The sequence below is a fragment of the Bos indicus genome, chromosome 13 (genome assembly GCF_029378745.1).
Source record: "Bos indicus isolate NIAB-ARS_2022 breed Sahiwal x Tharparkar chromosome 13, NIAB-ARS_B.indTharparkar_mat_pri_1.0, whole genome shotgun sequence".
Lineage (NCBI taxonomy): Eukaryota > Metazoa > Chordata > Mammalia > Artiodactyla > Bovidae > Bos > Bos indicus.
In genome coordinates, this window is record NC_091772.1 from 54014001 (window position 1) to 54272954 (window position 258954).

General features: G+C 58.2%; 15 protein-coding genes across 47 annotated transcripts; 8 read left to right on the plus strand and 7 right to left on the minus strand.

Moving 5' to 3' along the window:
- Positions 1-5723: 5723 nt before the first annotated feature.
- On the plus strand, positions 5724-57324 carry ZBTB46 (zinc finger and BTB domain containing 46). Of its 4 annotated transcripts, none has more exons than XM_019972027.2 (5): positions 5724-5990; positions 26297-27265; positions 39428-39712; positions 52035-52210; positions 54147-57324. In XM_019972027.2, exons 2-5 carry the CDS (start codon positions 26329-26331, stop codon positions 54516-54518), a joined length of 1770 nt encoding a protein of 589 aa, XP_019827586.2. In that variant the 5' UTR covers positions 5724-5990; positions 26297-26328; the 3' UTR covers positions 54519-57324. The 4 variants fall into 4 exon arrangements, with proteins under 4 accessions (XP_019827586.2, XP_070657383.1, XP_070657384.1 ...); XM_070801282.1 differs by lacking the exon at positions 5724-5990 and adding an exon at positions 6636-6814; XM_070801283.1 differs by lacking the exon at positions 5724-5990 and adding an exon at positions 15081-19633.
- Positions 57325-57515: 191 nt separating this feature from the next.
- SLC2A4RG (SLC2A4 regulator) lies at positions 57516-61648 on the minus strand. Its single transcript, XM_070800661.1, has 8 exons — positions 61538-61648; positions 60818-61195; positions 60380-60504; positions 59346-59455; positions 58757-58920; positions 58585-58685; positions 58073-58489; positions 57516-57985 (listed from the first exon to the last, which is right to left on the minus strand). The coding sequence occupies exons 1-8, from the start codon at positions 61646-61648 to the stop codon at positions 57874-57876; spliced, it is 1518 nt and encodes a 505-aa protein (XP_070656762.1). The 3' UTR covers positions 57516-57873.
- LIME1 (Lck interacting transmembrane adaptor 1) lies at positions 61603-64174 on the minus strand. The gene is made up of 7 exons (XM_070801288.1): positions 64033-64174; positions 63549-63637; positions 63047-63098; positions 62811-62868; positions 62639-62723; positions 62205-62554; positions 61603-62106 (listed from the first exon to the last, which is right to left on the minus strand). The coding sequence occupies exons 4-7, from the start codon at positions 62823-62825 to the stop codon at positions 61828-61830; spliced, it is 729 nt and encodes a 242-aa protein (XP_070657389.1). The 5' UTR covers positions 62826-62868; positions 63047-63098; positions 63549-63637; positions 64033-64174; the 3' UTR covers positions 61603-61827.
- A 447-nt stretch (positions 64175-64621) lies between these two features.
- ZGPAT (zinc finger CCCH-type and G-patch domain containing) lies at positions 64622-74717 on the minus strand. Of its 4 annotated transcripts, none has more exons than XM_019972037.2 (7): positions 74588-74717; positions 73395-74059; positions 66700-66833; positions 66326-66481; positions 65659-65778; positions 65164-65569; positions 64622-65035 (listed from the first exon to the last, which is right to left on the minus strand). In XM_019972037.2, the coding sequence occupies exons 2-7, from the start codon at positions 73979-73981 to the stop codon at positions 64897-64899; spliced, it is 1542 nt and encodes a 513-aa protein (XP_019827596.1). In that variant the 5' UTR covers positions 73982-74059; positions 74588-74717; the 3' UTR covers positions 64622-64896. The 4 variants fall into 4 exon arrangements, with proteins under 4 accessions (XP_019827596.1, XP_019827594.1, XP_019827595.1 ...); XM_019972035.2 differs by lacking the exon at positions 74588-74717 and adding an exon at positions 74462-74534; XM_019972036.2 differs by lacking the exon at positions 74588-74717 and adding an exon at positions 74325-74447.
- ARFRP1 (ARF related protein 1) lies at positions 74568-80797 on the plus strand. Of its 2 annotated transcripts, none has more exons than XR_002181986.2 (8): positions 74568-74694; positions 75174-75267; positions 75510-75597; positions 75765-75847; positions 78649-78730; positions 78944-79009; positions 79602-79702; positions 79771-80797. XR_002181986.2 is itself a non-coding variant. In XM_019972042.2 (8 exons), the coding sequence occupies exons 2-8, from the start codon at positions 75175-75177 to the stop codon at positions 79856-79858; spliced, it is 606 nt and encodes a 201-aa protein (XP_019827601.1). In that variant the 5' UTR covers positions 74568-74694; position 75174; the 3' UTR covers positions 79859-80797. The 2 variants fall into 2 exon arrangements, 1 of the variants encoding a protein (XP_019827601.1); XM_019972042.2 differs by having other exon boundaries at positions 78939-79009.
- Positions 80798-81480: 683 nt separating this feature from the next.
- Positions 81481-83176, minus strand: TNFRSF6B (TNF receptor superfamily member 6b). Its single transcript, XM_019972040.2, has 3 exons — positions 82585-83176; positions 82294-82497; positions 81481-81889 (listed from the first exon to the last, which is right to left on the minus strand). The coding sequence occupies exons 1-3, from the start codon at positions 82979-82981 to the stop codon at positions 81600-81602; spliced, it is 891 nt and encodes a 296-aa protein (XP_019827599.1). The 5' UTR covers positions 82982-83176; the 3' UTR covers positions 81481-81599.
- Positions 83177-83313: 137 nt separating this feature from the next.
- Positions 83314-104114, minus strand: RTEL1 (regulator of telomere elongation helicase 1). 7 transcript variants are annotated; one of them, XM_070801277.1, is made up of 36 exons: positions 103965-104114; positions 102936-103196; positions 101856-102051; positions 101515-101608; positions 100996-101077; positions 100740-100800; positions 99906-99981; positions 99378-99462; positions 99040-99105; positions 98244-98397; positions 96079-96117; positions 95927-96005; positions 95178-95275; positions 94722-94777; positions 91581-91652; positions 91313-91394; positions 90362-90494; positions 90126-90239; positions 90003-90043; positions 89802-89887; positions 89611-89688; positions 89183-89260; positions 88619-88765; positions 88397-88512; positions 88140-88263; positions 87904-88051; positions 87601-87758; positions 87360-87455; positions 85911-86109; positions 85586-85726; positions 84942-85058; positions 84550-84783; positions 84324-84470; positions 84083-84199; positions 83890-83993; positions 83314-83756 (listed from the first exon to the last, which is right to left on the minus strand). In XM_070801277.1, the coding sequence occupies exons 2-36, from the start codon at positions 103035-103037 to the stop codon at positions 83676-83678; spliced, it is 3801 nt and encodes a 1266-aa protein (XP_070657378.1). In that variant the 5' UTR covers positions 103038-103196; positions 103965-104114; the 3' UTR covers positions 83314-83675. The 7 variants fall into 7 exon arrangements, 6 of the variants coding, with proteins under 6 accessions (XP_070657378.1, XP_070657379.1, XP_070657380.1 ...); XM_070801278.1 differs by having other exon boundaries at positions 102936-103092; positions 103965-104105; XM_070801279.1 differs by lacking the exon at positions 103965-104114 and adding an exon at positions 103629-103948 and having other exon boundaries at positions 102936-103092.
- Positions 104115-106544: 2430 nt separating this feature from the next.
- Positions 106545-116406, plus strand: STMN3 (stathmin 3). The gene is made up of 5 exons (XM_019972043.2): positions 106545-106748; positions 112067-112162; positions 112422-112597; positions 113726-113917; positions 114491-116406. Exons 1-5 carry the CDS (start codon positions 106730-106732, stop codon positions 114548-114550), a joined length of 543 nt encoding a protein of 180 aa, XP_019827602.1. The 5' UTR covers positions 106545-106729; the 3' UTR covers positions 114551-116406.
- A 5822-nt stretch (positions 116407-122228) lies between these two features.
- GMEB2 (glucocorticoid modulatory element binding protein 2) lies at positions 122229-140043 on the plus strand. 4 transcript variants are annotated; one of them, XM_070801284.1, is made up of 11 exons: positions 122230-122367; positions 128120-128222; positions 128765-128929; positions 129231-129328; positions 129884-130011; positions 133716-133819; positions 134124-134281; positions 136127-136198; positions 136465-136602; positions 136908-137057; positions 137447-140043. In XM_070801284.1, the coding sequence occupies exons 3-11, from the start codon at positions 128799-128801 to the stop codon at positions 138103-138105; spliced, it is 1638 nt and encodes a 545-aa protein (XP_070657385.1). In that variant the 5' UTR covers positions 122230-122367; positions 128120-128222; positions 128765-128798; the 3' UTR covers positions 138106-140043. The 4 variants fall into 4 exon arrangements, with proteins under 4 accessions (XP_070657386.1, XP_070657385.1, XP_070657387.1 ...); XM_070801286.1 differs by having other exon boundaries at positions 136908-137030; XM_070801285.1 differs by lacking the exon at positions 128120-128222 and having other exon boundaries at positions 122229-122367.
- A 2557-nt stretch (positions 140044-142600) lies between these two features.
- Positions 142601-146970, minus strand: FNDC11 (fibronectin type III domain containing 11). 5 transcript variants are annotated; one of them, XM_070801291.1, is made up of 3 exons: positions 146584-146623; positions 146176-146275; positions 142601-144028 (listed from the first exon to the last, which is right to left on the minus strand). In XM_070801291.1, the coding sequence occupies exons 2-3, from the start codon at positions 146194-146196 to the stop codon at positions 143024-143026; spliced, it is 1026 nt and encodes a 341-aa protein (XP_070657392.1). In that variant the 5' UTR covers positions 146197-146275; positions 146584-146623; the 3' UTR covers positions 142601-143023. The 5 variants fall into 5 exon arrangements, with proteins under 5 accessions (XP_070657392.1, XP_070657394.1, XP_070657391.1 ...); XM_070801293.1 differs by lacking the exons at positions 146176-146275; positions 146584-146623 and adding an exon at positions 146949-146970; XM_070801290.1 differs by lacking the exon at positions 146584-146623 and having other exon boundaries at positions 146176-146302.
- On the plus strand, positions 146537-153892 carry SRMS (src-related kinase lacking C-terminal regulatory tyrosine and N-terminal myristylation sites). Of its 2 annotated transcripts, XM_019972050.2 has the most exons (8): positions 146537-147211; positions 149685-149806; positions 149961-150127; positions 150940-151081; positions 151165-151323; positions 151745-151926; positions 152024-152180; positions 152416-153889. In XM_019972050.2, exons 1-8 carry the CDS (start codon positions 146850-146852, stop codon positions 152607-152609), a joined length of 1485 nt encoding a protein of 494 aa, XP_019827609.2. In that variant the 5' UTR covers positions 146537-146849; the 3' UTR covers positions 152610-153889. The 2 variants fall into 2 exon arrangements, with proteins under 2 accessions (XP_019827609.2, XP_019827608.1); XM_019972049.2 differs by having other exon boundaries at positions 152024-153892.
- Positions 153893-153910: 18 nt separating this feature from the next.
- On the plus strand, positions 153911-163243 carry PTK6 (protein tyrosine kinase 6). Of its 2 annotated transcripts, XM_019972051.2 has the most exons (8): positions 153917-155586; positions 157256-157377; positions 157659-157819; positions 158305-158458; positions 159068-159229; positions 160262-160443; positions 161172-161325; positions 161511-163243. In XM_019972051.2, the coding sequence occupies exons 1-8, from the start codon at positions 155357-155359 to the stop codon at positions 161696-161698; spliced, it is 1353 nt and encodes a 450-aa protein (XP_019827610.2). In that variant the 5' UTR covers positions 153917-155356; the 3' UTR covers positions 161699-163243. The 2 variants fall into 2 exon arrangements, with proteins under 2 accessions (XP_070657390.1, XP_019827610.2); XM_070801289.1 differs by lacking the exon at positions 161511-163243 and having other exon boundaries at positions 153911-155586; positions 160262-161271.
- Positions 163244-163386: 143 nt separating this feature from the next.
- PPDPF (pancreatic progenitor cell differentiation and proliferation factor) lies at positions 163387-165075 on the minus strand. 3 transcript variants are annotated; one of them, XM_070801295.1, is made up of 5 exons: positions 164910-165075; positions 164362-164442; positions 164054-164131; positions 163876-163972; positions 163387-163792 (listed from the first exon to the last, which is right to left on the minus strand). In XM_070801295.1, exons 2-5 carry the CDS (start codon positions 164414-164416, stop codon positions 163675-163677), a joined length of 348 nt encoding a protein of 115 aa, XP_070657396.1. In that variant the 5' UTR covers positions 164417-164442; positions 164910-165075; the 3' UTR covers positions 163387-163674. The 3 variants fall into 3 exon arrangements, with proteins under 3 accessions (XP_070657396.1, XP_070657395.1, XP_070657397.1); XM_070801294.1 differs by lacking the exon at positions 164910-165075 and adding an exon at positions 164848-164883; XM_070801296.1 differs by lacking the exon at positions 164910-165075 and adding an exon at positions 164591-164794.
- A 14034-nt stretch (positions 165076-179109) lies between these two features.
- EEF1A2 (eukaryotic translation elongation factor 1 alpha 2) lies at positions 179110-186912 on the plus strand. The gene is made up of 8 exons (XM_019972052.2): positions 179110-179262; positions 180568-180788; positions 182333-182512; positions 182959-183255; positions 183626-183776; positions 184752-185008; positions 185613-185847; positions 186504-186912. The coding sequence occupies exons 2-8, from the start codon at positions 180645-180647 to the stop codon at positions 186629-186631; spliced, it is 1392 nt and encodes a 463-aa protein (XP_019827611.1). The 5' UTR covers positions 179110-179262; positions 180568-180644; the 3' UTR covers positions 186632-186912.
- Positions 186913-198627: 11715 nt separating this feature from the next.
- On the plus strand, positions 198628-247101 carry KCNQ2 (potassium voltage-gated channel subfamily Q member 2). 9 transcript variants are annotated; one of them, XM_070801299.1, is made up of 18 exons: positions 198628-198990; positions 214555-214645; positions 215642-215768; positions 216058-216233; positions 217018-217143; positions 218815-218925; positions 219465-219560; positions 222168-222262; positions 223311-223340; positions 226200-226268; positions 227179-227208; positions 231233-231286; positions 234607-234830; positions 235194-235299; positions 235682-235813; positions 237707-237814; positions 240332-240455; positions 241187-247101. In XM_070801299.1, the coding sequence occupies exons 1-18, from the start codon at positions 198695-198697 to the stop codon at positions 241916-241918; spliced, it is 2727 nt and encodes a 908-aa protein (XP_070657400.1). In that variant the 5' UTR covers positions 198628-198694; the 3' UTR covers positions 241919-247101. The 9 variants fall into 9 exon arrangements, with proteins under 9 accessions (XP_070657400.1, XP_070657399.1, XP_070657402.1 ...); XM_070801298.1 differs by having other exon boundaries at positions 198629-198990; positions 235191-235299; XM_070801301.1 differs by lacking the exon at positions 231233-231286 and having other exon boundaries at positions 198629-198990; positions 235191-235299.
- Positions 247102-258954: the final 11853 nt, after the last annotated feature.

The following is a 258954-nucleotide window of genomic DNA, read 5'->3' on the forward strand; positions in this document are numbered from 1 at the left end:
CTCAAGGCAGCGAGATGGATTTCACGTAATTACTGCGGAGGCGGGGCTCCCCTCCAGCTGAAACAAGATGCAGAAGGCTGGGTCTTGGGAGAACAGGGGAAGGAGGGAAGTCACAGAGGGCTGAGTGGAACAGCAAAACACTCGCTGGGACATAGCACGCTCAGTGGTTTGGCAGCACTGGGATTTTCTGGGGGGGTTACACTGCATTGTATCCAGGCATCTTCATTCCATGATGAGGGATCAGACCTGGGCCCCCTGCAGTGGAAGCAGTGTCTTGACCACTGGACAGCCAGGGAATTCCCTACATTGGGACTTTTTCAGCAAAGACAGTGTATGGGTTGGGGTCACCTTTGGGGACATGGGGGATGCAGGCAGAGGCTGGGATGAGGTGGGTTGAGGCTCTCAGTGGGGTGGTAGGGCCAGTCCTTCATGAATCCAGGGTTTAAACCCTTCGGTCCCTGTGCCCTGAAGGTGGGCCAAGCTGGGAATCTGTGGAGCTTTCAGATCCAAAAATGAAAACGAGCCCCAGACCCGAAGGAGGAAGTTTTGTCCGATGATTGGTGAGGTCTTTATATTTTGGAACGATTTCAGGTCTATGGAAGAGCAGGGGCATTTGGAAGTCCCAGAGCTCCTGTGTACACCGCCCCCCTGACTCAGCTTTCCACAAAGTTACCACCAAATATCACTGAGGCTGCTTCTCTCAGCACAGCTCAGACCCTACCTGGATTTCATCCACACGTTTTTCCATCGCGCTCCTCTTCTGATCCAGGATCCCATCCAGGGCACACATGCAGGGTCCACACGACTCCTGGGCTCCTCTGGGCTGGGACCACTTCTCCGTAGCCCTTGATGACCAGCACCATCCTGAGGTGGCCACCCAGTGTTTTGTAGCACAACCCTCAGTTAGGGTTGATCTGATGTGTCTTCTCATGAAGACACCAAGGTTATTGAGTAGGACACGAAGGAGTACCAGAGAGGCTGATGAGCTGGGGGAGATGGTAACAGAGGTGAGGTACCCTTCCTGTCACCTCAGGTCAGAAGCCTGATGTCCCTTGATGTCCCTGATCACCTGGTTGGGGGGCTGCCTGCTGGGTCTCCCCGGTAAAGCCCCTCACGTTTCCTTTTGCACCTTCTTCTTCAGAAGGCGACTGCACTCAAGGTATGTGGGAGTTAAGTCCCATCTCAGGGAGGGCGCCAGGCCCTTCCCACTGCACGCTTGTCAGCCAGCTCACGTCATGCTTTGTGTTGTATCCAGCAGGATGTTATTTGATGCTCAGGTGGCCCTGGCTCTGGCCACCTTTCCCATCGGCTCCATGTCCCCCTGTCCTTTGCTTTCTGAGCCCTTCTGTCCTGCCAGCACTGCCACACGCTTCCGTGTTTTCCCCATCATCCTTGCACCAGCCATTTCTCCAAGGAACCCCCTTTACAGGTCTGCTGTAGCCAGCCTCTTGGCTAACCTGCTTGCCTGGCTCTTTCCCAGAAGACAAGGCATCCTGTCTTGCTCTCCAATCTTGGGATGTCCCCGGCACGCGGCAGGATCGATGTACTCCATGAATGCTGCTGAATAAGCTATGAATGAGTGGACGGAGGAGGCTGGCACTGCACAGGGTTGGGGCATTTCTGAATCCACCAAGGGGACCCAGAACCCCCTCCTCTGATGGGAAGGTCGGGGCAGGGCCTCTCATCGTCTCCTTTTCCTCCTCGCCCTCAGCCCCTAGCACGGGAGCTGGGCCAGGTGACCTATGTGGGGAGACTCCTGGCTCAGAAAAAGCACCCCATCTCAGCCTCTGCCCCCTCATCCCGCCCTGTCGCTATCTGCAGCCATCACCAACTTTTGCAACGCGAGCCTCAGTGGCTGTGGCCCCCAGGGAGCAGCTGCGTTTCTCCAGCGGGGACTGAGGCCCCCAGCCCCCTCGCCCTGCTCCAGTGCTGACTGGCTGCTCCCCCGGGCCTCCCAGTTTCCCGAGCCCGCCTGAGATGGAATTACAGCCCCAGGTCTGCACCTGCGGCGCAGCGCTGCCTCCCAGCTCCCAGGGCCCTGTCTTCCCCTCTCCTCCCTCCACAGGCCGAGTGAGGTCCCAGTCGGGTAGGGTGCCTGCTGTGTGCCCAGAGGAAGCAGGGGCTGTGGAGATCCCTGCTGGGTGGGGCCGCGGAAGCACCCTCATGGAACAATGCCACCACAGGGACCACAGGATGAACGGGGAGAGTGGGGCTCAGGGTGGGGGTGGGCAGCAAGGAGAAGGACGATGGGCTCAGATTGTAAAGGGATCGGGGCCGTTCCAGGGAGCAGGGGAAGTGACACAGGAGGGAGCCCAGTGCCACCCTCCACACTTAAGCTGGCCTCAGGGCCCACCTGGGACTGGGGAGGGCTGGTGAGGCAGGAGGCGAAGTGGCCTCCTAACCAGGAGAGGCCAAGGTCGATGGTCAGACCCACAGGGACAGACCCCTGCTCATCCATAGCCCACAGCTTGCACAGGAGTGGCCCTGGCTGCCTTCCACCCTGTGCCAGCCTGGCTGTGCAGCTGACACTGGGACAGTGCTCTGCCCTTGCCTCCCTCCCAACTGTGCTGCCCCATTCTCACTCCAGCCCTGTTAGCCCCCACCTCCACCCCAGCTCTCTGCCCCTGCCCTCTGACACCAGCCCCTCCCGGGCACATAGCAGGTGTGGCCCAGCTTCTGGCTGGAGGGAAGGTCTGGAATGCAGGGCCCTGGTGCCCGGCCTGGGGGTGAGGGGGTGGGGGCTCAGGAAGGAAGGGGCTGGCATTTGGCAGTGGCGTTTTGGAAGGACGGTTGGGGGTGAGTGCTTGGAATGGAACGGGGCGACAGTTGGCGGTGGCAGCTGGAGCGGCAGTGGGGCTTGGCAGGGGCGCGGGCCTGGAGGACAGTTGGGGTGGGGCAGCCATGGGGTTGGCAGGTAGCCTCTGGCTCTGGAGGGAGGTCTCGGGGAGGCCCAGCAGGAGGGCAGGGCCAGCTGGCAGCAGACTTGGCTGAGCCAGGCCTGGGAGCAAGCTGCAGCCTCAGCCAGGCGGCCCCCAGCCCAGGGTGGGGCTGCTGCAGTCCAGGGCCGGCCTCCAGTCCACCCGCAGGGCCCAGGATGACGCGCACAGGGCGGTTCCTGCTGCGAAGCCCAGCACCCTCAGGCCCACTAGCTGCGCATCTCCCACCCTGTTCTCGGCCTCCCCCCTTCCCCATCCGGCCATCCGAATCCAGCAGGGGCTTGGAGAGGGCAGGGACAGGTTCTGGGCAGTTTCCCGAGAGGGGCAGGACTCCCGGGGCTGTTGCCATAGGGACGGCCGAGCAACACCACTGGCTGGAGGATAAACAGGCAGGTTTCCTGACCAGTGACTGCCGTGAAGACAGCCTAGAAGACCCGGCTGGGGTGGATGGGGAGGCGCTACCTGGGGGTTGCAAGCCCTGGCGAGGGGACTGGTCCAGGGGGGTGCTGGGAAGGCAGACGAGAACGGATATTCATTGTCCCTCTGTCTTCTTCCTAAAGCACCTCTGGGGCTCTGCTTCACAGGAGTAGACCTGGAGTGGGGCTGGATCCCCTCCCAACCACCTTGCCCCCTGAAGCCACATGGTGGGGGTGGGGGCAGGTGGAGGGAGGGCTAAGCACGTGGTGCAGGGGCCCTGCCAGCCAGGCAGCTTTCGAAACTGAACTGCCCTTCAGGGTCCCAAGGTCTATCAGTGGGAGTGGGGGCAGTGTGCTCTGAGAGGTGGCCATCGGCAAGTATACCTGTGGGCCTGGCCAGCTTCTGTACTTTGGACCCTGGTTCCCCAGCCCTGGCCTCAGGGCTGTTCGTTCTCTCCCAGTCCTCAGATCCTCACTGCCTCAAGGTGTCTCTTGGGCGAGCTTCAAATGCACTCACATGTGTGGCTGGCGGTGAACTTCCAGAAGGACCATCGTGTGGCCAGGACCAGTGCAGAGTGCTCTCCACCCATTTGTTTATCTGTCTTGTCCTCCAGCCAAGTGAGGGCAGGAACCATGTCTGGGTCATGGTGGCATCTCAGGCCCCTTATTCCCAGGGCCCTCTCACCTGCTGGCCTCCCTGCCTCTGGACACCAGGTTCCAAGGCTGAAGAGTGCCACTGAGGCCAACCCCACACCCTCGGCCGTCACCTGTTCCCAGCGCCATCCCTGGGTAGAGCTGCCTCACAGAGGCCGCCCTTCTACCAACATTGAAGGACACACTGGTGGTCAAAGCAGATCCCTCTAGGGTCAGTGCCAGCGTCAGGGGTGAGATGCAGTGCATGGCATCTGCACCAGGGCTCAGGGAACCCCAGCAAGAGTAGAGGCTTTCTGATCGAGCCTGGCATCTGCCTGCGGTGAGTTGGAGCCTGGGCATTGATTAACATGGGGCCCCTAGGGGTGCTGCCACCTCTCCCCGTCAGAGCAGATGCACCAAGGTGGCCCCGGGGAGTCCAGCCACACAACCCTTGTCCTCCCGGCTCGGCTGAGAGGCCACCACTGCTGCTATTGGCTCTTCCTCTTTCTTTTGTTTTCCCTTTGTTTCTTCTTTATTTCTTTCCTTTTTTCCTTCCTATGATAGGGGTTTATTAACTCCCAGAAGACTCGTTGTCTCCGATCTTAGGCATGGCTTGATCAGAGCTCTCTGGGACACTCCTTGGTGCTGCCTTTTTGGTCTACCAACTTCATTCAGGCTGCTCAACCTTCTGTTGGTTCTTGGAACAGAAAGGATGGGCGTCTTAGTCCCCAGTCACTGGCAGGGATGCTGGGGAGGGGGCATTGATTCATCATCATGTAGGGGAGGGGAGTGTGGAGAGAGTTCCAGAGCCCCAGGGACGCATTCCAGGACTCAGTGAGACTTTCTACCAAGACCAGAAGACCTGGGCTAGTAGGTGGGGTGCACCCTGGTGCTGATGAGAGAGGCTCGGTTCTCCTGGGCAGGCCTCCTGAGCAGCGGCTGAGCACCACTGTGTGCCCCAGCCGGGCAGCCTCCGCAGCATTCCAGCAATGCTGCTCTCCTCGGAGAGTGTCCAGGGAGGGGCAGCCATCAGGCAAGTGGTCCTCCCCAGTCTGGCAGACCCACTTCTCCATCTCCCCCGCATCATTTGCTCCATGGGCTACAACTGCACTCCAGGCAGACAGGCAGGTGAGAGGGGAGGACCCCGAGACAGTGCCCTCCGTCCCCTCAAAGGGAGGACAGAATGACCAGCCAAAACCTCCTGGAGGCCTAGAAGAGACACTTCTAAGGTTGACTGTGCCCAGTTCCCACCTGAAAGGGCCCAGGAAACTTGGGCCTGCCGTTCCAGGCCTGGGTCCTCCAGGAGTAAGTCTTGCGGGGAAGGGGGTTGCTCCTGCGTAGGCAGCGGGAAAGGAGTGGGGTGCGGGTGTCTGCGGCCATTTTCAGGCGCCGGTTGCAGCGAGGGAGTGTCCCAGCCTTTTCATCGCTGGCTGCCAGACCGCGGCCGCCCTTGTTCACTCAAGGAGAATTCCCGCCTCCCCCCCACCCAACCCCAGGCTGCCCTCCCCCAGCAGCCCAGTGAATGCCTCCTTACACATCCTGAGAAAGCATCCATAATGGCCCGCCGCCTCCCACCTCCCGAGGAATTCCGCGGCGCTGGGCCCGCAGGGAGGTAGGGCGCAGACGGTCCGCGGCGCCTTCCCATTGGATGGCCAGGTCGTGCTCAACTCCCCTGCGCGGCTGGCCAGCCACAGGCTCACCTCCCTTCCCACCGTCGCGGCCGGGAGAGGAAGCGAGGTGGCCTTTGCCCCCGCACAGGCCAGCCAGGAATGCGGGGCCACGCTTCCCATTCTGTCTGCCCGAGGACTCAAGGACAGCGGGGGCGAGAAGGGACGCACGGGGCTGCTCTCGGGCAGCAGGACTGGAGATCGCTTGCGGGGGAAGCGCGGCAAAGCCGTGGGCATACCACGCGGCTGGAAGGACCGACGCGCGCGCGGCCGCTGATGCCTCCATTGGTCAAATCCAAGCCCTGTGGCACGCACTGTCCCGTGGCCCCTGCCCTGAGGTGCGCCTCTCCCCGGGGACGCCGAGGTCTCCGACGGCGCGGCCCCGAGCCCCTGGGCGCTGTGGGACCGCTGTTTCGCTTTACCGCGCGCGGCCGCACAAACCGCCAGGAAGGCGCGAAGTTTGCGAGACCCGTGCGGCGCGACTGCGCGTCGGGGGACGCGGACAGCCTGTGGCCCGGGGGATAGGCGCGTGGGCAGCGCCAGGTGCGCGGTCGGGCAAGAGTTGGGGTGCTCTCGTCCCGACCCACGTGTCCGACCGGATGGTCTGCCGGGTGCTGGTCCCCATGGGAAGGGGCGCGGGCACCCGGAGACCCCACGCCGCGCCACCCCCGCCCCCCGCCAGCCCCGCGGAGGGGGCTTCCCACAATGCCCAGCGAGCTCCAGCCCGCACTTCCGCTGTCCAGCCGCCCACGGGGGGGCGGAGGCGCACCGACCCTCGCCGCGGCCCCCTCCGCCCGGCTAGCGGAGCCGGCCGACCGAGGGGCGGGGCGGCGGCCGGGCCGGCGGGGCGGGGCCCGGGGCGGTGGCCTGGGCCGGGGCTGGGGCGCGGGCCAATCAGCAGCGGCCGGGCGCGCGCCGGGGGGCGGGGTCAGGGTCCGCAGGCGGGGCGCGCGCGCGGGCGGCGGGGGCCGCGGGGTTGGAGCGGCGCGGGGGCGCGCGCCGGCCTGACGGACAGACGGACGGACAGACGGACACAGCGGCCAAGGCGAGCGCGCAGCTCGGACCCGCCCGGACGCAGCGCTCGCCCGGCGGCCGCGGCGATCACCGGCGCTGGTCCGGCGGCCGCGGCGCCCGCCCTCGCCCGCGCCCCATGGGGTCACAGGTAAGCGGCGCCGGCTCATTGTCCGCGGCCGGGCCGGCGCATCGCGGCGGGGCCGGGGCTCAGGCCGGCCGGACCGCTCCGGGCCGGAGCCGCTCAGAGTCGGGGCGCGCCCCCGCCGCCTGCCCCTCGCGCCCCGCCGCGCCCCGCCCCGCGGGGGCGCCCTCCCGGCGGCGATCGGTGCGCCCGGCTGCAGCTCTGGGGGCGGCGGTAGAGACCCCCGCCCTGTCCCCGCTGGTCCCTGAGCTCCGGTGGCGCGGGCGGGGCGGGGCGGCGAGGGCTACGCGGGGTCCCTGCGGGGCTGCGCGCTGAGGCGGAGGCGGCGACGGGGTTGCCCCGCGCCCCTAGTCCTCGGCGCCTCCTGCCGCCGCCGCCGCGGTCCCTCCCCCGTTACCTCCGAAAGGGGAATTTTCCAGCTGGTAATTTCTGCTGCGTCAACGCCCGGCCCCAGGAGGCAGCCTGGGGGCGTCCTGGCGCCCCCCGCCCGCGCCGCCCCGCGCGCCCCCCGCCCGCGCCTCCGAGCCGCACCCGGACCCGCCCGCGCCGAGTTTGCCAAGAGTCGGAACTGCGGGAGGTGGGCGCGGCGGGTCCCCGCTCTCCGCCGGGCCTTGGGGGTCATTGTCTCCCCCTGAAGCCCAGCACTGGCCTCGTCTCCATTTTAATTACTGGCTGAACCAGGGCGCAGGGGCCTCGAGGCCGGGCAACTAGAGGAGCGCGGAGGGGACGAGGCGCGCAGAGCGACGAGGGGCGCGCGGAGCGGACGGGGCGCGCGGAGGCAGCGGGGTCCGCCGCGAGCCGCGTCTTTGTTTCTCTGTAAATAGACATGTCAGTTTCGCAGGGTAGCACGAGTCAATGTCTGACAACTCAATCTGGATGGCAAATGGGCGATTTTCTGCACCAGGAGGAGGGCTCAGGCTAGTTGGGGTTCCTCTCGCCCTGCTGACAAATTCATTATTTGTAGGTTTAACGGACCACGCACAGTAGGGCTAGACCGAGGAACCTGGGTATATCCCAAAGGGGCGAAGAACTGGTATTTTCTGTCACCGAGGAAATACAAACAAAAGAAAGTTTGACTGAGATTCTCAGCGATTTTCCTTACGCTTTCCTTGCTCCAGTCTCAGCGAAGCGTTTGTCGTGGATTGCGGAGGCAAGATTGTTATCAGCATTGTTTAAAGAAATGCTAATCAGGCAACACATTGGCGAGCCGCTGGGCTCAGACACCTGTGCGGAGTCCTTGAGTGCGTTTTAATTGTGTCAGTTGTAGAATCTTTCATACTGGATTTATCATCAAAGCTAACTTCCCTTTGGGTAGCAGACTGTAGATTCGGTCTATCGCTGGCCTGCGTGTAGCCTGTGAAGGCAGTGTTTTCACTCATCGGGAGGGGGAAATAGTTTGTTTCCCAAAGGGAAACTTATGGAAGGGTTTTTCACATGAATGATGAAGTAAACAACAGAATTTTATTATAGTGCACTGCTTCTAGTTGGTGTGTTTCATGATAAATACTCTGAACTGAAAACTTTGAGACTCCCTGCTGTTTCGGAAAGGACTAAGTGAGAGGTTGTTGAGGCAGAAGTTACTAGGTGTAAGTCTGACTTAGACACTATGTTTCCCTAGAAAACTAGTAATTATTTTTATATCCTTTACTGAAGTGAAGGAGGTGTATGTGGGTGTTTATGGGGAGAGTTCTGTTTAGGGGGTATGGAATCGATACCTCTAGGCTAAACCCCAAGATCAACCTTTCTGGGAGGCCAGCCTCACCTCTAGGCTAAACCCCAAGGTCAGCCTTTCTTGGAGGCCAGCCTCAGGACAGGATCTCATTAGGTCTCACTGACATTACCCTGGATGAAAGAATTTTGTTTGGATGAGATGAGTTTTGTTCAGCTCTAGCTGTTTAAGATTTGAAAATGAGCTCTTTTTCCACGTCTAGTTTCTGGTATTCAGAACTGGTGGAGTGTCGGCTGCAGGGGCTCCAACCCTCTTGGGTGCTCTGTGTCCCCACTCGACCATCCAGGGGGAGGGGGCTGCCCCCGCCTTGGTCACACATAAGCACTTGGAAGGTGAGGTCGACACTGAGGATGGGTGAGACTCCACTGGGGGCCTGGAAGGACTTTACAGTCAGACAATGTGTTATTTGCAAACATGTTAAACCAAATATTACAAACTTTTCAACATTGTCCTTTTGTGGGGTTTTTCAAATTAAGCAAAATTGGGCCACTGCGTCCCTGTGGTCTGTGTTTCTGGGGCAGCTGTGCGCCTGCTGTGCTCTACCAGAGGTCTTGGACCAGCGGCGAAGGCCCCGCAAAACATCTTCCGAGAGCCTGGAGCTGTGAACTTGAACTTGAACTCGTGCCTCACTTTGCTGGTGCTTCCTGTGCCCAGGTGCCCTGTTGACTGCTGTGTTAATATGGGCGGAGGGTTCTTGTGCCCTGTTCTGGGGGTTTCGTGTACTCATAAAAACAGAGGCTTTTCCTTCTCTCTGATAGAACATATTCTACTTAAAATCTGTTGAGTGTTGGTAGGCTATCAAGAATTCCCTTGTGAACCTGCCCACTCCCCTGAACAAAAAAGATTCTTCTTTTTGCTACAAGTGTGCTTGAATGGCCCAACTCCTGAGAATAAACAATGCTTGAAAATCTCTGTTGAGACCACAAGACTCATTTCAGTCTTTGCAACGCAGTTGTCATGTCCTACCCTGGCCCCTGTGTCCTCTGCCATTGGCTCTGACTTTGGAATGGCCAGTACAGCTGGGGTCTTCAGCCCCGGGTTCACCGGCATTTTCCCTCTTTTCTGCCTTTCGAGCTTCAGTATGGTATGTGCCTGACACATGTGTACTTGGGCTCTGGGTTCTGGTTTTCTGGTGATGACAGATGCTTGTAGATGGAGAAGTCATGGAAAAGAAAAACAACTTTTTCTAACAAGCTGAAAAGTTGTTCTAGTGAAGGATAAGGACAAACTCAACCAGTCAGGTCTGACCTTAGGGTGATTGATGGAAAGTTTTCCGTTCAGTGTTTCTCAACACTGCCGTTTAACTCTTATTGAGATTTTGAAATGACTAAACCTTTTTAAATGTCATTATTTGGATATAAAAAATTAGCAACTTAGGCACTTTAGAAAGTTGAGGAACAGTGTTAGCGTGCTTTTCAACAGCATTTATAGATGTTCTGTGTTTTGACAGGTGTGTTTTTTGAGTCACATTAGAGAGACATTCCCAGAGTTTCTTATTCATGATGATTTTTGGCTGATTGAGAGCTTGCTGTGGGCCAGATTGGAGACAGAATTCCTGCAGTGGGGCTGTTGACCTGTTGGGATGGGTCAGAGTGGGGGCCCTACAGGAACCACCGATGTGGGTGACAGATGCTAATGGGAGCTCAGAGAAGGATGGGTGTGGCCCACCTGGTGGCCTTTCTGAAGACTATTGGAGGAAAGGGTGTCCATGCAGACCCCTCCCCTGGCCCAGGTTGGGCCTGTGGTGCCAGCCCCTGGTTCCAGTACCTATGTGGCAAATTATTTTCTAACTTCTGCTTCATGGAGAGTGGGTAGCCAAGGAGAGAGCAGAAACCTTGGGGCCAGGCAGCTTTAGGGGCTGATTGGCTGTGGGGTTGGGGGTGAGAGGCAATGTAGTTTCAAATGATGCCTTCCAAAGCCCGCGTTTCAGCACATGAATCCCTTCCTAAATGTCACGCTCACGGGGAAAGTCTCAGGGAAGCTGTCCTTTTCCTGGCTCCCAAGTGGCAGCCCAGCCCTGCTTGTCTGAGTGGACCTGGGGTGGAACCCCTTCTTTGTGGAGCAGAAAGAAGATGCCTCTGTCTTCGAGAGAGGATTTGAAAACCTGAAGCAACCAGAGCTGCCGTGAAGATGGACGCATGTCAGGTGGGGCCTGGGCGGCTTTGGGTAGATTGCCCTCTCGGTGTGTCACTGGCACGCAGAGGGTCTGACCTAGGTTTTTTTGGCCACTCTGAACACTGTCCCTCGGCTGGACCTGGGGCTGGAGAGCCCAGCAGGGACTCGGCTTGGGGAGCAAGGACCCTCAGGCTGGCCACTCACCCCTCACCCATCTAAAGGCTGGGTTTGCTGTTCTCCAGGCTGACATCCGGGTGCTGATTTGCCCTCAGTTCGAGGTGGCTGTGCCAAGGTGCAAGGGCACTGTGTCAGGATGCACAGAGATGGGCTTCGTGAAACCCACTCAGGGACGCCCGGCTGGGCCCGCTGGTCAGAGGGGCAGCACCAGTGCACTGGGTTGTTGATTTCAGTGATGGATGATGGAAAACACCATCAGGAGGCTGGCCCAGAAGCCCAGGGTGGGGCGGGCAGGATGACGTCGGGTGTCCGTTCAGGTGTGTTGTAGACCGAGGGGAGGGGCCAGGTCACTGGAGGAGCTCAGGGCTGTGGGCAAATGGGCTGCCCCTGTGAGCAAGTCAGGCGGGCACCTCAAATGGGCCTTCATGTCTGGAACAGGTGTGTTTTTTCATCCCATCCCATTCTAAGCAGTGCAGCTTCAGGACCGGAGTTTCCTCTTCTTTAGGAAGTTTGAAAATGGCTCAGACACTACTGTTTCCTTCGGGGCAGGAGAGGGCTGACTCTGGGGGGGAACAGTCTCAGAATTGCAGAGCCAGCTGACTGCTCAGGCCGGGTCCTCTACATTCAGTTCCTGGACCAGCAACATCCCCTGTGCTTCAGGCGAGGTTGAGTCAGAGACGCCCGATACTCAGAGTCTCGCACACAGGTGGCCATCGCCTTTCCCAGGGAATCGGGCCCCTTGGCCTAGGCCCCACCCTGACCTCTGGTCTCTGAAGAAGCTGTCCATCTGCACTTGAAGGCCAGTCCTTCCTGCCAGTCCTGTGGCAGCCAGCTCTGTGGCCCACATCCTCTCTCACACGAAAAGTGGAGCAGGCTGGCGGGCCACACGTCCCAGGTCCCCAGAGGAAAGGTCACGTGGGGAAGCGGGGCGCAGAGTCAAATGCTTGTTCTGGGGTGAGCGTGGAGTGGCTTCAGGTGGCAGAGCTTTGGGGCCGTGACCTGGAGTCTGTAGCCCACCCCCAGCTGTCCCCTCCACAGTCTCACACTTCTCAGCAGGGGGCCACACCCGGCTTGTGTGCACCCTGAGGTCCCTGACACTCTGGCTGTTCCTAAACAGCAGCCTTTGACTTTCCAGTGGGTCTTCGCATCCAGACCAGGGTTGGGGGGCCGCCCGTCCGGTGGGACGGGGCCCCATGTCTGTGGCTGGCCTAGGAACTCCTGTGATCAAAGCGTGGGAAGCCTTCTGCATTCTCCTCTCCAAGGCCAAGAACCCTGGGACCCCAGGACACTGGGGAAAGCTTGTCAGCCCTGGAGGGGAGGGTCCCAGAGCTTCCAACATGGTCTCATTTGGGGCCTGTCAATCAGACAAGGTGAGGCCCCACTGGCAGGGCCCAGGGGTTGTTTAAGAAGAGTGGACAGAGCTATTCTTTTTGTTCCTGTCCTGTCCCATGAAAACTGCCTTAGCATGACTTCTGTGGCTAGTGGTCTGAGTGCAGCCTCCACTGCCCGTCTCAGACCCCTCTCCACTGACCAGCGTTCTCCATCTACCTCTAAAGTGTTAATAGTAAGAACTGGCAATGAGGGGAAAGTTAAAAGTGGCAATTTCCCTTACAAAGCTCCTCAGGTAAGAGAAAGCTGAGGACGTGAGTCCCTGCTGTTGAAGAAGAGACCCGAGCTTCCGGCTACGGTCGCCTACCTTCTGAATATTCTCAGCAATGTCTCACAGGAGCTCAATCTTCTGATGAGAGGTGATTGCTGCTGATGCTGTGTCCATGCGTAATGTTTAATTTCCAAATAGAGACTAAAGGAGGCAGGACATTTAACACCACTTGGACGCTAACTGGCCAAGAGCTGAGCATCTCGTCTGCGGTGAGTGGAACCTCTCCGGTCAGCTCCCTCCTGGCACTTTTAGAGTTCTCTTCAGGATTATATTATTAAAGTGTGTGTGTTACCGTGTACTGTCACTTTTGCTTTCATTTTTGGTTATACATGGAAAACTCCATAAGCAGGAAGTTTCCAGGTTTTTCCATGAGGACATGGTGTTTTTTCATTGCCTCTGGTGATATAGAGACATTGTTATTTCATTGCTATTATTTTATATGAAGACTTACTCCCTCAACTTCAGCGTTGTTTTGAAGAACTTTTCATGAGTTAGCAGCAGACACACCCTTCACGGGGGCAGTGACCATGTATCATGACAGGCCTGCTGCACACCTGAGAAAATTGATCTTTAATATTGGGTACGTTGACTTTTCCTATTTTTCTTTTTTTTTCTGGCTGCACCATGTGGCTTGCAGGATCTTAGTTCCCCAACCAGGATTGAATGTGCGTCCTCAACAGTGAAAGCAGAGTCCTAACTACTGGACGACTGGGGGGGTCCTCCTATTCTTTCTAACATTGTTGGCAGAATGAGGTCAGAACAGGGAGTGATAAGGTGACACTGTCCTTGGACCACCTTACCATTAAAGTCACTGAGCTCCACTGGACGATGTGAAAAACACTGGGGTGTGTGTGTGGGGGTCTTTTAAACCTCTTCCCTTCTGGCTTCTCTGTCATCTGCTGCTTTTGATTCTGCTGTGGGGTGGAAGCCCAGCGCCTGGACTTAGGAGCAGAGAGAAGGCAGAAGTTTCAGTCAGCAGGTGTACTGCGTGGCTGCAGTGACCATGGTTCCTCTGTGATGAGCAGGGCATTCAGGAGGCCAGGGAGCCAGAAGCACTTCCAGGTGTACATATGCCCTTGAGAGCCTGAAAAGAGGATCGGAAGGGTCAGTGCCAGGGGACCTACCTGCACTGTGTCTAGCAGATCCGCTTCACTGAGTCTCAGGTGGTCCCTCAAAGAGTGTCTTCCTCTGAGCTCAGGAGATGCTCCGAGCCTTGGAGGAGCACGCAGGGCAAGCACAGCTCGATGCTGCCCATGCTACTGCCTGAGGGTCACACCAACCTCACATCTACTTACCTTTGTTTTGCCTCATCTTAAGGAGCAAGAATATCCATGAAGTCATGAGTCAGGCATCTCAGTTATGTATTTTTTGATACACACTGAAGCGGACATGTGACTATTAGGGCAGACAACGATTCTCCCTTTGTCTCGAGGGAACTACCCACATACCCCTCTGCCACCTGCTGGGAGGGGGCCAGCACCAGGCCCAGGGTGCAGGGGTGAGGCTGAGCTGCTGTGAAACCTGTCCGTGTTCCAGACTCTGGACATGGGCGGCCTTGCCATATGGCTTCCTTGAAGGAAGTGGTGGGCTGTGTTTCTGGCTTGATGGGGTGAGCTTCATCTGGATACAACCTCCAGCCCTGCCACAAGCTGCTGAGTCAGGTGCGGGGGAGGCTGGTGGATTGGACTGTGTGGATCCTGGTTGGGAACCCTTCAAGGCCCATCTCAGAGAGCCTTCCTACCATCTGACCAGGGAGCAATCTGTGTAAGTTAGTCTGCTGTTTGTATGAGTTCTCTGGAGCTGTCAGAGCAAAGGACCACTGATCTGGGAGCTTAAAACAACAGAGGTTTATTCTCTCCCAACCTGGAGGCCAGAAGTCCTAAGTCAAGGTGTGGTCAGGGCCACCCTCTCTCCAGAGGCTCCAGGGAAGGACACACTTCCTGCCTCTTTGAGTCTCTGGTGGCCGCTGGCAGTCCTGGGTGCTCACAGCCAAGATGTGTCCCTCATGCCTCCCATCCTGCCCTTATGGCTGTCACCCTGGTGTCAGATCTGCCTCTACTTATTAGGATGCCAGTCACCTTGAATTAGTGTCCACCATGATGATCTAATCTTAACTTGATTACACCTGCAGAGGCCCTGTTTCTAAGTGAGGTTATATTCTCCTGTGGTTAAGACGTGAGGAGATCATTTTGGGGGAAAGGATTCAGCCCTCTCCACCGTTACAGCTTGTGTTCTCCTGACACGTTGCCACATTTATTTCTCAATGCCAGGGTTTCATGAGGGCTCCCCATTCATCTCCAGCAATCACTACTCATACCTACCCTTCCCTTGATGGTTGAGCGAATGAGGCCAGTGACCACGGTGTTAGTGAGTTTGCCCCACAAATCTGCACTCAGCCCCACGCTCTCAGCAAGGAGGGGCTCTCGGTCCAAGGACGCAGGCACCAACAAGGTCCTGGCTGTGTTGGGTCGCATGTCCCCAGAGGGGAGGTGACAGAGCAGACAGACATCGATGCCTGTAGAGGAGAGGAGATGCAGCTGGGCCTGGAGGGAGGGTGTGGTGGGGGCAGAGGCAGAGCCCAGGGTGTCCGGTGGGGCCATTGGGGTGGGTGTTTAGTGCCGTTGCGCTATAGCAGGACACGGCCCCTCCTTTGACCCCCCTGCAGGACTGGGTACCCATGTGCCCATCTGCCCCCCAGGTGGACCCAGGCCTTTCTTGCTCCTGGGAAGCGGGAGGGGCCCCTTTTCTAGACAGCATTTTTATTGCTTCTTGTAGGAGATGCAGGAAAACAAAATGTAGTCTTCAAAATTTAGAAAACCTTTCATGCAAGAGTAACATGAGGAGGCTCACATAACATCAAATAGATTCATTGAGTAACTGGTCTGAAAGTCATAATTCTTACAGTGACCAGCATGGGAGTGTCCCATGGTGGTCATAAAGGCTGTGGGTATAGACAGGGCTGTTGTATGCCTGGCATGTCGTCCACGTTCACAGGTGAAGTTTCCCTTCTTGTTGATCCGTGGGACCCGAACCCTCTGGAGGCCCTCTGAAGGCCAAGGTCACGGCTGTCTCTTTGATCCCCTCCCAGGGTCACCTCCTGGATAAGGACCCTCCCCTGCTGGGGTGGGAGGGGCCAGATCCCTATGCACACCCTTGTGACTCTTGTAGCAGACAGGCTGTGCGACAGCCCCCCCCCCCCCCCCACTGTGTTGGCATGCATAGTCCTGGACTCAGGTCTGCAGGCCAGGCACCAGCCTTGTCTCTCAGCACATACGTGTGTGTGTGTGCTAAGTTGCTTCAGTCATGTCTGACTCTTTGTGACCCCATGGACTGTAGCCTGCCAGGCTTCTCTGTCCTTGGCATTCTCCAGGCAAGAGTCCTGGAGTGGGTTGCCATGCCCTCCTTCAGGAGATCTCCCCAACCCAGAAATCGAACTCCCATCTCCTGCACTGGCAGGTGGGTTCTTTACCACCAGCGCCACCTGGGAAGCATCGTCTCTTAGCACCAGCCTTCCTTAGTCACAAACTCCCTTGATTCTGTAAAAGTGATCTTGTTCTTTTGTAACCTCATCGTATTTTCAGATCCCTACTTTGGAAGTTTTCAAACACACACAGAATTAGCAAGTGTGTTTCCTTCAGTAATTCCCTTTTGTTCTCACATTTGAGTTCCTCTGTTTTTGCTCTGAACTACTTTAAAGCAAATCACAGACATTGTGTCTCACTGTCCCATGCTTTCCTTCATGTGGGTGGTTCCGTGAGTACCTCCTGGGGCCCCCCAATTGGGGCTCAGGCTTAGGGATGGCATCCTCCAAGTTTTTACTACTGGTTGATTTGAGCTGCAATCGGGACAGACCCAGGAGTTGCATTTGGAGAAGTTGCACTTGGGGCGGTGGCTCTGGAATCTGCTTTATTCTGTTTTGGGCTGTTTGTTGAAAAGTCAGACCTGTTGGTCCCACACGGTGGTCTGGCTGGTGGCATTCTCTGACCGTTAGGAGCCCCACCCTGTTTCAAGGACCAGGCAACCGGGACCGCGTGTCTGGTACTCAGTGTCTGAAGTGTGACAGTGACGTCTGCATCGGAATTTCTGACTTAAAAAATGAATAGTTTTTATATTTTGTGCCTGCTTTTAAAGATACTTGTACCTTCTGTTAAGGATCTGTACATAATCTGTTCAAAATTATTATCACCTATGTAAGTTTTATTTGAAAAATTCTAGATTTAATAAAGTGTAGTATCATTTTGGAATTTTGTAAGCATAATTTTTTGGCAAGATCATTTCTTTCGAATATTTTAGTGATTGTTTGGAGCCATGAGCTATTTTTGCCATAGTTCTTTACTAGGTAAATTGTTTTCATCCACAGCCAACCCTGGGTCTGGAGCGTGTGCCCCTCTGTTTGAATGGCAGCTGATGAAGTAGCTGCATGGCCAAGGGGCAGGGGGCTTGATTCTCGTGAGGAGAACGCTGGCTGAGCTGGTGAGGGAAGTGGGGTTCACGCCTCACTGTCACCTGGTTTCTGCGTCCTGAGAAGGTGAGAGTCTCTCTCAGGTGTGTGCCTGTCTGCTACTGCAGACACACACTCCTCATTCACTCGGCACCCGTCCACCCAGCCTTCATTTATTCAGCATCTAATGAGTGTTTACCGTCTGCAAGGCCTATGCAGAATGACAGTGGGGACTTGGAAACGTCCGATTAGCAGCTAAAATTGTGTCAGATGCCAGAACAAACGTTTGTTCTGGTCCAAGCCTGCATGGGGGCTCTCCCGCCACCAGCCGGGGAGTCGGGCATTACATTTCTCTGCCCCAGTCCAAACCCAGTGACCTATATGATGGGGTTTCCTAGGTAGCACCTTAGAGGGTTGGCTGGATCCTCTTGTTTTCAAGAAATGCAACTTTGAATAGAAAAGACAGCTTGAAGATTCTAGCATTTGCTTGGTGTAAACAAATGTTGCAAAATATTAAAGAACTGGTGTATTTGGTTAAGGGTTAGGAGGGAGTTCTCTCAAGAATCATTCTTGCAGCTTTTCCTTCTGTTGGAAAGTGTTTCAAAGACAAAAGTTAAAAGACTACAGAGGATTCCATCCTGTTGCTTGAGAACTAGGTGCTGGTTTTTTTCCCTTTCCTGTTTAGATTTGATGTTTTTCTTTGGCAGAGGGAGTACAAGTGTTAGAGTTAACATTTCAAGTCAGTATAGCTCAGATTTAAAACCTTTGGATATAATTTTTCTGCCTTCTTAGGCCAATCAGTTTTCTTTTTAAGAAAAACTTAAAAATTTTAAGTGGATGTGTGGCTTTTTCCTGTGGCTTTTGTAACAAAGTGCCACAGACTGGTGGCAAACACAGCAGAAACATGTTCCCGCAACAGGGGTCGTGGGGCTGTGCTCCCTCCGGGGGCTCTGGGAGAGGGTCCTGCCCACCTCTTTAGCTCTTGTGGCCCAGGCACCTCTGGGCTGTGGCCACGTCCCCCTTGCCCCACCTCTACCTCCATCCCCCTCTGCATGTCTGTGTTCAGAGTTCCCCTTTTTGTGACACACCCGTCCCACTGGGTTATGACCTCATCGTAAGTTGGTTAAATCTACCAGGATCCTGTTTCCAAATAAGGTTGCATTCACAGGTACTGTCTTCTGGGGACACGATTCACCCCACAAAAGCAAGTAACTCTGTATCCATCCTCCACCTTTACTGTGAGCTGTGACTGATGGAGAACATCAGAGCCCACCTCTCAGCCACACCTGTGGTGTCAGCTCTGAATTGTGGTCCTGTGATGTCATGGGGCTGGTCAGAGGCCCTTTGTCCATGGCCTCACTGTCTGTCATGGCCTTCAGTGAGGTGAAAGTGGGAACTTCAGGCCCACCCAGGATCAGGAAAGTGCTGTCCGCTGCTACTTCTACCAAGAGCTAAGCTGGGACGTTTAAACAGTATCTCTTGATTGACAGAGGCACCACATGTGCTGTTGTAGGAGGAGCCCCTGGAGACTTCCAGGAGGAGACGGCTTGTCAGCAGCTGGGGGGATTGCATCCATGGCAGGATATGCCTTTCGATCCACCTGTTAAAAAGAGCACATTTGTATTGTCCAATGATTCATCACAGCCTAAGGGAGCTGGTCATGGAACAACAGACTGGTTCCAAATAGGAAAAGGAGTACGTCAGGCTGTATATTGTCACCCTGCTTATTTAACTTATACACAGAGTACATCATGAGAAACGCTGGGGTGGAAGAAGCACAAGCTGGAATCAAGATTGCTGGGAGAAAGATCAATAACCTCAGATATGCAGATGACACCACCCTTATGGCAGAAAGTGAAGAGGAACTAAAAAGCCTCTTGATGAAAGTGAAAGAGGAGAGTGAAACAGTTGGCTTAAAACTCAACATTCAGAAAACTAAGATCATGGCATCTGGTTCCATCACTTCATAGGAAATAGACGAGGAAACAGTGGAAACAGTGTCAGACTTTATTTTTGGGGGCTCCAAAATCACTGCAGATGGTGATTGCAGCCATGAAATTAAAAGACGCTTACTCCTTGGAAGAAAAGTTATGACCAACCTAGATAGCATATTCAAAAGCAGAGACATTACTTTGCCAACAAAGGTCTGTCTAGTCAAGGCTATGGTTTTTCCTGTGGTCATGTATGGATGTGAGAGTTGGACTGTGAAGAAGGATGAGTGCCGGAGAATTGATGCTTTTGAACTGTGGTGTTGGAGAAGACTCTTGAGAGTCCCTTGGACTGCAAGGAGATCCAACCAGTCCATTCTAAAGGAGATCAGTCCTGGGTGTTCTTTGGAAGGAATGATGCTAAAGCTGAAACTCCAGTACTTTGGCCACTTCATACGAAGAGTTGACTCATTGGAAAAGACTGATGCTGGGAGGGATTGGGGGCAGGAGGAGAAGGGGATGACAGAGGATGAGATGGCTGGATGGCATCACCAGCTCGATGGACATGAGTTTGAGTGAACTCCGGGAGTTGGTGATGGACAGGGAGGCCTGGTGTGCTGCAATTCATGGGGCCGCAAAGAGTCAAACACGACTGAGCGACTGAACTGAACTAAACTGAAGGGAGCTGGTAGCTGCCCATTACAGTTGTGCGTCGTTTAGAGAGGAAAGGGCCACAGTGAGGGTCGAGTGTAGCAGGAGGTGCCTGGGGGCACAGGTAAAGCCGTAACCTCTTCCCCTTGCTCTCCCCAACCCCGCAAAGCAAACTTGTGGACCGGCTTCCCACCAGCAGAAGCGACAGAGCTCTTGGGTCGATGCCTGGCTGGGGCCGTGATTCTGCTTCGGCATCGTGGGGGGTCTCCCTGCCTGGTCTCTTCTGTTCTCTCCCTGCCCCTGCAATTGTTTCTGGGGCCCCAGGCACCCTGCCAATCAGGACATCTGGGACCCCTGGGGGGCTGCTCTCTCTTGGGAGCCCGTGTCTCCCCTTGACGTACTAGCCCCTGGCTTCCCCATCTTGGTGGCTGGTGCCCCAACCACCCTGAGGTCCAGGCCGGCACCACCCCGGCTCCTTGTGGTTCTCTCACTGGCCCCGTCCCGTCTGTGTCCCACAAGCTCTCCCGTCAGACGCCGAGGTGCTGTGTCTTCCCTGGGCTGCCTGTGTGTTGGCCATAGCTCGATGCCCTCGACCGTCCTGAAACACAGGCCTCTTGTGTCCCAAGGTGCTGGGCTGACTTCTGTGGTTCTTCTGTCCACGTGATGCTGGTTGGGCCGCAGTCCTCCAGGCTGGGCTGGGCCGCCAGCATGGGTGGCTCTGTGCCTTGGAACCTTTAGGGTGAGCCTCGGCCAGGTCTCTGGGGTGGCCATACTCAGGCCCCACTCACTTAGTCTCGCTGCTTGTGCCCCTTCCTCAAGCCCTCCCTGAGAGCCCTCATAGCACCTCTGTGCTGCTCTGGTTCTGGCCTGGCGGGGGGCCAGTCCTCAGCCTGAGCTCAGTGCCCAGCACAGCTCCAGGCTCCTGGACACCCTCAGGGGCTGATATGGAATCACAGTGGGACTAAGTCTGGGCCACAGCTATGACCTTGGAATTCTGTGGGTCATTCCACACTGAGAGCCAGAGCCAAGCAGGCGGGGACAGGGTGCATCTGGCCCTCTGTGGTCAGGGTGTGTGCATCCTGAGAGGAAGTGACATCTAGACAGGTAGGAGAGTCCAGGGAGGGGGGCGGAGGAGACTCTTGGTCCCATGGAGGTAAGGGAACCGAAAGAGGCTGTGACAGGGAAGAGGGTGGTGGTGGCGTGGGGCTGGACAGGGGCTGGGGGCGGGGAACCACCCTGGCCCACAAGGGTTTGCATTATGAGATCACCCTGGTGTGCAGCACCCAAGGGTCAGGCTGTGAGTCACTGGAGAAACTTCAGGCAGAGCTGCCCTCCCCGGGCACCTAAAGATGATTTCTGTTACTGAATGTGGAATATTTCTTCCTAGTCAGGAGCTTAGTTTTAAATTTTAAAAGGCAACAAGGAACCCTGAGAAAACAATGTGTATAAAGTGTGGGTTATAAAATGGTCCCCTGTTCTCAGTGTCTTGGATCTTGGGTTTTTCAGAACCTTGGGATGTGGGACATGGTGTCCATACAGGGAGGGCCTGGGGCGGGCTGGGTTCTGCCCATGGGCAGAGGCCTTGGTGGGAAAAGCCGAGCACTTGCCATATGGACTGTATCACTCACTGGTGTTGGTGGGTTCTTTGGTAGATAAGAGACATGTGTGTCCCAGGCTTCTAGCAGAACCCTGGGCTGAGTGTCTTAAATGACAGAGGTGTATCCCATTGAAGCCCTGGAGGGCAGAGGTCAGAGAACAAGGACCACACCTTCTCTGAAGGTGCTGGGCAGGATGGAGGACCTGTCCCAGGCATCCCTCCAGCTTCTGGTGCTTCCTTGGCCATGGCCTCATCTCTTCTGTCACATAGCTGTCTCTCCATGAAGGTCTGTGTCCCAGGGTCCCCTTCCCTAAGGACACCAGTCACATTGGAGCAGGGCTCACCCTAGTGACCTTGTCTTAACCAGTTTCATCTACAAGGACCCCATTTCCAAATAAGGTCATGTGCAACAAGTGAGTCTGGGACATGGTTCAACCCACGGCAAATGGTGATGGGTACGCACTGGTTTGTAGTCGAGCAAGGATATTTCCATAAAAGTAGTTTTGTAGTTGACATGGTCATAATTTGCGTACAATAAGCTACTCATTGGAAGAGGGTAAATGGGTGGGTTTGCACACAGCGGTATCTCTGTCTTTCTCTGTCTTTCGCTGTCCCCAGGCCAGGCAGCCCCTGTTCCTGCCCATGTAGGTCTCTTTGCAGGTTCCAGTTTCATGGAAGGCATTACTGCACTGTCTCCTTTGTCCGGTTGCTTTCACACAGTGTAATTATCTAGAGACTCACCCGTGTCCACCTGGAAGGGCCTTTTAGACGTGCTCGGCCGGCCAGGCAAGGGCGGAGATGGGGCTTCATGGGGCCTGCAGAGAGCAGCTTGGCTTCTGCAGACCAGGAGTGGGTGGTCTGGTTCTAGCACTAAAAGTACGTTGCTTCCACCTTAAAACAATATTCACCTGTTAGGTCATGTTTCCAGGAAAATTTCAAGAAAGTGTAAATGGAGCACAGTGGAAACACAGAGTGAGAAGAGGTGAAGTCGGGTTGGCGAGGAGGTTCCATGGGTGTTAGAGGCACTCACCTCTTAGCATTGGGCTTTTCTGTACTGGGACTCGGTGACCGACCCTGGGGAGGGACCAGTCGGCCAGGGCTCCCGATCCGTGCCCACACCTGGAATTTCTTTGAGTGCAGCTGGATACAAAGTCCAAATGCATTCACTATTTTGCATCCTTATTATTAGAACCAATTGTCTTCAAGGTGGAGCTCTTTAGGGACCAGAGAAAAAACATGAATACCCGCTTCTCCCAGAATTGCTAATCTGAACCTACAGTGCAGCAAATGAGATAAACTCAGAGCAGTCTGCACGTTTTGTGTTTCTTGTGATTTTCGAGACTTGGCAGTTTATTTGGCTTTTACCAGTGGAGCATCCATGGTCTCATGGGCAAGCTGGATGAATAAGAGATGGGCCTCCTGCTGGTAGTTTTTGAAGATGGTTCTTTGTTGCAGCCTCCTTACCTTCAGATGCTGTGGGGAGAAGGTTCATGAGGTACCCTGGGGTTGGAGTGCTGCGGGCTCTGTACCCTGGAAGTGACAGACGGGAGTGCCCCTGACATCACATCTGCCCCTGATGCTCACAGAGGAGGTTGACACGGCAGGTCCGTGCTCATGTCTGAGTGCAACTTGTTTAGGGGAGACCTCAACACCCACCTTGACCCCAGGTCACCATAATGAAGAGTTGAGACTCGGGTCTCTTGAGTCGTGGGAGCTGGCTTGGGACTGTGAGACTTGGGGCAGGGCAGGTCCGTGGCACCCAACACGAGCTCGGTGGCTCCGGATGGCTAGACTCAGGTTCCCTGCCAGGCAGCTTGGAGACCACCTCCACCTTTCCCAGAGGCGTCGGTATTAGAAATGGCTCTGGCAGCATCAGGCAAGATTCCCACCAGGCAGGATGGGGCCTCGGCTGCCCCCTCCATCACTCGCCGTGCCATCACCTGCATGGTCCCCGTGTCCTGGGTTATGTCTTTGGGGGTGGCTCCGAAATCTGCATGGTGCAGATCGGCACACTTTTGGAGTCTAGTCTGGAACTTGGATTCAACTTGTATTTGCACCAAGGTGGTCATAAGTGATTCTGTCTGAGGCTGAAGTGTCTTGAGATCAGCGAGCTATAAATAAAACAGAGAGTAGGGACCCCAGGAGACATGAAACCTGCGTAGAGATGGAGTGGCTTCCAGGTGGCACATGGGTCACTAACAAAGTTGCAGGTGCTGGTATGGCAGCAGGGAACCCGTCTGCCCCCTTGTTCTCACTAGCCTGAGCTTCTCTTGACAGAGTGGCGTCTGGGACCCTTCAGGGCCACAGGCTCCTCTTTGAGGGTCCCTTCCTCACAGGACTGCCCATGTGGACCTTGAAATGCACGACAGTGCCCTGTGGTCCATGCAGCAGCACAGGTGATTCAGAATGACAATCAGGTTATCTGTCCACAGGCGTGTGTGCGATGGGGCTTCCTAGGTGACACTAGTGGTAAACAACATGCCTGCCAATGCAGGGGACGTAAGAGACAGTTTCAGTCCCGGGTCAGGAAGGTCCCCTGGAGGAGGGCATGGCAACTCTGTCCCGTATTCTTGCCTGGAGAATCTGGACAGAGGAGCCTGGTGGGCTACAGTCCATAGGGGCACAAAGAGTTGGACAGGGCTGAGCAACTTAGCATGTGTGTCCTGTGAACAAGTGTGGGTCCACTGGCGTGCGCTCCCTGAGCAGGTGTTTGTCCCACGGCCAGGTGCGTCTCCACTAGGCAGGACCCTCCTTTGGGGCAGGGCAGATGCTCTGCTGTCCTAGCCCTCAAATAAAAACCTCTGTGAGCATGCGTCTTTCTGGTCAGACTGCTGTGTGATGTGACTACTAGGAAGCTTCTGTTTTTAGGGTCACGGCCACTGGGCAGCAGCTCTTCTGCTGCGGTCAGGTGGGCAGGACCCCATGAATGTCTCACTGATGTTCTCACTTTGTAATGCAAATTCAGTCATTCCCCTAAAGTTTCAGTAGGCTTGGATAAATTATGTGTATGCTTAGTGTTTCCATAGCAGACTAATCTGTTGTTTGTTTGTTTTCGTCTGTACCACATGGCCCACGGGATTTTAATTCCCTGACCAGGGATTGAACCCGTGCTCCCTGCAGTGGGAGGGTGGAGTCCTAACCACTGGCCCCCCCCAGAGAAGACCCTGAATAATCTATTTTTGATTATCATTCCTTTAGATTCCTCTTCTTTTTAGCATGCAGGTAGCTTTTTTCCCTAATGAAAATTGTATTTTCTTACAACAGATTCTCTGTAAAATACATAACTGATTTTTAAGCTGCTCTGATTGAATAATAATTTATTTTAGAACTTCCCATATGAGTTGAAATTATTTTAGAAATGCAAACCCTGTGAGGTAGTTGCTGCTTCTGTAAACGGCTCTGGCATTTCCCCCTTTTCGGTTTTCTTCCTGATTCTTAGAGGATATGCTTCACTGGTGAATAAAGAGATTTATTATTCATACAGGAAGTCAGGTAATGAAACCTGCATCTTCCTAATTTGAATACAGGGTCCTTAGGTGCCTGAGTACCTCCCTCCACCCCACCACCATCCCCTGCACATGCCCAGGAGCTCCTTGTGGACTCAGGCATGAAGCCAATGTTTTGCACTCAGAGGGTTGATTTCTTGACTTGACACGTGTTCCAGTCCTCCCTCAGTGTCTGGTTAACCTGAGTGTGATGCCAGCTGTGGGGTGAAGCCAACCTGGATGATCTGTCTGTTCTCCTCCCCTCCTTGCATGCCGTGGAGGAAGAGCAGACTGGGTGATGACTGCCCTTGGGGGGCCCCCATGCACCCAGGGTCAAACACCCCAGTATCAGCTGTGAGTGTGGGGACCCCCCCCAACATGGCCAGTTCTGACCACTCCCCCTCCTCCTCAGGGTCCATCCTTGGGGTCTGGTCCCACTGGTCTCACGATTGAAGCAGCCTGTTTACTTTTGGTCTTGAGGTGGGGTGGGGGCTGGCGGGAACAGTGCCCAGTGGACTGTCGAGAGATATGAAGGAGCAAAAGACTTGGAGTCTCCCTGGCCTTGTTCTCCTGGCGTGAGGACTGCAGCCATCTGCAGGTGAGCCCAGGTGACGTTGGGAAATGTGTTGGAAGTCCAGGGAAAGCTGTTCCACCACGAAGTGTCCCACACCCTCCCCTCCCTTGCCTGCCTTTTGTCTGCTCCCCGTGGGAAAGGTGGACGATGTCCCCACCTCTGACCAGCTGTGAAAGGGTGAGTTTAAAAGGAAGATCTGTCTTCCTTGGGGGGTTTCACGCAGTGACGACGGCCCCAGAATTCGTGTATTGAGGTCCTCGCCCCCAGCACCTCAGAACCTGACCTGGTTGGGCTGGGACTTGTACTGAAGTGGGAGGGGCCTTGTCCAATATGACCATGTCCTCGTGGGGGATGTTGGGACCGACACGCGCAGTGACACTATACAGGTTGGGGGATGACGCCGCACGGGCCAAGGACACTGAGGGTTGCTGGTCAGCAGCAAAGGCCGGGACATCCCCTGCGTGGTTTTCAGAGGGACCCCTGCCCACGCCACGGCCTCGGGCTGTGACCTCCTGACAGGGCAGCACTGAAGTGCTTTTATCTCGGCCACACATTCCGGTGGCCCCAGAAACTTTGGGGGCAGCAGAGAGCTGGGAAACAGAACCAGGGGGAGCAGCACGGTGGAGCCCAACTTGAGAAATGATTCGGGGGCTCGGGATAACAGAGGGGATTCTTGTCACCTTGGGTCCCTCCTCCACTGGATACCTTCCTGGGGAGCTGAGGTAGTCAGGGGCCTCCTCCCTCTGCAGCTGGGTTGGACTGGCCTGTGGGCATTCAGCCTTGGCCCTTCCTGCCCCGCGGGCCGGACCCTGTAGGATGTTGCTGTCGTTTTGCCGTTAAAGACACTTCTTCTTAAAGGGTGGGGGTAAAGGCGCACCTGGTTCTCTTCACCTAGACTTTCTGTTTGGGTAAAAAAGTCTCTTTGACTGCGGATGGGCCTTCTCTTCCTTTCTGGAATATTTGCTTGGTTGGAGGGTCAGCTGCAGCATGTACAGCGCTGTGTGCAGGAGGACGGAGCTGGCTCAGGTGCCGCCCTCAGGTGCCCTGTGTCCAGCAGCCTCCCTCTGCACACTCTTTAGCCCTTGGTGCGTGTATGACTATGCGGGTAACCCTTCCGTTCTCACCCCACAGAGTCCATAGAGGAGGCCACCCCAGGATCCCAGATGAACAACCGGAAGGAAGATATGGAAATCGCGTCCCACTACCGACACCTGCTGCGCGAGCTGAATGAGCAGAGGCAGCACGGAGTGCTGTGTGACGTGTGTGTGGTGGTGGAGGGCAAGGTTTTCAAGGCCCACAAGAACGTCCTGCTCGGCAGCAGCCGCTACTTCAAGACTCTCTACTGCCAGGTGCAGAAGACCTCTGAGCAGGCCACAGTCACGCACCTGGACATCGTCACAGCCCAGGGCTTCAAGGCCATCATCGACTTCATGTACTCTGCCCACCTGGCTCTCACCAGCAGGAACGTCATCGAGGTGATGTCCGCGGCCAGCTTCCTGCAGATGACGGACATCGTGCAGGCCTGCCATGACTTCATCAAGGCCGCGCTGGACATCAGCATCAAGCCAGACGCCTCGGATGAGCTCGAGGCGTTTGAGGTGGGCGCCCCGCCCGGTGGTGGTGCGGACGCCCTCATCTCTGCTGTAATGGCTGGGAGGAGCATCTCCCCTTGGCTGGCCCGGCGCACGAGCCCCGCCAACTCCTCCGGGGACTCAGCCATTGCCAGCTGCCATGAGGGCGGGAGCAGCTACGGGAAGGAGGATCAGGAGCCCAAGACCGAAGGCCCTGACGACCTTGCCTCACAGCCACTGTGGCCTGGCGACGTGGGCTGCGGGCCCCTGCACGTCAAGGAGGAGCCACTCTCACCGGCCCACTATGGGGGCAGCGAGCCACCTTCTGCCATGGATGGCACCATCCAGAACTCCTTCTCGGAGCAGACTGCCGGGGATGGCTGGCAGCCCACGGGCCGGAGGAAGAATCGGAAAAACAAAGACACAGTCCGACACATCACACAGCAGGTAGAGGAGGACAGCCGGGCCGGCTCCCCACTGCCATCTTTCCTCCCGACGTCCGGGTGGCCATTCAGCAGCCGTGACTCAAGTAAGCCTTTCCTTTGTTACAGGCGGGGCTCAGGCACCCTGGGGCCACGGCAGCACAAAGACATGGCATGTCGGTGACCCTGGGGCCACTCGTTTTGTCCACAAAGTGTCACCTTTCCAGGCTCACATAAGCGGCTTCTCTGATTATTGCAGTAAATAGGTGTGAGAGCTAGAATGCAGCCGTGGTGACCTCCTGGTGTCACCATCAGTGCTGCGCCTGGGCCGCCTATACACAGAGGGAACTGGGGTGGGGCTTCTCTGAAGCAGGGGGTCTGGAGCTGGAGAAGTGGGGTGACGCCTAGGAGCCCAATGTGGGGTATGGGGCCACTTCCCTCACACTGGGAGCCTCATAAGCAATGGCTGGGATACCTTAATTTTTAAAGATGGAAACACCACAGCATTAAAGAGATGAAAAAGTCCTTGAAGTGAAGTGGCATAGGTGGAAGGAAAGGCCAGGCCAGGCTTGTGGGCTGTAACCCACGTGCCTGAGTTTTGTGCTGGAGGATGTGACAGTTTGAGGCCACCAGCTCCCATCCCAATAAGGGGTATTTCCTCTTTGCTAACAAGTGTGGGCTTGGTTGTCCACACTCAGAGCAGTAGGGGCGGGGGTCGTTACCACATTCGGGGTGGGGCTCTCCTGGACCCCAGTCCATCAGTGGTGAGGGCTCATAGCTTAGCTCCCTTCACACTGTCCTCGCCCTCTGGAGGGCGGTTTTATCTGTCTTCCAGGCTAGGTGTCTCCCACCTGCTTCCCAGGTGGTGCTAGTAGTAAAGACCCCTCCTGCCAATGCAGGAGGTTTAAGAGACATGGGTTCAGTTCCTGGGTCATGAAGATCTGCTGGAGGAGAGCATGGCAACCCACTCCAGTATTCTTGCCTGGAGAATCCCATGGATAAAGGAGCCTGGCAGGATGGAGTCCATGGAGTCACAAAGAATCAGACGCGATTGAAGTGACTTAGCATGGACAGGCTAGTAAACAAATTAAATGTTCACTAGATGCCGGGTGCTCTTCCTGGTGTGGAGCTCGTGATAACTGCGGCTGCACCGAGCTTTCCCGAATGGCACATTGGGCCACGAGGGCTGTGTTCAGGGTGCGGAGAGGCCCTGGTGGGGCAGGGCAGGATGGAGGCTTCTCAACTGGGAGGCCTCTCCAGGAAGGGGCCTCATGACTGGACAGAGGTGGACTGAAGGCAGCAAAATGTGGACATAAGCCCTGAAAGATGTCACTGATGCTAGGCCTGTGCTGGGTGGGTGGGCGTCCTGGGGGAACCAGCTGCTGCCACCCCAGCAGAAGGGCAACCCTTGGAGCTCCTGATACACTGGCTTTGTTATTGTGGTAAAACATATGTATCATAGATGTTACCCCTTTAACACTTTTAAGTGTATTGGCATTAAATACATCACTAGTATTGTGTCCAGAACTTTCTCATCGCCCCTGGGCACAGTGGCCTGTCTCCCTGGTTCTCATTCTCTTACAGCCCTGAGTGCTGGGCCGGGCATCTGCAGGTTCAGTCTGTTGCCACCTCGGAGGGATGGCTCCGTGCAAGGTGGGGTCCTGGGGTCTGTAGGATACCAACAGTGCCCACCCCCTGGTTGTGTCCAAGATGGGCAGCCCTCCAGAACCAGTGGAGTTTAACTGAACTAAATCAGAAGAAGGTTAAGTTTCTGAGCTGCTGGAAAGGCCACTTATCGCCCTGCTGGTGGTTGTGTCGGCTCCCTTGGTAACGAGTAAATGTCCCTTAGCTCTGACTGAAGCCTTGAGAGGAGCGTCCACGGGGACTGACTTTAGGAATCTTGTTGGGGTCAGAGCTGAAGAGCCTTCCCCTCCTGTCATACACTGGTGGGCAGCAGGGATGGAGGCCTCTAGATCGAAGAGTTCCTCAACAAGTTAAGAATGAGGGTGCTCTATGAGCCCGTGGGTTTGATGTTTTAAAAGCAGTTGTCGAGCAGAAGGTGTTTTTGGAATCCAACAAGTGATTTCGGCTCATGTACTCTTGCTGCTGTCTGAAATCCCTCGGGTTACCAAGGCAACTGCCAGATTTCCCCCGAGTTGCTAAGATGAGGACCTGAGGTGTGGGCTGCGTGGGACGGCTCTGCCCATCACAGTGGCCATTTATTCCTCCGCCCGCCCTGGGCTGGGGCTTGGAAGTATAAATCACGATCTCCAATGGAGGAGGGTTTGCTGTCATTAAAGATATTACATCTTAGAAGAGAGTATTTTTGCTTATTCTCACCCCGTTTATAGGAGAACAGGCCTTTTCCAAGGAACGTGTCAGGAGGTTCCTGCTGATCATTCAGGGCCCTTGGTGAAGATGCTTGGATGCCCAGCCCTGCAGCAGGGCCACCGCCTTGTCCTCTGTGTGTCCCCCTCGGCTTTGGGGACCCTGGGGCCTGTTAGTGTTTAAGAGTGATTTTTCTAAGCAGGCTTTGTAACCCAGCAGCTTCCAAGAAAACATCCATTGAAATGTGCCTCTGGGTCACAGCCTGTCTGTGTGATGGCTTGTGGGGAACAGCGTTTAAACAAGCCAGTACAATGTGTACAGGCCAGGCTCCTGCCTCACCCCTTTTTCCGCGATCCCCAGGCTGTAAGCCTTCAGTGTGGTGGGTTTATAGCTGCTAGTTCAAAGGTTGTGCCAGGAGAGCCCGGCCAGCCCATCCCAACATCCCACACTGGTTCCCAAGAGGATCTGCAGATGCAAAGTTCTAAGCTGAAGTAAAGTGTGTAGGTCTTGTGAGGGACTCCTTCGTGTCTGGACCTCGGTAAGTGTGGACCTGGCATCCCGGGATTGTGAAGGGCGCGTCAGAACTGCAGAGCAGGTTCAGGGGTGCAGGTGGCCTCCCAAGGTTGTCGCGGCTGCTCTGAGCCCAGGGCTGCTATCCAGCTCAGGGTGGGAGCAGATGCTTGGGACCAGGGCCCGGCCTGCCCTGACCAGGTCAGAGGGGTCGCTTCTTAGCCCCTCGGAACTCCAAGCCAGTGGCCTCTCCCTTGGCTGGGCCCCCAGACGTTTTCCCTGCAGGAATGAGCAGAATTGCTTGGAATCCATCTGCTCGACCTCAGAGCCGTGGTCGGGGGCTGCTGGTGCCTGGATACCTCAGCAGTGGGCTTCGTCAGGTCATTCAGTTGGGAACGTAGGGGAAGACGTGCTGCTGAGAAGGGAGTTGGGGGACCCAGTGCTGACCCAGCAGAGCGGGGGCACTGTGGAGGGGGCCCGAGTGGGGCAGGGCTCGGCCATGAGACCCCTGGCCTGTGCCTCACTGGCTGGCTCACCCTGGCCCAAGGCCACACTTCTGAGTTACCACCTGGACTTAAGCCTTCATCACCGTGGGCATGGCTTTACTGAGAGGCCAACAGAGCTTTGTTTCTGCCAAAACAGCAGTTCTTGGACTTTCTAGAAGATTAAGTTCATGAAGACGGAGGCCCTGAGGCTTCTCATCTTTCCAAATGTGGAAGTGGAGGCTGGTCACCCTGCGGCCGCTGCCCCCGTGAAGAGCTGAGCTGCAGGGTCTGGATCTGGGTGATCAGGACATGGCAGGGCCCCTGGGGGTGACAGGTGAGCAAGGCCAGTGGTCCCTCTCGGGACCCACAAGGTTCCACTCGGGACAGACGTGCGGGGGTTGGGCTGGGGACGCTCCACAGCCGGCGCTGGCTGGGAGCTTCCAAGGGTGCGTTTCTGCTCTCCCTGCTCTCAGGTCACCTCACCCTCAGGCAGCACCACTGCTGACCTGACAGGAAGGCCACCTGCCTTTTCTGCCACCTTGATGAGTCCTGTTTTGATTTGAACTTGAGGCGTTTTGTCCTCTTAACCATGTGTGTGTTTTCTTCTGGTATTTGGACACTGTGATGGGGATGCCCCTAGGTGCCAACAGGGTGGGGTCTGAGCCCACTGCCCTCGCCCCCCCGACCCTGGAGACAAAGGGGCTCTGGTTGTGTTGAAATGCCCAGTGGTGTATATGTGCGTTTATATATATGCACTTAAAGGCACAGCTTGGAAGCTTACATTTAAATGAAGATTTTAAAAGGAGTTGTGAATGTTATTTTTTTTAACTGTTCATTTGAAAACTTTTATGCTACTGCTTTTTTCAAATTTTTTAAAAACAGAAGCAGAACATACACATCAGAAAGGCCGTATCACAGCTGTTCAGCTGGCAGAGGCCTGACTGCCCCCCAGACACCCCCATACCCACCCCCAGAGACCCCCACACCTCTGCAGACACCCCATACCACCCCCAGACACCCCTACACCACCCTGCAGACACCCCCCACAGCCCTAGACACACCCACACCCAGCCCGCAGACACCTCCACACTCACAACCAGACACTTCCACACCCCCTTAGACACCCTTATACCACCCCCCAGACACTCCCCACAGTCCCAGACATCCCCACACCCAGCCCTCAAGACCCCCCACACTCACACCCAGATACCCCCACACCCCCTTAGACACCCTTACACCACCCCCAGCCACCTCTACACCACCCCGCCATACACCCCCCACAGCCTCAGACATCCCCACACCCACGCCCAGACACCCCCATGCCCACCCCCACACCTGTCCTGGGGACCCCTCCCCAGATCTCTGGGTGCTGGTTTCTCCTGATCAGTCTGCTGTTGGTGGAGCCCGTGGTGGGGGCCCTTCCTGAGCCGTGGGCCCTGTCCTGACCAGAGGGACATGAGGGACCCTCTGCTGCCACCCTCGGTGCTGGTGCCTGTGTGTTTGAAGTCGACCTCGAGGTGTTTCTGAGGGGCTGCTCCCTGCTGCTGCTGTGACAACTGACCATGGACTTAGTGGTGGAAACAGCCCCACCATAGCCTCTCTCGCCCTCACATGGCAACCGTGGGTCCCCAGGGCTGGCTTCTGGGCTCAGGGGTGAATCCCAGCCTTTGCCAGCTTCCAAAGGCTCCTCGACCCTTGGCTCGGGGCCCCACATCCCTCAGATCTCAGCTCTGGTGCCGTGTCCCCTTCACTAGCTCTGGCCCTTCCGCCTCCCTCTTCCTCTGAGATGGACGCTTGTGTGGACAGGGAGGGTCAGGGTGATCTCCCATCTCAAGGACCTGAAAAGTCCCTTTTGCCATATGAGGCGACACATTCACTGTCTTGGAGGTGAGTCCCCAGTCACCTGGGGACAGTTGGGGGACAAACAATACCAAGGTGTTTGAAGAAAACCACCACCCCTTTCCTATTGTCTCAGTGATGGTATACATTCAGCGAGCTGCACAGATTCTAACTGTAAGGTTTGAATAGTTTATTGTCTCTCTCCTGGCCATTTCATTGGGGAGACATTCACACTCAGAGAAAAGTTGAAAAAACGGACCGTGAGCCCACCTGCCACCTGAGATTCTCTATCTGCTAATGTTTTGCTGTGTTTACATGTTTATCTGTCTGATCATCCAATCTCACCTCGTTTGCACATTTCAGAGGGAGCAGCAGACAGCAGGGCCTCAGCTCAGCGTTCTCAGCCAGCTTCTCACCAGAGCCCGCATTTCTGAGGCTGGGACCCACACCTTTCATGTGCCTTTTGATGACAAAACATCCCCTCAGCCTCTGGACCCTTCCACCCATCTCATGCCAGCCTGGGGGCTACAAGCGAGCATGTCACACGGTGACCCGTTCACTGACCTGGTCCTGCTCAGTCACTGCCGGAGGATCCTGGGTTGCTTCCCTCCGTAGCCTAGGGAACCTCTGGTCTGTCCAGGTGGTTGCCAACCTGTTCTCAGAGTTTGCTCCAGCCTCCATGAGAGTCCTCAGATGATTCTCTCACTGCCAAGCGGTGTTCTGTTCTCAGCTGTAACACAACTGCCGATGGACATGTAGTTGTTTGTGTGGTTTCCGGCTATGATGCTCAAGCTGCCTTGAACGTCCCAGGACGAGTCTTGGTGTGATTTGCCTTGATGCCTCCCGGACTGGGCTGTCAGGTGGTGTGTGTGCGAGGAACCAGGTAGTGGTGTGAGGCACACTTGTGCCAGTGTCACGCAGGCAGTGGTTTGGGTTCGTGTTTAAACCTTAGCCATTCTGGAGGGTGTGGGGGTGACTCCTCATGGTTTCATCTTCTCAGGGTGAGAAGTCTTCTCAGGGTTTACTAGCCTCCCCGTCTGCCTTTGAGTGGTATCTGCTCAGAGCTGTGCCTGGTGGCAGGTCTGAGCACTGGGCCATCCAGCACGCTGCACTCCGGGGATCCCACTGGCCGCAGTCCCACCCCAAAGATGAGCATCCGAGTTGACATCAACCCTCCTCCTGGGGAAGCATTTTGGCTGAGCGGACGGTCCTCCAGGTGTCTGTTTGCTTGTTAGGCATGCGTTCTGAAAACATTCTCTCAGTCTCTGACTCGTGTTTTCCAGTAACAGTGTCTTTTGAAAAGCGTACGTATTTGAAAAGGGGCTTCCCAGGTGGCACTAGTGGTAAAGAACCTGCCTGCAATGCAGGAGAACATAAGACTTGGGTTCGACCCCTGGGTCAGGAAGATCCCCTGGAGAAAGGAATGGCTACCCATTCTAGTATTCTTGCCTGGAAAATCCCATGGACAGAGGAGCCTGGAAGGCCGCAGGGTTTCAAGGTACAACGTGACTTAGCGACTGAGCACACACGCACACATTTTAAATTTTGATGAAGTCTGGTGTGTGAATTTTTTTTGTTGTTTTTCTGTGGTTCATGCTATTTGGGTCTAATCCAAGGAACCTCTGCCTCAGGTCACAAAGATTTCTCCTGTGGTTTTCCCGGAGGATTGAGTGTGACCACTGGCCTGGGGTGTGATGGATTAGCCTTCACGGTCGCCTTCTCCATGTGGTGTCCAGCTGTTCTGATATCATCTGCCCATGGAACTACCTTGCTGACTATATAGGGTTTTGTTTTTTTTTAATTAAAGCGAGTTTCTTTTATGAAGTGAAACTTTTGGATAGTGATAGAAAATGAAGTAACTTGATTTTAACATGGATAAAAAGCATGACACTTAAGAAATAATACACCTTAGACACATAAAGTAAGAATGTAAATTTTGGACAAGGTGCATAATTAGTTTTTTTAACTTTATTTTTATATTGTTCATGAGATCTAGAGAGTGTTAGGACTGAGGTCTGGTTTGAGCCGTAAGGCCTGGTCTCCGCTCTGCGGTTTTCACTTGTCCTGAAGGTTCTGCCACGTTGCTGTGTGCACAGCCGCGGATGCAGGCGCCTGTTCCCTGGACAAGAGGTGGCGGGTTGGGCTGGGTGGGGCTGGGCATCTACAGAAGGGCTGTGACAGGCAGCTGGAGAGCAGCTCTGAGAATCGTGGAGCATGAGATTTGGGGAAATCTTAGCAACCGAACGCCGGCTGTGCGCCCAGGCCCCAGTGGCGGGGTGGCCCTGCCCCCACCCCAGGCCCTGGACATGTGCCCTCTGCTTCATCATTTTTTTTTTTTAGCGGTATCTTTATTGGTATTATGTCCATATATTTTCAGCACTGTCTTTCAAAAGATATTTCTTATTTTCTAATTTAATGGAGTGATTCAAAAACCAAAAAGTATAAAAATTATATCATGAGTATCTTCCAGCTGTCCTTGACATTCATCTGCCTGGATGCCAACCTATCAGATCAGAAATCACTGTTAGTTATTCTTGGGTTTTTCAAGAATTTGTGAATGAAAAAGAAACGAATATATTATTTTTTCCTATTTACATTGGAAGTAGCATATTGTACACACATTGTACTTATTTTATTATTGCTAGATTTGCAGCATCAGTGCACAAAGACCTTCCTTATCTTTTTTTAAACAGGATACAGTATTCCATTATGTGGGAAGTTAAACCACACACCAATGAGAGGTAGTTGGTAGTGACAACACTTTACACATATGTACGTATATGTTTATATGTGTCTATGTGTATAGATATATACATAGAGGTCCTTTGCAGTTCATACTGCATCATCTAATTTAATTGTCTAGAAATTCTGCTTGTTTTAATTATGATCTCTTTTCTGTTTCAGCTAAAGGTTGAGTGAAAATTTCCAACTCTTACAGTATATCACTTATAGGAAGAAGGAACAACCCTGCCCCTGTCTTCTGCTCTTGAATCCATCTTTACTTTTAACACTTGGCCTTTTACAGTTAAATGTTGATATTTTCTGTCCTGGTTGCCTTGTTTATCAGAGAGAGCTTGGCTGGGGAAGAAGCCCTGAGTGGCTTTCTGCTGGCCCGGGGGCTGGCATGGGGACATTTCCTGCCGTCACAGGTGTGTGAAAAGACTGGACACTCTCTGTCCCTCGTCTTGGCGGCTGGTCTCCCTGTCCAGCTCCGGGCAGTGCCGCTGTGGGCTGCTGTGTCCAAGAACGGTGCTGGGGTGTCACCAGGAGGCCCGGACGGGGTCCACCGCCCACGACTAACAGCCAAGCCCAGGCGGCCATCACGTGCCTGGCTCCTGGCTTGTCAGTTTTTTAACGTCACCATTTAAGGCTTTTTTCTGAGTCACCTAGTCTAAGTTTGCCACAAAAGGCTCTTCAGAGGAGAAATGTGAGGTGAGGAGTTTCCAGGGTCGTCACTTGGTGGAGGAGCTCCAGCAGCTGAAGGAAGGACTCCCAGGGTCCTCAGATCCTCGCTCAGGAGATGTCCCTGCCCAGAGGGCACTTGGGGATAGTCCTGTCATGCATGGTTGCTGGTGGCTTGGGCTGGAGGCCTTCCCTGAAGCTCGGGTCCAAGCCTGGCGCCCCAGCTCTACCGGCTCCAGCTGGGATCCTCCTCAGAGCAGCATGAAACGTGTTCTGAGTCTAACCGGTGAATATCAAGTTACCACAGAAGCCATGCTCCTCACAGGTCCCCACCCTCCACCCCCAGGGCACTGGGGATGATTTTAGCTTTTTGATAACAGTAAGAGCCTGCTTCAAGGGTTTAAGTGACATCAGACTCTTTATCTACGAAAGGATTTGTTGCAATGTAAACAATGCTTTCAACTTCCTGTTCTGTTTGTAGAATTTCATTTTGACCTCATCTTAAATCCTTTTTTTTTTAAATCCAGCTACGGTCTAGAAGGGCCTGGAAGGGGCTCTGCTCTCCCTCCTGGTGTCTGGCTCAGCCCTGCAGGCATAAGCGCGTTTCTTGGGCCTGAGCCTCCACCTCCGGCCCCCTGTCCCCTTGCCAGGCTCCTGGCCCATCTGCCCAGCAGGAGGCTCAGGACCTGGACCCAGGGTAGGCTTCACGTGCTGCCTTCTGGGCACTTTGCTCTGCTTTCTCAATTTAACAATACATCCTAGGCCGCGCTGTCCATGAGCTGACCGTTGAGGTGATGTTGGACAGTCAGGGACCCTTCGTCCTCCCCGGTCTCCTTCATGACTCCTGTCTTCAGAATAGACCCATTCCTTCCATGTTTCACTGAATGGTGCTTGCATGCATGCTAAGTTGCTCAGTCTTGTCCAATTCTTTATGACCCCATGGACTGTAGCCCACCAGGCTCCTCTGTCCATGGGATTCTCCAGGCAAGAATACTGGAGTGGGTTGCCATGCCCTCCTCCAGGGGATCTTCCCAAACCAGGGATCAAACCCATGTCTCTTATGTCTAACCTGCATTGACAGGAGGCTTCTTTACCACTAGCGCCACCTGGTCCTTATATTAGGAGATGTCCCGGGTAGGTGCCCGGCAGAAAGACTGGAGGACTTGGGAGGTAGGTGTTTCTGCTCAACCTGTCACACTGCTAGGGGCTGTGGGCTCTTCAGTGTTCCTGCGAGGACTCTAGGTGAGGTCATCGAGCCGCCACAGGTGGGCTGACTGCGTTCCTGGGCCGGTGGTGGTGCCTTTTCTGAGTCTCTAGCATTCGTGAGAGAAATCCTCCATTGATGACTTTAATCTCCTTCACTGTCGCCCTGCACCCTGTGGACCCTCGCCGCTCACCACAAGCATCCTAGGGTGGTCACCCCGGGGATGTGTCTGGCTAGAGCTCGCCAGCCCCTCCCGCCCTGCGCCCGCCCCCCCACCAACCACTGCACTGCAGCTGGAAGCCGGTTCACTGTTTCATTGCAGGTCTCACTTGCCAGACATCCTTCCCCAAAACCCAGCCTTTAGCTTTTCACATGTGGCAGGAATCTCTCAGCTTATTTTGATTTCTTTTATAATAAGCTTTTGAACTTAAATTGTTAATATAATTTCAATAAATTTTGTTTTTGAAATCTGGTGTTTTTTTAGTTTTCAGCTTGTTGTGGGCTGAATGTTTCTGTCCCCAGAATCCATATCTTGAATCCTTATGTTTGGAGGTGGGGCCAGCAAGCAAGTCCTTGGGGTAATCAGAGGCCCTCCACATACTGGCCAGGGCAAGGAGAGCGGGGAGGTGGCTGTCTGCAAGCTGGAAGCAGGCTCCCACCACCCTGTCAGTCCTGGATCCTGGCCCTTCCAGCCCCAGGAACAAGAACCACCTAAGTCTTTTCCAGGAGCCAGGCTAAGGGAGACAGAGCTTTCATTTCAATTTATTTAATCCCTACAGTTAGTGGCTAGCAATGCAAAGTCAGTGCTGATATAAAATTGAAGAACTGGCAAAAAAAATATAAAAAAGATTTATAGTTTGAAAAAACCAAAATATCCTTCAGAAACCTCTGTTGGCAGTAGCTGGAAGGGTCCCTGGACAGTGGCTCTGAGTGTCTGGATCCCTGGGCTAGACCCATCCAGGTGGAGGTCCCCTGTGGTGCGGCCTGGTGCCTGCTGCCCCCACTTCCCAGGTGCGTGAGGCCATGTCCCTATCAGGGGCGTGATGCTCAAGTTGGTCCAAGTCTCTGATTTCCACTTGGCCCCTGCTTCCTGGGTCTGAGGAGGGACCTGTCATTTCAAGGACCAGCTTGTGTGTCTGCCCCACGGCTTCACGTTTGAGGTGACCCAGTCTTCCTCCAGCGCCATCCCCCAGGACAGTGCAGGGGTGGGAGAAGCTGGCCCATCCCTCCTCCCCTACTTGCCTCTGTCTCGGGAAGGAACTAGCTTTCCTGTTTCTATTTTGATTTCTCGAGTAGCCACTTGTTCCTGGGGAGCCCTGGCCAGGCAGCAGCTCTCCCTGGGGTCCATCTGGCACCGGCCTGTCTTGAGGCACCTGCAGTCACCCCCAGATCCCCCCATCTCTCCCAGCCCCTGGCAACTCCCAGTCTCCTTCATTCTCCATGGGTTTGCCTCTTTTCACGTGAGCAGAATCAGAGGACAGTGTTTGTTTCGCTTTCACCCTATGTAACGTGTTGAGATTCATCTGCCTTGTAGCCTGTGCCAGAGTGTCACTCCTGTTTATGCTCCATCACGTTCCACTGCGTGGATGGACCACGCCCTGTTTGTCCCTCACCTGTAGGCAGGCACTCGGGCTGCCCTACCTTTGACCCTGATGGGTGCTGTCATTCTGAGCATGGACGTCCTCCTGCCAATGGGAATGTTGGCCATGAGGCCGCTCTTTTTTAAGGACCTGAGCTCCTGCACTGAGGCTACATCACTTTATATTCTTACAGCAGCCCGGGGGGCTCCAGGACCCCACGCCCCGTGGGCACCGGTAGGAGTGAGGGGCCTCCATGTGCCGAGCTGTATTTCCCTGATGACAAATGACATTGAGCACCCCCATTGGCCGTTTATGCATTTTCTCTGGACAAGTATCTGTTCAAATATCTTTGAAACTGGGGTGTCTGTCTTCTTACTGAGCTCTGAGGTTCCTGTGCAGAGTCTGGGTGGAATCTCATGTCGGGGCACAGTTTGCAGGGATTTGCTCCTGATCTGTCCTCACACTTTGCTCACGGTGTCCTTGGAGGCCTCTGAAGGTTTGATTTTGACAAAGTTCAGTTTAATCTGTTTCAGTGCTCACCTTGGTGTCACCACTGAGACTGTGGCCCAGTTCTGAGGCTGGAGCTTTCCTAAGGGTTGTATCTTTTCGGCTCTTTGATCCATTTTGACGGTTGCCCCTTATCTGAGAGATGAACGTACACAGATACTCAGAGCACACCCCTTATTCTGGGTGGGCTCCCCCCTCCCCCACCCGCCGTGTTCTGGGTTGAACCCCATCCGAAGTCTTGGCTGTGACATCACCGCTGTCCTGAGACCTCATGGCAGGACGGGATCAGACTTGATGACAAGCAGGTGGGGGCCGGGAAGCTCCTGGCTCCAGCTTTTCCTACGTTTGCGTGCTGGCTGTTCCGAAGGTCCTCGAGTCGCCTGCAAGGTCTCTAACGTGTGTCTTCCTCCCCAGACGCGGAGTTGACCATCGCTGAAGCCAGCAGCTCGGACAGCCGAGGGGAGAGGCCAGAGTTCCTCGCGCACGTGGACGAGGGGCTCCTGGGAGGAGAAGGCAGCTACCTAGGCGCGCCCCTCACCCCAGAGAAGGACGACGCGTTACATCAGGCTACCGCCGTGGCCAACCTGCGGGCGGCGCTCATGAGTAAGAACAGCCTGCTGGCCCTGAAGGCGGACGTGCTCGGGGAAGACAGCTCCCTGCTGCTGGAGTACCTGCCCAAGGGCGCCCATTCCCTGTCCCGTAAGTGCCGCGGCGCCCAGAGTCGGCGGGAATAACAAGCCTCAGCCCATGATACGGTGCTGAGGGTGCCGTGCGAACGTGCGGGTCGCGATGGGTCACGGGGCCTGCGATGGGGGGCTGTCGGGGGCACTGGGAAGCAGCCGTGTGCGTCTCCGAATGTTTCATGCTTGAAGTCGAGGCGTGCGTGCGTGGTTGCTAAGTTGCTTCAGTCGTGTCCGACTCTTTGCGACCGGGTGGACCGTAGCCCGCCAGACTCCTCTGTCCATGGGATTCTCCAGGCAAGGATACCGGAGTGAGTTGCCATGCCAGGGATTGAACCCGTATCTCTTATGTCTCCTGAATTGGCAAGCGGGTTCTTTACCACTTGCGCCGCCTGGGAAGCCCTGAAATCAGGCATCTAACCCTAAACCCTGATCAGCTGACAAGTGCACCGCTGTGCCTGGCCTAGGACGGGTGCCAGGGCGGTCTCCGGACGGCCGAACTCTGGCTCCCTCTGCTGGCCACGCCCCGCCGGCACCGCCTCGTCCTGCCTGGGGCGTGGCCAACGTGCGGATCCCCTTTCTCCGGGCAGTGCTGCTGCCCCCGCCTCAGATGTGGAAAGGATTTGGGTGTTGTGCTTACACCTTAAATGTCTCCTGCTGAATTCCAGTTGCTCGGAAGCAAATGACGGAGTGACCCAAGAAGCCCATAAGGTACAGCGGTGCTGGCTGAGCCCCCGAGGGGGGTGCCAGCCTGGGCGGGAGCTGCTTCCCCTAGGCTCAGGTGCTCTGAACATCCCCTGTCCTGGGTGCGCAGGGGACCGTGACTATGTCTCCAGCCACCCTGGTAGGTTGGTGTCTGTGAGGAAGAGCCAGGTGTGGCCCTGTTTCCCTTTTCGGGGCAGGATGACACACCCCAGAAAGGGCAGTGCTGAATGCAGAGGGTGTGGGCAAGGGGCCGGTCCAGGGTCCTACAGTCCAAGTGTGTGTGGCTGGCGGGGCCATGCGTGGTCCCTGAGCACCACTGAAAGAAGCAAAGGAAAAGCTGCAGCTGGTTTTGGGCATCAGTGGAGTGTCTTTAATTTTCACTCTAATTTTAAAAACAATATCTTCACAACTTTGCTTTCACGGGCACCAAAATATCCTGAGTATCTGTGATGGAAATTGCTTGTGGCTAATAAAGACCGATGTGGAGAGCAGCGTGCCCATTCTCATTGCTTCTCCTGCCAGAGTCCGAGGAAGGTAGTTGTTGGGGCTGTCGAAGAACCTGGCTGTGAAGTCAGACCCAGGGCTGAATCCCCCAAGGCTGATGAACACACTTTTGAAAATATGTTTAGGTCTCATTTCTTTGCATCTGAGAAATGGGAATAGTGTCACTTATACAGCTGTTGTGAATATAAAACATGGACGCATAAACCAAGTCAGTCTGACAAACACTCCCCAACGTCAGTCCATTTCCCCGCTCAGGTCAAACCTTGAATGTGTTGGCAAAAACCGGTAGTTGAGGAAGTGGTCCCAGGGCGTTTGCAGCATCTGGGGTTTAGAGTTGGCAAGTCCACAGGAGCTGAAAGGATAGCTGGCAGCTTTGTGGGTGCCGTGGCAGGAGCAGCTTGGGGTAGGGTGTGGGGAGGTGGGGGCATCCCCTGCAGGGCAGTACATTTGTTCTGGCTTTTTTGGGGTTCTCCTAGTTGGTGTGTGAACCTCGTGTGTCAGAGGCCCCAGGAGGTGGGGGCAGCCCCTCTGTGCTGAACCATGTGGTCACAGGAGGGATGGGCCTGTCCCCTGTTCAGATGGAGAGTCCCTCCAGGGTGCCACCCAGCACGGGCCTGAGCCCCCGGAGACCACCACCATGGGCAGCATGGGATGGCGTGTGCACTGTGGACCTAAAAACACATTGGAAGGGAAGCATGGCTTCACACTGGGCACCACTGATAGCAATGCAGAGACACACAGAGGCCACCATGCTTCATCCAGGGAGGCCCAGAAGGAAGATGGGGCCCTGTGCCGTGGTGCTGGGAGTCCCTCATTCCTGGTCTGGTATGAGGGGGCTGTAGGGTCTCTTTCCCGACTCTAACCCCCAGGCTCCTCGAGGTGCTTGTTAATGAGATTTTTCTGGGCCTAAGCCTTCTGTGATGTTGGGGGATTTGTTGGGCTGACATCCCAGCAGCCGTAGCTCATGGCTGGAGCAGCTGGGGGAGGGCACGTCTTCATCATGGTGTCTGACGAGGGTGGCTCCATGGTATGCGGTGTGCTGAGTGGGACTCCTGGGCCCTGTCAGGTCGTCCCAGTCTCCAGAGGGGAGCCCTGTGGTCAGTGTGGCCTGCTGGACACGCAGTGTTGCAGAAGGAAGGGGTGGTATCAGCACATGTTTAATTAAGAGAACCATCAGATCTGCAGGCGATGCCTAGCAGTGACTGAAGGCCCTTTCTGGACAGTTCTGGAGCCTCCAAGAAAACTGAGTTCAGTTGTTCTCCCAGACCTGATCACATCTGGCTTGGCAGTTAAGCTCCACAGATGGTTTCGTTGGTGGATCTCCACTGTTTAACTGATTTCTCTGCGAGAGGACTTGTGTACTTTTCATTTTGCTTCAGTTTAAGTTGATTTTTTTTTTTTTTTTGCTTTTATTATGTTTGCAGTAGGAGGCTGACATCCCATTGGTTAAAAGTCTCTGTTCACTGAATAGAAACCATGGCAAGCACCTCTGTGGTGCCAAACGTGCTGTTTCCTGAGCTGTGTTTGTGGGTGTGTGTTGATCCGGGAGGGACTTTGAAAAATGCCATGAGAACACAAGTAACCTTTATTTCTCGGGAACGAACTGGAGATGAAGCAGCTGCTCTGGTCACTGGAGGCCGAGGCCCGAGGGCGATGCGTCCCCAACCTCCTAGAAACCCCAACGTCCTGTGCATGTCGCCGTCGTGGCTACTGGGAACACACGAGTGTCTATCTCCTCACAGCGGTGGCGGTGCTGTCCTGTCTCTATGGAAGGATGTGCTCCTACAGGAGAGAATGCAGACCTGGGTTGGCAGCAGGCGAGGTCTACCCTGGACGGCCAGCCACAGGCGCCCCGCCCACATTTCTCCGTGCACTGCCCCTGGTGTCGGTCAGGGAAGCAGCTGGGTTTTGTTCTGACTGTGGTTTAAAGAATATTTCCTTCTGGTATTTACATGAATTAAGGACCTTCACTTGAGTCTGGCTTAATATGGGACCTTAAACACTCGCCTATGTATGAAAGGGCATTTGACTTAGGTATTACCACCCTTATAGGTAAATAGCTAGGTTCACACACCTAGAAGGACTTTCTAGAAGAGCCTCGCTCCAGGCAATGTTGGGCATGTGGTGTATCCTTGCCGCGGGTTCTGACTTTCTGGATAGAATACCCCGTCGTAGCCAGACCACCCCCCAGACAAGGCACATGCGGAGACCCAGATGCTTGGGAGTGGTGAGCAGATAGAAACCTCGTCCAGTGAGACCCAGGCCTCATGACATGGCAGCGTGTGGCTCACTGCAGGATGGCCAAGGACAACACTCCCCGAACTCTCCACGGCCTGCCAGCTGGTGTCCGTTCACGCGGGTGAGACTCCTTTCCTGTGTCCCCAGGACCTGGCACCAGCCCAAGTCACCTCCCTCCGGCCCCTTCGCCCTCCTGCACTCAGAGCCCCGGATGCCCGCTCTGGTGACCGGCCAGACGGAGCCCAGGGAGCCGGCCGCCTCCCCAGCCCAGGTAAGACGCGAGGGCTGCCGGCCAGATGCCTGTCCACTGGGCACATCCCCATGGGCCCAGTGCCCAGAACCCACATGCAGCATGTCCTGGGTGAGCCTATGTGGTCGTGGCTGCTTTCCATCCACCCTCTGCCCCACAATCCCCTCGGCCCCGTGTCACTCAGGGTGATGCAGATGTCGGCTTTGCAGTAATAGTTACAACATTTGTGACATTAAATCAGCTTTGATATTCAAATTACAATGCTTCTAAGGGGCAATTTTCTCCAGTGTACAGACTCCTACAGCAGTGGGTTAAAAGCCCTGAGCAGTGCTGGTTGGTCTCAAGCGGATTTTGCTGCGGTGCTGGCTGCTGTGTGTCTGTTACCAGGCATCTGAGACCCACTTCCTATGTCTCAGGTAGTTATTTAAAGACAGGTCTGTTAGGTTCCGGTATTTCCCTGAAGAAAAAATCTTCAAGGAGGGAGAGTTTAAGCACATGTTTTGTAATTTGAAATAAATCAAATGCTATTTCTGTGCATTTGAAACCAGGATGTTTCAGTGGGAGGAGCTGGTGTTGTGCTGATGTGGATTTTTCGCATGTCCGCTCAGGCTTCCTTTCTGGAAGTGTGATGGTCATCCTGTGGTGGCTGGTCGGGGACCCGGTGAGCAGGTACACGCCTCTGTGCTACTGTCTCCCCAAGTCGGCCACGTCCTCATGGCCCATAACTCATCTGTCTCTCCTAGGTCAACACCCCCGGACCTAGAGGCCTGGGCTGAGGGACTGGCCCCTCCGGAGGTGATTCCAGCTGGGGCTTGAGGTTTCCACAGGCTCTACCGGCCTAGCCAGGATGACCGGGGTGTCCTTTTGGCTCATTGTATGGCCAGGAGCACTTTCACAGCCTGGGTGGACTTGCCTAGGGCTCCACCCTGAAGTCAGATAAGGAGCCCCAAGAGATGGACACCTGTGGACGATGGGTTTTGAGGCTGCCAGACTGGAACAGGCATTTGGTACATGGGGGTGGACCTGGGTATGGGCCTCTCTGATGCAGGCAGCCTGGCATTGGGTCCAGGTGGCCAGTGGTGATGGCAGAGCCACACATAGACACACACACACACACACACACACACACACACACACATCCTGGGGAGTCATCAGGGCAGGTGGGACTTGAAGGCTGCGGTCCTTGAGGGACAGAAAAATCTGTAGAAAAGAATCCAGTGAATCTGCTGGAACTGAAAATACAAAGTGTAAGGTTGAGGATGCGTGAGTAGTGTAGAGCAGTCAGTACCACCCGAGACAGGGCACGGGACTGGAAGATAGTGATGGACAGGATCCAGCTTAAACTTGGGGAAAAAGCATGGGGACAAGCAAAGACACACTGAGGAACAGTGAGAATGTCCAGTGCATGTGCACTGGGGCCCAGAGGAGAGAAAACAGAGTGGAGCAGTGTCAGGAGAGACAACAGAGAATGTTCCCAAACTGATGATGGAAGACATCCTTCCACAGATTCAGGAAGCTCAGGGAACCAAAGCAGAACGACACCAAAATAAAACAACCACCAAACACCCAAACTGGGCACGCTGCTGTCATACTATTGAAAACCAAAGACAAAAATAGAAACCTTGGAAGCAGCCTGAGAAACGAGAACATTAAAAGGAACAACATCAAGACTGATGTCTGACTTTGCAACAGAAACAATGCCACTAGTCTCTAGGGCGCTGCAGAAACTCCGAGACCAGAATCCTATAGCCAGCAGATGTACCCCTCACAGACCAGGGCCACATGAAGACAACGTCTGCCAGAGAAACAGAAAGCAGGGGCTGCACTGTCACCCAACAGGAAAGACTGGAGAACAGCCTCTGTAGAAAGACTGTGAGCATTTAAAGCAAAGTTTATGGCTCTTTGTGGGATTTTTGACTCAAGTAGCAGAGTAACACGTGGCATGAACAGCTCAAATGGTGGGAGGGTGGGCAACTGTGGGGTCTGAATGAGTCTCGCCTTCTCTACGAAGTCTCAACAAACACTGACAAAAATCATCGTGTAAAGCTCAAAGACTTATGAAGAGAAAAGTGGAATAGTACTTGATTGATTTCAAAAAATGGTAAGCAGGGAAGGTTAAAGCAACAAAAAGCATAAAAGGACAAATCGAACATACGTAGCAAGATGCAAACAGCACCCAGATACACCAATAGTCCTGTTATTACCAACATATTGAACACTACGGGAAAAAGAAAGGATTACCAGCCTGCTTTTCAAAGAAAATCTGTTGTTTGTAGATAACATGTGTTACAGATAAGAACACAGAAAGGTTTAAAGCAAAGAATTTAAAGAAGGCTGAGCACCGAAGAATTGATGCTTTTGAATTGTGGTGCTGGATGAGACTCCTGAGAGTCCCTTGGACTGCAAGGAGATCAGACCAGTCAATCCTAAAGGAAGTTAGCCCTGAATATTCATTGGAAGGACTGATACTGAAGCTGAAGCGCCAATCCTTTGGCCATCTGATGTGAAGAGCCGATTCATTGGAAAAGACCCTGATGCTGGAAAAGATTGAGGGCAGGAGGAGAAGGGGGAGACAGGATGAGATGGTTGAATGGCATCACCAACTCAATGGACATGAGTTTGAGCAAACTCCAGGAGATAGAGAGGACAGAGGAGCCTGGCTTGCTGCAGTCCCTGGCATTGCAAAGAGTTGAACACAACTGAGTGACTGAACAACAACAAAAAGATAAAAAAGAGAAACCAAGGAAACACCAGCCTAAAAAGGTTTATCTGTATCAAGCAAAGTGAAATGCGGAAGGGTGCTGCTCCAGAGGCTGCTACACAGGACAAGAGAGTCAGTTCAGAGGGAAATGCGAATATTGGATGTACAGGTTGGGGTTTTAGATATATGGAGTGAAAGCTGACAGCTTTGAAAGGAGGAAGAAAGAAGTCCACAGTTAGAGCGGGGATTTTTAACAGATTTCCTCGGTAATTGATAGATCAGCAGACAGAATATCAGCAAGGATGGAGAAGATTTGAACACAATTTTCAAATATTAACCTGGAATAAACCCACTGAGTCACAAGATGCTGCTCTTTTCCTATATGTTGGACTCAGCTTGCTATTTTGTTCAGGAGTTTTGCATCTTTGTTCAGAGAAGTATTGGCTTGTAACAACATGGTCAACCAAGTCATACATCACACCAAACAAGTGCATAAACTTTCCAAGTGCACAGGAAACATTTACAAATAGACCAAGCAGGAATGTAATGGAAATCTAAGCAAATGTTAAACAGTGAACTCATACAGAGTGTGTGCTCTAATCTCAGTGAAGTTAAATTTTAAAAATCAGCAGCAGAAAGATACTAGAGTAAGTCACAATGGAAATTACAAAATATTTTGAACTGAATGATAATGAAAATATGATACATCAAAACGTGTAGGTTACATCTAAAGTCCTATTTAAGGGAAATTTATAGCTCTTGCACTTATTAGAAAATAAAGTAAGTTTAATTTGAGAAGTCAGGAGGGAGAAAAGAATAGAAAATTAAACCCACAGAAAGCAGAGGGAGTGAAACAGAGAGCAGATGTCAATGAAATAAAAAGCAGATGGACAACAGAAAAATGAACCAATCCAAACACCAATACATTGAAAGATTAGTAAAACAAACTCCTATCACGGTGATCAGTAAGAAGAGAGGAAAGCTGATTGTCAATAATAGGTATAAAAAAAGCATTACTAAGGTACTAAAGATGTTAGAATGATAATAAGGGAACATCGTGAACAATTTTGTGCTAATACATTTGACAAGTTGGAGGAAATGGGCAAATTTCCTGAAAAAACAGTATATCAAACAGAGCATTTTAGGATGCCCCAGGGCCGTCGGTGGGTGGAGGGAGCAGGCTTAGACTGGCTGCTCTGAACCAAATCGGCAATGCTGGGACATAGAGCCATCCCTGGTCTGGCCATGGGGTGATCATGGAGGGGACCATGACCCAAATTTGAGAGCTGGTAGAGGAGAACGGGGGTGGCTCTGGGGTGGTCGGTATGAAAGCTGTGCTCATGGGCAGTTTATTTACCTTCTCTTGAAATTCCTCCCTCACGAGGAGGGCAGCCCCGGCCAAGTCACAGGCCCCAGATGCTGCAGAATACAGAAATTGGGGGAGGGATTAACACAGTCATTGGAGATCAGAAGAGGAGAGAGCAGATGCCCAGCCTGGCAGCAGGCAAGAGGGATAGGCAAAGAGGCCGTGGACGAGGGTCTGAGCAGACTGTGATGGGGAAGCTGAGGTGGGTGGAGTTCTCAATATGTGGATCTGGGCACTTCCCTGGTGGTGCAGTGGTTAAGACTCTGCACTTCCAATGCAGGGGGCGCGAGTTCGATATCTGAAATGGTTCTGGAATGTTTCCTGGTCAGTGAGTTTACCGCAAGTCTGATTCTCTGCAGGGCTGAGCGGAGACGTGGCTTCCTCTAACACTGCTTCACTGAGTGGTACTTTTGTAGATACATTTCTGCAAAACTGTAGCCCCGTGTTATTGAACTTCATACTTTAGATAATCTGGTGCCAAGTTCTGACCTCGCTTCCTCATTTTCAAGCTTGCCATTCGCCTTGTCCACTTAATTCCAGGCAAAAGGGCTCTGTTTTCAGGGTGGATTGGTAGCGAGTGTCTGTTTCAATTTGATGCTATCTGTGTTTTTTCATTTATTTCAATTACGTTTTCACTGTTTGCATTTTTAAGACTTTATTGGTATTTATGAGAATCAAACTCCATGATGTATAAAGGTGTTCTAAGATATATAGGCTGTAAACTACAAGTTACAAAAGTGTTAGCTTCTTTCCTGTACAGTTATTTTAATTACAGCAGTCAATGAACATTTTTCTCAGCAGTGTTCATGAAAGTAGTGGGTTTCATGGTGCCCCCCACAAAGACACGTGCGTGTCCTAATTCCTGGGATCTGTGAATGTGACCCTATTTGGGAAAAGGTCTTCCAGACTTAATTAAGGATTTTAAGATAAGCTCTCCGTGGAATATCCAGTTGGTCCTAAATCCAGTGACCAGTGTCCTTATAAGAGACAGATGAGGAGACAGACACAGAGGAGCTGCTACAAGAAGATGGAAGCAGAGACGGGGAGGGAGGTGCTGCAAGCCCAGAGAACTCCTGGAGCCCCAGAAGCTGGAAGAGGCAGGAAGGACCCTCCCCTGGAGCCTTGGGAGGGAGTGCAGCCCAGCAACACCTTGACCTCAGGCATCTGTCCTCCAAGATAGAAACAACAGGTGTCTGATGCTTTAAGATGCCCAGATTGTTGACATTTATATTAGCAGGCAACTAATAGGTTAAGAAACCACAAAATGCATCATCGTGGGTAGGTTCAGTGTGCCTGGGGATGGGGGTCACATGTTTGTGCAACTAAATTGTTTTTCTAGGGGAAAAATACAGCACTTGTGTACAGAGATAAGTATTTTTTCTAACATGTAGGTCTGGATTGTTAAATGCAAGCTAGAATGAATAACTCAAATTTTCATTTTTATGTTTATAGAAGCAGAATAGAAAGTCTAAAATAACTCAGAAAGGTTATTTGAAATAAAACAACCTAAAAACTGTCTCCTCGCGCTCCTTTTCCATCTCAGAGCAGGTAGCCCACTTGCTGTGTTCCATGCAATGTGCAAACTGGTTTGGTGCTGGGCACCAAATAGCCCAGAGGCCCATGTGGGTGGCTTTGTTGCTACTGCCTCATCGAGGGGTGGGTTAGGCTGGGCCTGGTGCTCAGATGGGAAGAGAGACATGGAGTGGGAGGTTTTCCTCCTTGGGAGCTGCCAGGTGTGGCCTGTCCAGATGTGCCAGGCTGGGTGCCCTCCCCTCTGTCCTATCTTGGACCCTCACCTGGACCCACCTGTCCAATGGCCCTCCGTGTGGGGCTGGAGCCCTGCTCAGGAAGGGCTGCTTCCTCTAGGGTCCAAGAGCTGCCGAATGCTCTGGTTGTGCCTGCGTCTGAGACCCGGGCCTACAGCTTTGCCGGGAGCAGTACTGCTAACAGTGGTAACCACGGTCTGTGTCGCGTGTACAGAGAGTAGCCTTGGCCCTCTGAGCCAGTATGGACCATGGCCTTGGCCCCTGGTGCACACAGGGCCTGACAGCAGGCGCAGCCGCTTCTCAGGATTTCTCTCCAGGGGCAAAGGTTCTCTAGTAGGCATCTTATTGAGGCACTGTTTGCAAGGGTAAAAAAAATAGAAACAACTTCCATGTTTGTTGAATAAATAGTGATGTAGCCGCACACTTAAGAACCTACAGTTAAGAATCATACCGTGAAAATGTAGTTCACAGATGTTATTGTGGCCCCCTGTGTGAAGGGACAGTGAATGGTGACTGTTCACGCCTCTCACCGCCTGGTCTCACCCACTTCCCTCCCGGCACCTTCCCGTCCACCCTAGCTACCAGCCACACACATGTCGGAAGTTTCTAGACGTGAGAAAATGCCTTACTTTTTAGCACGGGCTTGGATGCTGAGAGAGGCCTGGTGGCCATGCCCAGGTTTGGTGGACAGTGGAGCCCCTCTATGTGTACAGACATGGGCAGGCGGCGAGCCCGGGGGTGGCATGGATTCTGAGCTGTGATGACGTCCACACAGCCCATCTTGGGGCTGTGATGGCCTCCCCTGGTGAAGCTGTCGGCCTGTGCATGGACAGGGGTCATCCTGGGCAGTGTGTCCCTGGTGTCTGACTCCATGGGGTGCGGGAGATGACAGAGGGAGAGTGCGGGTCCATGAGGTCAGCCAGGCTCCCAGCAGGCCCTGCGGACAGTCTCACTGACCGTGTTCTGGGAAATAAAGGCATCTGGCTGCTTGATTATTTAGATGCCCTTTAAGATGTCTCAGGAGAAAATCTATGGCTTGATTTTTGTTGTTGTTCAGTCGCTCAGTCGTGTCCGATTCTGCAACCCCATGGACTGCAGCACGCCAGGCTTCCCTGTCCTCCACCATCTCCCGGAGCTTGTTCAAACTCATGTCCATTGAATCGGCAGTGCCATCCAACCATCTCATTCTCTGTCGTCCCCTTTTCCTCCTGCCTTCAATCTTTCCCAGCATCAGGGTCTTTTCCAATGAGTTGGCTCTTCGCATCAGGTGGCCAAAGTATTGGAGCTTCAGCTTCAGCATCAGTCCTTCTAATGAGTATTCAGGATTGATTTCCTTTAGGATTGACTGGTTTGGTCTCCTTGCAGTCCAAGGAACTCTCAAGTCTTCTCCAACACTACAGTTTGAAAGCATCAGTTCTTCTATGCTCGGCCTTTATGGTCCATCTCTCACATCCATACGTGACTACTGGAAAAACCATAGCTTAGACTATATGGACCTTTGTCAGAAAAGTAACAGCTTGTTTAAGAAACAAAATAAAATGTCCTGCTCCCTGTTGCCTGGTGTGTTTCAGGGCCTGGTGTGTTTCAGGGTGTTTCAGGGCCAACATCCACTTCCCTATGCTCGTGGAGACATAGGCGTGTCCAGGGCCTCTGGACTCGGTGTTGCCGTCCTGCACCATCCCCTGGGCGTCATTTCTGTGGCGACCCACCTGGGGCCAGGGCCTGAGAAGCAGAATGGATGGGTGGCTTGGGGCACCCCTCATGGAGATGGCGGCAAGGGCTCTGATCCGTGTGATATGCTAGGTGGCCTGGGATTGGGGAAACTGGGCTGGATGGAGCCGTCCTGTCACGTGTCCAGCAGCCTGGCCGACTCTCTTGGGCGAGAGAGGCCAGCTTCAGTCACCGTAGTTTCCCCAGCTTCTCCTCGCCCTGCTAGCTGTGTCATGCTGTGGCCACTGGCTTCTCGTCTGCTTCCCTCTGGTGCCTCCAGGAGCAGCCGTGATCATGGCTGGGCCCTGCTGGGTGCGGGTATTTGGCAGGGTCTGACAAGGGGTCCTGCTGCTGCTGGTATTCATTCCACCTGCCTGCCTTTGGCCTGATGGTCAGGACCCTTGGTCTGTCCCTTGCGTGCTGGTGCTGGGGTGCAGTGGATGAGTGTTGTGGGTGGCTTGAGGGCCAGGGGGCTTATTCCAGACACCTGAGACTGATGTCCATCCTGGGCTCCCCTCCTGAGAGGAAGTGCCACCAAGGACTTGGGAGGGCCTCCCAGCAACCCTGGTGAGCTCGGGTGACCGACCCAGGAGCCATGGGTCTGGGTACGGGGTGCCCCTTGGCTCAGGGAGGTGACTGTGGTGTCTGCGACTGCCCAGCACAGGGGGTGTCACTCAGGATGAGCTTCCCTAGTGCCTGGTGGGCCTCACACAGTGGGACTATCCCCCATGAGCCGCCCAGAATGTGGCCCCAGCCTAGGGCCCACAGTGTCACTCCCTGAAGCATGAGGAGGGGAAGTGGGGCCGGCTGCTGGCTGTGTGTCGGGGGCTGGCAGCCTCTCGCTAGGCTGCGTCCACCAGGCAGCACCCGTATACCCTGTTGTGGCCATGTGGAGGTGTGGACCATGTGGAGATGGGTCTGTTGATGCCGCGCGTGTGGACTCGTGTGTTTCAGGGCTGATGTGGGAGGTACCGGCTGATCTAAGAAGCACACTTTCTCAGAGCATGGGCACAGCCCCCTCTGGCCCGGGCCCAGGCCTGGCGGGCGGACTGGGAGGGGCTTGGGGCTGACCGGCAGCCGTCTGTCTTGTCTGTCTTGCAGTGAACGAGTTCACGGTCATCAGGAAGAAGTTCCGCTGCCCCTACTGCAGCTTCTCGGCCATGCACCAGTGCATCCTCAAGCGGCACATGCGCTCGCACACAGGCGAGCGGCCCTACCCCTGCGAGATCTGCGGGAAGAAGTTCACTAGGCGCGAGCACATGAAGCGGCACACGCTGGTGAGCGGCGCTGGGGGCGGGGCCACGCCAGGGAGGTGTGGGGTCATCACGGGGTCAGTGTGGGGTCAGCAGGGGTCGGTCCAGGGCTATGCTTTGTCCAGGCAGGATGGGGATGTGGGGTGTCAGGGTGCCAAGGGAAGCCCTGAAGTGGGGTCCACTCTGCGGTGGGAAAGACCAGGACAGCAGGGACCCCCACATCCCTCCTGACCGGCTCTGCCCCCAGCCCCAGATGCAGAAGGCAGATGGACACATCGCCCCGGCCCCACCCGTCAAGTTTCCCTTGAGACTGCCTCTGCCCTAGCTCCACTTCTGCGGGCGCCTCCTTCCCTGCCAGGACCCTGCCCCCGGCCTGGGGCTCCTGCCACACAGCCACTTCCTCCGTGCCCCTCTCACTCCTGCTCTGCAGTCGCCATGGGACCCTACGGCCCCTGGAAGGTCTGACAGCCTGGCTCGTAGCTCTGGAGCAGGTGCTGTGTGGATGTATTTGCTTGGCCAGGAAGTGATAGAGAAGGTCATGCTTGAAACTGCGAGGCAGAGTCAACAAAAAGCGGGCAAGGAACCCTTGGGTGGGTGAGAAAACAGGGAGGTCAGGCAGCTGGGGGCTGGGGGCAGGAGAGAACGTTGGGTGGTGTGAATGAAGGCACCTCAGGGCTGCATGGGCTGGCCAGCAGAGCAAGCCACCAGGAGGCATAAAGGGGCCACATCTCTGCGGTGAGGGGCCCAGGTGCATCCTGGCACAGGGCTGACCATCCAGGGAGGCCAAGGTGAGATCTCAGGCATGACCCTGACAGAGTAAGCCGAGGGAGGGAGTGAGTCCAAGCCCACCGTCATAGCACCCGCATCCTTCCTTGCCCATCCATGCATCCATTCAGACAAGTGTCTGGCCATCTGGTGCTGGTGGACCAGCTCCCACAACTCCCCAGGAGCTGCCCGCACCGCCCAACCCTGTTGTGACCAGACTGAAGTCTTAGCTCTCTGGTTGGGAGAGGGTTGCATAAGTCCTAGATTTAAAATGTAGCAAATGATAAGAAGCAGGAAGAGCCCCTGACCTAATGATCTGAGGCTCTGTGCTGAAATCAGATTCTGTGAGGAGGCCCAGTTCCTCCTGACATCCATTTCAGGCCGCGTCCGGCCTCCTGCCTGCCCAGGCTGGCTGGCAGCAGTCCTCGGTCCTTGTGGTTGAGGTTTAGTGTAAGAGCACAGTAGGGCAGATCTTCAAGGTGGTCTGCGGGACCCCTGAGCTGAGAAGTCCAGGGCACTCGGCCAGGCACTCAAGGGAAACCTCCGTAGGCCTGTCGGTCGGAGAATTCAGAAAGGCTTCCCTGTTCCCCTCGGAGCCCCTAGCCCTGCCTGCCCTGTGGGTCGGCACTCAGCCCAGCTCTGGGCTGTCCTGACGACGTCCCAGAAGTCAGGTGGTCGAGTCACCCCTGGTCACTGCTGTCCCAAGACTGCCATCAACCATACCCCCATGCCGCAGCCACTGGGGGCCACCAGAGTCCCATCCATCCCCTTGTGGGGCAAAAGCTGGGGTGTGGCGGAGGTGACTCCTCTGCCATTTTTGCTGGAACGTGTGGGGAGCAGCACGACCTCCAGTGAGATCTGGGCCTGGGGCCAGTCCTGCTGGGGGACACGACCAGCCTGGTGCCCAGCACACCTCTGAATGGAAACAAGTTTTGGTGGCACCTGCAACTCTGTATGTCCTGGCTTTGTGCCTCAACCCCTGTCCAGGGTTAGGGGTGTGAGCAGCCTAGTGGATCGAGTCTCCACCCCTCACTCAGACCTCACCCTCTGGGCCCCCCAGTCATCCGTCTCCCCCTGCACTGACTGCCAGCCCCCGCCACTGACCACCATCCCCCCTCACTGACCTCTGTCCTCCCACACTGACTGTCATCCCCCGGCACTGACCGCCCCCACACTGACAGCCGTGCCCCCGCAGGTGCACAGCAAGGACAAGAAGTACGTGTGCAAGCTGTGCAGCCGTGTGTTCATGTCGGCCGCCAGCGTGGGCATCAAGCACGGCTCGCGGCGCCATGGCGTGTGTGCCGACTGCGCAGGTGGCGGCGGGGCCGGGTCCCTGGATGGTGGCGGCGCAGAGGGCTCCCCTGAGCTGTTCGCAGGCGACGGGCCATACCTGGAGGACCCTGAGGACCCACGCGGTGAGGGCGAGGAGGAGCTGGGCGAGGACGAGGATGACGTGGGCCTAGCCCCCGAGGACACGCTGCTGGGGGACAAGGAGGACGACGACTCGCCACGGGGGCCCCACAGCCCCACGGGGGGCGCGGACAAGGACTTCGCCTGGATCTCCTAGGCCAGGCGAGCAATGGGCTGCGGCCACCCTCACCTGTGTGTGCCCCGGGCCCCTTCTCCTGCTGCCCCCAACCCCTCGTGGAGAGCAACCTGGGGCTCTGAGGCGGCCGCTGCCCCAGCTAGCGGGGCTGGGGTCACACACAGGGTGGAGGCGCAGAGTGGGTTTGAGCCTTGAGAGAGCCCTCAGCATCTCCCCAACCTGGGGCACATGGCGGGCCTCAGGGGAGCCCAGGAGGCTGGCGGCCAGGAAGGGGCCAGTGCTGGCCAGGGCCTCCTTTGTGTCCCTGAGGCCTGGGTCCCGGGGCTGTTAGGAGAGTTCCACTGACCCCGGCCATCCAGGGCTGAGTCCCCCCAACCCCTTGTCAGCTGCAGAGGGACTGCTGGCGGCTCGAGGGCTGTGCCTGCGGTGGCAGCCTGTGGGATCCAGGTCGGGCGTCCACAAAGGCCTGCGGCCCTCCCCCTTCTGGGCTTTGGTGCTCAACATACAGCAGCTGCCGACCTCGGCCAGGGCGCCCAGGTGCTATCTCCCCACGGAGGCAGCTGGGCGGACAGGCCCAGGTGCTCCCACTGCAGGCGCCTCCTCTTTCTCCGTGTGCACTTCTCTGAGGGCCGGGCCGGCCTGCCCCTCAGCCCCGCCGTCCTGCTGCGCCTAGGCCACTCCTGCTGACCCTCCCGGGCGGCTTGCCTTCCTTGCTGCTAACGCCGGAGGGTGTCCCTGACGCCCGTGCTGCTCATGCCGCCCGCGGGGGCCACCCCACTCCCCAGGTGCTCTGGGCCCCAGTTCCGTGAGTCGCTAAGGGAACTGAGGCCGGCACGTGAAATGGTTTTGTTTGGCATTATCTTCAGAGTTGTCTTTCCTTTGGCTTCTTCCCGAGCCTCGCCGTCTTGTAAACGAACTCATCCACCCTCCTCTCTCTTTTCTAAGGGGCTGGGGTCCCACCTCGTGCCGTGAGGACGCTGCCTGCTGCCCGTCCCCATCAGGCTGCCAGTCCAGCACCAGCCTGTCTTCCTTAAGGCTCGTGACACATGCATTCCGTCCTCTGCACCCACCTCTCTCAGGAGCCCCCGAGGGACCCCAAGTCAGGGCCCTGAGGTGCTGAGCTGGGGCTGGAGGAGAGCTGGACTGGGTTTTCTCTCTTCCCTTAGCCTGCACTGCATGGCTTCCCTGTGTTCCTGCCGGGTTCCCGCTCCTCTTTCTCGATGGAGAAAGGCAAATTCCACCAACCCCTCCCAGGTGGCTGCTGTAGGGGTGGCGGGGGGCAGTCAGGGCTGGCTGCAGGCACCTGGATGGTGCTGTCCTTGAATCCCTGCCCAGGGGAGAAGTCACAGCTTCATGTTTTGTTTTGTTTTAAACACCATCAGCCATGTTTTTCTCAGAAGAGGACTGCTCCCATCCTCAGCTGTCGGCATCCTTGAGGGAAGGGCCGGCCGGCGGGGGCAGGAGCCCAGGGTGAGGGGGCTCTGGAGCCCGCGCCCCCTTCTGCCTTTCATAGTGGGGCCTGTCTGAGCCACTCAGCGGGGCTCCCCATTGTGGACCTTTCCCCCACTTTCTAAACCCTTTTATAAACAAGACTTACTTTCTATCAGATGCATTTGGAAACCAGACCTTTGCTACCAAGCATCTCTGGGTTTTGTACAGGGCCACCTCTGCGCCACTCTCAGGGCCTGCCCACTCCCACTCTGGACCACCCTGGCTGACCCCTCCGGGGCCCTCGGTGCCACAGGGGTGTTTTCTCCCTCAAAACGATACTTCACTGGGAAATTCACCTCCCGCCCCTGAGCCCGTGTTAATTCTCGTGTAAGCTGGATTTCAGAGATGGAGGCAAACATGAAGGGAAAGACATGTAATGAAGATTTTTTTTTTTTTTAATCGTGGTCTTTTTTTTTTTTCCAAAGCAATGTTTAAACTAATAAATATTTTTTTATGAAGCGGAAAGCGTGTAGATCACATCTCACATTTTTGTACCTTCCCGTGTATGCGTCTGTGTTCGGCGTCTGCATCACCAACGCGGAAGGTGGGCCATCAGGCGGCTCGTTCTTTGGGGTAGGGGAGGGGCGGAGAACCAAGATTTTGCATCAAGCTCTGGATCCTGACGGGGTTGTATGTTTGGACTCTGGGTTTGGGAACAGTCACAACACTGCCAGGACTGGATAGGGACCTCGATTGAAAGGACACAGCTACTGCTTCCAACTTTGCACATCTTCCTTTTTAGAAAAAAGAACTCTTGAGAAAATGCAAAAACTGGAACTTTTTGCAATATTATATGAAAGATAATCTTATTTTCGCTCATTCTGTGACATGTGCAACTCTTAAGAAAGCCATACTTAATGGTGTTTTTATTTTTAGATCCTATATTGTGTTTTGTACCCGGCCCTTTTTAGAACTCCTTGTAGTGAGGGCGCTGTGTGTGTGCTTTTCTTAAATATTTATTTTTTCAACATGCTTTCAACCTGTCAACAAAAACAAAACAGACAAAAAAAGGGCAGTGTTTGAAGATTGTTGATTTTTTTTCTGGGGATAATCTATATTATATCGACTTTATATTAATGACTATAAACCTGTGTTTGTATTGGAAACGTGTTTCACATTTGTGGGGGGTCTTTTGTAATCGGTCGGTGGAACATCAGGGCTGTTGCCTGTTTCCCTGGAGCCATCGATGCCAACAGCACCTCCTCCCTAGTGGTCTTGAGATTTCTTATCTGCTGGGTGCGCTCTGGGACCCCTGTGGGTCTCGTCTCTGTGACGGGATTAGTTAGATATTCTTGCAAAGCGATCACTTTCAATAAATCGGGAAATTGCTGCTTGAGCCATCGCCTCGTGTGTGTTACAGACAGCGTCCCCTCCTCCGGCCTTGCCCTGGGTAGAGGTGGCCAGAGGGCGCCCCACCCCACAGCCCTTTGTGGCCTGGCTACTGGCCTCCTCTCTGCCCATCTGCTACCCCTGCCTGTGGCAGGGTCCCAGTTCCATGTCCCTTCCCACCCAGGAGACAGACACAGCTTTTGGAAAAGTCCCGAATCTTTAATTTTACTCTTCGCCTGGTTCAGCCCAGACGTGAGACACCTGAGCAAACACGGCACAGACATGCGCCTGGGCCCTCAGTCAGGTGAAGTGCGGGCAGGGGCGCCCCTCCCTGACACCCCTCAAAGTGCATCGAGGACGCCCTGCATGGCCCCGTCACACTCCTGACAAGTCCAGGGCCGACTCGGGGGCGGCCACCCCGGGCCGAGGGGACAGCGGTGAGGTTTGGCTTTAGTGCAAAAGGCCAAAGGCTGGTTTCTTCAGAGGCACTTCTGAGTGGTGGGGACCTCCCCTCTTAAAAAGAAGACCCTGCAGCTCGGAGAGGCCCTGGGCAGGCTCAGTCCAGGAAACGCTGGCAGGCCTTCTTCCAGCGGCAGGCCGTGCACCACAGGTCCCGGTGGTCCATGCCGTACACTTTCCGGCACTTCTTGGCATCACCCCGGGGCTTCCTGAGGGAACACACAGATACATGGGTGCTATCAGGGCTGGGCCCCTCCCTGCCTGGCGCCCTCCCTGGCCCCTCTACACACACCCACCTTGGGTTGGCACTGGGTTTGGCTGGCAGGGCTGGCGCACAGGCCCTGACAGGGGTAGGCTGTGGCTCCAGGCGGACGGGTGCCAGGCAGCCCTGAGAGGAGGCACTGCTATGGCCTTGTGCTCCTTGGGAGCTGCCCGCAGCCTTACCCACCTGGTGGGCATGGTCACTGGGGCACACCTGGGAGGGGGATGTGGTGCTCAGCACCGGGGGTGGGGGCATGGCAGGCAGGCGCAGAAGGCTGGGCAGGGCCAGAGGCTCCAGCGGCTCCAGGTGGGGAAAGGCAGGTGGCACCGAGGCCGTGGGGGACCCTGGGGTCAGGCCGGACAGCCCATCGGTCAGCGAGTCCATGCCGCTATCCAGCTCTGTGTAGTAGAAGTCCTCCTCGCCATCGCTCTGCTCCAGTTCAGCCTGCCTCCTGCAGGGTCAGGGGAGCAACGGGGGATGAAGGTGGGGTTGAAGCAGAAGCCTGCCTGGCACTCCTGCCCCTCCCCCCTTCCGGCCCCGCCGCACCCCAGGTGCACCAGGCGGATGTGTCTCTGCATCCCCGACGCGGAGCTCAGCACCTTCCCGCAGCGCTTCCACAGGCACTGGAACAGCCCCTGCAGCGAGCTCTGGGCAACAGGGGGCAGTCAGGCTGGGCATCCCCCACGTCTACCCCGCCCCAAGGGCCACCCCGGCTCACCTTCCTCTTCCTCAGCGCGGACTCCCCGAACAGGAAGTGGGCTGCCTCAGGGGGCAGCGGTGGTGAAGGTGTAGACGGAGAGGACTGGTCACTGGCAGGGTCCCAGCCCCCGCCGCTGCCCGGTGGCTGCACTGGGGCCTCCCTCCAGGGCTCCAGGCACGGTTCTGTGGACACACACGGGCTCCCGTGTCAGGACTTTGGGGCCCAGGCTATGCTGCCTACAAGTCCCTGAATGCAGAGCCTCTGCCTGTTCACCTGGCCCTAGGTGAGCTTGAGGACAAAGAACCTCTTGAGGCGGCAGTGGCAGGGAGGTGGCGGCCACTACCACCTGGCAACAAGGCTTTCCAGCACAGAGAAGGAAACGTGGAAGAGTCTGGGGTGCGGAGATGCCTGGCCTGCCGGGTGGAGGCAGACAGGTCCTGGGCCACAGAGAGGGGCAATGGGTGTCTTGATGTCCATTTCAGGACTCAGGAGATGTACTTGGAAGATGGTATTCCAGCTGGAGTCTGCCTGCCCCACCAGGCTTGACAGCTCGTAGGATCCTGAGCCCCGCCACCCCCCCCAGCCCAAGACAGGTCTCTCAGCTCACCTGTGCTGAAGGTCACACCTGGGGCCCCCAGCAGGAGGGGGCTGGTGGACAGGCTTGTGAGGGCTGTGGCAGCCATGACCTCGTCCAGTCGGGCTTTTCCTGGGGGGGTTCTGGAGGAGATGGGGGTAGGGGGCAGGTGGGGCCCAAGAAGTACTCCAGGCCTGCCCCCTGGCCTGACACACGTGCAGGCCTGGGCACGTGTGTGCACCCGGCTCCCTCACTCCAGGAGCCGGCTGGGCAAGATGCCCAGCCCCACCCCCAGCTCGAGTTGCTAAGTCCCAAATCCCCAGGAACCACCAGGAACAGGCTTGGGCTGGGGTCTTCCTTCCAAAGCCTGACTTCTCTGCAGCCTGGCCTTTGTTCCACCGTGGCTTCTTCAAACCCTGGTGCTGGACAGGGGTCTGAGGCCCCAGACTGGTGCCGCCAGGCCTGGCGAGGCCTGGCCAGGCCCAGCCCTCCCCCCAATCACACATTAACCAGGGTTGTGCAACAGCAGCTGTGGGCCTAGAGCCAGGCCTGGGAGGGCGGGAGCAGCCAGCAGCAGCCAAGGGAGACTGGGCTGTAAGAACAAGCGGGTCCTGGGGCCCCAGGGGGCCAGGCCAGAGCAGGCCCTTGCCTCCACCGCCAGCCCAGGGGATCAGGCACCGGGGAGGGCTTCTCTGCAGACAGGGATGGGGAGATGGTCATTTGGGCCCAGGATTCCCGGACAGTCAATTCCACGCTGGCCTCACTGTCTCTTCTGCACAGACAGGGACATGCACACCTCCAAAATCTGCGTTTTGAATCCCAGGGGTTTGGGGAGGGGGTGAACAAAGCATGCTAATACATTGGTCATTTCTACTCAACTCTTCCAGGGCAGGGGAGCCAGGAGGCGGTGACAGAAACCCAGTTCAGGACGCTGACCTGCCCTCCATTGAGGCCCCCCTGCGGGGGTGAGGTCGAGAAGGCTCCTACCTGCGCCCATCCACTACTCCTGCACACAGGCGCACGTGTGCACACGACCCCACTGGCCTGGCACTCGGGCCCTGTCTCACCTATGCGCTGGCACTGGGATGTGCGCTGACGGTGTCGGGGGCCCGGCCGCCCCCGCCCCTGGGGCTCCGAGGTCCGCGGCTCGCGGCTCCGGCTCCTGGGGCAGCGCGAACTCAACAGCAGGGCCCTGTGGACGCGGCCGGCTCAGCGCGGGGAGCGGCCAGGTCCCCACCCCCACCGCCACCGCCACCGCCACCACCACCGCCACCCAGACCCACTGGTGCCCGCCCCCAAACCGGCTGCGGCCGGTGTGGCCCCGCCCCGGCCCCGCCCCCGGCCGTCGCGGCGGGAAGCACTCAGGGCGCCAGCCCAGCCCCGCCGGACCCACGGACACGCGCGGCGACGCGCCGCCCCCGCCCGCCCCGCCCCGGGGCCCAAAGTTCGTGCAGCCCGACGCCATCTTCGCAGCGGGAACTTTGTCGGCGCCCCACGCCCGGTACCTGCGGCGGCGCGGGTACCGACACGGGCGCGGTCGCGGGGTCCCGGCCGGCGGTGCGGAGTGGGGGACGCCCGCAGCCCGGGCCGGACGCCGGAGGGCGCTCGGCCTCCATGGCCGGCCGGCCGGACACCGAGGCTGCAGCAGCTAGGGCGGACGCTCGGGACGCGGCCCCGGGCCGGGCCGGGCCGGGCTGGCCGGGGCGCCGACCCCCGCCCTGGATCGGCCGCCGCCCGCGCCGCGCCGCCTGGAGGCTGCCGACCGGCCCCGCCCCCTCCCCGCGGCCCGAGGTCCCGCCCCCGCCCCGCGCCCATTGGCCCGCCCTGCAGTCACGCCCCGTCCCAGGCCGGCTGCTCCCGCGCTGGCCGCCTCCCGCGCCGGTCTAGGAGGGGTCCGGGCTAGCACCGCCCGCCGGCCGGGCTCCCGCCCCCGCGTCCGTGCGCCCGGGTCCCAGGGCTGGCCGGATTCCTCGAGGGGAGCCTCTGCTCGTATCTTTGGCGGACCTCCCTGGAGCAGGTTATTCTTTAACGTACGACTGCCCACCTCTCCCGTCCCTTATGTAACTCCAAGGACTGTGGTGGAGCCTTCCCTGGCGATCAGCGGCCACCCTGCGGCCCAGCTCACCTCTCTGAGGAACCCTTCGGCCTGAGGACCGCCCCCCAGGGCTTGCTCCCCTTCCCACTAGCCCGACCAGAGGCAGTCTCAGCTGACCTGGCCCAAGTACCTGGCACGCCCAGCGGAACCAAACCCCACCCCCAAGGCTCTCAGGGTGAGAAGAGCAGGCTGAGGTATAGGGATCTGGGGCTTTATTGAGAGCCTGCCCTGCAGAGGACATGGCAGCCAGGATCCGGGGGACCCCACATGCTGGCAGCGCTGCCGTCTGGAATTTGTGTTGTCAGTTGCATGTGGGGGAGAGGCTGTGGGGGAAAGAAGGGTTCGCAGCCCACTCTGGAGGAAGGATCATCTGTAATTGGGTGTTCAGGGCAGGGAAGCGATGAAGACCCCTCCCCAGGCTTAGACAGGAAGCAAAGTGTCTCTGTGCCCCGCACACGTCCTTTCCTGATAGGAGCTGGAGCTCGGGGGCTCCAGAGGTGCCCCCATCTCCTGGATGCTCTCATACACGTTTTCCAGGAGGCTCTTGTCCATACCCAGGCCCCCAAGAGGGAGGACCTCGTAGGCTGGGTCACTCCCCAGAGCCAAAATTGCTCCCCCACCTTTGGGGTCTGGCTGGTCTGTGGCAGGTCCTGGGTCCCTCCTTTTAGGTTTGTTGACCCTGGAATACAGGATGTCCACCTGGAGAAAGGAAGCCAGCCCAGGGAGGAGTCAGTGCCATCCACTCAGTGAAGGATCTGCCCAGTCCCACCCACCCTATCTCATATCCTTTGGGTTACCTGAGTGGGTGGGATTGCCTCGACCTTCCCCTGCCCCAGGCCTTGGGGGCCCCGATCTGTTCCCCTGAACTTCTGGACACAAGCATACTCAGCTACCACAGGTCTGGCCTCAGGCCCAGGCCTGGCATAGCTGCTGGTCAGCCGTGCCCCTGCCCACACCCCAGAGCTAACTGCCAGCCTGGCCCTGGGGATTGTTGCCAGCCCCACGTTGGAATAGGTGGCCTCTGGGCCAGTGGAGGGCGCAGCCAGGGGCAGCTCCTGGTGTGAGAAGGGTGTTGGGGGCCTGGTTATGCCTCTGGATGCCTCCAGCCACTGTGGACGTAGGAGATCCATGCTGGCAGGCCGTGGGGCTGTGGGTGGAGAGAGGGCAGAGGTTACTGGGAGGTCTGGGGATGCCTGCCCACCTCCAGGCCCTGGCCCTCCCACCAGCTCACCTCTGCTACAGGGCCGGCTGCGATGCAGTTCATGCAGCCTGGTGTCCGACTTGCTGAGGGAGCAGTGGGGTCGTCTTAGCAGTGACTGGGGGCAAGGAAGGCTGGTCGGCCTCCAGATGGCCCCACCCTGGCCCCAGCAACAGTCTGGCCCCAGGGATACTCTGGCACTCACCACTTCTGCTGGCATCGCACTGCCCTGCAGCCTGGACGGCTGCCTCCGTGCCTGCTTCCTGGGTGGCAGAGGGTCATCAGCCCAGGGAGGCAGAGACACGGGTCAGAGATGTCAGCCTCCGGTCCAAGGCCCGTCAGGAAGTATATGTACAGAGCCGTGCTGGGCCTGCCTGAGTCCCCCCCTCTGGCTGTAGAGCTGAGCCAGGCCCCACCCAGGGCAGGCAGGGATGGACATACCTGTTGCAGGTTGTGCACAGCACCCACAGCCAGAGGAGCAGTGTGAGGCACCCTAGGACCCAGAGAGCAGGAGGGACTGAGGACCCCTGTAGCCTCATCCTGTGAAGATGTGGACGAGCCTGCAAGCTGAAGACTGGTGCTGGAGGCTGAGGGACTGGGGGACTGGGAACCCACCTGACAGCCCCACTTCTGTGTCTCATGCTGCCAGGAGGTCCCCTCCCCGCTGTGCGCTGTGACTCAGCACACAGGAAACCCCACGTCTCGGTAGCCCCTCCCTCCTACGGAGGCCGAGGGGGCATACCTTGGCGCCCACCTTCCCATCTCTGCCTCGGGGTGCTGGTGTGAGGTGTGCTCTGCCTGGCCCCCACAAGGACCTGAGTTGGCAAGGATGACCCAACTGATGGCTGAGCATGGGGCCTGATTAAGGCCCTGCTGTGGTCACAGGCTGAACTTGAGACGCAGGTCACACCCCAGGAAGGCAAGCCACAGGCCACAGACTCACCTATAGCCACGTCCTGCCCAGGAATGGCTCCTGTCCAGGTGGTGCCTCCTGGCCGTCCACTAAAGACTGGCCCTCCAGGGGTTGGGAAGCTGGGGAGTCAAGCAGGCTGGAGGGGCTACTCTAAACATGGACTCCCCTTCTCCCCCTGGCTCGCCACCCCTCCCCCTCCCACTGCCCCTGCCGTTGGATGTCCACTTCCTGGAGTCTTGGCAGAGCTGCTCGGGGGCAGGGGGGAGCAGGTGTCCAGTCGCACAGAGCTATGGGGTGGGGAGTCTCTGGAGGTGGGGGCCAGTCTGCCCAGGCCCAGCAAGTGGGCTTTCCTCACCAGACGGCCTAGGTTCCAATGCCCTGACTTGGTAGGGCCCAGGTCCCAATGCCCTGACTTGGTAGGGCCCAGTCCTCCCAGACTCTAGCCCTCAGCTATCCTAGGAAGGCACTAAGGAGCTTGGGGCCCTGACCAGGCCGGAAGCGAGTGGGCACTCACCAAGGCCAGGACGTGGTGTGGCTCCTCCACCGTCTGGAGGCCAGAGTAGCACTCACCGAGACCGGGGTGTAGTGCGGCTCCACCGTCTGGGGTGGCGGGCAGCTTGGGCACCTTGAGGCACAGTGCCTTTGTCTCTCGCAGCCCAGCTCCCCACTTCACTTCCTGTGCGCCTCATCTCATCTCCCCGCCACGGCAGCCGCCCCCACCTGCTGTGGCCCCGCCTGGGGTCTAGACAGTACTTGGTGGGGCGAGTCGGCACTGCCTCCACCCATGATGTGCCAGGTGCACGGGTGAGGAGACATGCACAACACCCCCAGCTCGCTGGGTCCTCCTGCCCCATTAACAGCACTACCCCGGGCCCAGCATGGTCAAGGTCTCCTCCCACCACAGCTCCACCCATTTTTGGCTGTCAGGCACTGTTGGGGGGCATCCTAGGCTGTGACCCACATCTGGGAGAGCAGCAGGGAGGCTCCTGGCTCTGGGTTTTGGCAGGGGCAGCAGGCTCACTCAGGACCCCTCCAGCCCAGCCCTGTGACCTGGCGCAAAGACCCCTACTCCCCAAAGACCCCACAGCCAGTTGAGCCTCCGATGAAATTAGACACTGCGACAAAGTCACTTTAATGTCTTTGCTCACGAGACACCCCAGGACACTGGCAGGTGGACTCAGTGTGCAGGGAAGCATCAGGAAGGGGCCCCTGCAGCCTGTTTCTGCTCAGCAGTGTCCACATGCCAGAGGCCAGCAAGAAGGCCCTTTGTGAGGTGTAGCCACAGAGCAGGCTGGCCCTTCTGGTGGCATTCCCGCTGTCTGCCCAAGGGCAGCAGGAGCCGAGGCCCCTCAGTTCTGTCCACAACACGTGCAGGGCTCTAGAACTCAGTCATCTTCTTGTGGGTGTCGGCCTTCCTCTGTTCCCGCTGCAGGCCTGCCTCCTGGGCCCGGAGCTGCCCCAGCTGCTGCTGGGCTCCTGCCAGCTTCTCCTGCAGCTGGGCCGTTGTCACACTGTGCCTGGGGAGGGCCCCACATTCAGCACTGCCGTCCCACTCCAGCCCCTCCTCAGACCCGGCCCGCCACCCCCGAACTCTCGCAGGGGAAGGTGGGCAGGGGTGAGGCACCTGGGGCAGGGCCACACGTACCGGCCAGCGTTGCGGGCAAGGGCCTCCTGGATGCCCCGGATGGCTCGCTGGGTCTGCTCAATCTTCTCCTCGGTCTGGAGGAGCCGCAGGCTCAGGGCCCGTTTGGTACTCCTGCTGGCATGGTATACCTCCTTGCCGCTCCTCCCAGGGGGCGCCGCCCCCACCTCTGGGGCCCCCGGAGCCCCGCCTTTCAGCTTCTCATTCAGGAAGTCGAACACACTGCGAGGAGGTGGGCGGCCCCCAGGTCCACTCCCTCTGCTCCGGCACTTTGGGGGCTTGCTGACACCAGCCTGACCAGCCCGGGTTCTCTTCTGCAGGATCTCTGCACACTGGTCCAGTGACTTCCCACGTGGCAGCACCACAGCATGGACGGGCTCCACCCGGCCCTCTGCATGCCGGCCCAGACCTAGGGGAATGCCAGGCTGGCACTGCCACTGGACCTCTGGGCCATGATGGGGAGTCCCTCCTGTCCCCATGCAGTACACGTGCACTCACCCTTGCCAAACTCGTAGCCCATCTTGGCGAGGAGTCTGGAGCCAATGCCCCGCGTGTGCACCTCCCAGCCGGCAAAAGCAGAGCTGCAGGTCCCAGGGTTGGCAGCACCAGGTTCCACCACTGCAGGCATCAGACGGCAGTGGCTTAACCCAGCTGGATGCAGGGCATCCTGGGTTCCAGCCAAGGCTAAGCCAAGAGCTCAGCTCTACACAGCTCTGCACAGCCGGCCCCCAGCATCCCCAGCACCCTGCCCAGGGCGTGTGGCACAAGCAGAAGGCAGAGCCCGGCCGTCTCCACGACCTGGTCACAGGATGGCCCTCTTCCACACTCCCTGTTCCCTTGTGGAGAGCAGTGCTCCCCTCCATCAGTATGGACAATGAGGCTAACGGACCCCACATGGGCACCCCCACCCCTGGGGGGAGGCCAGACACTGACAGCCGATCCTTCATCCAGCCAACAGGTCCCTGTGCCCTGCAGGAAGCTGTCCCTTCCTGTGCATCCCATCCCCTCCCGTGGCTTGCGTGGGACTATGGTTTCTGCGTCTGTGGGTCTCTGGACATGCCCCAGGTCCAACACACACCCTTGTCTCCCCGGGAGTGCGTCCTTGTACTGACCACAGTGTGGGCCCTGCCAGCTGGGAGCCTCTTGGGGGTGGCAGCAGCCATACCTCGAGCATAGCTGGGGTCATCCGCATCGCTGCCGTCCGAGTCAGAGGACCCTGCAGGCTCTGTGCGCAGCGGGGGCAGGATGCTGTCCCCTTCTACCACAGTCTCTTTCAACAGCAGAGAGTCAAACTTGACTGTGTAGTAGCCGCTGTCTACATCTGGAGGGGCACAGAGGCAGCAGGGCAGCACACGGAAGTAACCTCTCTGGAAGGTGGGAGCAGGGTGGGGCCAAAACCAAGGGGGCCTTGTTCTTCTCATGTGTGGGGTGGGACCCCAACACCCACCCAGAGAAGTAGTCACGCAGGACTAACACATGTGACACATGGAGAGGGCTTCCTGGGAAGGGCCCGTCAGGGAGGCCCCGGGGCAGCCTCACCAGTGATCCGTGCTGGGTACCACAGACCATCCTGCCGCTTGGCCAGACACGCAGAGCCGGCCTGCAGGGAGCTCAGGTCCGGGTCCTGGAAGGGGCGCAGCTCGTCCACTGAGACTACCTGCCCATGCGAGAACCTGCAGAGAGGGCCGCATAACTCAGGTATGGCCACCAGGGTCCCACAAGCCCAGAGAATCCAGTCTACCTGCCTGGACACAGCCCCATGGAGACATGAATGGAGAGAGGGACACACATGTCCAGACATCTACAGACAGGCATATAATACACAATTATGCGCATCTACACTGAACACAACATGTATATACACGCAACACCCACACGTACACACGCCCACACATATACACTCAACATGTATACACACATCACACCCCCCCACACATGGACACGCACCTACACATAGACACTGAACACATGTATTCACATGCAATACACCCACGCACATATGTACACACACCCAGATACATAAACTGAACACGTGTATAAATATGAATGCACACCCATACCTATACACGCATACATATATACACAGGCACACATATAAGTGCACTCATGCACACATGTATGTACACACGTGCATGGACACAAAGAGGCACATACATTCACACATGCACCATACACAGGCACACACTTACATACACAAGCACACAAATGCATGTATGGACACACACATGTGCTTGTGCTCTAACTCTCAGAGGGACCTGGGTGCCCTGAGGACTAGAGGCTTCAGGTTACTCTCCAGCCTCCTGGGCTAGAGTCACGCACACACAGGCACACACGTGGCTGGGAGACACACTTGTGACAACAGTGCCCCGGGACCTCGCCACTGGACACAACAGGTCATCAAGACAGGGGGTCTGCTTGCGTCACTCACAGGGCTGAGTCCTCCCCAGCCAACTAGGAGGACCTGGCTGTGATGGTGCTGCCTTGTCTTTGTCACTGAAACAGTGACACCAAAACGAAAACCAGGAGAGGAGGTGGGACAGGAAGTGTGGGAACAGAGGGCTGCAACTTTGAACCTGGCCAAATAAAGACATGAAGCCACCAGGCACACATCTCCTGCAGTGCCCCCGTTTCAGGGAGGAAGCGTTCTAACCCACAAGAGCAAGCAAAGACAGGCCCTGGCTCCGACACACAGCCAGCCTTGAGTGGGGAGATCGTGGGGAGAAAGGAGAGGAGAGAAGGCATTTCAGTCACCTTCCTGGGTGGGGTTCTGGGAGGTTCCTTCTCACCCCTGCCCGTCCTTGGGCACCCAGGGTACTGCCAGTGACCAGTGGCACCAGCAGATGCAAGACCAGTCCACGTGTCTTTTGGCAGGCACAGTGGTTGAAAAGTCCTGCTCAACCGAGGAAAGAGACCCAGACCCAGGGGGAATTTGGCCAAACTCCTCCTCAGCACACCCAGACACCACCAATAAACCTCCTTGCAAGAATCTTCAGTACTCTTAGAAGTCCTAAATTTTGTTGTCCTTCTTAAGCCAGCAAGTGCGTCTATAAAATGACCCTAAAAGAGTACGGTGGACTTTGCATATGGTGGACATATGCAAAGATTGAGCCAGAAGGGTATGAACCAAACATGGAAGACAGAAATAACCGAAGTTCCCAACCGTGGGAGCAGTTAACAGCATGTGCATGAAATCAACGTCAACTAAGAGCACAGGCAGCCTGACCAATGGAATGAAGGGCACCCAGGAAAAGATCCTAACATGACAAAATCTACGCAGGACAGAAGAGGTGTTACTACAGAGGCAGGAAAAGACAGACTACAGATTTCATAAGGAAAAAATTTTAAATGTTTCCCAAACTCAAACCTCCAGCAACACCCCTACTTAATCATCTACCTCACAACATTTATGAATAGTGCTTATGATTTATGAGTAATTATAATTATTTGTGAATAATTGTAATTATTTATCAATAACACCGTCTAGAATAATAAGTAAACACATGAATGAGAAAACAAGCATTTAGAATAAATGCACATCATAACTGTGGTTTATCCCAGGAATGCAAGGGTGGTTCAAAAGGGGAAAGCCATTCAATGAAACACAGCACATCAACAGAACACCAGCATATCAACTGATACAGAAAAGACACTTGGAAAAACCCAACGACCTCGCTTGTTAAAAACACTCAACCTGATAAACAGCATCTACGGAAAACCCACAGTTCACATCACACTCAAGGAGGGGAGGAGGGGTACTTTCCCCTAAGATCAGGACCAGACAGGAAGTGCTCCTGCCACTAGCATTCAGTATAGTACTGGAAGTTCTAGGTGGGGCAGTTAAACAAGAAAAAGAAATAAAAGCCAGCCGAATTGGAAGAGAATAGGCAAAAGTATCTCTGTTTGTCAATGACATAATTGTATACGTCTGATTCTTTGCGCCCCCAGGGACTGTAGCCTGCCGTGCTCCTCTGTCTATGGCATTTCCCAGGCAGGAATACTGGAGTGGGTTACCATTTCCTCCTCAAGGGGATCTTCCCAATGCAGAGATCGAACTCGCATCTCCTGTGGCTCCTGCATTGGCAGGTAGATTCTATATCACTGAGCCACCTGGGAAGCCTCAGGAAATTGGATACCCACATGCAAATGAATGAAGTTGGATACTTACATCGTACCATTAGAGCATATAATTTACAAGGGAAAAAAAACCTTTTAAAGGATATTTTATGTCAAAATTGAGTAAGTTGTATCAAATATTCAAGGAAAGCAACATGAACCAAGAATCGTATACATGTTCATCAAAACTGCTGAATTGTGTCTTCATGAAAGACACAACCAGAGCCTAACAGACAAGCTGCTGCTAAGCGCTTCAGTCATGTCCAACTGTGCGACCCCATAGACGGCAGCCCACCAGGCTCCCCCGTCCCTGGGATTCTCCAGGCAAGAACACTGGATCGGGTTGCCATTTCCTTCTCCAATGCATGAAAGGGAAAAGTGAAAGTGAAGTCGCTCAGTCGTGTCCGACTCTTATCGACCCCATGGACTGCAGCGCACCAGGCTCCTCCATCCATGGGATTTTCCAGGGAAGAGTACTGGAGTGGGGTGCCATTGCCTTCTCCAAACAGACATGCTAGGTCTCTACAAATGTTATTCCTGTGAGCCCTTCCTAAAGAACCTACCAGAAAATAAGTCTCAGACAACCAACATGACTAAGAAGACCCTGACAGACGGGTAGATGGGAGCAGGAGACGCTAAGTTCCTTCCAGAACTAATGCTGAGAGTGAAGGGAGACAATGGGCCGAGATAGCCATGAGAGCCACCTGTGCAGGTCTAGTGCAGTCAGATGGCAGGGAGAATGGGAGGTGCGCGTCAAAATGCTTTAAACAGTTTTCAGTCGTCATAACTAAAGAATGAATGCTGTTCTGAGAGCGTCCTGTGTATGCAGAATGGGATAAAACAAGTTAATTATGGGACGTTGGTCCTTGAAGACCAGAGTCCTGAGGGAGAGAAGGATATACAGATACAATCCAGAAAAGATTAAGAAATTAGTATGAACTCACTAGGCACTTGTCCTTGAACATACAGATGCACTAATACAGACATTAGCGTGTGTCCACCTGCACTTCTAGCTCTGTCTGCTGAAGAGACCTAGCATTGAGCCCCCTGCAGTGAAGTGCATCCCAGGGCCTCCACTGTGAGTCTTGAAATAGCATTTGCCATTAAAAGAAACCAGGACTTCTCAGAGATTTGCCTGCTTTCAGGGCTGTGGCAAGAAGAGCACAGGTGAGGGTGGGGAATCCTGATTTCCAGGACCGTGTCAAGAGGGCGAGGTGCCAACATGAAAAGGCTCCACCTGGCAAGGGTGGGACAGCTTGAGTTTCAATAAAAATCAGCATTTCAGTGGACTGAAATTCATCAAATGCATTTAAGTCCATCAGTCCACAAGAATATTAAATATTTTTTAAAGTGAATTTATCACCTCAGGATGAAAGAGAACCAATTTGTTATCTTGGAAACTAAGCAGATGAAAGAGAAACATCAGGCATTATCCTGCCTTTTCTATATAATCTGTCCCACTACCTAGCCAGCTTCTACAGGAGGAGAGGTGTCTCTGAAACACCCTAGCTGGTAAATGAGCTGATGGAGCTGAAAGCTCCTTGTTGCAATCCACACCATACCAGCAGATCCAGGCACTGAGCATCACATGCTGCAAGAAGCAGCAGAGCACTGAGTTGTGCCCAGGTGGTGCCCCGAGAGTGAGCAGGTCCCAGGATCCAGCTGCCAGCCTTCCGGTCACTGCAAGAATGTGCTGGGCTGCACCAGGGCGGTGGGTGATGGTCAGAATTAAAGGGTCTGGCCCTTCAACAGTGAAACTGGGAAGCCAAGAAAGGCAGGGGTGGGGGTACACAGTCAGATTCAGACAGCAGCCTTTAGACGTGAGCAAGATTAAACTGCAACATTTATACCTTAGCCGTATCTGAGTGATACACCACAAGGAACACAAGGAGGCGATTATCATAAAGGTTGGGGTGGTGGTTCTTTTTGGAAGAAGGAGAAGGCTGTGTTTGGGCTGAGGCACAGAGGACCCCAGGGTAACTGGCAGCTTTGTAGTTTTCAGCTGAGTACTCAAGTGTTACAGTGATCCCTTGTGCTGTCTTTACTTCCTGGATTTGACCTTTAAAACAACAAGATAAAAATTTTAAGTCCACTGCGTCCTTATTCGATGTTAGGTACTGTTTTTCTTTGCATATTAATGCATTCCACCCTCTTAACAACTGCAAAAGACATGCTCCTCTCTGTTTTATGGATAAGGATACTGAAACACAGAGCGATAAAGTTAGAACAACGTATGAAAAAATGTTCAATCTTCCTAATAATCGAGGAAATACAAGTTCAGTCAAGACCACCTCTTCACTTCAGTGGGTTCGAATCCACAAGTCAGAGAACGTGACCGAGAGTGCCTAAGGTGACTATGACAGAGCAGACCAGGGACTTGGAAGCAGACAGAGCACAAGGAAAGACAATGCTCGTGCCACCCACGCTGGGGACATTCTCAACAGAGACAAAAGATGTGCACTAGGACTTCCAGTGTGTTCTTTTTAGTAAATAGAAACTGGGAAACACCAGGAGACAGAATAAAATATGGCATATTAATGAGGAAAAATAATAGCAGTTAAAATGCACAAAACAGTCCTATAAGTATCAATGCAAACTTCTCTCCCAGACACACTCAGTGAGAAGAGCAAGTTGCAAAACAAAGCAGGCTGTACAACACAGTTTAATTAGAAAATAAAGCACGAGAATATTCTGTTCACAGACACACGTGCCTGTAAAGGATTCACACGCTAGAGAGATGCTCATCATAGTTGTGACAAGCCTCCCGGGAGGGGAGGATAGAAAGGCAGGTCCCAGGGCACTTCAACACTACTTTATCTTTACAATAAATTTTAAATAAGTAAATTTTAAAATAAAAATCCAAAGTAAAAGCAACAAAAGAACTGTCACACCTGGGTGGTGGTGGGGTTGGTAGGCTGCATGGGTCAGGCCTGAAGCTGACAGCAGGCAGCAGCATTTCAGAGCCCGACTGCCCCTCGGGGGTCCAGCAACCACAGCAGCTGTAGGGCCTACCTGGCGGGCTTGCTGCCAGATGAGTGAATACACGTGAAACCCCTGGAACAGTGCTGCCCAGAGGAAGCAGCACATGGATATGTCAGTTCTCATCCCCACATGGGACATGGCACAGGGACGGGGAGGAACCCTCCAGAGGAACCATGGCAGGAAGGATGGAGGGCTCCCTGCTCTGCTCCTTAACTCTCTGCTGGGGGACAAGGCAGTACCACCCTGTGGAAGCTCAAGGAGGCTTATGACTGATTCATGCACTTTCCTGTATGTACACTACACTTTTCACAAAACTCATGGGGAAAAAGGAAAAAAAGGGGAACTGCACCAAATAAGACTCTGGGCCCAGCAAAAATCTATAAAGAAATAAGATAATCAAACAGCTGAAGATATTGAATAGTTACCCTGGACTACTGACTAAAGAAGAAAATCATCTACTAGAAATCTCAGGAAATATTCCTTGGAAAGGAAAAAGAAGCAAAATTAAACGTAATATACATAAGGAAAACACAACATCATTACAACATTCGTGATTAAATACGAAAAAGGTCTTGCTGTTAAGTTGGTGAGGTGTGAGAGTGACAAGGAGGTTAATTTTTAACATAACATCCTTGTCACTGAGGTTAAGCGGGCATCCTGAAGTACTTACAGGCAAAATGCCCAGTAAGTCCTACAACCTGCTTTAAAATACTCCAGGAGGAGTAACAGAGAATACAAGAGTAGCAAAACATTGACCTATCAGACAGTGTGAGCAGTCTCTATGCTACTCTCCCTAGTTACCGGGTGTTTGACCACTTCCCTAATAAAATATCTAAAATATAAGTAAATTTTAGAAGTTTCACTTTGAAGCATAAGACAGGTCACGGTGGGGGGGCGGCGCTCCATTCTTTTCAACATAAACCCTTCTGTACTTCTGACATACCTGGGGGAAAGCCAAGAAGACCTCTAAACAAGGATACTGCTAGAAGAACCCCATGCCCCTATAAAGTTTTCTTCTCAGCATTTTGCTCGGCCAAGAAAAACAAAACTGCAAAGAACTGCAAAGGTTCTGTCCGCAAGTCCCCGCGCCCCGTGCCCCCCGCCCCCACTGCTAGGGGCCTAGAGAACTCAGGCCTTACCTGCAGTTTTCCTGGAAGCGGCACTTCCCCTCCAGGAAGAACGAGCAGGGCTTCAGGGACTTGTGAGTGGGGTAGAGATAGAGCACGCGCACGCCCGGGGAGCCGTCGTCCGCCTCCTCGGTGCCCACGATCATGGCGTTGTGATACTCCAGGGTGCCCCAGGCACTGTAGTAGGGGGCGTTCACCTTTCTCCCACTCAGTGCTGCCCCGCCCTCCTCGTCCTCCCCGTCGTCCTCCTCTTGCCCACGCTCCGTGGGTCCTGGCCCAGTCTCCCTCGAAGGAACAGTCTCCAGTTCTGCCCCGGGGGCTACCGGCACCTCCGCCGTCTCCGCGATGGCATTTTGGAGAGCCAAAGGCTCAGCATCCTCCTGGGCTGGGCGCTCTCCATCCAGCGCCGCCAGCAGCTTGCTCTTCCTGACCGACACCAGGCTGGCCTCAGTGAGCTCGATCAGCTCCTTCAGGTCCCCCTGCAGCTGGCGTAGGTCGGCCAGCTCCGAGGGATCCAGGCCAGCGCCCAGGGCCAGCTCCACCTGCTGCAGCTGCGCATCGTAGGTCCGGAGGGCGGTCTGCAGGCTCTCCTCGTCCATCCTGCCGGGAGGGGCCGATTTCCCGGGCCTGCGGGGCTGGGTCCCTGGGTCCTCAGAGGGGAGGCGTGGGAGCCAGAGCTGCGGAGAAGAGAAGATAGATGAGTCTGGGACCGACAGCCCCCGCAACGCCGGCACTGAACGCTGGCCGACCGCAACCCTCGGTGGACAACCAGCGGAACCAGTCTCTTCCTTTGGACCTGGAGAGATTTCAAGCTCCGAGAGGAGGAGCCAAAACTGGCCCTTGGCCGCCGGCCCCACGGCCTCGATTCCCTTCCCGGGAGCTGCCTTCAAGCTCTTCCGGGGTCTATGCGTCCAAGTCTAGTATCTCCGGCCGGGCCCACACCTGCGGCCTCGCGCCGCCCGTCTCCGCTAGGCCAGCAACCTCGGGCCAAGGCCCCGTTGCCCAGACCCCCTCCCCGCGGCCAGGCCCTTCTCCGCGCGGTCTCCCGGCCCCCGCCACAGACGGCCAGCCAGCCTCACCGGCCAAAGCCGCCCGGCGCCCCACTTCCGCCCTTGCAGCCCACTGGCACTTCCGCCCGAGCGCCGCCGCCGGCGGAAGTGTCTGGCGCGGGGGCTGCCGGGAAGGCCCCCACCTCCCCGGCCTACCAGCGCGCGTCCCGTCAGGCGCCGCGCGGGGTTAGCGCGGGGTCGGTGGGTCAGGCGCGAGGCGGTTTCCCGGCTCCGCGGCTCGGCGGTCCGGCCGGCGGTCGCAGGTACATCGAGGCGGGTGGGCGGAGCTGGGCCCAGGCTCGGCGACCGGTCCGCAGTCTGTCCGCGCCGCCCGCCCGCCTCACGACTGCTCTGGGCAGTCACCAGTCCTCAGACGCCCCGTCTTTGAGAGGCGCTCGCGGCGGGCGGGGACCGAAGCGGGCGTTGGTTAGGGAGACCCGAGGGGAGCAAAGCCTGAAGGGAGCCCGGGCAGGGGAGCAGCTAGAAGCGGGGCGGGACGGGCTGCCCTCTGCCTGCGAGCAGAGCGCCCTGGCCGGGCCGGAGTGGGCGTGTGAGCACCTGGAGCGCGGAGCCGATTCTGTAGCATTTGCGGAGGCGTAGGCGGGCGGAGAGGAGGGGAGGGGAGGCGGGGCGGAGCCAGGAGGGCCTGGGCTTCAGCTGTGAGCGGCCGTGCGGGCAGCTGGACCCTCTGTCCACGGTGCGGGCCGTCTCGTCCGTGACCGATCTCGGGTGCCCAGGGCAGGATGTACACGCTGCTGTCGGGCCTGTACAAGTACATGTTCCAGAAGGACGAGTACTGCGTCCTGATCCTGGGTCTGGACAACGCCGGGAAGACGGTGAGTGCCGCTCCGTGTCAGCACCATCCCCCACCCCCACAGTCCTTTTGGTGTTTTTTTAGCTGCGTGTTCTCCACCCAGGCAGGCTCTGAACCCTGCTTAAGGTCATAGGATAGTTACAACCAGCCGATTTAAAAGGCAAATGTTGTTCTCTTTTGCCTTGTTGTAAAGGAATAAGCCCCAGGAGGGGTGTTTGAAAACTATTGCAATTCTATCTCACGCCTCTTTCTCTCTGCCCTTAGACCTTCTTGGAGCAGTCAAAGACCCGATTCAACAAGAACTACAAGGGGATGAGTCTGTCCAAAATCACTACCACCGTGGGCCTAAACAGTAAGGGTCCTTTGCGGGTGTGGGTTGGGGGCAGAACGCTGAGGATGCTGCAGTGTGCACAGGCCACGGGTGAGGCCTCTGCTCCATTCAGCCTGCTTCTCCCAGGAGAGCTGGCAGCTGGTGGGTCAGGGATCAGAACTGCAGCCTCACCTGTCTCTTCTCTGCAGTCGGCACTGTGGACGTGGGAAAGGCCCGCCTGATGTTCTGGGACTTGGGGGGGCAGGAGGAGCTGCAGTCTCTGTGGGACAAGGTAAGATGGATGGGTGCCACGTCGGCTCCCTGGCACCATCTCTATCTGGGTGGTACCTTAGTCTCGTCCTTCCTTTTCTCAGAAGGCCTAGGATTCTTCTTCTTTCCTTACTCTTGGCAGCTTCTGTGACCCACTTGGTTCCTGAGGCTCACCCCCATCCCAGTTCCTCAGTCACACCCCCAAGAGCAGGGATGCACTGGTTCCTTTAGGTTTAGAGATTTTGTTGCTAATCAGCACAAGACGAGACAAAGGATGCCTGAGGAGCAGGGAAGACACATGCCTCTTTGGCTCTCAGCTTCAGCCCCGGGGCCCGAGTCTCCCCCATGGGGTCCCTCCTACTGAGGGGAGGATGTCCTCTAAGGCTCACAGCACCTGTCTCTTTTTTCAACCTTTTGAAGCATTTCTGAGACCTCAGAATCGGAATTAGTCTTTCACTCAGCCTCTGCCAGGCGCAGGGTCCAGCAGAGAGCAGGGTGGAACGAGCCTCTTCCCCTCCCCAACCCAGTGGACAGCCAGGGGCACTGACAGGCTCGCTCAGCTCTAGGGGTACTGACCACCCCGGCACTTGCCGATGTCTAATGCCCTAGTCTTGGTTTCTGGCTTGACCCCAGCAGGGAGTCCTTGGTCATTTCCCCCTCTTTCTCCCCAAAGTGTCCTCCCTGTCCTGACCTCCAGCCAAGAAGACCCTGTCCATTTCATGGCCAGAAGGTCATTGACAGGCTCTCTGTGACCATTTAAGTTGGACCAAGCCAGGGGCTGTTTGTTCAAACCTCAGATCCACACGGGGACCTGACATTCTTTACAGGCCAGGGTCTCAGAGTAGCAGGGGCAGGGCGTGTCAGAGTTTAGCAGCTGGCAAGTGTTGTGGGGGATGAAGATCTGGTCAGGGGCAGGGTCATCTTGGGCGCTGCCCCATGTCAGGCCAAGCTGGCTGGGATCCCATCCCCTTGGCAGGTCACCATGGCGGGCAGCTATGACATACTCAGGTAGCTCTGGTGGGTCCTGCAGGAGCTGGCGCACTGCCCACCATGGCAGCCAGGACACAGCCAGTGAAGGTGCTCTGCTGCCCTTGCGCCTCTGGCTGGGGTCTGGCTCCTCCCAAGGGGAAGCCAGCTTGGTGGTTGGTGGTAGCCCCAGCTTCCACTTCTGCTCATGCCATAGCCTTGCCATTGCCTCCTCACGAGGACTGAGCCTGCCATCTCGGCAGGATGGGCCCTGGATTTCTCACATGCTCCCCGACTCTTGAAATGGAGTGGGTGCCCTGCCTCCTGCTGATGGCATCAGGTGCCTCTGCCAGGCCAGGGCTTTGCTGGCCTCTGGTGACTGGGTTGCACAGGGGTGCCATGTCCCCAGCCGTGTGAGTCACCAGGAGGAGTGTAAAGTGGGTCTCCTGCTCTCCCCTTGTTCTGGGACTATGTCCCGGGGCCTGTCCCTGCCCCCTTGCAGTCCGACAGCATCTGGTGGACCTTCACTCCCACCTCTACAGCCTTACCTCCACCCAGCACCTCTGCTCATGCTACAAGCTGGTACTTATAGGTTTGTGTACGTGCCGGCTGCAGACCATGTCTGTGGACCCTCTGGCACCCTGCCACAGGGAGGACTTGTGGCCTCCGTCTCTCCAGGCCACACATGAGAGCCTCCAGAGTGTGGGCATTGGTGACAACTGTCCTCAGGATCTGGATCTGGTGGGCACCATAGGTTCACAGCTGCCACTGCTTCCTGGTCATACCCTGCTGGTGGACCCAGCCCCCATCTGCCAGGGCCCAGTCACACACCAGTTGAAGTTCTCTGCCACCACAGGGGTCCGGGACGCAAGTAGTGATTCCCTCACTGACTTGCTGCAAACCCCACAGTGCCCCTGTCTGCCTAGGAGGCCTGCACTGTTGGGCTGCAGCTCCCGGGTCCCGTATCACCCAAGCAGGCCAGCTAGAGAGGCCTCAGGTTTGGGGTTCATGGTTGGTCTGTGGACCAGGAGGCCACCCATGTTGAGGGATGTGCAGGTGTTCCCAGTTCCTGAGTTCTTGCCGGGCAGGAGCTGGGGTGGAGACAAGAAGGATGCAGTCACCTGCTCCTGCGACATGGGCGTTTCTGTCCTCTTAACATCAGGACAGAAGGTGGACTCACCAGGCCTTGTTTCATGTGTCTGTTTTCCCAGGGATGCTGCTGTTCACTCCCCACAGCTCTCCCTGTACCCTGGGCTCTGGTGCGTGCGTGCGTGTGTGTGTGTGTGTGTGCGCGCGCGTGCTCTAGTGCTTGTGTGTGTGTGTGTGTGTGCTCTGGTGCTTGTGTGTGTGTGTGTGTGTGTGGAGGCGGGGTGTTTCTTGTGTGGCTGCTGCTGCAGGAACCCAGGGCCGGCTGGCCTGCTGGTGCCAGCCTACAGAGCTCCAAACTCCCTGGCATGGCTCTGTCATTGGCCCTATTGTCCCATGCAGGGGTCAGAGCTGCCTTGAACATGTAGGAGGCCTTCCCTGGCTCCCTATTGGTATTCCTACTGCCTTGCTGTCTGCACTGGGTCCCCCTACCCAGGTGTATAGAGACCTGGAGCCCCATCCTTTCTCCTCTGGCCACTCTCCACAGGCCAGGGAGTGTGGGTAGGTCTCAGCAGTGGATCCTGAAGTGGGGTTCAGAGCACAGCACCTGGGAAGTGGGTGAGGAAGGTGGCCACCCTGTCCCAGCAGGTCTGGGGTGTATCTGCACTCTGCCCTACCTCCAGGAAGCACCCTAGCAGGGTCTCCCAGCTAGGGGCTGCCCTGAGGTGGCTGAGTGCCCGAGGCTCAGCACCTGGTTTTCCTCCTGCCCAGTACTATGCAGAGTGTCATGGTGTCATCTATGTCATCGACTCCACAGATGAAGAGCGGCTCTCTGAATCCAAACAGGCGTTTGGTGGGTACAGCCAGCCAGGCTGGGGATGCGGGGAGTGGGAGGGTTCTGTCTGCACAGTTCCCATTCCAGAGCTGGGCTGGGGGGAGGTTGGGCCACGCCAGGACAGGAGGGCACCAGCCAAGTGCGTCCATGTGGGGTTGGCAGGGATGTGGGGACCTGTGTGGAGGTGGATGAAGGGTGCTCACTGCCACCTCTCTGCCCGCCCCAGAGAAGATGGTCACAAGCGAGGCGCTGGACGGTGTCCCCATCCTGGTGCTGGCCAATAAGCAGGATGTTGAGGTGAGCCCCTAGGCCAAGTGGGCTTCTGCTCCCGCCAGATGGGGACCTCTTCCAGGGGAGGGCCACTGCCTTCCTCAGTTACCCTGAGTGTGGCTGCCCCAGGCGAACAGAGCACCCCCACCCCCTGGGTTCTTCCTGCTGTGCTGGCACCTCTGCACCAGAGGCAGCAGTGCCCCATTCCTCTGCAGCCAGGGGCCTCCTGCTGGGCAGACCCAGGTAAAGGTCTGGAAAGAGTGCAGAAGCACCTCAGGGTGGGAGTCAGTGCTGACACCAACCTGTCTGCTGCCCTTGAGCACAGTAGCTGTGCCGGCCCCACTCCATGAACCACTGGTGAGAGGTGGCATCACGGCAGCCGTTCGCATGGAGGGGGCCCTGAACAGGCGGGTGGCGTGTTCTGTAGCATCTGGGTCGTGCTGCCAGGGTGTGTCTCCCTGAGGCTGCTAACCAGGCAGGTACCCTCCTGGACAGTAGCCAGGAGGCACCTCCTGGAAGCTTCCCACCTGCCCTCTACCCCCACAGCTCTGGGAACTGCTCCGGGGGTAGAGGGTGGGCAGGGTGGCAGGCCTACCCCTCACGGCCTCACCTCCCCCAGACTTGCCTCTCCATCCCTGACATCAAGACTGCGTTCAGCGACTGTGCCTCCAAGATTGGCAGGCGGGACTGCCTGACCCAGGCCTGCTCGGCCCTCACAGGGTGAGTGGGGTTCACCCTGGGCACCGGGGGCCACAGCCAGCCCCGCCTCATGCCCATTGTCTCCACAGCAAGGGGGTGCGTGAGGGCATCGAGTGGATGGTGAAGTGCGTCGTGCGGAATGTGCACCGGCCGCCGAGGCAACGGGACATCACATAGGCACACTTGCCTGTGCGCCCACTGCTTGTCCTGAAGAGCTCCTGCCCGCTCCACACCACCAATCCTGGGGGCTGGGTTGGCTTTGCCTTTTGGTTCTCCCATTTGCTTTGTTTCTTCTCTAAGACAAATTTTTCTGTGTGCAGAAAAGCGGAGGCTTCTGCTAGGGGTGCTGGGGCCTTAGGGATGCCAGCCGACCACCAGCAGAACTTATGGCCATAGCAGGCCTAGACCTGCCTGAGACCCAGTTTGGGGCCCCCGCGGGCCACCTCTCCTTTTGGAGCTGCTGCCCCAGCAGGCCTGCTGGTTTGGCCCTGCATGGGGCCTTGGTGGGGAGCTGCTTAGAAATAGGTGTTTCAGAGCTGTGGGGCCCTCCATAGTGCTCAAGGCTGCTCTGTGTCTCATGCCCATGGAGGCAGCTATGACTGTCCTTGGCCTCTGTCTCCTCTGATCTTGGACTCAGGTGGGGGGGGTTGGTGTCACCTGAGGGAGACCTGGGCTTGTTTCTATCCCTGTCCTGATGCAGCTTCAGGAGGAGGCAGGGAGACCTGCCTGGGAGGCTATGAGCCCCAGCCACCTTGTTTTGATCTCCAGTGAAAATGGGAAAGCTAGGTGGTTGTGCTGGAAGTGGGCATCTGCTCACCCCCACCCCCAGCCTGCCTGCCACCCACCCAGAATAACCTGGAGACGAGCTCCGGGTGTGAGGAAGGCCGGCAGGGTCCCAAGGAGCCCAGGCTAGTAGTGTGCTGGGCCTGTGCTCCCCACTGGGGGTGAAGGCCGGGGTTGCTCTCAGGTCTGGGCCCTTTCCAGTCCTGTGTCCAGGGGCACAGGCCCTCCAGGCAAGGCTGGTCCTCAGGACCCTCCCACGTGGCCCTTGTGGAAGCTGGTGACACCCCGTGAGCCTAGCCATGGGCAAAATAAAGAGTTGGAGTGGCTCCCATCCATCATTCTCCAGAGGCCCGGTGGCTTTGTCTGAGGGTCAGGTTCCCCAGGCAGCTGGGGAGGAGATGCTGGGAAAAGGATGAGTCAGGGCTGGGGGTGGGTGCCAGCTGCAGGTGAGGTGACTCATTGAGGGGGTGCTTTGATCCTGCCTCTCCCTGGGGCCCTTCCTGGAGGTCAGGCAGGAGCCTCCAGGGCTGGTGGGGGCTGCCGGAACTGGGAGTCCTAGGTTGATGAGTCAAGGCCTCATCTGAACCTGCCCCAGAAGGGAAAAGCATCGTTTCCCAGAAAGTGAGTGGGACACACTGTCCTACCCAGAGGTCTTGGCTAGTCCCTTGCTGGGAAATCCCCTGCTGCTTTGAGGAGGGTGGAGCCTCAAAGAGGGGCAGCTTGAAGGTGACACTTCCTGGCACCTCAGGGCACAGACTGGCGCTGACCACGCTGACTTGGCCTATTCCACAACGGAGCCCTTGAACTCAGTGACTTGCCCGCCCTCCCTCCACACCTCCCTAACCGCTCAGTGAAACTTTGAGAGAGGGGTGTCACTTGCTGTTCTCTCCCGTGACCTACCACCTGAGAGGGTCAGTCCCAGTAGGAGGAAAGGCAGTGGACAGGGTACTGCTGCTAGGCAGCGCGCCCAGGTGTGTCCCTCCCCGGGTGCAGAGCACGGACTGGCAGACTGGACACTCGTTTACCAATCGGCTTTATGAAAAATAACCTTAGCGCCGCAGGGGCCGGTTCCGAAGCCTCCTTTGGTGCAGCACGAGGAGCTCGGACTGGAGTGAATAAATACCAGGAAGGGTGCTCACCGTGCCCGAAGGAAGTGTTCGCGGATGCTGCGCTCCAGCCCAGGGAGTCTGGCCGCGCGCAGCGCCCGCAGCAGCCGTACCCCCAGCGCCCCGGGCCGCGCTTCGCGGAGCTCCATGAGCTGCTGCCATAGCCTCCGCTGCAGCGCCGCGCGGCCCTCCCTCAGCGGCGGCGGCGGTCTCTGCGTCCCGGGATCCGCGAGCGCTTGCTGCAGTCGCTGCAGTCTCTTGAGGGAGATGTCCTGGAAAGCCACGAAGTCGACCACGGCGTGCTCACACTCCTCGGTCCCTGTGGGAAGGTAGTGTAAGGGGGTACCCAGTCAGGTGCCAGCGCCCCGGGAGGACAGGACCGTGGAGGGGTCTCCGCACACTCATGAAGGCCGAGGCGAGAGCCGTGCCGGAGGGTCTGGGGCGACCGCGGGAAACGTGGCGGGCAAGGAGTGCGGCTCGTGGGCTGACGCTGAGAATGGGATGCGATGCGAAGGGGGCCCGCCACACTCGCTGCCGTGCCCTCCCGCGAACCGTTTAAGCCCTCGAAGCCTGTTTCCCAATGCCGGCGGGAAATGGCATCACCCACCAGTGCTGAAACCCTCAGCCAAATAGTCTCCTGGCCCGCCCCCACCGCGCTTCCGGAAGCCTTTCCCAGGAACCAGCTAATTAGCCCTGAGCACCCCCACCCCGCCCCCTGCTCACCCGGGGCCCCTGGCTCCAACAGGCCGAGCTGGAAGCTCGTGCAGTTGGTGCACAGGGCGTCGTGTAACGGGGAGCCAGGCACATTGACGGCCAGGCCCAGGGCCGTGCAGTTGCGGTGGGGCTGGCACCGCTCCGAGCTCGAGCTGCTGGCGGAGAAGGTGCCCGGGGGGCACGGCTGGCACTGTGTGTTCTGGCTGGGGGTGCCTAGGGACAAGACGGGGAGGCCGCGGTCAGGAGAGTCGAGTGGTCCCAGTTCGGCGGAGGGTCCGCCCCGCCCCTCCCCTCACCCACCGGGAGCAGCCACGCCGGCGCCGGGCGGGCAGGACGCGTGCTCCAGGCAGAAGCCGGCGTGCTCGAAGAAACCGGACCGACAGCGGCAGGCGCGGTTGTGGGTGGCCCCGCACGGCCGCGCCTCCTCCTCGCGCTCCCCGCAGATGACGTTGCAGTAGCGGCAGCGCTCCAGGTAGTTCCAAAATTGTGTGTAGTGGCGCGGCGGGCACGCACCGCACGTCGTGGGGCTGTTCCGGCCGCAAGGCCGCTGCACAAAGGTGCCCGGAGGGCACTGGTCACACACCAGCCACTCCCCCGTCTCTGCGTCCCTCCACGGGTAGGTGGGCGCGCTTGCCGCCGCCCCGCGCGACGCGAGCGCCAGCAGCAAGGCAGTCACGGGCCACGGCGGAGCTCTCATGGTCTCTGTGGAGCTGTAGCGGCCTCTGGCCGCGTCCTATAAGGGTCGGTCTGGCCCCGCCCCGCGAAGCCCCGCCCACCGAGGAGGAGGGGTCGGCGACCTAGGGACCTAGGCTTTGACTCCTCCCTCCAGAGCCAGTACCAGGGTGGTCCTGTGACGGCCCCCAGCACAAATGGCAAAGGGCAGGGAAAGGGCAGGGCCTGACAACTGCGGGGTGGAAGAGGCAGCGGCTTCCCCTTTGGACAAAACATGTGGAAGGGAGACTGCCCAGATGCCTCCATCCTCCCTGGCACCCTCACCCCTCCAACCAGCCCAGGACATGCAGACACATCCAGCAGTACCAGCAGCTTTATTACATCTTTGTCCCTTAGTGAACAGCGGGTCCGCCGAGGGCAACCCCCAGGAGGGGCAGGGCTCCCTTCCTTCCTATGGGAGCTCTGCCTAGAGGCTGGCAGCCATTCAAGTTCTGGGCAAGCACCTTCCAGTGGACCCACCCCAGACCCCAAGGTGACCTCAAGGCCTCTCACAGGGACCCAGATCCCACTGCCATCTCAGGGGCATCACCACAGACACTGGACTGGCCTCCCTGTCAGGCAGGCTCTTTGGCCCACCCCCAGCCAACAGGCAAGTGTCCAGGCAGTGCCCCAGGAAGGGCAGCCTCAGTGTCTGCAGAGTGCCCAGAGGGGCTCCATGTTCACTGGGGCTCTGGCCAGAAGACCTGTGCAAGTGTCTGCTTTCTGGTGGCAGCACAGCAGCCAGGGCACTTCCTAGAGACCTGTGGAGACGAAGGGCTGGACACACTGCCAGGAACCTCCTACCCCCCCACCCTTCAGCCCCACTATGGTGGGCAACCCCTGCTGGCCGTGTCCACAGGGCCACCACCATGTCCACAGGGCCTGGCTACCAACCTGGAGGTGCTGTCGCCAGCAGGCCTGGCAGCGGAGGAAGTCACAGGAGGGGCACTTGAAGAAGACCACGTCCTCCGCCCTGCAGCCTGCACACGCCACACCCGCTGCAAGGAGTCTGATGTGAGCGCCATGGGCCTGCTGCATCCCAGCCCCCACTCCCAACAGTCCCTGTAGCTCCTCCCAGGAGACCTACCCCACTCCAACTGCGCCTGCCCGCGGGGGAAGCTGAGGGGCGAGCCAGGAGCCCCTGTGTCCTCAGCTGTCCTCTGCATAAGGAAGGACGAGATCTTGCTCTGGGTCTTCCTGGGGCCTAGAGACAGGATGGAGCAGGTCTGAGGGTGCCTGGCGCTTCCCTGCTGCCCACCTGCCCACCCTGCGAGGGTTGAGGGGGACTGGATGACAGGGCAGCAGAAGCACCAAACAGGCAGCCCTACCTGGACTGGGAGCCTCACAGACAGGGTCAGAAGGCATGGCAGGGCCCCCCTCCTGGGGTCCTGGAGCCTGGGTGCCTGGGCCACTTAGGTCCACACACATCTGTCGGAAGCGCTGCTTGTGGTGTGGCCGCACGAACATGCCGAACCCTGCAGAGAACATGGCTCAGGCTGGTTCCGCTGCCAGCCCTGCTGCCTGCCCCTTCCCACCCCTACTCCAGGCACTTGCTCTGTAGCAGGGGCAGGTCCTCGGGCTTCTCGGTGGTGAGTGCAGCCACCACAGCCACCACCTTCTCAAAGTCATCATCCTGCTTATACGTGGTCAGTGCTGTCAGAAGCTGGCTGTAACCAGCAGCCCCCAGGGTGCGGCGGACATCGGCAAGGTAGGCACTCACAGTAGATGGGTGCTGCTTCTCGGCTCCAGGGGCTCTAGATCCCTTGTGCAGTGAGCAGTTGAGGTCTCCTGATGGGACAGTGACGTGTCTCAGTCCAGCAGTTTCCTAGGAACTCACACCAACCTGCCCTGTTCTGGAGATCAGAGCCACAGTGGCCCCCAGAGACTCCTCCCCAGGGTCTTCCTGCTGCTCCTGACTCTAACCTGAGACCTTTTCAGATCAGTACCTGCGGGGAATGGCCCAGAGGCCAGGTGGGGCCGGCCCTGGTTCAGCTGCTCGCAAGGGTCCAGTTGCCTGGTTGCACCCTGGGACACAGTCAGCTTGGGGTCAGACTCCTTCCTTCCTGAAGAAACAAAAGAGACAAGCAGCCATCCCATTAGTCCCTGAGGGTCCAGGGGTGCCCCAGGATGGACAAGGTCTTTCCAAGGGGAGACCTGGCCTCAAACTCTACTCAGGTCACCACAACAGCTGGGAAAGGTGGAGCTTCTTTCCTGGGGGGCAGGCACAGGGTGGGGTGTGCAGAGGGTGACTCAGGCTGGAATTTTCAATCCCAGGGCCCCGTGATGACTATCCTGGGGGAAATCTCGTCCAGAGGTGGGCACTTGGAGAGCAGCTCCCAGGCTCTGGATATGCAGGACCCCTCCAGGTAGAGATGGGGCAGGCAGGTCTCCAGGGCTCCCCAGACCCAGGCTCCATGAGGCCCGCGCCATGTGTGCTCAAAGGGCCCATGGCCCCTGAAGTGGGGTCACCTGTCTGGACCTCAGGAACCGGGAGGTTGGGCCACGTGAGAACCCAGGTCAAGAGCTAGGCACCAACCCTCCCCTCTAGGACCTGAGTCTGAGGGTCCCACCCAGGCAGACGACAGCTCACCACTGGAGTCCAGGGCCAGTTGTGCCCCCTGCCTCTGGGGATGGCCGTGCTTGTGCGGGGAGCTGCAGCCTTGGCCCGTCAATTGGAGGCAGACCTCCTCAAACTGCTGCTTGTGGTGGGGCCGCACAAACTGATAGAAGCCTGTGGGAGGGGAGAGTGGGGCTCTGGGCCTGTGGGTCCCCAGGGCTGCAGCCACCACTGGGGGGCCACCTACATCTCTTCCAGGGAGCAGGTCAACCGTGGACCCTGGTGGCCCCCACCCCACAGCTGCAGCACAACCTCCAGGGCAGGACCCTCAGTGGGCAGCCTGTGCAGGCCAAGGCACCTTGGAGCAGGCTGTGCTTCTTGGGGTCCTCGGCAAAGAGGGGGCTGAGGCGAGCAACCAGGGCCTCAAGGTCATCGGAGCTCTTGTAGTCCCGCAGAGCCTGGGTGAAGGTGTCAAAGCTGGCCTGGCTCAGTGCCTGCTTCACGGCCACCATGAACAGCTTGGCCCTGCCTGTGTCCGTGCTGGCTGCCGGGACCTCCTGCACACACATGCCCAGCACCTGTCAGGTGGTGCGGACCCTGCCCATCCACAGGGACAGCAAGCTGCTGTTGGGGCTGCCGGGGAGGATGCCTGGCTGGCCTGGTCCGGCTGGGGTCACCAAAGGCAGCCAGGAGGGGCCAGCAAGTAAGGTTGGCTTCAGCCGAGGTGGTCAGGCCTGCCAAGCACAGCGGAGGGACAGCACAGGTTCGCCCTCTTGGCTGGCAGTTCCTGCTCCTCTGCAGAGCTCCCAGTACCCACGGCAGGGGCCGCTGCAGTGGGCACTCTTGGCTTGGACTATCTGCTCACAGCAAGGGACACTTCTCGATGTGCCAGACGTCAAACATTCCTGTGCCCTACTTCTGCCACACACCCCAGTACTGACCACAGACCCTCGACCAGGACCATCTAGGCTCCCAGGTTGCCCCCTAGCTCCGCCTGCAGAGTCCCAGGCTCCTGGCACCCAGGCCACCCCCTCAGTGTCAGTCCCCTGGGCACCGCCCGGCTCTTCCCAGAATCAAGGAAAATGGACAGAGGTAGTGGCATCTGGGGCTTTCCGGAGCTTCTGGGACTTAACTCAGCTGCTCTTAACTGCTTTTATCCGAGGCTGGGAACACCACACTCCTCACACGCAGGCACGTCAGCCTGCACGCTCGTGCCGAGCCCAGCCCAGCCCAGCCCAGGGGAGACAGTCCAATTATAGGTGCCACCTCAAACCTGCCAAAGGGCCAGGCCTGGCTCCTGCCCAGCGGGGAAGACGGAACCTTCTGGGAAGGAGCCCATGGGCCTGTGTGGACTTCACCACACTACCCAAAACAAATGCAAAATGAAAAGCCTGAATCTGACGAGTCTGTAGGACTCCAAAGTGTGGTGGGAGTGCCCTGAGTGGGGGGGGTGCCCAGGGACCCTGGGAGGAGACATGAAACTGGCAGTGAAGGGCACACTGGCCTCCGAGCTGCTTCAGAGAGGTGAGTGGAGATCGAGATGTTCTCACAGTAGAATTGGGATGGGGTCAGAGCAGGCCAAGGTGGGACAGGGGGTGAGCGCAGTGCATGCCACGAGTCTGTCGCCCCCATCCACCCCTGCACCCACCCTCAGGCCTACCCAGCTTCCTTCCCTGGGCCCCAGCCACTCCAGACCCCACCCCCCAGCAAGAACAGACAAGTCAGGCCAGTGCACCATTTGCACCATTCGGAGCCACACAGCCAGAGGCCCCCTCCAGAACCCCACGTCTGCCAAAGGGTAACATACCGAGCTGCCGACCAGCCTGACTTTCCTCCTCCTGCCACGCTGCTCCTCCGCTGGCCTCTTCTCACGAGGGCCCAACAGGGTGGGGCAGCCACAGGCCTGAGGGTGACACAGCTGTGTCTGACCCAGGTCTCAGAGCCCCAGAGCACTGACACTGCTCTGAGCAGCAGGGCACCCTCAGCCCCCTTGCACGGAACCAGGGGCCAAGCCATCCATGTCCTCTCCAGAGAGCCCAGCCCTTCACCTCCTCCACCGGGAGGGCCTCATCGCCAGGCCCCTCGGCCAGCTGCTCATTGTGTTCCAGGGCAGCCAGCAGCCCCGCAGGCCTCCGCTGGGCACGGACGGGCTCCTGCTCGTACTCCACACACAGGCTGCCCTCAGTATCCTTGGTGACTGGCGAGCCTGCAGGAACGCACGTGGGCAGCCAAGTCCACCAATGCTCACCAGGCACTCGGGTCATCAGTCCCAGCATGTCACCCGCTTGCTGGAAGCGGCCTGCCCTCCACCCTGTGGGCCCCACCCAGCTGTGCCACCCTGTCACACACACCCGTGTGTCGCTGCCTCAGGCTGGGGACATGCACGTCCAGACTCATGGCCTTCCTGGTGGGGAGGGGGCCTGGTGACACGGACACTGAGACAATGCCTCCTCCTTCGCCCAGACTTGGGGCAGCAGCCCGGGGGGCTGGCTCAGGCATCTAGACAGTCACAGGTGGTCAGGGGTCACACCCGGCCCCTCCCTCGGGGTGGGCATGAGGGCACATCCAACTCGTGCTGGGGACTCACAGTCTTCTGGGCCACACGGAAGAACTGGGCCACGTCTCGGATGACATGGCCAAAGCTATCGTACACCTTGACGTGGGGGCGCACCCAGGAGGGCAGCTGGGCTCTGGTGTCTGCGTGGGCAAACCTGCAGGGCGGTGGGGCCTCAGTCTAGGAACCCCACACCCCAACCGCCCACTCCTCCGGCAGACCCGCCAGAGGGAAGAGCCGGTGTCGGGGGTGGGGGCTCTGGCCCCAGAGCTTGGTGGGAGGGGCTGCACCTGTGGTCGCAAAGAAAGACAGCCCCATAGTCGTGGCGATGCCGGATCACCCGCCCGATGGCCTGGTTCACAGCCCTGGATGCCTGCTGCCGGTACCAGTCGTGTCCAGAGAGGAACTGAAGTGGGGCGGGGAGGGGCTGTCATGTCAGCTGGAGCACTCCCAGCCCACTCCCAGCCCCGCCCCTCACATGGTCCCCAGCCCCACCCAGCTCCGCCTCTCACCTGGCCCCCAGCCCCACTCTGGGCCTTCATCTCATCCAGGAACTGCATCTTAAGGAGAACCCTGGGGTCCATGCGGGGTGGGTACGGGAGGCCTGTGACGATCACTCCACGGCCATTCACGTCTGCGAAGTCCAGTCCCTCACTAGCCTGGAGGGCAGCAGGTACTTTTTGCCCGTTTGTCTCCATCAAGCCCGGGACCTTCCCTAAGGGTCTCCCTGTGCCTGAACCCTCATGGCCACACGCATCCAGGATGAGCAGGGTGAAGAACCCTCCAACCTTGAACCAGGCTGGATTTGGAGTCCACCGCTCCCAGGACCTCACAACCACGTCCTCATTCCCAGAACCTCCTCTGTCCTTCCTGCCCACTCCAGGACCTCAGGGCCCACCCCCTAGGACCAAAAGGACCACAGCTTCCCATATCTGCTGGACCTGGGGCTTGAGGGATGTGACCAGCCTTTCCTGCCCATGGTGCAGCCCCAGGTCAAGAGCCCTCAGTCTCCTTGGGCACAGGGTTAAGGTGGGGAGGAAGGGCAGGCGTGTGAGACCCAATCTTTGGAGGCTCACCTTCCCCCGGCACACAGCCAGGAAGATGGCCCCACTGGACTCGGGGGCAGCAACTCTGGCGTAGAAAGCCTCCATCACCTGGAAGGGAAGGCTGGTCAGCCCAGCCCGGCCCTTGACCCCTCCACCTCCTTGAGCAAGCCCCAGGAATCACCCTCCGAGACAAAGCACCCCAGCCTCGAGGCAGGCCAGCAGGCCCAAGCAGCTTCTTCACGGCATAGCTTCCAGGCCAATCTGGACTGGCACCCAGCATCTGCTTACCGTTCCCAGAAAACACAGGGTCTGGTGCTAGGGCAGGAGGGGTGGGGTGGGGTCTGCTGCTGTCATCCCTGAGCCCAAACTTCCTAAAAGGCCAGCGGGACCTCAGCCACGCAGGGCTAAGGGTGGCCTGAGCCCAGGGCAGCCGGGGGTGGGGGGCCTGGGACCCGGACCTCCGAGAAGCCTCCTTTGCTCCTTGGTTCCACGAACAGGGGCTTCCGGACCTCCAGCTTCCTGGTGAAGTCACGGGCCTATGGGAGGAGACTTCTCAGATAAGGTGTGCGCCTGGCCCTCCTACAGACTCTTGGCCATTTGGGGCTTCCCCTCCACACCCGTCCCAGAGAACACTGGAGGGGGGACGCACCCTCCAGAACTCCAGGCTTTTCTCCATGACCGGGTAGGAAGGGAAGAAGACCAGGAGTCCGTGCGGGACCACGCGGGAGATGTTGCCTGCAAGTGCCATGGCCTGGGTCAGCGGGACAGGTGTCCAGAGAGCCCCTCCACCCACCCCCCTCCCTAGAAGACCAGGCAGGACAAGGAGTTGGGGGGGCACCCATGCACTCACTCAGCACCTTCCCCAGGGAGGACAGGCACTCATCAGAAAACCTGCAGAGAACCAGGGGGCTGCTGCCATGAGGGGCCAGTACTCACTGCCCGACTTGCCCGGCTGGCCCACCAGGCCCCCTACCGTCTGTCAAAGGCAGAGCTCAGCTGGGCTCCATCAGGGCCTTTGGGGATGACCCCCACCCAGATCTGGTGCTGGTTGATGACGTGGGGGTTCTCCAGGCAGACTGGGAAAGGGCTGGAGGGAGGCAGGGGGTTGTCCCTGTGAAATCCTGAACCCCAGCACCCTGCGGCCCAGGGCAGGGGACTGGCTTCAGGATGGCCGCCCCACCCCCGGGGGGCACAAGGACCTGCCCTTACATCTGCATCTCCAGGCTGAAGGAGGCCATGGGGGCCAGCGTGCCACTGGTGAGGATGAGGGTGCGGACGCCCTGGCGGACCAGCTCACGCATGCTGTGCCCAGGGCTGAAGCACCAGTAGCTCAGCACCTTCCCTGCAGGGGACGCACATGAGGCCCAGCTGCCAGCCACACAGTGATCAGCCTTCCCAATGCGTGGCGCTGGGCCCTGAGGCCTGGGTGTGCAAGTCTGCCCAGGGGCCTGCCTGAGTCAGGAGCTGGGCCTGGGGCTGAGTGCTTCCTCGGGAGCCCAGGAACAGCAAGCACACCGGAGAAGCCCGTCAGCACCCCGGGGTCAGAGGAGGGCTCTGAGGTCACTTCCAGAGAGATCAGCCCACTCCAACCCCAGAGGTCCCTGTGGCTCAGGGCATGAAGAGCCAGTCCCCTCCCTACACACCAGGTGGGACTGCAGAAGAGGGAGGGGCCTGGGCCCACAGCCCCAGGAGGCAGGAAGCCACTACAGACGCCTGCAGGACAGACATGCCTCCCTGCCCTCCGTGCTCCACAGAACGAGATGGGAACAGCAAATGCGGATGCTGGCACTGTGACCCTGGGATCACAGCCACATCACAGGCCAGCAGTGACACTTCCAGAAGTGAACCAGAGAAGGCTCTTCCAACCTTTAGGATGGGACCTGCCCTCAGTGGGGAGGATGGAGGCGGACCCAGGCCCATAATGTCCCAGGCCAGCCTGCCCCAGGCCAGCCTGCCCCAGCAATGAAAGGAGTGACCACGGAGGATGCTGGGGACCAGGAGCCCAGCCTCGGGGCACTCTGGCTTCTCTGTTCGGACTCTCAGAAGACAGATGGGTGGCACCTAGATAAGGCTGGATGGACAGGCGGCCAGGAGCCCACAGCTGGACAAGGAGCCACCCCAGTTCAGGGGGAGCGTGTCCCTGCCCACGAGGAGCCATACCTGGCTTTCTGGCCGCCGTGGTGTTCCAGACATCTGATCGCTGAGCTGTCCTCCGGTGACCCGCATCCAGGTGGATGTGCACCTGGAGGGGCGGAGTGGACAGGTGTCCCAGGAGTGCACGTGTGTCCCAGGCCCCACTCAGGAGCCCATCCTGGAGGCAGCCCCACCTGGTAGGACTGAGATCCCACCCAGGAACCCCATCCTGGAGGCAGCCCACCTGGTAGGACTGAGATCCCACCCAGGAGCCCCATCCTGGAGGCAGCCCCACCTTGTAGGACTGAGATGCCAGCCCCACCATGGGACCAGGGTCACCTTCGGCAGAGTCCACGCTGAACACAATCTGGAAGGCAGAGATGAGGGATGAGGTAAGCAGGACACACCTGAGACTGCCTCTCCTGACATGCTGCTCCCACGCAGGAGAGACGGGCACTCAGGGCATGGTCGTCACCCGCCACTGCCTCCAAGCCAAGAGGCTGAGGGGAGAGAGCTGCCCCATGCGATACAGCAGTCCTGCTGGCCCCTCCTCGGCCGCCAGTCCCCACCTCTCATGGGCACCGGGCCCAGGTCAGCAGCTCGCCTCCCCTTCCCCCCCAGCGCTGGCTCAGGGCCAGGGCAAAGGACCTCAGTTTACTTGAGAACTAAAAAGATGAAATTAATCCCTAAGTAAAACAAGTGGAATTATACTCTTGGTGAACGCAACAAGCCAAGAAAAAACAACAGCAGGCATAAATATTGGGGCAGAAAGTACAGCACACTAAACATTACAAACAACATGACTGTCCACTTAGAAAACCCAGGAAACAGAATGACAAACATCTTGAATGAAAAGAAAACTGAGTGAGACAGCTTCACACAAGACCAACAGATACAAGTCAATGGGTTTCTCATACACAAGCACCGGTGCATTAAAAAGATCCCTTTCTCAATAGCAACGAAAGTATTTAACACTGGAAATATATAAGACACAGATGTAACTTTCTCCAGAACAGACGGTACAGCCGCCCTGGAGAGCAGAGACTGAGCCTCAGGCAGCCCTCTGGACATTACAGAGCCCCGGCTTGCCCCAAAACAGCCCAAAGGTCCAGGAGTCCTGGCCGAGGCTCAGGAGGCTCTCACAGAAAAGGAAGAAGCTGACACTTGGCCGGTAGAGACAAGGCCAAGACACACGTAGGAGGGACAGTGCGTCCACAGCCTCACGCTCCCAGGGGCCTCATGCTGGGCTGGACATTGACCACAGAACCTCGACTTCTACCCGGTTCCTATGAGAACAGGAGACCGGCACCACCAGCGGCTGGAGGCAGAAGCTTTACCCACCACACCTTCCTACAAATGGATCAGCACCCTGTTTGCGGCAAACTCCAGCAGGGCCCAGGGGACGTGGGTGCGGGGCCAGGAGGAGCAGCAGGCACCCTGCGGCCCTGTGTGAGACCCCAGAAGCCCAGCCCGTGGGTACCGTGCAGCCTGTGAGGAGTAAGCGCCAAGGGCAAGAGGAGCTTTAAGAAGCTTTTCCATCATCCAGATGGCAAAACACCCAGCCTAGTAATTTGCCCAAGTATCTCCCTGCAGGGACAGGTCCACACACATGACTCCATCCCAGAGCGGAGGCCACACTGGCAGGTAAGGCCATTTTGGGGCCATGGCTTCCTTTGCAAACCCATGCCGTGGCCCCAGAGCAGCTCCCACACTTCAGGGGACAGGAGAAGTTTCAGACCCCAGTGTGGTCGCCCTGTGCTGAGTGACGTAGGCACGGCTGCGGGGGAGGGCCAGGTGTGGCTCCCTCCTGGCTGGCTCTGGTGCCAGCCTGCCGGCAGCTCGGCACTCCACCCTGGGGGCTCTGTCCTGTCTGTGAGGCAGGAATGGGGCTGGAAAGACAGCCAGGCTCACAGAGGAGGACGCCAGTGGTGGTCCTTCAGGCCTGGGCTCTGCCTGCTTCCTCGTGGCACTTCCGTGCCAGGGTAGCGGGCGTCCAAGGCCTCCACCGTCCGTGCGGTGACCCATCACGCCTGCTGGGTCTCTAGGAGTCCCAAGTCCTGACTGCAGGGCCCTGGCCTTGCCCTTCCAAGCAGACCCTCCCTCGTGGCACTCTCTGCCCACCCCTCCTGCCCCTCCTCACAGGGCCCTGGGTTCCAGGCCTGTGCAGCCCCACCCCTCCCCGGATACCCTTTTATGGAGTGGGTTGCTCCCTGCCCCAGACTCTCTGGAGCCCAAACACCACTAAGCCCGTGGCTTTGGAATCTCCTTTGGCAGCTGCTCTAAGTGGCCCCCGCGGGTGACTCAGCATCTTCTGCTGCCTGAACTGCCTGCAGGCCATTCTCTTTCGCTGGCACGTCCTGTCCCCTCCAGCTGGAGGAAGTGTGACCCAGCAGTTACTCATCTCACATCCCAATATGACGAGCACCTGTGGGTGCGGCCAGGGGCCCCATGGATGCCACCCATGCAGTGGAGTGGAAGAGGGCATGTGGCCTTGGAACACAGCAAGGGCTGGCGAGAGGGACAAGGTGGGGTGACAGTGACAGGCGCTGCTGGGCAGGTGACCGAGGGCCGCGAGCCCACTGAGCATACGCAGCTAGGGACCCCCTCAATGTGACTCCTTGAGGCATGGGCAGCCACACACATGCCACACAGGGCCTCTGGTGCCCATGTCCCAAGGACCAATGGCCAGGGAGGGGCCTCTGCTGAAAGGCCCAGCAAGGAGGAACAAAGGCCCTGAGCTACCCAGCTAACAGAAGACAGGCCCCAGCTTGTCCACTTGAGTGGAGGAAGTGCCTCAGCCGAGCCCGAGGAGAATGGCACGTCAGGGGCAGGAGGTGGGGACACCAGTGGCCCTGAGGCACGTGACAGCCCCTGGTCCCCTGGCTTAGGGAAGGTGGGGTCTCCACGGGTCCAAGAGGGCCTCAGCTGCCCCACCTCCAAGATCCCAAAGCCCAGAGTGAGACTGGCCTGGCCCAGGGATGTGCAACCCACCACTGATCCCAACACCGGCCCTAGGCCCCACCAATGCTCACAGGCATCACCTGGACACACTCACCCCATCCATGTCTGGGCACCCTCTGGGTGAGGCTGGCCCAGCAATAACAGGGCACAGTGTCTGTGCCCCCCTCCCCCCTACTCTGGGATCCACTTATCATTAACTTTCCCCTGAAGAGCTGTGTCAGTAAGAAACAAGAAGAGCCTACAGCTGGCCAGGCCTGTCTGAAAATCTGGGGGACCCGCTGCCCGCCTGGTCCCATCCTCAAGGCCTGAAGCAGGTGCCCAGAGTAGAGGAACCCCACACTGTGGGGCTGACCTGAAGCATGTGCTGGGGCAGCTGGCCCTGCTGCCAGTCTAGCACCATCAGCAGCCCACAGAGAAAGCCCCGACCTTCCATGGGGAGAAGAGGCGCCACCTGCTGGCGGCAGTCATTCCCTACCTGGATGATGTCCACCAGCTTCTGCAGGCCCGCCGTGTTTGTGAACAGCCCGGCACCTGTGGGGGCAGCGGTTAGTGAGGGGCGTACCCTCAGAAGACAGTTCTCCCCTCTTCCCAGGGGGTCTCCTTTGGGTCAGTAGGACAAGCACAAAGGCTTCTGGGGTTGCCCAGGGGCCAAGAGCACAGCAAGGCTGGGTGCCCCCAGGGAGACCAATGGGGAGTGGTCCTGGGGAACCCTCTGGGTGGAAAGAGCACGGAGGTTTGGAGGAGAGAGTGGTGGGGCCCACGGTTCATTGGCCACCCAGCCCCTCAATCCTCTTTCCTGAAAGGGGCTGACCAGGAAGACTGCTCATTATGGGATACATGCCATCAGACGCTCTAAGGACTCAGCCTCCCAATCAGAAAGCAGTCAGTGGCCCAGAGGAAGGGGCGGCCCCAGTGCGTGGCCGGGACTCACGTCCTGCCAGGTGTTGAATGAGCTGGTCCAGGGAGTCAAGGATGCAGCCCTTGGTCTGAAACGTGATCTGGGCCTCAGCAAACAGCTCGAAGATGTAGCTATGAGAAAGAGGCAGCTCTGCACTTTGGGAACATAACAGCCATTAAGTCATTTTAAGTTTCCTTCACCTGCAAACAAGCTCTGAGCCTCCAGGGAGGCCCAAAGCTGGAGGGGAGTGGCCTCTCCCCTCAAAAGCCCCCATGGAGAGGAAAGCAGTCTGCCTGAGACCTGCATACCCAGAGAAAGACCTGGGCTTGGGGCTCAGGCCTCAGATGGAGGCCTCTGTGGAGTGGAGGCTCTGGGCAGGGCATCCAGGGAGCAGTTCTGGAAAAAGAGTCGGGAGGAGGTGGGTAGTGGAAACTGCTGAGGAAACCTGCGCGAGCCTAGGAGACGGCTGGGCCATGTGGGGAGCAACTGGGCCCTTAGAGGGTCTGAGCACAGCAGAGCAGGCGGGGCTCAGGGCCTGCATCCTGAGCTGGCACAGCTGGCAGCATGCAAGCAGTTACACCTGCTCTTCCTCCCAACAGAAGGTGGTGCTTCATTCTAAAAGGCAACTGCAGACAGAGGGCTGGACCAGAGCAGCGAGTGGTCCCAACTTTCTCAAGGACCAAACGAAATGCTGGCAGCCACTCCAGGGCCTCCAGGATGGGGAGACTCCCTGCATTGTGACCCAAGACATTCCCCGCACACCTGCCCACTCCAGCCCTCACCTCCCAGGCTTGGTGACACCACTGTTGTCTCCAGGCAGCTCCACAGCATCGATGGCCCCCTCCAGGCGAAGCAGAATCACTGTGGCGGGAGGGGGCTATCAGGTTGGGGCTGTGGGGGTCCAGGGCACAGGCAGGAAAAGAGAGGCACTTACTCTTCAGCTTAGCGAGGTCTTCCGGCTCCAAGTTCAGCCCTGGGGAGGGAAAAGTGCACATGCACAAACCTACCTACTTCCAGCTCCACCGGCTGTCCTAAGGAGCCAGGATGCTGGCGTAAAGGGCAGGATGCCACAGAAGAGAGCTGGCCCTGAAACCCACGCTGTCCCAATTGGACAGGAAGCAGCAGCCTGAGCTGGGTGGGGGCAGGGGGTCATCTTCGGAGGGACCCAGGGACACACACCAATCATGGTTCTAATCTGCATTTCCCTGATGACCAATGGGCTCCATTTTTTGTGAGCATATTGACCATCTGTGTCTGTTTATATCTTCTGCCCATTTAAAACTGGGTTGGGTGGTCTTTTTGTTATGAGTTTTCTCTATGCTTTAGATACAAACCCCTCATCAGATATATTATTTGCAAAAACTTTCTCCTGTTCTGTGAAATATCTTTGGTTTCTTTTTTATTTATTTTTGTGCTGTGCTGTGCTGTGTCTTTGTTGCTTGCGGGTGTTTTCTAGTTGTGGTGAGCAGGGGCTACTATACTTCACTGACTATGTCAGCTCTGTGGCAAAGGGACTTGGAGGTGCCATAATGCTGAGACCTGGAGATGGGGAGATCACTCTGGATTGTCTGGGGACCCTAAGCAAGATGGAAGGTCGTCAAAGGGTCAGAGAAGATGCCCCAAGAAGCTGGGAAAGGCCAGGAGATGGAGCCTCCTCCACAGCCCACAGTGGAGCCGGCGCTGAAGATCCTCCCGGGCTTCTGGGGGCCATGAAAGAACACATGTGCTGCTTCAAGCCACATCTGGGTATTTCCTTTAGCAGCACTGGGAAATGAACACAGCTGTGACGTGTGCTATCACGTTACAAGATTCAATTACCTTATATTAAAAAAGGCTATTTAAGTTAACATGTTCTGGATTGCATTGTACCCTCCAGAAAGTTATGTTCAAATCCTAACCCCTGATCCCTGTGAATGTGACCTTATCTGCAGACACAGTCAGTTAGGATGAGGTCCTAGTGGACTGGGCTGGGCCTTCATCTGGTGACTGATGTCCCAAGGATGGAGGACATGGTGTGAAGATGGAGCTAGACTGTAGTGACGTGTCTACAAGCTCAGGTCTGCCAGCAGCTACCAGAGCTGGGGCGCACGCCCCAGGAATCGCAGAAGGGGCCGCCCGCTGACACCTGACCCAGCACTGCTAGGGTGTAGTACTTAGTTAGGGCAGACCTGGGAAACTGACACATAACACCTAGTAACACAAAACAGTTTGTTATTTAGTTTCTTAGTTTCCACCTCTAACAGGATAACTATCTGTAGATGTAACTCACAAAAACAAAGCTTAGTAAATTTCCAGAACTGAAAGTTTAAGAACCTAAAGGGTCCTGAAGCTGACATGTCTGAGAACTTCTGTGTTAAACACACAAAGCCATTTACAAACCCACTCTCCCCCCAACACAGCCTGTGAGCACGACAAGAGAGGACCCGGGACCCTCACAGGCAGAAGCAGGCAGCCTGACGGGAGAAGGGGCTTCTGCTCCGTCCGGAGTCTGTCCACGTGTGGGACTGGGAGGCAAGGGCTATTCACACCCTGCTGCATCTTGTGTGAGGACACAGTGGGATGTGGAAGATGCCCACAGGGCAGGTGCGAATGCAACAAACCCACCACAACTCAACAGCGAAACCCCTGCTACCAAGTGGTCTGGGTGAGCAAAACGTGGATTACTAACTACCAAAGGTCGTGTAGAATCCATGCACACACTAACCACACACACACACTAACCACGTGCACACACTAACCGCGTCCACCAACACCTCTATGCATACCCTGATCAGACAGAAAAAGGGGTGAGGACTCCAAGAAGAGAACATTTCATGCGCACGATGCTCGCAGGTTGTTACTGAACATCCCTACAGCTAACATCCCTGGTTTTCACGTCTACCCAGAAGTAGATCCACGCCCCAGGAAGATGGTAGAAAGGACTTGAGAAAGTGCTGACTCATTGGGTTACCCAGCCCCCTAGTCTGTGAGGCTGAGAAGCCTGACAAACTGATGTTTCCAGAAGCCGAACAGAAGCTGATGTTTGCAGAAGCCAAATGGAAAGAAGGGTGCTGGGCAGACTGGCCCCTGTCCCGCTTGTGGGCCCCACCGCGAGCTCACCTGACCCGGCGGAGTCTGCGCTGAACTCTGGGTGGAGCTCGGCCTGCTGTGCCACTTTGGTCCGCTCCTCCAACACCTGGTCAATCACGTCCAGCCCCGAGGCCACGTCGTGGGGCGTCAAGTCGAAGGACGCAGCCTCCTCGCACATCTTCTCCTGTGAGCCCAAGTCCACCTGTCATGGGGCTCCGGGAGGCAGACGTGGGGCGGGGGGCAGAGGGAAGAGGAAGTGAGAGCCCCCCAAGTCCCACCCTGTGATCTCAAGGCCAGCTCTCAAACTGGCCCAGAGGTGGACGTCTGGTCCAGACAGTATTGAAAAACTATTTTGTTTGAGTTGCCATTATTAATAAATTTCCCACTAAACTCTGGCTTCTAGCTACTCTCGAGTCAAAACCAGCCCACTGGGCCCACTGCCCCCATGGCAACAACTGCCTGGAATCAAGTGGGGCTGAGGGTGACCACCTCTGGCCCAGGATGCCAGGCTCCCCAAGTGGTCTTCCTCCAGCACCCCGGTCAAGGCCCGCCACGCCTGGAGACACGGTCCCTGGGCCCTGGCAGAGGCCGCAGAACAGGTGGGGCGGAGCAAGCAGGTGACAGAGGCAGCCAACAGGGACAAAGGGAAGAGAAGGATAAGATGGCAGGGGGATTCTGGGGTCTTGTGTGGAAATGGCGGGCACAGGCTGGAAGCCTGCCTTGCCCAAGTTTGCTTGGTCCTGACAGTGGGGCACGGAGGTCTGAACAGGACGGCCCAGCTGTTCTGTGTGAGGAAGGGGATGTTGGGAGGCCCCCAAACACTTACCACATTGTGAGCTTCATCGAAGATCACAACCGTCCCCTTCAGGTCAATGCCGTGTGCACGACGACTCTACAGCAAGAGGTGGGACTTTGGGCTGGGGCTGATGTGCCCGGGCTGCCCTGTGGTGTCCAGTGGGAGGAGAGCGACCCCGGGCAGTCCCTCACTCCCACCACCCACCCAGCTCTGCTGATGAGGGAGGCTGGTCCTCCGGCACCAGCCTGCAGCTCCCAGCAACAATCTAATACTGGAACCAGAACCAGTAAGGGCTCCTTTGCTGGCACCTCTGAGCCTGGGACCTTCTTGCCATCAGGCACTGTCAGCTGCGCAGGCTGAGGCCTCACCTTGGCATCCAACAGGTAGTTGTAGGGCATGAAGATTATGTCCGCCTGCTGCTTCAGGTTCCGAGACAGGTAGTAGGGGCATAGCCTGGAGGGGAGGAGGTGCTGGGGCACTGCACGGGCAGCGAGGCTTACACATCTTACACATCTGTCCTCAACCGTGTGAGTGGACCACTCACTCGTGTAAAATCTACAAAAGCCCCAGGCCCACTCCTGGGCAGGTGGATGAGACGGGAGGAAAGGGGACAGCCGGGCCTGTGCCCCCACGACCAGAGCCCTGAATCCATGAAGCTGCAGCAGATGTCGGGGGTGGGGGGCACGTCAGGTGGAAGACAAGCTCAATGCCTGGGGAGTAGAGGCGGGCTGGGGGCCAGGAAGAAGGGTCTCACTTCTTAGAACTTCACAGTCCTCACAACTGGCATGTACTTTCATACCGAACAACGTTAGTTTCATGATTTCAAAAGGAAAAAAATGGATGTGCCTCTGCACGTGGAAGGAGCCCAGCCTGGGGCGGCCGAGAGGGGAGCTTACTTGTGCTTGGTCCCGCTCCTGACCAAGTCCTCGATGTCCAGGATGGGGGTGGCCAGCTCCTGCTCCAGGCTCTTCTCTGGGGGACACGGTGGGAGTGAACACAGGCTCTTAGGTTCACCGAGTCCCCCTGGACCACAGGGGTCATCCGGGATGGAATGACTCCAGGCAGCCCCTGGGGAGGGCACCAAGCCTCAACCAAGTCCTGAGGGAGCCCTGCTCTGTGCTTTAGAAGGCAGCCACAGGCTGAGGCTGAGCACCAACGGGAGACCCAGGGGAGGAGGCTGAGGGCAGTGGGAGGGGGCCTGCAGCCCAGGGACCAGCAGGCACCAGCTCCGAGGGTACCTCCTCTGTAGGCCAAAAGCTCCCCCCAGCTCCCCACCCCACTCTGGCCTCCTGGCCCCTCCCTCCTCAAGGTCCCTCCAGGTGAGGTGAGGGACCCTGCAGGTGAAGGCTGGTCCACCAGAGGGAGCAAGCTGACCCACAAGCTGCTGTGGAAGGCGGCTAAGACCCCAAGAGAAATGCTCTCCAGAGACCCAGTACCTAGCCTGTCCTAGGGGCTGCTCACACTGGCATTCCTACCTGACAGGCACCTCAATTCCAGACTCCTAGAAGGGACAGTTTAGGCCCAGGGAACCTCCCCTACTGGGCATGGCGGGGACCCTCCCGAAAAGCCCAGTCCCTCAGCCCGTATGAGCTCCTTCGCCAATGTCACGAAACAGAGCCCAGGTGCCCCTGCACATAGGAGGCCGCCGAGCTCGACCCTCAGAGGCGCCCACACTCCCCGCCCTGCAGCACGCTCACTGAGGCGAGGAGGGGCCGCATGAGCCTTCTCACCTTCCACGTTGTTGTAGAAGTGACAGGAACGGCTTGCCACCTTCCTGCGGCACAAGTGGACCTGGGGGACACAAGGTCTGGGCTTGTGTGACAACTGCACCCTGCCCTCCCCTGCCACCATTCAGGCACCCCACCAGCTCTTCACCCTGCTCCCCTACCCCACATCCCAGGGCACAGCTGAGGCCCTAAAGCCTGGGCAGCCCCTACAGAGCAGCAGCAGCAGAACCCCAGGAGACAGGCAGGGACGGGAACGCACCTGCATGTGGTTACTCTCCTGCTTTTTCACCTCAGGGTGGATACACAGCTGCTCCCGGGAGCCCAGCACACACACTCGGGGCCTGGCAGAAGACAGGGCGGGGGCCCCAGTGCCATCCAGCGACAAGAGCCAAGAGTTATACTGGGAAGCTTGGCTCACTTGCCCAGGCAACCAGAGCGGGCAGGCAGGGCAGAAATCTGCCCCAGGACTGACAGGGGCTTTCCCTGCGGCTTAGCCCAGCCTGAGTCAGGGTCCAGGGCAAGTGAGGAGGCAAGGCTGAGAAATGAGGGCAGGCCTCTGGAAGGCCCCTCCACCTCCACACTCCTCTCATGGGACACTGGAAGAAGGGGACACAGCCCTCTTGTAGAAGTGCCGGGAGCTCCGACACAGGGCAGAGCCCCACCTCCGCTGCCCCACCCACACCTACAGCTGACATCCTGATGGCCACAAGGAGCTCAGGGTTCTAGCCCAGTAAGGGTGTCCCAGGGTGGAGTCCTGGCAGACCACCCCCCGACCCACCGGTAGGAAGTGTTTCGGAGCTCGCTGATGACCTGCGTGAGCTGCGAGTGAGTCCTGGAAGCATAGATGATCTTCGGAATGTCCGTGTAGCAGGCTGCCCAGCACAAAGAAGGACAGGTCACGGCTACGGGCACTAAGCTAAGTCCACCCACAGACAGCTAAGCATCAGGTGCCTGAAATTGTGACCAGGAAGCAGAGCAGTGGGTCTCTGCAGAGTCCTCATTTGTCTGTAAGGCTATGACCCTAGGTTTACAGCTAGGACGATGAGAAATGGCGTGGCAGCTACAAATCCCCTTTCCTTTCCCACCTCCCTGCCAGGAGTGGGGCAGAAGGAGCATCACCTGGGACATCTCCTTCCGGGATGGCGTTCCCCCAGGACGCCAAGGTGCGGTCGGGGAAGAGCTCCCCTGATGCCCTCTCAGCGATCCTGCGGGCAGAGACCGCGTCTCGGAGGTGCTCTCGCCAGGCCAGTGTGCTGCAGAGAAGGCACAGTGTCTTCCCTGTGCCTGTGGGGCTCTCCAGAATGCCGTTCACTTTCTGAATGGGGTGGGGAAAAAGGGTCAGGGGGGAGCAGGGGGCAGGCACCGCAGGCCACACAGCCCACCTGAGACCAGCCCAGCAGCCAGCAGAGAGCATAAAATTCCACAGGATCTTTCCACTCCCAAACCAAAAGCTGGAGGTTAGGTCAATACATGTTAGCAAACAATTTGCAGAGCATTACCCAAAACACCACCACAGTATCTTCTAACATGCCATAAATAGGAAAATGATTAATTAGGTGTCAAGCCTCAAAATAGGAGTTCCATTCTACAATTCTGGATCCAAGTATTTACATGATCTTGATGAGATCTGATGGCCTACATAGCTCTCAGCTGGGAGCCTGAGTGGGGAGCCTGAGCAGACACAACGTGCCCAGCTGCAGATGCAGCCCTTGAGGGCTGGGGGCTTGGGCAGAGACAAGAGGGCATGCCCAGAAACCCAGCAGGACCCTAGCTGTATCCCATGAGGTTTAATGACCGCCCCAGATGAGGGCTGGATACCAGCTGCCCCTCTGTGTGGAAATACGTCCTCCAGATCCTCAGATGGCTGGCTGCTTCTCATCGCTGGGCCTCAGCTCACACACCACCTTCTCAGTGAGGTTCCCCCAGGTGCTCTTAAGCCTACCACCTTATGCCTTTCTTTATAGAACTCATCACCATCTAGAATTACCTTTTTTAAATTTATTTGTTCAGCATCTCTCCTACTCCACCTAAAACATGAGCCCTATTTATGGCTAAGGCCCACATCCATAACGGCAGCATTACCAGTAGGACCTGGCCAAAGTTAACAGGAGGTGTATGTACTGATGCGTTAGGTCTTTGCAGAGGCTCTACCCACGCTGACCCATCCCCAGGTACAAGTCCCTCAGTCTGCAGCCTCACCTCCTGCAGACACTCCAAAACCTTGCTCATGTACTCCTCTTGGCATTTGTACGGCTGGAAAGGGAAGTCCACTGTCACACCTTTCAGGGTTATCTTGGGCATACTGGTCTACTCTTGGGGGGTCACAGAGGTTGGCTGAAGTGCAGGCTGTGTGGATCTGCGAGACAAAACCTCCTCTGAACATCTCAGAGTCTCAGCGGTTTCAGGCAAGTGATGCCAGCCTGCACTGCGGGGACAAGGAGCCTCTCTCCACGCGAGATCCTACAGCAGAGACGGAAATGACAACAAGCCTGTGTCTAGCGAGCTTTTCCCGAGTGCAGGCCACTTCATCAGTTCCCGCAGGCAGTGCCTCCCGCGGACAGGTCCGAAGGTGAGCCTGTGACATCCCATCACAAGGGGCTCGGAGAGGTGCCGTCCCTGCCCTGTTCTCCCGCCCCACACAGCTCCACCGAACTCCTGGAGAGGCAACAGAAGAGACGGAGGTGCAGTTCCACGTGCTCCACCCGCAACGACACTGCACTGACCTCCGCCACAGCAGAGGAGCCAGTTCCCAGCAGCGCCCCACCACCGTCCACCCGCTCCTCAGCCTGGGCGGCTCGGAACCTCCCACCCGTGCGGCTCCCACCCTCGGTTCTCTGGGCCATCTCCATCCCTCCCACGCGGGCAGCGAAAGAACACGTGTGCTGCTCTGACCTGGGACGCGAATCCGTGCGGCGTCCCGCAAACCAACCCGCCTCCCGAGGCCTGGTTTCGCCTAGACACTGGAACTAACTGCCCGCGCTCCAAAACCCCGCCCGGCCGCCCTTCCCGCGGGCCCGGCCCACTCGGCGAGCGTAGAGCTGGGCACTACGCGCCCCACAATGCAGCGCGGCAGAACCGCCAGCGCGGGACCTGAGGGTGGCGCGGGGCCTGCCGGGAGTTGCAGTGACGGAAGCCGCTGCTGGAGCACAGGTTCCAGTGCCCGGGTCTCCGAGGGGAGCCGTACACAATAGGGGTCCCCAGAACTTCGCCCCAGTCCGGCCCACACACCACCACCGTGTCCGCAGCCGGCAGCCAGTCTGAGTATGCGGGCTTAGGCGCGCCGTCTTCCCTGAACTCTCTGCACTTGCGCCGCCATTCCCAGTCCCTTGCGCAGTGCTCCGGCCGGAAACTGCTCCCCTGAGGGTGCGCGCGCTAGTCGCGCGCTGCGGTCCAGGTCCCACCAGCCCCTTCCGTTGACCCTGAGCCCAGGGCCCGCCCCTTCTCGCCCCGGGGCACGAACCTAGGATCCCGCTCGGCTCCCTCCTCAAAGTCATCCCCACGGGGGCCTCTGTTCCACTTCCCGCCTAGCCTGGGCCAAGTCCCTCTCAGACAACTGCCCGGACAACTGTACAAACCTTCTGACAGGTTTCCTATGGTTTGCACCTTTTCTTGAAACGCCCAGAGGTCTTTTTAAAACTTGACTGAGCTGATCACTCTCAGATTTCGCAAATGGCTGCCCCTTGCCCGTGACTTGGCTCCTGAGAGCCTCATCCGTTCTTCTGCTTACTGTCCTCTCGGTCCAGCCGCTTTTTCGGTCAATGTCCCCAAATGGTCAGGGCAGGCCCTCTGAATCCCCAGCTCCCGGCACCAGCTGGCAGTCAACAAGGAAGTTCCAGGGGTCTACGCAGCTCTCCGTGGTTAGAAATGTTTGTCTAGGTGACCCCAGTATGCCCCGGAAAGCGCCAGGAAGAAATTGACGGTGCAGTGGCAGCCGCAGTACTCTGGCCAGGCTGATTTTAGAGGGTCCCGTGGGCCGCTTAATGTCCAGAGGTTTTCCTGCTGGTAGCACGTTAATGCCTCATGTGTGTTTAGGCTCTTGGTCTGAAATCATGCTTGGGAAGCCCCTGGCACACGCTGGCATCCACCCATATCCACCTGTTCCAGTAAGAGAATGGCAAAGTGTCTATCTCAGCAGGGAGTTTGGAGAAGATGAGGAGACCTGGCACACACTTGCTGGATGTTTACCTGGCACACTTTCCAGTGCCATCTATGCAGGAGTTAACATGTTTGTCCATCCGGCAAACCATCCCTGAGATAAGTGCGTCTATGATCCACTCCTTACAGGTGAGGAAAAGAAGCACACTGTTGGCAGTGGTTAGTAGATTTCCCAAAGTGAAAGTGTTAGTTGCTGAGTTGTGTCCAACTCTTTGTGACCCCATGGACTATAGCCTGCCAGGCTCCTCTGTCCATGGGTTTTCCAGGCAAGAATACTGGAGTGGGTAGCCGTTCCCTTCTCCAGGAGATCTTCCCAACCCAGGAATCAAACCCAGGTCTCCTGCGTTGCTGGCAGATTCTTTACTGTCTGAGCCACCAGGTGAAAAGATGGCAGCAAGTCCCAGAGCTGGGAGTCTTACCCTTACCCTCCACACCCCCCACCCTCTAAGAGTAGTGGCATTTTCTCCCACAGAAGTCCAAGGAAGGGAAGTCCAGGACCCAGAGATTCAGCAAACCCTGGGCCAGAACTGGAGCTGAGGACCCTGGTCACACATTGTGCATCAGGACCACCTGCCCAGTCTTCTAAAATTATAACATGTAAGTGCTGTGGTCCTACACCCTGAGACATGAGCAGAAAGGGACATGGAGGCCACATAGCAAGCCCCAGAAGGCCGGCACAGAGATTTCAATCAAGTCAGTGAACTTGCACTGAGTGTCTGTTCTGGTAGGCTTTGTGGGACTCCCATGGTAGACCAGCCCCCATGTGGACCACAGGACAGATGGTTACCCATTATGCTCACTGAGTGTGCACATCAAGGTTCTTTGCTTTCTTCGTCTCTGCATGTTCCGGGTTTCCCCAGAGTTCTACTTCTGGCTCCAGGACTCCGTTGCTTGGGGGTCAGCCCTTTTCTTGGCCTAGTGGTTCTGTCCCTAAAATGGGAACAACACTCCATCTGCCTGACTTCCCATTCCCAAAGAGGTGATGCTTACTCCGGGAAAGGCCTTCCCTTTGAGGGTATCAACCAGAACTCTGAGTCTGAGGAGGAAGCAGGCAGGACACCACTCACCAAATTTGCACACTTCTCCTACACCACTGGGGATTACACCATTATCTCATCTCACATCTGAGAAATGGAGGCCCAGAGAGGTCAGAAACTTGCCTTCAATCACACAGCAAATAGATGTCAGAGTGGGTATTAGATCCTGTCTCTGTCTTCCTCCAAAGCTTTGTTCTAGGCCTTTGCACGTTGATTTACCCTCTTCTCTGCCTCGAGTTGCTCATCCTCTGGGAGGCCCCTGGAGGCCTTCCAGACCAGCCCCCACCCACACCATCCATGATTTGCTTTCCCTCAGCACAAGCCTGGGCACAAAAAAGGCACCTCCCAGCCTTCACTGGCCTCAGAAGAGCTCTGCAACCCCACCCTGACGTTGAGGCCTGCCCCCTCCTCCTGCACAGCCCCTGGGGAATTGAGTGCTGTCTCCACCAGCCCCCTGAAAGTGTACAAAGCCAAGTTGGGGCAGCGGGTCCTAACAGTGAGCGGTGGGAGGATGGGCCTCTGGCTGCAGCGCAGGGCTCTGCATCCCAGGCAGATCTCAGCCCCTCCCATTGTCCCCTCCCATCACCCCCTCCCTCCGACGGCTGCAGCCCAAGCCACAGCCGGGCGCTTTCTCTCTCTCTCCCTCTCTCTTTCTTTCTCTCTCCCTCCCTCTGCCCTGCGCTCCCGCCTCCCGCCCTCCCTAGCTCCCTCCCCTCCTCGACACTGCAGCATTCGCCGACTGCAGCTCCAGCCGCCGCCCGCGCCTCTCCCGCCTCCCGCAACCCCGCCGCCGCCAGCACCATGGCCAGCACCATCTCCGGTAGGCACCCGGGACTCCGGCGTCCTGGGGCAGCAGGTCTGAGCACAGACTATTGTCTGGCCTCGCCTACTGCTGGGCGGGATGTGGAGTATTTTCCCATCTCGGACCCTGCGCCCTGAAAGGGAGCGGGCAAGCTCCGGGTGGAACCTGCAGGAGACAGGGTTGGGGACCAGGGGATGGGGAGACCCGATGCCCATAGGGCAGGGATTGCGGTGCCAGCCTAGCGGGCTTGGGCCGCGGGGTAGGGACCACGCTCGGGGTGGGGGCGTCGGCCTGGGGGTTCCGTTGCCCCTTCGTGCGCCGCTGTGCCAGGCCGGGCGCGACTGCCGTACCACAGGGTGGCTCCGAGAATCTGGGTGGGCGCGCTCGAGGGGTGCAGGCATGGTCTTGGGAGGCGTCCGGCGACCGCAGACCCTGGTGGAACTACGCCTTCACGGGGGTCGGAGGGAGGAGCACAGGACCCTTTGCAGGAGTCCCAGCCCGGGGCCGGCGCGGCCTGGACCCTCCCTGCGCCAACGGAGCGGCCGGGGGACTGGAGGGGACGCTGCGAGAAGACGGGGGAAGGAAACCTGAGCAAAGCCGCGCCCGCATTTCGCCTCGCTGCCCCCTCCCCTCGCCGCTGAGGGTTCGAGACCACCCTCTGTGACAAGGTGCCACCCACCCCGGTCGAAAAAGCCACCGCCCTTTATACTGCGGGTTCCGGTGAGGATGGGCGTCTGCCCCTCCTTCCCTTCCCTGCCGCCCCGCCCCCCCCAGCTGCAGACCCACCGCCCTCAAGGGCAACGACCCCCCTCCTCCCCCGCCCGCAGCAGGCCCGAGGATCTCGCGGAGGAGCGGGCACTGGACAAGGCGGGAAACGCGTGGCAAATACTGGACGCGAGGGTGCTGCCCGGCAACCCCCGGCGCAAGGACGCGAGGGTCACGTTCCCTAGAAACGCTCTGCCCAGTCTAGTCTCCCCAAAACCAGTTTCATCTTTGCACTCGGTGCCGGAGATGGCTGGGTGGAGTGGCTCCCACTTCCACCCGGTCACCCTGCCCATTCTTCCCTCTCCCCTGGGCACCAGTCTCTTCAATCCCCCCTCCCCAGCTAACTAGACTCTCGGGAGCACCCGCTTAGGCCGGAAGCGCCAGAGCTCCGCCCACCCACGTGTGCACCGCGCTGACCCCGCCCCTGAGGGCGGGTGGTTCTGGCCCCTGGTGACTTCTGCAGGAGCGTGGGAAGAGACCACGGGCGTCATTAACTACACCCCTCCCCAACCTTCTTGGGGGGGTCTTGTCCATCTGGACTTCATCCACCCCCTGCCCTCTCCCTGTCATCCCCAGAGACACTGGGCAAATGAAGGTGGCCAGTGCTGCCCCAGTCCCACCCTGGGGTGGAGCTGAGTGGCCTCATTCACCGCCTGTGCTGAGCTGGGGGACATGGGCAACCACTCCTAGGGAGCATTTATCAGCTTTTCACCCTGTTGGTAAAAACACTGCTCAACAGGCCTCCTTCTCATCCTTCGGACTTGAGCAGAGTTAGGTTAGGTGGGGAGGGACGAAGAGGAAGCCTTACCCTCGATGGCCATCAGGGCTGGGTCCAGATCCTCCAACCTCAGACCCTATGGCACCACACCCTCTTCTTGGCCAGTCTTTGGGGCACTGCTCACTCACACTCGTTCTCAGGATTTTTCTGGGTGTCCAAGTTACCACTGGTGTCCAGAAGGAGACCATGGGTACAATTGGTCAGTTTTGTCCAGCTTGGCCATGACTTCAAAGATGTGGTGCAGTGCCCACTTGAGAAGTGCCCTGGCTGACGTCACATGGGGCCGAGCCTTTCCTGTTCTGTCATCAGTGCTGCCCTCTGTAGAGTGTGGGCACATGTACAGGTGCCTGTGCTCACCACAGCTTCTCCCAGCAAAATTTGGTAGGAGGGAGGTCTGGCCCAGAAGTGGCTACATGACACTACCAATAACTGTGGCCAAAGTGAACCAGCTATGGAGTCCTTCTGAAAACATATCTCTGACTGGAGCAGGCTTCCATGCCTCAGTGGCCTTCCAGGGTCACCTCCACCCTGGGCTGCGCTTCCTGGAGGCTGCACTCTGAGGACACCACCTCTTGGTGTCCTTCCCTAGTGCTCAGCTCTTCAGGCACATTTGCAGACTTGTTCATATTCATCCCCTTATGCAACTCTGGCAAGCTATGAGGATTTGCACCTGCTACCTAGCCTTTCAGAGGCTCAATTTCCCCATCTGGCTGGCAGTAATAGTGCCAGCACCTCCCCTAGGCTTGTTCTAAGGGTTGAATGAGCTATTTTGGGAAACAGTGCTTGGGCTTGGGCCTGCCAGGAGGTGAGTGCCCAGTCCATGCCAGGCAATGTGACGGTTGTAGCCACATTTCCCAGGAAAAGGTGAATGCTGCTGGCAATTCCTGCCATGTTGGACTCCCGACTCTGACTAGTGAGAGAGGGACAGACTGGGTACAACCTGCCATGTTGGGCTCCCGACTCTGACTAGCAAGAGAGGGACAGTCTGAGTGGCAACAAGCTCCATCTGTCAAGAGGCAGCAAGCAGCAGCCTCCAAGGCCCTTCTAGGGGTGAGTGAGAATCTATGATGGGCTCACTTCCCTCCTAGTTCTGGAAGACCTTCCCACCCCTCCATGAGGCTCCCAAGAGGAAAGTTCAGAGGCCTGGGCTCCTGACAAGCTCCCATCTTGGCATGCTGTGTGACTCTGGGAGGGCCACTTGCCCTCTCTGAGCCTTCTTCACCTCTGTAGAAATGAGGTTGATGAGGGTGTCTGCCTGTGGTGGCTGGTCTTGAGAGTCAGTTGGGAGGAAGGGTGTGGCATGCCCACCCCAGGCCCCTTGGACGACTATTACTGTTATCACGCTGCTGCTATACGCTGACCCAGTGCCTTCTAACTCTTGCTTGTCTGGGATATCATCATCCAAAAGGCTAATATGCATTTTTGCATGTTTAACATTTAATATGGGTCAGGGGGTGGCTGAAAGCAATCCAGTTCATAGTAGAGACTTTTTAAATGACCTTCTGAAGTCAATGATAGGGAAGGAAGAGAGGGTCTTATGAAGAGAGAAAAGGAAGAGTGTTCCTGCTGCAGGGGTTTCCTGGTTGGAGCTACATCTGTGGAGAGGCCTGGCCCTCCGTCCACTCTCCCCTCTGTAATGAGAGGAACTTGAAGCCTCTCTCCCATCTTGCACATGACTAGGCTCAGTCTTGATCTCCAGCCTGGGTGCAAGCTTCCCCCACTGGTGTTCTCTCCAATTTACTCGTTCCCCAACTGCCATGCAGTCCCTCCCACCACCAGCAGCCAGACACACAAGTCCTCTCTTGGGGAGCATCCCTTCCACTGGGCTGTTACTTTTCAACTTTTTATTTATTTATGGCTTTCTGGGTCTCTGTTGCTGTGTGCAGGCTTTCTCTAGTTGCAGCGGGTGGGGGCTACTCTCTAGCTGCAGTGCACAGACTTCTCACTGTGGTGGCTTCTCTTGTTGCAGAGCATAGGCTCAAGGCGCACAGGCTTAGTTGTTCTGAGGCATGTGGACTCATCCCAGACCAGGGATCAAACCAGCATCCCCCCGGACTGGCAGGCAGATTCTTATTCACTGTACCACCAGGGAAGTCCTAAAGTTAACTTTTTAATGACATAAGCAATAGACAACTAGATTCTGTTTCTGAAAAAGCAAAATTGATAAGTCAGGCCAAAATCACCTTTGAGACCTGCCTCTACCTGGCCATCCTTCTCAGCCTCCTGAGCCAATGACCAAGTCACGTGTCTCTGCCGTTTCCCCTCTGAGACCCCCAAAGGCCCTCCCTGCTGCTTGCCCAGGATTCCTTTGTGCTCCTTTCAAGGCTCCTTGGGCTCTCTCCAGAAGGGTCTGGGTCATCAGGATGTTTCGATCCAATACCATCATTCTGTGGAAGACCCTGCTCACAGCATACTGTTACCTGAGACAGGGGCTGGTCACTCCTGTCCTGAGTCCTATTTCTATTCCAACACTTTCCCCAATTTTATGTTAATTCAATTTTAAAACACTATCTTGTATGAAATTTGATCAGAAAGTTTTCTGTCCAAACTGTTTGCCACATGGAAGGCTGCTGTGGGTAGCAATGCATGCTCTCTCTCTCTTGAGAGCCAGAGTCCTTCTCCTTGGAATGTCTCTTTGGAGACCCCTAATAGCTTCTCCAGCCAGGGAGGAAGGTCTGGGGGTCTGAGGCCCCTAGTCTTTGGGACCTAGTATGGGGTTGGAAAGAACACACACTACCTGGGTTGACATGGAGAAGCTCTGAACAAATCACCCCAGCTATCTGGGCCCACTTTTGATTGAATGGGGGCGGGGTGACAGTATGGCTTACAGGATTGTTGAGAACCAGTGGGTGAGGCATCAAACCCATGTGTCTACTTTGGGGCCTGGTTTGTGTGAAGAGACCACGAACAGCCCAGTTATTTTCACTCTGAGAGCGGTCATCTCCCCTTCTCTGACAGGGCCCAGGGCCTGAGCAGGCTTACCTCCTTTTCTGGTTGGGTACTGTGGATATTGGCTGGGGGCACTCGCCCTGCAAGGGTAGAGGGAGGGGTGTGGTGCTGAACGGACAGCTCCCTTCACTCTGGCTTTGAGAGGCACCGGTGTGTGTCTAGTGAGAACCAGGTTTCATCCCAGGGTGGCGGCACTACAGGGCAGGTGCGGGGACAAGAGGGTCTAAGGGCCTCACCTAAGTGTACAGCCCAAGAAAATGCTGCCTGCAGAAGCTCTACATCTGTGCTGGCCCAGTCATGAGTGTGGTGGTCAACCTCTCTACCAACTGGGCAAGTATTCATGAGAGGGAAAGGTGAGGAAGGAAGAAGTCCAGGGAGGGGCAGAGGGAGGTGAGAGTCAGGAAGATACACAGTGACAAAGAATCAGCGAGATGCAAAGATACAGCGAGAGGTGGGGACAGATGGAGAGCCAAAAAGACAAAAGGAAGCAGAGACACAGATAGATAGAGGCAGGGGAGACAGACAGAAATGCCAAAAAAGAGAAAAGGAGGGAGAGGGAGACAAAGACATGGGGGTTGAGGTGCAGGGACTCAGAGACAGAACAATGCAGGGCACCCACAAGGAGGCGTGCCCAGGGGAAGACAACTAACATCCAGGAGGGAGGAAGGGATGCACAGTCAGAGATGTGGGACACAAAAGAGCATGATCCATGTGTTCCCAGAGAGGCACCTTAAGGGAGTGATGGGGGCAGAGCGGGGGAGGGGGGGGGGGGCCTGGGCTGCCAGGGAGGTGGGGCCAGAGAAGCGATGGGCTGCGCTCGCTCAGCCTGGCCTCATGCCCACAGCATACAAGGAGAAGATGAAGGAACTGTCGGTGCTGTCGCTCATCTGCTCCTGCTTCTACTCACAGCCGCACCCCAACACCGTCTACCAGTATGGGGGTGAGTGCCTGGCCCTTGACCTCCCACTGCCTGCTGCCACCTGACCTCACTGCCCCCCTCCCATGGCATCTGTGAACCCTGCTGGTTGATTGGCTTCTGGAGAAGGGTCCCTGGGGGAGGGGCCGGTCCTGGGGGCCCTGTCCTGGAGTCCCACATGAGAAGCCTCACCCCTTCTCTCAGCTCTTGACTTGGATGTGTGCTCAGCCTCCCCGCTCCTCGCCCAGCCCTCCTGAAGCCCCCACCTGCTCTTGCCCTGCAGACATGGAGGTGAAACAGCTGGACAAGAGGGCCTCCGGCCAGAGCTTTGAGGTCATCCTCAAGTCCCCTTCCGACCTGTCCCCGGAGAGTCCCATGCTCTCCTCCCCCCCCAAGAGGAAGGACACCTCCCTGGAAGAGCTGCAGAAGCGGCTGGAGGCAGCTGAGGAGCGGAGGAAGGTCAGGAGCCGCCCCTCTGGGTCCTGATGAAGATGGTCAGGGGGACTTGTAGCCACAGACAGAGTCCCCAAGGAGCAGGGTTCTCCAAGCATCTGCTGGGCTTTGGGCCTGTAGCAGAGAGAGTCTCATATCCCTGGACTACCCTCTGAGCCATCAGAATGAAACGGGGGAGGGAGGAAGGATTCCTGGGTGGCAGCCACTGGAAGAGGGGTGTCATTGTTGGGAGGGGTGCCCTCGGCCATACTGGCCAGATGGGAAGATCAGGAGGTAGCCCCAGGCAGGGTGCTGGGAGAGGAGCCTGGGTAGGCAGACTCCTGAGCAGGGGAGCTCAGGGTGCCCCTGGTAGAAGCAGGCCCCTCCTCCCCTTCTCACACCAGACTGTCTCAGACTGAAACACACAGAAAACCCTATGCTGTCAGGAGTGCTGTCCTGATGCTCAAGCTTGCTGGGCAGGGGCAGCAGCTCTATCCACCCCCTTACAGCAGGGCTGGTGAGACCTAGAGGCCCAGGCTTCTCAGTGTTACCCAATAGTGACCAGCTCCTGGGTGGCGCCCGGCAGCCTTCTGAAGGAGGCTGAGGGAGGCTGTTACCTCTGGGGCTCTTGGGTCTCCCCTTGGGACCGCCAGCAGCGCCACTCTTCTCATTCTGACTCTTCCCTTCCCCAGCGGCCCTGAGGGGCCCTCCACCGCCCCCAGCCCCTCAGGGAGCTCAGAACCTGGTGTGTATTAAGCACCTACTTTGTGCTCAGCGGGCAGACCTTTGAAGAAGAGACAAGGGAAAGCTCAGTAACAGCCCACAAACTTAGAGCTTCTTCCGCTCCTCCAATATTCTTTAGGGCAGCCCGGACTCTGGAGTGGGATGGAGAGGGGGCGCCCGGAGTCCAGCGGGGAAGGGGCAGCTCTGCGGCCGAGGGTGGACAGGAAGGGCTTGTCTGGGGATGAGATGGTCACCCTAGCCTACGGCAGGACAGTGTAGGCCTGAGCTCTCACCGAGGACGAGTCCGGTGGGCTCGGGCTGAGCGGCGGGTCCCTGACAGCAGCGCGGAGAGCTGGGGGGTATGCCTGGAGGGGTGGGCCCGGCCGCCCCTCACGCTCGCCTGCCCGGCACCACCACCTCCTTGCCGCGCAGACGCAGGAGGCGCAGGTGCTGAAGCAGCTGGCGGAGCGGCGCGAGCACGAACGCGAGGTGTTGCACAAGGCGCTGGAGGAGAACAACAACTTCAGCCGTCTGGCCGAGGAGAAGCTCAACTACAAGATGGAGCTCAGCAAGGAGATTCGCGAGGCGCACCTGGCGGCGCTGCGTGAGCGGCTGCGCGAGAAGGTGCGCGCGCGGGCCAGGCCCGAGCAGGGGGCGGGGCCAAAGGCGGGTGGATCCGAGCAGGGGGCGGGGCCCGAAGCTGGGGTCCCCAGATGTTTCTTTCGGCGGTGCCTGCCCACTGCACCACTAGCACTCCCACAGTCCGGCCTCCCCATGACTCCCTGTCCTGCTGTAGCCGGCTAGGGTGAGGGGAACCCCTGCCCCGGCCGGAGCCCCCTCCCTGCGAGTGGGACTGGGTTAGTGCCAGGGAGGCCCGCAGCCTGCACACCCGGGAAATCCCTTGAGCCACAACGCTCTGGTCTGGACACAACCCCAGACTCACTGAGGGCCAGCCACACTTTCAGTCGGTTTCTCAGGCCTCTCCCTGCCCTCTGTTGCTCCTGGTCGCTAAGCGTGTCCTCATTGGTCGCATCTGCAGCACCTCGAACCGAACCAATCTAGGGAGGAAAAGACCCTAGGGTCCCCAAGCCGGGAGCGGGGGCGAGGGCAGTACACGCAGAGCCCAGGAGGACTGGGAGGGGCAGGACCCAGTCCCTCCCGGCTGCAGGGCCCCGCCCACTCCGCCTGTCCTGGCAGGAGCTGCACGCGGCCGAGGTGCGCAGGAACAAGGAGCAGCGCGAGGAGATGTCCGGCTAAGGGGCCTTCTGGACTCCGCAACGCCTGGATCCCGAGATGAGACAGGAACACATCTGGGTTTCAGTTTTGTTTTGTTCGACTTTGTCTAGATGCAACTTTTGCTCCCGCTCCTCCCTCCTCTCCTGCCCTCCCAGCTTCAGCTTCTCTTTCCGCACTCCAAGCTGTCTGGTCCTTGTGGCAAGGCTTTGACCACAGGCTCTCTCTGGAGGAGCCCCCAGGGAGTGGCACACGGTCCCTCAGTTCAGGCCCAAGCTGGGTGGTGGCTGGGTCCCCTCTTGGCAAACCTCTTAGCAGACGTGGTGGCGACCTCAATAAAGCCAGTGATGGTGACAGGAACACTCGGGTCCTTATGAGCACCTTGTCACTTAGGGCACGTCCTCTGAGCCAGCTCTGCCAGCACGTAGAGGCACCACCACCTGCACGTCCTCCCCTGGAAGAGGGGCTGGGCACACAGGAGGGGGCAGATGAAGAAAGACTTGAACGGAGAAGGACTCTGGGCAGTGAGGGGCAGGTATCCAGTCACTGGCCAGCCTTGGGAGCTGCGTGTGCGGCAGTGCTTTCTGGAACTGGTGGGTAGGAGCTGCAGGGTGCTGTAATGTGGTGGCACAGGGGTCCCCAGAGACCCCTTTGCCTGAGCCTGGCACCCTTGGCTGTCCTGGGAGCCTTCAGTCATTGCGCTTGGCTGGAGAGGTCACGGGGTGTGGTTTGGCCAGAGTCTTTAGGAGAGTGGGCCATCTCCACCGGGATCGTGAGCAAACTGCTGTGGTCTAGAGGGCTGTGAGCAGCATGGCCACCCCTGCCAGCCCCTCCTCCCAGAAGGGCCTTCTTCTCTCTGGCACAGCATCTCTGTTGGGACAGCCGGCCTCCCACTGTCCCTCCTCTCCTTCTCCAGGCTTTGTAGGCAGCCTTGGAAGACCTGTCTGTAGAGCCCTTTAGAGTCCTGGCTCCTTCCTGTGTGCCCTCTTCTTTGTTTAAAAGATGCCCCTATCTGTTTCCAGCCACAGAGCTTTCATGTGGCCAGGTGTGGGAGGGTGGCAACCCCAATTGCCCCTCTGGGAGCCCTAAGTAGATATTAGGGGATAGAGGACCAGTGCCTGAAAGTTCAGATGTTGGAGGGTAAGGGTCAGGGTTCCTCAAGCTGCCTCCCCACCTACCCCATCCTTCCATTTCTGGCTGATGGCACCCTCTGGCTAGCCTGCAGATTGGAGGCCTGACTCTAGGCCTCTCCTGCCAAGACCCTCCTTGGCTGGGTTCCTCCCCCTCCCTCAGCCTGGGGAGAACTCCAGACCCCCCGGTGCTGGCCTTTGATGACATGGCAGCAGCCTCCCTTTCTCCACGCAGCCCCAGCCCCATGGTTGAATGCTTGAGGGCCACGTCCCTGCTGGCCAGCCACTTGGTGGAAAGTGTGAGGGGTTTCTCACAGGAAGGGCCCAGAGCCAGTGCCACAGAGACCAGATGGCAGCCCTCAGTGCCCCTGGCTTCCATTCCACAGAAACCTACAGTGTCACCGCTGGTGGCCTCCCAGAGCCAAGCCAGAGAGCACAGGCAGGTAGTGACTTCTGCAGTGGGCTTTAGGAAAGTTGGGACCTGTGCTCACCCCTCTGTCCCCACCAAGACAGCCCTGGAGGGAGTGACAAGCAGGATTGGAACCCGCCAGGTTGGGACCCACCAGTGCCCACAGGCGGCTTCTGTGGACTCAGAAAGGGGAGCGGAAAGAGGACCGAGGGTGGGATTTCTCTGAGCCACGGCAGGTCTCTCATAGCAGAAGCCCTAGTGTCATACACACCCATCTCATCCACGTAGTGAAAGTGAACTTAAAAACGAACAATTAAAAAAAAACCTGTGTGTTTAAGAAATGGTTGCGCTGTCCCAGTGTGTCCTGCAGCTGTGGGGTTGCTCGCTGCCTGTGCATCAGTGAGAAAGCCAGCTCTCCTCCTGGAAACCCCAACCTTGAGTATTATCACAACTGTGAGTCGTTCTTGTGACAATGGCAATTTTAAGAAAGAGGCACAGAAACAGCACACAAGCCCACTTTCACCTCTGGAGACCCAGGAGTTGGTGGAGGCGGAGGGAGGAGGCTGCCCTGGCTCCCCCAGGGCTGAGTCTTCCTGCGGGCCAGGCTCTCAGGTTGCCGGCGTGGGGTCTGAGTTGCCTTCTCACCATGGCTGTGGGTCTTGCTCGGGCAGGGAGGGTGGTCCTGGAATCTCAGGGTGGTCCTGGAATCTCAGTGTGTGCCCCGTGGCTCTGTGGGCCCTGCTGGGCAACTTATGGTTCACAGACACATATCTGGCCCTCACGCGGGGACTTGGAAGTGGCACATAGGGACCAAGTAGACATCCTAACTCACACTGGCTGACATGACTGTCTTCTGGGACCTGAACTGCCACATGGGGTGCCCGACAGGGACCCCTCAGAATTCTGTGGAGATGGCATGTTTGGTAGATGTCCACACTGGACCAAAGACAGACTCTGGAGAGATGCCTGCTCCCCGGGACCCAGAGAAACCCATTCACCTCTCCCCACACCCACAGCCCTCTGCTGGGGCAATCCTGGCTATTTCCCAGGCTCCAAGGAACTTGCACCATTTCCCCTCCATCCCCTGCCCAGGGAGAGGTGGGGAAGTCGGAATCCAGGACACACAGCCTCCAGTAAAGTGGAGGCATCGGAAATCTGCAGGAGCGGAAAGAAATACGTTGAAAATACTTTTAGAAGGCGTGAGTTGTGCGTGCCTGTCATCTGGGTTCACAGGCACATGCTCACCACACAGAAGCACATGGCCCTGGAATTCTCAGAGAAGCAGCTGATCACAGGTCAGGGCTTCTTACCCCTCTGGGGGCTCTGGTAAGGCATTGAGGGGCAGTTACCACATGGAACCTCTGACATGAGAACATGATGGGGAAGCCTTCCCAGAAGAGCGATCACACTTTTTAAATTTTTAATTGGAGGATAATTGCTTTACAGTTTATTATGTTGGTTTCTGCCACACATCAACGTGAATCAGCTGTAGGTATGCATATATCCCCTCCCTCTTGAACCTCCCTCTCACCTCCCACCACATCCCACCCTTCTAGATTGTCACAGAGCTCGTTTCAGTTCCCTGAGCGATCACACTTCTTAACAGAGAAGCATAGGTGGGACTCATTCTGGGGAGGAGTTAGAGCTGTACTCAGTACCTATTGCTGTGAAACAAATGAGTCCAAGCAGTGGCAGAGGACAAGAAACATCACCTCAGTTTCTGTTGAGTCAGGAATTCAGGAGCTGGGTCATTCTGGTGTGGGGCCTCTCAGGAGGCTGCAGTCAGGACAATGGTGGGGGCCCTGGCTGTCTGGAGGCTGCCTGCGGCAGGAAGCCACCCACTTCCATGTTGGCTGGCTCACATGGGTGCTGGCGGGAGGCCGCCTCACCTCACCAAGACTGTCTACTGGCCTGCCTGAGCATCCTCACGACTTGGCAGCGGGTCCCTGGGCCAGCGGCATGAACTAGCTATGGAAGCAGAAGTGAGTCACTAACAGCCCACCCTGGGGTAGGGGTTGGGGTTAGGCTCCCCTTTGGGAAGTGGGACAGGTTCTAAACCACCGGACACTCTGCCTCCAGGACCCTGTGTGTTCTGGAAACAGCGGGGGCTGTCTGGTGCCTGGGGGCAGTGGAACAGGGTGTGCAGCAGGCCACCTGGGCTGGAAGTGCAGAGGCCGTCCCCAGTGGGCCTCCTTCCAGCCCCTCACACATCCTACCAGCCCAGCAAGCTGCGTGGGACAGAGAGCGGGGTCGGCACCTACATGCTGCTTCTCTTCCTGCTGAAGAAAAGCGACTGTGCTCTTCGGCAGTTGCATTAGTTTTCTAGGATGCTGTTCAGTGTGCCACAACCAGGGGCTTGAAGCCTCAGAAGTGTCTTTCAGTTGGTAGTCAGGGGTTGCCCGGCAGGGAGAGGAGGGAAAGCGAGGACAGGGCCAGCCTCCGGCTCCCAGACTTGGCTGGTGGGAAAGGCAGTCTCTCCAACTCCCGCAGGGCTACTGAAGAACAGGCATGGGCCTGGACTACTTGTCATCAGATGGGGTCCCACAGAGCCTGTGTGGGGGCCCCTCCTGCTGTGAAATGGTTGTGTCCCCAGCACTCAGCATGTTGGGAAGGAGACAGGTCCAAGAGGGGTGCATGCAGGCCAGTGGGTGGGCAGGACCCAGCTTGCAGATGACCCCCCCCCCCCCCAACACAGCTGGTCTGGTCTCTTCTTTGCTAAGTGAAGCCCAGCTGCCTTGAGCTCTCCTTGGTGACTTGGACTCTGGGAAAGAAGTGTTTGGATTTCCACCCCCAGGGAGTGGCTGGCGCTCTGATGAGCCGGGGACTCCCTAGGGATAGGGAACTTGAGCTGGGGCTCTGCTGGACACCGGCTGTCCTTGGCTTGTGGATACATTACTCAGGTCTTTGCCTCTCCCTGGGTGTCTGTCTTATAGGACACCACTGTCTGAATTAGGGGCCCCCACTCCCAGATGGGGGCTTGCCTGGCGGCTCAGATGGTAAAGAATCTGCCTGCTAATGCAGGAGACCCGGGCTTGATCCCTGGGTCATGAAGATCCCCTGGAGAAGGGCATGGCAACCCACTCCAGTATTCTTGCCTAGAGAATCCCATGGACAGAGGAGCCTGGCAGGCTACAGTCCATGGAGTCGCAAAGAGTCAAACACAACTAAGATACGAACATACACACAAACTACAACATGACCTCATTATTTAACTAATTACGCTTGCAACAACCCTAGTTTCAAATGAGGTCACATTCTGAGGGCCTGAGACCTGGGATGTCAACACATCTGTGGAGGACAAAATTCAACTGGACAGCAGTTGTAATTATGTAACTGGTAACTTTAAAACATCCATGCACTTATTTGTATATTCAACACGAGTTAAGTGTGTGTTTATTACATGTATCTGACTCCAGAACAGTGATGGATTTGAAGACCCAGCCCCTGCCCTGTGAGAACCTACATGTTATTCAATAAAACCTTACATACAGGTGGTAATTTATGATTTTGCAAAGCATGTTTTTAATCTTCACAAAGTCCACTTTGGGGAAACTAAGAGTAGACATTACCTTATGACAATGTTTTTTTTCTGGTTACAAACATAATGTGCCTCGTATCACTGCAAAGTATAAAGACAAAAATCTTGATCCCCTAAACTCCTTACCCTGGAGAGGACTCCCCCTCAGTGGTGTTGAAGAGAGCCCCAGCTCAGACCTCTGAGACGTTCCCACAGTGACATGTTTGCACTTTTCCTGTCTTCATACACATCACCTTAAGTGCCAGACAATCATCTATTTCATGGATGTACTAGGAATTTTGAGAAAACTTCCTCAACTTTTTGGCTTCAGGGAACTCTTACAAATTTAAAGGACCCCCCCGCAACAACAAAGAGCTGTTTATGTGGGCTTTACGAGTCAAGGGGGACCACACTGAGAATTAAAACCGAGAAATTTAAAAAACTGTAATTAACTTAGAAACTATACAGATGAGATGGTTGGATGGCATCACTGACTCAATGGACATGGGTTTGGGTAGACTCTGGCAGTTGGTGATAGATAGGGAGGCCTGGCGTGCTGCGGTTCATAGGGTCACAGAGTCGGACATGACTGAGCGACTGAACTGAACTGATACACCTGTCACACATTAACATCTTAAATTGAAAAACAAAAAAAATAAAATGAAAAACAATGAGTTTCCTAAAACAAGAATCAGTGAGAATGGTTGAAGCATATAAGAAAATCTAACCTCACATAGACACACGATTGGAAAAAGAAAGTATATTTTAATATCTTGGTCTTTAATACTAAATGAGGGATAGTTTCTTAAAAGTTGGCTGCAGAGTGAATCTGACACAATATCAATAAACTTCATACTCTTACATTGGATAGAGTGGTGTGCACTGAGCTTGAATACAACTTTCACCCATGCACAGCTCTGTAACACCCAGTGCATGTGCTCCCTACCCTAGGCAGGAGGTGTTGGACCCTGGAGCTGGCAGAGTGGAGGAGGGAAGGGACAGGACTTGTTGGGTTAGCCGGCCCGTCACGGTCCTGCTTTCCATTTGGTCAAGGGCTGTGTGTGGTGGAGCTGAAGTAAATCACGGGGTTTGGCAACCCCACAGCATTCTTGGGCCTGTTGATCACTCTTTCATAGGTTTATTCTCCTCTGCAGGCAACCAAGAGTGGAAGCTCCCATCCCCACGGGAGCCCAGGGGAGAAAGCACCACCTCAGCCCCTAGCCAGGAGGAACTAGTCCATCCCTCCAGCCAAGCGGAGCCCAGCACTTCTGTTCAAATGTCAGGCGTCAGGTTCTGTAACAGACATACTCCGAGGCCCTGCAAACTCAGACTGGAGAGTTTAGGGTGCCCACAGACTCCAGGGCTGGCAGCCACAGCTCACCTGGCCATGCAGCAGCAGGACCTGGCCTGGCCCCTGCCCTCTGCATCTTCTGAATCCCTTCTTCTGATTTTATTCGCACCCACTTCAGAAACCTGAGGACAGGGAAACTCAAATTATGAACACAGGTTCAGAGCTCAGTCCTAAAGAAGGCATTTGTTTTCAGACTTCTAAGCCTTCTGAGAGGGAGCACCCAGGGACCCAGCAGGCTTCCATCTAGGGTCTGAGTCACGGGCAGCTATCAGCAAGCAGAGCAGGGACACTACACGGGAGGAGAATTGGGACCCGCCTGCACTTGTCTGAGAACAGCCAGCTTCGCCCACCCTCTGGGTCCCCCAACTGCCTGGCACACAGGCAGGTGCGGGAACGGCCAATCCCACCGCTGCCCTGCTTCCTCCAGGAGTCCTGCGGCAGGAGCTGATCGGGATACCTCACACGTGCCTCGGCCCTGGGCAGGGCAGGTGAACCCCACTTGCCATCCCCTGGGCCCCCACTGCACCTTTCAAGCAAACATTAAGGCCTGGTTGTGCTGGTTCCCAAGTCAAAGGAACCCCATTAAAGCTGAGTGTTGAGTGCTGCTAACCGTCTCATGTTCTGGAAAATCTAGGGTCTTTATACTCCAGCCAGTTACTGTAATTTTAAGAGTTTTCACAGCGATCCTAACCCTACTTCAGGATGTCTTTCGTGGCTCTGTGATAGCGGAGGAACTGGATTTTAACTTCAGTTAACGCAAATTAAGATGAGCAAACGCGGTCAGTGACTACAGCATAGGACAGCGCGGTTGGGGGTCGACACAGGAACACTGGGTGGCGCCTCGCCGAACCAGAAGTCTTTATGGCTTACTATAATACAAAAATAAAACATGATAATCGCAGGATTCGGACTGTACGACCCCAGGGCAGCCCTCTCACCTGCCTGCCTCTGAAGAGACCCTTTCACACACAGGCAAGTCACTCACATTTCTCGCCAACCCTAAACGAATCTTCCTACGCACCCCTTCCGGGGTCTTGTTTCCTCCGTGCCAGGCAGGTGAGCCAGTGGGCGGAGGGGGCGGGGGGGACGGGTGGGCAGCATGACCCGCAGCCCCAGGAAAGGGCAGGTACATCCACCTCCGGCCCAACCCACACCCAAGCGCACGCGCGCCCGGCCTCGCCGGGCCTTATTTCTCGGCACCGCCCGCTTCCACGCCTAGCGCCAAATAAATCCCCGGGCTCGCCCTTGCCCGTGCGTGCGCGGCCCCGCCGCCTGCGTCACTAGGAAGCGCGCGCCCGGGCCGCCGCCGCCGCCGCCGCCGCCGAATCCCCAACAAGGAGCGGAGCCCGAGGCCGCCGCCGCCGCCCGCCTGCCGCCGCCGCCCGCCACCCCCGCCCGCCCGTCGGCGCCCGCGCAGGCCCGGCCGCGGCTCAGGTAAGCGCCCGCCGCCCCCCCGCGGCGAGGCCTCTCGCTCCGCCGCGCGCCGCCGTCCAGTCAGGGGTCCCTGCGGAGCGTCAGGACGTTACGGCGGGGGGAGGGGAGCGGGGGAGGGGCGGCGGCGCGCGGCGGGCGTCACGGGCGTCACGGGTCCGCGTCAGGCGCGTCGGCGGCGGCGCGGCCTCCATCTTGCCGGAAGGCGGCGGGCGGCGGGCGCTAGGGAGGGCTTTGGGTGGGGGCCGCGTGGATTGCCCCGTTTCCGTGGGAGCCTCGTGGATACTCCCCTTGCTGTGGGGCTCCCGGGGATGCCCCCTCACCCCGTGGGGGCCGTGTGGATATCTCTCTCTTTACTGGGGGTCGCGGGGTAATCCCCGCTTCCCATGAGGGCCTCATGGATAACCCTCTACCCTTGGGGCCACGTTGATACGTCCCTTTCTGTGGGGGCCTTATGCCTGCAGAACACTTGGTGAGAACCAGAGCCACGTGAACCTCTTGGTAGGGGTCCATTGCCAATAATGACCTGTTACATACTTGCCTAACTTTGTTATTTACTTAGTTTTCTTCCAGACAGCCAAGATTATCTTTCTTTGCTAACACTTCAAATACAAATTTCAGTTACATCAGTCTTTTTTTTCATTAAAAAAAAAAAACTGTGCATAACAAGTATACAACTTTATGAGTTTCATGTACGCCTGTGAAACTATGATCTATGCCATTAAATTGTCAGTCACCAAAAATTTTTTGCTCTCATTATTACTTTGTGGTAGGAACGCTTAAGTAGCAAAAATTTAAGTATACAATATTGTTAACTAGGCACTATGCAGTATCTCAGGACTTCCCTGGTGGCTCAGATGATAAAGCGTCTGCCTACAATGTGGGAGACCCGGGTTCAATCCCTGGGTGGGGAAGATCTCCTGGAGAAGGAAACGGCAACCCACTCCAGCATTCTTGCCCGGAAAATCCCATGGACGGAGGAGTCTGGTAGGTTACAGTCCATTGGGCTGCAAAGAGTTGGACACGACTGAGCGACTTCACTTCATGCAGTATCTCAGACCTCCAGGATTTACTCATTTTGTGTATCTGAAGCTTCGTACTCTGTCCTGGTCCCTCTTCACCAAATGCTTGGAACCGTCATTCCACACTCTGCTTCTCTAAGTTTGACTGTTTTAGACTCCTCATATAAGTGGTGGTTGTTGTTTAGTCACTAAGTCGTGTTGGATTCTTTTGTGACCCCATGGACTGTAGCACTCCAGTCTCCTCTATCCAGGGGATTTTCCTGGAAGTGGTATCATGCAGTATTTTGTCCTGTGTCAGGCTTATTTCACATAGAATAATGTCCTCCACATTCATCCATGTTGGCACAAATGGCAGAATTTCCTTTTTTTTTTTTTTTAAAGGTTAAGTTATATTCCATTATGTGTGTATACCAAACTTTTATCCATTTATCTGTCAATGGACATTGAGGTTACTCCTGTATCTTAACTGTGGTAAATAATGCTTTAGTGAACAAGGGGTGCAGGTGTCTCTTGGAGATCCTGATTTATGTTCTTTCATATATACACCCAGAAGTGGGGTTGCTGATCATATGACAGTTCTATTTTTAATCTTTTGAGGAACCTGGTACTGTTTTCATAGTGGCTGCACAATTTACATTCCCACCAACCATGCACAACTGAGTACAACAGTGTGCACCAGTCTGTTTAGGATAAAACCAAGTGGATTAAATAAATCCCCAGTGTAACAAGATACATTAAGCAGACTGGTCAGAAATTACTTCTTTGTAGGAAGTATCTTAAGACTTTGGGAAGACATACTGGACAGGGGAGAAACTTATACATACAGGTTGCTCACTTAAGAGCCTCATGCCGCCCGGCCAGGGTAATGCAGGGTGTGGTCAAGACTGGACAGCTAGTGCTTGTGCCCCCTCACCCTCCAGGAAGGCAGGGTGAGGAAGCCCAGGTTCTCAAGGAAAAGCAGGGCTAGAGGGCCACCTCCAGGAATGGCTACTTCTGACATTCTTCAAGAGACAACAGAAATCTGGATTTCTAAAATGTGAAGCCTGTAAACTTTGAAAAAGTTGCAACTAATTAAATATTTTGTAACAAGGTGAGGATCAAAGAAACTGTGTCTGTGGACCATTGCTATGTGACCTAGGCCCTCTGCTGTTTCTGGTCGTATTTTTATCAAAGGAAAATATTTGATTTTTTTTAAGGCATGGAAAGCTAGATCTGAGTCTGATGTACTGACTGTGCACTCACACATTTTTTATCTGTTTTTATATATTTATGCCCCAAAATGCTGTTTTAGACATATTTTGTCATGTTTTCTTTACTTCAAAATTAATTGGAAAAGAGGAATTTTGAGAACTTAATATAGTTGCCATTGGAGAGGGAGAAATTCCAGTTTGTGGGTTTTCCCTGTTTAGTGCTCTGTACAGTTTTGAGATGTCGGTGTGGACAGCTACTCTTGGAGGGTGGGCCCTTGCCTTTCTGCAGCTCTGGGGTCAAGTGTGGCTTTTGGGTCTTCTCAGAGCCTACCTGGTGAAAGCAGAGGTGCCTCCATGAGAGCCAAGTACCACAGAACAACATTACTTTCGGGGAAACTTTTTTAAAAAACTTTATTGGGCTATAGCCAATTAAAAAACAAGGTTGTGTTAGTTTCAAGTGATAAGGACGATCTTAAAGTGATTTTTTTTTAAAACCTCGTGACATGTGGGATCTTAATTCCCTGACCAGGGATCAAGACCAGGGATCAAACTCGTGCTGCCTGCAGTGGACGTGTAGAGTCCTAACCAGTGGACCGCCAGGGAAGTCCCTGTACGTGTGACTTTTGAGGAACTACCAGACTGCTTTCCGTGGGGCGTCACCATTTTGTTGGTCTGCCACCAGTGCAGGATGGTTCCAGTCTCTCCATATCCTGACCACACTTAATTTCCGTTTGTTTTAATAACCATCCTGACGGGTATGAAGTGGTATCTTCTTGTGGTTTTCGTGTGCATTTCCCCAATGATTAAGGGTGTTGAGCATCTGTTCCATGGCTGACGGGCTGTTTGCAGATTTCCTTTAGAGAAAAGTCTCCTCCAAATGATACTTGGCCTGTGGTTCCGGTCGTTTTGTTGTCGTTGACTTGCATCCTGGGTGTGAATCCCTTGGTGGACATGTGCTGCGCAGACACTGCCTTGCAGTGTGTAGGTCGCCTTTTCAGTCTCCCCAGAGTGTCCTTTGTGCACAATAGTTTTTAATTTCAGTGGAGGCAATTGATCTGCTTTTTGTTGCCTGTGCTTTTGGTGTCATATTGCTAGGGAATCCCCTGGCAGTCCAGTGGTTAGGACTCTGTGCTGTCACTGCCGAGTGCCTGGGTTCAGTCTCTGGTCAGGGAAGTAAAATTCCACAAATTGTACCACTGTAGCCAAAAAGTAAAAAGAAAGAAGGATGTCATTACCAAATTTTGTGTCAGGAGGACTTTCCCCTCTGCTTTCTTCTGAGGGTTTTACAGTATAAGCTCTTATGTTTGGATCTTTGATTCGTCTTGTGTTAATTTTTGTCTGTGGTGTAAGTGAAGGTCCAGCCTCATTCTGTTGCCTGCAGAGGTCTGGTTTTCCCAGCTCTGTGTTTCTAAGAGACTGTCCCTGTTCCCCATGGAACGTCTTTCTATGTCCATCTATTGAAGGTCATTTGAGTTGTTTCCAGTTTCTGACAGTCATGAATAAAGCTGTCGTAACATTGTGTGTACAGGTTTCTCTTTCGCAGATACTTAGGAGTGGGTTTGCTGGGTCATGTAGGAGGAGTGTATTTAACTTTATGGAAATGTCCAGACCCTTCTTAGTGTGGCTGCACCACACAGCTGTGTGAGAATTCTAGTTGCTTCACATCCTCCTGGTCTCTGTATCATCAGGTTTTCATTGGTGCTTTTTAAGCTGTTCTAATAGGTGTGCAGTAGTATTCTTGTGGTTTTAGTTTGCATTTTCCTGTGGGTTAATGATGTCGAGCAGCTTTCTGTGTGCTCATTTGGACTTCTCTTTTGCTGAAGTGTCTGTTCACATATTCTGCCTACTTTTAAATTGTGGTGTTGTCGAGTTCTTTCGGTATTCTGCAAGCAAGTTCTTTGTCGGATGTGATTTGCAAGTATTTTCTTCCACCTGTAGCTTGTTATCTTCATTTTCTACTGTCCATTCATTCCGTTGTAATGTACATACCTCATTTTGGGGGGAGGTTTATGTTCACAGCACAATTGAACAGGAACCTCCGGAGTTCCCATTTACCCACTCCCCAGCCCCCGTCCCTGTCAGCATCCTCACCAGAGCAGTACGTTTGTTGCAGTCCACAAAGCCCAGGTGACTCATCATCAAGCAGAGTCTGTAGTTTACATTGGGGTCACTTTTGGTGTTGTATGTTTTATATTTTTAAACTAAGACTTAATTTTGGGGACTCCCCTGGTGGTCCAGTAGTTAAGAATCCATCTTGTAGTGCAAGCAACAGATTCAGTCCCTGGTCGGGGAACTAAGATCCCACCTGCCTCCGGGCAACTAAACCTGCGTGCTGCAACTAGAGAGTCTGTGCGTGGCAATGGAAGATCGTGCATGCCGCAGCTGAGACCTGACACAGCTAAATACACAAGAAAAAAGAACTGGAGGGGGAAACTGTTTACTGAGTTTTACCAGATATTTACCACACCGGTTGCCTTCCTCCATTCCTGAAGCTTCAGGCCTCCCTCTGCTGTAATCTCCGTCTGTCTGAAGGACCCTGTTAACACCGCTTTTAGAGCAGATCTGCTTGTGGCCAGTTGTCTTAAGTTTCCTTTATCTGAAAGTGTCTCTATTGTGCCTTCGTTTCTGAAGGATCTTCTCCCTGTCACAGAATGCGGGCCTTAGGCTCTTTGCTTTCAGCATGGTAAGGAAGTCCCTGCCTCTGGTTCTGTGGTTCTGGGGAGAGTCCTGAAGGCCTTCAGGTTGCTCTTCTCATGTGGGAAATATGTACCTTTTTATCTGTTTTTGTAACATTCTTACTTTGTCATCCGTTTTCAGCAGTTTGATGGTGCTCTCGGCATAGATTTCCTTGAGTTTATTCTGCTTGAAGTTTGTTGGACTTCTTGAGTGTGTACATTTATATTTTTCACTACCCTTGGGAAGCGTTCAGCTGTTATTTCTTCCGAGTTGTTTTTCAGCACCGCACGGTCTTCTTTCCTCTGGGACTCTGGTGATACAGTTGGCCAACTTCTTTTGTTCTGCATTCCCAGAAGCTCTGTTCATTTTGTTTTCCATCTTCTTTCTGTTGTTCACATTAGATCTTTTGTACTGCTCTATATTTTCATTGTTGTATCTCTTTCCTCTCTCACCTCCATTCTGATACTGAGCCCACAAGGTGGATTTCTGTTATTATATTGTTTTATTTTCAAATTTCCACTTGGCTGTGACTTTGGTTCCTGTGCCGATCCAGTCAGGACAGCAGGCTCCACTCATGGAGTAGGAGTGCTCGCAGCTCAGGCCACTGGGGGTTCCAGTGGTCACCTCGGACTGGGCTTCTTCGGATTATTTTTGCCCTAATTTTGGTCAGACTTTCCTGCTTCTTTGTGTGGTAGATTATTCTGGATCGTCGTCTAGATCCTTTGAATATTGTAGATCCTGTGGAGGATGGAGCATTTTGTTATAGCAAGAAGTGTACCTGGGCTACGGGTCTGAGCCCCTCCTGTGGGCAGATGTTGTCTTGAGTCAGCTCAGCCTTCAGCCTGTGCCGGGGTCTCTGTCCCTCAGGTGCCATCCGAGGCTGGTCTGAGACCTGGGCAGTGGTCGACCCTGGAGGTTAGTCCTCGAAAGCTTTGGCTGACTGTTTCGGGCCAGGTCTGCATACAGACAGGTGAGGAGTGACCGGGGTCTTCACACATGGCTGGGGTCAGGCCTTCTCCACCTCCCCACTCTCCGCAGTCTCTTGCTCACTCCAACCCCCAGAGCTGCATTTCTTCCCCTGTTCTGTAACACCTCAGTCCTTGGCCTGCCCTGAGCCAAGCATCAGAGGGTAGAGAGCAGCGGAGCAGTGAGTTACCTCCAGGCCCCCGGAGTTTTCAGTGCCTGCCTGACTGCGACCATCAGAGATTAGAGGGCTGGGGCTCACCAGAGGGCAAAGAGGCAAAGACAAAATAACACCAGGGAGGGTCTCCCAGACCAGAGACAGGGGGTTCCCAAGGGCCTTCTGTGCGAAGCCCTGGATTCTGACGGGGCCTGCTGCCAGAGGCATCCACCTGCATCCTGGCTCTTCCCCAGCGCCGGAGTGTGGCCGTGGGGCTTTCGGGCCTGGTGCAGCTCCACGGTTCTGCCGGGGCTTCCGCCCTGTGCTCACTCCACTGTCAGAAGGTAGCAAGGTCCCCATGCAGACCCTGTGCCTGCCCTGTTGCCCTGCAGGCCCGGGGCCCTGGCGTCTCCTGTCCGCTGAGCCATGGCCACCCCCGATGTGAGTGTCCACATGGAGGAGGTGGTGGTGGTGACGACGCCTGACACGGCGGCGGACGGCAGTGGTGTGGAGGAGGTGAAGACTGTGCTGGTCACCACCAACCTTGCCCCGCACGGGTGAGGATAGGCTCCGGGGGGGCGGTGGTGGAGGGGCTCAGGTGAGCTGAGGGCTATGTCTCTTCTCCCGCTGCCGAGGTCATGGCTTCGTGTCCCCAAATGCATGGTAACTTCTCCTCTGAAGGGTCAGGCCAGTTGGGAACCAGGTTTTCTAGGTGAAGTGAGGAGAGACGTGTGTGGGGTCAGCGGTGCCATGACCTCTGGCTAGACTGGAAAGCGGGGCAGAAATGGTAGTGGAGCGTGGGGCTGGCTGTTGCAGAGGTGCTGATGTCCCTTCTGTCTCCTTCCCTTTTGTCCCCAGCGGTGACCTGACGGAGGACAACATGGACACGGAAAATGCTGCGGCGGCTGCTGCAGCCGCGTTCACAGCATCCTCACAACTCAAGGAGGCCATGTTAGGTAGGGAGCCTGCCTTCTGGCAGTGGCGCCCGCAGGCCGCTCCAGACAGAAGTGGTTTTGCCTGAGGGGACTGTCCTCCCTTCAGTAAGGGGGCAAAGGTTCCCGAGGCCCTCCTGGGGCTCCTCTCCAGAGATGGGCCTGAGGCACCACGGAGGCCCTGGCTCCAGGGTCCCCAGGTGTGGCGCTGGCCCGTGGCTAGCAGGGAGAGCTCGTTTTGCAGTCCTGGTTAGTGTAGCCGTCTGTGATCAGCAATGCAGACTCTTACCACCTTTGGCCTTTTTCTGTAGCCTGACATTAAAGGCTTCAGAGCTCTTCCAAATATTAAGAATAGGTTTCTCTGTAAGTGTTTGGGTGAAGTTTTATTTCCATCAGTTGGTCTTTACTTTGGGCTGAGGAGAAATGCCCTCTGCCCACCTTCGTCTTGTTTCAGTCTCTCCTGGATTCTGATTTCTCTTTCAAGGTAGTTAACCTTGTACTTTTGCAGGAAATGCTTTGGAGAAGTTGTAACTGATTTTCTGTGTTGCCCCTTTCCCTGTCAACACACCTGGTGAGAAGTGAAGATGGCTGAAGAGGAGGAGAGCCTGGAGGCAGAGATCGTTTACCCCATCACCTGCGGGGACAGCAGGGCCAACCTGATCTGGAGGAAGTTTGTGTGCCCCGGCATCAACGTGAAGTGTGTGCAGGTGAGAGTTCCCATGCAGCCAGGCTTCAGGGAGGGGTTCCCAGGGCCGCAGCTATGAAGCAGACAAAAGGAGACCCCAACTGCAGGGGGTGTGACCCTGGTGGGGAGTTCAGGAAGCAGAAATCCCATGTTTGGGAGAGCAGAGGACAAGGAGGCTTCAGGGACAATCAGGCTATCACCAAGGCATGAGAGAGCCTCAAGGCAGTGAGTTCCATTCCTGGAGTGACTTTGTCAGGCAGTTTAAACAAGGGAGCTGCTTTGCAAAGATTCATTAGCAGCTGTGGGTAAGGTGGACAGGAGAGAGGTCTGCTTTTCCTGCAGCATGGTAGCTTAGGTACCCACTCACCTTGTGCTGAAAACAGCTAAAAATGCCACTTAAGGCATCTAGAAGATGCCTCCTTAAGCTGGCAAAAGAGGAGGAAGTAGGCCCAGGGCCTGAGTAAAGGTGGATTGTAGAGGGCAGCTAACTTTTGCCTGACACTGGTTTCTCAGCCTTATGGGCAGGAGATGAGGAGCCAAAGCCCAGGGCTCTCAGTTGGGGTGTGTTGTTGGGGTAAGGATTGTCCCTGTGATGCTGCTGCTTCCAGAGGTCTCCACCCTCAATGTTGGGGGCTAGAAAACATGCTGATCACATCCTCCCAGCCCCCCCTACCTCCAGGACAAGGAAAACGCCCCTCCCACATCAGCACTAGGTGGAGTAGGGACCCTCCTGAGGAGTCACGTGTGGCCTGTACAGTGTGAATACCTTTAGCTACGAGTTCAGTTGTCAGATGGTTCCTGGCTCACAGCTCCCCCAGGAATCTGACAAAAACAAATGAGAAATCCTTTTTCAAAGAACTCACCTTTACCTCAGGTTTCAAGTTACTTTGGTAGACAAAGTTCCAAAAAAAGGAGCAGCTCACAGTAACGCAGAACATAACCCTGAGCACACAAGGAAGCAAAGCACCTGAGTGAGTGCACACAGAAATCACAGACAGCAAAATAAGGCCCACAAATACTGCAGGTTGGAATTCTGAGACACGAAATATAAAATAATTATGTTTAATTACTTCAAGAAATAAAGAGACTCAAACACGAATAAAGCGTAAGCAGATATGAAAAAAACTAGAAATGAAAAACAATTAAAATCGAACACTAAGTGGGTGGATTTACAGCTGATTAGACACAGTTGAAGAGATAATTGGTGAACGGGAAGACAGAAGTGAAGAAGTTATCGAGACAACTACCGAGCGAAACGTCACAGGGGAAAGTGGAAGCACGGGAGAGTCTAACATATTTGTCTGACTTCTGAAAGGAGAGAGGGTCTGCGAACTTTCATAACCCAGGAAAGATAGCCACCCGCAGTTCAAGAAACTTGACACATCCGAAACTGAACAAATACATTCAGATTTCACATTTCAAAATCTACACTAGGTGCCAGTGCAAAGGACCTTCCACTGGCTCTGGGACATTTTAGCATCAGAATAATGAATGATGGTCGTGGATTGTAATTCAAGTAAAAGTAAGTATCTGCCCGTATTTGTTGCAGTATATTTCATGTCATTTATTTACATCAAACAAGGAAGAGTTAAAACTCTTACACCAACTAACAAACCTAGGTGGGGTACTGGACCCAGAGCGCCATGAGGAGGTGCTGCATCTAGTCAGGGGAAGCTGGTCTCCAAGTACCCCCATCACTAAGGTGCTGCTTACAGAGGGTGAAGCCTGCAGAGCACCCGCTAAATGAGTGGTGATGTTTGGGCGTCAGTGTTGGGCCAGTCTCCGCCACAGCCTCCTGACGGAATGGGCAGGGGTTCTATGGCATTTCCTGACATAAACGCACAACCTGGTTCTGCTCAGGAAGATATCAGACAGACACAAACTGAGGAACGCTATCTTTGTCTACAGAAACACAGACCTGCATGCTTCACGGATGGTGAGGTCAGGAAGGCATGTTCAGTCTGAGATGTTCCTCTAGGTTAAGGAGAGGAGAGACAGGGCAGTCAGTACAGTCGGATGGGTGTGAGTGGGACCAGTTAGCCCACCCTGAGTATGGAGCACACCTGCCCCACCAGTAGAGAACCTGGTTCCTCAGAGGGAGGCAGGACAGAAAGGGGTGGCGGGATGTAAGGGAGAGGCAGGCCATCGGTGGTGCTACAGTGTCAGGTGGGGGCAGGGTCAGAGAAAGCATCACGTAGTTGAGGGGCACTCTGGGTCCACCATGGACTTCCTGTGCTTGGGGAGTGGCCAGAGAGGGTGCTGACTATCCCTGCCTTCCTGGGCTCCGAGGCAGCTCCCAACCAATCAAGGCAAGGGATAGAGTGGCTTCCTGGCTTGGAGGGACAGTGCACAGGCTCAGGAAATCAGGACAGTCGCTTCCATCAAGAGCGCTTCCCAGGCTGGTCACAGGCAGCCTTGGAGAAGGGCACCTTGCAATAGAGAGCCACACACATTTTTTGTTTTCCCGGCATATATAAAAAGTATATTTACGCTGGATTGTGCTCTGTTAGTGGTGTCATAGCGTTGTGTCTAAAAACAATGTACATGCCTTTAGCTTTATTGCTAAAAATGGTAACCATCATCCGAGCTCTCAGAGTCGTGGTAGCACTGAAGAGCACTGATCACAGATCACTGTAGCTAATGAAAAAGTTTGAAATATTAGGAGAATCACCAGAATGTGGCACAGAGACCTGAATCGAGCAACTGCTGTTGAAAAACAGCACCGATAGCCTTGCTTGAAACAGAGTGTTTGCAAGCCTTCCATTTGTAGAGTATGTACTCTTTGTGAAGTGTGACAGAGCAGGTGTGGCTTGTACGTGAGCTGAGGCAGTTTTACTCCAGTGGCAGGGTAATCTGGGCCCAACCCAACACAGACTGCAGAGCCCCTCAGGGCAGCTGCCCTGGGAGGGGAGGCCCTGCGGAGGGGAGGCCCCGGGGCATCTGGCACCCTGGTCAGGTCCAGCCATGGGTCCAGGCCACGGAGCTTTTGTTTGTGCCTCTGCTGCGACTGTGACACATCCATCCCCTCTGCTTGTGCTCTAAGTAAATGCAGTTGTGCGTTGGTTCTTTGGTTTCAGTGCATGCTTGTTCTATAAGACTGAGTTGGATACTTCACCTTCTCAGGCCACATTTGGGTGAACCTAGCAGACGCACGAGGAGGGAGGGCAGTTTCCTGACTTGAACTGGGCATGTGCTCCTGTGCCGTGAAGGGTGCTGTTAGGGCTGGGCCAGGTGGGCTGAAGGGGTGTTCACAGCTGACCCTGTGATTGTGTCTCTTGTTACTTGATGGGCTGTATGTGAATGTTATTTGTGGAATAAGTTACGTACAGGAAAGTTCTCTGCTTGCTGTCTGGAGGGCGAGAGTGCCCTGTGTTTCAGAGTGGGGTGGGCTCCCTGGGTCCCAGGCACTGGGTATATAGTTGAGGGAGATCACCAAGCACCCAGCTCCCTCCCTGCAAGGGGCAGCACCTGACCATCCACTGGAGCAGGATAGGGCCAGCACCTCACCCAGGCCTTGCTGCTCAAGGATCAGGCGTGGCTCAGCTGGTGGTTCTTCCTCCCACCTCAGTCAAGATTGCCAGTGGCTAAATCCTGAATGTCCGCCTCCACAGTGGCTGCCCTGCCATCCACCCTCTTCCCCAGGCTGGCACTGGACAGAGGGTCAGGCAAGAGAGAAGGGCATCGGGGAGGCTCCGTCTTGACCCTGCTCTGCTCTTCTGTCCACAGTACGATGAACACGTCATCAGCCCCAAGGAGTTTGTGCACCTAGCCGGCAAGTCCACCCTGAAGGACTGGAAGCGAGCCATCCGAATGAACGGCATCATGCTTAGGTGGACACGGCAGGGGTGGGGGCGGGGCAGAGGGGGTGGGACCTGCACAGGACTGGCCAGGGACCCTCCATCAGGGAGTACTGTGGCCACTCTCTCAAAGAGGGCCAGCCCTCAGTGCTGACTGAAGTCTCCGGGATAGCTACCTCCCTCTGAGTGCCAGCTGCTGTGGTCGCACTCCTCGTGGACAGAGCCCCACACAGGCATCCCCATGCTGCTGAGAGAGTGGTGCTGGGGTGGAGCACAGGCAGGCCCTGAGCCTCCGCAGCCTTGTCACCCCTTGTGACGCCCATCCTCTTCCGTGCAGGAAGATCATGGACTCCGGGGAGCTGGACTTCTACCAGCATGACAGGGTCTGCTCCAACACCTGCCGCAGCACCAAGATCGACCTCTCTGGGGCGCGCGCGTCCCTGGGCAGCCCCACGCCCACCGAGTACATCCCGCTCACGCCGGCCACCGCTGACGGTAGGTACCACATGTTGGGCTCCCTCCACTGCTGGCTGCTTGCATGGGGCCTCCAGTCAACTTGGCTGTCCCTTCTGGGCCCCAGCGGTTTGCGCCCACCTCCTCCTTCCTCACCGAGGAAATCTAGTTGCATTGCTGTTCTACCCACAGGGAAGAGTGAAGGACTTTATTTTCTTAAGCCGTTCTTATTATAAAATGATGCACAGGTGGAGAAGAGCATGAAGATTAACAGGGCGAGTGTCCAGTGCCCACCTCCGCCTTTGCCCGTTTTGGGGAGCACTCTCTGCCATTGCCCTGGAGCCTCTCCCCTCAGCACCGGTCTGGGCTTGTGTGTGCTCCCTGCCATTGAGTTGCTGATGTGTTTATAGTACTGTAACTGGTAGAAGGCCTCAGTATTCCCTGGGATTATTTCCAGATGTTTGAGCACAGAGATTTTTTTTAAAACAAGTTGGAATGAAATCAGGTCCCAGTTTCCCTGTTCATGTTGCCCACTGATGACTTGGTGGCGCTACCTTTCCCAAGATGGGAATTGGGTTGCCCCTCAGCTGTTGCTCCACTGGTCACTCTGGGCTTGCTGCCATGTGGCCAGGGACTGTCCTCATGCTGACCAGACAGTGGTTGGTTGAGGGGCCTTGTCCTGTACTTGGGAAGCTGGAGGGGAGGCTCAGGGGCAAAAAGAGCTCCTGGAGTTCACCCTGAATAAGTCACTGCACCCTACCTGCCCAGACTGGCAGCCGGCTCAGCTGGGGAGTCCTCTGGGAGATCCAGGAACGTGCAGGCTGCCAGCAGTTGGGGCTGGCCCTTGTTGACTCTTTCCTCATCCAGTGGTCACTGCTTGCAGTTATTGGGTGGTGGCCTGGCCCTGGGACAGCATGACACTGTGAGAGGGGCTGGGTCATGGCAAGGCCCCTGCCCTCCGGAGAAACGGGGACACCACTCCTGGCAGGCCAGTGGCTTCTGTGGGAACAGGACCTCCTCTGGATGGTTGGGTTCACACTCTCTTTGCTTTGTAAAAGGCGGCCACAGTGGCTGGTCTCCAAGAAGGATCTGAACACTGAGCCTCCAGTCAGTGCCATGTCTGGTAAAGGCCACATGGGGTTTGGGATTTAGCTCTTAGAGTTCTGTTGTCTCTAGATGGTTTGGACCATCTGTTGCTTTACTTAAACTTACCTCCGTGGTGGTTTCTTCAGCCAGAGTCCTCAGACCACCAGAGTCACCTATTGTTTAGTTAAAGGTTCTATATCAGTCCAGACTGTGAAAAAGCTATTTCAAGCATCTGATATTCCCCAGCCGATGTATTTGTTGGATGTGGAAAAGGCCGGCATGAGGCCAGAAAACTCACCTAGAAGTTGGGATGTTGGGCTTGTTCCTAAGCCCCACATGGCCAGATCCAGACCGTGTCCAGGACTCTGAAGACACTAGAGACAGAGGTGAACCAGCCTGGGTGGCTTACACCTCTCAAAGTTCCACCTCTTCTGATTTACAAGAAGGAAACGTGGTAGCTGTTGAGACAGACAACGGTGTCAACGAGACAGAGACTTGAGGGGCTACTGAGAACAGGCCAGGCAGGAAGGCTGGCCTGTGGCCCCTGGCCGGCAGGCATGAAGGCTCGTCATAACTGATAAGGACAGCAGAGTATTGAGGACGTGGGGACAGCTTTGCGGAGACATTTTCTAGCTCCTTCTTTGTCCATGTTTAGCAGTGAATGTATAACGTGTGGATCCTCTGTTGTGCTTATACACGTTAATTAATTTTTTGAAAACGGGGGGTATGAGGGGGGGTACTGTGGTGGGTGGAGTGCTGGCCTGTCACCAGCAGGGCTCACCAAGCTCGTCTTGGTTGCAGTGAATGGGGCTCCTGCGACCATCACCATTGAGACCTGCGAGGACCCAGGGGACTGGACCACAGCCGTTGGAGGTACGGGCCTCCCTGGGCTTCTTGCTGGGGGGTGGGGCTCCCACCTGCTCCTGGCTTCGCCACGGGGACTTGTGGGCTGCAGGGCATTGTCTTGGTGGATGCACAGGGCTGACCCACTGGACTCCCACTTGTGGTTGGGCGGGGGACACTCACACGGCTCCCCCAGAGCTGTGTCCTCCTGGCAGTTCTTTACTCCTCCCTGTGATAGAACCAGAGGGGCTGCCTGTGCAGGACTCCCCATCTCTGAGCCCCTCCTTCCATCTCAGATGATACGTTCGCCTTCTGGCGGGGGCTGAAGGACGCAGGCCTGCTGGACGAGGTCATACAGGAGTTCCACCAGGAGCTGGTGGAGACCATGAAGGGCCTGCAGCAGCGGGTGCAGGACCCACCCCTGCAGCTCCGAGGTGAGCAGTCCGTCTGCCCTGGTCCATGGGCCCCCAAGGCCTCTTCTGGCTTGGCGTGGTGGGGATGGCCTCAGGATGCCAGTGAGTATAGCCTGCTTCTTCTGGCTCTGAGCTGGCCCAGAAGCATTGGCAGGGGTGGTCAGTTACCCTGCTCTCTCTGGATCCCTCCTTGCTGCTGGGAGGAAGCCAAGCCCTAGAATCAGGACCTGTTGCGCCTGGTCCCACACCTCAGCAGGTGGCATGGAGTGCCCCAGACTTGCTATGGGCTGGCTCATTCTCATTGTTTGCCTGCCCTGCCCATGTAGACGCCGTCCTCCTCAACAACATCGTCCAAAATTTCGGCATGCTGGACCTGGTGAAGAAGGTGCTGGCCAGCCACAAGTGTCAGATGGACCGTTCTCGGGAGCAGTATGCCCGCGACCTGGCAGGTACACTGGCCTCGGCTGTGCCCACAGGTGCTTGGGTGTGCGGAAGAGGGCTGGGGTGGGTGACACTGGGGCGGCCCCAGCCAGACCTCCCCGAGATTCACCCTCGACCCCACACTTTGCCTGTGAGGTGGCGCCTTCCCGGGAGGTGCCTGTGGGTGTGTGTGAGGCAGGCTGACTCTGTAACCAGGCAGTTTGCCTGCAGACGTTAGCGTGAGCAGAATATGTGACAGAACAGGGAAGGCTGCTCCAGTCGGGCGGCTCGAGCCAGCTGCTCTCTGCTGCTTCCTCAGAGCAGCGAGTCCCCTGCAAAGAAGGCCCTGTAGACCGCATCCCCACGCGCACGCGAGGTCAGGCCCCAGGCCAGTGCAGGTCCTTGTCTGGCGGTGGTGGGTGGTCTGACGGCCTGTGCCCCGCAGCCCTGGAGCAGCAGTGTGACGAGCACCGCCGGCGGGCCAAGGAGCTCAAGCACAAGTCACAGCACCTCAGCAATGTGCTCATGACGCTCACGCCGGTCTCCCTGCCGCCCCCCGTGAAGCGGCCTCGGCTCGCGAGGGCCACGTCTGGGCCGGCCGCCATCGCCTCGCAGGTGCTCGCCCAGTCTGCCCAGATCGCCCTGACCCCCGGCGTGCCTGTCTCCCAGCTCACCAGTGTGCCGCTGGGCAAAGTGGTGTCCACCCTGCCCTCCCCCGTGCTGGGCAAGGCTGCGCCCCAGGTCGCTCCGGCCAGCTCCCCCGCCTCGCCACTGCTTGGCGGCTACACGGTGCTGGCCTCCTCTGGCACCACCTTCCCCAACACAGTGGAGATCCACCCGGACGCATCCAGCCTCACGGTCCTGAGCACAGCCGCCATGCAGGACGGCAGCACTGTGGTCAAGGTGGTGAGCCCACTGCAGCTGCTCACCCTGCCCGGCCTGGGCCCCACCCTGCAGAACGTGGCCCAGGTATCGCCCGGGGGCAGCACCATCGTGACGGTGCCCACGGGGACTGTCGAGAGTGCCGTGGCTGCCCCGGGACCTGAGGAGCACACGGCCACCATCGAGGTGGCCGCCATGGCGGAGGGCCATGAGCACAAGTAGCAGCCAATGGAAGGTGAGGCCCCACGTGGGCACTAGGCTGGCCACCTCTCCTCAGGCTGTGGGGGCACAGCACCGGTGCCCATGGGCCACGCGGGGCTGCTGAACCAAAGAGAGGAAACGCCAAAACAGACGGAGAAGAGAGGAGAGGCGAGGGACGTGGCAGCAGCCTGGGATGTGGGGCTCTGAGCTCTGAACCTCCTCCCTTGTTTTCTTGGGAAATATATTTTTCCATCTGTTGCTTATTAATACTGTTTACACGTGGGGCCTTGGTGAGGAGCCAGATGGGGGGCCAGGGGCCCAGTGCAGCTGGCGGCAGAGGCAGGGCAGGGGCAGGGCCTCGGCCCGTAACTGGGGAGCCCGTTACTAACACGTGTCTTGGGAACTGTCCCCAAGTGTGGAAACCCATGGATCCTATGGATTTGGTTTCTTCCCACAGTTTTCTGTAGGTTTAGTGTGGCCAGCACTCTGCTCTCCCATCTCTGGCCTAAGCATCAGTGGTGCTTCAGGTCTGCACGTGGCTCAGGGGCCTCCAGGGCACCCGGGGGTCGGGGTGCTGGCCCTGGGACACCTGCCTGGCCAGAGGGACCCAGGGGTCCAAGCAGCACAGGCCAGAACGCCCCCTACCCCTGCCCGCAGATGCTCAGGGGCCATTGCACATGCTCTGTGGCTGTTTCTAAGTGAACCCTTAGTAGGCTCCAACAAAGAGTCAGATTTATCGTGTTTTCAATCTAAATGAGGCAGAGTGCCTGGGCTCCCTGATCTGCTCTGGGTTCAGAAGTGTCTTGTACACAGGGACAGTTGGGACAGCCCCGGGGGCAAGAGGCGGGTGTGCCCTGTGGCTTTTCCTGGGGAGGACACATGGAGAGAACGACCAGGGCCTGTAGAGGGGTCACTCCATGTCCAGTGGGGACACGCCTCGGGTTGGGGCTCATGGTCTGGTGTTCAACTCTGGGCTCAGCTCCATGCTAGTGGGACCCCCCTAGAGGTGGGCTGTACCCACTGGCTGACACTGGTGCCGCAAGGCGTCTGGGACCAGCATGGGTGAGGTAGCATCCAGGTGCTCGTGGGGAGGGTGTCTGTGGGCTGGCCAGCCCTCTGCTTTTCTGGTCTTGGACTTGGAAAGACCAGGGAGGGGCTGCTCTGCAGGCCTTGAGCCACTGCAGTGGGGGATACCCACGGCCACCCTGGGCCTCCTGTCCATCTGACACCTGCGGAGACCCAGAGAGAAGCCTCTACCCGCCTCGCACTTTGAAGGGAACCGGGCTCCGTCCATCCATCCTTCCGTCCGTCGGGTCCCCTGGACCCACCTCAGCGCCCTCATTGAGGCTGTTTTGTTTCTGTCATGTCTGGTTGGCTGCCGTTTCGGGTATGCTGGTTTCAGCACAGTGTCACTTCCTTGTTTGTTAGACGCTCCTCTTCCAGGCGCATCTCTGATGCACACAGTTGAGCCTGTGGACGGGGCACCCCAGCCAGTCCTGCGTCTGGCTCAGGTCATATCAGAACATGTTGCTAGTGAAACTGGGCATCTTGTGCTTGGAACCTTGACCATTCAGACCTGCTACGCCCTGGAAAGGTGCCTCTGCCTGCTGGCCATGGGGCACTGGGTGGAAAGTTCGTTTCAGAGCCATATAAACAGAACCGTGATGGCTGCTCCCAGACATGGTCCCTGGGGGCTGAGCTCCAGGTGTGGGAAGGGGCCCACTGTCCTCCAGGAACCCTCAGCCCAGTGTGGGGATCGGGCCATCTCGCTGTCAGCGCCCCACCCTTCCCCCCACCAGGCATGCGGGGGCTGTCCCAGGCTCGGGCTCCAGGAGGCAGGATTGGATCTGAGGGGCTCGGAGGCAGCCTGGGCAAGGGACACCTCTGAGTTCTACTTTGTACGGTGTTTTGCAAGTATCTGCTTGGTACTTTGATTTCAAATAAAAACATTTTTCATAACCTGTGTCTGTGTCTTGTGATGAAGGGCTGTGAGTGGATGGATTTCCAGCAGGGACCCCTGCACCCAACACCGGGACCAGGCGAGGACCCTGACTCAGGGCGCCTACGACTTTTTCCTTTACAGTTCCAAACTGATAGTGGATCTCAGTTTCCCAACCAGGGGAGAAGTCAGTGCCCCCTGCAGGGGAAGCACAGAGTCAACCACTGGGATGCCAGAGAGGTCCCAAGTTACTGAATTTTAAGATTAAGAAACTACAGTTCTTCCTTAGATTTGTGTACTTTGAATATTTTCTTTCAGCCAACACCTTGCCTTTTCTTTGTTTTCACTGACATCTGTTGAAGAGCAGGCATTTTGGATATTTATGAAATCCAGTTTATTGACTTTTTTAGGGCTTTTCATGTTCTTAAACATTTGCCTACCCCAAGGCTGTGAAGATTTCATCTGTTTTGTAGAAAATATAGTTTAGCTTTGACATTGAGATGATCCTCTTGAGTTAATTTTTGTGAGGGTGAGTCAGGGACTTTGTTTATCTGTCTGAGGACCCTTGGTTGAGAAGGTTGCCCCTTCTGTGTCTTGGCACCCTTTTAAGACGGGTTGACTGCAGGTGCAGGGGTGGTCATCCTGGGACCCCTGTCATCCACCCAGCACCTCTCCTGATGCTGGCAGTGGCTGTGTCCAGCGCTCTACATGTTCTCCAGACAGGAACATCTCCCCAGCAGCCCAGCATCCACCACTCGGGAAACGTTTCATCAGAGACCAATCCCCTCCTAACGCTGTAGGTCCTGCAGACACCCATTGAGCCACGCGGCCAGGAGTGGACCTTCCCTGGTAGGTGGCACACAAGTTGCAGGCAGAAATTCGAGGCCCAGAGGCCAGGAGTGTGGACATAAACCTCTGGTCTCAGGAGTGAGCCTCCCTGTGTGTCCAGGAAGAACATGGGCTCTGGCCATGAGGCCCCAACTGGAACCCCAGTCTTGGCAGATGGTGTGCACTGGCTTTGGTCTCCAGTCTGCATGGTCAGGAGGGATGTGCAGCTGGACTGAGGCACAGCCCATCTGACAGGGTGCACGGGCATCAAGCCTGGCGTGGTAAAGAGGGCTGGGTCAGTTGGGGCTGCAGTCCCTCCAGATCACTGAGGCATGGAGCCAAACCCTCCTCAGCCTGGAATCAGGGAGGGCTTCCAGGAGGAAGAGGCATTGCATTCCTGAGCACCGCAGTTCCGCAGTCAGGCAACTGCTTGCAGAGGTGGTGTGAGACAGGGTCATGGGCAAAGGGTGGATGGTAGGCCTCACCATGGTGAGGGCTGTGCTTTCAAGTCCCAGGCGCAGTATGAAGCCTGGGGTTGTGAGTGCAGGGCAGCAAACGGATCTAGAGGAGAGAGAAGCTGGCAGAAAGCTGCAGGCACGAGGGGAGGGGCAGACACAGACCTGTGCCCTGACCTCCAGGGCTGCACTGGGAGGGCACTGTGGGTCACTTACAACCTGGCACCGGCACTGGCACCATGAGGAAGGTGCTAGGAGGGGCCAAGGGAAGGAAGCGTGCACCCCGGAAGGCCTCCATATGTGCCAGGACTCAGAACCCATGCATTCCTCCCTTGGCGAGCCCTCACCCCGGTGTGCTGGGCTCTGGATCAGTATGACCAACATAAACCCCCATCTCGGGTCCCCTGGCTGGCCCCTTTTCCTCTCCCCTCTAGGCTTCTCGTCCCCGTGCCCCACCCTCCACTGCTCTGGATCCCTGGGAGCCTTGGGGTGACTCCATCTGCAGGACACCCAGGAGGGAGTCCCCCTCCCCCTGCCATAGCCACATGATGCCACAGACCACGTGACAGTCTGGCTGAACCCTTGGCTGGCATGCGGCAGCAAGCAGGCGCCTGGAGAGATCTGGGAGGGGAGCCCTAGGTGAAGACACCCCAACCCTGCAGAAGAAGAGGGAGGGTGGTGCTGGGCCCTCTTACTCAGTTGAGGTCCCCTCTCTCATCAAACCGCTTTTCAGTGGGGCAGGGACTCTGTTTCTGAGCCCCTTGCCCTGGCTATACCCTATCTTCCCAGGGGCCTGAAGTCTTAGTGACTGCTCTGGTGTGAGCGGTGGGCGACGGAAGGCTGTTTGGCTGTGTACTGGGGGTGGCTCTGGGCCTTTTGCTGTGAACAGTCTTCTTCAGCCATAGCCCGGGTACACGGTGCCGTCCCTCCTGGACCTGAGCAGGGCCAAGTTGCCAGAACAGGTAGCCGCCGGCATCCTCGTCACCTTTACGGAGTGGGTATGTACACAGGCAGCAAGCAAGCTGCTGGCCAAGCTGACCACACTGGCAGGCAAGGGCAGACTCTCTTGGTTGCCCACTGGCCTGGATCTGGGCAGGGCACCCTGCCAGTCTCCCTTGCTAGGATCCTCATCCACCTAAGGATGGGGCTGCAGATGAACTTCAGCTTCTTTTGGGGAGAAGATAATACTTTTATTTTCATTAAAAACAAGATAAAATGTGCTCTTGGCCTTGGGCCCCCTGGCCTTGACAGGCGAGATAGTAATGGGGCCATGACTGCCTCCAATGAGATTTGGGCAGGACATGGGGGTAACCACCCCGCTTGGGGAACCCCAGCCTAGGAGGCAAGAAAGGTGGCCAGAGTCTGTGCCCAGGTCACATGGCTGCTCACTGTGATGGGAAGGAGCTGGGGGCACGTCGAGGGGCTGGGGCAGAGGTGCCAGAGCCTTGGAGCTGTTCTCACCACTGATGGTGGCAGCCACGTGCCAGGCAAGCTGAGGCTTCTTGTTACAGGGGTCAGTGTCCTGCAAAGGCCAGCCTGGGGCTCCCCGCCGGAAAAGAGAGCAGGAGCTGGAGGGGGCGGGACTCATGGGTGGACTGTGCTGAGTCAGGAAAAAACACTTGTGGCTGCCGCCACTTCTAAAACATAAGTAAGTCTGTTTCTTTAATTGTGTATGTGTGTTTATACTCCTCTTTATTAGTGGATAAATACTAGAAAATCATCTCTCGGAAGGTGTGGTCAGGGACAGGCCTAGCTTGCCCAGCCTACTGGGGGCGAGCCCTTCAGGGGGCCCTGGCCGGGTGTGCAGGGTGAGGCTGTCCCTCCAGGGCTCATACACCAGAGTGTAGCTCTCCGCCCTCTTGACAGTGAACTTGTAGGCACGGTTGGGCAACAGGTTTCGGATGTCAAAGGCGCAGGCGGCCACGGGGATGATGCCACACTGCATGCACTCCTGCTGTGTCCGTGGGTCCAGCAGCTTGTAGCGCAGCTCAAACTGCTCCGGCACAGCCTGCTGGATGGTGACAAACCAGCGCAGGCTGACCCAGTCCTGGTGGGCCACCGACTCCTTGCGGTCAAACATAACGGGCATCTTGGTGCTCAGCATGAGCCGGATGTGGGGAATCTTGGTGGCGCCAATGTCAGACACTAGGCGGTGCTTGACGTGTAGGCGCCCCGGCACCATCATGGCCAGGAAGCTGTCCATGACAGCCGACAGGTCCGCCAGGCGCTGCTCCACGAGCCCCCAGCCTGCCAGGAAGGGCCGAGGGTCTGGCGACTCGAGCAGGGCATCCAGCTCGGAGCGGCCATGGTCCAGCTGCTCCAGCAGGTCCCCAAGCAGCAGGAGCTGGATCTTGGTCTGGGCGGCGCCCACTTTCTTCATGCGCTGGAACTTCCAGGGGTCGATGAGCTGGAACATGGTGGTGGGCAGCACCAGTGGGTTCTGGTCGCCCAGAGCCAGGTGCTTGGGGAGGATCTCGATGTAGTAGGAGCACTTCTTGAGGAGCTCCATGCGGGCGTGGTGGCGCTTGAGCAGGTGGGGGCTCAGGTCTGAGGTCAGGAACTCTTGCAGAGCGTTGCGGCGCTCCACATAGGTTCGCCAAGCCTCGGGCTCCAGCAGCTGCCCATCTTCGGCCTCCTCCACCTCCTCCTGGTCCAGGAAGGACTGGGGACTGTCCAGCTTCATTTTGTCCAGGCCCAGGCCTGTCACCTGGAAGTTCATGGTCTAGGAGCAGGGGACAGAGGGCAGGGCGTGAACGGAATGCTCAGACTGGCCTCTGCAGCCCACCCGGGGCCCACTCAGGGCAGTGTTTGTGTGGTGTGACTTCAGTCCCACTGGCCCCCATGCTAGGCTCTCTGGCCTCCAGGGGTGGGGGTGGGAGCAGGAAGAGGCTCGTGGGGAGGGCTCATCTCTCTGGACAGAGGCTGCTTGGAGGACCAGGTGGGCAGGCTGCAGATCTGGATAAAAGTGGACATTGTAGGGCCGACACTCTACTGATGGTCTTTTGTGATGACACAGGGACAGGGGCATTGGGCCTGTGCTTTGGAAAGTCCAGCCACTGCCTAGCTGTGTAGCCCCATCTGGAATGGGTTACACCGCTCCCCTGGAGCTGTTGACAGGATTCAGAGTGATCCTGTCTGAGCATCACCAAACCCCAGCTGGGGAGCCCACTGTCCTGCAGACCGTCCACATCCCACTGCAGGTGCAGAGCAGAGGCCCAGGGCCAGCCCAGAAGGCAAGGTGGCCTCAGCCCTGAGGACCAGTCATGCCAGTTCCTTGTTATGGAGCCCTGCTGTATCTTGGGGCCTCAGGATGTTCCTGAGCCCATAAGAAAAGCCCCTGAACGGTCCCCCTGCTCACAGATGGGGTGCCTGAGCCCAGAACACTTGGTAGCTTGCTCTTAATCCAGGCTTTGAGCCCACTGTAGACCCCAGAATCTATCTCCTTCAGCACCCCTCCTCCACCCAGGTTTCCCTCTGTAGGAGGGTCCAGTGCGCCCCAGAGCTGGGCATAGCTGCGCTCCCAGGCCTGGCAGGTCCTGACTACAAGGCTGGGGCTCCTTGGAGAAAGGGGGTCAGCATTCCTGGCTGCTGTCCCAGGTCCCAGCCACCCCCAAGGACAGCGAGACAGACCCCGTGGTTTCACTGGGAGGTCTGAGGTTGTGCAGCACCCAGAAAGTTGGATGAGTTACAAACGGGAGCTGAGAGGCTGTGTGAAAGGCCCAAGGGGCAGAGTGAGGTTGGGACCCAAGTTGGTCTCCCTCCCCAGATGTCAGGACTTGACCTTCCTGGGACGGAGGCTGCAGACCCAACCCTGGGCACAGCAGCACCAGTGTCTGGGCTGAGGTGCAACAGACCAGGACCAGGAATGCTGGCCTGCGTCCTTCAGTGGCCCAGTAGCCCAAGGCTGGGACAGATTCAAGCCGCCTCTGGAGGGAGCTTTAGCTCCAGGTAGGGCTACAGGTCAGAGGTGCTTCCAGACGGCCCCAGTTTCTCCGTTGAAAAAGCCAGGAGGGGTTGCTGGTAAACTCAGGAAAGAAGCGGCCTGCCCTGGCCCTCTACCCAGACCTACACCCTCCTCTGCCTCCGGGACCCCCTACACTCCCCTGGCCTTGGGCCCACTTCCCCTCAACCGACCCCCACCCGCCTCCGCCTGCCCACCTCCGCCACACTCCCCTCGTCCTTCACCCCCCTCGCCCGCCTCTCGGCGCGCCCACTTGCCCTGCCTCCCGGAGCAGCGCTGCCTACTGTGCACGGAACCAGGGGCGCCTAACCTCCCACCGCGGCGTCCCGCGGGTTGCCATGGGGACCGCGGGTCTTTGTGACGCTCCGCCCAGAGGGCGGGGTGGGCAGAGAGCCTATAGTGTGGGGATGGGGCCCCCTCGACTCGGGAAGATTGCCAGGGCGCGTTCCCGGTCGCGACCCGGAAGCCTCCTGAAGTCAAGGGAGGGCCCTTACCTCCACCCCCTTGCAAGTACCAGCATAGGATGTCTGTCTCTAAATTCCCCTCCCCTGGCAAAGACTCCCTTCCCACGGTGCCCCTCCCCCACTCCTCCTGGTGACCTCACTCATGGGAGGCGGCTTTGCCGGGCTAAGCGCCCATCACCGTGTGGGGGGTGGGGGGGTGCCCTGGGCGCTTAGTCTGTAAGTTGTAGCTGTTGTTATGTCGTTATTTAGGGGTCTGAGAAGCAAGAGTTGAATTATTTGGAAAGGGGATGCTGTCTCAAAGTTGAGGGAGAGGCGGGGAGCTGGAAAGTGGAGAAGGGAATGAAAAGCAGTGAGAGAAAGACCGTCCACCCGTGCGGCCCACCCACAGAGAGTGTGAGGGACAGAGCAGTCTACCCTCCTCTTCTGGGTCAGGCAGATCCTCACCTCTGCCATCTCTGACTTCATCCGTTTTTGTTTTGTTTTGTTTTTAATTTCTCGTTCTCAGCTATTTTCTTAAAATTAAACTTTCAATTTTGAGATTCTGCTGCAAGAAATAACACAGAGATCCCAAGTATCCTCTGCCCGTTTCCTGAGGGGACCAACTTGCAGAACTGTCCTACAAGATCACACCACGAGAGTGACCTTGACCGTCAAAATGCAGACTGCCCCTTCTCCACAGGGACCTCCCCCCGGCTTCACCTTTCACAGCCCACGAGACCCCGCCCACCACGCCCCACCAAAACCCCACCCACAACGGCCCCACCCCTGAGGCCCCGCCCATCACGGCCCCACTTCGGGACCCCGCCCCATAGTCCCGCCCTGACGCCTGTCCCGGGATTGGGCCCGCCCCACCTTCACGAGACTTGGAGCAGTTGGGGACCAGTCCTGCCGGCGAGACAACCTAGAGGTCGACGAGAGCAACGGCTGTCGTGTGGCCGGCGCTGGAGGGCCACCCAGCGCTGCTCTGAGCACCGCAGGGAGCTGGTGGGGGCCTCTGGAGCGTCTGTCCCCCCCCAACCCCGCCCCAGCGCTTGCCGTCCCACCGCCCCTCCAGTGTCTCCCCGTCGGGGTCCCGGAGCTCCGCCGCTGCGCCCCCACCGCCCCCTGCAGAACCCGGCATGGAGCCCTTCCTCAGGAAGAGGCTGGCCTTCCTGTCCTTTTTCTGGGACAAGATCTGGCCGGCCGGGGCACCGCGGTTCCCAGACCCCGACGCTGACCTGGAGCTGGAGCCCGCCGCAGAGGAGCCCAGTACCGCGGAGCCTTGCAGCCCCCCGGCGCCCGTGCAGCTCTTCAGGGCGCTGTGCGACTTCACGGCGCGGCGCGCGGAGGAGCTGAGCGTCAGCCGCGGGGACAGGCTCCACGCCCTCAGGGAGGAGGGCGGCTGCATTCTGGCCCGCAAGCTCTCGGGCTGGCCCTGCACTGGCCTGGTGCCCATCACCTACGTGGCCAAGGTGGCCCCTGAGACGCTCTCAGACCAGCCGTGAGTACCACCTGCTCTAGGGAGTCAGTAATAAGTGCAGGGTAGTTTGAGGCCTGCACATCCAGCATCACTCCTCAGGCCCCGCCATCCAGAGGTGAGCAAGTTCTGCATGTGTGGTACCGGGATGGTGTGCAAGATGGGCGCCTGATTCCGCTAGGAGAGGAAGGGGCAGGGACTCTGGCGGCCGTGGTTAGGTGGGGCCGCGAGCCGGCTAGACGGTGTGTGCATACTGCACCTGCCACGCCTGCCTGCTGGCACACGGGGATTCAGACCTGGTGTCCAGCAGTGTTTGCTCAGTGGTCATTGTTTGGGGCAGGGGGCTGAGGACTAGGATGCAGTGAGGTGGTGAGGACATGGGTGAGCAGAGAGGCCGGCCGTTCTTGTGCTGTGAGGGGTGAGATAGTGACCTCAGTGTGGAAGGGGTGATAAGCTGGGTCAGACCTGTGCCTTTGTCCACCCCCTCACCTGTGCACATTCACCTGGCCTCCTCCTGCTCTGGGCCAGGCATGGGGCAGACACGGTCTTTGGGATTGCTCCCAAAGAGGTTCGTTTTCGGGGTGGGTACAGATGGGAGAGCCCACCCATTCCCCTGAGTGCCTGAGGCCCCTAGGGCCAGGGCAGTCCACAGGTGGGCAGTGGCTGGCATGGACCCTTGGCTGTTTGCATGCCAGTTGTGTGGTCATGGCAGGGAGCAGAGGCTGGGTACTTTCCCAGAAGGCTCCTCAGAGCAAACACTGCTGGACACCAGGTCTGAATCCCCGTGTGCCAGCAGGCAGGCGTGGCGGGTGCAGTATGCACACACCGTCCAGCATGCACACACTGTCCAGCCGGCTCGCGGCCCCACCTAACCACTCCCGCCAGAGTCCCTGCCCGTTCCTCTCCCTGACCTCTTGGCCCAGGCTCAGGGTCCTCAGGATACAGTGTGTGCTGGTGCCGGGCAGGCCCCCACCACGTGGCTATGGACAGAGTACATGGGCCTTTGACCCAAACCCTGGGCATGGCCCCTACCTGTCTTTCCTCTGAATGTCTTGGCCATTGTCATCCCTACCTGCTAGAAGGAGGGGGCGCCTGGGGAACCCTTGGGCAGAGGCACCTCTTCCCAGTCCTGGTGCCACAGAGGTGACATGCCGGCTGAGAAAGGCTAGAAACTGGCTGGTGAACAGGGCTAGCAAAGGGAGGCTGCCCAGACCTCGCCCTGACATGGGCCCCAGGTCCTGCACCCGGCTTGATCTTTGCAGACCAGCAGCAGGTCTCATGTCACTCAAGCTACCTTTGGCATCCTGGGGACCCCTGGGGCACCCACCATCTCCTGGAGATGTACATCTGGGGGAAAGCCTGAGTCACAGGAAGGTGCCTTCGGAGGGGACTCCAGCCCCACCCCCCAGCCATTCTGATGGGAAGGGGGCCCACAGTCCCTCCAGGTGGAGGACAGACCGAGTCAACAGCTCCTGGAGGTGGGCAGGGTCCGGGGGAGGGGAAGGGCTGCTTGGAGGAGTAGCTAATGACTATTTGTCTGGGCTGCAGATGAAAGGGCTGCCACACTTGCTGTGTCATTACCCTCAGACACCTGGCTGCCTGTCCCCTGGGCCAGCCAGGCAGGAGGAGACCCCTCAACTTTACAAGATGCTAGGACACCCCAGGCTTATCTCGCCCACTGCTCTGCAACCAGGGCCTAGAGTCCAAGAACATATCAGAAGTCTGGGTGTACATGGGGGTTCAGCCCTGCCCCCCAGGCCCTGATGTGGGTCCAGGGGCTGGGGATGTGGAAGCACTGCTGACCTGGGACTGTCCTCTGTAGCCCCTCCCCACATGAGAGTCTCTCCTGGGTAGAGGGTCCCCGAGGCAGGGGCTGGCTGCAGGAGGCCCTCGGTGGATGGAGCCCGCAGATGCCTGGGGCTGGGCCTCCTGCTTCCGAATCAGTGTGTCTCTGGCTTGCTGTCCACCCAGGGCCTGTCTAGGGGAACCACGTCCACAGGTCCCTGACCCTTCCCCAGATGTCCGCTGATTTTACCTCCTAACAAACCTCTGCCCCTCCCACCATCACCCTGCCCCACCCTGTCCTGCCTCAGCCTCAGCCCAGCCCCACTGCTCACTCCGGCCATGTTGTTTGCTAGCCCCCTCCCCATAGAGCCCCAGAGTAGGCACAGATGTCTATCTGTGCCAGGGTGGGCCTGTCTCTGCCCCTGTTCTTCCAGGCCCCATTCTCACCCCAGGCTCCAGCAGCAGCCCCTCCCAGGTTGTCTATCCGGTCCTTTGTTTGGGGGCCCCCACCTTGTGCCCAGTCCCCAAGGACTCCAGAGACTGGGCCCTGGGGCTGGGGCATGTGCAGACCCTGGACTGGGTCCCCAGTATCAGGCACCAGGTTCCTCTCTTTACCTCCTGCGTGGAGTGGGCATCTGGGGCCCGACCTATGGGAGTCATGAATGTCTCAGGGCTGGGCCAGTATGGAGACTGCTGTGTCCGCCCTTTGCAGCTGGTACTTCAGTGGCATCAGCCGAACCCAGGCCCAGCAGCTGCTCCTGTCTGCCCCCAACGCGCCGGGAGCCTTCCTCGTCCGGCCCAGTGAGAGCAGCCATGGGGACTTCTCACTGTCAGGTACCAGGGTGCCCTTGACCTCAGGGTGGTGGCTTCCCCAGGCAGTGCCAGCCCCCAGCCCACTTTGGGTCCAACAGTATGGGTCGCCTGGTTGAGATGGTGGGAGGGTCAGGGCTGCAGCCAAGATGGGGTCTCCATCTCTGTGCCCTCCCAGTCCGGGCCCAGACCAAAGTCTGCCACTACCGCATCTCCATGGCAGCCGACGGCAGCCTCTACCTGCAGAAGGACCGGCTCTTCCCCAGTCTGGATGAGCTGCTGGCATATTACAAGGCCAACTGGAAGCTGATCCAGAGCCCACTGCTGCAGCCCTGCACAGCCCAGGTGGGCCCATCCCTTCCCCTGCCGTGCATGCCCCAGGTGGGCCCATCGCCCCCTGCCCTGCCCGCCCCAGCTGTGCCTGTCCCCCCCTGCCCTGCCCACCCCAGGTGGGCCCATCCCCACCTGTTCCGCCAGGCTGCCCCTTGCCAGGCCTGTGACATTTCTCAGCACGTGTCCAGATGGCTTAGCCCAACCCTGGGTGAAGCTCCTGTGACTCCTCTGCACTCTGGCTGTGACCCTGCCCTGGTCGCAGGGTAGGGTCTGCTCTCACAGGGTCATCCCTATGGGATTCTCTTCTCTGAGGGAGGAGGGGAATGAGGCCTGTGAGATGCCCTCCCTCCCTGCCCAGCTCTGCCATGGAGCAACCAGGAGGGTGGGGGGGAGGCAAGTTGGGGAAGGCGTCCTGGATGGCACCCACAGCCGCCCCAGGCCAGCGTGGAGCCCGTGGGAAGAGATGCCTGTCGGGACGGCCACACCTGTGCTGGAGCCATGGTATCTGTGATGGTCCCAGTCAGGCAGTCCTGCCAGGGGCCGAGCAGCCATCTGGTTCCTCTGGTCTCTTAATGACAGCCTGGATGGGACGGTAATGAGTGTGGATGGATGCCTGCACCGGCAAAGGTGCCACTTAGGTCCGGAAGCACTTAGGGCTAGGCTTCCAGAGGTCAGCGCCTAGGCCCCTGGCCCTGAGCAGGGTCGGAGGCGAGTGTGTGCTGAGGCACAGGGGCAGAGAGCTGGAGGCCCGGGGCCCCAGGAGAAGCTGTGCACTCTGCCCAGGGAACCACAGGCAGAGGCCCTGAGTGCTCCCACCCCTGCAGAAGTCCCTTGAGCAGGATGAGTGGGAGCGGCCCCACTCGGAGTTCACCCTGCGGAGGAAGCTGGGCGAAGGCTACTTCGGGGAGGTGTGGGAAGGCCTGTGGCTGGGCTCCATGCCCGTGGCAGTCAAGGTCATCAGACCAGGTGGGTGGGACCCCCGACCCCAGGGTGGTAGCAGTGGGCGGCGGTGGTTATGGCAGGTCCTGGAATGCTGCCCTGTCCCGCAGGCGACGTGAAGCTCGCCGACCTGGCCCAGGAGATACAAACGCTCAAGAGCCTGCGGCATGAGCGCCTCATCCGGCTTCATGCGGTGTGCTCAGCGGGCGAGCCCGTGTACATCGTCACGGAGCTCATGCGCAAGGGCAGCCTGCAGGCTTTCCTTGGCAGTGAGTGTCGCGGTGGGGATGGGGATGCCCTCGCCCTTCCTGATGGTCCTCCAGGCCTTTTTACTGAATGCTGATTGTCCAAGGCCCAGATGGCCAGGGAGGGCTCTGGCCATGAGTGAGGTTGGGCGGGGTCTGGACACTGCAGTTCCAGGTGGGGCCCCTCTGGGTCACTAATTCTACACTAGGTCACTAGTTCTGGCATGGACCCCACCAGACCCCGGGTGCGCCCCTCCCCCACTTTGGTCTGTTTCTGTTCCTGGTTGGGAACCAGGGCCAGGCTGACACAGAACCACGACACAGTGCCCCCCTGCGGCCTTGGCAGGCAGTGCTGTCCTCACCCAACTTAAGCTGGGGACCCCGAGGCGCGGAGGGCAGTGACTAGGGCAGACGCCTGCCGCCTGACTGTCGGCCCTGCCTGCAGGCCCCGAAGGCCAGGCCCTGAGCCCGCCCTTCCTGCTGACCTTTGCCTGTCAGGTGGCCGAGGGCATGAGCTACCTGGAGGAGCAGCGCATCGTGCATAGGGACCTGGCTGCCAGGAACGTGCTCGTGGGCGACGACCTGGCCTGCAAGGTGGCCGACTTTGGCCTGGCCCGGCTGCTCAAGGTCAGCGTGGGCTCCGGCCACGGGCTGCTGGGCGACTCAGGGGCTCGGGGGGAGGCTGCCTCTCCACCCATTGCACCACTGGTCTCCCCTTTCCCAGGATGACGTCTACTCCCCGCGCAGCGGCTCCAAGATCCCCGTCAAGTGGACAGCGCCTGAGGCAGCCAGCTACTGCGTGTACTCACCCAAGTCCGACGTCTGGTCCTTCGGGGTCCTGCTCTACGAGGTCTTCACATATGGCCGGTGTCCCTACGAAGGTGGGCCTCCTGGCAGCACAAGGCAGGAGGCAAGGGTAGTCCAAGGAAGGAAGCATGGGAGCCAGCCTGGAGGAGGAGGCACCCCCTGCCCAGGGATCGCTGAGCCTGGAAGGGGTACCAGGCCTGGAGGCTGCCTGCTTGGCATGGTCTGCCCAGGGCTGGAGGTGAGCTCCAGGGTGACTCTTAGGCCAAGGGAGGAAGCACCTGCCCAGCCTCTCTTCTTGCCCCTCCCCAGGGATGAGCAACCACGAGACTCTACAGCAGATCGCACGGGGGTACCGGCTCCCGCGCCCGGCCGCCTGCCCAGCTGAGGTCTACGCGCTCATGCTGGGGTGCTGGAGGCGCTGCCCGAAAGAGCGGCCAGACTTCACCACACTGCGGGAGAAGCTGGGTGCCACGAGCAGGCGCCGCCGCCCCGCCCTCACATGACCCGGGTTCCTGCCCAGGGACCCCTCTCACGGGACAGTGTTTGCCAATAATACCTGCTGCCCAGAACTGGTGCCAGCCCACAGAGCCTCTGGCTGTGGACCTCACACCCTGACATGTGCTGACACACAAAGCTTGTGCACATGAGGCAGACACATGCGGACACCCACTCAGACAGGAGAGGGACTGGCATCCTCCAGCAGCATGACCGGTGTTCCCCAGAGAGGGAGGGTCTCAGCAGAGAAGCCCAGACAGAGCCCACATTCGCCCTGACCTCAGGGAGACACTGGGCAGAGAGGCCTCCTGCCCGTGCCTGCCTCATCGAGCCCCCTCCCACAGTCAGGAGCCTCAGTGGGTTGCTGTGGCTTTCTTGCAGCTGCCGGTGCTAGGGCTTTGGCAGGCCCAGGGCGCTGGCCCCACGTTGCACAGACTGGCATAGCCACTCCCTCTTGTGGGCCACCTGGGCCTGAGCCCTTAACCAGAACAGGACCTGGGGCTGATGGCTCAGCCCTCCATCTGGTGGATCGTGCCCAAGGAAGAGCTGGCCCTCACGTGCCCACCTCCACCCCAGGGCATCTTGGCGCCCACATCTGGGGATTCAGAGGCAGCACACCCCCTGGGCTGTGGGCAGGAACAGGATGGCGGGGGAGGCTGCAGAGGCCAGGTGAAGAGCCTTTCCCATGCCCCTGGGGCTGGAGCAGAGACAGAGAGAGAGAGAGGGGGTTGTCAGGCCACAGGAAGCTCAGACTGGTGACTAGGTGACTGCGTGACGCTCTGGGCGGTTCTCTGTGGGTGGGGCAAAGGTCAGGGAGGAATCATGCCTCAGAGCTGGGGTCCTGGGTGCTGGCTGACTGTGCGGGGTCGGGGGGTGGGTGCAGACATTGATGCTCTGGCGTCTGGGCACCTGGTGACCACTGGCCCTCCTGTGACAGGAAGCAGCCAGTTTCCAGGTGCAACTGCTGCCCTGGGGCTGATCTCAAGCACGGCTTCATCACAGGACGTGCGCTGTTGGCTTCACCTCACCCTGCCGGCTCCAGTCCCACGAGATGGACATGGACAGGGACTGGGCAGGTGGGGTCCACCCTCAGGGTTCCTGACTCTCATCCTGGGATCCCCAGGCTGGCAGCTGTGCTCCAGAGGCCTGTGGGACAGAAGGGGCAGAGGCATCACGGGGCGGGAAGCTGGGACCCTAGGGTGCAGATAAGTGACCCGCCCCAGGGGCTGCTCAGATGCTCAGAAAAACAGTTTGTGCAGGGTTGGAGAAATTGGGGCAGGGGACTTCCCAGAGGGGAGGGGAGGGGGCCCTGGGGAGGGTGAGGGACCCCTTGGGCAGAGAGGGGAAATGAGAATAGGCCACTTCGGGGCCCCAATCACCTTGGTTGTGGGTCAGAGCCTGAGACATGGTCCCCAGCATCCCCCCCACCGCCCCCCGCCAACCAGGCAGATGAGGGAGGGGGCAGGAGGGTTTGGTCTGAGCCTTTTGGGACACCAGGCAGCTGGGCCTCAACTCTGCCCTGGCCTTCAGCCCCTAACCCCTCTCTAACCTGTCCTGGGAGAGCTGGAGGGCCCGAGGGTGAGGGCTGGGCTCCTCTGGCTCAGGTGGTTCCCAGACCAAGAAGCCTGTGGGGCTCGGGCTCCAGCCGCGTTGAAGGACTCACCCTCTTCGTTTCCTGGGGTGTGTGGGAACTGGGGCTGGCAGGCGTCCTGGGCGGGGAGGAGCATGCTGGGTGGGGTGATGGGAAAGGCAGGTGTGCGTGGGGGTAACTGGCGCTTCCTGGGGGTGCATCATCAGCACAAGCTAAACAGGTTTGACGCTGATGCCCTAGTGAGGGCCCGGGCCTCAGCCTCAGATTCCTCCCATTTGCTGGTGTGATGGGCAGAACTGGAGGCCCTCTGGACACGGCTCAGGGGCGGGGCCCAAGGCCAAGGGGGTCAGAGAGTTCTGGCCAACGGTGAGGGGGTAGGTGTGCAGGGGTGGGGGCTTTGGAACTTCTCACCGCCCAGCCGTCTGTCCGTCCCCTCTGGGTCCTCCTTGGTCAGAACCAAGCAGGCTTGTTCTTGATCTCAGAGAGGCGGATGGTGCCTAGTCTCTTCTCAATAAAAGGGAAAATGCCCACAAGCAGGATGAGTGTGTGAGTCCCTGCTCATTGTCCTCACAGCCCTCCCATTGGACAGAGTCCCTGGCACCCCAGCCTCCGGCTGGGGAGGAGGTGCCTGGGCCTCAGGGGAGCTCCTCCGGGGGCGGGCAGAGAAGCAGCCCTGGGCTTTTGGTGAGGACCCTGCTGGGAACTGGCTGTCCTGGGATCTGGGCTCAGCCACAACAGTCCGGGGGGGTTGGGGGAGGGCATGCCTTGTCCTGCCCCTCCAGCTCCAAGTCCCACGCCTCCTGCCTGATCAGTGACTCCCCTCTCCCCTCTCCTGGCGCTTAGGTCTGGCCATGTGGCCAGTGGCACCTGTGACCACTTGGTGGGCAGCTTTCTCGGCAGGTGTTAACTGATCAGTTAGTGCCCAGACTGACCTGGCCCGGGGGTGGCCCTCAGGGTGGAGCCTAGGGTGCCTGAGAAGGCCTGAGAGGGGTTGTCCCTGGTGGCACAGGTGTGGCTGGCACGGCTGCCTCATTACAGGGAAATGGGTGGTGGCTCAGTGGGGCAGGGACGGACTGCTGGGGACAGCCCTGCCCACATGCTGCTCCCAGCTGGACCGGAGAAGGTGGCAAGGCCAGACAGCCCAGTTTTGCTGCTGCACCAGCCATGGGGTCCGAGGGCCAGGTTCCCCTGGGCCCCAGGTACATGGGCCTCTGGGACTTTGAGGCTCGGACTGCTGAGGAGCTGAGCTTCCAGGCAGGGGACCTCTTCTACGTGGCCAGAAAGGAGGAGGAGTGGTGGTGGGCCGTGAGGCTGGATGGGGCAGGCCGGGCCCTGGCTGAGGGCTACGTGCCCTACAACTACCTGGCTGAGAAGGAGACTGTAGAGTCGGAGCCGTGAGTGTCCCTGTGGCCCTGGTGGGTCACTCCAAGGCACCCCCATCCCTGGGCTATGCAGCCCCATATGAGCTTGGGACAGGGGTGTGTGGGGACAGAGCTCTGTGCCTCTGTGGCTGGGCTCTGGGTGTAGGCAGGCGCCCTGGGCTGCCATAGACTGGGAACCCATGGTTCCATCTCCCTACCCCTGTCCCCCTGCGAGGCCAGGCCTACCATCCTGGTCTTGGGATCCCTGGCTGGGCATCTGTGTGTGACTTCTGGGGAGGGGGTCCTGAGGCTATGGCCCCTCCCTGGGCTTCCCCATGGTCAGTGCACAGTGTTGGGCCCAGAGAGGGCAGAGTCTGGGCCTTCTGGGGAGTGAAGCTTTCCTCCCCTTCCAAATACCCAAAACCAGACATGTGGCCTCATCAGAGGGAGTGGGAGTTGCGACAGGCCAGCTGGGGTGTGGGCCACAGACATGCTTCCTATGCCAGCATGACTGCCTGTCACTGGCAAGGTAGCTCCAGGAAGTGACGACAGTCCTGAGGGGCTGCCCAGGAATCTTGGGCCACAGGAGCAGCCTGGCCTGGGCATGCTCACACGACCCAAGGAGGTTCTATGAACTCTGGGTAGGGAGTCCCTGTGTGCCTATGTGCCCCACTGATGGAGTGCCTACTGTGTCCTCCTGGAGGGACACAGCACACACTGGATGGCCTCAGGCAGGGTCAGCATGGCCAGGGCAAAGGCCCTGAGTCCTTGGGAACACAGCACATTTGAGAAGTGGAAGGAGGCAAGGAGGTGGGGTTGGGAGCAAAGGGAGAGACTCCAGAGGTGCTGGGCAGGTAGGTGCGAATGGGCTGTGAACCCCGCAGGGCTCAGTGCGGGCCAGTGGTCCTCTGTGCGGGTGCTTACGTTTCAACAGGGCCTGGGGAGTCGAGGGTGCAAAGGGCAGAGTGGCTGGCAGCAGAGGTTCCCTGGGGAGTCCCACTGGCCCCACCCTGCCCTCCAGAGTCCAGGCTGGTCCCTGCCCTGTCGCTGGGAGTCGGGGTGTGAGAATGGGTGTGTGCTGGTGCATGTGAATCCTCAGGTCCCAGGGCTTTTGAGCACCGTGTGTCTGTGGCCCCAGGGGGAGAAGGTGCCACAGGGTCACAGGACAGTGTAGCCCAGGAACTTCCCTCGTGGTCCAGTGTTTAAGATGCCGCACTGCCATTGTAGGAGTGTGGGTTCCATCCCTGGTTGGGGAACTAAGATCCCACATCCTGCATGTTGTCTGGCAAGGCCAAAACAAAACAACAACAACAACACAAAAAACCCAAACAAGATGAGTCCAAGTGCGTGGCTGCAGAGTCACATCTGAAGTTGGGGATGGGTCGCTGCACCCACAGGATGGGGGGCTCTATCCCCACAGACATGGGATGCCCCAGGCAGAGTGGTGGGGGGCCTTTCCCACTTCTGGATCTCCAGGCCTTTCCTGGTATCCAGAATTGACCACTTGGGACATTTGGGGTTGGCAATGGGCAAAGAAGGGTGCTCTGGGTCAGTGAGTGTCAGAGGGCACCTGTGGGTTTGGGTTGGGACACAAGGAGGCAGAGGGTCAGATCAGGTGGGGCTGGGACTCAAGGTAGGGGCCGAGACTTAAGGCGGGGGCACTGGGGGGATCTGCTCTGCTCAGAGTGCCCCCATCCCGCAGGTGGTTCTTCGGCCGAATCTCTCGTTCGGAAGCTCTGCACCGACTGCAGGCCATGGGCAATGAGCAGGGGTCCTTCCTGATCCGCATCAGCGAGAAGCCAGGCGCCGATTACGTCCTCTCGGGTACCCACTTCCTGCCCTCCCCATTTCACAGCCCCCCCACCCACCCCCGGGCCTGACTTCCAGACTTCTGGTCCCTAAACCCTTCGTGCATGTAGAGTTCAGCCCCTCTGGCCTATCCTCTCCCCTGTGCTGGGACGTCTAGACCTTGCCCTGGGAGCTCTGACCCTTGGTGGGCGAGGGCCCCAAGGTCTGGGCCCCTGTCCCGAGGTCCTGCTGGGTCCTTACTTTCCCCGTTGGGGGCCCCTCTTGGCACCTGTTCATGAGTGCCCCTCTCTGTCCAGTGCGGGACCAGCAGACCGTGCGCCACTACAAGATCTGGTGGCGGGCCGGCCGGCTGCACCTCAACGAGGCTGTGTCCTTCCCTGGCCTGTCTGAGCTTGTGGATCACCACAAGGTCCAGAGCCTATCCCACGGCCTGCGGCTGACCTCGCCCTGCCGGAAGGTAGGGGCCCCTGACCCCCATGCCAGACCCTGGCCTCCCCACTGCCCCTTACAGGGATACGAACCCTCCAGTGGAGATGGGTGTGGGTCCTTGCTCAACTGCCCAGGCAGCCTTGGGGACACTGTCTGGGGACTCTGGCACCCGGGCAGCTGTGGTTGTACAGAGCAGGGCATGGGGGGAGGGTGGGCACTCTCACCCCTGGGCCAGCAAGAGGTCAGCTGAGTTCCTGCCATGTCCTGAGTCTCTCCGGCCATATGCCCTGGCCGGCAGCCAGACAGGACTTTTGTCTGAATGGCAATCAGGCCAGTGTCACTGGTTCAGAGCAGATGGAGGGTGGTTTTTGTCTGCTGGACACAGAAGAGGTCAGCCTGGCTGGGGGCAGCCTCTGTGAGCCCGGCTATATGCTGGACACCAGGACCCTCCCAAGCAGGACGTGGCTGAGGCTGACTTCATGTGGACGGGTGCCCCCGCCCATGTCCCTGCAGCACGAGCCAGAGCCCCTGCCCCACTGTGATGACTGGGAGAGGCCACGGGAGGAGTTCACACTCTGCAGGAAGCTGGGCTCCGGCTACTTCGGGGAGGTCTTTGAAGGGCTCTGGAAGGACAAGGTCCGAGTGGCCATCAAGGTGATCGCCCGAGGTCAGTGGGCCCCAGGCCAGAGACTTCTGCCTCGCTTGTGGGGGTCGGCTGGCCCAGCAGCCTTGGGTCCCGACGCCTCGCCCACCATTCAGCACCCTAACCTGGACCATGTGTGGCACCCAGTGCAGCGTCTGGGTGGCTTTCTCCTTTCATGCTGCTACCCAAGTGCACTTATCCTGACAGGAAATTTTAAATTCTCAATGTAAATGGAAGAAAAGCCCTTAGAATAAGTAATCACCAGAAATCTGAAAAGTTTCATCTAGACTCTTCTTAGATGAACCACCCACTTCAGGAACCAGGGACCCAGGGCTGCAAGCGAGCACATTTAGAGGGAGTTCTAGCTCCACATCAGATTGGGCAGGGGTAAACCCCATGGGGTATCTGTGGTGCCTGGGGTATGGGGAGAGCTGCTGGTGGGCATAGTGGACCCCCCACGTGAAGAGTGGGGATGAGGCTGTGTCTGACCTGGCATCTTGGCCTGGGAGATGGGGTATCCGGAAGGGTGCCCACATTTCCTGAGCTGCTGCTGGTACGGCTGGGTGGAGGGGCAGGCAGAGGGCCCCCAGCTTCTCCAGAGGCCACACCCAGCGAGGCTGCCCACCCCCACAGCCGACCTTCTGCACCAGCACACGTTCCAGTCGGAGATCCAGGCCATGAAGAAGCTGCGGCACAAGCACATCCTGGCCCTGTACGCAGTGGCGTCCGCGGGGGACCCGGTGTACATTGTCACGGAGCTCATGCCCAAGGGGAGCCTGCTGGAGCTGCTGAGGGGTGAGTAGGGGCACCAGAGTGACTTGTGCCAGCTGGAGGGAACGGGAGACGTGCACAGATGTGTACCCCACACCACGCACAGGACAGCCTGGGGTTCTGGGGGCTTCCTCAGCACTTTTCTGCTTACAAAAGGATTTAAAATATCTTGTGATGAATGTACCACTTGTTCATTGTAGGAATTTGAGAAAATACAGATAGGATCAAAGACAAGAAAAGCCCCCCATCACTCCTGCACTCACAGTGAAGTGAGGCCTCGTTAGTCAAAGGCTTGGTGTGGCTGCAAACCCTTCCTGCTACTGGGACACACAGCCTAGTCTCACTGCTGTCCTCTCTTCCTGGAAGACACTGTCGCTTCTTCTGGTGTTTGTGAACATGCTTACACAGCCACACAACTGCACACACTCACATGCCGTGTATCTCACTGACGCACAGACCTCATCATCTCTAACAAGAGCCATCACTTAACACCCATAGCAGACAACCACAGCCAGTGAGTGGAGGCGCCACTGTGTGCAGACGTGGCCTGACTGCAGAGATGCTGCAAAAGGAAGAAGTGTGCATGCAGGATAAACTACACCCAGTATGCATGTGTGTGCATCGGGGGGTCTACTTTAATACAGCAACATTGGGAATACTTTACAGTTGATCATTGCAAGCAGTTTCCCATATCATTAAATGTTCATCAGAAATGAAATCCTGATAAGTCTGTGGGCCACCACGTGGATGTGCCATGTCCACTTAGGTGCCTGTTGTTGAAATCTTCTGAGGTTTTCATGTAAATAATGCTGGGCCAAACATCTGTGTACATATGTCTGAGTTCTTACTGCTTCAGTGTGGATTCCCAGAAGGAAATTCCAAAGGGTTATGTGCTGACTGTATCAGCCTCTACAAGGCCTGCAGTGGCTCCACAGTTCCAATTTAAAATCAGGCCATCTGCCCTTTGCCCCAGCCCCTCCCCTGAGCATGCGAGTCTGCAGAGAGGACTTGGCCCTGGCTGGTCCTGTTCACCCACGCCTCCCCTGGCCTCTGCAGACTCCGACGAGAAAGCCCTGCCCGTTTCGGAGCTGATGGACATTGCAGCACAGGTGGCTGAGGGCATGTGCTACCTGGAATCGCAGAACTACATCCACCGGGACCTGGCTGCCAGGAACATCCTCGTGGGGGAAAACAACATCTGCAAAGTCGGGGACTTCGGGCTGGCCAGGCTCATCAAGGTAGGGGCGGAGCAGGGTGGAGAGCTGAGGGGGCAGGGCACGGGCAGTGAGGGCACGGGTCACTGGAAGTTCCTGTGGCCTTCACGTTTTCAGGTGAGATATGGGCTATGGAGCCCAAGCTGTCCCTCAACAGGGTTAGGAGGCTCCTGGGAGGGCAGTGCAGGCCCTTGGACAAGTCTAGGAGGACAGCTCTGTGCCCAGAAGCTGCGAACACGGAAGTCCCTGCTGAGCGGGTGGGTGGCAACGGCAGGACAGGGCGCACAGGCAAGCAGGGTGTGGGGGAGGCACCTGGCCCAGCAGGCTGGCAACATAAGCACTTCTAGGACTCCCATTAACACACTGAGAAGTTGAGGGGATTCCTTTAGTCATGACACCCAGAGCTAAGTGTCAGCCATTCCTGACTGCTCCTCAAGCAGACCCTGCATTCCCCTAGCTTGGCTGCTAACCTGCTGCCCCCGCCCAAGTCTTCTTGAAGCTCACTCGAAGCTCACTTTCAGGGATTCTCTGCCCCTTGTTCTGGGAGGCTTTCCTCTGGGTTCTGCGACTGGTTTTCCAGGGCATGGCCTGTGGGTATCCAGGCACGGTCTGCCAGCTCAGCTCCCAGGAAGCCATGACATGGTGTGGGTCCTGACCGCACAGTTGCCCACCACGTGCCAGGCTCCCCTGGCCTGTCCCTGCTGCAGGGGTGGCCCCCAGGGGTGGCTAACCCAGCATGTGTCTGATTGCAGGAGGACATCTATCTCTCCTATGACCACAACATCCCTTACAAGTGGACTGCCCCAGAGGCGCTCTCCCGAGGGCATTACTCCATCAAGTCTGACATCTGGTCCTTTGGGGTTCTCCTCCATGAGATTTTCAGCAGGGGTCAGATGCCCTATCCAGGTACTGGGCCCCAGCATTGCAGACTGTCAGCAGGGAAGTGGGGGGCTGCCTCCTGGTCACACCCCCCTGCACCACTCACTGGGTATCTTCCAGGGCCACCAGTCAGAAGAGGGCGGTAGGAGTACCAGGGGTGCTGAGGGTACTGGCCTCCTGCCTCCAGAGCGTCCTTGTACCACCCACCGCAGGCATGTCCAACCACGAGGCCTTCCTGAGGGTGGAGAGCGGCTACCGCATGCCCCGCCCCCCAGAGTGCCCGCCCACCACACACAAGCTGATGCTCTCCTGCTGGCACAAGGACCCTGAGCAGAGACCCTACTTCAAAGGGCTGTGGGAGAAGCTCTCCAGCTTAACAAGGTACGAGAACCCGCTCTGAGCTCACAGCCTCCCTGCAGTTGCCCAGAGGCCAGGCCACCCCTCATGAGTCAGGCAAGGCCTGAGGGACCTCAGATCATGGCTGTGGACCACCCCGATTCACTGAGGATTTGCTGAAGGTACGGACCACTCCCAGAACCAGCTGGACACTCCTGGGAAGGGGCTCTGGCAGACCTGGGCCTACGCCTTCCCCAGTGCAGCCTGGAGCTGGGGTTATCCCTTTCCCTGATGCCAGTACCTGCAAAGTGCCAGGCACCCCACAGCCAACGTCTACCCTGGAGGCTCCAGGAGCAAGATCACCCCTCTTTCCTCAGAATGGACCTGTCCCTGGTCCTGACTTGAAGCCCACCAACTAGCAGGACCAGGGTCAAGCCTCCCTGGCCGTGTGGTGGGGACCTAGGCTTTGGCTGCACCCCCTCTGCCCCCTGGCCCTGCCTGAGACTCGGACTTGTGGGGGCATGATCCCCCAGTCCTCTGCAGAGATAGACACTGACACCTGCTCCCCAGGGCCAGTGCTATTCCTGTCCACCTGCCCTGGCAAACACCTGCCCTGGGGTGTCTGGGGGCCTCATCTGGACACTGTGGCCAGGACTGGGTGGGGGTCAAGCTAATCCTTGTGGTGGACCCTCCCGACTCAGCCTTAGCACTGACCACCACCCTTCCGTGGGACCACAGGAGAGCCTGTCCCCGAGCCTGCAACGTGCCTGGACACACAGAGGGCAGGCAGGACAGATGGTGTAGGCTTTGGGGGCTACTAGCCACCCAAATGCCTCAGGATGGACTCATGTGACTTAGAATGGAGTTGGGGAGGGGTGGCCAGAGGAGGATGGGCCCCTCCAGCACAGCCTGGCCCTTGAAGCAGGGGAGGCCACCCCTCTAAGCTTGACTTCACACCAAAGCTCCGTCCACTGCCTCACTGAACTGCCCTCTCCTGACCCCAACCCCCAGTCAAACTCTGCTGGCCACTGAATGTGGACACCACCAGCTCACCCCCTCAGGCCGGTCCCAGGGGGCTGGCAGAGGATGAGGACCTCTCCCCCGCAATACCACATAGGCCTCCTGAGTCAGACTCTGCCCAAAGCTGGGCTTCCCTGGTGAGAGGGACCCACAGGAGCCGCCCACACTTGCTTCCCCTCTGCCTCAGTGGGATGCCAGGGGCCTCAGATCCACTCTGGGGATTGGGGGCCCTGTCCAGAGTGTGTCCTACAAGAGGAGAGAGGAGGCAACATCCTTAACAGAAGACATGTGGGAGAAAAGAGGGCAAGCAAGTTTGAGGACTGCCTCCTCAAGGTCCTCCAGGGGGCACTGGCATCCTTCTGACCCCAAGGTAGAGACTCGCGGGCCTCCTATAGCAGCAGCAAGAGGGGCCAAGGGTGGAATGACCTCAGCAGCTGCCTTGGAAGCTTCCGCTCTGATTCTTGGACTGCCTGCTCTCCCTGATTTCCCGAAATAGCCAGGCACCCCACCCCTTCTCAGATGCAAGTCTCCACACTCACTGGAGCTGTCTGCCCACTGAACCTGGGCCAGACCTCAGAGGCGGCCCCTAGGAGGGGTTCCAGGAAGGCCCAGGGAGCATGGCCAGCTCTCTCATGCCTGGGAATGAGAAGGCTGAGGGGTTAGTGACTTTTCCCTCGGGGGTGGGGGAGCACACAGGTCTCTCTCTCTCTCACACACACACACACACCAGGCTGCTCACTCCTGGAGTTTATTGTCCACTTGGTGCATTGGTGCAAGGCACAGGGTCATGGGGTGTGAGGAAGGGGCGTTCGTGTGGCTTGGATAGCAGAGAGTGGGATTCTCTCAACTTCCTTTTTGGTGTTTTGCTGTTTTGATATTAAAAAGTGAACTGCTTCCCTTGACTGTAGCCTGCTTGGTCTTGGGGAGAGGAGGGAAAGGGAGGGTACAGGGCAGGGGGAGGAAGAGGGCTCTGATGAGCCTAGCGCCTTGAAAGGAAGCCTGGCAGCTGGTGGTGGTCACTCAGGACGGGGGCCTGCAGTTGGTTTTGCCAGGCTGGCCGCTGGGCTGCTGCTTCCCCACAGCTTTCTGAGCCAGGTCACATGTGATCGTGCTGGTGGAGGCCTGGGCAGACTCCGAGCTGGGGGAGAGCAGGAAGTCAGAAGCTGTTTCCACTTGCCCCCGACCCTCCCCCCACACTGGTCCCCAGAAAGGCACACTCACTGCTCTGGGGACTCCAGCACTGTGGCCATGAACGGGAGAGTGGACTTCCCGAAGAAGAAGCTAGCCCACCAGTGTCCCGGGTCTGCTTTGGGGAGACCTGAGAGAAGCAAGGCAAAGTCAAGGTCCTGCTGTCACTCCCTGGGCATAGACCTGGGAACAGAGGGGTCACCGCACTCACCCGGGTGGTGGGGGATGGCTTCCCCGGGGTACTCGGCACTTCCGCAGGAGCTGTTACTGGAAGTGGAGCCCAGGCGGCCTGGAGAGAAGAGGCCCGCTCAGCTCCACGGGGCACCGGGCCTCAAGTCCACCGGGCCTCAAGTCCACCCGGCCAAGCACTGGCTTCACGGGCAGCGCAGGCCGGTGTTAAGGGTCCTTAGCAATTCACTCCCCACCCGATACAGGTTCTCAAGCAACTGGAGCTGACCCCATAAGCTCTAGGCGGGGGAGCTCTGGACGGACTGGGGCGCGGGCAAGGGGCTGACTTACGCCGGTAGTAGTCGTGGGTGGCCACGAGCGAGCCGCTGGAGGGGATGGCTGCCATGCTTTTGCTTGCGGGCTGGTGGAAACCTGCGCACGCGGGGGTCGGGGAGCCCCTTCGGTCACTGCTGCCTCCGCAGAAGGGCGCTCCCCACCCGGGCTGAGTCGACCCGTTCGGACCCCAGGGTCAGGTCAGCCCCGTGGGCTTCCGGGAGGGGCGGAGGCCGGGTTTGTTTACCAAGTCGAGGCGGGGATCCGGAACTCTCGGCCCGCCCTCTCCGCGCGGGCGGCTCCAACCAGCCCGAACCGGCCGCGAGGGACAACAAAGGCGCTTTGTGCGCTGGGCCGCCGGCCTGGGGCTCCGGGAAGCGGCCCTACCTGTGGCCGACGCGCCCCTAGCTCCGTGCCCCGGGTCCTATCCGTCGCCCCCTGCCCACCCCGCGCCCTTCCGACTTCCCGGTCGCCCGGCGGTCAGCCCCGCCAGCCGTCGCGCACCGGCCGCCCCCTGCCGCCCATTCGGGCCGCTCGACTTCATCCACGCGCCGCCCGGGCCCCACCTCGGCGGCGACCCCTCGAGGGCCTTGGCGTGAGATCACGGACGGTGGGCACGGGGGCGCTAGGCCACAGAGCCCATCTGCATAAGAAAAAGCGGGAGGCCACTCCACAAACTAGACGCGAGGGCACGCACGCGCGAACGCGTCCCCCTTATAAGGCTGTACGGCCCCGCTCTCGGCCCCGCCCCAGCCCCGGCGAGACCCCGCCCCGCTCTCGGCCCCGCCCCAGCCCGGCGAGACTCCGCCCCAATATCGGCCCCGCCCCAGCTAGGCTCCGGTCCCGCCCCAGCTGGGCTCCGGTCCCGCCCCGCCTAATTGGCTGCGAGGCCAACTAGGCCCCGCCCCAACCTCAGCTTGGCCCCACCCCGCCCCGCCCCCGTGGCGTGGCCCTCGCTCGTCCGGCCAGGAAGAAGTCCAGCCCTGTTGTCTGTCTGACTTGGAGTGCCGGGCAGCGCATCCTAGCCTGGTGTGGGCTTGAGGTGGTTAAATAACCGCCGCCCCAGCCTGAAAACAGGCCCTGTCTCTCTCCCACCTCCCATCCCCGCTTCCTGGGCTCTGGCCATCATTTGGGACCCAGGCCTCCTGCTAGTCCAGCCTGTTTGCACCTTTCCAGCTTATCGGAGGCAGGCGTGCTGGACGGTGGCCCCTGCACTTCCAGTCTGTTTTTGCTGCTGTCCACAGCCCAGGGCTGAACCCCTGTCGTGCCCCCGCAGTGCCTGTCTGCTCTGGCCTTGGCTCAGAATGGGGCCCCCCCCCCTCACCCTGGACAGATAAGAGGGTGTTGGCTAGTGCATGCCCAGCCCTCAACCAGATGTGGGCCCCAACTGGTGCATGCCCTCCCCCAGCTGTCGGCCTGGTGGTACCCAGAACGAGCTGTGTGCCAGGGCCTTCCAGCCCTTTAGCGACTTCATTGTGGATGGGAAGCTGGGGAGCCCACCCATGTTCACTGCACAGCGCTAAGGGCTCCAGAACCAATTCTGCGTTCCCAGCTCCAGCCTGCATCCAGCTGGTTGGCAAGCCTGGGTTGGGGAGGAGAGTGGAAAGTAGGGCAGACAGATGGGGGTGCTTATGTCAGTGGGGGTGAGTAGAGAGCTCTGTTTGGGGATGTCTCCAGTAGCTGTGAGGTCCCTAGTTTGGGCAGCCCCAGCATGTTCCCTGTGTAGTCTGGGCCACACCCTGGCTCTGCAACCAGGAGGAGGACTTTCTTTCCAGTGTGGAAAGTAGCCTTCTCCCCCACCCTCAGCCTCCTCCAGGCCCCAGGGCCCAACTGCCCTTGAAGGGGAAGCCTCCCTGTTCTCCTCCTGGCTCTTTGGTGCTAGCCCTGGCTTGACAGTCTAGTCCTGTGGGCTGGGAAAGAGACAGGTGCCCTGACTGGACCTTGGGCCATTCTGTCCACCTGGCACTCTGGTGGGCTGAGCACCTGCTGTGAGTATATGGCTTGCCTGGGCACAAGGATTGGTGATGAATGAGGCAGGTGCCCCTTCCAGCAGAGGGGCCAGTTAAGAGAGAGTAGCCACACTAGGTGCTGGAGGGGGAACAGGAGAGAGGGTGTCAGGCTTAAGCTGGGGGCTGAGCAAGGAGGAGGTGAGGTGGGGCCCAGAGCTCAGAGCTGCTGGGCAAGAGGAGGGGGCCCTCTGGGCCTGGACAGGGTTCCATGGCAAGACCTGCAATGGGAGTGGCAGCCAGGCATGCCTACTGCTCACTGAAGGATCATTGATAAGGTCAGTGCAGTTGGTACCAAGAGGGTGGAATGTTCGGGCAAGACCCAGGCTTGTCTCGCTTACCTTCCCAGGCCACCTTTCAGCAGCCCACTGGCCAGCCTACCCCCATCCACCCCAGTCTCAACCTCACCAATGATTTTAAGAGTGGATAATCTGAAAAAAGGGTAGTTTTTTTTTTTTTTTTAAGTGATAGTGTAAAGGCTGCATTTACTAAGCCAGGAAGGTAGAGGTTCTGCCAGTTGCTCCCCATAGCTGGCCTCAGGGCACCTGAGTGGATGGTGGCATGTCCTGTTTAGAGTGGAGAAAGGGGTAGGCCTTTTGGCCTCCATCTGGTCTAACCCCTCCATCTGGTGTGAAGGGGTCTCAGCCACTGGGCCCTGCCCCTTCCCTGGACTCCCGCATCCCTGTAGTCAGCGTCCAAATGTGTGGGCATCTCGTGGGTGCCTGTCGCTCGTGCCTCCAACAGGACCGGGGTTCCAGGGACTAGAGCTCAAGAGGCCAGCCTGAGGGGCCCGCCCAGGACCATGGACAGCTCATGTGATCAGGAAGTGGGGCTAAGATTTGGCAAGGTGCCTGCTCTGGATCCTGGGCCTGCTGGTTACTCAGGAGGGGGCACAGCTGGGAAACTGAGGGCTGCTGCCATTCCTGGGGACCCGGGAGGCACACAGAGTACCCCTCGGGGAGAGGAGCAGCAGTGTGAGGAGTGGAACCCCTGAGGCAGACCCATTCCATGGTGGGGTCTGAGCAGAGAGAGCTTAGGGGCAGAGGGCCACCAGGGCTTCTGCTGGGAGGTGCTCAGATCTGGAGGCTGGTGCTGACCTTGCTGCTGTGGCTTCTACCACCCAGAGCTCATGGATAACCCACATGTCCACCGGGGGCGGTGAGTGGGAGACCCTGCCCTCTCCAGGCTCAGTCCCCTGAAGCTGAGACAGTGCTGCCTTAGCACCAGTGCAGGGAGATGAAGAGGCCCTGGAGCCAGAGGGAGCCCTGATGCACTGGGCTGTGGGTGTATGTGTGTGCTAAGTTGCTACAGTCATGTCTGACTCTTTGCGACCCTATGAACTGTGGTCCACCAGGCTCCTCTGTCCATGGGATTCTCGAGCAAGAACGCTAGAGTGGGTTGCCATTTCCCTCTCCAGGGGATCTTCCCTACTCAGGATTGAACCTGCATCTCTTATGTCTCCAGCATTGGCAGGCAGGTTTTTTACCACTAGTGCCACCTGGGAAGCCCAGCCTTGTGGGGATGGGGAGGTTGAAGTTAAGTCCTGCCTCCTGGTGGGGAGCAGAGGATAAGATGTCCCAGCGAGTCCGCGGGGGTGGATGAGCATGTGGCACTTTAGTCACTGCAGGCAGGCCTCATAGCCTTCCAGTCCTGCCCCTGGGACCTCAGCAGCCTCTCCTCCTCGGGGATCCCAAACAGTGCCAGGCCCCTGGGATGGCCCTAATGCAGCCACATGCCCATCTGTTCCCTGAGGGATCCAGACCCCTGCATCCCTGGGGCTCCCTGGACCTGGATCAGGCCTGGGCAGCTGGGTAGGAGGGCTAGGGAAGAAGGGAAGATGTGCAGGGGTGGTGGGGTCCTGAAACCCCTCCTCCTGGCCTCAAGAAACCATGGGGCCCCCACATCCAAACAGAGCTCAGCTCCCAGGGTGACGGGAAGCTTCAGATCCTCAAGGGAGAGACTGGGAGGAATTCTCAGGCTGCCCTCTTTCCAGGTCAGGGCTGAGACCCCCCAGAGGCTGTTGCTCCTCCAGAGCTCAGTGGTCCTCAACTCGGCTCCATTCTCTCCTCCCCTGGACCCTGGCTCCAGCCAGCAGGGCTCTGCTCAGTCTGATCAGGCCATATGACACCCCTCACTGGTCAGAGCCTTTGAGCCTCTACCTGGCTGAGGTCAAGGCCAGCAATGTCCTGGGGTCACCTTTGGCAGCCCAGATCTAGGAACCTGGGCTGGCAGGGCACTCGGCTGTGACTTGCTGTGGCTGGTTCCTGTTTGGGACTCCCTCCTGTAGGAGTGTCTTGGGAGCAGCTGCTGAGACAGAAGGTGGGATCAAGATGTGTGTTGGTGACCAGCACCCCGGGAGGGAGCTGAGGGATGCAGGACTGGGTGAGGGGTGATGTCAGCTCAGGTGGTTGGCCCAGATGGGCTGCAATGGGGCCCATCAGGAGTCCTGGAGTGAGGAGAGATCATTAGGGTTGAACTGCATTGAGCCCCAGGAAGCCAACCAGGGAATTGAGCCCTTGGGCATGACAGCTTTGTAGCCCAGGCCAGGCCTAGAGGAGGGGGTAGTGGGAGCCGCTCCCAGCTAGGCACTGAGGCCTTCCCTGAAGGAACTCTGGTGGGGGCTTCCCCCACCTTCCCAGGCCACCTTTCAGTGGCCCACTGGCCAGTCTGTCCCCCTCCACCCCAGTCTCAATCTCACCAAATGATTTCAAGAGTGGAATAATAAAAAAAAAAAGGGTAGTTTTTTTTTTTTTTTTAAGCATTAATGTAAAGGCTGCATTTACTAAGCCGGGAAGGTAGGGGTTCTGCCAGTCACTCCCCATAGCTGGCCTCGGGGCCCCTGAGTGGATGGTGGCATGTCCTGGTTAGAGCGGGGAAAGGGGTAGGGATCTCGGCCTCCATCTAGTCTTGCCCCAGCCTGTGGACAGCATGGCCTGATCCCCAGATGGGCTACACCCCTGTCGGGGATTCCCAGAGGTGCTGAGTGGACCTCAAGGTCCTTGTGTTGCTGACACCCCTGGGTGCGGCTCCAGCATTGGGGGAACACAGGCTCTGGGCCTTGAGGCCTGGGCTGGGGCTGCTGTAACTTTAGGGTGGGTGTGACAGGGGCTAGGCTTGGGAGAGGCTGGCCCAGGTCTTCCACCATCCCTTGAGGATGGTGGCCCAAGTGCTCAGGGGCTCGTCCGGTGCTCAGAGTGGGCAGGCTGAGTCTGGGGTCAGGATGCAGTGCTTGAGGCTCCAGCCACCTGGGGAAGCGGTGGCATGAAAGCCATAGGGAGGCCAGAGACAGTCACATGCAGGACATCCTCACTGTAGGGGGAACAGGATGGCTGATGGCCATGGGCTCCCTGGGTTCAGGGCAGGATTTCGGCCTGAGGTTGGGGTCCTGGCTGAGCACCAGGGCCTCGTGGGATTCCTGAGCCCTGTCCCTTCCTGCAGACTGTTAGGGGCAGCACCTTCCTGACAGGTGTTCTGTGAAGACCAGACAGGGCGGCAAGGGGCTGGCTCAAACCCCGGGGCTGGCTCAAACCCCGGGCTGCTGCTGTCGTGGGCCCCGTGTGTCAGTCTTGCCACAGGTGTTTGGGTGTGAGGTGAGGGCTCTGCCAAAGGCTGAGCAGAGCTGGGGCCCTCAGGGCTTCTCCTCCTGCCCCTGGGGAACGGGCTCCCCAGTAGGACTCCAGCCCAGGCCCTGCCCCTGCCCTTCAGGTCGGAACACCCTCTTCCCTGGGTCCCAGCTATGCCAGGTTTCAGCACTAGCTGGAGCTTCTGTAAGTGACATCACCACTTGCAGAGGAAATAAAACTACTGACTAATATGTAATGAATGCCTACTATGTGGGGGCACTTTGTGTGGCCAGATGATCACTCATCCATTGTCCTCAGTGTCCTTGTTGGTAAAACAGGAAAGTACCAGGACCTAGCACATAGCAGGTGCTTATTAAAAGTCACTATTTATAGCACTTTTTGCTACTGAAAACACCTAATTGTTTTTTTTTTTTGCTGGTTAAGTAAAATCTGGGAGGGCTGAGCTTGCACCTGTTCTGTCCCAGTAACTAAGAAAGACTTGGCCCTGTTGTGGGCATTTAAGAAATATATCTGATGAAAGGGTGAATTGTGTAAAGACATGACAGATTTCCAGCATGAAGGAGTGAGGAGGTCAAGAAGATTCTCCCTTAAAAAGCAAATACAAACCTAGGAACAAGCATTGCAATGCCCTGGAATTCCATCCAAGGCATTAAACAACCCACAAAGTGTTTCTTCATCAAGAATACCGAGCTTTAGGATAAGATCTAAAATTCCTCCGTGAAGAAGCACCAGGAGAACCCCAGTTGGCATGAGAAATGACGCCCGGCAAACAGGTTTACTGGGATGGCAGATGCTGTAGTGACCAACGAAGGCTTTAAAGCAACTGATGTAAAAATGCACCAACACACAACTGTGAGCATTCAAGTCAAGTGATGGGGAATGAGGTTGACAAACCCAGTTATGATCGAAACCAGACAAGAAATAGAAAAGGAGGTCCTTGGGAGTTCCCTGGTCCATTAAGAATTCACCTGCCAATGCAGGGGACACAGGTTCCATCCCTGGTCTGGAAAGATCCCACATGCCTCAGGGCAACTAAGCTTGTGCATCACAACTACTGAGCCCATGCCCCCAGAGCCCCTACTCTGCAATAAGTCACCGCAAAGAGAAGCCCATGCACTGCAACTACAGAGTAGCCCCCGCTTTCCTCTCTGCAACTAGACAAAAGCCCAGGGGCAGCAATGAAGATCCAGTGCAGCAAAAAATAAATCATAAATAATTTTTTAAAAAGAAAGAAAAGAATGTCTTCAGTCTTGGAAAGAGCATCACTTACAGCCAACCAACTCCTGGCAAGTAGGCCAGTGTGGTCCTTGATGGAGAAAGACAGGATCTTTTCCCAGCACCAGGCAGGCAGCAAAGATGTCCACTCTCACCACGATTATTCGATGTCTACCAGAAGTCTTAGCGGGTGCAATGAGACAAGAAAAAGAAAGAAAAGGCATCCAGATTGAAAGTGGGAAAGAAAACTGTCCGTCTCCAAGATACCGTGGTGGTCGTCATCAAGGAATATACAAAAAAACCTAATGAGCGAATGAGATTTAGCCAGACTCAGTCAACACACAAAAACCAGTTGTACTCCTGATTTACTAATGATTTACAACTAGAAGCAGTTAGAAACACCATATATAATAGCCACACTCTGCCATGAAACACTGAGGTATAAACCTGACAAAATGAGTATAGGATTTGTATGCCAAAAATTAAATGCTAATGACAGAAACCAGTGAAGGCCTAAATAATGGAGACTCAACACAGTAGAGATGTCTGTTCCCTCCAAACTGATGTACATATTTAATGCAATTCCAGTAAAAATCTCAGCAAGGTCTTTGAAGATGTAGGTCCTAAAACTAACACAGAGGAACTATGATAACTAAAATATATTTGAAAAATAAGAATATAGAGAAATAGCAATACCCAAATCTTTTTATTGAGGTAAAATTCCCATAAACTAACCACTTTAAAGTGGGCAGCTCAGCAGCAACCATTTAATACATTGACGGTTGTGTAAACTTCTCTCCACATTTCATCACCCCAAAAGGAAACCCATTTTATCCATTAAGCACCTCCCTCCCTTTGCCCCTCCCCTAGTCCCTGGTGACCACTGATCCATTTTCTGTCTCTATGATTTTACTTGTTCTGGACATTTCATGTGAGTGGAATCACACAGTCTTTCCTGGCCTTTTACTTAGGCCTTCTTTCACTCAGCATACTGTTTTCAAGGTTTATCCACATTGTAGCATGCATCAGCACTTCCCCCCCACCCCCCGCAAATTGTTTTACTGCTGTAAAATACACATAACAATTTACCATCTTAACCATCCCCCCACCCCCCGCCCCTTTGGCTGCAGCACACAGCTTTTGAGATCTTTCTTCCCTGACCAGGGATTGAACCTGTGCCCCCTGCAGTGGAAGCACAGAGTCCTAATCACTGGACTAGGGAAATCCCCAAGCCCATGTGGAAATAGTGGGTGCGCCTTCATTGGGTCTTCTGCTCAGGATTTCAAAAGGGTACAATCAAGGTGCCTGTGTGTCCTTCAGGGGCTTGGGGGGATGTATTTGAAGGTCACGTAGTGGTTGGCAGAATCATCTGGGGCTGTAGTACTGAGGTTCCTGCTTTCTCGGTGGCGGATAGCAGGAGCCATGCTCAGCTTTGAGAGGCAACCCATGGTTCCTGACATATGGCCCCTCCCAGGCCTCTCACAACCCGGAAGCTCACTTCTTCAAGGCCAAGAGGGGAACCTCCTGCTCTGGTCTGCAAAGACCAAGTCTTAAATACTACAGACAAATCAAGAGCATGACCGTGCATCACCTTGGTCATGTGCTGTTGGCTACATGTGGCCACAGGTTCCTTCTGCCCTCAAGGGGGAAGGTTATTCCAGGGCATGACTCCTTGGAGGACTCCTCAGACTGTGTCCACTAGGAGCTGAGATTGAAACAAAAACACCAGTAGACCAGCCTTGCCGGTTGGCATTGGCACTTGGGCCTGGCCAGAGTGAAGAGATTGCTCACTTGTTTTTTAGGAGAAAAGATTATACTGAGAGCAACGCCTACTCTAGGCTCCATCTAAGAAGAGATAAAAGTGAGCTCCATAAAGAGCTTTGGGGGGAACAAAACTGGAAGCTGAATCTTATCGAGTGTAGGGTCTTGGGAGGCACTTTGGGGTTCCCAGATTGACACAAACAAAGCATGAAAACAAGCCCACCAAAATCCAGTAATGGAATGGCTGCTAAAATGAGAACCAACAGTATTCCAAGGAAGGTAACAGAATCCAGAGTCTTTACAGAATGTTCATTATTCAGCCAAAAATCAGTTCAGTTCACTCAGTCGTGTCCGACTCTTTGTGACCCCAAGGATTGCAGCATGCCAGGCTTCCCTGTCCATCACCTGGAGCTTGCTCAAATTCATGTCCATCAAGTCGGTAATGCCATCCAACCAGCTCATCCTCTGTCATCCCCTTCTCCTCCTGGCTTCAATCTTTCTCAGTATCAGAATCTTTTCTGATGAGTCAGTTCTTCACATCAGGTTGCCAAAGTATTGGAGCTTCAGCTTCAGCATCAGTCCATCCAATGAATATTCAGGACTGATTTCCTTTAGGATTGACTGCTTTGATCTCCTTGCAGTCCAAGGGACTCTAAGAGTCTTCAAAAGCATCAATTCTTCAGTGTTCAGCCTTCTTTATGGTCCAACTCTCATATCCATACATGACCACTGGAAAAACCATAGCTTTGACTAGATGGACCTTTGTTGGCAAAGTAATGTCTCTGCTTTTTAATATGTTTTCTAGGTTGATCATAGCTTTTCTTCCAAGGAGTGAGCGTCTTTTCATTTCACAGCTGCTGTCACCATCTTCAGTGATTTTGGAGCCCAAGAACATAAAGTCTGCCACTGTTTCCACTGGTTCCCCATCTGTTTGTCATGAAGTGATGGGACTGGATGCCATGATCTTAGTTTTTTGAATGTTGAATTTTAAGCCAACTTTTTCACTCTCATCTTTCACTTTCACCAAGAGGCTCTTTAGTTCCTCTTCGCTTTCTGCCATAAGGGTTGTATCATCTGCATATCTGAGGTTATTGATGTTTCTTCTCCAGGAAATCTTGATTCCAGCCTGTGCTTCATCCAGCCCAGCATTTTGCATGATGTACTCTGCATATAGATTAAATGAGCAGGGTGACAAACAGCCTTGATGTACCACTTTCCTAATTTGAAACCAGTCTGTTGTTCCATGTCTGGTTCTAACTGTTGCTTCTTGACCTGCATACAGATTTCTCAGGAGGCAGGTAAGGTGGTCTGGTAAAAATCACTAGACATGCAAAAAAATAGTAAAATTTCCTCCCTGTCAAGGGAAAACACTAGCTGTCATTTAGTTTTCTCTTGGAGGTAAATTCACCCTTCACTGCCTGCTTTGCAAAAGTGGATCTGCTCACTGAGGAGGAGAAATGCTTACTGTAATTTTGTCCACTGTCACAGAGCAAGTATCAAAGGATGAATTTACCAGCCAGGAGGCAGTACACAAATGACGGGAATAATGTACACACATACACACGGCTCAAAACCCCACCCATGAGGCCTATAGCAGACAGAAATGCTCACACAAGTGGCACGCAGGAGAGGTTCACAGCAGCTTAATTTTCGGCAGCTCAGAACTGGGAACGGAATACTACACAGCAGTGGAAACGGAATGCTACACAGCGGTGAAGAAGCAAACACCTCCCAGATGCAGGAGCACAGGTGCAAGTCACACACGTGGTGGCGGGTGAAAGAGGCCAGAAAAAAGAACAGAAGCTACATGGACCATTCACGCAAAGCTTAAGAGCCAGCAAAGTGGTGTCTGGCAGGAGAAGCCCAAGTCAGGGTGCTTTTGAAGGCACAACAGAGTGTTCTATTTCCTGACCTGGTGGTCAAGCACAACTATGCTTCGTGCAGTTTCTCTAAGTGGTTCAAGGACAGGCTGGAGCCCTGTCTCCCTCAGTGCCCAGTCCTTCCCCTGTCCTCCTGCATCAGTCATTCTAACATCTCCCGAGGCCCCCAGCTCCCTAGGCAGGTTATTCCCAACTGTGCAATTGAGGGGAGCTCTATTCAAAAGCAGAAAACCAGGGCCCCAGGGTTGCTAAGGAGCTTCCTGTTCCCCAGGGAAATTTCTGAACCTGGGAGTGGGAGGCTGGCTTAGGGCTGAGACCTCTCCCTCCCCCACACCAGGGCAGGGGTCCATGGTAACCCATCCAGGTGTGAAAGGAGTCCATGACACAGCACATGCCCACTGGGCCCAGAGAACACTGGCCATGAGGGGTCGTCGGGCCTGCAGACCCTCCCCTGGTTCTCCCTGTGTCCCTGGCCCATAGCAGGGCTGCGCCTTCTTAACCCAAGATCTTTGGGTTAAGATCTGGCTGATCCCAACCTGCAGTGAACTGAATGGGGGGACCTGGCCACTCCCTCTTGCTAGCACCAAGCTGGATCGCCGCCCCTTCGCAGTGGCCCAGAGCCAGGGGCCCAGCCCACCGGAACCCCCTCTTCTGTTTCCCCGAAGCACGGGTGCTGCTCTAGTGCAGGCGGGGCCGCCAGGGTTCCTGGGGAGTGAGGCTTGGCGGGAGGAGTCTGAGGGCCTGGGGGGAGGAGTCTAAAGACTCCATCACCATGGCTACGGCTCCCTGCTGCTGCCGTTGTAGGGGTGGGCGGATAGCTCCCTTGGCCCCAGTGTGGGTGGGGGCGGGGCGGGCTGGCTGCCCTCCCCCTCTATAAGGGATGGTGTCTCCCTCTCTAAGCTGTTCTGGCTGACTCAGGTCAGTCCCATCCTCCCAGACACGCTCGGTTTGGCAGGTGACGTGTTTGGGGGCCTGCATTGCCCAGCAAGTCACCCCGACTCCCCCCCCCACCCGCCGCCCCCTTTCTTTCAGTAGGCCCGGAGACCCAGCCCAGGGCTGGCAGGCTGGTGGGGCCTCGGCGGTCTTGGGCTCTTGCTGGCGTACACATGCCCTGGCCCCGCCCCTTCTCTGATTAGGGGCCGTGACTTTGCTCTTCTGCGGGGAGCTGGTTGCCGAGAACGCCTCCTCACCATGGAGACACTTAATTTGCGGCCTCGAGGGCAGCTCGGTCCCCTGAGTGCCCGGCCTGAAGAGCTGGGGGGCGGGGGAACGTGTCCCCGAGGCCGTCCAGGGTCCCACGGCCCAGCTAGATTGGGAGACAGGTGCGACTGACCCCGCACATGAGGATGCTCACCGATGCCCAGGGGGCAGAGGGCAGCCAGTGTAGCCCAAGGGCAGGGGGTGAAGTCGTTCTGAGACACTGCGCGGCCCTCCCTCTCCTTGCCCCGCCCAGGCCGCTATTCGCGACCATCACCCGGGTGGTCGTCCCCACCTGTTGAGGCCGCGGCCCCCCAGGAAGGCGCACCGCACAGGTGGAATGCTCTGCATTTGCAGGTTATTATTAGCCCGGCGGTGACATCACCCGCAGCCAATGGGAGGCGGGTTTATTTCCAGGGCTGACAGCTTGATAACGGTTAATTTTAGCTGGATCTTCTTTCCCCGGTGAAAACCCCGCCTGCCAAAGAGGGGGCTGCGTGTGTCGCCCCAAACAGCTCACTGGGCCTGGGAGGTGGGGGGGGGGTTGAAGAGGCAGGGCCTGTACCCCTCCCTCTGCCTGCTCCCCAGAAGCTGCCTTGGGAGGCAGCACCAACCTCCTTAGCTGGAGCCCCTTCCTTGCTCTCCCCCACCCATAACCTTGGCTACTCCTGGGGGCCACAGTGACCAAGAGCTCAGATGTGGGAAAGGGAGGCTACGGGGGCGGAGCCTGACTTGGGAGGAGCAGAGCACAGGTGGGACCTGGATGGGCTTATCCAGAAGCAGCACTGACCTGGCTCAGGTCTTCCAAGCCATCTGCAAGCTCTGCCCTCCTTGCTGTGTGACCTCAGGCACTGTGCTTTGCCTCTCTGTGCCCAGTTGATTCTTGATCCATGGACCCTCAGGCTGCCTGGGAGCCTACCATGCAAGGCTGGGTGGCTGTGGCTGTCTAGTACATCATGTAGTGTTTAGTACTGCTTAGTATTTTGTGGTTATTCAGTACTAGTCAGTGATTGGTAGTTATTCAGTACTATTCCATGGTTATTAAGTATGAATCAGTAGTTAGTAGGCATTAAACACTATGCAATAGTTAGCAGCTGTTTGCCAGTGAGTTGTGCCATGCAGTGGTTAGTGCTCCACTCTGCCACTGGGTGTTATTTAGCATCATACCTCCCTGTGTCTCACTACTGTGTGAGCCCAGACGCTGAATCTCCACGGACTCCCAGGGCTCTGCAGGTAGTACGGCTGAGGACACAGAGGCCTCTTGGAGAAGCCACTGGAGACCCCTCCCCAGGGTCAGCCAGCAGACCCTTGGGAAGGATGCTGCCTTCCAGCAGCGGTGGCCACTGCTCCTAGCAGGACAGGGTTCCAGCACTGGCTGGCCCCTGGCACGGGCACCCCAGTGCGGTTTGGTGCCTGCCAGCTGACAGCTGTGGGTGAGCCTGAAGCAGAGAGGCATGGACCTGTGTGGGGGTGTCTGATAAACACCCTCTGAGGTTGCAGGCAGCTGGAGGTCCCCTGGAGGAAGTTGGGGGTGGTGTTCACAGGGACCTGGGCCTCCTGCCCTGTCTGTCCCATCCCAGCCTTGGCCAGTCACAGAGTCTCCCAGATGCCGCCTAACCTTCAGCAGGACGGGACACCTTAAGCCTAGAGACCAGCTCAGCTGGGCGGGCTGGGCTGCGCTTTCCCTGCAGGCGTTTATTTTTAATTCCTGGCTCCTGTTTGATGGAATCAGCAGCGCGAGGAAGTGCCGGGTCACTTGCCAACCATTGCCTACCCGAGGACACAGGGACAGCATAACAGAAGGGCCCCTTCCCCCCCCCACCCCCGAGAAACACTCACTGCGGGCAAGGAAGACCTGCTTGGCCCCCAGCCCATCTCTACTTCCTATCTCTACTTCCTGGCCTGCCGGGGGGTCCCATCGCTGGGGGCTCCTCGTGGGCACTGCCCCATCATAAGGTGCTGAGCCCTGGGCCTCTGCTCCCACCACACATTTCTGAGACCCTGCCTGACCTTCTCCCAGACCCAACCCTAACCTGAGTGTCCTCAGGATGTGAGGGAGATGGGAGAGATGGCCATGGGGAAACGTGATCATGGGTGAGCTGACAAGGTCGGGGGTCCCTAGAAGGGGCCATGACTGTGGTCTTCACTCACCCCTCCCCCTCCCTGAAACCCATTTTGGTCATTGCCCTGGTCTGTGACCACCCCACTTCCCTGCGGCCTGGCACTCTGACCCCGCCAGGGCCACGGCCCGGGACTCTCTTTGGGAGCCCTGTTTTCGTGTCAGCTCTGCGTCCTTAGGAACCCTGCCCATGTATGCAGACCAGGACAGCCCTTGAAGGTCTCAGTGGGCTCTGGGGGACAGACTTCAAGTGTACCCTCCACAAAGAGGGGTCCAGGGTGGAGAACAGTTCTTTCCGGGGGCCTCAGAAGCTGGTGGTGAAGCCTTAGGCCACTTGGCCAAGCTGAGGGGATCCTGGAGGCCACAGTTCCAAGGTCACAGGGAACCATGGGGCCCAGTAGGGAGAAGCCTGGTTTTGGGGGCCTGCTGGGGCACGCCTCTGTGGCAAGCATGTGGGGGCACAGGGCCAGATTCTAGAGTCCCACCAGGGGGGCCTGCACCCCTTAGGCCATCCTGGGGAGACACCTCAGAACACAGGTCCATTGTAAACCAGGGGCAGACGCTACAGCCACCCAGACCCCGGCCTCAGCACCCACCCTCGACCTGGTGCGCTCCCACCCTGCCCCCGCCTGCCGGGTCCCTGAGGTCTGGGCCCGTCCCTGGGACCTCTCTTATGATCCGAATGTCTTCCTGTCTTGTGCTTGGCGCACCCATCCTCTCCCTGCGGGCCTGAGCCTGGCGTTTCAGTCTGGCTTTATCTGTCCTCTGCCTCTAGCTCTTTCTCTCCTGGTCCCTCTCTCCATCTCCGCCCTCCCTCTTTTCTGCTTCCCTCTCCCCGTCTCGTCGCGGTTCTCCGCCGCCTCCGCCTGTTTTTCTCTCGCAGCTTGCGCTCCCTCCGGGTGCGTCTCGTCTCCGCCTTTGTAGCTCGCTCCCTCGCCGCATCCTCCTCTCGCGTCCCTGTCGCGCTCGCGCGCGCCCGCGGACCCTGCATCCCTCGCGTCCCCGCCCCCGGCCCCGCCCGCGCCGGTACCGCATTGCCGTACTGCAGGGGCGCGGTGCACTGCGCCTGCTCGGGCGATAGGTGGACCCCCCTCCTGGAGAGATAAAACCGCCGGCGCCGGCACCGCCAGTCCCTCTGGCTGAGACCTCGGCTCTGGGTAAGGACGCTGGGCCTCCGGGTCCCCATCCCCGCCCCCAGCTTTCCGCAGAGGGTCCCTTCCCCGGGGACCAGTCCTGGGGGCACCGGCTCCTGGCGAGGCTGCGCTCCTCCCTGCGGAGATCTGCCGCCCTCCCAGCGCGCCCGCACCGGCACCGGGGTCAGTCCCCGGGGCGGCCCTGGGTGGGGTGGGGGCACCGTGGTATCGCTTGTTTACGCGGCGGCTGAGGCGGGGACGACTCTCCTGGACAGTGGCGATCGACCTGCAGCCGTGACCTTGGGACTGCCTAGGGCCCTGCCGGGTTGAGGAAGGGTCGTCAGTGCTGGGGGCTGGTGAGGGTGGGTGCTGTGGGTACCCGCCATGTAGCGGGAGAGCGGAGGAGGTCAGACCTGAGGGGTCCTTGCCACCCCGCCCCCACCCGCGCTGGCGATGTCCACTTGGTATCTGCACCCTAGGGTGCACCTTTTTCTCCAGCTTTCCCTCCCCCAGCTGCCTGTCACCTCCTGGGCTACCTAGGTTTCCCCATTGACCTCCAAGATGGAGCAGGGGCTGCGACTCTGTGATTAGAGGGGAGGGGGAGGGGATGGCCCCCTGCCCCCAGCAGGCTGAGGGCATCTGTCTGTCATTTGCTGAGCTTGGCTGCTAGGGCCAGATTCACCCTTTGGACAGAGCAGGGACCCCCACCTCCCTGCCCTACTGTCTGCCCCCTGTCCAGATCTGGGCAGGGCCTGAGCTATTCTGGGCCCCTGATCTGGGCACTGCATCACCCTGCCTGAGGTCTCGGCCAGCCTGTCTCCCTGTGCCAGCCTGCCGGGCAGGGATGAGAGGAAGATGGCGCCATCGCTGCTCGAGGAGGGGAGTGGGAAGCCCTGACCATCTCTCCACTGTGACACCTCGGCGGGGGGGGTGGGGGGGTGCTGGGATTGGGTGCAGTGTCCCAGCCCAAGACCGTGGGTGGGGGAGCAAACACCGGGGACAGGGCATTGGAGAGCTGGGCAGGGTGACTCATCAACAGGCTCCTGACTGGTCATGGGGCTCACCAGCCTGGTCTTTCTCGGTCTCTCCAGAGGGGGGATAACCTCTCTCAGGGGTGGGGGTGGTTTGTAGCCACGACACTCAGACATTTCCAGCTGTTGGGCTCTTTGGGCTTGCTCCTGGGCTCTGCTCAGCTAAATGCAGAGACTTGGCTCTAGCCTCAGGATCTTGTTCTGTGGGGCAGGGTGTGCTCCCAACCTGGGCAGGGCAGTGTCTGCTGGGCTACTCCTGGAGGCCCCCCATCACCTGTGCCCCTGCCTCAACCCACAGACTCACTGCTCAGCTTCCCCTCACCCTGAGCCAGAGCACCCCAGGTCGTGCCAGCCCCTCCCCACGCCCCAGGCAGAATGGGCAAGGAGAAGACCCACATCAACATAGTGGTCATCGGCCACGTGGACTCAGGCAAGTCCACCACGACTGGCCACCTCATCTACAAATGCGGGGGCATCGACAAGAGGACCATCGAGAAGTTTGAGAAGGAGGCGGCCGAGGTGAGCCCTGGGGGAGCTCCCTGCTTTGCCTCCACCGTGAGGCTGGGGTCCCATGTGGCAGCCCGACTGGCACTTCCCTGACCCTGGGGCACGAAGCTCAGATGGTCTCCTCCAGAGCAAGAGGACGTGTATGTCAGAGCATCCAGATGGGAGAGGCGGGGGGTAGGGGAGCAGGGGCACCTCTCTGAGGAAATGCCTGTGGAGGAGATGGACCAACCTGCTGGACCTGCCCCGGGCCAGGGGGAGGCGCACTTCTCCCAGTACTGGTCACTGTCTCTGAGCCCCACAGTTGGGTTCCTGTAGCCCCGGGGCTGAGTTTGGGGCTGTGGGGGGCGCTGTCCTCGCTTGTCCCAGGGCAGGGTCAGGACTCAGAGTGGCTATTAATAGCCAATTGATGGGCACTCAGCCCATCAGCTCCATTTTCTCGTGCTGGGCTGGGGCAGGCCACTCATCCAGGGTGGCACCCTTTTTTAGGGGTGTCTTTGTCACTTAGTGAGGATGGGAGGGGCCCTGATGGCTGAACCCCCATTTCTGGAGGCTGATCCTCTCAAGTTCTGAGACCCATGTGTGGGAGGTGTCTATGAAGTAGGGGTCTGCTCTCTGTGCCCCCTACCTTCACCCCTGAGCTCTGGGAGAAGCCCCCTGTCCGGGGAAGCTGTGGAGGGTCTCACCTGGATGACTGGTGCCAGGGCTCAGGAGGGGGCGGTTGCTGGCCTGGGCTGAACTCTGTTCTCTGAGGGGGTGGGAGTGCTCTTGGGCCCCAACGCTATGTCTTTCCTTCCCTGCCGGCCTGGTATTTGGGGGGTGCTGAGGGTGTTCGCAGGGTGTCTGTCTGGGTAGCCTCCCTGGAGGGCAGAGCTCGGTCCTTGCGCAGCCCTGGCAAGGGGTTTTGCCCAGCTGGACAGTGAACACACAGTCCTGACCGCAGCCCTGGCCCTGAGCGTGGGGGGTCTTGCTGTGCACGCGGCGCAGGTGTTGGCAGAGGGTGGCCCGGCTTTGCTTCCCCTGCTCAGGTGAGGCGGGGGTGGGGGGAGGAGCCTCAGAGCCACTGGGGAGCTTTATCTGTAGAAAGAGCTGGAAAGCCAGGCCCTTCCTTGCGACCTCATCTGATTTCTTTCTTAAAAAAAAAAAAGAAAAATCACAGAGGGGTTTTTTTGGTTGGACAGTGTGAAACCCAGTGGTGTCGTCGGCTGACACAGAAATCTATCTGGGGGAGGGGAGACCCTGGCTTCAGATAAAGGGGAGCCCTCAGCCGGGGGAGGGCTTGAAACCGCCCGCGGCTTCTCTCCCAGGGCGGCTTCCAGGCCCTTGCGCCCCCTACTGGTAGATGCTCAGATGGCGCCCGTTGTGACTACAGGAGGCTGGTCTGGGCAGGCAGAGATGAGGTCTGGGTGTCCCCCGTTCCATAGCTGGGTCCAGAGTCCCCGGTCTCGGCAGGAGCGAGGGCCCTCTCCGCTGTGACATGCTGCTCCCACGGCCCAGGGGGACCCGTGACCAGGCCGTTGGGTCCGGGTCCGTCCTGAGCCACGCCCCCGCCCCTCCAGATGGGAAAGGGCTCCTTCAAGTATGCCTGGGTACTGGACAAGCTGAAGGCAGAGCGGGAACGCGGCATCACCATCGACATCTCCCTCTGGAAATTTGAGACCACCAAATACTACATCACCATCATCGACGCCCCAGGCCACCGCGACTTCATTAAGAACATGATCACAGGCACATCCCAGGTGGGCGGGGCTTCGGGGGTCTGGGGGATCTGGAGGTGGGGCAAGGACACCATTTAGGAGACCCTGGGGGCCCTGGAATTGGTGAGCGGTGTTTGGATTTCCTCGCCAGGGCATGAGACCCCTCACCTTTGTCACCACTCACCCCTCAAAGAATTGAGTAAGCGCCCCAGCATCTCAGCCAGGCAAGAGTGCCTATAAGGACAGCTGGCCACTGTCAAGGCCGACTTCACAGACAAGTAGACACAGAGGCCAGGATGGGGACACTGAACATAGGCAGAAATGCACCACCTCCCCCCGCCCAGACAATTCAACATTGCCAGGGCATTCATACAGACACACACTGCCTCTAAGGGTGAGACCCCCAGGTTCCATCCCCAGGTGACTGCCCAGGCCCCTGTCCACTGCCCTGAGGGGCCCGAGCTCACCCTGCCTGACCTTCTGGACAGGCGGACTGCGCCGTGCTGATTGTGGCCGCAGGAGTGGGTGAGTTCGAGGCAGGCATCTCCAAGAATGGGCAGACCCGGGAGCACGCGCTGCTGGCCTACACGCTGGGCGTGAAGCAGCTCATCGTGGGGGTGAACAAGATGGACTCCACGGAGCCCGCCTACAGCGAGAAGCGCTATGATGAAATTGTCAAGGAGGTCAGCGCCTACATCAAGAAGATCGGCTACAACCCCGCCACTGTACCCTTCGTGCCCATCTCAGGCTGGCACGGCGACAACATGCTGGAGCCCTCACCCAACGTGAGTGCCCGGCAGTGGCAGGGCTGCTTCCCAAGGGCCCTGGGTCAGGACGAGCACAGATGGCCAGTGGGGGGTCAGGGAGCTTTCCCCAGGCTGCCCTCAGCCCTATGACTGTGGTACTAGCCCTCTGTGGGTGTTGTGCTGGTGGGAACCACAGCATCCTTGGGTACAGGCACTCTGCCCTCAGTTCAGTTTCCCCAGGAGGCTGGCCAAAGCTGCTGCAGCCCCTTCTCTGGCCAGGGACACCCCCAGATTGACACTGTGGGGGCAGTGGCCGCTGGGGCCCAGGCTTATCTGCCCACCCTGGCTGTGGGGTGCATGGGGTGGGGGGAGGTGGGCGCTATGACGGTGCCTTCTTCTTCCTGCCCAGATGCCCTGGTTCAAGGGCTGGAAAGTGGAGAGGAAGGAAGGGAACGCCAGTGGCGTGTCCCTCCTGGAGGCCCTGGACACCATCCTGCCCCCCACACGCCCCACAGACAAGCCCCTGCGTCTGCCACTGCAGGATGTGTACAAGATTGGTGGTGAGTGAGGGCCCCAGGGCCACTACCTGCTGCAGCGCCCCTGCCCACCAGGCCAGCTCTGCCCTCAGACCCCTCCTGAGAACCGGCCCCAGGCCAGGAGCATCCAGGGCCCAGTTATTTCTGCCCCTCCCACCATGCTGCACACTTTCTGGGGGACCACCCATCCACCTATCTCCATCCATCCATCCATCTGTTCATCCATCTATCCCAAGTGTCCAGCCCTATGCCAGCACCAGTGGCACAGGAGACTCATTTATCACCCTCCACCTGGAGGTCCCCATCTTGCAGGAGACACCATCCACTCTAGGAATGAGAAGAGCTGGTCACGCAATGATACAGACCCATAAACAAGTTGAGGTCCACAGCGGGCCATAGTGGGGGACTCCCAGCCAGGAGGCTGTGGCCAGAGATGCTGAAGACCTGGGTGCAGGTGGAGTGTCACACTCACCCAGCACAGAGCACAGCCATCAGCCTCCTTAATGCCACAGGAGCCTCTGCCACAGCCAGGGAAACCAGGCTCGAGCCCCCTGCCCCCTGTCTTGGGGGGTATCACACCCCCACTGTTTGGCCACACGGTGTAAGCAGATCCTGAGAAGTATGGGGGCACCATGCCCCCTTGGGACTCACCCTTGAGATGGCAGCACCAGTGCCAGGCGGGCCACCCTGGGGGGGCTGGTCCACAGCCCGCTTAGTGATGCAGTCTCACAAGGAGGGCCCCTTGCTGCCTCCTCTTGGGTAGAGATGGGGCCTCTCCTGCCTGTGTTCCCTGTGTTCTGGGAACTTGCTTCCTCAGGCCCTTTTTCTCCAGATGGGGCAGGAGAAAGATCTCCACCTCTGTCTGTAGGTTCCAGCGTCTGCCTTGCCCAGGGCTTCCCATCCCCTTGCTCCTACCACATGGCCACTCCCTGCCTGCTAGGGAGGACAGGGCACCCCTGGCCCCAGCCTGCCCTCACAGCTCCCTTCGTCTCGGCCCAGGCATTGGCACTGTGCCCGTGGGCCGAGTGGAGACAGGGATCCTGCGGCCTGGCATGGTGGTGACCTTCGCGCCCGTGAACATCACCACGGAGGTGAAGTCGGTGGAGATGCACCACGAGGCTCTGAGTGAGGCCCTTCCTGGGGACAATGTTGGCTTCAACGTGAAGAACGTGTCAGTCAAGGACATCCGCCGGGGCAACGTGTGTGGGGACAGCAAGTCCGACCCACCCCAGGAAGCCGCCCAGTTCACGTCCCAGGTGGGCAGCCCAGTGGCCAGTGGGGCCCACCCCAGGCAGTACCAGGGCTATCCTCAGCAAGGGGGCTGCTGGGTGCCAGGGAGGACTGAGATCCTCGCTCTGCAGAGCAGGTCCCCAAGGACGGGCGGGGTTGCAGGCAGGAAGAGGGCAGGGTGCTCCTAGCCTCTGTGAGGCCCCGCTCTGGTCCTGAAAAGGCTGTTCTCAGTTTACTGCTGGAACAGGCCTGTGGTACTTTGTTCTCTACACGCTTACTGTGCCCTCTTTGGTCACCTCTGTACGTGAGTAGGATTTTTTAATTGGCTTTGCTGAGATATAACTGAAATACGATAATTAAGGTGTAGTTTTGTCATGCCCCTGCCTCTGCTCTGGTGCTGCCCTTTCAAACTATGCCCTTGTCATTGTTTATCTCTTGTGGCCTTTCAGATGCTCAAAGAGGACCTTGGGGTTCAGATCTGGGAGCCTGGATTCTCCCTATTCTGACCTTCCTCCATGGACAGCATCTGGGCCCCAGGGACCTGGGGTGGGCAGAGCCTCCTCCAGCTCAGGGCCCTCTCCCGGTGCCCACCTGGGCATGCCTGATGGCCTCGTGTACCTCTGCCCACAGGTCATCATTCTGAACCACCCTGGGCAGATCAGCGCTGGCTACTCACCAGTCATTGACTGCCACACAGCCCACATTGCCTGCAAGTTTGCTGAGCTGAAGGAGAAGATTGACCGGCGCTCTGGCAAGAAGTTGGAGGACAACCCCAAGTCCCTGAAGTCCGGTGATGCAGCCATTGTGGAGATGGTCCCGGGGAAGCCTATGTGTGTGGAGAGCTTCTCCCAGTACCCACCTCTCGGTGAGCTGGGTGATGGGGAAGGGGCAGCCATCAGGTGGCAGCCAGTCCAGGCCAAGGGCAGAGGACTACTGTGGGGGTGGGGTGGATAGAGGGTCCTGGACTTTCCTGCTGCAGCTTAGAGTTTAGAGGAGACCCAGCCTTGGTCTTTGTCTCATGGAGCATAGGTGGCCCCACTGGGTGGGCGGGGGATGGTATCCCCCTCTGCAGATGAAGTCCCCTGGGGACCCACTCCAGGCCCACAGTGTGGCAGAGTGAGGACTGACCGCCGGCCTCCAGCTGGCCTGCCCCACCAATACCCCAGGGATGACCCACAGATCTATATCAGAGAGCTGCCTGGCAAGGTTGCTGGCCATCGTCAGAATACCTTAAAGGGTGAACTGTATTCTGCACCAGGCTGCTCTAAGGACTGTTTACATGCCATTTAATTCCCACAACGACGCTTTGGCGGAGTCCCATATGTGTTATTCCTGCCATCTAAGGAGAAGGGAGCCTAGCACCTCACTGCCCCCTGCCTCCACCCGGGAAACAGTCAAACACGCTCAGAGAGCTCCGCGCCAGGGTCCCGCCCCAGGGCCAGGGGCTGGGGGAGGATGCTGCGGGCGCGAGTGCGCCTGCGCGCTGCATCCCGGCCTGCGCCTCACGCTTCCTCCCCGCAGGCCGCTTCGCCGTGCGCGACATGCGGCAGACAGTGGCCGTGGGCGTCATCAAGAACGTGGAGAAGAAGAGCGGCGGCGCCGGCAAGGTCACCAAGTCGGCGCAGAAGGCACAGAAGGCGGGCAAGTGAAGCGCGGGCGCCCGCGGCGCGACCCTCCCCGGCGGCGCCGCGCCCCGCCCCCGCCCCCACCCCCGGCCCAGTCCCCGGCGCGGCCCCGGCGCCCCGCCCCCCCGCCAGGCGCATGTCTGCACCTCCGCTTGTAAGAGGCTCTCCGTCAGCGACTGGATGCTCGCCATCAAGGTCCAGTGGAAGTTCTTTAAGAGGAAAAGCGTCCCCGCCGCCCCGGCTTCCGCGTCCAGCCTTTGTCACGCTCAGTGCCCGTTTTACCAATAAACTGAGCGACCCCAGAACCTTGTGCGTCTGCTGCTGGGGGGTGGGCGACCTGCCCTGCGTGAGGGCGCTCCTTAGGACCCTTCCTGGCCCTCCACCAAGCTGCCACCGCGTCCAGCTCCCATCACCCCTACTGGCTACGTGCCCAGGCGTACACCCACGCTAACCAGGTGGGCGGTGGGTCGCTGAATTCGGAGTCCAGCTGGTGAGGGGGCTTTGGCGTTCCCCTAGTGGGGGCATCCAGGACAAAGAATGGGTCACTTCAGATCCGCAAAAGGGGGTTGAATGTTTTGGGGGGGGTCTCTGACAAAGGGATGAGCAGAAGGCTCCTCCTGCACGAGTGATTGTCACACACACCTTGCTCTTCTCCTGGGTTTTCAAGCTCTTCGAAGTCTGCTCTTATACCCCATTCCCGCAAGCCAGTCACTTGTCCCACATCCACCCTGCTCCTCAGTGGGGCTCATAAAACAGCCAGGAACAGTGGCCCCAGAAACCCCAGAGCAAGCCCTGACCGTGGTCAGTGAGGGGGGGAGGGGGACGGAATGGCAGGATCACTCCCTGCCCAGCCAGCGCTGCCCCAGAAAGCAGCCCCCAGCCCCAGGGGGTGTTGGCACTGCCTACGGAGCTCAGGAGGGGCTGAGCCAATCCCCCACTGTGGGCGCAGTACACACTTGCATGTCTGCAGTGGAACTGGGCTGCGGGTTGTCCCTTCCAGCGTGAGCAGCCACCAGCCATGGGGTCCCACAGTGTAGGAGTCCCCTGGGGCTGCAGCAACAAATGGGCCCCAAGCTGGCAGCTTAAAACCACAGAAGTGGACTCTCTCACAGTCCAGTACCCCTGGGACGAGACCCAGCGTGGGCCGGCCTGCTTGCTCCAGAGGATCTAGAGGAGGGTCCCACCTCTAGAAGCCTCTGGGGGCTGCTGAAGTCCCTTGGCCTATGGCCACATCCCCCCAGCCTCTGTGACCATGGTCACATGGCCTCCTCTTCTCTAAGTCAAACCTCCTCTGCCTCACACTTACAAGGAAGTGCACTGAAGACCCTCCCCGCTACCGGATAATCCATGATCATCTCTGCTCAAGATCCTTAATTTAGTCACCTCTGCAAAATGCTTTCTTCTCACTTGTCGTGTCACAGGTTCCAGGACCTAAGGCCTGAGGCTCCTGAACTCTGGGAGCATATCCAGCCCACCACCCCAGGTGGGGATGGGAATTATGCAGCCCAGCGAGGGGGCAGTGGGACAGAGCAGTGCATGGAGTCCAGGGGGGTCTACAGAGGGGCTGTGGTGTCTCCACACCAAGTTCCAAAGTGGGGCTGGGTCCCCGGAGGCCGTATGAAGGGAGAGTAGGGCCAGATAAAGGATGACCAGATTAGTCAGGCTGCATGGGGACCCGCTTTCCTGTGCTGGCGGCCTGCAGACCTCCCAGGAACCATCTGGGCTGATCCCCAGAGGCCTCCAAGGAAGGCAGCCTGAGTAGGCAAATTCAGACACAGAGAGTGAGAGTTGCTCAGTTGTGTCCAACTCTGTGACCCCATGGACTGTAGCCCACCAGGCTCCTGTGTCCATGGTATTCTCTAGGCAAGAATACTGGAGTAGGTAGCCGCTTCCTCCTGCAGGGAATCTTCCTGACCCAGGGATCAAACCTGGGTCTCCTGCATTGCAGGCAGATTCTTTACCATCTGAGCCACCAGGGAAACCCACAGACACAGCTCCCCTAGCCAAATATGGATTTCAGAGAAACAGTGGACAATTTTTAACATGAATATGTCCCATACACTATTTATACCAAAAAAGTATTGTTTGCTCATCTGAGATTCAAACTTGATAGTGCATTTTACCTGGCAGCCCTACCAGAGGAAAGTGGACGCCTCCTGCCGCTCTCCTGAGATGTGGCCTGTCCCTCTGGCCAGCCTGGGCTGACCCCGCAGGCTGTCTGTCCCAGGAAGTGTCCTGACACACTTGTCCCAGTTAGAATTGGGGTCAAGCAGGAAAAACCTGTCAGCTTGAGACAGGCTAAGAATGAAACCAGCCCCTGGCTGGGGTCAAAGGAAGCCCCCGAGCGTGGTCCCTGTGGAGACCCTCACCCTCTGGTCCCAGTGGCTATTACAAACTCTGGTCATCCAGATGCCAAGACTGGGGGCTATGAGCCTGTCCTGCTCCCCAGAGGGCTGTCCTTGGGCCACACCGCTCTCCCCCCCAGGTGAGTGTTTCTGGAATGGGGACACAGATCGTTCCAGGCTGGTGGGCTCTCAGGATAGCTTGAGGATAGAGGTAGAAGCAGTATCCCATTCCCACAAAGTCTGGGCCCGTTGGGGGTCCCTGCCATGGTGGAGGGTGAGGTTTCTCAGAGGGTCTCAGTGCCTTGGGATCCCTTGGGGATGCAGAGATTAAGGCAGGCCCAGGAAGGTGCCAGCTCCTCATATGATTCCTGGCAGGGCCCTGTGCCTCGCTGCATCTCTGGTGCCCTGCTCCAGGTTAGGGACGGAGAGGCAGAGGAGAAGAAATCCAGACTTCGCTGATCCGGAGGTGCAGTACCTCCAAGTGTCCACGTGGGGGAAGCACATGCAGCACATCTCCCAGGACTTTCTGGCTGACCTTGGGGGTGGGTCAGCACCCTGCAGAGCTGGGGTAGGCAGGGGCCTGGGTCTCCGGGCTATTCTACTTAGCGGAAGGGGCTTCAGGGGGAGGCACTGGCCACACCCGGGGACCGGCAGTGAGAAGGGGCGGCTGGGTGAGACGGCTGACCCCTGCATTACCCTGGGCGTCAGTTCTCAGACCCTCACAGGGTCGGATGCTGCTGAGGTCGCAGCCAGGGACTCTGCACCAGAGATGAAAGCATGAATATTTAAAACTCAGGGTCACACAGCGCAGCCCTCACACAGCACGTGGCTCTGAAAACCCCACTCACTGCAGGAGGGGGGCCCAAGGGACAAAGACAAGCAGTGGTGTTACTGAGTAAATAGTTTAACCCTGAGGGCCTTCTGGAGGGTTCTTGGGCCCCGGGGTGTCTGGATAGAACTTTGAGAACCTTTAATCTGGGCAGCAGTGCAGCTGGCAAGGGTCAGGTTGCTGCGCTCTCCACCCGATGGAGACTGGGTGAAATCAGGCAGTGGGTGGACGACCCCCTAAGGTCAGGCGCTTGTGGGCGTCATGTGGCCGCTTCCGCACCTGCCTCCTCTGCTGTCCAGTTCCTGGTGCGGCCATCTGAGTTCGGGCTGAGGTCACTGGGTGAGATGGAGGGCCTTCCCTTTGTTTCGATGGTAGGTTGGTCCTTTTCCTCCGAAGTTTGGGGCAGGGGAGCACAGGAGGGGACGAAGTCCACTGGGTCGGTAGGGTGGGGGCATCAGCTTCAGAGGCGGTGGGTGGTTGGACAGGGGGTGGGTGGATAGGGTGGGCACCACAGCCCAGAAAGTGCTCCCTGGGATGGGGATGGTGGTACAGCCGCAGGGCTGGGGCCCAAGGATGGGACACAGACCAGCACTCACACCAGGCCTAGATACCTAGGCTTCCCTGGATGATGTGGGGACTCAGACAGCAGCCTTCCTGCTGGCCATGGGGCTGGTGCCTGCAGCCTGGGTTTGGTGAGTGGTCCCTGAAGCTGGGGCCTGGGGCTGGTCTCCCACCCTCTGCTGGGCTGGTGAATAATTGAAAGCAGGAACCACCAGGACCTGACTGGCAGCTTCAGTCTGTACTTTGTATGCCTCTGAAAAATTCATGAGTCCTTGGGGCAGCAGGGTCCTGCTGAGCTGGCCGAATCTGATCTATCTCCTGTCCTCATCTCCCCAGGGTTCTCAACAACTCCCCTTAAGGCAGGAAGCACCTTCTCTCTCTCCCCCAGGGACCTGGATGACCCTGGTGGTGACAGTCCTGGGAACAGCCTCAGACTGTTCCCGGGGATGGCTGTGGGCGTGTCTCCTCCTGGGTGCCCTGATATGTCTCTGAGTGGGGCCATGGTTGTGCCAGACTGCATGAATGTCCCTGGTATGTGTACCCAGCTATGCACATGTGTACGAGTGTGACGGGGATGTGAAGCTTGCGGGCCTGTGTGTAGCTGTGTGGGGTGTGAGAGGAATGTGGTGGGCTGTCCTGGAGCCCACGGGAGCCGGCATGTATGCAGATGTGTGTGCAGGCGTGCATCTCGTGCATGCTTGAGGGAGCACGCATGTGCGTGCACACATATGTACATGAATGTGCGTGTACACCTACACAGGCTATGTTGGCTCTACCTGCACTCCTGGCTGGCTGCCTCCAATCAGATCTGAACTCCTGGGGGTGCCGTGGGTGGCTGGACAGCGGCAGTGCTGGGCAATTTTCCCAGCCCTGCAGCCATGCAGGGAGAAACCAGCCAAGTGGCTGGGCTGGCTGCTCCCAACTCTGCTGGGGTGGGTCTGGGTGGGTCATGAAGGAATGGAGCTTTGTGTCTGGAGGAGCTGCTGCTTTCTGGTGTCTCTCCGTGGAAGTTGCCTGGGGAGGAGGTAGAGGAAGGCTGGGGGGGCCGCTCAGATGTGGGCTTGTGGCTGGGAACCCGGGCAGCACAGAGGTCCAGTCAGCTCACACCAAGATCTGGGCCTGGACTGTGTGCAGAGCGGGGGAGGTGACAGTGTCCAGGCTCTGCCTCTCTGGGGTCTGCCCTGGCAGACTGGGGGTGCTTGGAAGGGTCAGGGGGGCAGAGACCAGATCACAGTCTCTGGAGGTGATGGTGTCCAGGCTCTCCCTGTCTGGGGTCTACCCTGGCATGGTGGGTGGGCCTGGAAGGGTCAGCAGGGCAGAGACCAGATCACAATCTCTGGATTGTCTCTCTGAAGAGGCTTGGCAAAGTGGTCCCAGCTTCTGAAAACAATCTCATCAGGGATGCTGGCAACTCTGGGGGGCATAGGGCTGTGGCTGGGCTCGTGCCAGCCCTGAGTGCCTGAAGGGCCAGCTCTCTGGGCCAGAGAGCCCACCCAGGGCTCTGGTGGCAAGAATGGTGCCAGCTGCTGTTTGAAGCTAGGTCTGTCTAGCTGGCTGACTGGGTCCAGGGCTCAGCTGCCTAGAAGGTGGGGGGATGGGGCGGTAAAGTTGAGCCAAATGGGGAGGGGTGGGGAGGGGGCACGACCATGTTTCTGCATCCCGTGTTGGAGTTCATGAGTTTCCTCGTCCATCTCTGGCCTCTGAGCAGACCTCTTGTTTCACAGAGTAGGCAAGGCCTGCAAGGGTGCTCCATGCACCAGAAGGGCTGGGGTCTGGGCTGGATGGTGCTCCCGCAGACCTCAGCTCTCTTGGAAGGCTGTGGCTGCCCCTGCTGGGGTGGGGGTGGGGCTCCTGGGATGCTCTGTGCCTCCTGTATCTTCTCATGCCGTTATTTCCAGTGAGTCTCCCAGGGTCCTCATCCCTGTGTTGAAGAAGGTGGCACACATTGGAAAGGCGAGTTTGCAGAGCCAGCCCTGGAATCGATTCACTTAGTTTTACTTTAAAGCTTATATAACGCTTACTCATGCCAGGCATTGTTCTAGTGCTTTGCAAACCTTAACTCTGCACGGTCATAACAATCCCGTGGTATGTTTACTCTGATTACTCGCCATGCACAGGCTGGGAAACTGAGGGACAGAGAGGCCCAGCACTGTGCCCAGTTACCGACAAGAGCCGTGAAACAGAAGCAAAGACTGCGGTGCTCTTTGATGGTGTGAAGGTAGAGACTGTCATCAGGTAGAAAACCCAAGGTTACTTTGTGGAGCTCCGATGGTGATCTGTGGCCACTTGGCCAGTGTGCCCCCCAGAGATGCTTGCCCTGCCCAAAGCCCTTCCTGGGGGAGAGCAGCTCTCCTCCCCAACACCCCAGACTCCTGCCTCTTTGCCATGAGCATTCTCATTCCTTGGCTTAGGTATTATTAGGAGCTTTAGGGAGAGAATTCATTTGTTGGCACTATTTCATACTAAGGAGTGAATGGCTAGCTTCCCAGAAATATTTGCAACTTAAGAGAAAATCTTGTTAACCTAAATCATGGTGTCTTTCTAAAATATATTTATTTATTTATTTTTGGCTGTGCTGGGTCTTCATTGCTGCGTACAGGCTTTCTCTAGTTGTAGTGCGTGGGCTTATGGTGGTGGCTTCTCTTATTGCAGAGTACTGGCTCTAGCGAGGATGGCCTTTGGTAGTTGCAGCTCGCGGGCTTCTTTGCCCTGCAGCATGTGGGATCTTCCTGGACCGGGGATCAAACCCATGTCCTCTGCATTGCAGGGTGGACTCCTCGCCACCAGATCACCAGGAACTCCCTAAATCAAGGTGTCTTAACCTCAATGCTAGCAACATCAGTGGGTAGGGAATTCTCTGTTGTGGGGGTGGGGAGCCTGTCCTATCCTCTGCCCCCCACCAGATCCCAGTAGCACCTGCCCTAGGCAAGAGTGACTGGCCTAACTGGATCTTATCTCTGTGGGTGGACACCAGGAGGGGACAGGATCAGTGTATCTGAGCTGGGAGACCCTCCACAGGGGAGGGTCTATAAGAAACCAAGAAAGAGAGTGCTTGTAAGCCAGGACTGGGGTTGCCGTACATCTCCCTGCTATTTCCTGGATGCTGCTCTGTGCTGGGTGATGCGTTACAGGGTCATCTCTGTTCAGAATCCCCAGCAGCCCTGTAAGGTGGGAGCCATGGCTCTTCACTTGATCAGTGAGAACTCCTGCAAAGATCCTTTGATCTGCCCAAGGTCACACAGTTGAAAGAAGCCCGTGAGGTCACCTCTGGCAGTGCCATGGGGTGGACTGCATTTCTGGTGGAGTAATTCATCAAGGGCCACCCCGCCAGAACTCTCAGTGTGGGCTGAGGGCTCCAGCTCCGTCTAGGCAGGTGTGTCCTTGTTTGCTGGTCCAGGAATCCAGCCTTTCTGTCCCATCTCCCTGGCTTAGAGTGTGGTGACCTTGTCCTGGGTGAGGAGGCTGTGGGGAGGGACTCTGACAGCCCACAGGCCCTGGTCCAGGCTGGACAGCTCTGTCTAAAGCCTACTGGACATCTGGCCAATCAAGCCAGGCACTCAAGTGAGCCAGGGCTGGCAGTGGGCAGGCAGCCAGGACCCAGATGCCGATGCCTGTGTGTGGGCAGGGCAGCTGACCACTCTGCTGGTAGGGAGCCTGTCTCCACGGCATTGCACTCCAGTGCACGTCCACCCACGGTCTACTGGGCCGCCCCCCAGCCACACAAGCCCCAGGCCAGTCATCAAGGGCCCATCCTGGCTGGAGGCTCCAGGCAACCTCCAGTTCTAGAGATAAGTGACTGTTCACTCATTCATCACCTCCTGTGGGCGGGGCCAGAGGCTGTGATGTGTGAGCAGTGGTCTGTGTGTGTGCACTAAGATGTGAGTGTGTGTGGGAGGATGTGAGTGTGTGCACTGGGCTGTGTGCAGTGGGCTGTGTGTGTGTGTGCGGGGCTCTGTGTGTGTGTGTGAGGATGTGAGTGTGTGCACAGAGCTGTGTGTGTGTTTGTGTGTGTGCACGCACACACAGGGATGTGAGTGTGGCACTGCCCTTTTCTTGCGCTCCCTGTCTGGGTGGGTGGGGGATGAACAGGAGGTGAGCTAATAAGTAGCACAGTTTCCAATTGTGAACCAGAGCTGAGAGTGGGGGCTGGGGTCACACCTCAGGGGAGACCCACAAGCAGGGACCTTCTGGTGCTAAAGGAGGGAACAGCATTCCTGGCAGAGGGAACAGTATACTGAAGCCCGCTTCACCTGCTTGAGCATCCTTGGAGCATCGTGTGCCCAGGGAGAGGAGCTGGAAGGGTGGGGAGCGAGTTGATCACCCAGATGAAAAGCCCATGGTGAGGAAAGTGGGGATCAACTTGCCATGGAAGCCTTGACACGCAGAGAACCCAGGGGATCACACCTCCAAACAAGAACACATGAACTTGAATGGGGACAGGGGTTACAGACTCCTTGTTTGCCTGGAGGCATGAGAAGGGGAATGTGAGATGCCTTATAAGGAAACTATGGGCTGGCGATGACGAAGTGCACAGCCTACCAGCCCCTCTCAGAATCTCCATGTTGATTTCTGCCCATCTGTATGTGTCCAGGGCCAACTCTGCTGCCTGATCTTTTCCTGCTGTCACAGGCGACTGTGGACTCCTGGCATCAAGGTGTTACTGGTGGTGGAGGAACACAAGTTAGCTCCTGCATGCAATTAGCTGAGTTGCCAGGGGCTAGGGAAGCTTGTTGAGAGATTTGACCCTTTAAAAAGAACCTATAAATTAAATTTATATTGACTTTAGTGTGTAAGATGTTTAAAAAAAATCAGTTCTTCCATGTCTTGAATCTTTTCCTCACTTCCTTATTTCTTCCATGAGCTGGAGAAATAACACAGCCCTTCCTCTGAATAACGGAAAATTCCTTGCAAGTGGTGGGGGTGGGGGTGGGGGACTGGACTCTGTCTGGGCAGGGACTTCCTGTTGCCCCAGATCAAGGCGCTGAGACGACAGCAGCTCAGGCCCAGGTTGTGTGATTGAGAACCTGTCTCTCCTCATTTTCCCAAATTAAGTCTTGCTTCTTGGCCTGGTGGAGCTCTCCCTCTGGGCCTCAGAGGAACCATCTGTTTTTCTGAAGGCATTGTGGTTGGGGAGGGAACTTGCTCCTTTTCTACTGGAGGAAAAGGGGTGGTGGTGAAGTAGGAAACTCTGCTTTTCAGTGTCTACCCCCCACATCCATGTGGTCACTGGCCATGGACCCAGGGTCTGAATGCAAGAACCCTCAAGGCATGCATTTTTTGTGACCACAGGGTGTCAACAAAGCAACAGATGGGGCTCAACCGAAAGGGCTCCCACAGCAGGGTACTGCAGTCACCTCCCCTGGGGATGGCCTGCAGGACCTCGATGCTGATGGCCCTTGGCCAGGATGGACAGCCAGGGGAAACCCAGCTTCCTCTCCACTCACTCCCCTATGCTCTGATGTCTTCAGGCCCCACTGTCTGATGTTAAGTCTGTGAAGCTAGAGTCACCACCTCTAGGCTAGTGGAAAAGTGGGTTCCTGGGAAATGCTGAGGCCATGACCTGAGCCATGGGAAGGGTCACCGCAAAGGTTCCCAAAGAGGGGATGATCCAGACCTGCTTCTAGATGGCCTCTGCCCCTGGTAGCTGTGATGTCCCCACTCCCAGTGCAGGCCTCACGTGTGCCAGGCTCTGAGGGACACGATGGTGGATGAGATGCACCCAAAGGCAGGGGAGCCTGGCCAGGAAACAGGGTCACAGCCCTGTGTGCTGAGATCCCTGATGGGAATATGACAGCTCAGTGTAACCAGTGATATGGGGGATGGGAGGAGGAAGCCAAGAGAGGGCAAAAGTGTGCGTTGGTCTCAGGAGGCTCTGAGGTGGTGCTGAAAGGACAGCGCCCTGCTCAAGAGTACAGGAGAAAGCTTTCTCCCCAAACTGGAGCTGGGCATCGTGTGCATCTGAATTTTTCCACTCCTCTTCTCTGGATCCTGTCAGTGCAGTCTTGGCAAAGATGACTTGAGCCTGAAAGCTTTTCCCATCTATTTTTAAATAAATGGAATTCTTGTCGCCTGCATGAAATTCACCCCAACTGACAGTTTCCAATGACCTGTTTTGTCTGGGTGGCAGGGGTGGGAACACTGGACAGCGTGCAGTCTACTTGTGCAAGACACAAAACTGAAAGCACAGATGATTACAGGAAGGAGCCCCGAACAGCAGAAGCAGAGGTTTTCAAACCTCAACACAGGGTTCACCTTTCAGAACCTCCAAGAGATGTGGTGAAGCTGTTGGTACCAACACCACTGTAGACAAGCGAGCTCAGGCCTGCACTTGAGCCAGGTCCCCTTTCAGCTGGGAGAGTGGTGCTCCCTCTCAGCACCCCAGGAGGTGATAAAGGTAGCTGGGCCCCTCTGGCCTCTGTTCCTGCCCAGGGTCTCGGACGCAGAGCCCACACTTGCTCCTGTCTCGATGCACCCGCACAGGTGCACCTCTGTGAACCCCCCAAGCATGAGCCCACTCTGCTCTCCCATCCAACCCCAGGGAGGGGCACCCCCAGGGAGGCACTGTGCCTAGCTCAGGTGGAACCCTGGGGTCTGGGAGGCCTCCCCTTCAACAGAATGGGCTGGGTCAGCCCTCGTGGAGCATGTAGATTTGAGTCACAGGTGATTTGTCTGGTTTCTGAGGACTGAGCATGAGTGTCCCCCAGGTGAGTAGACCCAATACATGCATGATGCAGTGGTCCCTTCTTTCCTTTTGTAATCCAGGTCCTCCTCCTCTTCCCTCATCCTGGGCTCAGTGGGGGTGAACCCACCTAATGCTAGCAGTCGGAGCCAGTGACCAGGCACAGAGGCAGGGAGGCAGGGTCAGGAATGTGGCCCCTGACATGCACTTGTGTGCACCGGTGTGAGCGTGGCATGCGCTGCAGTCCCCGCTTCCACATTCTAGATGACTTAGCACTGTGCCTGCACTGTCCGTTATGTTTTCTGCCCAAATGAAAAAAAACCCTCAAAACCAGGCCACTGGTTTTGGAACCCAAAGGGCAAACAACACGGGTGACTTGGCCCCAGGGGGTCCTGCTGCTTTAGGAGCCCCAAGTTACTGCTGGGGACAGCGCCAACTATTAAACAGGCTGTTCACTTGGTGGATCCCACACTGCCCAGTGCATGTGGGAGGAGTCTGAATGTAGTCAGGAGGGCCACCTGCAGCCATCAACATCCCAGGTGTGCAGAGCAGGCTCCTGGGGGGCTGGTGAGAAGCTGGCAGCACTGAGTGTGCAGGGGACCCTCGGGGGCTGCGGAGTGAGCCCCCCTCCCCGGGATATCCATGGCTAGGGGAAGCCAGCCAACTCTGCTAACTCTGCCAACTCCTCCCAAGGGGCACCCTGCTGTCTGTGTCCCAAGCCTGCCCTCCTTTGTCCTGGATCGTGGCATCAATGTCCCCAGTGGCCTGAGGCCTAGGTCTTGCCCTGGGGCTGGCTCTCCAATTGCTGCTCCTGCCACAGGCCCCTTTGGAGTCTACAGAACAAAGCCCAGGCCCCTTGGGGACTTTCAGCCCCCCCAGGGTGTCTTGGGCCTCACTTTCCTGACCATCAACGCCCCTTTTCCTGCCCCGAGGTCTCTGCAAACCCAGCCTTTCCCATGCTGTGTGCCTTCCTGGATCTGCTCTCCAAGGCCCAGTTTAGGCCACCTCTAAGGAAGTCCTAGATGCCTCCCTGCTCACCCAGGGCCCTGGGGTCTAGAGCATCCGTCCAAATGCCTGGTCCATCTAGAGGCCAGGAGCACAAGGTCCTTGGGGACTGGGCTTTATAACAGAGAGCCTGGCAAGAGCTCCTGTCTCCCCGGCTCCAAGGTGTCCAGTCCAGGTCAGCTGGTTAGAATTCAGCTGGGGCCAGGGAGAGCTGGGGGCTCTGGTCAGGCGGTGTGATTGCCTGGTTCCGCCCACCCAGAGGGGACCAGGGGTCCGGATTCCCTCACCAGGGCACACGTGGCCGCAGGAGCGGGAAGGGCTGGGCTCAGTGGCCCAGTCCGGTCCTCCCTCATCTCTTTCCCCCCTCCTCCCCTCCCCTCCCCTCCCCTCCCTTCCCGGCGGCGCAGGAGTTAACGGGGGGCGGGGCGAGGCGGCGGGCGGAGCCGGCGCGGCCTCGGGCCAGGCGCCCAGGCGCGCGCGGAGCTAGGTGGCCGCAACGTCCCCGCGCGCGGCCCGGGCCCGGCAGGAGCGCGGAACCGCCGCCACCGCCGCCGCCGCCGCCGCCTCGGCCATGCGGCTCCCGGGCCGGGGACCTGGGCTCGGGCCCGCGCCGCCCCTCGCGCGCCGCCCTCGCTGAACCCGCGCCCGCCCGGGCGCCGCCCGGCACCATGGTGCAGAAGTCGCGTAACGGTGGCGTGTACCCTGGCCCGAGCGGGGAGAAGAAGCTCAAGGTGGGCTTCGTGGGGCTGGACCCCGGCGCGCCCGACTCCACCCGGGACGGCGCGCTGCTCATCGCCGGCTCCGAGGCCCCCAAGCGCGGCAGCATCCTGAGCAAGCCGCGTGCGGGTGGCGCGGGCGCTGGGAAGCCCCCCAAGCGCAACGCCTTCTACCGCAAGCTGCAAAATTTCCTCTACAACGTGCTGGAGCGGCCGCGCGGCTGGGCGTTCATCTACCACGCCTACGTGTGAGTGCCCACCCGGGCGGGGGCGCGGGTCTCGGGGCACCGGGCCAATCGGCCGCTGGTGGCCCGCGGGCGCGCAGCTGCAGGGGACGAGGGCCTCCGTCTGTGTCCGGGCGCCCGCGTCGGTCACACCGTGTGCCTGGGGTCCCTTGGTTCAAGTGGGGGACGGAGGTCGGAGAGCGATTTTGGAGACATACGGTTGAAAGGAGTTCTGGGATCCGCGTTCAGGTCCGGGCGGGGGCGTCTGTCCCCCTCCCCCGCCCGCCCTCCCGCGGCCTGGTTGGGTTGCATCAGCCCCTCCCCCGCAGGATGGGGAGCCTTGCAACGCCCCAGCTTCCCCTCCTCAGCCCCAGAGGCCCCTCCCCACGGTCGCTGTACGGAACAAAGGGCCGGCCTGGGAGGAAGCGCAGCGCTGCCCGTCCTGCCATTGGATCTGGACTCCTGGGGGGCCCCCTCTACATGGGTTCCTCCAAAGAAAGGGAAATGGGAGAGGGGCTGGCTTACCCTTCCCCATCCCCCCAAGCCGCTTGGTCTTCGTCCAGGCTGAGCGCCTGGATTGCTGAAATGGGGAGGGGTCCAAATCTTACTCTCCTCCCCAGCCCTAGGCCCAGGGCAGTTAGCTGGCTGTCCTGTCCGTGGCACCTGCACCCATCCCTGAGCTGTCCTGAACCCCCACTCTCCCTCCACGCAGCGCAGCCCTGACCCCTCTCAGCAGCAGGAGGGGCAGGTGTATGCCTGAGGCCCCTGTGCACATTCTGGGCTCTGGACCCCTTCCTTGGCAGAGCGGACCCCCAGGAGAAGGGGTGCCACCATCCTGGAGCCACCCGCCCTGGCCTTGAAAGGGCTGCCGGTGTCCCCAGGCCCAGTGTTCAGGGACCTCCTGGCTCCTGAGGCAGGGCTGGTGGCCAGGGGCCAGCGTGTGCACATGGGTGTTTGCATGTGTGTGGCGTTTGTGCCTGTGTGTGTGTGTGCACCCATGCTGGTGGTGTGCATGGCTTCTGAGCCTGCAGGCGCTGTCTCCCATCCCAGCCAGCCTGGGGCTGGGACTCGGCCATTTTGTGAGAAGAGGCATTTTGGGATGGGAGTGAGGGCTGGATTCTGGGAAACCATCTCCTACCAACTGAGGGCCCACCTAGAACAGGCGCTGTGTGCCCCAAGAGCGTGCTGTGCCCTGTGAGTGTATGCTCTGTATGGACCCTCCGTGGGAGGGGGGAGAAGACCCTGGGAGGGAAGTGCCCAGCTGCTGAGGAGTGGGTCACCACGGCCCTGGAGACCTCCTGGGCACTGTCCCCAGAGGTTCCCCTGGCACCGCATCAGCCCTGCCAACCCTGAGGAGGTCGCTCCACCCTGGTAATCCCCCTGGGCGGATGTGCCCAGGTGTGCTCCTCACCCTTGGAAGAACCCTGTCTTCTCTCCTGCCGGGCTGGGGCTCAAGTGGGTCCTGGGGGCCGGCTCTGGCCAGCAGGTCCTGGCCTGAGGTGACCTCTGACCCATGGACACAGCCCATGGTGCCCCCACTCCTGTTTGACCTACAGTGGGGCTACTGGAGGGTTTTCTGTGCTTTGGCACTAAGGTCCCAGCTGGCAGGGCTTCCCAGGCCCCCTCTATTGGCCCCTCCATGCCCAGCCTGAAGCAGTCAGCCGTCTGTGCTTCCTGCATCCAAAGCTGTAGGGATAGTGTGTGGGGCCAGGGTCCAGGCAGCCACTCCCAGAGTGGGGTCTCTGTTGCCTCCTTCTCAAGTGTCCCTAAGTCAGGACAAGTGGGCCTGCAGCACATGGGGGTTCCGGGGCAGTAAAGGGGCCCAGCTGCCCCTGCCCCCAAGGCGCTGTGGAGGTGAACTGTATGGGGCCTCCCCTCACCTGGCCCCGGGATACTCCCTGAACAGCGACATCTCTGTCCTCTCTTGTTCATCAACCATCACCCAGTCCCCGAGCATGGAATTCGCCACTGTCCCTAGGCCCCGCGCATCCTTGGGGCCCAGGCCATCAGTCTCAGGAGACCTTTTCTGCCCTCATTCTGGTCCCGAGGGTGTGGTCTCCCCTGTGCACACTGCCAGCCTCCCCCCACCCCCCAGCAGGGACCGACACTCCTCAGTTTGGTTTGTTGATTCATTAATTAAGCCAGTTCAAGCCCCTCCTGAGCTGGGCCTGGGGGAGCCATGGGGGCAGGGAGCATTGTGGTGGGGTGGGCAGCGCTGCCTTCCTAGGCCACCTTCCTCTGCCTTTTGCCACCGAAGCCTGGCTTCTGGAAGGCAGGGGTGTGCCGGACCCTCTAAGCATCAGAGGAGGGGAAGGAGGCGGCTGCCTTGTGGCCCCCCTGGCTTGGTGGGCATCAGGCCAAGCCCCGTCTCCCTCTCTCCCACCCTTTGCAGAAGGGGCCGTCTCTTTGAACGTGCCTCTAGGCCCGGGGCTATGGCCATCACTGCCTCTGCCTGGGAGCGGCCCCAGAAACACTTCTGAAGGCAGGAGGCTTCCCTGAGTATGGAGGGATCTCAGATCAGGTGGAGGGCGGGCCACCTTGCTCAGCCCCGAGGTTTCTTCCTTGCTTGGGCTGGAGGGAGAGCAGTCCCTGGGCCGTCAGACCCCTCCCCACATGACTCCTTCCCCTGGGCGGGCAGGCTGGTGTTGTGGGGGATCTGCTTGAGGCCTGAGTTAGGAGGAGAGAGGAACCACACATCTTGCGGGCCTGCAGTCTGCTGGTCTCAGGTTTTTCTCATTTTGTGGCCCCATTTTCACTGGTGGGAAGACCAAGGCAAGGGGTAGAATTCCGGAGTTGCCCCACTCACACCAGAAGGGGTCTCTGCCCAGAGCTTGGGTGCAGATTGGCTAACTTCCAACATCCAAAAGCCACTAGGAGTTGCCAATGAAATGGTGTTTAAAATAGGCAGATGGAAAATGCTGGCAATGCAGGGCAGGGACTGACCCCTGGAGGCCAGGGCTTATCTCACCAGCTCACTGCTGTGAGTTGCCTTCTCTTGGGCTGGTACACCGAGCCTCCTCTATCCTCAGATGGCGTCAGCTAGACCTCTGGTGGCCTGCAACGGTTTGGGCCTGTGGCTGGGGGCAGCAGGATGGGGGTCTGGGACCTTGGGGCCATATACTCATCCCCTGCATGGCCTTGGATAACCCAGTTGGCTCCACATCTGGTCACGTGCAGGCTGCCTGCTGCCCCTTCTCATCCGTCTGTCCTCAGTGGGCAAGGCTGGACCTCACGGGCTGGTCACTCTTCTCCTCACCCTGACTGCCTTTGGGGGTGAGTGTGGGCCCAGGGCGAGTGACCAGGGCTCTGCTTTGAGAGGAGGCTGGAGTCTGAATGGCCATGTCCTCAGCTCCTTCCAGCTCCCAAACTCCCCCACCGTCCTGAGGACGAAGTGACTATTGATTGGAGAGTTGGAGAATCTTATGGAAATTTCCCCAAAGGTGAGAAGGTAGGAGGATTGTGGTTTCCAGGGAGACCAGGGCTTGGCTGATTGTCTCTGGCCGCCCATCTGGAGACCTCAGGCTTCCTTGTAGGATTTCCCTCCCACAACCATGAAATGTTTTTTAATCATGGTGTCTAATTACACTGGGCCGTGATGCCCCACAGACAGTCTTTGTCTTCAAGGTAACAGTCAGTTGAAAGCTCTGTTCTTGACAGTTTCACAGATCAGAATAAAGAAAGACCTCTGTTTTGTTAGAAATCAGTACAAGTCAAACTTCACAACTTGTCTTTTCGTAGATTCTTGCGGGGTGGGGGGGACCGTTGAATGGGAACCGCACCTGAAAATGGCTCACCCTGGAGTGTCTGTAGAGGGACCGGGTCATTTCTGAGAGCATAGACTGAGTTCAGCAGTGGAGGGAGTGTCTAAGGGGATGTCTTCCCCTGTTTGTTTGAGTCAGTCAATGAATGCTCAGACTCTGTTAATCCCAGCGCTCCGGCTAAGCAGAGGCCGCTTCTGCTTCTGGCTGTTGCTCACAATACCTTCTGAGTCCCTCCTAGTGAGCCCACCAGGCTGCCCCTACCCTTGGGAGTGGGGTTCTGAACCCACTGGAGAAGGAACAGGGTCCAGGGGACTGAGGGTACTCTGGGCCTTTCATGGGAGGTGCTGAGGGCCGGGGAGGTGGAAGAGACCATGCGGAGGGCTGAGCCTCCATACCGAGGCGGGCGCGTGAGGAGGACGGAGAGGGGGGCAGGGGGCGGGGCCAGGGAGGGTCACTGGAAGCTGCTGCCCTTCCAGGGGTGAAGCGTGTGAGGGACGTTGGTCCGTGTCCAATACCTCATTACTACAAACTGTGCTGGGGTTAGCTGGTAGGCGGGTCACTGAAAACATTCTTGAGTATAAATGCAGGCTCTTTCCTGGGTGGGCACAGGTATTAGTACCAGATGTCACCTCATCGTCCCCATACCCCTCTTAGGCGCAGCCTGAGGTTATAACCAGTGATGGTTCAGAGGACATGTGTGGGTGAAGGCGGGTGGGCGGTGGGGATGGGGGCTCCAGGCGAGCCTGGTAGGGATCCTGCCCCCACAGCCACTTCTGGAGCAGGGCCCTGCGTGTCTGTGTCTGTGACGTGGGGACATGGCTCTGGGCTTGTCTCCTGTGAATCACTCAACACAGCGCCCGACGTGTGTGACGGTCACGGGGTCTTGGCTGCATCATGAGTTGCTCCGCAGGAGGAATTCTAGGCAGATGGAGGTGGGTGCGTCTGGGACAGCACCCTGGGCCATCCGCCCTCAGCCCAGCCCTTAGCCCAGTCTGGCATGTTCTCAGTCCCATTGGCCAGGGGCTGGTCTGGACAGGGGTTCAGGGCCGCTATGAATGTGGCCGCACGATTAGACCCGGGGCCCGGTCTGATGCTGCGTGTTTGTCCAGGGGGACTGGCCATCCCCTAAAGGACCTCGCTTGTTCTGCCACTGTCCAGGTGCTGGGGGAGGTCTTCCTTTCATCGCTAAGTGGTCCTAGCACCTGGTACCTCCAAGTGAGGAAGCCACACGGTTTTGGTTTGAAAAGCACCGCGGTGGACAGGTTGTAGCCGTGGACCTAGACCATAAAGGGGACTTCAGGTTTCCCTGTGGGCTATGTGCTGATGAGCTGCTGTATGGTGACTTAGCGCCATGCAGGCCACCAGGAGGAGCCCACCTCCAGGTGGCACTGCCCCAGGTGCCCGGCTGTGCTTTCTGACAGCTCTGCAGCCCCGGGAACCAGGCCTCACCTGTGCCCTCCCGGCTGCAGCCCACCTGGCCAGAAAGGCTGCTCCAGTTTGGTGAGAGCTGAGGTGGAAAGAAGAGGGGCCTGCAGTCCTGCATTGTCCCCCGGGGACTCCGCCTTCCACGTGGGGGAGGGTTGGACAAAGCTGCCCCCCTCCCTCCACTTTTGCGGGCTGCCATTGCCCAGTGAATGTTCTCACTTCCCTGAGAGCTGGTGGGGTGACAGTGAACCCCGAGACCTCTCTCGGTGACGTGGGTGTGTGCGGGAGGGGTCTGGGACAGAGATGACTATTTCTAAAGGCTGTCTGTTCCTCACGTGAATCAGGACAGCCTTGGCCAGAGTTGGAGGTAGGTGGTCTGGGGGCTGTTTTGAACACAAATGGTCTGGAGTTAGAGGCTGAAGTCTGTTGTTTGAAGCTGGGCAGCACCAAGCTTTCCATTCATGCAGGAGGAAGCCGGGCTGGGGACGCTTGGGTCTCCAGGGCCCTTGATCCTCCTGAGGGGTTGCTGCAGAGCCACAGCCCACATCCCCCAATTTGCTCTGAGTTTGGGTGGCTTTCTCTGCAGCCCAGTCAGAGCCTGTGGGGGTGGCGGGCCCCAGAGTTCCCAGTTGTGAAGGCCTGGGTGTGGGAAGTGTGTGTTCTACCACGGAAAGGGGTTCCCCTGGGAACAGGCAGGATGATGCCCCTTGGAGGGAGAACAGGGCGTTTGTAAGATGTCATGACACTGGGGTGCGAGCCCAGGTGAGCCTGTCTCATGAACAGATCCAAGGCCATGTACTGGTGAGTGGGGCCACAAGCACTCAGCCAGGCAGGTGATGGTCAGGGCCCTCGGCTTCTCTAGCAGGTCCAAGGACATGGTGAGACCCCTGGTCTGAGGAAGGTCTGCCTGCGAGGGGACTCTCACTTCTCCTTGGCCACCAGCTGCCCAGAGTCTTGGTCCCACTGCCCAGCATCTGGGATTGGCCAAAGGAAGGGGACACCAGATGCGCAGGCCTTTCCCAGCAGCTCCTTGTAGAGGCTATGGTGGCTTCACTCAGTTGAAATGGGAGGTTGGGTGTGTTCCAGCTTCCATCCCTGAGTCTGACCTTCACCCTCAGGATGTGCCCAGATCTGAGTGTTCTTAGGCTCTGCCTGCTATCTGTCTTGAATACAATTAGTTGTTTATTTTTTTTGGATTACCTGGAATAATTTTGTAACCGTGCAGAACATGTTTGCTCCAGAAAGTCCTATGAGGAGTTGTTGGAAACTGTCCTGAGCTATCCCGTGGCAGGTCTCAGCTCCCAGGCTGTTCCTGGCAGTCTGCTGCGTGCGGCCCCTACCCAGGCCCCTTCCTCCTCTAGGTCCTGTCTGGCCCCCCTTCCCTCCTTGGAGCCTCAGTCTTGACCCAACTAGAGAGCTTAGAACTCTTGAGTTTGCTTTTCCATTTAACGCTTGAAAAAATACTTGAAAGGTTTGTCTGAGGAAAAGGCCAGTTTCTCCTGGGATCCCAGGCTTTGGGGAAGGAAGTGGGGTCATGGGGGGTGCAGAAGTGGGGGGAGCCTGGGCAAGCACCTGCTGATCTGTTTCTGTTCCTGCAAGCAGGGCCCTAAGGGACTGCCAGTCCTGCTGGGCCATATCCACGGGGGAGACGGAGCCTTGATGTAGGATGTAGTGGCAGTACCTGGACGGCCCTCCAGTAGGAGGGCAGGGTCTGATGCAGGGTTCTGACTTTCACTGGAGGAACAAGAAGTGGGAGTGTTTAGAGCTCAGCCTCTGGTGGGGGGTTGTTGGGGTCGGGATGGGAGGCTGGGTCCTGTGTGACTGGAGGGCTGGGCAGGGCGCTGGCCGTGGTCCTGATCAGGAACCCTTGGCTGTTTCTCCCTGTGAACTCCGTGCAGGACCGTGGAGAACGGGGGCTTTGTCCACGAGTGGCTGGCGCGGGGAAGGGGCTCCTGGGGCAGACGCATGGGCACCCTTTGTCTGGACCACTTGCTTCTGTCTCCAGATTCAGCTGTTTGTGCTTAGAGTGCTCTTTCCTCCTTGGTTAACGTTCTCCAAGATGGTTCTCTCCAATCTGCAGTTTAATTAGCTGAGAGCTGAATTAATATCTTCTGGATGGAAACCCAGTGTTTCAGGCAATGCAGTGGGCAGACAGCACCGCGTGGTCTGAGAGAGGGGGCTGGCGGCCTCTTAGAGAAGCACCTGTTTATGGTGCTTTCTTTCTATCCTTTCTGATTCTGAATACTGCACACGTCCACTGTAGGAGACGGAGAAGGTGCAGAAAACCCGAGGAGGCGCGTTTGTCATTCCTGATCTGTTTCCGAGCATCTGTGTTTCTCAAAGGAGATCAGATTCAGACTCTGTCACCCTCCTCCACACTGACCGTGCGCAGTGGGGATTTACCCGTGGAGTCAGACAAGCCTCAGTTGGGCAAATGTTGGACTTTGTCTCTGTCATCAAGGCTCCCCATCTCTCCGGAGTGGGGCAAAACGTGGCCCTGTCCCCAGTCCCTTACCCTGCGCCCTTAGTGGCTCTGGGTGCTGGCCTGGGGAGGGGCCCAGGAGGGGGCTTGTTAAAATGAGGTCCTGCCCGAGGGTGAGCCCTCCATTGCTGGAGGCGTGAAGTGCAGGCTGAGAGGACGCTGGGGGTGTCTGTAAAGGACCAGTGAGCTGGGAGCCGTGGGAGTGTGGTGGGAGGACCAGCCTGAGAGCTGCTTGGAGGGTCTTCAGGAAGAGTCTGGGGGAGCAAACCTGGCCGTCCCGTCAACCTGGGGGCAGTGGGTGGGGGGTGACTCTATGAGAGATCCTGAGTCAGGAGAACAGTGGTTGGGGTGCCCTGAGCCCCGAGTGGCTCCTGTGCTCACAAAGGGGATGTTGGATACCAGGGGTGTAGTCCAAACTGACCCCCTCATTGGGGGAGCCCCTCTCCCCCGAAAGCTGGTATCTGCACTGTGTTCTGAGCCCAGAAGCCTGTCCACAGCAGTGTGCCCTTCGGGGACCCGTCCCCACCCCACTCCTGCCCAGGCTTCCATGTGGCGGGGCTGTGGGACCTGTAGGGGCCAGAGTCAGCCATGCTGACCGCCCGATTAGGGCAGTTCCCCAAAGGTGCCTGTGTTGGGGGAGTGTGTGGCAGGCCCGGGGGACACACCTCCAGACGGGGCCCCCAGAGTGAGCCGGGCCTGGGGGAGTCCAGGCCTTACGAGGACAGAACTCAGTGAAAACCATGGAAGAACACACACCTGGAGGGGACCCTCTCCCACGACTGAGGAAATCAACCAGCTAGTGGCTGCCTGCTCCCTGCGAGTGGATGCTGAGGCTTCTCTAGGGGAGGCTGGGGCCCTTCTTGTCCCCAGAGGCCTCAGAGCAGTGTCTTTCCTCTAAGGATGGGTCAGGTTCCCTGCTGGCAGGGGTGTGGGAAGCAGTGTGTGGGGAGGGGTGGGCTATCTGAGACTTTCTCAGAGGGAAGCTGAGACCCAGGTGAGAAGGCTGGCCTGGGCACAAGCATGTGGATGGGGCTTCACTTGCTTCTTCAGAGCCTGACAACCTGCCCGTCTTTCTTCTGTAATCGAGGTGAAACTCACAGAATGTACAATTAGTCATTCCAAAGTGGCCAATTGGGGGCGTTTTTTGGGTTCACAGTGAGGGGCAGCCACCAGCTGTCTCTGGTCTTGGGACGTGTTTGTCCCCCTCTAAGACACCTGAGCCCATCCAGTCTGTCTCCCCACCTCCAGCCCCTGGGGCCGTAGCTCCTGTTCTGGACATTTCATGGGAGCGGATCACATACTGTGTGACTTTCGCATCTGGCTTCCTTCACTGAGTGTCATGTGTTAAGGTTCATCCAGGTTGTGACCTGGGTCAGTGTTTTGCTCCCCTTAAAGGCTGAGCATGTTCCACTGCAGAGGGGCCAGTTGCCCACTGTGCATCTGCTGATGACCTGTGGGGTGTCCCCCTCAGTTTGGGGTGTCTGGAGCTGCTGTGAACACTTGAGTTCATGGCTCTGTGTGGACACACGCAAACATTTCCTGTTTTTAATGAGTGCGTTTGCTGCCTGTGAACTCATGTGTGGCCAGGCTCCCTGGGGTGTGCCGTACTCTCCTGGTCCCACGACCCCCACCCTCTGCCTTCAGAAGCCTCTGGGTCCCTTGGGCCTCTGTCCGTGGCCCCTTCTTGCCTCCTTACTCCCAAACTGTCTGGCGGGTCTGCACTATCGAGCCTTGTCTGATGGAGGCTGTGGGCTGGAGCTGACCTTGCCCTTTGTCAGGATGTGGGCCCACTCCGTGTGCGGGTTCTGGCTGCACACTGAGGGGACAGATGAGCAGAGCAGGTGAAGAGAGCTAGCACCAGGATGATTGGGGGCGCCAGGAGAGAAACTGGAGGGAGGTGGGGGCCTCTTGCAGAAGGTGACGCTGAGCATGGCACCTGGGCATGAGGACGGGGGTAGCCCTGCACTGGGGATGCAGCAGAGAGTGCTGGGCAGTAGAGGAGAGCGTGCAAAGGCCCTGGAGCAGGGAAGCTGGCGGGAGGAGATGGGCACTCCTCCAGGTGTCTTGGTAGGGTGTCGGGTAGTGGGAATGGGGAACAGAGAGATGGAAGAGTCTGGTGGAGCAGGCCTGAGATGGGGTCTTGGCAGGGAGGACCCCTGATGGGGGCTGTGAGCCTGGTGGGGACTGTTGTGTCTGAGGAGGCTGGGGATGACGAGGGGACCCATCCATGTGTGCAGGCTGGCTGCGGGTGGACTCTGATGGGGGATGGAGGGGAAATTCCAAGGCCGTCCAGTGGTTAAGATTGCAAGCTTCCACTGCAAGGGGCACAGGTTCAACCCCTGGGCAGGGAACTAAGGTCCTGCATGCAGTGTGGCTAAAATAAACACACAAACAAAAAATACCCCCAAACCTGTTTGACGTGGGATGGAGGAGGGCACTCGGGTGAGCCTTTGTCAGTGCTGGCTCTGGGTGCAGACAGGTGACTACTGGAGAGTGATCCCACGTGCAGCGGCCATCTTGGGGACGAGATGGGAAGGGCTGGGGAAGTGGTCTCTGTGGGTGCTGAGCCAGTGGGTTTCCTGCCAGGGCCCCAGGGGTCCTCCTGTCTGGCCTGGCCCCAGGGGAGAGCCCTTCCTGTAGCTCCTGGAGCCCCTGGGGCTTCACCACAGATGTCTACTCTTTTGGGGGTACTGGGGGGTCCCTTGGAACCTGGGGCTTCTGACTGGTGCGTGGTCAGGGGACTGGTGCGTGGGAAGGGTAGGACCAGACATTCACCAGATTCTCCCTGTGGCCGAGGCTTTGGAGGACAAGAGCCATCCGAGGTACTGGCCAGTGGGAGCATAAGGGGTCCCCCGAGCACACCTTCCTGCCCTGGGTGTTGGGAGAGAGAGGGCTGGATGTGGGGGTTGCTGTGGATGTGGAGTGACCTCTGGTCCAGCAGGGAGCAGGGGAAGGCGTTGGGGGCCAGAACAAGGGAGGCCAAGGTCATTTGTAGAGGCCTTGAATGCTGAGTCTGAAGCTGAACCTTCCCAGGGTCTGAGATTTCTGGGTCAGAGCCTGTCAGGTCCAAGGCACTGATTGAGCTCATGCTGTTTGCAAGGTTCCCAGGGCCCACCTCCTTCACTGCCATGGCCTTAGGTTCAGGTGGTGTCTCCAAGTGTCTTCTGTTCTCCTGGCAGCAGGCTTGATTGGCCTGGCTGGGCTGCAGTAGACTGGGTGCTGCCCCATTGGTGGCCCAGGCTCCAGGGAAGAGGTCTGCATGGAACCTCCAGCTCCCTCTGATCCTGGCAGGATGACGAGTGGTTCCCTGCATCTGCTTTGCACCTTGAACCGCCGTCAGGAATCCAGGCTTCCTGTCGCTCCCAGAGATTGGACGTGGCAGTGGATCCTGGAGGCAGAGCAGTTTATTAGGCAGTGAAATTAGATTCCAGGCTGCGGCGCCGGCTGCAGTCCTGAAGGACGAGGCAACGGGAGGTTCCCCAGGGACCTCACACTGGTGGCTCCCCCTCCCCCGGTCTCTCCTGGCTCCTGGGTCACCCGGCCCCCAGGGAGGCACAGTCTTATCAGAATGGACGTTATTCTGGGGACCCCGCCAGTGGAAGGGGAGCTCAGGCTTGGCCCCCATGGCTGCAGTGAGCAGCTTCACAGCCTCTGTGCTCCTTCTGTGCTCTCATCTGTAAAATGGACACACACTTTTCCCGTCTGTCAGTTGTTGGGTGCCTGGAGCATAGCAGACATGCTGTGAATTCCAGCCTGGGGGTGGGGCTCGATGTCAGTGACCCCTTCCCACTCTCCTCTCCCAGCTCTGGGGCCTGGGGGCGAGCAAATGGGTGATAGCAACACGACTATTTTTCCTCCCAATCCTGCCACCTGCTTATGAGAGGTTTATCTCATTAAGGGCTTCCCAGGTGGCACTTGTGGTAAAGAATGCCCCTGCCAGTGCAGGAGACGTAAGAGATGTGGGTTCGATCCCCGAGTCAGGAAGATCCCCTGGAGGAGGGCATGGCAACCCACTCCAGTATTCTTGCCTGGAGAATCCCATGGACAGAGGAGCCTGGCAAGCTGTAGTCTCTGGGGTCACACAGGGTCAGACATGACTGAGCATGTACACCTATCTCATTAAATATGTAGAATAAGGCGAGTAATCCCAGCTACCTTTTGACTCAGTCTTTGGAGAGGGGGGAGTCTGGGTTGCGGGGACAACCTTAGGGGGGCCGTCCCTGCCTGCACCACGGCCCTCCCAACAGTGACGTGGGATGAGGTGGCAGAGGCTTAGTCATGTTTTGCCAGGAGAGAAATATTCCCTGAAGTCAGATGGGGGAAGGAGGCAGGAGGGAAGAACCGGAGGCAGTGGGGTCTCCTTCTGGAAGTGGGGGCTGTCCCTCCCCAGAGCACAGGGGCAGGCAGACCACACACATGGGCACCCAGGGCCTGCGGGCACAGCTGTGGGCTCCCTGCCTCAATGGGTGTTGTCAGCCTTGGCTGTGGGGCTCCTCTGGCTGACGCCCAAGCCTCCAGCACCCTCAGTCCCTCCCGTCATCTCCTGCCTGCCCCTCCTCTCTGTCGTCAGACCCCTGCACTCAGGACCTATTTCAAAAGAGGGGTCCATCTCTGCTCAGAGCTTAGGCCATGGAAGTCCCTCCTGCCATCTGGTGGAGGTCTCTCCTGCTGCTTTGGATCCTGCAGGGCTGGGGCCAGCCCCACCCCGACCCCCCGCCATCGCCGCTGGTAGACTGGGTGCTCTGGGTGGTGCAGGCCCGGCTGTGCACCTGGGCTGTGGTGGTTCTGGCTGATGCTCACTCTCCAGGTGGTGAGCAAGGTCCGCTGTGCCTGCCTGCCCCGCCCCCCTGCCTGCCCCCCATCACAGCCCCTGGAGTCTGGGGCTGGGGACCAACTGCTCGAGATGCTTGTCTCCATGGCAACTGCTGCCAAGGAGAAGCATCCTGACATTGAATTCATTATCATAATTAGCCACCACGTACTGCCTTTGTGGATACCTCCTGCCACCGCTCCTTTCTTTCCCTGCAGCCTGGATAGTTCCTGGGCTGGAGGGCGTGAAGACTCCCCTCCCCCAGGGTCTGGGGCCTTGGTCAGGTGGCAAGGAGAGGTGCAGGATGGTACTGGGCATTAAGCTGAACCTTGCAGCAGAGGGGCTGGTCTCCCAGCGTGCGTGGGGTGGGGTGGACCCGCTCACCAGTCTGTCTGGGAGGAAACAGACTCTGGGGCCTGAGGGTCAGTGCCCAGCACACAGCTGGCCTCCCAGGGCCCCAGCGTTGTTGGCAGTGTCTGCCCCGCACCTCTGCAACTCCTCTCTTGAGGAGCAGCGGGGCAGAGGGAGTTCTTCTGAGACACAGCTGCCAGCTCCGAGGAGTCTGCCGGAGGCCAGAACCCAGGTCATGAAGGCAAGAGAGGCTCTGCCTGGCTCAGATTCGCCAGCATCTCCAGGATGCCTCAGTGCCCAAGGCCCCAGCATAACTGCAGTGGGCACCTTGCAATGGCCACAGGGCTAGGGGTGGTCACCCGTGTTGTCCTGTGGGAGGGCAGCACCTGCGTCTGAGCTAGCCTCCCACCCCCACCAGCTCCAGTGGGGGGCCAGGCCCCATTGAAGTGCCCCTTGTCACCAAGGATGCAGTGTCTGAAGCCAGGAGGCCAGAGGCAGAGCCCCCTCCTGGGCTTGTGGGGCCTCTGCCTCCCTGTCTATAGATGGGCATGGGCGATGGAAGTCTCAGGTGCCAGGCTGCAGCTGGGTGCTGGGTGGGGATGGCCACCAGTCACTGAGGTGCCCGCAGACGGGAGAGGCCTGGAGTAAGTGACTTCCATCAGCCAGCTGCCTGCGAGTGGCCAAGGACTGTGGGGACACCACTGCACTTTGGAGGTGTCCCTCTGGATCTGTGGGGGCCTCACCTGGACCTGGCAGCACAGAGTAAGGGGTGCTTGCTCCCTGGGGGCATCTGCTACCCTCCTCTGCTTCCTCCTCGTTGCCGAGTGGGCGTGCCAGCCTTTTTCCAAGCGTCCGTCCCGCTGCCTCCCCTGCACCCCCTGGCGGTGCCATCTGTGGCCATCTGTCCCAAAACATCAGAAACAAAACTGGGAGTGTGGCCGGCACTTTCTGGGGGAGAGGGGAGGAACGCTGTGAGGTTCCCACCTTGGGCTGCAGGTTTGTCTCCTGAGCTGCTGGTGGGGCTCCTGACAGCCTGGCCTCTGTCTGCTAGGAAGAGTGGGACATTCTGGAATGTTCTGAGATGCTGGCAGAGCCACCTCGAGGAAGCCAGGCAGAGAGGGCCTGGTCACCCAGAGTCCTGGCCTTTTCTTTGTTCTCTAGAGGAGTGTTCTTATGCAGCACAAGGAGCTGGCATTTGTGGGTATGGCACTGGGCCCTGCCTCCCCAGCAGACAAGAATGATGTCAGGCACCCTGGACACCCTGATCTCTAGTCTGGTCAGACTCACCCTCTGCTGGGTCCCGGACTCACTGTCTACCCCTTACCCACTCCAGGGCCACTCCACTTACTCTTCCCTCTGTCAGGAACACCTTCCCTTCTCTGTTGGCCCCACCAGCTAGCTCTTCACCCTGCAGTGTGATGGACACCTCCCCAGGGAAGCCCACCGGGTCGTGTGTCCCCCCAGCTCCCAAGTCCCGGTACTGAGCTGAGCTGGGTCCCAGTGCCCCTTCTGAAGTGGGCGACCAACCTCAGTCTCTCCCACCACACAGGCCTTGGCATCCTGACCCACTGCCCTGGGATCTCCTCCAACCCTGGCAGACCCTCTCTGGGCATGTGGGTTCCTTCTCAACAGCAGAGTTGAGGGGAGGATACTGTGGGCAGAGATTTATGGATATAAGGCACATGAGACATCTGGACATTTTTGTCCCTGGGCTCAGCTAATTGAATAAATTGGCTAATGAACAAAGGAAATTAATTGCGGTTTTGAAATGTGACCGTTTCCCCGCATGCCTTTTGTCTGTGCCAGCGGCCTTCAGATAGAGCCGGGGGTGATGATGGAGCCAGGGACACGGATGGGGCCAGGGGCGATGATGGAGCTGTCTTCAGGAGGCCATGCTCCGAGGAGGGGCTGGGTCAGCCCTGTAAGCGGGGTGGCCTGTGTCTCTCTGGGCCTTGTTGCCAGGCCTCTTCCGGGCACGTGGGCAGGACCACCGGAGGTACCCCTGGGTCTGACTGAGGCTCAGTAGGCCTTGGCGCTGAGCACCCCCTCGGTGATTCTGGCCAGACTGGGCAGGCCAGGCCCACGTCACTGTCGCCGTGGCCAGGCTGGGTTTGGACTATGTGGCGTTGGCTCTGAGGGTCTCATTCCCCACCCCACCTCTGCCACCAAGGAAGCCAGTGGTCTCGATGCCCAGGGACGGTGGAGCTGGATGCCTGGGGTTTCCCAGGTGGTGGTAAAGTGGGAGAGCACCTCAGGAGCCCTAGACCCCCATCAGCAGCCCTCAGGGGCTCTGCTCCCTGGGATGTCAGCCCCACCCTGTCCCCTTTGGCTGGACACCTACTGCCCAGCGGTTCCTGGTTCTGGAAATTGACTAGTTCTCTGTGCCCACTCCCAACACTGCCTACAGGCGTGTTCTGGTGGTCAAGGATGCTGGACGGCATGGGTGAAGCCGGTGTGAACTAGGGGACAGGAAGTGTTTGCCTGTGAGCCTGGCAAGGACAGTTGTAGACAGGGATGGGGGACCATGCCTGGGTGCCTTGCTTGAGGGTAGACTGTGGCATTTGCTCAGTTCTCATTTGCCCAGTGACCCAGGAGGCAGTGCCCCTTGTTTGCTCTGAGAGCTTTGGGAGCAGACAGACAAGGGACACGTGGTGGGTGTCCTGGAGAGCAGATGAGGCTGGTCATCGCCATGGAGCCCTGGGGGGTGTCCCCTGCTCTGGGCGCCCGGCCTGGCTGACCGCCCTCTGCTCGGTCCCTAGGTTCCTGCTGGTCTTCTCCTGCCTTGTGCTGTCCGTGTTCTCCACCATCAAGGAGTATGAGAAGAGCTCTGAGGGCGCGCTCTACATCCTGGTGGGTCCCGCAGGATGGCGCGGAGGGCTTGATGGCACTCGAGGCCGCGGGCGGCAGCCTGTCCTTGATCCTGTTGGTCTGACCCTCCAGGTCCCCCACTGGCAGGGACCCCCACCCTCATGGCACCCACTGTTCTTCTTGGTAGCCCTTCGGTTCCTCCCAGCCTCCCCTCCTGACGGTGATATTGCAGCTTCCTCAGCCTCCACTGGCCCCTCCCCACAACACCCCAGCACCCCGTTCCCGGCCTGCCCCCCACCCTGTGTCATCACAGCACCTGACAGCCCCCGCCTCCGCTGTCCCTTTGCCCTTTCCCACCTTCCGTTCTCACTGGAGCCTGCGGGCTTGGGTGGCCCCCTCCACCTCGGAGTGTGGGGTGTTTCCCTGCAGATGTGGGTGTGGGGTGGGGGTTGTGAAGCTCACAGCACTCCTGTGATGGGTAGGGGTGGGCGCCATGGCAACTGCAGGGTAATTTCTGTGTTGCTGTTAGTGATGGGAGGCAGGGCTGCAGGGAGGCTGATCCTGCATCCAGATGCACCTCTGGGGAGTCCTCCTCCCCGCTGCCCTGTGTCCTGGGGCTGCCCCAGGCCTGGGAGCACCCCCAACTTGACAATTACCTGAGACCCTCCATCAGCTGTACCCTCTGTGCCCTGAATGCACATCAGCTACACAGGATGGGACCCCACACCAGCTACACAGGATGGGGGCCCCACACTGGCTACACAGGACAGGGACCCCACACTGGCTACACAGGACGGGGACCCCACACTGGCTACACAGGACGGGGACCCCGCACTCATACTGGCTACACAGAACAGGGCCCTACACCAGCGACGCAGGATGGGGACCCCACACTGGCTACGCAGGACAGGGACCCGCACTGATACCGGCTACACAGAACGGGGCCCCACACCAGCAACACAGGACGGGGGCCCCACACCAGTTACACAGGACAGCCCCCCATCCAGTGTAGTGGCTCAGCTGCAGCGTCACCCGCAGGAAATCGTGACCATCGTGGTGTTCGGTGTGGAGTACTTCGTGCGGATCTGGGCTGCGGGTTGCTGTTGTCGGTACCGTGGCTGGAGAGGGCGGCTCAAGTTTGCCCGGAAGCCCTTCTGTGTGATTGGTGAGGCCCGGTGGGGATAGGTGGGCAGGCACAAATGCAGGACCAGCTTTTTCTGAAAGTTTCTTCCCACCTGCCCTCTTGGCAGCAGAGCCCGTGGTTGATGCGGCCTGAGTGCAGGGCAATGAGGTGCCGGGTGGCCGTGCCTAGGGACGGGTTGGGCTGGGTGGACTGCGGAACCACGCCATGCTGGTACTTTGTGTGCGTTCATCTGTCCATCCTTCCGGAGCCCTGGTGGGGGCCGCCCTTCTGCAGCAGAGGGCCCGCCCCCCAGCTCCGCCGTCTCCCGCAGACATCATGGTGCTCATCGCGTCCATCGCGGTGCTGGCTGCCGGTTCCCAGGGCAATGTGTTCGCCACATCGGCGCTCCGGAGCCTGCGCTTCCTGCAGATCCTGCGCATGATCCGAATGGACCGTCGGGGCGGCACCTGGAAGCTGCTGGGCTCCGTGGTCTATGCGCACAGCAAGGTGAGGGTGCCAGGCCAGGGTGGGGAGGGCTGGCCGGGCATGACACAGCCTCTCTTTTCCTCTGGGTGTCTTCCCATGACTTGACCCTTGACCTCGTCTCCCCAGCTTTTCTGCCAGGCCCAGAACCGGCTGGCTCCATGGTGTTGGGTGTACTAGATTAGTGCCCATCCCCCAGTCACCTGCGCATTAGACTGAGGCTCGTGGTGGCCACGGGCTGTGGGACCTGCGAGGTGGCTGCAGTCCCAGGTCCTTCCCAATCCCCACCCTGTGTTCCCAGGAGTTCCACAAGCCCAGATCCCACCCTGCCAGGCTGTGCAGAGAGGCCATCCTGCTGGTGGGTGGGCTTATTGGCCCCCAGCCTCCTCCCCACTGTCCTTCTTGTCTGAGGCCCTGAGGCTGGGCCTTGGTTAACAAGACAAAGTGGAAGTGTCCCTCAGCCTCAGGGAACATTCTCCAGCCTGCCTGCCTAACAGCCATTCAGGACCACTCCTTTCCTGGGTGGATGCGGCTCTGGGCCATCCCTGCCTGCCATCCTCTAGGGGTGAGGTACACAGGTGTGGGACCACCCAGGGCTGGGGCTGGGGCTGGAAAACCAGCTGCCTCTCCTGTCTGCCCAGGCTTGGGGCTCCCGGGGACTCTGCAGCCGGCTCTCGGGAGGCGTACCTGCCCCGGAAGCCCAGGGGACCCAGAGCTCAGCGAACGTCCAGCCAGATGGGGCCCTGTGCTCCTGGGCAGGTTGGGCTGGGCGCCAATTTGGCCGCTGTGACGTGGCCATCTCTTTCAGGAGTTGGTCACTGCTTGGTACATCGGCTTCCTCTGCCTCATCCTGGCCTCATTTCTGGTGTACTTGGCAGAGAAGGGGGAGAACGATCACTTTGATACCTACGCGGACGCACTCTGGTGGGGCCTGGTGAGTGTCTGGCCTCTGGGGCCAAGGAGAGGGACCTTCACCAAGGACGTGCTCGCCGGGCGTGGCCTGCCTTGGGGTCCCTCCTGCCCATGGTCTGAGATCCCCCCACTCCTCCCCACGGTGTGCCCCAGTTCTCCTGCCTAACCTGGCTGGAGACATCTTTCTGGGGCCATCGGCTGGCTGCTTCTGACCAGAATGCCATGTGGAGGTGGCGTCCCAGATGGGCCGTGGTGGGGGATGCACTGGTCTATGTGGGGTGGCAAGAAGCCTGGCCCTCGGAGCCTGTACCCAGCCATGGCCGGTTCCTTCTCCGCTGACCAACCTGTGTGATCTCTGTGATGGAGGGGGAGGGGGCGGTGCTGCCTGTCATGTTGATGGAGCAGAGTTTGAAAAGGGGAGCTAGACCCCCCTGACTTAACCTCCCAGGCTGCTCCTGACGAGGGGGACTCCGTCCAGAGCTGGTAAACTTTTGGCCCATGCTCATGGCCACCTACCTCCTGGGCCCCTTGAGGGCCCCTCTCCTGTCACCTGGTGCAATGGCCTCTTCTGAGAAAAGGCTTCCTGGGCCACCCTCCAAAGGGCCCCGCAGACCTTGACCCCGATTGCTCGAGCCAGGACCTCCTCCTTGTCTGTTTCCATGGACGCCTCCAGGTGGGGGCCGGAGTGCCCCTCCTTTGTGAGCTCTTCTGGGGGTGCTGGACACTCAGACGGGCAACCCCTTCTGGGTATTCCCCACCTACACCGGGGGTTTCCTCTGTGAACTTTATTTTTATTTTAGTGTTTCATTTTCGGCCATGTTTCTTGGCGTGTGGGGGTCTTAGTTCCCGACCAGAGACTGAACTTGGGCCCTCGGCACTTTTATTGCTGAGTCTTGACCAAGAGACCTCCAGGGAAGTCCCTTCTCTGTGAACTGCAGACTTTAAAGTTTCACTCTGCTCTGTGATGGGATGAGATTGGCTCCGCCCCATCATTCTTGGGAACCGTTCCACCTGAGATCCCCTTGTTCTGCTCTGTGGGCTGGTGGTCCTTGGAGGGGCCTCATGGGCACTGGGGGAGTCCCCCCACCACCTTGCTGTCAAGCTGACCTCCCGAATGCTGGCCGTTAACACTGGCCTTGAATGCTGGCCCCGAGGGCCGAAGCCTTAGCAATCCCCCCACGTCCCCAAGTCTGCCTTTGTTTTGGGACTGCATGACCTTCTGAGGGAGAAGTTCGTGAGACCATGTGTGTGGAGGTGCCCCAATTCCATGCCCCTCCTGGCAGCTGGGCCCCTCCCTCTCTGGCCTCAGCTCACAAGGCCCCCCTCCAAAGGCCCCCAGATGACCCCTGAGCATCCTCAGAGGGTCCCTTGGCCCTATCACCTGTCAGGCTCCGGCTTTGTCGGAGCCTCCCGGCTGCCCGTCCGGCTGGAGCTCGGCCCTCCTGGGTGAACCTGTCCTGCCCAATTCAGGTGTAAAATGAGAGTGGAGGCTGAACACCCCGCCCCCCCACCCCACGCCCTGTTGGAGAGTTTCATTTTGGTTCTTGAGCGGGGAAGGGTGGCTGGTGGTGACCCCTGCCTCACGGGCCCCATGTAGGCAGCATGGGGCATGGGTCTGTCCAGCTGCCCTGAGGCCTCAGAGAGGGCCCTGGCTCCTGCCAGGTCTGCCTGAGTGCAGGCTCTCTGTTCACAGATCACCCTGACAACCATTGGCTACGGGGACAAGTACCCTCAGACCTGGAACGGGAGGCTCCTGGCAGCGACCTTCACCCTCATCGGTGTCTCCTTCTTCGCTCTTCCTGCTGTGAGTCCTGCCCTTCCTGCCTTTGCGGGGGACAGAGTCTGGCCTCCTCGGTGACCACTTCTCTCCTTGGGGTCACATGGGGCAGGGCAGGGCTCCCCTCTCACTGCATCTGTGGGTCCCCATCAGCGCCTCCTAGCCCTGGGATTGACCAGTTGGGTCCCTGTGGCCAGGAGCGGTGCTGTGGATGACACGTCTCTGGCGGGTCTCCTGCAGAAGGCATGGGGGCCCTGTTAGCCCTCCAACTGCAGCTGTGCAGGACATGGGGGAGCTGGTGGTGCTGCTGTCTGGGTGGTCTTCTCTGAGACCCTGGGCCTCACCCCCGGCTCATTGTAGTGTAGACAGAATGGGAGGACGGCAACCTTTGTGCCCAGGTGTGTTCAGAGTGGGCCCTGCCAAGCTCCTGTGAGGATGAAGCCCCCCAGTCTGTCTCCTGGTGACTAGGGGCTGGGGGTGGGGGCGAGAAGGCGGAGCCCGGAGTGTGCAGGCAAGGTGGGGGGGGCTCTGGTCCCTGGGTGCTGTCTGACCCCAGTGACTTGCAGGGCATTTTGGGGTCTGGCTTTGCCCTGAAAGTTCAAGAGCAGCACCGTCAGAAGCACTTTGAGAAGAGGCGGAACCCCGCAGCAGGTCTGATCCAGGTGCGTCCAGATAGCCCCCGTGTGGGCCCCACACGGACCCATGGGACCCCTGGCCTGGGCCCGCGGTGCTGGAGCGAAGCCCCACTGGGTATTTGTCTCCTGTTGGGGAATTCAAGTCTGTGCTGAGAACCGCTTAGATGTTTGCAGAGGCCCAGCTCCTATGGCACATCAGGGCCAGCAGTCTATAGGCCCTGGGCCAGGCTGTCACCGGTGCTCCCGAGCTGTCCCCTCATAGCACCGACGCTGCCTTGCACTTGTGGGATCGGGGTTCAGTGACCCCCATGCAGGTAGGTGGCAGAGCCATGTCTGTGCTGCCCAGCCTGCACCACCCACCCCATCACTGGGGTCACAGTGGCCATGCAGTATCCAGCGGTGCTTCCTGAGCTATCCTGAAAGTTCGGGCCGGGCACAGGCTGCCTGAGAGGCTGAGGTTCCTGCAGCCCTTCCCAAGGACCAGGGATCCAGTGGACTTTTGGCATTGACTGGCCTTTACTACAGGCTGAACACTGGCCTGGTCCCTCACATGGCTTGGCTTGTTTTTTTAAAGATGTTTTCTTTCCCAGGTTGCAGCCTACTTTTGTGTGTATATGTATACCTGTCTTTCACTGTGAGAACTTCAAATGACTGCTTCTTTTAAATGCAAAAGAGTGTAAAGAAGAACAAAAATGCCCCCCCCCCCCCCCGCCCCCTCATTGACAATAGTCCCACCCACTATTGACACCAAAGTCACAGCACTGCCAGAGGTTGCAAGGTTAGGGAAGGAGCGTGGCCTGAACAGACAGCACTTCCCCGCAGCCCCCTCCTCTCTGAGAAGCTCCGAGTTATTGGGGGAGGGCAGGAGATGGGGAGGAATTGGGGAAGGACCTCCACACACTGGGGGCTCCATGAGGCCACACATGCCCAGCGCTGAACGCAGGCTCAGAAGTGACTGGAGAAGACGGTAAGTGCTTACTTCACCTGACTTCATGCGGTAGGAAGTCAGCCTCTGAGACTGGTTTCTTAGATATGACACCAAAAGCATAAGAAATGAAAGGAAAACTTCTATGCGTCCAAGGGCACTATTTGAACTGTCTCCTTAGAGAGTGAAAAGATAACCCACAGGATGGGAGAAAATATTTGCACATCAGATATCTGATGGAGATCTGGTATCCAGAATACATGAAGGACTCGCAGCTCAATGGCAAACAGACAAACGACCCAACTAAGAAATGGGCAAAGGATTTAAGTAGACATCTCTCTGGAGAAGATATACCAGATGGCCTATAAGAACGTGAAAAGATGTTCAGTGTCGTTCTTCATGGGGGAAATGCAAAGCAAAAGTCCTTCATGTCCACCAGGATGGGTCACAATTTAAAAAAAGTGTTGATGAGGATGTGAAGTCAGAACCCTCATACGTCGCTGTGGGAGTGGGTGTGAAATGGTGTGGCTGCTGTAGAAGACAGTTTAGTGGCTCCTCCAAAGGTTAAACCTGTCACACAACCCAGCAATCCCACTCTTAGGTGAACACCCAACAGAACTGGAAACAGGTGTTTAGCCACAGTCCTTCACGCAGGTGTTCACAATGGCACCATTCACAGGAGCCAAAGGTTGAAACACTGCCTCAGCCAGTGAAAGGGTGCAGAAGGTGTGGTCCGTCCACAGGCTCGAATCTTGTTTTTCAGTCACTCAGTTGTGTCTGACTCTTTGTAACCCTATGGGCTGTAGCCCATCAGGCTCCTCTGTCCATGTGGTTTCCCAGACAACAATACTGGAGTGGGTTGCCATCTCCTTCTCCAGGGGATCTTCCTAGGGATTGCACCTGCATTTCCTGCATTGCAGCAGATTCTTTACCACTGAGCCCCATGGGAAGCCCCATGCTTGAATATGTCTGGCCTTAAAAAGAACAAGGCTTGGACATGGGCTCCACCAGGGACAGGCCTTGGGAACGTGCTAAACGGAGGGAGCCAGACCCAGGAGGCCTGCCACTGAAATTCTATTGCTAGGAAGTGTCCAGAGTGGGGAACCGCAGAGACTGACGCAGATCAGGGATGGCAGGCCAGGGGTGGAGGGAGTGGGGAGTCATGCTGGTGGGTTGGGGGCCCTTGGTCTTGAGGTGGTGAAAGTGTGGTGTTTGTCAAGGGGACATTTGCACAGCATCAGGAACGAGCTTAGCGCCAATCAACTGTGCCCTTTAAGAGGGTGAATTTTACGTTATGTGTATTTTACTCTGATTAACGAGAGTTGGGAGCAGAGGCCAGGCCTGGCCAAGGCTGGTGTAAAGGCCAGGCCCTGCAGGGGTTCAGCCTTACAGTGGAGGATGCGGCCCATGTCCTTGGCTCTGGCCCTCACCTCCTGTCCCCTGGGGAGGGCAGGAAGGTGACCATGATGCCGAGTGATGGCTGCCAGGCATTAGGTGGGACAGATGGAAGGGAAAGAACTGGAGTTCCGTGCGGACTCACTGCTGGGTCCCCGCTCCCAACTCTACTCTGCAGAGGTGACTGTGGCCCATGGGGATGGGAGCGACACTGGGCTGCTGTCCAGAGGCCAGTGCACAGGGATGCGTGGGAGCGAGGCCCCGGGAGAGGCAGGAGGGCCCCTAGCGGCGCCTGACCCCCCTCCTCTCTACAGTCCGCCTGGAGGTTCTATGCCACCAACTTGTCGCGCACGGACCTGCACTCCACATGGCAGTACTACGAGCGCACGGTGACCGTCCCCATGTACAGGTACCTCTGCGCCCCCCACGCTGCCTGGGTGTGCCCCCCATTTGTCCTTAATCCCCATTTTCAGTTGCTCATCATTTTGTTTGCTTTTTGTTTCTTTTTCTTTAAAACATGTACTTTTCAGAAACGAGTCGTGTGTGATTTATTTTATTAACTTTGTTCTCTGTTTTATAGTTTGCGGCTTTTATTTTTCACCTTCATTCCGCCCCCTGCTTAGTGTCCTTGCTGTCAGGGGTGTAGTGTGTGAGTCTGGTGGACACGGCCCCCTGAGCTCACGGAGGTAAATGCGGCTGCTTCCACGGACGGCAGCCGGGTGCAGCCCCGCTGGTGGGGGGCCCTGTGTTTAGAAGCAAAAGGATAACCTTGACCCTCTGACCCCTAGTGAGGGCCAGGGTCTCTGTTGAGGAAGGAGAGACCCCCGGACCACAGAGAGGCCCCAACAGGACAAGGTGCAGACACCCCCACGATCCCTGCGGGGGACAGAGGGTCCTGGGGAGCCCCCCTGGGGGCCACATGGACAGTGGGCACCTTTCCAGGCTCTGCCCCTGGGGTGTGTTGGTGCCAGGCCCGGGCTCAGAATGAGGTCCGAGGTGAGAAGGGTGGGGCCTGGCCAGAGTCCATGAAGGTCAGATGCCCTCCGGTGAACGCTGAACTCTGGGTCCTTTCAGCCAGAAGAGTCCCCTTACCTGCCCCTGAGTGTCCACCCAATGGAGCCCTCACCGGGGCAGAGTCCTCCTGCAGGTCCCCACCTGCCTCTCCCAGGATCTGTCACCTGGGAGACAGTGCTGCCCACTCCCCTCTCCAGCATTTGACCCACCATCACTCCCAGGGACACTCAGTCTCGGGGTGCCGGGGGCCCAAGGGCACTCGCTCTTACCCCAGGCCCTGTGTTCCCAGTCCTCAAGGCAGGACCGACCCTCGTGCTAATTTTCTTTGTTCTGTTGTTTCCCCCACTTTCCTCGACTATTTTTTTCATTTCCTTTTTCTTCTCCCGTTCTTTTACAATCTTCTGTTCCTTTCCCTTTGTGTGTGTGTGAAAAACACTTGAAAGCTCGCAAACTCAAACCTACGGGGCCTCCAGGTAGGACTGCATGGGCGGAAAGCGTGTAGTGTGATTCTGTTCTGTTGGGGACTGTCCCGGGGCCCCCTGAGCCAGCCCTGCCCAGCCTGTGGCCCCTACTTGGAGCCACATGCCCCCTCCTCGCTACCCTGGTCCCCTCTCCTGACTGCCCCCAACCCCCAAGCTGCTTTCTTGTGCTGGAACTGTCTGTCCAGGTGTTTTCTGTCCCTTGTTCTGCTTCCTGCCTGTCTCAGTGGCTGGGGTCCTGCCCCTGCGCCTCCACCCTGCCCCCGGGGCCCCACTTATGCCCAGTGCAGAGGTAGTGGAGACGGAGTATTGGCTGTCCCAGTTTGGGGCACTCCCAGTTAGCCCCCAGTCCTGGCAGACTGCTCTGGGCTTGGGGTCTCTCTCTCTCTCTGCATCCACTCCCCCAGCCCCAAGTCTTCCCACTGCAGTGAGAGTGAGACTCAAGGCCGCGGACAGAGGGTTCTGTGGCCCATCCATGTAGCCCCACTGGCCATGTCTGCACCAGACAGCTCACTTCCTGGGGTCCCCTGTCTAGACCAGGGTGCCGAGCTGCTCCAGGAAGGGTCCTCTGTGCCCTTTGTAGGCCCTGCCTTTCCCCTCAGAGTGGTGGCACCGTACTCCGCCCTGCAGAGCAGGGATCTCTCATCCTCCCTTGGTGCCCTCTGTGGGAACCTGTCAGAATTAATCCTCTGCTCCCAGAAGGGAAGAGGGGGCCAGGCAGGGCCAGGGTCCGCAGGCAGGAGGGCCTGACCCCTCCCCCAGAGGCGGGGTGGTGAGAGACCAGTATCCTTCCTGGCTGCTGACCTGGGTTCCTGGGGCTCCAGGTGGGGGGACCCTGCTTCAGACCCTGACAGGCTCCTCCCAGACCAGCAGCCCCTTGGTTCACCTACTCCAGCAGCACCACACCCACCGATGTCCGGGGAGACACCCCTGCCCAGCCCCGGGCCTGGGGGCTGGTGGTGTCCTCCGCAGCCAGCTGACCCCTAGACTAACACCGCTCGCTCCTGTGTGTCCCACCCCTGTCGCCCGCTGCACTCTCGTCCCCCACGACTGGACTGTGTGTGCGTGGCCCTCGAGTGTGTGGTGCCTGCACGTCCTTGCCCGTCTGTGTTCTGTCCCCTGCCGCTCTGTGTCCAAGGCATGGCGTCCTAACTGCGTGTCCCTGCCCTTGACCCACGTGTGGGGGCTGACTGGGTCCAGCTGCCCGGGGTCTCTGCTCCAGGCCATGGTGGGTGCTCAAGGCAGTGAGGAGACCAGCTCTGCCCCAGTGTCCATCCTGGGGCTCTCCTGTACCCATGGCTTGAGCCGACTGAACTGCCCAGGCCTCTTGCTTGGTCTGGACCTAAGAGGACAGGGGACAGCCTTGGAGAGGAGTGGGGAGGGGGAAGAGGAGGGCGAGCGTTCCCAGGATCCAGGCCTGGCGGGGCTGGGGCTGCAGAGGGAACAGAGAGGGGGGCCACATCTGCTCCCCTGGGATGGCAATGACCAGGGCAGGGCTGGGGGACGGGCGTTCCTTTGGGTGCTAGGGGCACGGCTGGGCAGGGAGGAGTTGGGAGAGACCAGAGCAAAGTTGGAGACTGAGTGGCAGGGGCAGGTCAGGGCTGCGGGTGCAAGGGGTCAGAGATCTTCCTCTTTTGGAGACAGTGGGGAGTCCGAGCAGAAGGACTAGAGCAGGTCAGAGGAAGATGGGCATCCGGGGAGCAGGGACATGGGGCACGTGGAAGGGTTGGGAGTGGGTCGGGGCTGGAGCCAGGGTGTGTGGGGAATGGTGGTACTGTAGGACAGAGTGAGGATGCCCAGGAGAGGCTTGGATACAGTTGCCTGGGAGGGTCAGGGGTCCCCAGGGTCAAGAAGGCTCAGAACAGGGTTTGGGGGCCTGGGACTCAGTGGGGATGTCACAGACAGTGGGGGTGTCAGAGCAGGTGGGGGGGTTCACAGACAGTGGGGGGTCACAGAGCAGGTGGGCTTATCAGAGCCAGTGGGGGTGTCAGAGCAGGTGGAGGCTGAGTCAGGAAGGAGAGACCAGTGCCTGGAAGCTGACAGGGTGACTGATGGACGAGATGGAAGCTGAGGGTTGAAAGTGTCCAGGAACCAGGTGGGGAGTGGGGAATGGGGTGTGGGGGGAGGGACAAAAGTGTCCCCAGACAGTATGGGGACCCAAGTCTCTGGGTGAGGCTCCTGCAGCTGGAGGTGGGGGTGTGGGCTTCCCCAGGAGCCTCCCAGGTGTACAGACCACTTCCTGGCATCCCAGAGGGACTTGATTCACCTCTGGCTTCCTTGCTGGTGGCCACAGCGCTGAATGCTGGATTGGCAGGCAGGCCAGGCATGTGGCTGTCCTCGTGGGTGGGACTCCATCTGGGAGCCGCCCAGTGGGCTCTGCCCAGCACAGTCCTTTCCTGGGACCTCCGCCCTACTCAGCTTTGGCAGAGAGTGGCTCAGTGAGAGAGGGGTCTGGGAGTCCTAGGATGTTGGGGACTGCATTTTCAACTGTGCTGCAAATCCAGGGGGTGTTCAGTGGTTGGGAAGGGGGAGGGCGCCCTCCCATTTTCTGGTGCCCTGCTGGACCTGCTCCACGTGGGTGTCCCATCTAGGGATGGCCTGGGTACCATCCACTCCCAGGGCCGAGGTGCCCAGGGAAAGTGAACCCAGAGGAATACAGAAAGTGCCTGGGCCGCAGAGGTGGAGGCATGGGCTCCCCGGGGGTCTGCTGCCGCCATGGACTCCTCCTGTTTCTGCCTGTGACAGGTCATGGCCTGTGTCCCCATGTGAGATGTGGACTCTGGTGAGAGTTGGCATGGGGTTCCCTGGGGCTCTGGTGGGTTGGGGGCTCACTCACCTGTCCTCTTGCTGCAGACTGATCCCACCCCTCAACCAGCTGGAGCTGCTGCGGAACCTCAAGAGCAAGTCCGGACTTACCTTCAGGTGGGCGGGAGCATCCACCGGCTCCAATCCCCCATGGCTCCGTAAGGGCCAGTAGGGGTGCCCAGGCTGGACTAAGGCCCCTGATGGCTCAGGATGTTCACATCCTGTTGCCTCAGGCCCTGGTGCTGCTGGCGGCTTTCCCCTGTTGCTGACCAGTCTTGGCTCCTATCCTGAGGGCGGCTGGTTTGGGGGTGGGCATGGGGTGGCGGTGGTGCTCCATATGGGGCGGGGAGGCTGGTGCTCTGGCCACACGTCAGAGGAAGAGTCCACCCTGGAGCATCGGGTGGAGACACATGGGTAGCACCTGCTGGTTCCTTCACGACTACAAAACCTGCGACTCCCGGAGCACTTGACACAGACGGGCTTGCCAAGGACACGGACTGGCCAGTGGGAGAGGAGGGGAGGATGCCTGCTGGGCCCAGCGCCCAGGGCTGTTTGAAGAGCTCTCAGCAGTGGGGCATCTGGAGAGGGTTGGATGGTGCCCCCCTGCAAAGATTCATCTGTGTCCTGGGACCTGTGAACATGACCTTATCTGGAAGAGTCCTCGTGGATATGGTTAAGTGAAGGACCTTAGCTGTCCTGAGTATCGACTGTGGAATTCGACAGCTCCAGAGCTTTCTTCACACTGCCTCTTTCAAAGTTTGTTAATATTGGTGATGCTGATTAAAACAAGTGTCCATAAACATGGGGTCATAGCACCCTCAGTCTCAAAACTTGTGACCCCTTCCAGATTCACTGTCCCTCCGGGATCTGCCTCCTTGGACCCCCCGGGGAGCTCCTGGGGGTGTGTGGGCTGTTTCTGCACCCCTCACACACAGCCCTGGCCCATGGGAGCATTGTGCATCAGCTGGGCCCTGTGTGGGGTCCAACCGCTGGGCCAGCTTCTGATATCCTGTGCTTCTGTTTGCAGGAAGGAGCCCCAGCCGGAGCCATCTCCCAGGTCAGTGCCCGCCTGCCTTCTGCCGCCTCCGCTCTTCTCTGCGTGTCCCGTGGAGCTCGCGCTGCTGCGGGGCCTGTGCATGCTCCCCAATGCCACTGCGCAAGGACCCCTGCCCGGTGGCGATGTGGGCACCTGGGTCTATGCCTCCTTCCAGGCCCCCGAGCTGAGGGACAACTCCTGTCTGCCCGCCTGTGACTGCAGCCCCTTGGGTGGGAGGTGGGGGGCTTCCAGGGGAGCGGTCCCACTGGCTCCAGGCACAGGGTCTGGGCTGCTCTGAGTCAAGGGTGGCCCAGCTGGACACTCCAACGGGGTGTCCCAAACACTGCGGATCAGGGTCAGGCAGTGCGGGGGGTGCTGTTCTGAGGGGAGGTCTTCACACCACCCCTGCAGGTCTTGATTTGTGGAGGTTTCTGGAGGATGGAGGAGTGGGAGAGGGTTCCCTTTGGGCAGGGTCTCCTGCCCCGCCTCACACCCCCTCGGCACTACCCGTGTCTGTCTAGGCCCCTGCAGTTCTGTTTGGTTCAGGTGAATTTGAGACCGGGACCCCAGATGGGGACTCCCGGGGGTGATCTCTGCTGGGGTTAGGGTGATAGCCCCTGCTGTTTTCCTAGTTTTGAAAGAAAGCCAGATCAATTCACCACTTTCGAGTCTGGTGACCTCCAACCTGCCCATGTACTGCTGTGTATCTCTGAGCTCAGGGGTTCCCGGGTGCCGTGTCCACACCTGCACGGGGAGTCCTATCCCCCAGGCCATGGGCCAAAGATGCTGCCTGCTTGTTCCTGCCCTGTGGACTGAAGGCTGCTCAGCTGTGAAGGCATTGGGCTGAGCCCTGCTTCAGCATCCATCGGAGAGGGGCATGTACCCCACCCCTGAGTTCCCAAAGCGGGTTGGCCACTGGAGCTGACCTGGAAATATCAGCAGTGCTTTGCCTCCAACCAGCCCAAAGAGCAGCAGAGATGACCCTTTAGATCCCAGACCAGAGTGGCTTTATCCTGGGCAGTGACCTCTGTTCTCATGGGCACAAACCAAGGGGCCCGGCATGGGGCTGTGGTCAGGTGGGCAGGGAGGGGGAGCAGCAAGCCTGGTGTCTGGGGAGCCCCGAGGCTGCTCCACTTTGTTGGTTCCCGTTGGTGCTGCCATCAGCCCCTCCTGTGAGCCCCCAGGACCCTGAGGCCGAGGAGGTGGGCACGGCTGCCCTCAGCTCTGCCCAATGGGCACTCTCTGGCCCTTGGCGCGGCCCCTCCGGCCTGTCGCGGCTCCCTGTGCTCGCCGCCTGCGCACCTCTCCCCTCCAGACAACTTTCGTCTCAGCCTCTCTCTCTCTCTCTCTCCTCTTTTGCCCTCCCTTCCCCCAATCTGGAAAATCTTGCCTGCCCCCCCCAAGTGCCTTTAATCATGTCACTGCCCTTCTCGGGCCCCTTTCACGTCCGCTCTGTCTTTGGGGATGAGGTGGCTGACCCTGAAGCAGGACTCCAGGTGAGGATTCACGGGAGCCCCCGGCTCTCCGGCACGTTCTGTGGCTCCCCCCTCGACCCCGCTTTTTGCTCCTCCCTCCCTCCCCGTGTGTCCGTGTGTCCCTGCCTGTGACCAGCAGCTTCCCCTGGGGGCCCCAGGCTGAGGCCCTGGGACAGAGGGCCGGCCTATCCTGGGTGCACACCTTTCAGCCAGGGCATCTCTGTGCCCCGACTGGAGCAGCCAGGAGCCCCTGTGCAGCACCCGGTGCACAGTAGGTCTGCAGGAAAGGGTCCCGCCCTGGACACCTGTGGGTGGGCTGTTCCTGGGCTGCCCGGCAAGGGGACCCTAAGCAGGTGGATGGGGTGGGTGCGGGGGCCCTCCACTGCCGGGAGACCCCTTGGTCCTAGCTCAAGGTGGGGACATGCACTGTGGCTGTGTGGGCGTCAGACCAAGGCGTGGGGCTGGCGGGGGTGGGCAGACGGGGGTCTCGGGCTGTGCTGCTCCGGGTGTGGCTCTGACCTGCCCTTTGATCCACCCCGTTTCTGACTGCCTACTCCTGTGCCTGGGGAACCCCCTGCGCCCCAGCTGCTTTGCTCCCGTCCGTGTGGCCCCCTCTTCATCGTGGGGGGCCATGTGCAGTGTTTGGGTGCGTGTCTGTCCAGTCTGGTGTTGGTGACTGTTTGTGGGCACCTCTTCCACCCTCTTGAGCCCAGGCCCCCCCGGGCTGAATGTGGGCAGGAAACCCCAGGGCCAGCCTAGAGCCCAGAGGCGATGGGCTGGAGTCAGGGCTCCTCACTGCCCACCCCAAGCAGAGGAGCAGTGTTCAGAGGGGTGGCTGGGCCACCACCAGTCCCCCTCCCCCTGCTCTTGTCCTGCTCTCAGACTTCCTTGTTTCACGCAGGAGCCTCTGGCCACGTGAGGCTGTTTAAATTTTCATTAAAACTAAAGAAACCGCTGCAGTTGGAGAGCCACTCCCCAAGCTCCTGTGCGTGGAAGCCAGGCTTGAGGTGTCATGTAGGAAATGGTGGGTGGGCAGTGCGGGGCTGCTCATCTGTTCAAGGCTGAGGTCCTTCAAAAGAGCCAGGGGCAGACATCCCACCCTACCTCATGCTCTTTCCTGGGGGAGGAGCCCCCAGGCGGGGCAAGGCAGGGCTCTGTGTGCAGGCCTGGGGACCCCTGCAAGGATCTGGCAAGGTCCCAGTCTTTAGGGTCTTCATCTGTCTGGCAGGCCCTGGTGGAACTGTGGCTGCCTCAGGGGTGTGCCTGGGCAGAGCACGTTTGCCCTAAAGTTGAGTTCTGTGGGCTGCTGGGCCGGGGTGGGAGTGGTCTGAGTCCTGGGAAGATATGCCCCTCTGCCCCGGGGGCCCTCTAGTTAGTTTTTTCCTACAACCTGAACTGGGGAAGGTCCCACCAGGGAAGCGCACATGCTTGCAGGGTCCTCCACGGAGGACGAGGCCGGTGAAGCCGAGGGAAAGCTCTTTGAGGAGCCTTGACCCTGGCTTGCTGGTGTTAATGTGGGGACATCCTTGCTGGGACAGTGGCAGGTGCCACCCGTGTTTAAGTGAATGTGAGTCAACACTGTTGGCTGCGTCCGGGTTTCCAGGCACAGCAGTTTGAGAGCCACTGTCTCAGAAGCAACAACTTCGAAGGTGGAGGCAGAGAGCAAGACCCCAGGGAAGTGAAGGGTTTCTTGACGTTCTTGCTGGTTCTTTTCATTTTTGCTTAAAAGTTTTGTGGCTCAGACAGTAAAGAGTCCGTCTGCAAAGCAGGAGACCCGGGTTCGATCTCTGGGTAGGGAAAATCCCCTGGAGAAGGGAATGGCTATCCACTCCAGTATTTTTGCCTGGAGAACCCCATGGACAGAGAAGTCTGGCGGGCGATGGTCCATGGGGTCACAGAGAGTTGGACATGACTGATCAATTAACACACTTGCAGGTTCTTATGCACAGCTCGCTCTGGCCTTTGTGGAGGGTCTTGGGCAGGCTGACCACGGGCAGCCTTTCCTGAACAGCTAGCCGCAGGTCAGGATAGCCTTCACCCAGGGTCTGGCCTTGGCCGGTCCTTTCGTGTGCAGGTGCCCCAAGCCGCCTCCTCCTTGGCTCCCCTCCGGGTAGAGGTGGCCACTGCATTCTGGGTAAATGGGGGCCACTTCTGATCAGGCCGCTGTCTGGGTTGGTTTGTGAAGCCAAACTCGCACGTTTTTCCTCTGGAAACGTGAGCTTTCTGAAATCCTGTCCCTGTAGAACCAGCAAAGCCTTAGCCAGCCCATGTATTATTTTTTTGTTGGCATGAATATAGCAAAAAATAATACATCTTTTGAAAGAGATGGCCCCAAATAGATGCTGGAAGGAAAAGGTATTTTTGGAGAGAAAAAAAAAGTTTTTTTCTCTCCAAAAATAGGGACTATTTTCTTTTCCAGGCTGACGGAGGACTTTGTGCGCGACCTCCTCACTCGCACTTCTCTCTCCCATGCGAACTCTGTGGCGGGTGTACCCCACGCCCGCGCGCCCGGCCGGGGTCCCTCCGGTCGCCAGCGCCCGCAGGACTAACTGTCCTCTCCTCATTTCCAGTAAAGGCAGACGGTGCGCAGAGTCCCTGTGTGGATGCTGCCCAGGACACGCTAGGTACCGCGGACACGCCGCTCGGACGACCATTGCTGCACGGCTCTTGTCCCCTCCCGCTCCAAACACTCTGCTTATTAGAGGTTCTAGATGCGCCAGGGAAAGGCTGGCGCCCGTCCGGCCCCCTAGGCCCCGATTCTGATTGGCAGCTCACCTCCCAGCCCTTCGTGGAGCCACTGCTTGCCTCTGACCCCAGGTGCCCTCCTGGGTGACAGGGCCACGGCGCTAACGCCCTTCCTTCGCCCCAAGCCAAACGATGCCCCAACGATGCTGTGCTCCAAGCAGGAGAGGGGCCGGCCAGGGGGTCTGAACCCGCAAAGCGCGCCTTCCGGGGTCTGATTGCTCTCCTGCGAGACTTCCGCATGGCTGGGCCATCTAGCACCTCTACTACGCAAGGGAGGGCGCTGCCCTCCACCCGCTGCCCGCCTGCGGGAGGCGGCTCTGTCCTGTGTGTGCGGGCTCCCTGTGGTCCTGGCACACCAAATGCACCAGAAAGCCCGAGGTCCGCGGCTCCCTCCTCCCACGTACAGGCCTGGTTTAGGGCAGACTGGAAACGGGACGGTGGAAGGGCCGACCTTTGCCCAGTGGGCTCCCTGACTGCCGGGACGTTTCCTCTCTCTGTGCCCTGTCTGCTCTCGGGGATGTGGAAGTGTCTGTCCTCCTGCTTGCTCTGGGCCCCCTGCTGCCCGCCCCACCCTGCCCCGTGCGGCCCGCAGGTGCTGGCAGCTGCACTCACCAGTCATCGTGTGCATGTGGTCCGAGCTGGCCCCGGAAGCAGGGATGTTGAGCGGTGGGCGTGGGGAGGGGCCGGGCAGCAGGTCGGGGTTCCAGGGCGGCATGCCTGCACACCTGCATCCATGCATGCTCCGAATCCTGCTCCCCCGGAGAGGGGCTCGGAGGGTAGACCCCCCCGCACCTGCCGTGCTGCCTGTGTGTTCTGAAGTAGGCCTGCGGGGGTAGGGGGCTCTTGCAGCCCTTGGAGGGGAGATTTGGGGTCCCAGCAGAAGCTGTCCTGCTTGCCCAGAGCTTGTGTCCAGGGGGCTGGCCTTTCAGGTCGGGGGCTGTGGTCAGGCTGCCTGGGAACCGGAAGGGCCAGAGGTGTCCATGGCCGGTCCAGGGGCCCAGGCCGTGCTCGGCCCCGCTATGTGTGTTTCACAACTCTCCCCTCATCTTCCTCACCTTCCCTGGGCATCCAAGGTCCAGCCGTGGGCCAGACGGTTCTCTCGGTGGATGCTGGCCCTCTCCCTCCAAGCTGGGCCCTGGCCGCACAGACTAGGGTATAGCGGCACTCAGCCGGGGCGCCCCCTCGCTTATCCTTGTTGATGGCTGGCTTCTCTTTTGGGGAGTTTGCCCTGGATGGGGGATGGGGGTGGTGGCAGGCAGGAGAGGAGAGGCTGGGCCTTGCTTTCTCCCCTAGACCTTCCTGAGCTTGCTCCCTGGCCCCGTGTAAATGCCCTTCACTCGGAGGGTGGGCTAGCCTCCCTCTCCTTCCTTGGGGGCAGGCGTCCAGAGCCCCACCCTGCGTTTGCTTCCATCCTTGGCTTGTGAGGTGAGGGAGAGCCTCTCTTGACTCCTGCAGGACTGTCGGCACTCGAGCACCTGGAGTTGACGAAGGATCAGGGTGGCTGGGGGGCTGCGTGCCTGTGACTCTGAGTTGTGATAACTGAGAAAGTCCAGACCACCACCCATGGTCCCCCAGCAGGGTGCTTCTCTGAGGTCTGAGCAGTCTGAGAGTCAGGGATGGGACGGCGGGGCCAGGGCGAGGCCAGGGAAGGCTCCTTCCTGTGGCTCTGTCCTCGCAGGCAGCTGCGTGGGGTCAAGTTCCAGGGACCCCTGGTATGTACAGGACAGCAAGTCCAGCTGGGGGTCCCCATCAAGGGCTTGGCGGGGCCCTTGCTTCTTGGTTCTCCTGGACCACCTGGTGGTCTCCTTTGGGAATGACGAAGATTATCTGCACACTGGCCCCCATGCCTTGGCTCCGGGGGTCCCTCGGCCCCCCACCCCTGTCTTGGCCTCATGCCGGGCACAGCAGTTACAGGCTTGGGGCTAGTGTCCTGAGCAAGCAAATGCCCTGGCTCCTGTGCTCAAGGGGACCCTGGGCACCCAGAGTCTCTGGGGGAACCTCCCCTCCGAGTGGGCTCCATGCCTCAGGCCTGAGAACTAGCACAGAGGGTCTCAGCTGGCTGGGGGCAAGGTGGGGGCACCAGCTTGGACTGCAGTGTCTGGGCTGGGTGGACCAGGCCATGGGCCTTCTCTTGTCCATGGCCCATCATCTCTGCGCCGTCTGACGCTGTGTCAGCTGTGGGTCCCCCTTGGGTCAGTGGAGGTGGCTGACCTGGGGCATCTGTGATGGGGCTGGCACTGTTTGAGGGATCAGCTGTGGTGGTCGCTTCCCAGGGGCAGCAGAGGCTCTGCCAGGGGCCCGTGTGGGCTGGCCCCAGGCCCTGGGACCCAGGGCAGTGCAGAGGCCACTCCAGGAGGTCCGGTGGCCCCTCAGTGTGGTGGCATGAATGGGTTCACAGTTCACAGGGACTTCGCTCTCCTCCAGGCAGATGGTGGTCTGTGGGAGGAAGTGAGTGGCCGCCTGGCCCTGGGCCTGACCTGTAAATACCACAACTGCTTTTGTCTCCTGCCTGAGGCCTGGAGGATGTTAGAACCGACAAACTCGGGGTGTCAGATCCATCTCCGTGGTTACCAAGAGATGAGGGCAGGGAGCCCATTATGGGGCTGCAGCTGGATGGCCATGGTTGCCCCCTCCCTGCGGCCTCTGGCCAGGGCTCGGCTGGCACCCCAAGTGTTCTCCAGAGCGTGAATGTTCTATTCCTGGATGGGTCCTGTTTGGGGGAGCCTGTGCCGCCCTGGGTAGAAGGGGTGGGCAGACCCTTGCCCTCCGTGCTGCTTCCCCTCCCCCTCCCCTATAACTCTTCCTCCAGGCAGCTCCCCAGGGTTGGGCAGAGGGGCCCAGGGGTCAGCTGCAGACCTCACCCTCCTGACCTGGGGCCACCCTCAGGAGGTGCCCAGGACGTTTGGAGAAGGAGGCCTGGCCGGACAGTGTGGCAAGAGCTCAGGCACCTTTGGGTGGTAACTGAAAGTGATTTCAGAGTCCACTGACCGGTCCCCGGCCAGGCTGAGCACCCAGTGGGCCCCGGGAGTCTGTGGTAGGGCTGACCCGTCTCCACTCACCCGGGCAACCCTCCTTCCCCATCCCCATGGCCTCGGCGCCCCATCCACCCACCAGCAGCCAGTGGGCTGGAGTGTTCTTTGCAGGGTGACCTCTCTTGCTGTCTTTCTGTGTGTCTGTCTGTTGGTTCTCGCGGGAGCAGTCAGAAGGTCAGTTTGAAAGACCGTGTCTTCTCCAGCCCCCGCGGCGTGGCTGCCAAGGGCAAGGGGTCCCCTCAGGCCCAGACCGTCCGCCGGTCACCCAGCGCCGACCAGAGCCTGGAGGACAGTCCAAGCAAGGTGCCCAAGAGCTGGAGCTTCGGGGAACGTGGCCGCGCCCGGCAGGCATTCCGGGCCAGGGGTGCTGCTTCGAGGCAGAACTCAGAAGGTGGGTTGGGCAGCCCCGGGGGTGGAGGCCTGCTGTCCTGAGGCTCTGGGAGGTGGGGCTGCACGGGCTTGTCCTGCATCACAAGCTCCATGCTCACCCACGGTACTGGTGACGGCACAGCCCTGCTCTTAGGGCAGACATTCCCCAGGTCCTGTGTGTGGACATACCACGTTTTGCCCATCCGTCCATGCACAGTGATGCCCTCTTATACTCTCATGGTGGCCGCTCCCCGAAAAGCACAGTAGAGGGAAGCAGGCTGAGAAGGCAGGAGTGGGGACTGGAGCGCTGCAGGGCCAGAGCACCAGGCCCCGCAGCGCCGGGTGCTGCCCGGCCCCTCACGGGCTGTGTCCTTCCACCCAGAAGCAAGTCTCCCAGGGGAGGACATCGTGGACGATAATAAGAGCTGCAACTGCGAGTTTGTGACAGAGGATCTGACCCCAGGCCTCAAAGTCAGCATCCGGGCCGTGTGGTGAGGACCTGGCTGCCTCTCACGGAGCCATCTGTGCACATGGGGCCTGGGGAGCGGGTGTGAAGACACGGCTCCAGGGGGATGCCTTGCGGCCGACACCCCTTCAGCCCGGGCCCTGCCGCTCACAAGGCACCTGCTGTCATGGCCATCGCCTGCACCCGGGTGCCAGGTGCCATGGACAGCAGGAGCTGTGCTGCACGGGGGTTCCTGACTGGACAAGGGTCCTCGGCACAGCTAGGCCCAAAGGTGGAGGGAGTACGGGGCGTGGGTGTCCCAGATAATAGGGCTAGAGATTCTGGGAGGGCCACAGCTAGGTGATCGTTGGGGGCTGCCTTTGGTGGTCTCTGCCCAGGGCTCACAGCCCCTCCTCTGACCCCTCCAGTGTCATGCGGTTCCTGGTGTCCAAGCGGAAGTTCAAGGAGAGCCTGCGGCCCTACGATGTGATGGACGTGATTGAGCAGTACTCAGCCGGCCACCTAGACATGCTGTCCCGCATCAAAAACCTGCAGTCCAGGCAAGAGGGCCCACCCTGCCCTGGGGTGCGGAGCCGGGTCCTCTGGGCCAAACCCGGGTGCTGTTCGGGGACCGGTGCAGTGCGGGCTGCCCGTTCCCGGCAGAGGTGTGGTGGCAGATGCGGCTGCAGACACAGTGGCTGGCCCTGCTTGCTGCCACGTCTGGGCCCTTCCTCTCTGGCCCCACGTCGGCCCCATGTGGGCTTTCTGCCGTGTCCTCATGTGGTCTGTTTTTGAATCTTTCTGTTGTCTCTCTCTTCTCTCTGCCCTTGCCATGATGGGCAAACGTGTATGTATGTATGTGTGCACATGCACGTGTGTGAATGCACACGTGTACTCACGTGTGTGCAGACCTTAGGCACACGTGTGCACACGTGTGTATGTGTAAAGTGCATGCATGTGCATGTGTGCACACGAGTGCAACACATGTTTGGCAGAAGTGTGTGGGTGTACGCATGTATCTGTGTGTGTCGTGTGTCCTTGCATGTATGTGTGCCCACGTGAGCTGGGGAGCTTAGTTCTGTTGAGAGGTGAAGGGGCAGGTTTCTGTGGGCCTGATGGGCAGCAGTTAGGCCATGTGGCACCTCTTCCTCCAGAATGGGAGGGCAGGTTCTCCCTCCCCTCATGCAGAGGGATTCCTATGGCCAGAGTAGGCGATGGGGCTGGAGAGGTGCCTGGTGTGGCCGGGGCAGTGCACACGTGGGAACTGCCGTCTCTGGCTTGTTCACTCCAGGAGTCAGTCGTACATGCATGTACACAGACACAGTGAGGACCCAGGACACACATGCACACAGAACTATGTCTACTCCAACATGCACATGCGTGTTGGCACATGTATACACAAATAACTGTTTCCTAAGCCGCATGTCCACACACATGTCCCATAGGCCAGCACACACACATGCACACTGAGTACACATGTGCTCAGAAGCACGCACTGTCTACACAAACGAGCACACGTGTCTGTGGTGCCCGTGATGCCATGGCTGGCGTGGGTCTATCCTGGCGTGGGCCTCACCCTCCGCTGGCCAGGCCCCTCCCCTGAGGCTGCTGCCAGTTCTCTGGCCCTGAAGCCTGGGCCCTGGCCATGGAGGGGTCTGGATGGTCGCAGCAGCACTGGGGGTCAGCCCAGCCTCTGGCCCCATGGCAGGTGGTGTCCGCCCGGTTCTGCTTGAGATTCCAGGGGAGGGGTCCATCTAGGCCTCCAGCTCTCCCTTAGGGTGGGGCCAGGGGTTGACCCCTTCCTGTCCACAGGCTTGGGCCAGGAGGTCAGCCGCTCAGTGTCCTCCTCGAGCATTGAGTAGACCTGTGTGTTTGTGCGAACGTCTGTGCCCATGCAGTTGTGTACGTGTGAGAGTGCATGTGTACACAGGTGTGTGGACATGTGCCAGTGCATGTAAACATGCAGGTATGTGCAGTGTGTGAGCGTGTACGTGTGTTCACATGTGTGCAAGTGTGAGCGAGAGGCCGCCCCAGGTCCCAGTGGCTGGCCCACCTCTACCCGTCACAGCAGCTGTTTTGTTCACCAGGCTCTTCTGTCCTAGATGGTCTCCTCTCCCTCCCTTTCCGTCTGGAAAACAGATGAGACAGACCCACCCCGCAGGAGCTGGATGTCTGTCGCTCACTGGCAGGGCCTTCATGTCCTTCCTGGGACCCTTGGCACTTTGCTGCCAGCTGCCTTGTGTCCCGTGCATGTGGACACTGGCCTGGGCAGACAGGGCCACGAGCTTGTGGACCCGCCCGGTGCCGAGGTCCTGGAGCTCAGAGTCCTTGCGCTCCAGGGTCGGGGCGGCCTTCAGCAGGTCGTTCCTTTTGTCTCTGCAAGTTCCTGCTGCCCCCCACATGTTGCTTCACGATGCATTTTCCCGGTGTCTCTTCTCTTGTTTACTCGCCAGGATAGATATGATTGTGGGCCCCCCACCCCCTTCAACTCCCCGGCACAAGAAGTACCCCAGCAAAGGACCCACGGCCCCTCCGAGAGAGTCACCCCAGTACTCACCTAGGTCAGGACACGCCCCGCCTGTCTGTGTGGAATGCCAGTCCCCTTCGCTCCAGCCACATGACGGCAGCACCCTCTCTGCTCGACAGGATATGGAGTTGTTCCTGTCCTTGACAAAGCGACGTCCTCTGAGGCCCCGGGAGGCTGGGTCAGGGGCCCTTGAGCTGCTCCTCTTGGCATGGTCCTGGGGAGGCCGTGTGACACCTGTGTGACTGCTGTGGGGCACTCCCCGGGCACAAGTAGATGGCAGCCCCCCAGGGACCAGATGCATTCAGACGTGAGGGCCTGCCTTGCGGGGGCTCTGCCCGAGCACCAATGCAGGCTCCCAGCACCACTGCCGGTGGGTCACTCTGTGCCGCTTATGGACCAAGCCAGTCCTCTGGCCTCTAGACTCTGGTGAAGAGTGACTAGGAAAGGCCCCAACCTGAGTGGGGCGCCCAGGGGTTCCCCAGAACCCTGGGCTTTGTGTCCAGTTGTCACCACAGTCAGGGTTCCTGTAGGAGGTGGTCCTGGTCAAAGAGGAGTGGAGTACGAGGGCAGTTAGGTGTTAGGCAGCAGGAGCAGGGTCATTGGTGGTGAATTCAGACATGGGAGCCTTCCTGTTCCCCTGGACGGTTGAAATGATGGCTGTGATGCCCCTAGTAGGTCTGTGAGAGCAGCACCCAGGGCAGGGGGTGTCCTGAAGGCCAGCAAGGATGCTGGCCGCTGGGCCAATGGAGCGAGTGGGGTGTCTGACTCCTGTGTGCTGGGGTTTCTCTGCATAAGGCCGGGGGTCAGTGTACTCAGCATCCCAGCCTGGCAGCTCTCCTATAAGAAAGGAGTTTCGGGGGGAGAAGGCCTGACCCAGGGCAGCCCAGACAGTGTTTGTCGCATACCCTGTCCTTCCTGTGTCCCGCAAAGAGGACATGGAGGACAGCCCCAAGGAAGCTGTGCCCCGAGGCAGCAGCCCGCCCTTCCGGCATCGCTGCAGGGCACAGAGGCTGAGAAGGCCCTGCCAGCCCTAGGAGCCCCCAGGCCTCCCGGACCACTGCAGCCAGAGGACATGCAGACTCCCACAGAGAAGGGGCCGAAGGGCCGACTGGGCACGAGGGGTTAAGCCCAGCTCCTCACCAGAGGCCCAGGGGAGGGGGTGGTACAGGGAGCACCCACCAGCAGCAGCTCCAGGCCGACCCTGGGCTGAGGCTTCCAGGGCAGCAGCCAGGTGGACAGCCCGTCATGTGGCAGGGGTGAAGGCGCTGAGCGCCCGTGCCTGGACTGTGTGGACACTTGAACACCAGACAGCCCTCCTCCCGCTCTGTCCCCACAGTGTCTGCTTGGAGTCTGAGGGCCCTTCGTCCCCCCCAACCGCCACCCCCCTCCCCCCGCATGATCAAGCATGATGCCCACTGGAGCATGAGGAGGCTGCCCCATGGCTGATGCAAGCCTGACCCCTCCTGCTTCCTGCGACAGACAGGACAGATCCCCGAGTCCTGACAGGCGATCAGGGCAGCTGTGGGTGAGGAAGGCAGCTGGGGAAGGGGCAGTGGCTTCAAGTGGCACTTCTGGGGGGGCTGGCGGCCCTCCTCACTCTGGAGCCTGGAAGGAGGCTTTGCCCATGAGGCTCGTGTGGCCTGTGCCCGGGTCACTGTCCTGCCAGCCGCACCCTGGCCCCAGTGTCTTTGCCCAGTGTCCATGTGGCTGCACCCCTCCGGCTCGGGCACCCACGCTGCTGCTCTCAAGGTGCCTTCTGAGCTCCTCTGGGGCCGTTCCTGCTCACACGGTGGTCAAGCAGACGCCCCTCTAGGAAGGAGGCCTCCCTCCCATCTTGTTGGCTTTTCTGACTGCTGCCCTTGTTTGAGGCCACCTCAGCTGTGTTCCGCATCCCCCACTCGTGTGCACATAAGGGCACACTCACGTTCACACAAGTGCGCGCACATACATGGAAGCACGCACACGCATGCATAGTAAGCACACACGTGTACACGCACGAGCACACAGGGACCCCTTCTGGTTGGCAGTGGCTCTGTCTGTCCCTTCTGGTTGTGTGTTGGCGGTTTTTGGTGTTAGTCTGTGTCCCTTCCCGCGTCTGGCGCATGGAGCGTAGCCCTCACGCCCCCCACCCCGCCCCCTACCGCGCTTTTGTGGTTCCCTTTGCCCACCTTTAGCTCCGCCCCCTCCAGACCCCCGGGTGGGCGGGGCCTCAGTGGCACTTATCCAGGAGCAGAGCTGGGGTGGGGGCGGGGCTCAGGGTGGGGAAGGTTGGGGGAGCTGGGAGTGCATGGCCCTGGCTTCCTTCTCTGCTCCTCGCTGATGTGCCAGCCTCGCTGGGATGGGACGGTCAAGGGACAGGTCCCGAGGGTGGCAGAGAGCAGGACGGGGACCTGGCGCCAGGCGTCTGTCTGTCCTGGTTCCTCGCTGCCCTCAGTAGTCTCTGGCTCAGTCGGAGCCTGAAACTGGGGGCTGCGGCCTGGCCCAGGAGGAGACGCCTTGGGCCCCGGCGCTCTCACCCGACCTCACGCCCGGGGTGGGTCTCTTCCGGCAGAGTGGACCAGATCGTGGGGCGTGGCCCAACGATGGCGGACAAAGACCGAGGCAAGGGCCCGGCGGAGGCGGAGCTGCCCGAGGACCCCAGCATGATGGGGAGGCTGGGGAAGGTGGAGAAGCAGGTGGGAGAGGCTGGGGGTCCGTGGTGTCAGCGCGGCTGCTGCGGGAGGGTGCGCCAGCTTTGTGGGTAGCTGAGGGCTGTGGTGTCTGGACCCTGGGTACCCTGTGAGCGCTCCCAGGCCTGGGGCACTTCCCTTCTTCTGGCCAGCGCCTATAGACCCCAGGCCAAGCACTGGCTTGCTGGCTCTCTTCTCGCCTGGGGGGCGCTGCTGCAGGGCCTTCGTGGTGGTTCTCCACCCCACTTGGCTGACCTTGTCTGACTTTCCTCTACTCTCTTGGGAGCAAGTCCTCTGGAACCACACACAAGACCCTTTGCTGAGGGTCTGCTTCTGGGAGCCCAGGAGAGGAACGGGTGATTCCTTCCCTGTGGAGTTTGCTTTATGGGTGAACCCACAGAGTGGCCCATAGAAGCAAGAGTGTCCATGCTCTGAAGCCCTGAGGCCACATACCCTGATGGGGGCAGTCAGAGGCTGAGCTGCTGGGGGAGGGGGTGTCCTGCCTTCTATTGCCTCTGCAATTCTGTAGGTGACATTCTGTGTCCCCCCACCTCTGGGGAGTGTCTAGGGTCCCCACCTGTCCAGGGAGCGTTGCTGCCCTCCCCAACTCCAAAGAGCATCCCGACCCCACCATGAGAAGCATCCAGCCCTTCCCACCTCCAGGGACTGTCCTCCCCACCCCACCCCCCACCCCAGCATGGGAACCATCTAGCATGGCTCACTAGTCCCTCCCACAGGTCCTGTCCATGGAGAAGAAGCTGGATTTCCTGGTGAACATCTACATGCAGCGCATGGGTGTCCCCCCGACGGAAACCGAGGCCTACTTTGGGGCCAAGGAGCCGGAGCCAGCGCCACCGTACCACAGCCCCGAGGACAGCCGGGACCACGGTGGCCGGAGCGGCTGCATCATCAAGCTCGTCCGCTCCACCAGCTCCGTGGGCCAGAAGAACTTCGCGGCACCCCCACCTGCGCCCCCCGCCCAGTGCCCACCGTCCACCTCGTGGCAGCAGCAGTGTTACCCCCGCCCAGGCCACGGCACCTCACCCGTGGGGGACCACAGCTCGCTGGTGCGCATCCCGCCGCCACCTGCCCATGAGCGGTCCCTGTCCGCTTACAGCGGGGGCCACCGGGCCAGCACGGAGTTCCTGAGGCCGGAGGATGCCCCGGCCTGCAGGCCCCACGAGGGCGCGCTGAGGGACAGTGACACATCCATCTCCATTCCATCCGTGGACCACGAGGAGCTGGAGCGCTCCTTCAGTGGGTTCAGCATCTCCCAGTCCAAGGAGAACCTGGATGCCCTCAATAGCTGCTACGCGGCGGTCGCTCCATGCGCCAAAGTCAGGCCCTACATCGCGGAGGGCGAGTCGGACACGGACTCGGACCTCTGCACCCCGTGCGGGCCCCCGCCGCGCTCTGCCACGGGCGAGGGCCCCTTCGGTGATATGGGCTGGGCTGGGCCCCGGAAATGAGGCCACCCGCTAGCCTCCCCCTGACTCCTGGCCTCCTGGTCTCGAGGCAGATGCTCCGGGGCCCTTTTCTTAGAGCAGGGCAGTAGGGGTGCCTGTGCAGGGCGGTGGGCAGGCGTGGCCCTCAGTCTCTCGCACTGAAGGTTGGCAGAAATTCTTTTCCAGCAAGGGGCAGCCCGGCTGGCCGTGCCCACTCGGGAGACTCTGCAGACCGTTGGCCCGAGCATGACAGAGGCCAGGGTCAAGGCTGAGGATAGGCCCCCGGTGGCCAGGTGGAGGCTTCGTTGGGGGCAGGGTGGCAGCGAGGGGTAGATCTGCCTTGTGAGGATCAGCAGCTTTGAGGCCCAGGGCGTGTGGCTTGTCTCTGCCCCCGTTCCTGTCCTGCCCCATCATCCTGGGTACCACCCACAGCTGCTGGTCAGTGTCGCCTTCTTCCCCTGGTTCTGAGCGCCCTGTGACAGGAGCCAGCCCCACGTTCAGGACCCTGGCCTGAAGGGGGCGTGGGGGCGAGGCTCGGGACCCCCTCCAGAACAGAGTGGCCTCAGAGCTCCTGAACTTGACTCTTGTGGAGAGGGGCCGGCTCCATAGGCTCCTAGAGGGGATCCTTGGGGTCTCCCTTCCAGACCTGAAAGCTGGGGGGTGTCCCCTGTGTCCTCTCCCCTCTCCCCTGGCTGGACGCTGGTCACCATGCTGTGGCCAGCACTGTGATATGGACCTGCCTGCGGGGAGGGGTGCTGAGTGGCTAGGGTGCCCCCTGGCTGGGCTCAAGCTCTGGGGTCCTGATTGGACTGGCTATGGTGAGTCGATTTGCTCGCTGTCCTCCAGGGACCCTGCCTCACCTGTCTCCCGACAGGACCGCGGCTGGATGATGCTGCAGCCTTTCAGTAGAGTCCTGCCCCACACTGTCCAGAGATGAAGGAGCTGCCTTGTAGGTGGTCTCTCCTGTCCCTCCTAGGCTGACCATCCCCCCCACTCTCCTCACTGACCAGCCCTTGACCGTGACCTCTGGGTATCTTGGGATCAGAGATGTCTGTTCCCACCCTGGGCCCTGGGAAACAGTGGTGCCCATCCTTCTCATCTTGGGCCTGAGGGGCAGTCGCTTTGAGCCAGGAGTCCAACCCCAGGAGGCAGAGTGGACCCTGTCCTGGGCCCCCAGCTATCAGTGTGCAGGGGCATCTGGCATTTGGGGTGACAGGACAGCAAGCCTGGGCACCTAGTGCCCTCTGAGGCAGTGACCTTCCTGTGCACCAGGGCTGGGTCTGCGAAGCCTACCAAGTAGTGACTTCCCCTGAAATATCAGGTCCAGGGAGAGCCTGAGCTGTCTCAGGATGCTTCCGTTCATCCTGGTCAGTGAGAGATTGTGCTTGCTCTCTGGGAAGGATTTGAAAGCAGTGTCTGAGGGTCGAATGCCCCTGGCTGTTAGGGTCCTGGCCCTCTGAGATCCCTGGGGAGCAGTGTCTACTGCAGCCTTTGTGCGTGCCCCCCCCCCCCCCCCCACCACTTCACCAGGACCCGCAGGTCCCAGCCATGTGCACCTGTCTGCTGGCCCAGTGCAGGAGGACCCGAGCTTGGAGTCAGAACCAAGGTCTGTGTTCAGGGCCGAGGCACGAGGATGCCTCCCCCCAGTCTCCAGGGAGGGCTTGGCTGTGGAATCTTTCATGTGGACTGGGGCAGGGGGTGGTGCCTCACTGGCCCCCTCCACCCAGCGTGTCTGCTCTGTGCCCCCTTCGTGTTCTCCTCCTCAGACCTTCAGTGGTGAGCAAAGCCCCTCTTTAGTGTTGGCTGTGTGAAGAGACCCCAGCAAGTGGCAGCTCCTCTGGGTGAGGGCGGAGGCCCCCTTTGCCCCCCATCTTGGGTGAGAGAGGCACCAGTTGGAGGCCCCCGACAGGGCACGAGCAGGGCAGCCCCTGGACCAAGTGCATCCACAGCCGCTCCAGCCTCCAGTTGTTGCTGTCTGGCTCTGGGAGGGTTCGATTCAGGTTGCCAGCAGCAGGGACCCACCCACGTCAGATCTTGGCCTGCGTGGGCCCCCAGCCTGGTAGGAGGGGCCTTTGGCCCCTGGAGAGGGGTGCATGTCCCGTCACAGGCATGCCCTGTGCTGTGGGTCCCTGGTGACCAGAGGGGCTGGCTTGGTCCGCAGAGCTGCTAAGCCAGATGCTGGCGCCAAGGCCACTGCTGGGAGGGCCTCCAAGGTTGCAGCAAGAGGGGTTGAGGCCTGACTCTCCACGTGCTGTGCTCAGCAAGGATTCTGTGACGCGTCCTCCATGAAATCCTGCCCCCCATCTTTGCTTGGAGGACCGTTTCGGGGTGATGGGGTAGAGGCTCCTCAGGAGCCCGAGCAACATGTGTTCCTCTGTGTCCATCTGCTGCTGCAGGAGCCCCACCTTCGGGAGGTGTGGCAGGAGAGTGCTTGGCATTCCGGGCAAGTCGTTGCACTTTCTGGGTGACCCGTGGCTGCGGGCCCACCCTGCCCCACCGCCTGTGTGGTAGGTGCTTCCCAAGAGAAGCATCTCAGTTACTTGATCATGCGGCTCCCCCAGCTCTGCACAAGCCTGTGCTCACACTCATGCCTGCAGACATACAGCACATACACACTCATGCATACACACCCACAGGTACACACACAGCACCTGCACACAGAGTCACATGCATTCTCACCCAGACACCAGAGTGCACACACTCACCCATGTATGCACAATCGTACACACCCATGTGCACACACGCTTACCCACCCATATACAGACGCCTTGTCTGACTCGCTGTGTCTCTACCTGCTTCAATCCATAGGAATCAGCGAGTTTGGGAGTTGCAGACAGTCCTGGGACATTGACCCTGGGTGGGGTTCCTGCTCTTGGCCTCTGGGCAGCACCTCAGGGGGATCCCCAGAGCCCATGCAGGTTCCCACCTACCCTCTTCCTCCTCCTCAGCTGCCCCGGAGGCTGTCCAGATGCCAAGATGGCCTAGGCTGGGCCAGGGAGGCCTTGGTGTCTGTGGGCATCCAGCTGCAATGTGGGGGCTCTGGTGGCTCCCTCCGCCCTCCTGAGCCATGTGGCCCAGCCTCAGGACCCTCTCCCTTCTCTGCCCCACACCTCCCTCTTCTGTGACAGCATGAGCCATGGCCACCGTGGAGGATGAAGGAGCCCCGCCAGGGGGCAGGGGACTCCCTCTGGGGCCTCCCTGCCGGGCCCCTCCCCCCGGGGGGCACCACCCTCCTTTGGGGGGATTTGCCAGGGAGTCCACCCCATGAGAAGAGCCAGTCATTGCCCTCTAATTAACACTCAGCTGGAGCGGCCACCAGACAGCAGCTCCCCCCAGCTTTCACACGTTGTTTTAACTTCTCCCTTCCCGAGGCTGGGGCACCCGGGTGGTCACGGGCCTAAGATGTCAGCACGGGATGGGGGGAAGTGTCCTCTTTTCTGCTACACCGTCTACCTGCTGTTTGTGGACAGAACGTGGCCCTGGGACATTGCTGATGCTTCTGAAGCCCCGGAGCGGGGGGGCTGCAGACAGGCCTTCGTAAGATGACTGGTGTTAATTTCCATGCTCCCCCGAAGTTAAGACCATGCCAGGTGCTGGTGGAGGCATTGGCCCGGATTTCCTGCTGCAAAGTCAACATTGGTTCCACACCTAAGTCCCCAGAATAAATGGCTGTGAAGAGGGCTGGTTTGGCAGGGAGGCCCCACCTGGAGGGTTCAGGGCACCCTGCCACCAGCGGGGTGGGGAGTTATGAGCAGCAGGGTGGCTTCATGACTCCCAGTACACATGGCTCCAAATTAGACACTTCCTCGTGTGGCACTGCCCTGCATGGTCTTCACTGCCCTGGGCAGTGATGTGGACAGTCCTGCCCTCTGTGACCCCTGAGCAGAACTCCAGGCTGCCTGCGTGTATGGATGGATGTTAGGCCCCATAGGGCCGGGCTACTTGCTTTTAGTGCCCAGGGGAGCCACAGGCCATCCCAGGCCAGCTGCTTCTTGTGTTCCTGCCCCCAGGGGCTCCACTTGGGCCTTTACCAAGTGCTAAGTGGGAGAGACGATCGGGGAGTTTCCTGAAGGATGTGATGTGCTAGGATCAGGGGCTTACACCTACCCTCTGTCCAAGGGGCCTAGAAAGCCGGCTGCCCAGGGCGGGACACTGTAGCCCCTGGAGCTGCACAGGTGGGGCACACAGCTTGCTGGCTTCTGTTGACTTGTGAGGATGGGGGCAGATGCGGAGAGCATTCTGGGGGGAGAAGAGTGTAGGAAGGAGGTAGGGAGCATGAAAAAGATGCTTGTGGGAGGAGAGACCCCTCTGTCTTGAGGAGGAGTTGGGTGGCTCTTATCTTGGACACTTGCATGGGTCCCCTTGCCTGATGGAGTTGTGGCTGGATGGCCTTGTCTGGAGAGACCCTCAGTATAGGCAGATTAGGCACCGGGAGAGGCAGGGACCCTCCTGGGGGGCAGCCCTCGGTCCTGGGGTTTCTGGGCAGGTGTGTGGACTTTGCTGAACGCTGCACGTCCAGCTCTGACAGTTTCATAAAGTTGTTGCCTTAATGCACGTTGACGAAAATTCACCGTGGTCACCCCCTGCCCCTTTGGCTTCTGCCAGGCACCAACCTGCGACCCCGCCACCTCCTCCATCCAGGGTCTGCGGGCCCAGGTCTGCAGCAAGTACAGGGGGTAGGGGGCCTCACGGCATGGCTCCTGCGGGGCTCCGCCTGCCTGCCCACCTGGGGACCCTGCTCCCATCCCACGCCGTCCGAAGGCGGCCCGGCCCCCGGCCCCATCTGCGCTGTTGTCTTGGCTGTCTTTGCACTTTTGTTCATGTTCATGCTCCAAAGAATATGTCATGATGCCTTCAGTGCTGACGAGCGCCGCCGCGCCCGCGCCCCTGCAGCACAGCCGGGCCTCTGCTCCTGGACCTGTCACGCCCGCGACAGGTGACCTGCGTGCCGTCCGATTTCCAGGGACAGACGCCCAGGGAAAGAATCTAGTTTTCTACGGACCAGCTGAGACTCACTGACTGCACTCACTATCAGGCTGACGCGTGTGTCCCCCGGAGGGCCCAGCGCAGGCTGCCCGGGGACGGCCGGGGTGGGATCTGGTGACAGGGACACACGTGGGAGGTTCTGGGAAGCTGTAGCGCCACGGGGAGGAGTCGGATGCCCAGTGGACCTGTGCACTTAGTAAAACACAGTGATTCAACCTGGACAGTGTGTGGCCTCTTTCCTCGGGGCTCAGGGCTTTTGGCCTATGACAGGGCTTAGGTGGGGTTGCACCCTCCAAGGTCAGGGCACCGAGTCCTCAGTGTCCTGTCACTGGTGTCACAATGGAGGACAGGCTGGTGGCTCACACAATAGACATGCTCATGACCCAAGGCCTGGGATCTGAGTCCACCGAGCTCCCCACCTGGCCTTCTCTCCGTCACTGGGAGCGGCAGGAGTCCTGGGACCGGGCCCTCAGGAGATGCTGGGTGAGCACCTTTTCTCAGGTGCGTGCTCTGCATGTGAGTGGAGACCCAGAACTTGCTGTTGGCTCCCTGCCTGGACTCTGATGTCCCCTAGGCCCTCTTGCCAGGCGTGGCACCTGCTCTGTCGCTGCCCCCATACCTCCTCTCTGTGAGAGGAATGGGCTGCAGGTGGGTCTGAGATGTGGCGGCGAGCTAAGCCTGTGTTTTCAACTATACTGCCCACTGCCCTCTGGAATTTTCCACTCTGCTGGACCCTCCTGGGGATCAGCTGAGTAGGAAGAGCAGCTCAGCAGGACAATGGCCTGAGAGGCAGTGACCAGGCCTGGACTGCTGCCTCCACAGCCTGTTCCCGGGTGACCTGGCTGCAGCAGGGGCTTAGGGAGGCACCTGGCAGGCCCAGGCCACCCACCAGAGGCCTTTGTGCTGTGAGACTTCCAGAAAGTTCTGGCTGGGGTAGCCTTGGGTTTGGGGGAGAACTGGGCTCTAGGTGCAGCTGGGCTCCTGCCTGCAGGCGCAGGGTCCCCTTCTGTTCTCACCTGTGTCCACCCAGATCACCCACCTGGGTCCTGCTGTGTCCCTGCCCGTCTGCTCGAGCCGGAGGAGAGGGCTCCAGAGACGAGGGGTCATAGCAGACCCCTGGGGGCCCTGCTCTCCCTCCTGGGGTGCTGCTCCAAGGGCGCCGTGGGTACCTGCTGTCCACCGGCTCACCCCCTGCCTGCCCGCCACAGGGCCGCTTGGGCACCTACTGGTCCATCGGCCCCTCCCTCATCCTGAAATCTTGCTCCCCCGCAATTCTGCCCCTTCCACCCACCTGGACAAGCCCTCTGGGGGTAGGAAGATGATGTCCCCCCCGTCCCATGGTGCATTTCCAGACGGCTTATGAGTCCCCCCACGAGCTCACTTGCCCCCTTGATCACATGCCCCTGCCTGTGACTCGTGCTCCACCAGGGTTCCTAGCACACGCGGCGCCTCTTATTGCCTGAAGGTGAAGCAGGCAGGGGACCCAGCATGTGAGTGCTGGCCTTGGAGGGTCAGAGGAGATTGTGGTGACGGAGTGACAGGACATGTGGTGGACAGATGCCATGCGCAGGCATGGGCTGTAGGGAGGCTGGTGGGGAATGCCAGCCTCTAGGTGTGTCCAGCCTCTGCCCAACCTTAAGCCCTTCCAGGATGGATGCCCCCTTTCGCCCTTCCTGGGCCCCAGGGCCTCTGCATCCTGGTGCCACTAGGTGGCAGCACTCACCTGGAGGAGAGCTGCCCGGAGCTCTGGGACATGGAGCCCATCTGGGGAACCTTCCCCTGCAGCTCCCAAGGACCATCATTCCTCGACTTGGAAAGGCTGACTGGTGGCTTCCACTGTACCGACGTCCCCAGGCCTGGCCCTGGACCCTGTGACACCTGGGGAAGGGCCTGAGGGTTCAAGGAAGGGCTCCTGCTGTGGGGGCTCCTTGTGGTGGGGGCTGGTAAGCTGGAGGGGGAGAGGCTAGGATGCTAGCCAGGCCCTCAGGCCTCAGGACAGTAGGAGGCACTGCTCCATCCAACAACTTTGGCCTGGGTCCCTGCGTCTACTGACTTGCCTGGTGCTTGTTCTGCTGCTCTGCAATCCAGGGCTCAAAGCTGGGGTGGCTGCAGCCACAGTCCCGCTTGGACCCTCAAACCTGCAGCCCCTGGGATCCCAAGACCATGAGGTGGTGTTCTCGGAATTGGACTTGGCTTGGTGGTGCTAGTAGTAAAGAACCCGCCTGCCAAAGCAGGAGATGTAAGAGCTGGAGGTTCAATCTTCCCTGGGTCTGGAAGATCCCCTGGAGGAGAAAATGGCAACCCACTCCAGTATTCTTGCCTAGGAAATCCCACAGACAGAGGAGCCTGATGAGCTATAGTCCATGGGGTTGCAAATAATTGGACACGACTGAAGTGACTTAGCACACAAGACTGAAGGCTTCTCTGGGAGTGGTGCCCTTCATTCATTCAAACATTCATTCTCTCATTCATTCATTCATTCACTCACATATTCATTCACTCATTCATTCATTCAGGTATTCATTCATTCACCGAACAGATCTGTGTCAGTCCTTGGAGCAGCAACAAGAATGAGGCAGACACAGCCTTGAGCTCAGGGAGCCTGAAACCCAGACCATGGATACCACTTATGAAGCCTGACTTTTCATGATGGCTACTGGAGCACAGACGGTAGGGACAGAAATACCACTGTGTGCGTGAGGTCAGATGTCAGACAGCTCCATGGGTGATCACAGGCTGCCCTTGCTGGTTTGTCAAGCACCTTTGTCTCAAGGCAGAGCCTAATCCAATCCTGGGTCAGTGGCCCTAATGGGCCATAGGTACAGCAGGTCCTGGGCAAACGTTGACCCTTGACCCTCCAGGAGTCCAAAGCGGGATGTCTGGTGCTGGGACCATCCTGCTGCCCTGCCTAAGTAGCTGAAACCCAGGGAGGGAGCCATAGGTACAGACCTGGGAGGGAGCCATGGACACAGACCTGGGAGGGAGCCACAGACACAGGCCTGGAAGCCATCTCGCATTACTAGAGCTGCTGCCCAGAGCAAGTTCTATTGTCACCGGCTCCCTTTCCGGAAGCTGACGGAGCAAATCTCCCTGACCTTCTCCTAACACAGCTCAGCTCAGGCCCTGCGCTGGGAACACAGGAGGCAGGCAGGGATGCTGGGCTTGTCTGCAAACGCTATTACATCCCCGAGGCTGGTGCTGCAGGGCAGGGCTCTAAGATCTGGTGAGACTTGGGTGAAGTTCAGGGTTTTCACAGGTGGGAAAGAAGGGTTACTGAGCAGGGACCCAGCCGTCATCACTGCCTGGTGTTTTGGGAGCCCCCAGATTGCACCTCAAATGGTGGCATGGGGATTTGTGGGACACAGCTGTCCACACCAGCCCACCAGGCTGCTGGCTTAGAAGCTGCACATTTATGCTTGTCCCAATGGAGGGCAGGCCCAGAAGTTTCTTCTGTGTGAGGACAGATGTGAGCCCACCTCACCGAGTCCGCGGTCTTCTCTGCCTGGCTGACTGTGCCCTTTCCTTCTGCATTCTGTCCCTCTGTCCTTGGCAGCGTCCTGCTCTGAACCCTTCTAGGGCCCCCCAGTGCCAGCAAGGAAAAGTCCAAACCTTCCTTTCACATTTGAACCTCTGGGAGGGGTGACCACCCACCCCTTCCCTCCTCCATGGCTCTTTCCCAATCCTTACGGTCCTTCTGGGGCCACCTCTACTCCTGCCCTCTCCTCGTAGCCTCTGTGCTGTCCTGCACCAGGGCCCCTCCCTCGCGTAGACCTGTGTCCCGTGGGTGGTGTACAGCCCATTCTGTCCTCCCACCATGGGTCTCTTCGTCTGAGGCCCTCCCATCTCTCCAGGGCCAGCTTCTTGAGCCTGGGTGCCTGAGTCCCTGCAGACTTGCTGGGGTTTGACACCAGGAAAGGCCCCAAATCCAGACACTGCTGGTCCTCAGGAAACCCCACCCTATAGCAGCCAGCATCTGCTTTTACAAGTTGCAAGAATGTCATTTCTTTTTCAATTTAAGATGAAACAGCTTAACTCAAGCAGTTGGCGTTTTACTTCTGCACGTGCAGAAGGAGGCCTCGCTGGTGACGCTGGCACGTGGCCTGTGCCTCTCAGACACTTTTAGGTGGAAAATGCCTGTCAGTTTTCAAGCATGGCCTTGAAACCTGGCCAGGCTGGGAGCAGAGAACACAGTGGGTGGCTTGGGACACTGCCTTCCTTCCTGGAGTGACCCTGGTTTGGGCCTGCCCAGGGTGTCCATGGGCCAGTGGACCAGGAGGGCGCTGGGCACAGGACTCATGCTCACAGGAGCCGTGCTCACACGGCCAAGAGTATTTATGGAGCACCTACTGAATGCATCCTTGGTTCTCTGCCTTGTGGGGAGGCAGGGGAGAAGGCGTGACTAAGCCCCTGAGCCACTCAGGGACCCGCTGGACTCCTGGGAGAGGGGCTGAGAGTACAATGGTGCTCTGACCATCCAGTGGTCAGTCTGCACCAACAGTGGCCCCGATCCAGCTACCTCCTCCATCGGCCCCTGGCCCAGGAGCTGGAGAAAACAGCTCAGCCCTATCCGCCACCCACGCCATTCGCCGGAGCCAGACAGCTGGAGCTGGGACTCCCTCCTTGACATTCAGAGCTGCTAATTTTTCATCACAGGGTGGGTTTGACATTTGCATTGGAATTAGTTTCTGTTAACTTCCTCTGGTGGCTGGCTGGCGCAGAGAGCAGAGACTGAATCCTCCCGTCTGCCGCATCGCTGCCTGCGGTCCACTCCACCTGCCCGCCCCGGGGAGGCTCGGGGCCCAGCCACCTAGACACAGATCTGGTCCTCCACCCAACCTCTGCTTCCACCTTGACCTCAGGACACAGCTGCCCTCCCGGACCCAGGCAGCTCCCCAACAAGGGTGTCTGGGGGTCCTGGTCCTGGGGTCATCTTCCCTGGCGAAGCCCCAGCACACCTGCCCCTTCACTGTTTTAGACCCCAAGTCCCACGTCACCTGCCTCAGGTCAGGGTGGCTCCCTTCTTCTCATCCCAGCGTCCACACACGCTGGCACCCCCTGGCTCCAGCAAGCCCAGGAACACGCTCCCTGCAGCTTCCAAGCCTCACAGGGCGCACCATCCCTCCACGCTCCTGATGCTGCTGTGCTGTGCCTGCATCCAGAGAATGGGTGCCTGCCCACCCCGGGCCAGGAAGGCTCGCCCGTCTTGTAGACAAGGGCCAGGGGGACAGGCCTTGTGACCCCAGCTTCGCCTCTCCCCAGGCTTCTGATGGGGGTTGGGGTGGGAGGGAGGGGCTTCTTCAGGAGAGAGGCTAGGTGAGTGGGCAGAGCAGGGCTAGATGAAAGCTTTACAGATGGGAGGGGCCTGGACAGAGCCCCTGTTGAGAGCCCAGTGCCTCCCGAGAAGGCCCAGCGCCCAGCCTTCCTTTCCTGGAACAAGTCCTGCTGTCAGGAGTCTGTCCTCCACTTGCGGCTTGGCCTGCGTTTAGAGCCCCTCCTGATTTAGGAGAGGACCACAGGGCTTGGAGGAGCTAAAGGGCCTGGCCAGAGGTGCCGGGTCGGAGGGAGTTGTGCAAGAAGATGGGGAGACAGAAGGCCCTCTGGGGAGACAGCAGAGTGGGCTGCCAGGCTTTGACACTGAGCACAGCTTCCATGAATTCTGAGAGCTGCCCCAAAGGAGCCACAGGCTGGTTTCAGAAGGAGGTGGTCCATGTGGTCTGAGCAGTTGGTTTCCCGCCAGCCTGTGCCCACCTCGGGGGCTGCAGGCCTCCCCCTTGGCCACCTGGGCCACCCGTCAGGGCTCAGAACTTGCAGACGGCAGAGTGAGGGAGCTGGAGGAGCCAGCTGGGGGTGGGAGGGGTCTCAGGCCCCTGGGGACCCCTCTTGGTCCTGTAGAATCAGCCCAGGGAGTGGGACCTATGGGGCAGTTGCCTGTGCTCCTCCTCTTGTGAGGGGGTAACCCACCCCCAGACCGGAGGGAACCCATGTACACTGCTGACAGTCGCCCTGACTGTGGCCTCCATGGGGATGGGGTCCCTGTTGGAGGGGAGGAGGGGCTGCCTGCCCATCCAGGGATTGGCCTGGACCCTCACCCCAGACGTTCCTCCCAGGCCCCTTGGAGGCTGGGAACCCCTGTGCTCTCGCCACACAGAAAATACCGGAGTGGGGAGGGTGCTCCTCCCACAGGAACCCTCATTTCCGGATCCAGCCAAGGCTGCCCAGGGCCACGTGGGGGTGCTCGGCCCACAGCTTGTGCCAACACCAGCCTCTGGCTGAGACCTTTGACCTCTCTGTGTCCTATCCAGATTCCTGGCCTTTGAGGCTGTGTGAGGTGATAAATGGGTGTCACTGTTTGAGGCCACTGGATTTTGGGGTAGTTTGTTGTGTGGCCACAGGTACGTAACCACAGGATCACAGTGCACACAGGACACAGGTCTGTGGCAAAGACAGCGTGGCCTCTGTGGGTACAGGCGGAGAGCAGGGAGCTGCCTGCTGCCTCCCTTCTTGGAGTGCTGTGTTTGTGCACTGCTGATGGCATGGAGATGCCGTGGACTTGGCACGGACTCGGCGTGGGCAGTAGGTCTCTTCTTAGTGATCGGGAACTTCTCATCAGGGGTGGATGCTGAATTTTGCCATATGCTTTTTCCAAGTTTATTGAGATGATCTCAGGGGTTTCTTCTTTCATCTGTTAACACGTCGAATTACACTGAATATTTTCTGAGTGTTGATCCAGCCTTGCATCCTGCGTTGAGCTTGAATGGAGGTGACGTATTACCCTCTGGGTCTGTGGCTGGATCCCCGTGATGACAGACGGTGCCCTCACTCTGCAGGGCCCTGGCTTTGGAGTCATTGGGGAACTGGTGGGAGTATGTCCTCTCCTTCAGAAAGTGATTGCATAACACTGCTCACCTCCTAGAATTTACCAGAGAAACACTTGGGCCTGGAGTTTTCTTTGTTGGAAGACTTTAACCTCAAGTTCAACGTCTTTAAGCCTTCCCTTGTGGGTCAGCTGGTGAAGAATCTGCCTGCAATGTGGGAGACCTGGGTTTCATCCCTGGGTTGGGAAGATTCCTCTGGAGAAGGGAAAGGCTACCCACTCCAGTATTCTGGCTTAGAGAATTCCATGGGCTGTATAGTCCATGGGGTCGCAAAGAGTAGGACACGACTGAGTGACTTTTTCACTTTCACTTTCAATGTCTTTAACACGTACAGAGGGCTGGGCAGGGGGATGGGCGGGGTGTGGAGTGGGTATGAGGAGCCTTCCTAATTCCAGCTCTCTGTGATGCTCCTTATGGAAGCAGTTACAGGCACCACGGGCTAGATTTGTAATTTAAAAACACCAAACAAATCTTCAATTATTTCATCACGGAGGAAACATAGTACCAAGAGCAGGGCCGACCCTGCAGTGAAAACCCACACTTGTCGGGTGAGCACCAAGCGTGGGGCCCCCAGTCAGGCAGGCACCTCAGAAAACAGTTTGTTGGGTCTGTGTCCCAGGGCCGAAGTGGGTATGGTTGCCGAGGACACAAAAATGCATCATTTTCTTCAGCAGCAAGAAGGTAAATATTTTGTGTGTCTTTTTTAAAAATTTGGCTGAGAGGCCTCTGTTTGTCAGACAGTCCTGCAGACACTGACAGGACCAGTGACGCGGAAACCACAGGCGTGTCACAGCTCTGAGGCCTGCCCGTCACCCACCTGCTCCTGGGGCCAGGGCAGGGCGTGTGGCTTCCAGGGCCACAAGACCCTCACTGGAAGGGTAGGTGCCAGGACAAGGGCAGACCACCTGTCCCAGTGGGAGGGGCCACCCGGGTGACAGCTCCCGCGGTGACATGGGGTAGGGAGCATAGGCCCACTTGCCCGTGCACAATCTGGGAGCCAGGGCTCGGAGTGCAGGATCTCTTGGGTCCTGGAGCCCCTCATGGTGGGAGTTGCCTTCCCTGGAGGCATGGGGGATTCCTGGTCTTTCCCAGCACCCACTGCCTGTGTCACCCAGGGCTGTCACCCAGGACCAAGGTCTATCACCCGCTGTGAACAGGGCCTGAGCTCCGGCCAGGTGGGAGCCCTAGTCCCAGGGGCAGCCCCTGCCTCGGCCTCCCCATCTTGACAAGGCCAAGAGGGCCCAATCTCTGGTTTATTCATCTTTCCTTCCAACAGTCCTGCTGAGTTGAAAGGAAAGTTGAAATGTAGCACCTGTGTGTGTTTGAAATGATCTTTGATCCTTGATGATCCTCGTTATTCAAATACCCCGAGGAAAGGCCCCCCAGGGAGTTTTATCAGTTGCCAAGTTGGTCCGCTCAGCAGGACAGTGGCCACAGCTGGACTGCTGCTGTGCCCGCCCCACTCAGGACCTGGCGGCCTCCTGCCGAGGTGTGCTCCTCCCCACGTCTTGGCCCCTCTGCTGGGCCCTGGGCATCTTCAGAGTGGGGCAGAAGAAAGGCATCTTGCTCTGCAGGGAACGCCCACCAGAGGGGGAAAGCCAGCTGCTCTGGAAGTTCTCCTGGCCAGCCCCAGGCCCCTCTTACTCTCAGCCTCCCCTGGCTTGAAGCAGCAGATAATGGGCTATGTCCTATCCTTGAGTCTAGGGGGGCTCTGGGCGACAAGGAGGCTAGGGCCTGCCCAGCACCACATGCACAGGGCCAGCACCTGGCCTTCCTCCTCCAGGGATGCACCCAGGTGGGGCCTTTCCCACTGGTGACTTCTGTCTCCTGTGGGGCTTCCTAGAAGAGGGCATGGTTGTCACTGGTCAGCGTGCCACACCCCACTGTAGTGAAGGGGAAGGGTCCCTTTCTCTGGCCTCGGCTGCCCATCAAGACCATTCTGGGATGAACAAGGTCACCAGCAGGACGGAAGAGGCCAGGAGGCTCCCAGGAGGCGGTGCTGGCACCCGTGCTCACTCTCTGGACCCTGTGGGAGGGGGTTCAGGGTCACAGTGCCCCCCAACTCCTTGCTCTTGTAAGCCAGGTCAGAGCCCACCGCCTTCAAAGAGCTCACAGTCCAATGAGCTGTGACCAACGGAGGCACCTGCATGTTGCTATGGAAACACTGAGCTATGGGCTGGGGGATGGGCCTGGAGGGTCTGGGTGTCGAAAGATGAATGAGCTTCCAAGCCCGGCAGGGCTCAGAGGAGGTGGGAGGGGAAGCGTGTCCTTCTGGGCAAGTGAGAAGCCTCTGAGATGAAGGAGAAACCCCCACACGTGGGATTACTCATCCTGATCCATGTCTAGCACCAGGAATCTGCTTATTTGAACATCTCTCAGCAAAGCTGGTCGTAGGGCTCAGGCCATTCTGTCTTCTCCCTGATTTGGGCATACAGACAGAGTCATGCCATGCACGTGGGATCCCAGGCAGATAGCTGGGCTGGAGAGGGTGGGCACCTGGGGGCCAACCAGGCGGAACTGGGTTGTCCAGGGACGGAGCTCCTCACCCACCCCCACGGGGGAAGGGTCTGTGCAGCCTAGGTCACAGCCAGGGTCCACTGGGAGCGCCTCAAGTCACTTATTTGCCCTCAACAAGGCCCCCACCAGCTTGTCCCAGATTTTGGATGATCAATGGGGAGGGGTCCTGCTCTGGGATGTGTCCCAAAGTGTCCTGGTCTGTGTGGTCCCTGGGAAGTGTCCAGCATCCTGTGGCTCTGGTCAGGAAGGGAGACCCCTGGGGTGGAGGCGGGGAGAATCGAAGCTGGACGAGGCCTGGCTGCGGGCAGTCTGGAGTGGATGCCGGTGTGTCTGGGCCCAGTGATGGGTGCACCCTGATCAGCCTCTGGGTGTGTCCTTGGGAAGGGACTGCTGTGACTCTATGCCCTTGCCACATGTGACTGACAATTCAGTTCTGATGAGAGACCAGGCACCAGCTCTGAGCCTGTCCTGGGGCACGTCCTCCCCCAGCCTCGCCTGCCTCTCAGGAAGTCACAATCCCCAGAGGAGAAATTCTGTTAGAACCTCTTCTCTCTGAGTCAACAGTCTCCCACGGATCCCAGCATCAGGCATCAGGCTCACTGGCTAGGCGGCACCCACAATCCGGAACTGGAGATAAAGAACCTGCACACACTCGCTGCCGCTCAGCCTCCAGCATCTCCCCAGGAGACAGGGAAGAGGCCGCTGTGGGCAGAGGGGCATCACAGCTAATTAGCCGGGAAGGTGAGACATGGAACCCTAATCACCAGCATCCCATTGCGCCCGCCTTGCCCACCCCGGTTTGCCAAGGCATTTCTTTTTTTTTTTTAATTTGATTTTATTTTTAAACTTTACAATATTGTATTAGTTTTGCCAAATATCGAAATGAATCCTCCACAGGTATACCCGTGTTCCCCATCCTGAACCCTCCTCCCTCCTCCCTCCCCTGCCAAGGCATTTCTTTAGGCAGAAGTATGATCTGTGGGCGCGGAGGCAGAGATGGGGAGCAGCCTGACTCAGAGACCCCACTCCAGCCTGAATGTCCCCTTCCAGGGGCTCTGGGGCTCTTCACTCCCCTCAGGAGCGCAGCCTGTGACCTTGGAGACCCCTCATTCCAGGGAACAGGAGAACGGACAATCGAAGGACCCCTCACTCTGGACCTAGATTTTCAAAAGTCTTTAACAAGTGAGGCTCAGGATTTGCCTAATACTTGGGGTTCCAAGTTTTTCTAGAACATGGAGAGCCTCTCCTCTGCCAGGGCCATCCTCCGATGGCCAGCTATGGGCCTGCAGCGATGTCTCCACTGGAAGCTCATGGGATGGGCCTGAAGGTGGGGACTGTGGGCGGGTCTTTGCTCTCCATGAGCCCAGGGCCTAGGGATGACCTTGGCCTTCAGACCCCAGGTCCTCTGGCTGAGCCCCCTGCACTGTCCCCTGCCCTACCCAGCCTATCCAACCCTCAGCTGATGTCTGCCTCAGCCTGTCCCTGGTTGCCCTGGCTTGCTCTCAGGCATGATTCTGAAGTTGAGCTCTTTTCAACTGTCTACTTGCCAGGTCAGGCTCACAAGGAGGGGAGCGGCCAGAGGATCTTAAGGAGCAGTGGGCCTCAGGTGCCAGCAGGAGCAGGGACAGGCCCTTCCAGATGCGGTCAGCAGCGTGGCTTCAGTAAGCCAGAGGAGGTCAATGAGGAGAGCAGAAGAGATAGCAGAAGGTCTCAGGGGATGGTGGTGGAACTCAGGGGTCAGACTCAGGGGATGGTGGTGGGACTCTGGGGGCAGACGAGACATGGGGGACAGTGGTGGCACTTGGGGGACAGATGGGACATGGGGGACAGTGGTGGGACTTGGAGGGCAGGCTCAGGGGATGGTGGTGGAACTCGGGTGACAGAGAGCTTGCCACAGGGGAGCAGCTGAGACATGTCTGTTGCAGAGGAGGCTGCGGGTGACAGGGGGAGCTGTTCCCTGGGGTCTGGGAACCTGGGGCTGTGTCTGGGGAGGCAGAATTCTTGGGATACGGGACAAGGGCTGTGATCAATGTGGCCGTGGCCTCCTCTCCCTGTGGCCTCCAGGCAGACACTTCCCAGTCAGGCCAAGCAGGTTGTGCAGAGATACTGGGTGCTGTTGGGGTGGCTGGAGGAGAGGCCGCCTGGCTGGTGGGGTCAGAGCTCCTGGGTTCCCCTCACCCTGAGTCCTGCCCCACTGGACCACTTCATGGAGATGACCACAGAGGAAGTGGGGGGCTGCTGGGTGGGTCCAGAGGAGGTGGAGGCAGACCCAATTCCTGTTGGACAACTTCTGTCTGACCTGGGCTGGAGAGCCCACACAGAGGTGGAACTCCATGACTGAGCAGCACAGGCCACCCCGACCTGGCCTGAGCCATGACAGCCACACTGGGGTCCTACTGCAACCGCCCCTTGCTCCCCAATCCTCTCCCAACCATGTGCCAGACCCTGTCCTGGGGGAGGGTTGGCAGGGACCAAGGCAGAACCATAGGACCCCGTCTTCTGAGAGGGCCTCGAATAGAGGAAGGAGACAGGTGGTGCGGGGGCAAGGCGAGCAGGGTGGGCCCCAGCTCAGATCTCTAGTACTGTACACACAGCAGCAAGAGAGGACCCTGGGAGACCCCTGGGGTCCCCCTGTGCCCGCGAGAGAGGACAATGTTGTCCCAGGCACCCCGTCCTCTGTCC

What these genes read in the sequence shown, in the direction of transcription:
- ZBTB46 (XM_019972027.2), top strand. Translation starts at nt 26,329, where the DNA reads ATGAACAACCGGAAGGAAGATATGGAAATCGCGTCCCACTACCGACAC. An exon ending in ATTCAGCAGCCGTGACTCAA is followed by an intron (nt 27,266 to 39,427) that starts GTAAGCCTTTCC and finishes CTTCCTCCCCAG; the next exon opens with ACGCGGAGTTGACCATCGCT. An exon ending in GGGCGCCCATTCCCTGTCCC is followed by an intron (nt 39,713 to 52,034) that starts GTAAGTGCCGCG and finishes TCTGTCTTGCAG; the next exon opens with TGAACGAGTTCACGGTCATC.
- SLC2A4RG (XM_070800661.1), bottom strand. Translation starts at nt 61,648, where the DNA reads ATGTCCTCTGCAGGGCAGGCTCTCAATAAAGCCCCAGATCCCTATACC. An exon ending in CGGTACCCGCGCCGCCGCAG is followed by an intron (nt 60,505 to 60,817) that starts GTACCGGGCGTG and finishes CCGCGTCCACAG; the next exon opens with GGCCCTGCTGTTGAGTTCGC. An exon ending in AGGTGTGACCTTCAGCACAG is followed by an intron (nt 58,921 to 59,345) that starts GTGAGCTGAGAG and finishes GTGTGTCCACAG; the next exon opens with AACCGTGCCTGGAGCCCTGG.
- LIME1 (XM_070801288.1), bottom strand. An exon ending in CAGCCGGCCCTGTAGCAGAG is followed by an intron (nt 62,555 to 62,638) that starts GTGAGCTGGTGG and finishes CTCCACCCACAG; the next exon opens with CCCCACGGCCTGCCAGCATG. An exon ending in AGGCAATCCCACCCACTCAG is followed by an intron (nt 62,107 to 62,204) that starts GTAACCCAAAGG and finishes TCCTTTCTCCAG; the next exon opens with GTGGACATCCTGTATTCCAG.
- ZGPAT (XM_019972037.2), bottom strand. Translation starts at nt 73,981, where the DNA reads ATGGACGAGGAGAGCCTGCAGACCGCCCTCCGGACCTACGATGCGCAG. An exon ending in GTACCCAGCACGGATCACTG is followed by an intron (nt 66,482 to 66,699) that starts GTGAGGCTGCCC and finishes GTGCCCCTCCAG; the next exon opens with ATGTAGACAGCGGCTACTAC. An exon ending in TGACCCCAGCTATGCTCGAG is followed by an intron (nt 65,779 to 66,325) that starts GTATGGCTGCTG and finishes TGATGCCTGCAG; the next exon opens with TGGTGGAACCTGGTGCTGCC.
- ARFRP1 (XM_019972042.2), top strand. Translation starts at nt 75,175, where the DNA reads ATGTACACGCTGCTGTCGGGCCTGTACAAGTACATGTTCCAGAAGGAC. An exon ending in TGCAGTCTCTGTGGGACAAG is followed by an intron (nt 75,848 to 78,648) that starts GTAAGATGGATG and finishes CCTCCTGCCCAG; the next exon opens with TACTATGCAGAGTGTCATGG. An exon ending in TGAATCCAAACAGGCGTTTG is followed by an intron (nt 78,731 to 78,938) that starts GTGGGTACAGCC and finishes TGCCCGCCCCAG; the next exon opens with AGAAGATGGTCACAAGCGAG.
- TNFRSF6B (XM_019972040.2), bottom strand. Translation starts at nt 82,981, where the DNA reads ATGAGAGCTCCGCCGTGGCCCGTGACTGCCTTGCTGCTGGCGCTCGCG. An exon ending in CGCCGGCGTGGCTGCTCCCG is followed by an intron (nt 82,498 to 82,584) that starts GTGGGTGAGGGG and finishes TCTTGTCCCTAG; the next exon opens with GCACCCCCAGCCAGAACACA. An exon ending in GTTGGAGCCAGGGGCCCCGG is followed by an intron (nt 81,890 to 82,293) that starts GTGAGCAGGGGG and finishes ACCTTCCCACAG; the next exon opens with GGACCGAGGAGTGTGAGCAC.
- RTEL1 (XM_070801277.1), bottom strand. Translation starts at nt 103,037, where the DNA reads ATGCCCAAGATAACCCTGAAAGGTGTGACAGTGGACTTCCCTTTCCAG. An exon ending in GGTGTCACCAAGCCTGGGAG is followed by an intron (nt 95,276 to 95,926) that starts GTGAGGGCTGGA and finishes TCTTTCTCATAG; the next exon opens with CTACATCTTCGAGCTGTTTG. An exon ending in CACGGCGGCCAGAAAGCCAG is followed by an intron (nt 90,495 to 91,312) that starts GTATGGCTCCTC and finishes CGTCCCCTGCAG; the next exon opens with GGAAGGTGCTGAGCTACTGG.
- STMN3 (XM_019972043.2), top strand. An exon ending in CACCGTCTACCAGTATGGGG is followed by an intron (nt 112,163 to 112,421) that starts GTGAGTGCCTGG and finishes CTTGCCCTGCAG; the next exon opens with ACATGGAGGTGAAACAGCTG. An exon ending in GTGAGCGGCTGCGCGAGAAG is followed by an intron (nt 113,918 to 114,490) that starts GTGCGCGCGCGG and finishes CTGTCCTGGCAG; the next exon opens with GAGCTGCACGCGGCCGAGGT.
- GMEB2 (XM_070801285.1), top strand. Translation starts at nt 128,799, where the DNA reads ATGGCCACCCCCGATGTGAGTGTCCACATGGAGGAGGTGGTGGTGGTG. An exon ending in ACCAACCTTGCCCCGCACGG is followed by an intron (nt 128,930 to 129,230) that starts GTGAGGATAGGC and finishes TTTTGTCCCCAG; the next exon opens with CGGTGACCTGACGGAGGACA. An exon ending in ACTCAAGGAGGCCATGTTAG is followed by an intron (nt 129,329 to 129,883) that starts GTAGGGAGCCTG and finishes CCTGGTGAGAAG; the next exon opens with TGAAGATGGCTGAAGAGGAG.
- FNDC11 (XM_070801291.1), bottom strand. Translation starts at nt 146,196, where the DNA reads ATGAAGTCAGAGATGGCAGAG. An exon ending in TGAAGTCAGAGATGGCAGAG is followed by an intron (nt 144,029 to 146,175) that starts GTGAGGATCTGC and finishes CCCTGCTCCTAG; the next exon opens with ACCATGAACTTCCAGGTGAC.
- SRMS (XM_019972049.2), top strand. Translation starts at nt 146,850, where the DNA reads ATGGAGCCCTTCCTCAGGAAGAGGCTGGCCTTCCTGTCCTTTTTCTGG. An exon ending in TGGGGACTTCTCACTGTCAG is followed by an intron (nt 149,807 to 149,960) that starts GTACCAGGGTGC and finishes GTGCCCTCCCAG; the next exon opens with TCCGGGCCCAGACCAAAGTC. An exon ending in CCTGCAGGCTTTCCTTGGCA is followed by an intron (nt 151,324 to 151,744) that starts GTGAGTGTCGCG and finishes CCCTGCCTGCAG; the next exon opens with GCCCCGAAGGCCAGGCCCTG.
- PTK6 (XM_070801289.1), top strand. Translation starts at nt 155,357, where the DNA reads ATGGGGTCCGAGGGCCAGGTTCCCCTGGGCCCCAGGTACATGGGCCTC. An exon ending in CGCCGATTACGTCCTCTCGG is followed by an intron (nt 157,378 to 157,658) that starts GTACCCACTTCC and finishes CTCTCTGTCCAG; the next exon opens with TGCGGGACCAGCAGACCGTG. An exon ending in CCTGCTGGAGCTGCTGAGGG is followed by an intron (nt 159,230 to 160,261) that starts GTGAGTAGGGGC and finishes TGGCCTCTGCAG; the next exon opens with ACTCCGACGAGAAAGCCCTG.
- PPDPF (XM_070801294.1), bottom strand. Translation starts at nt 164,868, where the DNA reads ATGGGCGGCAGGGGGCGGCCG. An exon ending in TGGGCGGCAGGGGGCGGCCG is followed by an intron (nt 164,443 to 164,847) that starts GTGCGCGACGGC and finishes CCGCGTGCGCAG; the next exon opens with GTTTCCACCAGCCCGCAAGC. An exon ending in GTGCTGGAGTCCCCAGAGCA is followed by an intron (nt 163,793 to 163,875) that starts GTGAGTGTGCCT and finishes GCTCTCCCCCAG; the next exon opens with CTCGGAGTCTGCCCAGGCCT.
- EEF1A2 (XM_019972052.2), top strand. Translation starts at nt 180,645, where the DNA reads ATGGGCAAGGAGAAGACCCACATCAACATAGTGGTCATCGGCCACGTG. An exon ending in GGATGTGTACAAGATTGGTG is followed by an intron (nt 183,777 to 184,751) that starts GTGAGTGAGGGC and finishes GTCTCGGCCCAG; the next exon opens with GCATTGGCACTGTGCCCGTG. An exon ending in CCGCCCAGTTCACGTCCCAG is followed by an intron (nt 185,009 to 185,612) that starts GTGGGCAGCCCA and finishes CTCTGCCCACAG; the next exon opens with GTCATCATTCTGAACCACCC.
- KCNQ2 (XM_070801298.1), top strand. Translation starts at nt 198,695, where the DNA reads ATGGTGCAGAAGTCGCGTAACGGTGGCGTGTACCCTGGCCCGAGCGGG. An exon ending in AGGGCGCGCTCTACATCCTG is followed by an intron (nt 214,646 to 215,641) that starts GTGGGTCCCGCA and finishes CGTCACCCGCAG; the next exon opens with GAAATCGTGACCATCGTGGT. An exon ending in CCGCAGCAGGTCTGATCCAG is followed by an intron (nt 219,561 to 222,167) that starts GTGCGTCCAGAT and finishes TCCTCTCTACAG; the next exon opens with TCCGCCTGGAGGTTCTATGC.